This window comes from Homo sapiens, chromosome 7 (genome assembly GCF_000001405.40).
Source record: "Homo sapiens chromosome 7, GRCh38.p14 Primary Assembly".
Taxonomy (NCBI): Eukaryota; Metazoa; Chordata; class Mammalia; order Primates; family Hominidae; genus Homo; species Homo sapiens.
Window position 1 is genome coordinate 20,811,859 of NC_000007.14, and position 288,358 is coordinate 21,100,216.

Genomic DNA, 288,358 nt, shown 5'->3' on the forward strand with positions numbered 1-288,358 from the left:
ATTTTAACTTCATCATTTTAGCACTATCATAAGTGCAGCTGAATAGTCATAAAACATTGTTTCAAAACTTAAATATGGCCGGGCGTGGTGGCTCCTGCCTGTAATCCCAGCACTTTGGAAGGCCGAGGCGGGCAGATCACTTGAGGTCGAGAGTTCAAGACCAGCTTGACCAACATGGAGAAACCCCTTCTCTACTAAAAATTCAAAATCAGCCGGCCGTGGTGGTGCATGCCTGTAATCCCAGTGACTCGGGAGGCTGAGGCAGGATAATTGCTTGAATCTGGGAGGTGGAGATTGTGGTGAGCCGAGATCGCGCCATTGCACTCCAGCCTGGGCAACAAGAGCGAAACTCCATCTCAAAAAAAAAAATCAAAACAACTTAAATATGTAGTTAGTCATTGATAACTTTGTGCCCAAATGGGTCATACTTTTGAATCCTAAACAGCTGCAGGTTTGATTACGTTGTTTGCTACAGGGTCACTATGACTTTCCTTCATTGATTTGCTTTGATTGGTTTATTTGTTCATTTATTCAACAACAGACTGCTCATCATGTGATAGGCACACTGTCTGGTACTGGGTATCCAAACTTGAAAGGATACAGTCCTTGCCCTTAAGCAGTCCAGTGAGGAGGTCTATCTTTACGCATTTGTAACACAATGTGATTAAGGGCATAACATATTAACAAGGCTATCAGAAGAAAAGCCCCTGGGTGTGTTCAAGGAGAGTCAGGCCTGGTTTAAGCCATTACATCCTAGACTATCCAGGAGCGAAGGACCTCTCCTCTAGGACTTGCCCTTTTCTCTCTGAGACCTGGCTCGAGGCAGATTGCATTGGCATGACTCTTTTTTGAGACTATGCTTTTTTGAGACCAGCAGTGACGCGATCTTGGCTCACTGCAACCTCCGCCTCCTGGAGTCAAGCAATTCTCCTGCCTCAGCTTCCTGAGTAGCGGGATTACAGGTGCCCGCCACCATGCCTGGCTAATTTTTGTATTTTTTGTAGAGACGAGGTTTCATGATGTTGGCCAGGCTAGTCACAAACTCCTGACTTCAGATGATCCACCTGCCTCGGCCTCCCAAAGTGCTAGGATCACAGGCATGAGCCACCGCGTCCAGTTGGTATGACCCTTTTTTAAAAACCTTCTCCCGGAAAAGGGCAATATGTTTCCATGCAGTAGGCCTCTTGGGACCCTTAATTGTTTTCAGACTTTGGGGACAATATTCCAATCTCATCTTAATAATTGGAGTTTCTAGTTGCTAGGGCAATTGCCTTGTTGGCTTTGGATGCAGTTTTCAAGTGAGAAGCAGCCTGGGGTTAATTTTCTGGAGTCCGTTTCCTGGAGGCACCTGGGTAACATGACTACAAATTACATGCCCTATCTGTGATACCACGCTACCTCTGGCCCCAGTTTCTTCACACTTGTATAAACAGGAGGAATATGGGATCTCCTTACTGATCTCATAATGTCTCTTCATCAGCTTGTGTGTGCTGCCCCAGTCTGTCCACTGTCCTTGTGAATTCCAGATACTGGAACGCCATGAAAAGGCATGGTGTGACCACATGGCTGATAACGTCCCTGACGTGAAAAATTTAAAGTGGAGTGTACTGGCTGAGAGTGCAGTGGTTTGAGTGTTGGCTCTCGTTTGTAGTCATCTCTGGCAAGTTATTTAACTATCTAGTGTTCAGTTTCCTCATCTACAAGAATGATAAAATACAGCAGTAATCAATTTCATATAGTTGTTGTGATGATTAAGTAACAGAAACCATTATAAGTACCCAAAGCAGAATGTTTGGCACCTAAGTGCTCTGTACATGTTGGTCATTAATTCATGCAGAGAAGATAGCAGGCAGTGCACACCAGCACTTTTTCCACATCTTCCCTCTAGAGTGGTGTCCCTCAGGATTGTGCTATTTCTCTCCTGGCATGTCTCACTTTGGTATTCCTCTCACTTTCAGAAAATGCATCTGGAGATGGTGACTTACCTACTGTCTTTCCATTCTTGAAGCTACTGTGAGGTTTCCTAGGGAAGTCTAGAGAATGTAATAACTGGGACATTAGGAGTTTGTTAGATTTCACCCATCTGGTTGTGAACAGTCTAAAACTCCTTTCATTTTTTTTTTCAATTTGTACCTAGAAATTTGTTGTAGCACCAAAGGAAAATGTACACAGAGAGCCGGGCACAGTGGCTCACACCTGTAATCCTAGCACCTTAGGAGGCTGAGGCGGGTGGATCACATGAGGCCAGGAGATCTAGACCAGTCTGGCCAACACGGCAAAACTCTGTCTCTACTAAATTAGCCAGAGGTGGTGGTGCACACCTGAAATCCCAGTTACTTGGGAGATTGAGGCACAAGAATCACTTGAACCTGGGAGGCAAAGGTTGCAGTGAGCTGGGATCGCACCGCTGTACTCTAGCCTGGGCGACAGAAGGAAAAACAAAAAACAAACAAAAAAAGAAAATGTATACAGAGTCTCAAAAATTGTGAGTAAGTTAGTAACATCATTTCCAAAAGTGTTCATTAAATGTTATTTTTAAGTAGTATGCAATACCTAATAATTAAGTGTGATAAATATTATTTTTCCACTAGGCGCAGTGGATCATTCCTGTAATCCTAGCATTTTGGGAGGTTGAGGCAGGCAGATCACTTGAGGCCAGCCTGGCCAACATGGCAAAACCCTGTCACTACCAAGAATACAAAAATTAGCTAGGTCCACACCCAGGTGTCTGCCTGTAGTCCCAGCTACTTGGTTAGTCTGAGGTGGGAGAATCCCTTGAGTCCAGGAGGCTGAGGTTACAGTGAGCTGAGATCACCACTGCATTCCAGCCTGGGGATAGAGCAAGACCATGTCTCAAAAAAAAAAAAAAAAAAAAAAAATATATATATATATATATATATATATATATATATAAAATATATATGATGCTATATATGTAAAATGATATATATATATGTTTTCTCTATTATGTAAACAAAGTAAGGGTTATTGAGACCCTGAAAGTACAAAAAGGAACTTATTAGTAAGAAAATACAATGTAGAATATTTTCATTGAATAATGATGCATATCTTAGTCATAAACTCCATTAGAATCCCAATATTTTAACTCTAAAATTTCAGCTACAAATGATCATTTGATTACTTACGTTTTGATACTAGATATTTTATATTGTTCTAAGAATTTTTAAAACAAAATTTCTCACGAGTGGTTAAAATAACTCTTGAAGAAAAAATATTTGATAGAAATTTGAAATATTTGCTTCCCATGAAAGTACATCTGAGTTCTAAATGATGTGTGTAAGTATGAGTCAAAGATGCCGGGCGCGGGGGCTCACGCCTCTAATCCCAGCACTTTGGGAGGCTGAGGTGGGCGGATCAAGAGGTCAGGAGATCGAGACCATCCTGGCTAACACGGTGAAAACCCGTCTCTACTAAAAATACAAAAAAATTAGCGGGGCGTGGTGGCGGGTGCCTGTAGTCCTAGCTACTCCAGAGGCTGAGGCAGGAGAATGGCGTGAACCAGGGAGGCGGAGCTTGCAGTGAGCCGAGATCGCGCCACTGCACTCCAGCCTGGGTGAGAGAGTGAGACTCCGTCTCAAAACAAACAAACAAAAAAAAAGTATGAGTCAAAGATGGTGTTTGGAGAATTACGTAGAGGCTAAGACTATTCACCTTCTAGAACTTACTTGTTTGTTTCCTCCATTGGTTTGAAAGTTCTTTTTTTTTTTTGAGACGGAGTCTCACTCTGTTGCCAGGCTAGAGTGCTGTGGCGCGATCTCCGCTCACTGCAACCTCCAACTCCCTGGTTCAAGGGATTCTCCTGCCTCAGCCTCCCGAGTAGCTGGGATTACAGGCATGCGCCACCATGCCCGGCTAATTTTTGTATTTTTAGTAGAGATGGGGTTTCACTATGTTGGCCAGGATGGTCTCGATCTCCTGACCTCGTGATCTGCCCGCCTCGGCCTCCCAAAGTGCTGGGATTACAGGCGTGAGCCACCACGCCCAGTCGGTGGTTTGAAAGTTCTTTGAGAGTATGACAGTGTCTTATGCTTTTTTATTTTCTTCCTACCATACATTATCTTGCCTTGGACATGGAAAATACTAATTGAATATTCAAATGAATTGAATGAACATGATGAACTTGAGATCTGTAATGACCTATAATTTAATTTTTAAATCAGAGTCTAATAATTCTTATCCATATCACTTTTAACTTTTGTCACTTCTGGTTAAGTTGTTAGATCAGACTTTGAGTTAATTTGCAAAATTAGACAAGGTTTATCATGTTGTTTTAGAAAAATAACCTAATTAAACACTGGGATTGTCGACAAGACATGCTTGGTGAAATATTTTGATGAAGGTATTTCTCTTTAAATAATAATTGTAAAATAATGGTTTGGATGAACATATGCAATCATTTATGTAAGGCAGACTGCTTCTAATTCTTTTGTTCCTTTCCAAACACTAACTATGGGACATAAAATAAAAAGACATTAATATTCAAAATACATAGTGTTTTTGGTTCTTTTTAAATCATGATTTTTTTCTTTTTTTTTTTTTAGTGGCTAGTGTAGCACTTGGAAAATCATATACACTTCAATCCCAGGAATAGTGGTATTGCCAAAGCAAAACATCTTCTATTTACATATAAATGTCCTCATTCAGCATGACTGAATACCTTTCTCATTTATAATGAAGTGGCAACAACCACAGCAATCAAATTCTAAGACATAGAGGCTAGATTAAAGTGACTGAGCATATCTCAGGATCGAAAAACAATCTTTCAAAAAATTTAGCCTGGTCCCAACGTATAATCCTTCGTAAAGCTATTTTGAATTATTGCCAGATCCCTGGCTGTGATTTTGCAATTCCAACCAAATACTTCATGAGACCTTTGGAGGAGAATCTCAGAAGTTCCTGCTGCAGCCAGTGACACAGAGGAAGTGTTGATCTGTTTTCACTGTACCATCTGTGTTTTGCTGAGAGACCAGTGGCTTTTATTTGTAAAGTGACCTATCGAAGCCAATGAACATTGTGGTTTTGCATTAACCATAATATTGTCATTTCAAATGGAATGTACAAGTTTATCAAAATCCACTTTAAACTTTTTATGTTCTCAAAGCAACAGGAAGCCAATTTATGTGGCCAATTAAATAGCTGTTGACTTTGATTTTGGTATTTTGTGCCATGGTCTTATCATTTAATTTGAAATACATATATTTTTAATCAAAACATTAAAAAAGAGTAAAATTTATTCTGCAATTGCTCCTTTTAAAATTTAAAATAATTGTATTTATTATTTAATATTTGAATAAATATCATTTGAACATCAATCTCACTACCAGTTTAGAGCAATCTTCTAAGTTATTTTGCTCTTCTTAAATATATTTTAAGATATGAGAGCAAACTAGATTTCTGAGAGTTTGTAAAATAAAGGAAAACAAATTAGGCATTTCTTCAGAAATGTGACCTCCTAAAGGACAGCTAAAGAAAACTTTTTAAAAAGGATTGTTTTTACTTCTGTCCTTTCCTTGGACTTTCCTAATCAACTCTTTTGTTCATGTAATAGCTTTTTTGAACTATAACTCATATACCATAATATTCACCCATTTAAAGTATACAATTCAGGCCGAACACTGGTGGCTCACACCTGTAATCCCAGCACTTTGGGAGGCTGCGGTGGGAGGATCGCTTGAGGTCAGGAGCTCAAGACCAGCCTGGGCAACATGGCGAAACCCTGTTTCTACGAAAAATACAAAAATTAGCTAGGGCTGGTGGTACATGCCTGTAGTCTCAGCTAGTTGGGAAGTTGAAGTGGGAGGATCACCTGAGCCCAGAGGTCAAGGCTGCAGTGAGCCGTGAACACTCCACTGCACTCTATCCTGGGTGACAGAGTAAGATCCTATCTCTAAATAAATAAATAAATAAATAAATAAAATAAAACATACAATTTGAAGCAAATAATGTATATAGCGGTCCGTTTTCAAGACAAAGTGCCTCAAATTGGCTCAGGTCAGCAAACTACAGAGGAAACAAGATATACTAGGCCTCTGCTTGGATAACCAATGCCTGCTTGTCAGTCCCCGCCACCCCCCAACCCATTAGTTGCCCCTAGCCCAACCAAAGAAATTTAGTCTAAGATGAAAGTTTACTAGCCTGCAAGATAGCTCACTTTGTCTGTTCTTATTAGCCTGCCCAGCTACTTAGGTTATAAGTCAAATACTTAAGAGCTCCTGAGTTGACTAGGATTGCAATGTATTGTGGGCTGCAACAAAATGCATCAGGACAACCCTAAAGAAAACACCTAAAGCCCCTACCCAAAAACCAATCGATGACATCCGGGAAGATTGTAACCCCATAGTACTCAGTCTATGAGGAACTAGGGGAGGGACCTGTGCATTAGGGGATATATTGCTTGTTGAAACCATGCTGGGTATGCCTGTCCATCAGACACCTGATCTCGCAAGACTGTCATTAAAAGTCTCACTTTTGCTGTTCTCTGGTTCTCTGAGTCTATTCTTTGGGTTTGGACAGGTGAGTTTGTTTCTCACACAATTCAATGGTTTTTAATGTATCACAGGGTTGTACTACCATTATCACAATCAATTTTAGACATGTTTTAATCTCCCTCAAAAAACCCATACTCTTTAGCTACCACCATGCAAATTCCTCATGTTCCCATCTCCACCAGCCCAAAGCAATCAATAGATGTCTTTAAAAAAATATCTTGCCATGTCACAAGATCAAGCCTGTCACTTGTTGCAGAGCCAACAATAAATGAATGGAACTGAATACAACCTCCTAATAAGTGCATGCATATCAGACATGAGATATAAAATATCCTTTACATCCTATGCCCTAAACTACTTTCTATCTCTAGATTTGCCTATTCTGGACATTTCAAATAAATGGAATCATATAATATGTGGCATTTGTGACAGGTTCCTTTCACTTAGCATAACATTTTCAAGGTTTATCTATGTTGTATAACGTATCAGTACTTTGTCTCCTTTAATGAATGAATAATGTTGTTAATATTAATTCCATTAATAATATTAATATGGATATATGAAATTTTGCTCATCCATGCATCAGTTGATGGGCATTTTGGTTGTTTCCACCTTTTGTTTTTTTTTAATTTTATTAAAAAAATTTTTAAGGCTAGTTAAGTGATGCAGTGGGAGTGGAGAAGGAACAAAGAAATCTGTGACTGGGGCCGGGCGCGGTGGCTCAGGCCTGTAATCCCAACACTTTCGGAGGCTGAGGCAGGTGGATCACAAGGCCAGGAGTTCGAGACCAGCCTGACAACATGGTGAAACCCTGTCTCTGCTAAAAATACAAAAATTAGCCGGGTTTGGTGGCACACATCTGTAATCCCAGCTACTCAGGAGGCTGAGGCAGGATAAGCACTTGAACACAGGAGAAGGAGGTTGCAGTGAGCGGAGATCCTGCGCCACTGCACTCCAGCCTGGGCGACAGAGCGAGACTCCGTCTAAGAAAAAAAAAAGAAAGAAAGAAATCTGTGACTGGTTGTAATCAATTTGTTATAAACACCACTGCACTCGGACCAGAACTTTTGGTTATTTTAACCAAAAAGGATGACATACCAAGAGCATTGAATCGGAACCTGAATTTTCTAACCCAGGTCCATCCTCCTTCATTTCAACAAGTTATCAGAATTTTATTTGTCCAAAATGTAATGTTTGATAATTATTATTTTTCTTTTTGTTGTTTCTTGTGCACATAGCATAATGTCTGGCACGCAGGTGAGAATCAGCTATTTTATTTCGGTGTGTCGTTCATAATGCTGCTATGAACATTCAGGTACAAGGTTTTTTGAGGACAAATGTTTTAATTTCATTTGAGTATATCTGTAGGCCTCTTTTCCAGATGCTAAACAAACAGCTTCTACAAACGCAGACTAAGGCACTTCTGTAAGTTCTGAGAACTATCCCCCTTAGCCCATGCCTCCAAACTTGGGCAAGTTAAGTCAAAATTCTACTCAACCTTCCAGGCCCAATTCATTCATTCACGCATTCATTCAATCAATATTTTATTTATTTATTTATTTATTTTTGAGATAGGGTCTGGCTCTTTCATCACATCTGGAGTGCAGTGGTGCCAACAGAGCTCACTGTAGCCTTGACCTTCTGGGCTCAAGCAAACCTCTCATCTCAGCCTGTTGCATAGGTAGGACTCCAGGTGTGTGCCACCATGCCTGGCTAATTTTTCTAAAAAATTTTGAGGAGGCAGGGTCTCGCCATTTTGTGCAGGCTGGTCTAAAACTCCTAGGCTTGCCAGGCGTGGTGGCTCACCCCTGTAATCCCAGCACTTTGGGAGCCCGAGGCAGGCGGATCGCCTGACAGGTTGAGGGTTCAAGACCAGCCTGACCAACATGGAGAAACCCCGTCTCTATTTAAAAAATACAAAATTAGCCAGGCATGGTGGTGCACGCCTGTAATCCCAGCTACTCAGGAGGCTGAGGCAGGAGAATCGCTTGAACCCAGGAGGCGGAGGTTGCAGTGAGCCGAGATGACACCATTGCACTCCAGCCTGGGCAACAAGAGAGAATCTCCGTCTCAAAAACAAAACAAAAAAAAAAACTCCTGGGTTCAAGCAGTCCTCCCACCTTGGCCTCTCAAATGTGTGAGCCAACATGCCCGGCCTCAACAAATATTTACTGATTCTCACCTATGTGCCAGGCACTATGTTATGTGCACAGGAAACAACAACAAAAAGAAAAATATTAATTACCAGACATTACATTTTGGACAAATAAAATTCTGACAACTTGTTGAAATGAAAGAGGATAGAGTTGGGTTAGAAAATGTAGGTTCCAAATCTATGCTGTTGGTGTGTCGCACTTTTGTTAAATAACATTGGGCAAATGATGGAATTCTTCAAATGTTTTATAATCTGTGAAATATATATAATATTTTCTACCTAATGAAGCTGTGAGAATTCAGCTTAATATGAGATCTGAAAGCATTCTGCAATGTATAACAAGGTATAATTATTATTTTTAAAAATATTTTAATATATAATATTCTAAAATAATATCTTAATCTTATTATTTTTAATATTCTATTCCCTATAATACAGAATAGGGTTGTGGTTAAGAAGACCCGACTGTCTGGACTGTGTCTTGGCTCTTCCACTTATTGACAAGGATGTTATGAGAATAACATGAATCAATACATGTAAAATATTTAGAATAATGCCTGGCAGTTAATAATCACCCAGTATTTAATATTAATTATATTATTGCTATTATAATCAACAATAATGTTGTTATTTTATAATTACTAATATTAATAATTAATAACATTAGCTGATGTTATTATTTATGAGGTAGGCTTATATTGAATAACCTCTTTTTATTTTTTATTTTATTTTATTTTTTTGCATTTGGAATGGGTCCTTTTTTTTTTAATTTTTTAATTTTTATTATTATACTTTAAGTTCTAGGGTACATGTGCACAACGTGCAGGTTTGTTACATATGTATACATGTGCCATGTTGGTGTGCTGTACCCATTAACTCGTCATTTACCTTAGGTATATCTCCCCTCCCCCCACCGCATGACAGGCCCCAGTGTGTGATATTCCCCTCCCTGTGTCCAAGTGTTCTCATTGTTCAATTCCCACCTATGAGTGAGAACTTGCGGTGTTTGGTTTTCTGTCCTTGTGATAGTTTGCTGAGAATGATGATTTCCAGCTTCATCTATGTTCCTGCAAAGGACATGAATTCATCCTTTTTTATGGCTGCATAGTATTCCAAGGTGTATATGTGCCACATTTTCTTAATCCAGTCTATCATTGATGGGCATCTGGGTTGGTTCCAAGTCTTTGCTATTGTGAATAGTGCTGCAATAAGCATACATGTGCATGTGTCTTTATAGCAGCATGATTTATAATCCTTTGGGTATATACCCAGTAATGGGATCGCTGGGTCAAATGATATTTCTAGTTCTAGATCCTTGAGGAATCGCCACACTGCCTTCCACAATGGTTGAACTAATTTACACTCCCACCAACAGTGTAAAAGCGTTCCTATTTCTCCACATCCTCTGCAGCATCTGTTGTTTCCTGACTTTTTAATGATCGTCATTCTAACTGGTGTGAGATGGTATCTCATTGTGGTTTTGATTTGCATTTCTCTGACGACCATTGATGATGAACATTTTTTCATGTGTCTGTTGGCTGCATAAATGTCTTCTTTTGAGAAGTGTCTGTTCATATCCTTTGCCCACTTTTTGATGGTTTTTTTTTTTTCCCTGAAAATTTGTTTAAGTTCTTTGTAGACTCTGGATATTACCCCTTTGTCAGATAGGTAGATTGCAAAATTTTTCTCCCATTCTGTAGGTTGTCTGTTCACTCTGATGGTAGTTTCTTTTGCTGTGCAGAAGCTCTTTAGTTTAATTAGATCCATTTGTCAATTTTGGCTTTTGTTGCCATTGCTTTTGGTGTTTTAGACATGAAGTCCTTGCCCATACCTATGTCCTGAATGGTATTGCCTAGGTTTTCTTCTAGGGTTTTTATGGTTTTAGGTGTAACATTTAAGTCTTTAATCCATCTTGAATTAATTTTTGTATAAGGTGTAAGGAAGGGATCCAGTTTCAGCTTTCTACATATGGCTAGCCAGTTTTCCCAACACCATTTATTAAATAGGGAATCCTTTCCCCATTTCTTATTTTTGTCAGGTTTGTCAAAGATCAGATGGCTGTAGATGTGTGGTGTTATTTCTGAGGCTTTACATCTACACAGGCTACTTTCTGGATAAATGTGGAGGTCATTGTAAAAATCCTGACTGACTATTTCACTCCGTCAACTTACCAAATGTCAGGAATTTTCAGATGAAATCCAAATCTCTTCAATATGTGAGATGTTGATAACATGTTATTCCCTTTGTTTCTTGGTTTCATTTCATTTCATACACTATGTATTTAATTGCTCAAGATGACACAAATTCACTTATTACTATTACTGAAACTTATAAGCATTCATGGATGACTAACTGAATTGGTTTTTATTAAGCATGGTTTGGATACCACCATGGATGTGTGACCTTTGCTCCATTTGACAAGGATGAGCTGTATCCCTTATATTTTTATCTACATCTTCACAGATACATGACGTTCATTCTTATGATAAAAATCTTTCTATTTAAGGAAACTATATTAGAGTAAAGATAAGCTGATATAGCAAACAGATGCTAAATACAATTGCTTAAAGAAAGCAAAAGTTTCTCTTACTCACTGTATACAGAGAACGGTCCAGGGCAGCTTGGCTCCCTGATATCAGTCAAAGACTCAGGTACCTTCCTTCAGCTTGCACAACCAACCCCTAGGGCACTGTTGCCCATATGCATGGCAAAGTGAGATTGCCAGTCATTTCCTTCAAGTGAAAAAGGAATAGAGAACAGGAAGAAACATACCCTGGGCCCTACAGCTCAGGCCAAGTAGTAGAATTGATTACTTCTCATGTTCTATAACAACAAGTAACCACAAAGGATGCTGGAAAATGTGATCTACCCTGGTAGTCATATGCCCAGGAAAAGAAGGAAAATAGATTTTGGTAGACAGCTAGCAGTTTCCATCAAATATATTATTTTATTCATTTGGAGAATTATATCTCTAAGATAAATAATTTGTGATTTCAATAAGGGTTTTCTTTTACTGATTCATAGCAATTTAAACCTGCTTTCATATTCTGTTGGATTCCTATTATATTGTGCTATGAGGAAAGCAAAATTCATGCTTGGGAGTAAAGTACTCGCTGACTTGTACTGTTTTCTTGCACAAAGCAAGATAGCCCAAGAGTCTTTTGAACGAAGAATACATTTTCCTCAGTGTCAAAAGACGAATACTCATGATTTGGGGATATCAAATAAGCTAAAATAAATGCACTTGAGAAGTGTAAAGCTTTCTATAAATGCAAGATTTTTATTATTACAGTATTATTATCACTTAAGTGTTAGCGGTCCATTCTTTTTTTTTTTTTGAGACAGAATTTCGCCCTTGTTGCCCAGGCTGGAGTGCAATGGCACAATCTCAGCTCACCGCAACCTCCACCTCCTGGGTTCAAGCAATTCTCCTGCCTCAGCCTCCTGAGTAGCTGGGATTACAGGCATGTGCCACCACACCCAGCTGATTTTGTATTTTTAGTAGAGACGGGGTTTCTCCGTGTTGATCAGGCTGGTCTCAAACTCCCAACCTCTGGTGATCCGCCCACCTCGGCCTCCCAAAGTGCTGGGATTATAGTTGTGAGCCACCACGCCCGGTCAGCGGTCCATTCTTTACAGGATATTATGTATATTGGCTCAACAAGGAGTTGGCCTTCTTACAAAGACACTGTTCTTTACTTTCCAGTTTACTTTTCCAGCCTATCCTAGAGAGTTCAAAGTGTGATCTGCCAAGCTAACTAAAATGTGATGATAATTATAACAGACTTTGTCACAGAAATGAATAATATAGTTAAACCCCATGCTTTCATTACCATGATCCACATAGTTACACATTTTTAGCTTCTTGTCTGGAACTTACCAAATTTCCTATGTTGCTAACATACTGGTTTCCCACAAGTTATGTTAATTTCTTAGAATTTATTCTTATTCTTATAGAAAAAGCTACATTAACCCCAGGAGTTGTGGCTCATGCCTGTAATCCCAGCACTTTGGGAGGCTGAGGTGGGTGGATTGCTTGAGGCCAGGAATTGGAGACCAAACTGGCTAACATGGCAAAACCTTGTCTCTACTAAAAATACAAAAATTAGCCAGGCATGGTGGTGCATGCCTGTAATCCCAGCTACTCAGGAGGCTGAGGCAGAAGGATCGCTTGAACCCAAGTGGTGGAGGTTGCAGTGAGCTGAGATCACACCACTGCACTCCAGCCTGGGCAACAGGGTGAGACTCTGTCTCAAAAAAAAAAAAAAAAAAGAAGAAGAAGAAGAAGAAGAAGAAGAAGAAGAAGAAGAAGAAAAAGCTACATTAAAATTTACATTTGTTTATTGTAGTACTGGCTTTTCCATCCAAGATTCTCGAAAATGTTGGAGGTATTCTTTGGAGAAATAATCCTAATTTTTTTTTTTTTTTTTACAATGATTCTATAAACAAGTCTCTTGACAAAATGAGCTTGTTTGTCCCACAGAGGTGTGCCTACTTTGGTCGGTGAGAAGATACCTGCAAACATATTGTCTCTTCTCAGGAAAAGAAAAAAAAACTTATTTTTTCTCATAATATACTCTGTTATTATCGTTGAATTGGTGTGATTATTGTCAAACAATAATTATTTCTTATAGTTGCCTATGATTTTTATTTTTGCACTATTTATGTGGAATTTTCTATCAATCTTTAGGAAAAAAACCGAGCGGAAGAGGAGCTTTACAGTAATAATAATACTGTAAGGATGTCCAAAAAAAATAAGATAGTATTGCCAGGTGCGGTGGCTCACACCTATAATCCCAGCACTTTCGGAGGCGGAGGTGGGCAGATCACGAGGTCAGGAGATCGAGACCTTCCTGGCTAACACAGTGAAACCCCGTCTCTACTAAAAACATAAAAAATTAGCCAGGCGTGGTGGCGAGTGCCTGTAGTCCCAGCTACTCTGGAGGCTGAGGTGGGAGAATGGCGTGAACCTGGGAGGCGGAGGTTGCAGTGAGCTGAGATCACGTCACTGCACTCCAGCCTGGGCAACAGAGCAAGACTCTGCCTCAAAAAAAAAAAAAAAAGATAGTATTAGGAGAGTGGACTAATTTTCTAAAATTAGATAATCCTTGGGTACAAGAAGCTATAAAGCATAAAGAAGAAATTCTTGCCTTCAAAGAACTGCATTCTAATTTTAGAAAGATTAGACCGTAGTGAACAGATGCATAGAGTCAGTCTTGTGCAAAACACATGACTTGTGGAAAGTACCTACCCTGATTCACCCCAACATTAGCCTAGATCTTACTTGGGTTAATTTTACACACCACTCCTATTGTTTTAAGAATGTTTGTCCTCTACAAATGTCTCTTCTTTCAAAAACAAACCCATTTGGGGATTATGGCGATCTTTGTTCCTGATTAAAATTTCTCTATTCTGTTGCTTTGTATTTTACCTTTCACAGTAGCTTAATCCATATTCTATGGTTTTGTGATTAACCCTGAGTATGGAATCTTAGTGTCGGTTTCATATGAGCCTCATTGGAACATAAAGCACGTCTCTTTGTTTCATTTACAATTTCTGCAATAGCATTGATTTACTTTGCCTTTAGTTTTGTTCACTGAGCAAAGAATTTTCTTTTGAGTTTTTGCTTTCTTTCTTTCTTTAATTGGTTAGCTCTGGTAGGTGATTTTGTAGATTTTTTGAGGGGGGGATTCAAAGCACTGATCAGTAATTCATAAAGCTGATTTTTTTTTCCACAGTTGAAATAGGCAGTGACATTTGGTAATTCACAAATGCTAGCCCTACTGTCCGCAGTGTTAAGATAACTGATTAGTTCCGCAGCCCTGCTCAACACCTCCCAGCATGCACCTATAATGGGCCATAAACTTGAAAGCCCCCAGGCCTCTTTCCCTGTTTCTGGGTGAGGTTTGCAGTGTGGAGGAGGGGCGCCAAGCCCAGTAAGAATGAGTGGGAAACACTGACAGAATCACAGGGGGAATGGGAAAAAAAGAACTTAAGAGGATTATAACAAGAAAGGAAGCTTTTGGAGTCCTGGGAGGTGATGCCAGTCAGGATCTCTGAATTGCTAAGAAAAGAGAAATTTTCCCCTTCCTTATGTAAGCCTGGGGCAGGGAATTTCTTTTTCCCTCTCCTATCCCTTTCCATCTTTCTTCACAGGTGGTGATGGTCCTGCCCTTAGGAAGGAAAGGGACCAGGCCAACCTTCCCAGAGAAGGAAGCTCCATTGAAAGGGTGGCTTTAACTTTACATGTTCACGGAGCAGGAAGGAGCAATCCAAAGAGGCATGTTTTTGCCGGACAAGCTGATGACATCTGAAAACCTCAGGCCAACCTGACTGAGTGGAATGTAGAAAATGGCTATTCAACGGTGACTATTCAATTTAGGGAGTTCTAAGAAGGGCTTTTCCATAAAAAGCCTTAGACTTTCCGAAGGAAGGTCAGGCAATATGAACCACTTAAATGAACATTTTAATCTTGAAGTGAGTTTTAATCATATTAGATTGTATAAGTCTTTTTTTCATGAACATGTTGCAAATATTCAGTACTAGAGAATACCGTAGTTTTGAATTTTTAAAGAATATTACTAGACTCGTTACTAGCCACATACTTTTTTTCTCATGAGCCTATTTCTGGTGCTTATACTTTAACAAATTGGCAAAGATATTCAAAGTTCTGAATATGTGGAGTTGCTGATCGTAGAGGTGAGAACTCTATTCTTTTTTTAAAAACAGGATAAATTTGCCTATAATTTGTTTAAGAATAGAGTCAAAATCTATGTCCTTTTTCCTTCTTTCCAGCGTTCAAGATGTGGAAGCGAGGACGTGGTGGGTCCTCTGGTGTGAACTTCCGGATTTCTGTGGGTCTTCCGGTAGGAGCTGTGATCAACTGTGCTGACAACACAGGAGCCAAAAACCTGTATATCATCTCCGTGAAGGGGATCAAGGGACGGCTGAACAGACTTCCCGCTGCTGGTGTGGGTGACATGGGGATGGCTACAGTCAAGAAAGGGAAACTAGAGCTCAGAAAAAAGGTACATCCAGCAGTGGTCATTTGACAATGAAAGTCATACCAGAGAAAAGATGGCGTGTTTCTTTCTTTTGAAGATAATGCAGTGGTCATAGTGGGCAATAAAGGCCAGATGAAAGGTTCTGCCATTACAGGACCAGTAGCAAAGGAGTGTGCAGACTTGTGGCCCCCGGATTGTGTCCGATGCTGGCAGCATTGCGTGATTCTCCAGTATATTTGTAAAAGCAAAACAAAACAAACAAAAAAATTTTAAACCCATTAAAAAGTATTTGTTCCCAGAAAAAAAAAGAGTAGTGTCAAAACACTTTAATAGAAGCCGATTTGTAAATACTTATGTTATTTTAATGTCCTACAAAATTATTTTTGAGGGACTGAGGCAACAGTGAACAGGTAATTGTTAAACCTTCACTATTCATTCAAAAGTAGGAGAGCTCTGGGGCAAGAATGGAGGGGAATTCATGAGTAGCCTACAGCTAAAATAATCCACAGGGAAAAAAACTCTTATCCTAACACCAATAGACATGTTTGTCTATGTGGCATGACCATTTCTCTGAGTTTTTTATCCAAAAGAAGAGTATGTGTTTAAGAAACTGCTCTGTGTGATGATTAAATGATTGTGAGTCCAATGCCTACCTTAAGCAGCGAAAGTGGCCAAGGAAGACATATTTCTTCCTTCATATTCTGCTTCTTTTCAGTGCTCAGGAACTCTGGTCAAAGGAACACCACTAGAAAACACTGAAGGAGGCATGTCAGGTGGTTCTGCTTCTCCATGGCTCCCTACGATGAATGCCTAGAGAGGGTATTGACATGGCAACCTGATGCCAGCACATCTGTCCACAGCTGGTGAGTCTCACACCCTTCAGTCACAGTGAGAGATGTATGATCTGGGCAAAAGCCAAGTCTTCAGGTTAAATCTCTCTCTCATCTCTTTTTTTTTTTTTTTTTTTTTTTGAGATGGAATCTCATTCTGTTGCCCAGGCTGGAGTGCAGTGGTGCAATCTTGGCTCACTGCAACCTCCACCTCCTGGGTTCAAGTGATTCTCCTGCTTCAGCCTCCCAAGTAGCTGGCATTTCAGGCACCTGCCACCATGCCTGGCTAATTTTTGTATTTTTAGTAGAGATGGGGTTTCACCATGTTGGCCAGGCTGGTCTCAAGCTCCTGACCTCAAGTGATCCACCTGCTTTGGCCTCACAAAGTGCTGGGATTACAGGCATGAGCCACCGCACCCAACCTGGTTAATTCTCTTAAGAGCAGCATTCAAAGTGCATTCTTATTTTGTCCTGGCTCTGAATCGACATGGTCAGGATGGAGGCAAACCTTTATGCAGAGCCCCCAGAATTATTAAATGGGACAGGCTCCTAATGGTGAACATACAGGAAGCTGATCCACGTAAGAGCTAACTAATCTTATTGAACAGTCACCTAGCAAACTGTTGGCTCATTTTTAATGGTCTGTTCTATCCCTTTATGCTGATTTGCTTGGAGGTAATAAGGCATAACGGTGTTGATTTAGGGAGCCTCTTGACTACAAATTCATCAGCTTGGTGGCGGTAATTGTCAGAGGCAACAATGGTGTTGTTCAGTGAGTTACACCTGGTCAGCACCTAAGGCTGAGTGTTGCAGCTGAGGTTTGAATCAAATTAGGAGTTTCAGTTCTTCTAGGCTAAAATCTGGTGACAGCCTCCTCCCTTTCTCATTTTATCTTAAATGATTTCTTCCTGGCTCATTCTCTTCTGGCCTCACCACCTTCTTTCTGTTACTTAAATAGGCCAAAATCATTCTTGTCGCAGGTCCTTTGCTCCAGCTGTTTGCATTTCTCCTAGATTTTTCTGTGAGGGGCTGGCTCCATCCTGTCAATAAGCCTAAACTCTAATATCACCTTCTCAGAGAGGTCTTGTGAAATTAGAGTACCATTTCTCTCATCTCTCACTTCAGCTATTATCAAATTGCCCTCTTTTGTTTTCTTCATAGCATTTATCACTCTTTAGAGATTATTATCTTTCCTTTCTCTTTTTCTTTGATGGCATTTTTTTTTTTTTTCTGAGACAGAGTGCTCTGTCACCTGGACTGGAGTGCAGTGGCACAATCTCGGCTCACTGCAACCTCTGTGTTAGGTCCAAATGCCAGGGTCTGGGTTCAGCCCATGCTGAAGTATGAGGGGAGTGGATGGATGGGCAGAAAGAGTACTTGGGGGGCCGTAGGCAGGTGAAATAGAGTTTTATTCAGCAGCTTTCTCATCAGTAGCATACTCACATTAGCTCTCTCACACTGTCCACCATTATCTCAGCTATTTGCTCCAGCTCTGAGACTCCTGCCACCCCCATGCCTGCAGCTGCAGCGGGATCTCCCTTGCCTTCAGGGTCAGCAGCTTAACTCTTTCTCTTTCTGGGTACTAGCACAAACTGTGCTGTGGCTCCCCTGCAGACGGACAGCTTTGGCTCTCTCTCTCTCTTTCTCTGGGTGCCAGCGTGCCTGCCATGTCAAGCCATGTTGAGCTGAGCTGAGCCACAGGAACCAAGCCAAGAGCCCCTGTAGAGCATCAGCAGGACAGTTATACCTCTTACAGACAATAGCGGCTTAGGGCCAAGTATGAACTTACACAGACAGGTTATATAACAAGTGGAGGTGTGCGCCTGTGCACCAGACTCACTGAGTCATGGAGGCCTGACGTCTGCCTTGGCCTATCCTTGACCAAAGCACATCCATGTACCTTACACTCCGCCTCTTGGGTTCAAGCAATTCTCCTGCCTCAGCCTCCCGAGTAGCTGGTATTACAGGCACATACCACCATGTCCCGGCTAATTTTTGTATTTTTAGTAGAGACAGAGTTTTGCCATGTTGGCCAGGCTTGTGTCAAACTACTGACCTCAAGTGATCCATCCACCTCAGCCTCCCAAAGTGTTGGTATTACAGGCGTGAGCCACCATGCCTGGCCTCATGGCATTTTCTATTTGAATTTTAAGTTCCATTTTAAGGTTAGGAGAACTGAACCTTAACACTGTGTCCCATGGACTCAACACAGGACCTGGCTCTTTGAACAAACTTGATAAATATTTGTTTACTGAATGAATAAAAAACATTCCCAGGCATGGTTGCTCATGCCTATAATCCCAGCACTTTGGGAGGCCAAGGTGGGTGGATCACCTGAGGTCAGGAGTTTGAGACCAGCCTGGCCAACATGATGAAACCCTGTCTCTACTAAAAATACAAAAATTAGACTGACGTGGTGGCGCATGCCTCTAGTCCCAGCTACTCGGGAGGCTGAGGCAGGTTCTGCTTCTCCATGGCTCCCTACGATGAATGCCTAGAGAGGGTATTGACATGGCAACCTGATGCCAGCACATCTGTCTACAGCTGGTGAATCTCACACCCTTCAGTCACAGTGAGAGATGTATGATCTGGGCAAAAGCCAAGTCTTCAGGTTAAATCTCTCTCTCTCTCTCCTTTTTTTTTTGAGATGGAATCTCATTCTGTTGCCCAGGCTGGAGTGCAGTGGTGCAATCTTGGCTCACTAAAACCTCCGCCTCCTGGGTTCAAGCGATTCTCCTGCTTGAACCCAGGAGGCAGAGGTTGCAGTGAGCCGAGATCATGCCACTGCACTCCAGCCTCGCCAACAGAGTGAGACTCCATCCCCAAAACAACAACAACAACAAAACATTCACATCCATAGTAACCTTTTAAAGCTCTGGGCCAACACCCCGTCTTTGCTTTCCTCAGCTGCCACACTGAATCATGTATGTTCAAGCCACCCATTTTCCTGACCAAACTAAACTTAATCAAATATGTTAACAGCCTCAGATTTCCCTTCAGATGGTGGTCACCAGCCCAGCCCTGGGTTTTGCAGGTCCATATGCAAATCAGGAGACAGAATCTTGCAGCCGGCCCTGAAGTCTGGGATCTGGAATCCTTTGCTCCCAAATGACCTTGAGACTCTGCAGAGATCTCAGGTCACCATTTTCCACTCCTCTATTAGTCCTAGTTTTTAGGACTATGCCACTGCTTGTTTTCTAACACCCTCCTTCTCTCCAGCCTGGGAACTGAAGGCCTGCCCTTGGCAAGGATCCTGTTCCACATGGACAAAAATGCCTAAATGACAACCATCTGCCATCTACTGGCTCTCTTTCCTTCCCAGCTTTCTCTGCCTACCCCCCACCCCCAACCAAGTTAATTACTGCTTGACAATCCAGAAAGTCCTGGAAGGCTGGAGAAGGCAATGCCACTACACCTCCCTGATCAGGATGGCTTGCCTTTGGAAGAAAGAAAAACAGTGGATAGTTAGTAGCTTCAGCAAGGCTTGAAATTCTTGCTTTGCTATTAGAGTAAGCATTTCTTGTATTTTACATGTTTTATTTCAAATGCAGCATTGGTATGATCAGATAAGCTGACACTGGAATTTCTGATTTTCCCTTTTCCTCTTTCTCTTTTTTTTTTCTTTTTATTGACATCTGTACTTTAAGAATGTAAATGTAGGGATTCTGGTACTTTTCTTAAAATCCAACTTTTCTTGATACCATATCTTGTTTGAAGTATGTAAACAAGCTGTTGTGTTCTCTGGTGCCAAGTGATAGGAAGGAAGAGGGGAAGTTTAGCTTTGTATTCTCCTGGCTCCTCCCCAGTGTATTGCTAGGCAGGCCACAGCTCCTGCTGTGAGGACTTCTGCAGCTATAGCTCCCTGGTACCTCCTCTCCCTCCTGCCCAGTCAGGCCTAGGAGTGGTAATAGTGCCCCACTTTGCTACCCCTAGGGTGCTTCACCCTTCTTGGTTTCTCTTTTCTCTTCCTGCACCTTTGTAAATGGTTGCTTTATTAAGCTTTATCTAATTATCTGTTGGAGGGTGTCATTTGTTTCTAATGAGACCTTAAGTATATGGGATATGAATTAGGGTAAAAGCATTAGTCCATGAGATATGGTATATGGTAAAAAATGTTTAGAAGAAGACATGGGAGAAAATCTTCAGAACCTCGGGCTAGGTGAAGAATTCTTAGACATGACACCAATATTATAATTATATAAAAGAAAACAAATAAATTGGCTTCTTCGATACTAAAAACTTTTGCTCAATGAAAGATGGTAGTAAGAAGATGAAAATACAAGCTACAAATTTAAGGAAAACATTTGTCAACCACTTCCAAACCATATATGTGATAAAGAACTCTCAAAACTCAGTAGCAGGCCCGGCACAGTGGCTCACGCCTGTAATCCCAGCACTTTGGGAAGCTGAGGCGGGTGGATCACGAGGTCAGGAGATCGACACCTTCCTGGCTAACATGGTGAAACCCCGTTTCTACTAAAAATACAACAAATTAGCCGGCGTGGTGGCGGGCGCCTGTAGTCCCAGCCAGCTACTGGGGAGGCTGAGGCAGGAGAATGGCGTGAACCCGGGAGGCAGAGGTTGCAGTGAACCGAGATAGTGCCACTGCACTCCAGCCTGGGCGACAGAGCGAGACTGCATCTCAAAAAAAAAAACAAAAAACAACAAAAAAAAAAACTCAGTAGTAAAACAATCCAGTTGAAATCAAAATGACTAAAATGTTTTAAAAAAGAAGTGATAACACCAAATGCTGGCAAGGATGCAGAGAAATTGGATCCCTTATACATTACTGGTGGGAATGCAAAATGGTACAACCACTTGAAAATAGTTTGGCCATTTCTTAAAAATCTAATCACATTTTACCATACAACCCAGCAACGATACTCCTGAGCATTCAACCCAAAGAAAAGAAAACTTATGGACACCAAAATGTATTTGCAAATGTTTATAGCAGCTTTATTTGTAATAGCCAAAGATTAGAAACAACCCAGATGCCCTTCCATGGGTGAATGAATGATCAAACTGTGTTGCATCCATACTATAGAATACTACTCAGCAACAAAAAGGAATCAACTATTATTACACATGTAACAAGTTGGATGGATCTCAAGGCAATTATGCTGAGTGAAAAAGAGGTTATAAACAGAAGGTAACATACTGTATTATTCTATTTCTATAACATTCTCCAAATGACAAAATTATAGAGATGGAGAACGGAGTAGTTGTTGCCAGAGGATAGAGATGGTCTCTGGGAGGGAGATGGATGCGTATAACTATAAAATAGAACTATTAGGGATCTTTGTGGTAATGAAACAGATCTGTACCCTTATCACATCTACATGTAATAAAATTGTCTGAATCACACACATATGTACATACACACAAGTACCTGTCAACATTGGTGAAATCTGAATAAGACTGTACTTGTACCAACGTCATTTTCTTGGTCTTGATATTGTATTAGTTATGTAAGATGTTATCTTTGAAGGTGAAAATGGGTGAAATACACATGGGACTTCTTTGTATTATTTTGGCAACTTCTTGTGATTCTGTATCTATTTGAAAATAAAATTGGCCCCTAACTGGGACCATTAACTTGGGAAATATGTCATTTTATTCTTTAGCATGAGAGAAGGGGGAAGAGGAGGGTACTGCCACAAGTACTTTGCTGTTAGCTATATGTCATTGCTAAGCTCTATCATTAATTGTTAAATTGACAAACGGACTAAAGTCAAGATCCCAATATTCCAATGGAAATATTTTATTTTCAATTGTTGTTTAATGTAAAAACATAAACTTGCCTTAAAAATGGGTTTTCCATATACTGTTTTCCTGTGGAAGTATTTCCAGGAAAGAATATCAAACCTATAGAACGTTTTCTCATTGTACAAATGTAAAAATACAAAATACTATTAATTTGCTCCTTAAGAATGCTCAAACTTGTGCAGAGACTTTACACATCTTCAGGGAACCTTGGTTACCCTTACAGAGACTTTCTAAAGATATATCATCATTCACTGATGACCAAAAACTGTAGTAACTCCAAACACACTCTTCACAAAAAGAACACAAGAAGGAACACTGATGGAGGCAGTGTGTCATTTCAGAAGGCTGTGGCTGCTGTGAACTTTGTCTAACCAGGGTGATGAGCTTTTCTCTTTGGTTACAGACAGAGAACTTGGCTTTCAAGTCAGGGCACTCACTAGGGTTTGGACAACAAGGGAGAAGGTGGACAACATCAAACATCTCATTAATTCAAGTAAACATGGAGACAACCTGATTTTATTCAATCTCAAAATTATATACTTCTTGAAAGGCTGACATAATATTTCCCAATAGCTCTGTGTCAAAAAATAGATTTAAAATACATGATAGTGTTCCAGACATTTGTATATGTTGCTGTCATTATGTTAACAGTTCCTTGACAATTTTTATAAAGACCTCAAAAATTTTTCTAAAAATTGTTCCCAAAGCTTGGAGTGCATGCTTTGCCTGTACTACCACCTTCAGGAAGACTTATGTAGTGCCTGGCACTAATGTACTTTCAAAAGGACACTAAATATTACCCTTGCAATCTCTTCTTTTTCTTCTAGAGACATGTAAATTCCTCTTTTTTATATACCCATGTTTTGACTCATTCAAGTTATAAACATATTTTTTGAATAAATAAATGAAATTCATGACTCAATAAGGACTTGCTATCTTCTAATTTTATAGATTAAAGACATTTTATGGCATAATAGTGTTGTGGGACTTTTTGCTTAGTTCAGCTAAAGACAGGGTTCCTTATCACATGGCCACGAAAAATTAGGCTCACAGACAATTTGAAGCGAGAGGAGGGCAGGGTTTATTGGGTGAAATGGAAGAAAAGGGGAAACAGAGACTCTTAGCAAAGCGAGAGAGTGTGCTTCCTGCCACTGGGCTTCCCGCCTCACAGATTGAATCCCAGGTTCCACCCAGGAAGAGGAGGGGCCAAGCTCCTCCCGCTGCAAACGCGCGAACTTCTGTGGCTCGATCCCAGTGCGCACTCCTCCCAGTGCACTGGCCGGTTGGAGTTTTGCCAGGGAGGCCTTCCCACCTGCCTGTCTCAATGGAAAGAATATGTGGATTTGGATTCAGGGACACCTTTATCACCTATGTGACTTTAGGTAAGTTACAAACACAGTGAGCCTCAGTTTTTGTACTAGTAAAACCTATTATGGCACAGGTTTGCAGGACGACGAATGAGGTCTTGACCGCTGAGGTGATTTATAATGTACTTGTATTAGGACTGGAGTTAGTGTGCTAACTCAGAGGCCACAGTTAGTGGTACTGACAGAGATTGCATTTAGGTCTTCCCAAGGGTGGTTCCGTTCTTTAACCTTAGATGTTTTATTTTATTTACTTATTTATTTATTTATTTATTAATTTTTGAGACGGAGTCTTGCTCCGTCACCCAGGCTGGAGCGCGATATCGGCTCACTGCAAGCTCCGCCTCCCGGGTTCACGCCATTCTCCTGCCTCAGCCTCCCCAGCAGCTGGGACTACAGGCGCCCGCCACCGCGCCCGGCTAATTTTTTGTATTTTTAGTAGAGACAGGGTTTCACCGTGTTAGCCAGGATGGTCTCGATCTCCTGACCTCGTGATCCGCCCGCCTCGGCCTCCCAAAATGCTGGGATTACAGGCGTGAGCCACCGCGCCCGGCCAATGTTTTCCATATTTAGTGTTGTCACTCATCTTTTAGCATGGGCAACTAAAGCAGGTCTGAGGACAGTGCGTATAGTTTTCTGCAACATGACACAAAGAGTACCAGGGCGAGATTATGTCTGTCACAGATGAAAATATTCCATTTGTGTGTCATAGTAATCTATTCATTGGTTTATGGACCCAAAATTCTCCAGGGGGACTCACAAATCCCCATAATGTTTCTATGTGCCAGATTTTTCATTTGGAGCTCTGCTTTAGTTGACAGATGTGTAAAAATCACATGTAGCCAAATGACTCTTCAGTCAGCACTAAGCTGATAATGCTGAAGACTGGTTATTCCTGCTAAGATTCACTGGACCCTCTGCCCAGACTGTGTTTTTCAAATCTCATATTAGAGCTTAATGTTATTTTATTTTAATGCCAATGCTGTGCTCCCCAATGCCATATCTTTAAACTATTGTGCCCCATTCTAATACAAACACTAACTTACATGGGGAGCTCTCTTTTGAGGAAGTCGAAGTAGATCAGTAACTAAATTCAGTTCCTTAAAGGTGTAAAACTCTGAGAGAGTCACACACAAGTCAGATTGGGAGAAAGTTTCTTAGAATAATAAATTTTAAAATCTTACATGGGGAGCTCTCTTTTGAGGAAGTCGAAGTAGATCAGTAACTAAATTCAGTTCCTTAAAGGTGTAAAACTCTGAGAGAGTCACACACAAGTCAGATTGGGAGAAAGTTTCTTAGAATAATAAATTTTAAAATCTTAAAGGTTAAGAATTAGTTGGATGTTAAATATTGAGTCTCAACTGTATCATGTCACTGGTATACGGAGGTAAGTTGACTTGCCCAAAATCTGCTGAGAGTAACTGGTAGAGCTAGAATTTGCATCCACATGTCTTCTGGTTACCCCAGTTTGAGTGCTCTTTTGGCACTCTTACTATCCTTTACATAAAAATATTGTGTATTGGTAGGACAGTTTTAGTAAGCACAGAAATTATATTAATGGCAGTGCTATATCAAGAAGTGGACAAATTCCTGTGTTTTGTTTTAGATTTTGTGATGATGATAGTGGCCCTTAAGTAGCGATAGCTATGTGATAGAAAAAAATTTAACAAATTTTGCTGCATCAATATTTTGCGCTTTGTGTTGTTTCAGAGTATATTTCCCCACCCCCTTTTTCTCTTCAACTGGGAAAACAAACGCAAAATATGATTCTACATAAAAAATTTCATTAGTTTGATTTTTTCTTAGAAATTCTATTCTTCTTCTTAATATATGACAGCTTTTAAAAATGGCTTTATTTCTTTAAAAAGAAATAAAAATGGGTTTCAATTTGCAGTGCAGGCAAGGTATATCAAAATATGTGCTAGGATATATAGCAGGGAAGTCTAGCCTGAAATAGAGTAGAACTGTGATATTTATAAATATTTACAAATGAATCTTTTAGTCACTTTTCAAATCCCTGAATTTCTAAATAGTGCTTTGGCTGCAAAAAAACTAAAAATCTAGTACTTCCAAACATCATGTAGAGAATGTAAATGGTGTAATTCTAGAGGAAGACAGCAGAGAAGAGTGAGGAGTATGGTTCACTGGAAAGTGCATGACCTATCTTCAGGGGCCAGTTCGTAATCAACTTTAGTCCTGTGATGTCATAAGGGAATGCAAATTTAGTATTAAGTGTTCCTGATTTTCTTTTTTGAGAAGTTTGAAGTATTGTTTTTTTTCTTTAATGATGACAACTAATTTCAATTTTAAAAAACATCCAGGCCAAATTAAATATGTCTGTCATTGTATCTGGCCTGTGGGTCTTTAGCTTTTGACCTCTGATCTAAAGCATTTAATTCCTTCCTATAAAATTTAGTCGTGACAAGTAGAGTGCAGCAAAGCTGAATTAAAAGCAGATGCTGGACGGTCAGCCATGCTCAGCCCTTAACACTGCTCTTTGTAACTACATGATTCAAATTCAGGATTTAGAAAAATAATACATTCCTTTAAGCCGCGGGTCTCAAGATCTCTGATGGAAACTGCATGATATCCTTACAGCCAATATTTCCTGTATTTGAAAGCTGGGTTAACTCTCATTGATCTGGAAAGTTCTCTGTGGTCCTTTTTTTTCTCGTTCTAAAAAACCCAAAAAACCAAAACAAACTAACCGAAGGGATTAATCTCATGATAGGTAGAAGGCCTTAAATCGTAGGGTCTTACACTGAGAGCAGCTCCTGCCAGCTTCCTCAATACACGTGGCTGGTTTGATTAAGATAAAACCATGATATTGAAAGAATTTTGTTATCTTCTTTCATTAACACTTTTTAAATCCAAATACTCTTATTTATTTACAATTTTATATTTTGCAAAGATGAAACCAATGTCTCAGGAATGAATGATTAAAAAACTAAAAAAGTAATTACTATAATACAATTTAGCATTATGAGAAAGAAACCACTTTTCTGGAGTATTCTACATTGCGTGTACATATATTTCAGTCTAGGGTTGTTACGCTTATTAGTAACAGTTTGATGCAAAAACTCATTAAGAATACTAAAAACTGCTCTTATGTTAAATTCAACAGTCTTTATTGGATTTATCACTTTAAAATAGCTGTTCTCAAATTTTATCATCTGTGTAGTACTAGTCTACAATGATGGCTACCAATAGCTCTTCCTAACCCTGTACCTTCACGGTGCCCCTTCCATCAAAAGGTAGAGTCTTGTTTCCCTTTCCTTGAATCTGGTCAGGTCACATGACTTGCTTTGATCAACAGAAAGCAGCAGAGGAGTCTCTGAGTCAGTTCTGAGACTAGCTCTGAAGAGACCTGGCAATTTTCTTTTCTTTTTTTTGAGACGGACTCTTGCTCTGTCGCCCAGGCTGGAGTGCAGTGGCGCCATCTCGACTCACTGCAACCTCCGTCTCCCGGGTTCATGCCATTCTCCTGCCTCAGCCTCCCGAGTAGCTGGGACTACAGGCGCCCGCCACCGTGCCTGGCTAATTTTTTGTATTTTTAGTAGAGACGGGGTTTCACCGTGTTAGCCAGGATGGTCTCGATCTCCTGACCTCGTGATCCGCCCGCCTCGGCCTCTCAAAGTGCTGGGATTACAGGCGTGAGCCGCTGCGCCTGGCCGAGACCTGGCAATTTTCATGTCTATGATCTTGGAAATAAGCTTCCATGTGAAGAAGCACAGAGTAGACTACTGAATGGGGAGGGACTAGAGGAGAGAGAGAGATTCCCCATGGAAGAGGACTTTGGTGCCCCATTGAAGGTCAGCACCAAGTGCCATGAGTGAGACCCTCTTGGGTAATTCCGTCCAGTAGAGCTCCCAACAGAATGCAGCCATTTCAGTGACGTCAGCTGATATCACTATGGAGCACAAGTCCAGCCAATCCACAGAATTGCAAGAAAAAAAACCAGTCATTATTTTGAGCCATTACATTTTGGAATGGTTGTTTATGCAGTGGTAAATAACTGGCATGACCTGCTTGTTACTAATACTGAGATCTTGGCACCTCTTGCAGAGATTCTGACTCAATAGGTTTGGATGAGGCTTGGGAATCTGCTAGTTTAACAAGGTCCTGGAGTAATTCAATGCCAGGTAGTATTTTCAGAACCACACTCAGGACCATTACTCTGAAGTACTCCCAGGGATTATTCAAGAAATTTATTGTCAAATATGAAGAAAATATTAGAATTTCTGTTTCTGTATTTCTTTGGTCTAAAAAATTATAAAGAAATTATGCTTGACTATGATTGATATCCTGTATATTAGGTGCTCATGTGATTTTTTGGGCATGTTATCCTTCAAATAGAAGGGACCGTCTAATGTAAAGAGGAGTGGACATTCTCTTCTTTCATTCCTTTCGGAGCCACCTAGCTTACATGTGTCTATCCTAAGTGAATCTATGGATTATACTATAGAATATGTTTATTATGGAATCTTCCCAGTGTTTAGTCATAAGATGGGGGGTTGACCATGAAAATCTCTTATGCCTTACGTACAGTTCAGTGGTTACTTTGAGACAAAACATTTGGAATTGTCAAATTTAAAGACAAATAGTTCACATTGCTTTTACAAAATACAAGTTTCCAAGTAGGCTGACCTTTCTGTGATATGTAACTGTGAATAGAATGCTACCTAGTAGAAAATTAACATAGGCACGTACACACACATACTTGCTCACTTCCTTTGTACCCACACAATAACAGCAGTTTTCACAGTAAGTGAGAGTTTCTTTTTTTTTTCTTTTTTTGTTAAGGAGTGTTTAAAAATAAATGATGGGAAATGTTTCCATTGTTATATGATTTTGCAGAAAATGATGTGTTACATAAGAAATTGCTTATTTTGGTACACTTCAAAAATTTTGAACCAGAACTTAAAAATATTTTTTCATATCTTCCAAGTTAAGAATTTTTATGTGTTTGAACACATTTATGATTAGTTTGCAACAATGATTGGACATTAGAGAAAATGGAAATTTATTGGCTGAATTTCACCAAAAATCATCATATTTGGGTGAGGGATTAAAATACGAGCATCATGGTTGGGCAGGTGGCTCACACCTGTAATCTCAACACTTTGGGGGGCTGAAGTGGGAGGATCCTACGAGCCCAGGAGTTTGAGACCAGCCTAGGCAATATAGGGAGACCCTGTCTCTATGAAAAATTTTAAAAATTAGCCCTGCATCAGGGCACACACTTGTGGTCTGAGCTACTTGGGAGGCTGAGGTAGCAGGATGGCTTGAGCCCGGAGGTCGAGGCTGTAGTGAGCTGTGATTGTGCCACTGCATTCCAGTCTGGGCGAGACCCTGTCTCAAAAAAAAAAAAAAAAAAAAAAAAAGTGCATCGTGATTTACTAAGCACAGCCAAATGATGCAGTTCTTGCATTTGGGATTTATATATATTTATGAGAAATCTTTTTCACCTATCATTAAAAAATCATAGCAAAAGAAACTGAACTTAGAAGCAGACCTTCAAATCCTGTCACAAGTTGTTAAACCAAAATTGGTGAAAATATTCAAACATATTATTGTATTAATTTAATTAACATTGTATTTTTAATGAGAGTTTTTTTTTTTTTTTTTTTTTTTTTGAGACGAAGTCTCGCTCTGTCACCCAGGCTGGAGTGCAGTGGTGCGATCTCGGCTCACTGCAACCTCCGCCTCCCTGGTTCAAGTGATTCTTCTACCTCAGCCTCCCAAGTAGCTGGGATTACAGGCGCCTGTCACCACGCCTGGCTAATTTTTGTGTTTTTAGTAGAGATGAGGTTTCATCATGTTGGCCAGGCTGGTCTCAAACTTCTGACCTCAGGCAATCCACCCACCTCAGCCTCCCAAAGTGCTGGGATTACAGGCGTGAGCCACCGCGCCTGGCCGAGAGTTGTGTTTTTAAAAATACTATCACCTAATAAAATACTGTATGCTTTATTATTTTATTTGGTAAATTTTCTTTTTTATTTTAGATATACCTAATATAACAGCACACGTATATAATTTTATTATTTATTTATTTTTTGAGACAGAGTTTTATTCTCGTTGCCCAGGCTGGAGTGCAATGGCACTATCTTGGCTCACCGCAACATCTGCCTCCTGGGTTCAAGCGATTCTCCTGTCTCAGCCTCCTGAGTAGCTGGGATTACAGGCATTTGCCACCATGCCTGGCTAATTTTTGTATTCTTAGTAGAGACGGGATTTCTCCATGTCAGTCAGGCTGGTCTTGAACTCCGGACCTCAGGTGATCCACCTACCTTGGCCTCCCAAGTTGTCGGGATTACAGGCGTGTGCCACTGTGCCCAGCCTATGATTTTAAAATGAAAAATTTACAACTACTTGCAGTTCATACTTGGACATTTTTTACTGATGGAGTGTATTATCTAAAAACTTGGGAGACCAAAATTCTAGAATATCAAGAATTTTTTTTTTTTTGAGACAGGGTCTCACTCTGTTGCCCAGGCCTGAGTAGAGTGGTGCAATCACAGCTCACTGCAGCCTCAACGTCCCAAGCTCAAGTGATCTTCTTGCCTCAGCCACCTGAGTAGCTGGAACTACTATAGGCATCCACCACAACACCAGGCTGATTTTTAATTTTTTTGTAGAGACAGTTTCACCATGTTGCCCAGGCTGGTTTTGAACTCTCAAGTTCAAGCCATCCTCCCGCCTTGGTCTCTCAAAGTGCTGAGACTACAGGCGTGAACCACTGTGCCTGGCTCAAGGACTTTTTGGAGTATCTTCCATGTTTGTCATTGTGTGGGAAATAATGTAATTCTGATTGCTCATTGGTGACAGGGCTATAGAGCAGGAACATAGTGTTTCAGGCCTTTCTTGGATGAGAGAATGGGGTCCTGGCTTAGATCAATCTTTTGGCAGATCACTTGCAGTTGATATTGTTAGAGTCTACTCTAAAATAACATAATTATACATAGATGGTGCCTTATGAGAATTCTATTTAGTGTATACTGCAAAGGATAGCACATTTCTTAATACATTATCTTTTTCTTCTATATTCTAGAATTGACATTTAGCTCTCTATCTTGAAAATAAACCATCCTGACAAAATTACTTTTTAAAAAATTCTACTTTTTCATTTTTTTTTTTTTTTGGCCTGATGCTGTGAGAAACATTAGCAAGCAGAAACTAAACTTCATCCAGCAGAGATTCCCGGTCATTTTAGCTTTCAGGAAGGGAACCCACTATTTTTCTCATTCTGGCTCTCTGGGAAAGCAGAGAGGGAACATTTTAGTACAAGCACTTCTCACCTGTATAGTGTATGGTGAGTGCATCATTAAACAGGGGCACGTGCTTGTAGGCAAAAGTGCATTTCAGTAAGTGGATTGAAACCTTGCTGAATTGTGCTGAAGCAATTTAAACCTCCCATTCCATTTTACTATTGGAGAATTTCATGATAAGCAACTTGTATAAAGAAGAATACTATAGAAAAACATGCTCTGTGGTAAGCACTTGAGGTGGCTATATAGTCTCAAAATGCAAACCTTCTTTTAATTTATCAGGAATTTTCCCTTGATATTATAGATGTTGTAAGATTGGACACCACAAATGCTAAGCCAACATAGATGAAATATATGTTATTTTCATAGTAGAAGGTGTAATATAAATAAAAGGAAAGGCCTTTAGAAAACACTTTCCATTCACACTTTAGTCCTTTGGTGATTTTCTATAATATATTTAAATGAGTGCTATAGTTCACCCAATACATATCTGACAATGTAGTTGCTCACATTTTTATCATTTTATCAACTGGATGTGTTAAATTCTTATTAATTATTTACAAATGCCCTCCCTCCACCCTGGCCTTTTAAGACTCTCTAAGAATGGCATATAATCCCAGGAACATTTTTATTACATTTGTTTGTGGAGGGGCCTAGTGGGTGAAGGTACAAATTTGGGACATTTCTTCAAAGAAGAAAGGGACGGAGACAGTAAGAGGGGGATCAGAGTTTGAGGAGAAAAAAGGAAAAAGATTCATGTAACAGGATAAGGGAAGAGAACCTGAGGGATTTCAAAAAAGGAGAAAGGAGATGAGGGATAGAGGAGAAAGGGTTTTTTAAAAGATTCCCTCCCTCAGGTCCTCGCTTCCAAGACGACAAAGAAAAGAAAGAACAATGGTGGTGCCCAAAAGTGCCATGACCATATGTAGCTTATTTGCTGCACAAATTGTGCCTAATGCATGCCCAATGCTATTAAAAAGTTCGTCATTCGAAACACAGTAGAGGCCACAGCTGTCAGGGACATTTCTAAAGTGAGTATCTTCAACAGCGAAGTGCTTCCCAAGCTGTATGGGAAGTTACGTTGCGCTGTGAGTTGTGCCATTCACAGCAAGGTAGTCAGGAATCGATCTTGTGAAGCCTGCAAGGACCGAACACCTTCACCCAGTTTAGACCTGCGGGTGCTGCCCCATGACCCCCGCCAAAGCCCATGTAAGGAGTTCAGTCCTTAAGGACTGATGAAAAATTATCCTCTGGAGAAAAAGAAAATGGAAATTGTACCTAAAAGAAAAAAAAGATTGGTTACGTTGTCCGTTATGTAACTCCTCTTTTAGCCTGCCAACAAAGCCTCATGTAGAATTCAGTTGTTCAATGCTTTTGGAGTGTTTCTATTTGTTTTTGGTTCTGAATGTATGTGTGAAGCTGGCTTTAAAGTATCAAGGGGTTTGAAAGAGCAGAAATCTTTTAAAGTTTTGGTTAAAATAAGCAGTGGAGTACTAAGAGGCAGAATGTGGTTGGGTTGGGTGAGTTGCTTTGGTAGAAAGGAATATCTTACCGTGGATATCATTTAGAGCTTTCCATGCATGCTGTTAATAAAGAACAGACTGATTTTTACGCACTTCTGTTGTTTTAATATTTGCGACTCATGTGTCTCGGGTGCCCAGGCTGAGTGCTTCCACTATCCCACCTTGATCTGTCATTGGAAGTCAGCAAACAGCTTTAATTTAAAATAAGCCAGGCACGGTGGCTCATGCCTATAATCCCAGCACTTTGGGAGGTTGAGGTGGGAGAATCACCTGAATCCGCGAGTTCAATAGCAGCCTAGGCAACATAGTGAGACTCAGTCTCTACAAAAATAAAAAGAAAAAATACATCTGGGTGCAGTGGTGTGCACCTGTAGTCCCAGCTACATGGGAGGCTGAGGCAGGAAGATGCTTGAGCCCAGGAGATCGAGGCTACAGTGAGCCATGATCATGCCACTGTACTCCAGCCTGGGCGGCAGAGTGAGACTCCATCTCAAAAACTAAACTGAAAATAAAAATAAATAAATAATAAAAATAAAATAAGGCATATGTTGTGGCAACTTCCATCAGAAGCTTGTCACTCTCTTTTTGCAGCTGTTTTCTACCAACTTAGAAGATACTGCAGGTATGTAAGTGACCAACGTGCTTTAAAATTCCTGGTGACTTTGGTCTTAATTTGTTGCCATCCTTTCTGTACTCAGATCTGAGGCATCCTCTGAAACTGGGAATATAGAGAATGACATTTCTGTCTTCCTTTTTTTTTTTCAGACGGAGTCTCACTCTGTCGCCCAGGCTGGAGTGCAGTGGTGCCATCTCGGCTCACTGCAACCTCCACCTCCCTGGTTCAAACAATTCTCCTGCCTCAGCCTCCCGAGTAGCTGGGACTACAGGCACACGCCACCACGCCCGGCTAATTTTTTGTGTTTTTCGTAGAGACAGGATTTCACCATGTTGGCCAGGCTGGTCTGACCTAAGGGGATCTGCCCGCTTTGGCCTCACAAAGTGCTGAGATTATAGGCGTGAGCCACCGCATCTGACCTTCTGTTCTCCTTTTGGTAGCTGAAATTCCTCTGTACTATTTCTGATCCTGTGTAAATAGGTTGGAATAGGATTCTGCCTTTCAGTTTTCATCCTTTCTTTCTCATCGTCCTCCTCTTTTTTCTTTCTCTCATTTTATGTCTACCTGTCCTTTCTTTTGGCTCTTATTTCTATATCTATAACAGTGAATTGTTAGAGAACAGGGTGAATACAATGGGACATAGAACACCTGGTGGTAAATATCCTGCTCCCTTTCTTCTTCAAAGCTAGTCAAACTCTAGTTTAATGAGTTTCTATCAGTTTTGTTTTCTAACGTCAATCAAAAGGGAGAGTTAGAGAAAAGGGAGAACACGTGGGAAAATGCATAAGCAAAGATAATACTATGAAAATAACAAGGCCGAGCGCGGTGGCTCACACCTGTAATCCCAGCACTTTGGGAGGCCGAGGCGGGTGGATCACGAGGTCAAGAGATCAAGACCATCTTGGTCAACATGGTGAAACCCTGTCTCTACTAAAAATACAAAAATTAGCCAGGCATGGTGGCGTGTGCCTGTAGTCCCAGCTACTCGGGAGGCTGAGGCAGGAGAATCACTTGAACCTGGGAGGTGGAGGTTGCAGTGAGCCGAAGGTTGCAGTGAGCCGAGATCGCACCATTGTACTGCAGCCTGGACAATAAGAGCGAAACTCTGTCTCGAACAACAACAACAAACGAAATGAAGGCCTTAAAAGTTGTCAGTCATTTGTTTCTAGTCGGCTATCTTCTCTTTGACTGTGCCTATGCTTGTGGAATACTTTCAATGGGATTAGAAACCTTAGTTGTTTGCTTGTTTTGATGGAACTTAGACTTTCTCCCTGCAGTAAGTAGCTGTGTTGAATTGCTAAAGCTGGAGTTCTGTTAATACTTGTGTTGCTACAGCTACAATATTTTAAGGAGGGGGAAAGAGCTAGTGACAGCCCGAACACAAAATCCTTACACAGACTCTTAGGTCATTTGTGCCTTGCTTCCTTCTCCATACCTTTTTGGTCACAGCTGGAGAGTCCTTGGTCATTGGTTGTACACCTTTGCTCTTCTGATAAAATTTCAGAGTTAGTATATGGGCAGTTTCAGGGGGGGTGTGGATGGTGGCCTGAACATTGTGCCTGGGCTGCCAAGACATGGCACACCCTCTTTCCCTCTTCCTGCCAAACTTTGGCTGTGCTGTTTTTGACCACATGTAAACAACTGAACCATAGCTAGAAGGGAGATCATCAAACTCTTTCTGTAAAGGACCAGATAGTAAATATATCAGGTTTTGCAGGCAAGATACTCCTTTTGCAACTATCCATCTTTGCTGCTGAAGTGCAAAAGCAGCCATAGATATAAACCAATGGGTGTGGCTATGTTCAAATAACATTTATGTATGAACACTGAAATCTGAATTTCATATACATTTTAAATATCACAAAATATTATTCTTCTTTTGATTTTTTCCTCAACTGTTTACAAATACAGAAACCGTTTATAGCTTGGAGGCTGTACAAAAACAAGGCGGTAGACTGGATTTGGTCTGAGTGCTGTGGTTTGCCAATCAGGAATGAGAACATTGTCCTTTGTTATGTTACCACGCACCACAAGTTTAGTGGCTTAACATGACAGCCGTTTACTTGTTTAGCTTGCCATTTGTTGGCTGGCAATTTGGGTGGGCTCAACTGGGTGGTTTTTGACTAGGTTCAGTCATACAACTGTGGTCAACTATTGGTCAGCTAGTTGGCTCTGTTTCTGGGAGGTGGTTGGCTAGGGCAACAAAGTTGACGGCCATGTGTCTCTCATCATTCAGCAGGCTAACCTGTGCTCGTTCACATGCTGGTTCTAGGATTAGCCAAAACAGGCAAGCTCCCATATGCGAGCACTTTTTGAGGTTCTGCTGGTGTCACTTTGCAATTGTCTCATTGTTTCAAGCAAGTCATCTGGTCTCGTCCAGAGTGTGGGGAAGAACTAAGCGTGTGGATACAGGCAGGCATGAATGATTAGGGTCTATTACTGCTACGTCTTATCACAGAAGGCCTCTAGTGTTGATGATTTATATCCTTTCTGCATTCATAATATGTTTCCTCCCAAGACCCCCTAAATCTCATCCAATCACAGCATCATACTCAATGTCCAGGATCTCTTGTTTGATAATTATGTTTAGGAGTGACTTTTTGGATGCAGATCCTCTTGTTCCAGCTGCATTAAAAAGATAAATTATGCAGTGAGAAGACAAACACATGATAACTGCAGTAGACACTGCTATTGGAAGGAGGGAAAATTGGAAACACGTAGCAATCACTGGTTCATAGAAATTCCGAAACCCGGGCCGGGTGCGGTGGCTTACGCCTGTAATCCCAGCACTTTGGGAGGCCGAGGTGGGTGGATCACGAGGTCAGGAGATCGAGACCATCCTGGCTAATGGTGAAACCCCATCTCTACTAAAATACAAAAAATTTGCTGGGCGTGGTGGCGGGCGCCTGTATTCCCAGCTACTCGGGAGGCTGAGGCAGGAAAATGGAGTGAACCTGGGAGGCGGAGGTTGCAGTGAGCCGAGATGGCGCCACTGCACTCCAGCCTGGGAGACAGAGCGAGGCTCTGTCTCAAAAAAAAAAAAAAAAAAAAAAAAAAAAGAAAAGAAATTCCGAAACCCAGCCGGGCATAGATTTTCAGATCCTTGTACTTCAAGGTGAGAAAATTTTCCTTGATTGGGCTAAGATTCCACTTCTGGCAGCTGTTTCTCCAGAGTCTTATTTTCTACTGCTCTCTGGAAGTAGTACTGTAGTCCATTGTGCATCACAGTTCTTGCCTGTGTCCTCTGAAACGTCATTCCTTTTTAATAAGAAATGGCCTCTGTATGCAGCTGAATACCTTCCTCAACCTTCATTCCTGTATAATGTTGGGAGCCCAGAAGCCTCTTTTTGTTTCAAGGTGATGTGAATATTTCAGTCCAAGATAGTGGTGCTTTTGTTGGCACAATTGACTTCAGGGTTTTTAGAACTTCCTACAAGGCAGATTCAGGTTCACTCCATACCCCAGAAGCCACATCCATAATTTTTATTGAGAGAGACTTTTTATTTATTTATTTATTTTTTTGAGATGGAGTTTCGCTCTTGTTGCCCAGGTTGGAGTGCAATGGTGCAATCTCGGCTTACCACAACCTCCGCCTCCTGGGTTCAAGCAATTCTCCTGCCTCAGCCTCCCGAGTAGCTGGGACTATAGGCATGCGCCACCACGCCCAGCTAATTTTGTATTTTTAGTGGAGACGGGGTTTCTCCATGTTGGTCAGGCTGGTCTTGAACTCGCGACCTCAGGTGATCCACCTGCCTGGGCCTCCCAAAGTGCTGGGATTACAGGCATGCGCCACCAAGCCCGGCCGAGAGAGACTTTTTACTTTGGTGTGTCAGCCTGCTGGGGAAAACAATCTTTAAAAATCTTAAAAGCCATTTTTGTCTGAGTGTCTACTATGTGTAATCTTAAATTTTTCAGAGTTTTTAACAAAGGGACTTACAGTCACACTTTGATTTGATCTTTACCCTGAGGCCATTTCTTACCTTGACAATTTTTTACTGACAGGGAAGATTGGAGATAAGGAAAAATTTATTTTCTTCGCAGCATGTTCCAGCCCCTCTATATATCTCCTAAGTTCTGCTTATAAACAGAATTTTTTAAAGCTCATCTCTCCTTTCTAGTACTTTATCATAGGCAGCTAAAAGAAGCCAATTAACAAGTTTAACTTTCTGTGAGGCTGTCTCCATTAATCAAATCCAGAAGTTCATTAGTTGCTGCAGGTAACATTTTATCAATTGTTCCACAACTACTAATTTCAAATAACTATTTTTCTAGACTGCCATAGTCATTTCTTTGCTACTTTTGCAGCCTCTGTTAACAGTGTGCTTACCATTTTTCAAGGCTTCATAGTCACTTTGCTGCTTTTCCAGCTTCTACCAGCCACATCACATCATTCCAAAGCCAAGATGCCACGTTTTTGGTTTCTGTTGCAGAAACGCCCCACTTCTAGGTACCAATGTCTTTCTCAATTATCTATTGTTGCAAACAAGGCATTCCCCAAATTTAGTGGCTTAAAACAATCATTTGTGTATGTGGGTTGGAAAATTTGGGCTGGGCTAATTGAGGAACATTTGCTGGTCTTGGGTGGGCTCGCTCTAGAATCTGTAGTCTTTAACACTTAGTTAAGAGGCTTGGCCTCAGGTGTTGACTGGCTGTTGAGAAGGATAACACGGATACCAGGCGGTATGTCTTCTGTTATCAAGCCAGCTAGTCAGGGCTTGCTCCCACAGTAGGAGTCGCCCGGATTCCAAGATCAGTCAGAGAAGAGAAGCTCCAAAGCACAAATACTTCTCAATTCTCTACTTGTGTTACATTTACTATTGTCACATTGGCCAAAGCAAGTTACATGGCTAAGTCTAGACCAGCGTGAGTGTGGGAGGGAATTACCCCCAGGCTTACATTGAAGGAAGTGATGGGTTCAGAGAAGTGTGAACAAAGTTGGCACCATTATTGCGACGATCTACTGGGCTTACGTTAAATAGAGTAGACTATAATCTGACACACAGAAAGCCTATCAAACTTCCAGAGGAATTGCATCAGTAAAAGGGCTGCCAGCTTGCAGAAAAAACAAACAAACAAAAAACAAAAAAAAACATGAAGTTTGCTCAAATGGCAAATTTAGAGTGATTGATTATGCAGCTAGCTGACGCAAACATCACAAATTCAAGTAATGACTTAAAATTTGGTAAAGAGAATTTACCAAATATCAGTACTACATACATTCGTGCGTGTGATTTTTGGAGGCTGAGCTATCAAAAATGCAAGAGGATAGAAAGAAAAATACTTCTGAGATTAGGCAAACACAGTGAAAAATAACAACAATGGATACTATCTAACATTTATGGGATATCAATCGTGACACACACTATGCTAGTAGCTATTATCTCTTTTAAAAATAGAAAAAATAGTATTAACTAAGATAAGTAAATACAATTTTTTGCTTTTTACATCTAGGAAACATGACCTGCTTAGTATAACGTGAAAGCTTTTTACATTGTAGTGCTGCTAAGGATTAGTGAAAGCATTGCTGGCTTGAAGTTGGAGTTTAATAGAAAAATGTAGGCAGCTAGTCATACCTGTAATCCCAGCACTTTGGGAGGTTGAGGCAAGAGAATCACTTGAGGCCAGGAGTTGAAGACCAGCCTGGGCACCATAATGAGACCCCATGTCTAGAAAAATAATAATAAAAAGTTATCTGGGCATGGTGGCATACAACTGTAGTCCTAGATACTCAGGAGGCTGAGGCAGGAGAATGGCTTGAGCCCAGGAGTTCAAGGCTACAGTGAGCTATGATCATGCCACTGCACTCCAGCCTTGGTGACAGAGTGAAGCCCTATCTCTGAACAAAAAAGTATACGTATTTTGGGGTTATTAGTAATTTGCCCACTTTCCCAGTTGAATAAACACTACGGTTTAGGGCAGCTTCCATCTTTATAATGAAGCCAGCTCAAGTTGAAGTTTCTTCCTTTACTAAGTAAAACATTTTAGTATAATAATTGGCTCTTGGGAAGAGAGAGTATAGTATGATTGCTTTTGTATATTTCTCATCCATTCTTTATTGATTCCAAAGTAAAAGAAAAAAAGTGAAATTTTTCTAGAACAAAATATTTACTTCTCATAATTAAGGCAATTTATAAGGATTCACAGGAAAGTTAGCAAAGAAATGACAGTAGTTAGACTTGAGGAAAAGAGTGGTTACAGGTGATTTTCTTTGGATTCTTAGGTTAAAGTGAAGAGTAAAAATGAAAGAATGAACCAAACCTAGGGGTATGTCAATATTTTCTCCAAATGGATAGAAAGTAATCATGTTAAAGCTCTCTGGAACACACACACACACACACACACACACACACACACATGAACACAGAATTAAGAATGACAAATGGGTGGATGGAGGTGAAAAAAGATTCTGTAAAGACATAAAATGTTAACCAAACTTTATTTTTATATTGAAATTCACTATTTTGGAAAAGATATCTTCCTCCATGAAAGAAACAGGATTTGAGAAAACATGTTTGAAAAGTGCCTCAGATGTTCAAGTTTGTGATCATCAAGTATAATTCATAATTGGCAAAAGTAAATTAGGAGCTTTGGCGGTTAAGATGGTATCTTAATTTACACTCCAGGCTGAACAAATGGAAAGTTCTTGAACCCTTACAGAAAAAGTAAATATATTAAAAATATTTAGCGTTGACAATATATTTTAATGTAGCCGGAAGATTAATAAATTCACTAAATTATAGAATGCTTAATTTTTTAACCTTGATTTTTCTCCTTTTCTTTAAGAATATTTTTCCCTGTTACATGACTTGCAGAAATTTGTCTTATTTTTTTACTTTTTATTTTGAAAAATTTCAAATCTACAAAAAAGTAATAGAAGACTTTATAGTGTAGGGTAATGAACACCTGTGTACACTTCATCACGTTCCCCAATTGTTAAGATTTTCTCACATTTGCTTTATCTCTCCATGAATATGTACACATCATCCATCTAACTAATTTATGAATTACTTGAGAATAAATTGCCCCTAAATACATATAACATATGTGTCCTTATAGTCTTGCCTGGAGCAATAGTCTTATGATCAAATTGAGGAAATTTAACATTATTAGTACAACACAAATTACACAATATATAGTTCATATTTTTTTCAATTGTCCCAATAATGCCCTTTAGAGAAAAACAAACGAAAAACCTTTTTTTTTTTTTTTTTTTTTTTTTTTCCCAATTCAGGAGTTACTTCAGTATTCCATATGGTGCTTAGCCTCTTTAGTCTTAAGTCTGGATCAGCTCATCAATCCTTTTGTTGTTCATGACATTTTGAAAAGAACAAGCCAATTATTTTGTGTTTGATCATTTGTGTTTGGTGGTTTCTTCATGATTAGAATCAGGGTGTGCATTTTTGTTAGAGTACTATATATGTAGTAGTGTGTTCTTTTCCGAGTATCCTATCAAGTGCCATGCGATGCCAGTTTATCCTATTACTGGTGATGCTAACTTTATCGTTTCCTTAAGGAAGTGTTTACTATTGTCTCTACTTTAAAGATATTATTCCTTTTGGTAGTTAATATGTAAACCAAGAGGAGGTACTTGGATCGTGTTCCCAACTTTTACCCAGAGATTATGGCATTTATTGATGATTTTAGCCTAAATCAGTGATCACTGTGTTAGCTGCCAAATGTTGATTCTTAAAAATTTGATCAAGCAGAAATTCTTACCAGTGATTATTTTTAAAAGCATATAAGAGGTTATTTTAGGGAAGTAATACATCTGTAGACAACCAGAAAGGCAAAATATTATTACAGGTAATTAATCTGGAAAAGCAAAAGAAAAGAATAACCGCATTGAAGAACAGAGCTATTGCAAAGAATACTCTGAATTTTTCATCAAGCAGCAAGATGGTAATAAGTTAGGTCTATGAAGTGAAATGTGTGCATCAACCATTTTCCCCTGCATAATCTCCAGCTGCTTTGCATTTATACACAATCATGCACCGTAATAATCAGGAAAATGTTTGGACTGTACAAAAAAACCCCAGCTTGGTAGCAAGTGTAATAGAAGAGAAAAATGAAAACAAGGAAACTGGATAAGACCTTTAAGATTAGAAAATGTTTATGTAAAATTTCTAAAGCAATTGATAAATTATACTACTTATATTACTAGTTTTCCCTCTCCATTTCTGGCTAATTTTATTAATATACTATAGCTTCAGATTATTCTCAGTTGCATCTAGTGAATTTAAAAAAGAACAACCTGCAATAAAGCATTTATCATGTCTTGCTGAATAAAATGTGTATTTTGTGCAACTTGAGATTGAAAGCTTTCTAAACCTCTCAGAGTTTTAAATCAGACAACCCCCCCACTTCTTGCAGGCACAGTTGCTTATTTGTCACTTTGAGTTTGATTTATCTCAAGTAGGAGCTAAAACTGTATTAAAATCTTCTGTTAAGCATGTAAAACTCTACATATATACAGCCAGTCAGTTAAACATCTCTAATGAAAGACAGCTGAATTCTTATTGGAAACAAAAATAGGATAGAAAGAGATTTGTTTCTGTGAAGGATGCTGTGAAAAGTATGAGAACCAGGTGTCTTCTCTTTACAAAATGGTGCTGATGTATAAGGCAATGAAAATATTTTGATGATTTTTTTAAAAGAACACATAAAGTAACCAGTGAATCTGTGTATTCAGCTATTTATCAATTTAGTGATGGTCTGAAAAGTCAGTGAATTAACTAGTGCCCTCTGCTTTATTCATTATGTCATTATGTCATATTTTTTCCTTTTTGTTTGCATTTAAATGAGAACAACTCAGAATATAAAGTTGTATAATATTGATAGTTTTATAAGAATTGTTTTATAAGATATAAAACAATTATAAAAACATCTTATATATTACAATTATAAAAAACATTTATATATTATAAAAAACAATTATAAAAAACATCTTATAAAAGATGTTTTATAAGATAGTTTTATAAGAATTGTTTCTCATAGATTAATTTTTCCTCATAGATTAATTAGAATCAATTAAAAGAATAATTGTCCCTAGGATAGAACAATAGAATAATTGTTTATTCTATTAATAGAATAAACAATTCTATTTATTAATAAATAAATAATAATAATTCTATTAATTATTCTATTAATAGAATAAACTATTATATTAATAGTTTTAATAGAATTAGGGAATTAATACATCTGTAGACAACCAGAAAGGTGAAATATTATTACAGGTAATTAATCTGGAAAAGCAAAAGAGAAGAATAACCCCATTGAAGAACAAAGCTATTGCAAAGAATACTCTGAATTTTTCATCAAGCAGCAAGAGGGTAATAAGTTACCATCTTTGTTCCTTTATTGTCATAGGATATTGTCCTAGGATAGAACAATTATTCTATTGTTCTATCCTAGGAACTATTAATATTATTAATAGAATAAACTATTAATAGAATAATTGTCTATTCTATTAATAGAATAAACTATTAATAGAATATTTGTTCCTCATAGATTAATTTTTGAGACTTTTTGTGGCCTCGTGACATTTTTGGTTTGTTCATTTATATTTTTAATTAAAAAAATTAAAAAAAATTTTATTGATAACTTTAAAATATTATGACTATGAAGTTTTAGCTCTAAAAATATGTAACCAAAGACAATGGCCCATATACACTAAAGTCAATGTAAGATATCTAACTAGAGATCTTGTAAATTTTTGTTCATATTTATACCATAATGTACATGAAAGGAAACAAAGGCAATAATTGATGACTTCGTGTTAAGAAACTTAAGCCTAAATTAAGGCAACATTTCATTACAGCTTAGTCTTCAGAATTCTGTCTGGTTTGCCTGATTACGGTGATATACTGAAATTCTGAGATTCATTTATTAATTCATTAATTTATCCAGAACATTTATTTAGTGCCTGACACATCGAAAGTGTTCAATAAATGCTCATTACAATGTTTTATCTATACACACACATCCACACATGCATACTGCTGACATGGATTCCTCATAGATTAAGAGATTTGAACTTTGCTTTTAGAATATGTGCTATGTGATTTCATGTTTGTCTCATTCATTTAATAAAGAATTGAGGGTCTTTCATGAGCCAGGCAGTGTCAGACTCCAGCAATATATCTGTGGAGAAGATAGGTGGATTCTTTGCCTTCAGGGAGCTTATATTTTTTGTAGAAGAGAGAAAAAAAATGAGTGAACAGGTAAAGAAAACAACTATATATTTTGATAAGTGCCATGAAGGAAAAGTGCCCAGAGTGATTGGCCTTAAAAATTAAGTGTGTGCATGCATGCCTGTGTGTGTCTGTGTATGAATGCATGTTTTCTATATGCGGCAAAGGAGGGCTGAGGGATGGGTATTTGTGTATATGATATTGTAAATTGGGTGGTCAAGGAAGTCCTCTCCTAGAGAGAATAATGTATACCTGAAGAATGAGAAGAAACTAACCATGTAAAAGGGTATGGAATGTCATGCCAGAAACAATTGTCAGGATTTAATATGACTCTTATGATAATTTTAGATTCGAAAGCAACCAAATAACCATCCCCTCCTTCTGAAGCCCCAAAGCTTAAATTACTTGACAACATTGCACTAGCCAGGACCAGACCCAGGCATGGCTGTTACTCCTTAAAACAGAGTAAATTAAATATGTAGAGCATAAAAGCAGAAAATTATTATGTGGTGGCATTAAAGGAATGGAGTTGGAAGCTTAGAAATACCGATCTCTTGTGTCTTCACATTTTCTATTTCATCTAAACTCAGCGAAGAGTTTAAAATTGAATACAGGTAAGTTGGATTAAAAACTGTAATTCTGAGTCATCAACAACATGTCTGAAAGGAACAACACAGCCAACTCTGGCAGCTCCTATTTTGCAGATTAGAAATTAACTACGTTGTCAGGATGAAATGGTATGTTTTATTATTGAAAAGGCAGCTCTATTAGCTTCTTTGGGCCACAAGGGCCCATTTATTTAATTACTTCTTCCAGGACACTAAGTGGATCTCTAGTGACCAGGCCAAATTATTGCGACTTCGAAAGTGAGTGATGTATGCAATTTGACTGGTAGTAGGTTTCCTTTACTTTTCTTTCATTTATTTATTAATAAATTTTTAAAAAACAAAATTGGGGGAATCTTGTTTCTTTTCACCTCTGCTGAAAATAACAGAAGCTGTTTTGATTCATTTCAATAATGTCATAGATATAAAAGGGAAAAGTAAGATAATGCCCATAAATAAGAAACACAAGACTTGTTTTAGATTTTATTTTTAGAGCTTAAAACCTAATAGAGATTTTTAAATGAGAAGGTTTAAGATCAGAAAAGGAAAAGTATGCTAAAATTATTACTTTTTATAATAAAGCATGAAGAATAAATGAATTCTGAAATTAACCATGCAAGAATGTAAATGTAAGTATTGTTTTATAAAAATGTTTTTTATTTATTTAATATATTAACAAAGTTAAGGTAATGCTAAAATCTCAACAGAATCAATAATAAGAAAGGACAAAATAAAAGTTAAGACATCTCACAATATAAATATAGGTCATGGGTAAATATCAAAGTGGAAAAAATCTATATCTTCATGACATTTAATTGGACCGTCAGATAGCCTTTCAAGCCAACATTCTTTCAGATTCTTTATGGGTGTGGTTGGTATTTAAGTTTGCTAATGTACCATCGAGAAATTCTTACTGATGGGTTATGAATTTCATCCTTTAATTTTCCATTCTTAATTTAGCATACTATAAAGCAGTGACAATTCTAAACCTTTAAAATGAGTTTTTGTTGCTACTCACTTTGGTTGCTTGGGATAAAAATATACAGTATTATATAATCCCTTTCTTCAGAGAAATGAAAGCCTTTTCAGACATTATTAATTTTCAGAACTTTCCTGTAAGCTAGTTGAAAGATACTTATCACTATTCTTATTGAATGAATGGAAAAACATTTGTACAATCTGAGAACCAATCTCTTTAAGATGAATTAATAAGTCAGTAGGCATAAGGGAATAAGGGAGAACAGAATTTATGTTTTTTAACTTTTAATTTTTAAGACAGGATCTCACTTTGTGGCCCAGGCTGGAGTGCAGTGAGTTGAGTATAATGGCTATTCACAGGTATGATCATGGTTCACTGTGGCCTCAACCTCATGGGCTCAAGTGATCCTCCTGCTTCAGCCTCCTGAGCAGTGGGACTACAGGCATAACTTGCAATTGGCTAGAAATTCCATGTGTTGACTCTTGGGATCTGGTGTTTTCCTTTGAAAACTTGCCTTGTTGATTTTAGTTATGTGGCAAATTGGCATGATTTGTCCTTCATTAAATCATAATATATGATAATTTAGGTAGCCATCGGAATTCTGTTGGATTTTCTTTTTTCTAGCCCTCTTTCTCAATGATGGAAGGAAGGTAATAGGCAGTACTGCTTATGATTAAGAGCCGTTGTTTTGGAAACAGGCTCTGCTGAAAATTTGATTCTGCAACTTATTAACAGTATGATTTTAGGAAGCATACTTAATCAGCCTTATCTGTAAAAAAAAAAAAAGATATGCATTTGCATCATATAATATCTATATCATCGTTTTTATGTAGATAGAATCAAACATTGGCTATAATGTACCTACAGTACAGTGCCTAACACATTGAAAATGCCCAGTAAATATCAATTTGTATTATACAGAGAAGGTAGAAAATTGTTTCTGTTATTGTTTTATAGATTATAATTTCCTCCAGCAATAGAATTTAAATGCTAAATTATTTAAGTATGTGTTTTACTGTTACTTTCGGATTTAAAGAAATTTTTCTCTGTTTCTCTTTTTTTTTTTTTTTTTTTTTTTGAGACGAAGTCTCGCTCTGTCGCCCAGGCTGGAGTGCAGTGGCGCGAACTCGGCTCACGGCAACCTCCGCCTCCCGGGTTCACGCCATTCTCCTGCCTCAGCCTCCCGAGTAGCTGGGACTACAGGCACCCGCCACCACGCCTGGCTAATTTTTTTGTATTTTTTTTAGTAGAGACGGGTTTCACCGTGTTAGCCAGGATGGTCTCCATCTCCTGACTTCGTGATCCGCCTCCCTCGGCCTCCCAAAGTGCTGGGATTACAGGCATGAGCCACCGTGCCCGGCCAACATAATTAATATTTTAACAACTTAGTATTTGTGAGAGTATCCACATTTTATTTTTATTTATTTATTTGTGATAAAGTCTCACTCCGTCACCCAGGCTGTAGTGCAGTGGCATGAAAATGGCTCACTGAAGCCTCGACCTCCTGAGCTCAAGCAATCCTCTGCTTCAGCCTCCCAAGTGGCTGAAACTACAGGTGCACGCCACTGCTGATTTCTTAATTTTTTGTAGAGACAGGGTCTCGCTCTGCTGCCCAGGCTGGTTTCAAACTCCTGAGCTCAAGAGATCCTCCCCCCTTGGCGTCCCAAAGAGCTAGGATTACAGGTGTGAGCCACTGTGCTCAGCCAGTATCCACATTTTAGAATGATGTATTCTAAGTGCTGCTTGATAGGCCTCAACTAAAAAATAAAATTATGATTCAAATAAAATGTGTTGCAACTTTGATTAAGTATTTTAAATATTGAAGTCAAACAGACACCTCTAGTCTAAGTGACTAAAATTGATATATCGTCTTGAATACCCATATTTGAGGAGTTTTTTTGTTTTGTTTTATGTTGCACTCAAAATGCAATCCTGTTCCCCAAAATATATCAATATTCTACTTATAATAATACATTTAACCAAAAAGCAGAACCAATTTACGCCTTCCACTGACTGTTGACTACAAACTCAGTACATATTTGTTGAGTTGATTTAATATTATGCCTTTGTAAATGAATACCCTTATTTTATGGATACTAGTCTTTAGTGCCCTGTTCAAATTCATTATATGGATTACAGCGAGACACTTCACTGATTTGTTTCTTTAAAATACATCTTATTTATCTTGTAAATAATTTAGATTTGATTGGTGGTTGGGTGTGTGGGAGTGTGACTATCAGGAGGCGACCTCTTTGGGGACATAACATTGAAGCTGAGATCTGAAAATTGAGAAGGAATTAATTCGCCCAAGAAGGAGGAAAAGAGCAATTCAGGCAGAGAGAATAGCATGCGCAATGACTCCAGTGCAGGAAAAGCTTGGCATATTCAAGGATATGGATGAAGGCCAGGAGTGTTGGAGTCCTTGACCAGGCTAACTCGTGAACCTGGCTGGTCAATGACAAGCTATTTGCCTGTGCTTTGAAAAGCCAGGATTTGGCTTATGTGCAGTTCTGCTTGGCTTCCAAGTATACAACCCTTCCCCTGCCAATTTGCATAGGCCCTATTTCACAACATTGGACTCAGGAATTTCTGCTCTTAAGAGATTTCTTATTAGAATCTGACTGGCACATGAGCCACAGCAGAATAACTTTGTCTCCCTAATAAAAACTTCCACTACTGCTACGATTTCTATTTAGCGGTATAAGAATTTGAGCACAGAATAAAAAGTAACCGGAAGAACTATGAAGATGCCATTGATCCTGGTCTAGGCTTCCTTTCTTTTGCACAGAGAAGGACAAAAATAATTTCCCTTCAGGACAGCAGCTGAGCTTTAGAGGCAATCGATGTTAAATTCAGTTTTTTGATGTCTTCTAAAATATTGATAACCAACCAGCCACAGCCTTAAACAGAGGCACAAATGATCTAGGGTCTGAGCCTATGCGTGAAATCAAATGCTGAACAGTGGAAGTCACACATATCCCCAGTGGGAAGTTAGAACTCTATTATAGACCATTCATCTCCTTCATGATAAAGAAATGCAACTCCAGACAGGCGCGGTGGCTCACGCCTGTAATCCCAGCACTTTGGGAGGCCGAGGCAGGCAGATCACGAGGTCAGGAGATCGAGACCATCCTGGCTAACACGGTGAAACCCCGTCTCTACGAAAAGTACAAAAAATTAGCCGGGCGCAGTGGCGGGCACCTGTAGTCCCAGCTACTAGGGAGGCTGAGGCAGGAGAATGGCGTGAACCCGGGAGACGGAGGTTGCAGTGAACCGAGATCGGGCCACTGCACTCCAGCCTGGGCGACAGAGTGAGACTCCGTCTCAAAAAAAAAAAAAAAAAAAAAAAATGCAACTCCAAACCAAAACCCAAGGACTTTCACAGGAGTTAGTCATAGATCATAGAATAAGAATTCCAGAAAAAGCTCAAAGATAATGAAATCAAATCCTCTCATTTTATAGATAGGCAGTCCCAAACAGGTTAAACGACTCTATCTATGGATGGAGATTAAATGACTTGTCTAGTGTCACACAGCTAGTCAGAGGTGAGCTGGGCTCAGAACCAAGTACCCTAACTTCCAATTCAGTGCCTTTTCCATTAAGCCTTAGTGGCCCCTAAATAACCAAATTTTTATACCAATATTAAAAAGAAAAAAATAATTGAAAACAAAATGATTCATAAGATTATATCTAATGTGGAATACTTCATAAAAAACTGCTCATGTTGAATACCTGAAATGCAATTTATAGACACAGGTGTCAGTTTTTAAATTGTGAAAATACTGGCCACAATGCGCTGACCGATATAAGTATTTTCTCATAAAATAGAGAAATATGTATATTCTGTGACCATACCTATTTCTTTCTTACTCTCTTTTGCCCTCTGCCCCCACCCTGTTCATCCTATGTATCTTTCAACTCATTAATTTTCTCTTTCCTTATAGAGGGAATCAAATTCTGGCATCGTTTATCCTATGGTGGATGTTAATCTTTTCCCTTTTTTTTTTTAGATGTAGTCTCGCTCTGTCGCCCAGGCTGGAGTGCAGTGGCGCTATCTCGGCTCACTGCAAGCTCCGCCTCCCTGGTTCACGCCATTCTCCTGCCTCAGCCTCCTGAGTAGCTGGGACTACAGGCGCCCACCACCACGCCCGGCTAATTTTTTGTATTTTTAGTAGAGACGGGGTTTCACCGCGTTAGCCAGGATGATCTCGATCTCCTGACCTCGTGATCCGCCCGTCTCGGCCTCCCAAAAGTGCTGGGATTACAGACGTGAGCCACCGCGCCCGGCCGCCATTAGATAAGTTTAGCAAACAAATATAAATTTGAGATCAAGGAGGGAAATTGAAACTGGAGATCTTTGTTTTATTTGACAATCCATCTTTAGTCAGATTTATTCATATGGTGTGGCCATTACATGTGCAGTTTAAAGGAAGGGAAGGCATCATTCACTTCCCAATTGAATTTGATAGGAAGATCTGCCCGTTTGTCTCCAACTACCTGGAAGATATGTCTCGGTCACAGTAGAACAGTTGAGGGAATTTGCTTCAAAGTTAACTTTGACTCTGAATTTCTTCATTCTGTTGCTTCTGTCCAGGGCAGATTGTTTGAAAGAAGTAAAACAAACACACCAGGAAAATGCTCATGAATATAATATTAATTATATTTTATAATATGGCATGGAAAATTTAGACTTTAGATAAATGCAAATTTTTAAACGCAGACATCTCAGTGTCTTCAGCATATTTTATGCAAATAGTTGTTAAGAATAAAAATTCTAATTTCAAATGAAGAAAATTCATGACATGCATCTTGGGTTGCGGTTTAATCACTGTATACCCAGGAAGGTATCGACAGTTGTCCCGTGGAAGCTATTAAAGTTGCTGTCCAAGGTTAAATGAAATTGCAGTTTATCAGAGCAGCATTGAGAAAATAAGAGAATCTGTTCATGGCTCTTGATTAATGCCAAGCGTGATCAACACAAGGGGGTTCATTAAGCTATACATCATGTGGGTAATTTAACATGTCATTGTGCCTGCTGTCTGCTTTGACTGTGCACAGCCTAGAGTTTCAAAGTTGTATTTCTTATGCCACTAAGTTCTACACAGAAGCATCCCTCTTACTCCTTTTGCTATACATTTTCCATTATGTAGACCTACTTTGTTTCAGACACATTAGGCATTTCATATAAATTATTTAATGTTTGGGGGCAAAAAATGTTTCTTGACTTTTTAGTGGGTTTTCCCCACACTATATAAAATAAAACTTACCAGAAAACTCTTCCTCTTTTGAATTATTATTTCCCCTAATTTTATATATATGTATGTCTTAAAAATCTGATGTGACATGGAAAAAATATCAAAATTCTTAACTAAATCCATGTTAATTTGTAATACTCTTAGTTATTAATACTCTTATTAAACTATAACTTTCACAGTACATATTTACAAGAAATGTTTTCTCATCATTCTCTCTTCAGTGGTTTTCTCATTACTATCAGCTTATATAGTATCCATTTTTAAAGTTGATAAGGTTTGGGCAAATATTAACTGCAAAACTGGGACTTCAAGTAGATTGTTCATAATTTTATCATGTATTGGAATGCCATTTAAAAATAATTGTTATTGCAGACATTTCCATGTCATTTAGAAAAATATACCAGACATAATAAATGATGAAATGCTTGGTGTTTCTGCTTCAGAAATTTATTTTTCTATTACCTTGATTTTTCTGGACATAATCAAGGCTTTATCTAAAAACATAAGAGCTATGATTTTGACTTCTAGTTTTATTTAATTTTTTTATTAATTTGCTTCACAAAATTAAATTTGCTAATATTATTACTATTGAATACAATTTGACAACTTATTAAGAAAATAAAATATTTCCATGTATGAGACTAAAGAGCTATAATTTATCATTTCATGTTATTTATTTATTTGTTATCTAATACACGGAATTCAATATAATCATGCTTTATCACTCTCACTTAAAAGTAGGCTCTCCTAGTCACAGAAGATTTATGAGATGCAATGAACTAGAGGCCAAGATCTCAGCCATAAAGTCAGTGGTTGTTGCAAGGGAGGACATGACAAGAAAAATACGACCACATTGCATGCAACCTTAAAATAAAAATTTTGACCGCAGGTTCCATGTTGTGCTTCTTTTAGATTCTTGTGAGTACACGTGCCAATCAGTAATCTAGCCAGAGCTCTAAAACTTCCTTAAATGTCCCACTATGACAACTGTATATTGTTGACCATGGCTTGGAATTTTCCAGTATTTGGATTTATATGTCTAATGTCCTATGACATTGGAAGCATTAAGGATTCTTTTAAAAATGAACTCCCATATGATAATGTTATGTTTTTAAGAACAACAACAACAAAAAACCAAGGGTAATATTTTATAGAATCAAAATACACATATGAAAGAAAAGACCATCACTGATGTACAAAATACTGAGCTATGCTTATTGAGAGTGGTAACCTGGTTGACATCTACCATTCTTGGGAGGAGATTAGAATGCCATTTAAGAGCTGATGATACCAGGTGCCAGCTTTTAGAGTACACCTGAATAATGGAATGATATTTTAATTTCGGTCTTTTTGTTTTGTGCATTGTGAGTGTGCTATCTCAAGACTCTCAAAATAAATTGTTTAATGATTTAAACTGGGTTTTTAAAATGTATTTTAATTATGTCCAAGATCAAATTAAAATGATGTCTAGTGAATAACAAACATTTTCAAAAGTGACATAACATAAAGTGTTTTCTTTGCTGGTATGTAAAGTAGGAAGGATGCATTTTACTTGTCAGCTTTCTGTTATAACTCCCAACCATTTATTCTAACTATATGATGGGTCTGCCCTGAAAAATACCGCAAAGATTATTCACTTGGTCAAGGTCCTCTCCTTGAATACTTTTTTAAAAAACGTACTATATTGCTTTCTGCCGCCATTAATTACTAAGGGTTTATTTACAAGACAATAATTAATTATTCCTCTGGGAAACTCAAGAGTCAACATGAATCAAAGCAGGCTTGGTAAGGAACATAGAAGTCTCACATAATTAAGCAGGGCACTGGAGACCAATTGTTTATAGAATGATTTTGCTGCAGCTAATTGACACTAATTATTTAATCTGATTTTCTTCTTCCTAGTTATTCTTCTACAGTCACTGCTTTCTGCTAACGATGCACAGGAAAGGTGCTCTGTGCTTTCATTCAGTGTGGCCAGCCTTCCCTATAGAAAATCGATACTGATATTGATAACTGACATTTTCCAACATGTTACAGAGTGTTATAGAAAACAAACCACAGAAGACATCAACAAATTATCAATAGTAAAAGTACATATCAGGCAATAACTTGTATCTTAAACTTTTTTTTTTTTTTTTTTTTTTTTGAGAAGGAATCTCGCAGTCACCCAGGCTGGAATGCAGTAGCATGATCTTAGCTCACTGCAACTTCGAACTCCTGGGCTCAGGCAATCCTCCCACCTCAGCCTCCCAAGTAGCTGGGATTACAGGCACAAGCCACCATGCCTGGCAGTAGATTGTATTGATAGTCATCATCTCCAGTTTTCACTCTGAATTAAGTTTAAATCATTTTAAAAATGTGTATGAATGAAGGTGTGAAATGCGTAAAGATGCAATGAACTCAGAGTTTCCATATTATTTTTTATGCATGAGATGAGGTAAGGACTGTGGCATGGTTAAAAGGAAAAATGCGAGTTTATGCAGCTGCCTAAGTAAAAAGAAATATTCCGATGAAGCATATGGTAAAACTTAGGGGAAAAAAATCACATGCAATCATGCTACTCTCCATACAGGATCTATGGTGATGGTTAAATGAAAAGTTGGGAAATATGCTCATTAATTAAAAAACATGCAGTCTGAATTATATTTTATGGCACCAAGTGTCTCTGTGGTTTCTGCTTGTGAACTGCTCCCTCCTCTGAATATATCTGTTCTGTGACAACATTCACGGTTGAGATAATTGAAGATGGGTATTAATTTATTGGTGTGCTGTTTTGATTTATTGGCTTTTTAACCCTCCATCATATTCAAGCTAGCTATGCAAGATTCGGTCTGTAAGTAAACTTCTAACTAAAACATTAGGAGAAACGGAATCTATGCACCCTTTGTAGTACTGTGAAGAATAATAGGTTTACCTTTTTGTCCCTGTCATCAACCTCACTCTTTCTGTGAACACACTCCTCTCCTTGGTGATGTCCTAAATTAGCCTGTATTAGTAGTCTCTTTTCTAAATTGCTCTCTCCTCTTTCTTTTCTTTCTCTGCCATTAACAGTTATTTAGGAATAATTTATTCCTCAATCTCTCATTCTCTATTTTTTGTAGGGACAGATAACTAAGGGGTCAATTGCTTGATTTTTTATGTATTCATTTCTCTACGTTATTGCCAGTTCTAGATTTTATTAACATTTTGTTCACCCTAGAGTGCCCCAAAGAACTTAGTGTAGTCAGATGATTTAGACATGAAAAGAAGTATTTCAGAATATTGTAAGAAATACAAATGGGAAATTGCAGAGTTCAGAGTGGAAGGACATTCACCCAGCCTGAGAGGTGGAAGAGATCAGTTAAAGCATCCTAGAAAGTTGAGGAGTAGTTAGTCTCCTCTGCTTGCATCAGAGTATTTAATGTCCATGATTAAAATCCATCCCCAAGCTAAGTAGCTAAATAAGCTAAAGAGATGTAGGTGGTTCTCTTTTAGAGACACTGCGAGATATAATAATTGACCTTATTTTATACCAGCCATTGTTCTAAATGCTTTACATGCTTACGTAAATTAATCTTACAATCTCATGAAGACAAAATGTTGTGTATTTGCTTATTGATCCCCATTCTACACATGAGGAAGCTGAGGCACCAAGATGAAATAACCTGTCCAAGATCACATAACTGCTTAATAGTGAAACTGGGATTCAAGCTCAGGTGGTCTGACCCAAAAGCTGATTTCTTAAACCTGGTATCTGAAGGAGACTTGGTGATATTTTTATTCCAATATCGTTGATCATTGTAGTTCTAAAGTCCGGCTTCTCATTAGGATCACTTGGTGGAATTTTAAAAATAAAACTGATCTCTGGGGAAATGCCTGGGGCCAAGGCGTGGGCACTTTCAAAGGCGCTCCTGGGGATCTTGAAGTGCAGTCGAGGCTGCTAAGGCTTGCTCTAACCCCTGAAGTGGGAGGTCCCTCTACCTGGCTCATCTCCATACCCTTCCCCCATAGTTTCTAAAGGTTGTAAAAGCAGGTCAACAATACTGCCAAAAGCAGTTTCTCAGGTGCTGATTCCCCACGTTACCCTTGGTAAGCCAAACTTTGCACATTCCAGGTCTTGATATTTGTGAATAGATCAAAACTGGCATGAATGTTGTCCTGGGACCAACCCAGGTTGGAGTCTTCCTGGATGACTAGTCCAATTTACCATTGGTGGAATTTTATTTTATCTATTCATTTTTTTTGAGACAGGATCTCACTCTGTCATCTTTACTGGAGTGCAGTGACGCAGTCTCAGCTCATTGCAACCTCTGCCTCTTGGGTTCAAGCAATTCTCATGCCTCAGCCTCCCGAGGTAGCTGGGATTACAGGCGTGTGCCACCACACCTGGCTAATTTCTGTAATTTTAGTAGAGATGGGGTTTTGCCATGTTGGCCAGGCTGGTCTCGAACTCCCAGCCTCAAGTGATCCACCCGCTTTGGCCTCCCAAAGTGCTGGGATTACAAGCGTGAGCCATTGCGCCCTGCCTCATGGGTATAATTTTAACAACCTGATGTCCTGGGATCCCTGGGCCTTTCTCCTTTCAAACTCCACCATTCTCCAGTGCATCCCAACCTTTTAATGTGCAAAAGCACTTTGCCAGTCTTTGGAGAAACCTTGGAATAATAAGACCTTTCTAGGCAGATAAATTTAAGCATAATCTAATAACTTGATTTATTAATTGTAAAGGGCTTTTTAAAAAACAAAACCACAAACCATTATCATGCCTAATACAATTTTTAAAATTCTTTATTAATATGATTATCAAATTGTATAAAAAGTCTTAGAGTTGGCTTATTAGAATCAGGATCCAAATAAGGTTTATGCATTGCATTTGGTCCATGTGGCTCTGATGTCTCTTTTGATATATATCAGCCCCCTCCCTCTTATCATGCTATTTATTTGTTGAAGAAACTATGGGGCTATTTCTCCTATAGAATTACCCATGTTTTATATTTGGCTGCTTATAATCTCCTGACATTTAGCATATTCTCTATTCTCTGTATTTTCTGTAACTTGCCAGTAAGATCTAGGCCCTTGATTACTGTGGATTTTGATTTTTTGCAAGCATTCTTTGTAGGTGTGTGTATTTTCTACTGTATCACAGCAGGAGGTACATAATGCCTGGCTATCCTGCTTTTAGTGAATAAGATTTATCAGTGAGTTCAAGTATTTCCAGTCTGAAACCTCCATTATAAAGTTCCCCATCAACATTTTACCTGATGGCTTCAGCTGCCATTGGATAGTTGCAAGATCAATTATTTCATCAGGGATTATAAAATGGTTACATTCTAATTCAGTCATTCCTTCTGCACTTATTAGCTAGATTTCTTTTATAAAGGAGAGCTTTTACTCATCAACTATTTAATTGATCTGAATCAGTTTGTTAAGAAAATGTTTAAAATGGTGGATTTTTTGCCTACCAATTTTCAGAGTAATGAATTTGATGTTCTGGTAACTTTTAAAGATAACTCAAATTCTTTGGTAGTATTTTAACAGCTTTCAGTGCGTTGTGGCTATTACTGTTTTCCATACTGACATTGGTCCATTTTCAGATGGGAGACCCTTTTCAAGTTGACTGCTATGTACTTTTGATATAACTCTAGTAGACTTTGATAGTATCCTTGCTTTCAGATATCATAGGCACATTCTGTGTAATACCAGCCCTGGAATCAGCCCTAGTTCCTTTTTATTGGGAAGTGGTATTTAAAGGTCACAATCTGGGCCTTAGGGGTGCTCACTGCTACTGGTTGTACGTCATTGCTTCTAATCTTTTTAATAGGCAGATATGATATTTTTTAAGAAAGAGAGAAATACATTAAAAATGTTTATTATTTTCAATCCAAATATAAAATTGCAGTTTTTAAACTGATTTTTTAAAAAATGTATGATTGTATTTTTCTTGTAACAGAAAATGTTTCGTAATAACATTGACATAACCCATAATCACTTATTTGCTTTGTTCTTTTTTCTCTCTCCTTCCATATGTATATGTGTGTGTGTATATATATATATATATATATAAATACATACATATAATATTTCTACTAGCAGCTCTTAGTAAGGAGCTCTTAAAATGAATGCAGTAAGGAGCTCTTAAACTGAATGCAGTTTAATATTTTATTGTGGTTCCTTTTGTCTTTTTGATATATACTACTAGAACTGTATCATCATTTACTTCACTTTAAAGTCATTAGAAATAATTAACATGACTATGTTATCATAATAATGTATAGCTAGATTCATTTGTTTCAGTATGTTTTCAATTTTAAACGACTCCCTTTTAAAAAAGTTTATTTTAAATTATGTAAAAAATTTACATATTTCCCAAGTTAAAACCATAAAAATAATTTAGAGAGCTCTAACTTCCACCTTAGTTCTCTTCTTTTCTTTCTATTCTCATGTAGGTAACCATTTTTATTAGTTTCTTGGGTTATCCTTCCACAGTTTCTTTAGCAAGCACAAATACACATACGTATACGTGCACACACCCACCCCCCCACCCAAGTGCATGAGTATTTTTTCCTCTTCTTACATAGAGTTAGTCAGTAATACATATACTCTTCTGCCCCTTGTTTATTTCACCTAATGATATACCCTGGGGGCTCCCTCCACCACAGAGTTTAGAAGCCTTCCTTTTCACTTCTCATAGCCACAAAGCACTGCATGGTATGGGTGGCCACAATCGGCTGCTATGTTTCCTTCTCTTTCTTTGCAATTCCAACATGATCTTTTAAGTTCAGTTATTTTAGTCTCAGAAGAATCCTACCTACTATTTCCTATCCAAACTTCTCCACACCACACACACCTAACGTTTCAGCATATGGCAGCGCTTGGAGTAGGCATTTAATAAATTTCGAGTAAGTGGAATACATGCAGCAATGAAGTTTCCTTCATTTCACTCACAGAGAATCCCTGAAGTTAAGACTCACACTTTTTCTTCCTTGAGCAGCCCCTGATTTTTCAGCCTTGACGATCTTACAATACTCATATCTTTACCTGCTCTTAATCTGGCTTCATTCTGAATCTAGTTTCTCTCTGAGCACCCTTCCCCACCAGGATTACCCATGTGATCCCACCCCACCCCACCAGATGCCTGGATGACAACAGATTTCAGGATACAGAGATATTTCTTCTTTTTCCTTTTTTCTCCCTTAACCTAGTGATTTATGATGATATAATTGTTAGAGATATTTCTAATCTGAACTTTCTTTCACTTCTTCAGAATTGCCTCTCTCAGGAACTAATTTCTTCTCACTTATAGCATGGGACTATCTAAAAAAGAAAACCCTATGTTTTGTTATTTAGTTATACTCTACTTTATTCCAGAGAAGATTCTAGACACTTAACTGTGACTACATTATAGTTCTTTAGTGGCCAGCCAAAATATTGGAGGAGGGTTTTAAATTATGGGCACATAAACTCATGCATATACAACTGGTAAACCTACCAGAAGCGTTTTTATATTGAAACAATTGTTGAAGTACTGTTTGTATGTCATTACTTAATTTAAAAATTGTATTCAATAGTATGAACAATCACATGTGTGACTTCTGAAATTTTATATTTCTCTAATTTAAGGCATGTAATTCCTAAGGCTAAGGAGAAGCTCCTGCAGGCTGTCTTTGTCTTATCATAATTAGTCATCCACTTAAGTTTTGGAATTTGATTTATCACGGAAGACTAAACTTTAAATTCTTCAGTGGACTTTTAAAAGGCACTTTTGAGAGTAATTTAAATTTATTTATTTATTTTTAAAAAGCTGCTTTGTGGTGGACACATAGATGTTTAAGTTGAAGATACATTTATTTTCCTGTAAGGGAATTAAGAAAACGCCCATGGCGGGGCGCAGTGGCTCACGCCTGTAATCCCAGCACTTTGGTAGGCTGAGGTGCGTGGATTGCTTGAGGCCAGGAGTTCAAGACCAGCATGGCCAACATGGCAAAACCCATCTCTACTAAAAATACAAAAATTAGCCAGGCGTGGTGGCGCACACCTGTAATCCCAGCTACTTGGGAGGCTGAGGCAGAAGAATCACTTGAACCCTGAAGGCAGAGGCTGCAGTCAGTTGAGATGATGCCACTGCAGTCCAGCCTGGGTGACAGATCAAGACTCCATTTCCAAAAAAAACAAGGAAGAAAAAAAACACCAATGTGAGAATAATTACTCACATTTTCTCCCTCCTAAGATTTTTATTATAAATATAAATGTAATAAATGTTCAGATTATAAAATGTAGATCATACATGAAGTAAAAAGAAAATATCCCTCTAAACAACTGTGATAAACAGTATTAATATTTCTATGTATTTCTTTCTAGGATTTTTCTAAATATAAAATATAAATTTATATAATTCAAAATATGATTGAAATTGTATTACATATAGTTTTTTATATTTTATTTTTCTTTACTTGTCATTATGCTTAAACATTTTTTAAATCATATCATTAAAAGTTTCTTATAATAGAATGCTAATATACCATTCTATTACACAGAAGTTGTAAAATTTCTGTAATCATCCTTCTGTTGTCTCACAACTATAATATTTTCCACGTTTAAAGGTATAAATCACTGTTCACATTTTGAAAAATTTTCTCAGACTCTATTCTAAGAAGAGAAATTACTAAGCAGCAATTGGCTCAGTGTTTTATCTGTCACCCTCATGCTTACAAAGATGATCAAGTAAATCAGGAAATATAGGAGATACAACTTTTGCCTTAATTTCAATCTTGACCCCTAGGCTGCCTGTCAAGAACAGTTGATGTCAGGCTGGGTGCGGTGGCTCACATCTGTAATCTCAAAACTTTGGGAGGCTGAGAGGGGCGGATGACTTAAGGTCAGGAATTCCAAACCAGCTTGGCCAACATGATGAAACTCATCTCTACTAAAAATACAAAAAAATGCTGGATGACAACAGATTTGTCGTGGTGGTACATGCCTGTATTCCCAGCTACTTGGGAGGCTGAGGCACGAGAACTGCTTGAACCTGGGAGGTGGAGGTTGCAGTGAGCTGAGATTGCACCACCGCACCCCAGCCTGGGTGACAGAGCGAGACTCTGTCTCAAAAAAAAAAAAGAACAGTTGATGTCAGGATGTCAGTTAATAAGAGTATTCCCTCAGCATAAGCAGTTTTGTGTCCTGGCTGGTCTCAGATGGCTCAGCATGGTGTAGTGCTAGGACAATGGGTAAAAGACAGAATTCTAGTTCTAGTCTTGGCTTGTTCATTATCTACTTGCATGATCTCAGCAACACTAACATCTCTGCTCCTTGGTTGCCAGGCCTATAAAATGAAGGAAGTGCATTATGTTTACTAAGATTACTTTTTTTTTGTAAAGACAGGGTTTCGCCATGTTGCCCAGGCTTGTCTCAAACTCCTAGACTCAAATGATCCACCTGCCTTGGCCTCCCAAAATGTTAAGATTATAGGCATGAGCCACCACATCCAGCCTAAGATTCCTTGTAGTCCCCAAATCCTCTGATTTTATGTTTAGGAGTTTAAGGTGACCCACGCAGTTTCAAAGGCTATTGCTTAAAGATGTGGCTGATTGGATTCCTGCCGTCGGCATTCCATGAAAGCCATGCTTTATTTGTAAATGAGGTGAGCACAGTTCTACTTGTTCTAGGTGAGTGCTGAGATTACAGATGTGAGCCACTGCACCCAGACTGACATCAGCTGTTCTTGACAGGCAGCCTATGTGTCATGATCGAAATTAAGGCAAAAGTTATATCTCTTACATTTCCTGATTTACTTGACCATCTTTGTAAGCATGAGGGTGACATGATAGTCCTAGCTGTTCTAGTTCACACGGCTTATATTGAGGAAGTACCACGTTACCTGGAAGACTTGTCTGGCAGCTGCCTCCCATTCTCTGGCAAGCTCTTTCAGTTCTATATATTGCAGTCTTCAAGAGAAGTTCTAGAGACAATTATCTGGAAGCTTTTGCTCACTGATAATCTAACCCTTCCATCTGCTATACAAGGAGATATGCAAAACATGCAATGTTAGTTCTCCAGTAATGCCCACTCATCAACCATTTGTCACCCATCCAATAGACAAAGACAAATCTATATTAAGAAGTTCAAAAGGGCCAGGTGCCGTGGCTCATGCTTGTAATCCCAACACTTTGGGAAGCGGAAGCAGGAGGAGGATTGCTTGAGCCCAGGAGTTCGAGACCAGCCTGGGCACCATAGTGAGACCTTGTCTTTACAAAAAAAAACCAAAAACCAAAAAACAAAAATAAACATTAGCTGTGCATAGTGGTGTGCACCTGTAGTCCCAGCTACTTGGGAGACTGAGGTGGGAGGATTGCTTGAGCCTGGGAGATGGAGGCTGTGGTGAGCCATGATCATACCACTGCACTCCAGCCTGGGCAACAGAGGGAGACCCTACCCTATCTTGAAAAGAGAAAAAAGAAAAAAGAAGAGAAGTTCAAAATGTCTTTTCGAGCACAAGATACAGGAATGTATTATTAATTTTCCATTGATCTTCAGCCTAAAGTAAAGGTTTACAGAGCAGCAACTGTAGCCAATCTATCATGTGACTATAACATGAGGGAACTGCCAAAATCTCATGTGACATCAAGAGGAGTATTCACAGGGCTATCCACACTCACCCTCAAATAGAAAGAGATGGCCACTCACAGAAAGATCTCAGAGAAAAGTTTGTTATATTGCAGTGGTTCTACAATTTTAGCATGCATCAGAACCAACTGTTAAAACACAGATTGCAAGCCGGATCACTTGAGCCCAGGAGTTCAAGATCAGGCTGGGCAATATGGCAAAACCCCGTCTCTACCAGAAAAATATAAAAATTAACCGGGCATAATAGCACATGGTTGTAGTCCCAGCTATGGGTGGCGAACTGAGGCAGGAGGATCGCTTGAGCTTGGGAGGCAAAGGTTGCAGTGAGCCAAGATTGCACTACTGCACTCCAGCCTGGGCAACAGTGAGACTCTGTCCCAAAACACAAACACACACACACACACACACACAGACAGACAGACAGACAGAGAGAGAGAGAGAGATTGCAGAGCCCCCTATCCCCAGAGATTTTTGTGTCAGTAGATCTAAGCTTGGCCAGAAGAATTTGCATTTCTGTCAAGTTCCCAGATGATGCAGGGATGACAATACATATTCTAGAGAGACTAACCCAGGGACAGTCAAAGTAGTGAAACCAAGAGTGTGGATGCTAGAGCATAATAATTGAAGGTAGTCCTCGCAGAATTTGGCTGTCAGAGATGAAGTAGCTAAGCCTAAGAAACCACCTGGATAAGAGGCTAAACCAACAACAGCAACAAGCTCTTTACAGAATAACAATCTACAGGTCAGTGATACATTAAACTAGTCAAATATCAGATCTTATCAATTGACACCTCTCTTAGCTAGTAATGTTATCTCTGGTTTTCTCTTACCATATAAATAATAGTGATAGATTACTAATAGAGTGGAATATTGTTGAATATTGGCTCACAGGAACCATCTGTTTTTCTTGCATTTTTTCCAGATAAGGTTTTTTTTTTTCCACATTTAAATGATCTGCATCTTGAAGTATCTGCCATTTATAAAGGGAGTTCAATATACCACAGCACCTAGGAATATGAGTGGGAGGAACCCTGTTTCATAGTTACTTTGTCCTGGAGGCACTCCCTCTTGTCCAAGTTTCAGCCAGGGAATCAATGGGGGAGCAAACCAAGATCAATTTTAATTGATTGTTCTGGTTTTTAAATAATTTGCATTCTTCCCTAATACTTGACAGAATGACCACAGTACTTGAGTTTTGTACCCTGTAATTTTAACTCTAATTCTTAAAGCATTTTACTGTACAGCAACTTTTGCATCTACAAACAGCATACTGCCCTCATGGTTTGTCAGAGGAAATAGGGGAGCAGAATAAAGGGGGAAATGTGACAAAAACGTGCTTTTATTTGTGTACTTACACACACACACACACACACACACACACACACACACACAGACTCTAGCTGCCATGGTTCCCATTGCTGTTATTAAAATGTTGTGTAGGGAATAAAATTTTGCAAATATTAAATTGATGCGCTTTAATTTGTTCTTAAATCATGTTTGCAGACTTCTGCCTCCAAAATTATGTCATAAGGTTAGTTGCCCCAAAGCAGGAGACAGCAGCATTGGGAATGGTCTTTAAAATCAGGTTTGGATGCTACAGTACACTGGTAATCGCTTTAGCAAATGGTTAGCAAATGTGGCAGATGGCATTGGTTGTCTACCCAGCAGTGATTCTCTGCTTCTAATCTTGCTAATAGAATCCAGACTGTGGGGCATTCATTGTGCCCAGCCTTTGGAGTGTCTAAGTAATTCAAATGACTAAAAAATACTTACAGAGACTATATAAATTAGTGGTTCTCCATTTTGATGGTATATTACATTCGACTGAGGAGCTTAAAAATACTGAAATCAGGGATCTACTCCCATAAATTCTGGTTTAATTAATCTAGAGTGAGACAAGGCATTGATATTTGTAAAAGCTCAAAAGTAGCTATGGATGAGAATCATTGGTTTTAATTTTTGAAATCATCACATTTTAAAACAAGTTGGTCTATTCTCAGTTCTCTCTTTACTTCCAGTTATGAGAATATATAAAGACAAAATAATGAATAATATGGATACTACACTGGAAAACTGCCAACATCTCATTTAATACCAAGAGCAGTAATTACAGGGCCAAGTACACAGCATTAATGAAACTAAATTTCCTTTGTATCTCTGAGTCAGTCTGAGAAAACGTGTGGACTGCCTAAATAATATCCATTTTTGAGTCCTGTCATTGGTAAGATATTTTCCATACACACTCATTAAACATTTATAACATTACAAAAATGTGGAATTAGTATCCATCCCCATTTTATAGATGAGAATATTGAGGCATGACAGGAATATAGTTAGTAGAATCAACCCAGATTTCTTGGGCTCCAGAGTTCATAATCTTTCTACTCTACTGTTACTGCTTTTCAAAAGCTGTCTCTTTTCACCCCCTTCCCAATATCAGATCCTCTGCTTATATAGGGCAAAGCCAGCATTGGAATTTGCCATTTCTGTCTAATACTTCAGCTCCTAAATTTTAGATTCAATATAGTCATGAGCCAGTTCTATTGGATTACTTTTTGGGACCAAGACTGTGTCTACCAGTCCAAGTCCTCAAGGCCAACCCCTTCAGCTCCTGGGAGCATTCCAGTGCCTCCAATCCTAGAGGAATGACAGCAATTACCATGAGCTTCTTGGTGTTCATTTTTAGAAACTGTTTTTCCGTTCTGGAAATATTTGTCCTGAATCATCAAGAATTAAATTCATCAGTACATTGTGTCTCAGTCACTTTGGGATGTAAATGATCAGGATTGGCCATCACATCCAGCAGGCTGACTGGATAAAAATCAGATTTTTTTTTTTTTTTTTTTTTTTTTTTTTTGAGACGGGGTTTCGCTCTTGTTTCCCATGCTGGAGTGCAATGGCGCGACCTCGGCTCACTGCAACCTCTGCCTCCTGACTTCAAGCGATTCTCCTGCCTCAGCCTCCTGAGTAGCTGGGATTACAGGCATGTGCCACCACGCCCAGCTAATTTTGTATTTTTAGTAGAAACGGGGTTTCTCCACGCTGCTCAGGCTGGTGTCGAACTCCTGACCTCAAGCGATCCACCCGCCTCAGCCTCCCAAAGTGCTGGGATTATAGGCATGAGCCACTGTGCCCGGCCCAGATTTCAATTTTAACAAAACATTTCTTGTCATGCATTTTAACTGTTAATGCGCCTTATAAGAGGGACTATGATGTTCCAGAACAAAATTTAGTTTCAAGTCTGAATTTTCTCTTTTGGCCTACTAGTGACTGAAAATGCCCTAGACGATTTGTTATTGTTAGTATTTTGCTTAGCTGTCAACAAAATCTTCTTTACCTATAATCAGTGGATATGGGGAAAAAAAATCTCAAGCCAATATTAACTCACTTGATTTATTTTGTTTCTGATATTTCTCTTACTTTACTCATTTTTCAGTTCATTGCATCTAAGCTGTTGAATTCTATTAGGCAGGGCCATTTTCCAAATGACCAAAGCAGTTGTAAAAAATATTACTGTTAAGTTTCTGAATAATATAGTACCTCAATTCATGTTCATTTGCACTCCCTGAACTTGCTGGGGTTTTTTTGGGTAAATATGACAGAGGTGTATTGATCTCTTAAGTGCTTAATCAAGCTCTGTTAATACTGCTAGCCATAAACTACCTATCAGAATGGCATGGCTTGGAAATGTTTGCATGTATGAGTCAAACTTAAATAAAATAATTTATCACAAGACTACTTTTCTGGACTTACTGGGAATGCATACTAGATTTTTTTTTTTTGCATGGTGTTATTAACCTACATGTTGGCTTTGTCTAATTCTATGTAAAGTATGCTGATTTATTAGAATGCTCACTCTACAGTAAACTGATAATTGGATGCTCTTGAAAGAATGAGTTTCATTGATCTAGTCAATGACCACAGATATTACTGAAGTAAACCTCTTAACAGTGTTGGGGCGTATTTTGGCCATGATCAATGTTTCTGGATCTTCCCTTGTATTTTTTGTTTTGTTTTGTTTTATTTGGCACTATCTGCATTGATTTAAATCTGCAACAAATTTAATGTGCTAAATTTATCTTGACACAAAATTTCATTACTTTTCTGGAGATGCGAACTTTTCTTTGTTTATTATAGATTAAAAATCTTCCCTGACAGTCTTTGAAAATAATCTATTTGTACTTACGTCAATATGCATCAGTGGTTGACAATAAGTAAAGTGAAAAATTAAAGCCATCGCCCTTAAAATAATTGAATTACATTTCTTTTCTTTTTGTTTTTAAAGCCATTGCAAGGATCTACCTTGGTGCCCTCTAAAGAAATTCTGAATTTTCTGAGAACAAGAGGTCTAGTCCCATATGTGGAAGTCTTTTCTGTATGTCTCTGAGTAGAAAGTGAGAATTGATATGCCAAGGGATGAGTAATGAGCCTCATCTTGATGCAGAGTCCCCAAGAACCAACTTTTACTGAGGAGCATGCAGGCAACTTTATACCCCATTTGACAACATTAAACCCAAAAGAAGAAAATCAGACACTGGTTCGAAACTATGTGCAGATTGCTTATCAATCCTCTGACATATACATAATGAAAAGATGTAAAATATACAGTTTAATGGCATTTTGTTAGAATTACAAGACAAAGAGGGAAAAACCCCACGGTATGAATATGTATGCCATACTTTCTGGTTAGAGTAGAAGCTACTTGAGAATGTTTGATTTTTTTGTTCCCCATTTTAATGTTCAGGAAGTTAAAATTTTCTCTAGGTATAAAGAAAATAAGGGTCACCATGTTTATTTGATTGGTTTTCTTTGAAAAAATAGTATAAAAAGCTATACATGCATATAGTAATAAGTTCAAAAGGTAGCAAAAGGGATTTGAGGCAAAAAATAAGCCTCCTCCCTCCTAAAAGTATTAGGTAATAGGCTACCTAAGATCTTCCTGAAGACAGCCAGCTACCTGTTTCTTGCATATCCTGCCCTAGACACGTTCAATGCATTCACAAATATATATACGTATGTAAATATATGTGTATGTGTGTATATATATTACGCACCTGCATTCAACACATACACATACACAAATGATAGCATGTTGCACAGTGTCTTCTACTTCGATGTTTTTCATTTAATAATGCTTTTTGAAGAGTTTTTTTTATATCATTGCACGCAGAGTTGTTCCATGCCTTTTCTTTTTTTTTTTTTTGAGACGGAGTTTCACTCTTGTTGCCCAGGCTGGAGTGCAGTGGTGCGATCTCGGCTCACCACAACCTCCGTCTCCCAGGTTCAAGCGATTCTCCTGCCTCAGCCTCCCGAGTAGCTGGGATTACAGGCATATGCCACCACGCCTAGCTAATTTTGTATTTTTAGTAGAGACGGGGTTTCTCCATGTTGTTCAGGCTGGACTCAAACCACCCAGACCTCAGGTGATCCGCCCACCTTGGCCTCCCAAAGTTCTGAGATTACAGGCATGAGCCACCATGCCTGGCCTGTTTCATGCTTTTAAAAAACTGCATAATATTTTATCAATGTAGCATAATCTATTTAAGCAGTCCTCCATTGATGGACATTTAGGTCGTTTCCAATTCCTTGCTATATTGAATAATGTTTTAATAAATATCATTTTACATAGATTATTTCTTACATATGCAAGTATATCTTTAGGATATACACATATGTGGAATTTAAGAATACGTTTAATTAAAATTTTGGCAAGCTTTGCCAGTGTGATATTTGGGCATTTAACAATCAGTGTCGCACAGACTCCAATCCATCAGAATGGATGTTGGCTGTAGACAGCTGGAAGTATTAGGTAATAGGCTACCTAAGATCTTCCTGGAGACAGCCAGCTACCTGTTTCTTGCATATCCTGCCACAGACACGTTCAATGCATTCACAAATATATATATGTATGTATATATCATGTCAGATGAGAATATTGTCAAACTGCTCTTCAAAGATGTAATTGATTGTCCTCCCTTAAATAAGTTATGAGGACAGGTACTATAGTTTTCCATTACTATTCCTATTTATAGAATTAGCTAACTCTCGATGGTTTTTAAATAATCATTACTACCAATAAAATGTTACCTGAGACCACTGGTGAATTGTAGTCATAAAGGTGCTATATTTAGACTGCATGTTAAGTATATTAAATATGTTATGTTATTCATTACAAAGAAAAATTAAATATTGTCTATCAACGTTAACATCACATAGAGCTCCTTCCTGATGTAGCTGAAAAAATGACCAAAGCAGGGGGCTTAACTGCCTCTTTTTTTGGAAGGTAAACTTCATGGGGGCAGGAACTTGTTTTGTTCTTTTTCCCCACAATAATATCTTCAACATCTAGAAAAATGTCTGGTAGTGGTAACTAAATATTTCCTTGCTGAATACATATATAAACATTGAACTGAAATACAGAGTCTTCCCTACAAGGACAAGGAAAAATTGTAAATATTCGTATAGTCACACTTACTTTTCTTGTTACATCTATTTTCTGTTTCCTAACATTTGGAGATTGGCCACTTGTTTATTATTATTATTATTAGAGATGGAGGTCTTGGTCTATTACACAGGTTGGAGTGCAGTGACACAATCACGGCTCTCTGCAGCCTCAGTCACCTGGGCTCCAGCAATCCTCCCGCCTCAGCCTCTCAAATAGCTGGGGCTACAGGCATGCACCACCATGCCTGGCTAATTTTTAAAGTTTTTTTTTGCAGAGATGGAGTCTCATGATGTTGCCCAGGCTGGTCTTGAACACCTGGGCTCAAAAAATTCTCCCACCTTGGTTTTCCAAAGTGTTGGGATTACAGGTGTGAGCCACTGTGCCCAGCCATGGAGACTGGCCACTTATTAAAGAGGTATCCTGAAGTCAAAATTGTTAAAACAAAGCCTATATTTCACTAGGAAGAAATCCTTGAGGAAGAGTGTCTATGTTTGAATATTCTTAAGCCATGGTTATTGCTGAAATTTGTACATTTTATAATATGGTAATTGTATTTAGCTAGCTGATGTCTTTTGTTTTGGAGGGCTGGGGTGTAGATACTTGTGAATGTAGAATTTAGCACCTGAAGCAGTAATTATGTGTACTTAGAAATTACAGGGTAGGAACTGGAAATTGGAATGGAAAAGGCAGGTTATGGAAAATAATATGCAATATATAGATTTATATGTTAAGTACTGTGGGGACACATAGCAAAAAATGCTTGTGATACCTTAAAACAAAGTTGCTAACTTTCTTAATTCTCTCCCGCCTCCCTGCCACCTCCAGTTCATGAGAAACAGTGAGGCAAAGTCATGGAACAAGATGATGATTCCAAAACACCACAATATCAACACTGAATTCAATGCAGTCTCATAAATTGAGACTGTCTGGGAAATGCTTGGTGTAGGAATATGGTTTCACATCTAATGCAAAGTCTTCACAACAAACTGCATTATTTGGACTGTTTTTTAAACTTTTCTCCCATGGAAATATAATTCTGTATTGTAAACACAGGAAGTTGAGATGACTGAAAAAACAACACAGAATTTCAGATAAACAAGGACTAGCTAAATGTAGTAGGTGAGACTATATAGGAACCTTAAAAGAGTATGAATGCCATTTTTTTTTTTTTTTATGGAGTCTTGCTCTGTCCCCCAGGCTGGAGTGCAGTAGCATGATCTCAGCTAACTGCAACCTCCACCTCCCAGGTTCAAGTGATTCTCCTGCCTGAGCCTCCCAAGTAGCTGGGATTACAGGTGCCCGCGACCACTCCTGGCTAATTTTTGTATTTTTAGTAGAGATGGGGTTTCACCATGTTGGCCAGGCTGGTCTCAAACTCCTGGCCTCAAGTGATCTGCCTACCTTGGCCTCCCATAGTGCTGGGATTACGAGGTGTGAGCCACCACACCCGGCCTTGAATGCTACATAATTTTTAGGAAAGACTCTAACTGTAAGCTTCATGAAGAGTGGGTTTCTTTGGTTCACCATTAATTCCTGCACCTAGCACCCTGCACAAAGTAGGTACTAACCAAATATTTGTTGAATGAATTCATGAATGAAAAGGAAGAATGTTCTTTGTCAGGCTAACATAGGGGAATCTCAGCAAAAGCAACAAGTGGTCATCATTTGTTAAAATGTTGAACTTCATAAAGGGAAGGGATAAAGCGTGAGTTATTAAATAATGCCTGTGATATCCAGCCCGTATTCCATTAAGCCCCAGGCTAAAGGGTGAACAGTTAATTTCATAGCTGTACTAAATAGTTATATCGCATATCAGTCAAGGTGATATATGCCTCTAAATCCCTCGGAAAGCACCCAAGGGCAGAGGCCAGAAATCATTATAAGCTTGACTAGGAAAACCACTAATAAAGTGGGTCATGGAACTTTTTTTTTAATGCCAAGAAAATAATGTAATAATGGGATTGTGTCTTTCCTCATTTCCTTTGAAAATGCTTTTAATATTAGGATCTTTTCAATCAAAGGATTTAGGAATATTCTAACAATGAAAGTTTCTGTGTTTTACATTCAGTACTTATTAAAGTGGATACCTTCTGAGTTGTATTATCAGATTAACATCTCTATGAATCAAAAAGGAGAGAGAGGGGAGTTTATTGGGCTTTGTAAAGATATTTACATTAGGAAGGCTGACAATTACTAAAGTTTTATTTGAGGGTAGTAAATGGGAAGATTTTCTGTGTGAACATTGAATGTAGATAATAATAATGGAAGAAAGTTTAATAGATAAGGCTTTAGAATTTTACAAAGAGCTTTCACTTATAATATGCAATTAAGCATATTGGAAAAGCTATTGAAAATAAAGCATCGTTCCACATTAAAGAAATGAGGCCTGGAAGCAATATTCACAATTAACATCAGGTTAGTTCATCATCCTTTGATTTACAGTGATTTAACAATGTAGCATGGCACACATTTTTCAAAATCCAATTGCTAATCTTTTTCAGGTCAAAATGAATTGGAACATGATTAGAACTTCATCTTGGTGTTCTGACCTGAAATGAAAATGCATGTACCAGTGCTATCAAGTTTGCATTACTTCTAGGTACTACATCATGTTTCTAGGATGGTTTTTCATCATCACAGCAACTGCACCTTGCTGGCTTATCCCTTTTTATTCCTGGAAGAGTTGGAATTCCCTTTGAAGTAAAAGGAAGTTCTGCATGTGAGATAAATGTGGAGTCTCACTGTGGAGGTGGTAGAATAAACAGGGGTTGGGATGAACATAGATACTATTCCAATCCTTTGTGTGTTCCTTTTCTTCTATCCCAAAACTTCCTAGTGAAGCACTTTTCTAGAAGTCTTCCCTACTCACCTACAAAGTGATGTGGTAAAACAAATTTTCACCTTTTAATCAAGAAAGATATTAGTTAAGACGTGATTTAGCAATTTCCAAGGAATCTCTGATTTTTGCAAAACATATTGGGGAAGGGATCGAATTCTTCAGTGTTTCCTTTGGGATCATGCAATAAAGATGCAGCCTTGCTAATTGGTGAACAAAGCTGATTGGCTGGGATCGCCTTGGAATACTGCATTCAAATTTGGGTAATTCCCCCCAACTTAAGGTTACTGGCTTGTGCAATGTTAGATTGTAAAAACTAAAAGAATAGAGGAAAGACTTAACAATTCATCCCCAAATGCTTTTCTACATATTTTTAATCATATCTATGTGTACTCTAATAAGCAAGATAGACACTCATATAAATTTCTTCTCAGAGCTTCTGGGCAGATACAACCTGCTTTAAGAAAACTATATGTGAAAATCCAAATTTAACCTTGTTTTTTTTTTTTTTAAAACAAGATAACGATCCCCTTGAGAGCCTGTGAGAAACCAAAGGGAAGCTATATCCATTTGCTTAGTTCTGAAGGAGTTTCTATATTTTAAATGTTTAAGGGTCTTCTGAAGGGGGAGCAGTTTGTTTTAGCTAAGGGCCTGCAGCCACAAAGAGATTTGTGAATTTTCTACATACCTACGAAATCTAGCACTTCTTGTAGAGCAGCACTGGTAGTTTTGGGGGCATGATGGTTATGAGAAATTTGAGAATGAGCTAGAAATAGACTTTCTGGGAAAATATGGGCTGAAACGGATTCTCCAGCCCTTGATACTACGTAACAACAGACTCATAGTTGTACTTATTCGATGAAATGAGACAAATCTTAAGAGCACTGGAGGCTGAAAATGTGACTCTCTGTGGGCCATTTTACTTTTCTCTTCACAGGAGTCAATGAAGCAAGTTCATGAGACTCTGAGGCAAGGACACCAAACCAGGGGTTTTAGCTCCTACCCATGGTACTGGTAAGTGATTAAAGAGCTGCAGCTTCACAAGAGACAGCAAGGGCAAGGCTAGGGCCATAAGATTTCCTAAGTCTTGAAAGCAGGGAAAAGGCAGCTTGCCCATGCTTTTACTGGAAACAGCAAAATTCAAAGTCAGGAATTCCAAACTGTCAGAGGAAAAAGTGGATCATGGTTTTGTGGGGCCTGAAGCTTATACAACTTTCAGAATACAGAATAAGGTGTAGTGTAGGGCCCTCCAAGAAATCTGTGTTAAAGAAAGGTCCTGAAGCTTATGATATGATCTATAACGTATCTTTATCCCTCGCTGTGTAAAGCATAACATACGTCACTCTTTTTTCTATTGACACCTTGATATAACATCACTCTTGAGTAGTAGTAATAATAATAATTTGTTGAGCTCTTGTTATGTGCTAAGTTCTATGTTAGAACCTTCCTGCATTAGTTTGCTAGGGCTGTTGTAACCCAGTGCCACAAATTGGGTGGCTTAAAGCAACACAAATTTATTTTCTGAGCTCCGGAGGCTTAAAGACCAAAACGAGTGCATCAACAGAGCCAAATCTCGACCATACCACAAGTTACTTAACACCCCGTAGACCTTAGTTTCTTTCTGTTTTTAATTATTATTATAGTTTAGGTTCTAGGGTACATGTGCACAATGTGCAGGTTTGATACACAGGTATACATGTGCCGTGTTGGTTTGCTGCATCCATCAACTCATCATTTACATTAGGTATTTCTCCTAATGCTATCCCTCCCCCAGCCCCCCACCCCGCAACAGGCCCCAGTGTGTGATGTTCCCCGCCCTGTTTCCAAGTGATCTCATTGTTCAATTCCCACCTATGAGTAAGAACATGCAGTGTTTGGTTTTCTGTCCTTGTGATAGTTTGCTGAGAATGATGATTTCTAGCTGCATCCATGTCCCTGCAAAGGACATGAACTCATCCTTTTTTATGGCTGCATAGTATTCCATGGTGCATACGTGCCATGTTTTCTTAATCCAGTCTATCATTGTTGGACATTCAGGTTGGTTCCAAGTTTTTGCTATTGTGAATAGTGCCACAATAAACATACGTGTGCATGTGTCTTTTTAGTAGCATGATTTATAATCCTTTGGGTATATACCCAGTAATGGGATGGCTGGGTCAAATGGTACTTCTAGTTCTAGATCCCTGAGGAATCACCACACTGACTTCCACAATGGTTGAACTAGTTTACAGTCCCACCAACAGTGTAAAGGTGTTCCTATTTCTCCATATCCTCTCCAGCACCTGTTGTTTCCTGACTTTTTAATGATTGCCATTCTAACTGGTGTGAGATGGTATCTCATTGTGGTTTTGATTTGCATTTCTCTGATGACCAGCGATGATGAGCATTTTTTCATGTGTCTGTTGGCTGCATAGATGTCTTCTTTTGAGAAGTGTCCGTTCATATCCTTTGCCCACTTTTTGATGGGGTTGTTTTTTTCTCGTAAATTTGTTTGGGTTCTTTGTAGATTCTGGATATTAGCCCTTTGTCAGATGGGTAGATTGCAAAAATTTTCTCCCATTCTGTAGGTGGCCTGTTCACCCTGATGGTAGTTTCTTTTCTGTGCAGAAGCTCTTTAATTTAATTAGATCCCATTTTTCTATTTTGGCTTTTGTTGCCACTGCTTTTGGTGTTTCAGTCATGAAGTCCTTGCCCATGCCTATGTCCTGAATGGCATTGCCTAGGTTTTCTTCTAGGATTTTTATGGTTTTAGCTCTAACATTTAAGTCTTTAATGCATATTGAATTAATTTTTGTATAAGATGTGAGGAAGGGGTGCAGTTTCAGCTTTCTACATATTGCTAGCCAGTTTACCCAACATCATTTATTAAATAGGGAATCCTTTCCCCATTTCTCGTTTTTGTCAGCTTTGTCAAAGATCAGATGGTTGTAGATGTGTGGTGTTATTTCTGAGGCCTCTGTTCTGTTCCATTGGTCTATATATCTTTTTTAGTACCAGTAACATGCTGTTTTGGTTACTGTAGCTTTGTAGTATGGTTTGAAGTCAGGTAGCATGATGCCTCCAGTTTTGTTGTTTTTGCTTAGGATTGTCTTGGCAATGCGGGCTCTTTTTTGGTTCCATATGAACTTTAAAGTAGTTTTTTCCAATTCCGTGAAGAAAGTCATTGGTAGCTTGATGGGAATGGCATTGAATCTATAAATTACTTTGGGCAGTATGACCATTTTCACGATATTGATTCTTCCTATCCATGAGCATGGAATATTCTTCCATTTGTTTGTGTCCTCTTTTATTTCATTGAGTAGTGGTTTGTAGTTCTCCTTGAAGAGGTCCTTCACATCCCTTGTAAGTTGGATTCCTAGGTATTTTATTCTCTTTGTAGCAATTGTGAATGGGAGTTCACTCATGATTTGGCTCTCTGTCTGTTAATGGTGTATAGGAATGCTTGTGATTTTTGCACATTGATTTTGTATCCTGAGACTTTGCTAAAGTTGCTTATCAGCTTAAGGAGATTTTGGGCTGAGACGATGGGGTTTTCTAAATATACAATCATGTCATCTGCAAACAGGGACAATTTGACTTCCTCTTTTCCTAATTGAATACCCTTTATTTCTTTCTCTTGCCTGATTGCCGTGGCCAGAACTTCCAACATTATGTTGAATAGGAGTGGTGAGAGAGGGCATCCTTGTCTTGTGCCGGTTTTTAAAGGGAATGCTTCCAGTTTTTGCCCATTCAGTATGATATTGGCTGTGGGTTTGTCATATATAGCTCTTATTATTTTGAGATTCCTTCCATCAATACCTAGTTTATTGAGAGTTTTTAGCATGAAGGGCTGTTGAATTTTGTTGAAGGCCTTTTCTGCATCTATTGAGATAATTATGTGGTTTTTGTTGTTGGTTCTGTTTACGTGATGGATTACGTTTATTGATTTGCATATGTTGAATCAGCCTTGCACCCCAGGGATGAAGCCAACTTGATGGTGGTGGATAAGCTTTTTGATGTGCTGCTGGATTCGGTTTGCCAGTATTTTATTGAGGATTTTTGCATCAATGTTCACCAGGGATACTGGTCTAAAATTCTCTTTTTTTGTTGTGTCTCTGCCAGGCTTTGGTATCAGGATGATCTTGGCCTCATAAAATGAGTTAGGGAGGATTCCCTCTTTTTCTATTGATTGGAATAGTTTCAGAAGGAATGGTACCAGCTCCTCTTTGTACCTCTGGTAGAATTTGGCTGTGAATCCATCTGGTCCTGGACTTTTTTTGGTTGGTAGGCTATTAATTATTGCCTCAATTTCAGAGCCTGTTATTGGTCAATTCAGAGATTCACCTTCTTCCTGGTTTAGTCTTGGGAGGGTGTATGAGTCCAGGAATTTATCCATTTCTTCTAGATTTTCTAATTTATTTTCATATAGGTATTTATAGAATTCTCTGATGGTAATTTGTATTTTTGTGGGATCAGTGGTGATATCCTCTTTATCATTTTTTATTGCATCTATTTGATTCCTCTCTCTTTTCTTCTTTATTAGTCTTGCTAGTGGTCTCTCAATTTTGTTGATCTTTTCAAAAAACCGTCTCCTAGATTCATTGACGTTTTGAAGGATTTTTTGTATCTCTACCTCCTTCAGTTCTGCTCTCATGTTAGTTATTTCTTGCCTTCTGCTAGCTTTTGAATTTGTTTGTTCTTGCTTCTCTAGTTATTTTAATTGTGATGTTAGGGTGTCGATTTTAGATCTTTCCTGCTTTCTCTTGTGGGCGTTTAGTGCTATAAATTTCCCTCTACACACTACTTTAAATGTGTCCCAGAGATTCTGGTACATTGTGTCTTTGTTCTCATTGGTTTCAAAGAACATCTTTGTTTCTGCCTTCATTTCATTATTTACCCAGTAGTCATTCAGGAGTAAGTTTTTCAGTTTCCATGTAGTTGTGCAGTTTTGAGTGAGTTTCTTAATTCTGAGTTCTAATTTGATTGCACTGTGGTCTGACAGACAGTTTGTTGTTATTTCTGTTCTTTTACATTTGCTGAGGAGTGCTTTACTTCCCATTATGTGGCCAATTTTGGAATAAGCGCGATGTGGTGCTAAGAAGAATGTATATTCTGTTGATTTAGGGTGGAGAGTTCTGTAGATGTCTATTAGGTCTGCTTGGTGCAGAGCTGAGTTCAAATCCTGGATATCCTTGTTAACCTTCTGTCCCGTTGATCTGTCTAATATTGACAGTGGGGTGTTAAACTCTCCCATTATTATCGTGTGGCAGTCTAAGTCTCTTCGTAGGTTTCTAAGGACTTGCTTTATGAATCTGAGTGCTTCTATATTGGGTGCATATGTTTTTAGGATAGTTAGCTCTTCTTGTTGAATTGATCCCTTTACCATTATATAATGGCCTTCTTTGTCTCTTTTGATCTTTGTTGGTTTAAAGTCTGTTTTATCAGAGACTAGGATTGCAACCCCTGCTTTTTTTGCTTTCCATTTGCTTGGTAGATCTTCCTCCATCCCTTTATTTTGAACCCATATGCATCTTTGCACGTGAGATGGGTCTCCTGAATATAGCACACTGATGGGTCTTGACTCTTTATCCAATTTGCCAGTGTGTGTCTTTTAATTGGGGCATTTAGCCCATTTACATTTAAGGTTAATATTGTTATGTGTGAATTTGATCCTGTCACTATGATGTTTGCTGATTATTTTGCCTTTTAATTGATGCAGTTTCTTCATAGCATGGATGGTCTTTACAATTTGGCCTGTTTTTGCAGTGGCTGGTACTGGTTGTTTCTTTCCATGTTTAGTGTTTCCTTCAGGAGCTCTTGTAAGACAGGCCTGGTGGTGACAAAATCTCTCAGTATTTGCTTGTCTGTAAAGAATCTTTATTTCTCCTTCACTTATGAAGCTTAGTTTGGCTGGGTATGAAATTCTGGGTTGAAAATTCTTTTCTTTAAGAATGTTGAATATTGGCCCCCACTCTCCTCTGGCCTCTAGGGTTTCTGCCAAGAGATCCACTGTTAGTCTGTTGGGCCTTCCTTTGTGGGTAACTTGACCTTTCTCTCTGGCTGCCCTTAACACTTTTTCCTTCATTTCTACCTTGGTGAATCTGACAATTTTGTGTCTTGGGGTTCTCTTCTCAAGGAGTATCTTTGTGGCGTTCTCTGTATTTCCTGAATTTGAATGTTGCCCTGCCTTGCTATGTTGGAGAAGTTCTCCTGGATAATATCCTGAACAGTGTTTTCCAACTTGGTTCCATTCTCCCCATCACTTTCAGGTACACCAATCAAACATAGATTTGGTCTTTTCACATAGTCCCATGTTTCTCGGAGGCTTTTTTCATTTCTTTTTATTTTTTTTCTCTAACCTTGTTTTCTTGATTTATTTCATTAATTTGATCAGACCTTAGTTTCTTGTTCATAAAATATGGAAATGGGCAGGGGTTCTTAAGGTATTTTGCTATGTCAAGTTATTACTCTAAAATTTTCCCACACTATATTGGGATTTAAAAAATATTGACTACAATTAGCCATAAAAGCAAATAAAAAATTTAGAATAAACACCCAACATCATTCTATTGTGCAAACTGTTTTTTCGTAATAGAAATTTTTGCTTAATAATATTATGTTTTATGTCAATCCACGATGAATGGACATGTCGGGTTTCTATGGCTTTGTCTCCTTTCTCTTCCAAACATGTAGTATAGACCAGGGATTCCCAACCCCTGGCACTGGCACCGGTCTGTGGTTAGGAACCGGGCCACACAACGGGAGGTGAGTGGTGGCAAGTGAGCATTACTGCCTGAGCTCCACCTCCTGTCAGATCAGCAGTGGCATTAGATTCTCACAGGGGCACAAACTCTATTGTGAACTGCACATGTGAGGGATCTAGGTTGTGCACTCCTTATAAGAATCTAATTAATGTCTGATGACCTGATGAACAGTTTCATCCTGAAACTATCCCTCCTCCACCCCCATCTGTGGGAAAATTGTCCATGAAACCAGTCCCTGGTGCCAGAAAGGTTGGGGACCACTGGTATAGATTATCTGTTGAAATATTTCAAATCTAGAAACTCGAATGAAATTGAGGTGGGTTCTCTGATCCACTGGTCCCACCCAGTACCTGGGGTGTGGGCTTTAACCATCACACTATCATGTCCTACCCTCTGAGGGAGGTGCTTGCTTGTGGTATTCTTTGTAGTTAGTATAGAGCTCAGCAAAATGTCACAGAAGAGGTGCAAATCCTTTCATTCACAATGCATGAAGATGTAGGTGGAAAACTGGGAAAGCAGGTTCTCACCCCACAGTGGTGAGAACTTCTGATGAAGACACACCCCCTGGCAGACACTGCATGGTACTGAGAGCACTCACCAATGCCACCACAGTGACAGAACTTAGTCCTGTGTAGACCTCTCAGGTAAGCTCTCCCAGGTAGACCCTCTCAGTAGCCTCTAATCCTCCATAATCATATACTACCTTCTAGCTCCTCTCCATATCAGACTGTGGGAGGACAGGGGATCTGACCTTTTAAAAACAGACAAACCAACTAAACAACATCTAAAACATTCCCAGGACTCCATTATGGTACCTATTCTTATCTCCCTTGTATAAGTAAATGAACAGATGTAAAACTCAATCTCTTAACCTCTGTAAACTGGCATTAATAATTCAGCCTTTTATTGATTATTTTTTTCTGCTGGCCAACAAGCTACCTAGAGCCCTAAAAGGCAATGAATTAAAATATAAAAGATATTGTTGCCCATTCATTTAATAAAGTCTATCCATTTATTCATTTCCCCAATCAAGAAATATTTATTGAATGACCATTTTATGCGAGTCATAATTCTAAGCCCTGGGTATACGATGCAGAGGAGCAAATTGCAAAGAAATATCCCTTGCCTTCAGGGAGCTTGCAGTCTCACTTGTTAAAAACAAGTCTGATTTGACAATGCGTAGTGGAAAGTTAAATTATAATTCATATTTTCCAGCATTTATTTTTATTTGTAGTTTTAGCATTCATTAGATTTTAAAGTTTTATCACACATTTGTCTTTCTATTTTATCTTTAATTTTGTATTTGTGACTGATGGGCATTTTTTAGATTACTGGATCCTTGAGAACAGGAAGTTTTTTCTATTGTACAGGTCTTATTACAACAAATGCTTCTTAATCAGCACTTGTTAATGATTTTGTCATTTAAATTCACACAATTTTAACCTTGGAAGAGGCTTTAGAGATCATCTAATTTAATTTTCTAATTATATAGGTGAGACAATGGAGGCTCTAAGGGGAATAAAGATTTTTTTATAAAATGCTAGAAAGATCTGTAATTATTAACATTGTTGCCAGGTTCACATAGTTAGTTTGGTCAAAATAGACTAGAATCTAATTCTTCTGAATTATTTAATAAAACATTTCACTCAGTAATTATTTATTGAATAAAATGCAGTTTAAAGAGCTTTGATTTCGGACAAATGTCTTAAATTTAATGTTATTTCCTTCCTGCACAATCTTTGCCAATTTCTTCATTTCTCTGAGCCTTAGTTTTGTCACGGGTGAACTGGGGATAAAAATAATACATTCCTTTGAGAATTATTATGAGGATTAAATAGGATAAGATATGTAAAATACTTGGTATAAAATAAACTTAAAACCGACAGTCTCTCATCGTATGGATGGCCTGTTTGCAACATGGCTGCCAAATGTGTATGGAAGTCAGGAAAAGGTGAACAGGACCTGAGGTAAACTCAGCATATTCTCCAGCTCTCTTGGAGACACAACTGGAAACAGTAGTTCCATCTTCAAACTAAGAAAACTCATCTGGTTTTTGCACAATTCACAGGGAGGAGGCAGAGTCTAACTTGATACTACAGGAACTGAAGTGGCTAATTTGAACATTAAAAATAAATATTTAGCTTTTTGTTGTTGCTGTTCTCCAAGAGGGTGAGTTGAGTCCTACTGATTACAGTATGATTATTCCTTAATCTTGCATCGGTGATTTATTCAAGTGCCTTCTGCCATATGTGAGAGATCATATTCCTATCTTACATCTGAGTAAAAAGTAAATGTAAGTAGCGTTACTTAAAACTATGACAGCCGGGCGCGGTGGCTCACGCCTGTAATCCTAGCACTTTGGGAAGCCAAGGCAGGCGGATCACAAGGTCAGGAGATTGAGACCATCCTAGCCAACATGGTGAAACGCCGTCTCTACTAAAAATACAAAAAATTAGCTGGGCGTGGTGCCACACGCCCTGTAGTCCCAGCTACTCCGGAGGCTGAGGCAGCAGAATGGTGTGAACCCAGGAGGCGGAGCTTGCAGTGAGCCGAAATTGTGCCACTGCACTCCAGCCTGGGCGACAGAGCGAGACTTCGTCTCAAAAAACAAAAACAAAAGTATGACAAGATAACATTATCAATTTTTTCTTTTCACTGAAAGCTGTAATTATCTTATACCTTTAATCTCTGTAATTGTTTACTGTCTTTGAAATAAACAGTATTTGGGGAAGAGAAACATAGAAGCCTTTATGTTTAACAGCACCTGATTACCTAGCCTTTTTGGTAGTGGCACTTTGGCTGTGAGGAATAGGAGAGAGAAGTAGCTACTTGCCAAATGAAATAATGACTTTTATTTCATTATCTTTTTCTATACTGGTCACCTAACCACATGACTTTTATTTCATTATCTTTTTCTATACTGATCACCTAACCACAACAATGGCTATTTGTGAGAGGGACGATATTATAAAAATATAAATAAAATCATATATGCCTAAATAAATAGGGTATATTCATGCAATGGGATACAAAACGATCTGAGACCTAGCTACCTATCTGAAATACTAAACAAACTATTAACTTGCATAAATTTCTAAATTAAAATGTTGAGTAAAAAATTTAAGTGACATTATTATTAATATAAAGTTTAAGTGCTACTCTTCCTTAATGAATCCACTTTAGGGAAAATATCTATTTTATTTTTATTTCCTTTTTTTTTTTTTTTTTGAGACGGAGTCTTGCTCAGTCACCCAGGCTGCAGTGCAGTGGAGGGATCTCGGCTCACTGCAAGCTCCGCTTCCCGGGTTCAGGACATTCTCCTGCCTCAGCCTTCCCAGTAGCTGGGACTACAGGCGCCCGCCACCAGGCTGGCTAATTGTTTGTACTTTTAGTAGAGACAGGGTTTCACCGTGTTAGCCAGGATGGTCTCGATCTCCTGACCTCGTGATCCGCCCATCTTGGCCTCCCAAAGTGCTGGGATTACAGGCATGAGCCACTGCGCCCGGCCAGGAAAAATATCTATTTTAAAAACATGGGTGGGAAAGATGTTCAACTTCATGACAGCAATTCCCATGGGGAATGAAGGAAATTATATTAAAGAGAGGGACAAAGGAGGCTTCAATAGACTTTTTTTTTTTGCATTAAAAAATGCAACAAAAGTACTTTAACATGCAATTGAAAGTAGAACTTCCTGTGATAATGAAAATATTCTGTCTCTGTGTTGTCCATTCAGGTAGCCACTAGGCCACAAATAGCTACTGAGCACTTCAAACATGGCTAGTGTGACTGAGAAACTGAATTTTTAATTTTATTTCATTTTAGTTAATTTACATTTTAAATTAATTTAAATTTTAATGTGGCTAGTGGCTACCATATTGGACAGCCTAGTGTTAGACTACAGAGAACATTTTAAACCTTGCGTTTGACTTCAGTTTGGGAAGATCCCATCACATTTTTCTTTCATTATGAATGTGACTATAAATATTTGAAGAAAACTAAACAATCTCTTGATAACATCCTTTAGTATTGCAAAAGGACAACTGAAAGTTATTGAGGTATTGGGGGAGGGTGGAAAAAGAATTACGTTTGTGAAGTGGAATGAGTAGAAAGGTCACTATCCAGTTCCATTGGATATCTATAGAAAAGAAAGAATCAAAAGCACTTCAGGTACTCATGGGGGGTACTTTGGATTTGGTAACAGATTTGATAAGTGAAGACTTAATTTCCCCAGTGACTCAGCTGATACAGGAGGTTTTATCTTTTTCAGAAAATTAAGAGTAAATTGGCTGGCTCTATAGACTTACTGACTCCAGTTAGATAAGTATTTGCTGTGTTTATTAAGTTGTTTATGTAGTATAATAATACAAGTGATTTAATAAAGATAAGACTTCGGATAAATGTCAACACACTTCCCACTCTGCAGCTGGTCCATTTCAAGCAGTTAAATTAAAAGATAAAACACCACTCACAAAAAAATTGATCATTGTCCAAGGGAAACATTTAAAATTGAAAGAAATCTTCCACTTTCAGTACACAAAGCCATATGCATATGTGTAGGAAATGAACCTCTCTGTAATCCAGCAATTGTTTACCTAGAAGGAAAGGACAAGAAGCTATGTTTTGTAGGTGTTTGCTGTAATGAGATACAATTTAAAAGTACTTACGGTTTGTGGACAAGTATTAATGACCAGTGTTATTTATAGCACAAGTAATGGAGATCTTTGAATGATACAAAATAATTACTATTAATTTTGTTATTTATCTGTCTTTATATACATCAGGACATAGCTAGTGAAAGCTTACTAAAAGCTGTAAAATGTAGATGCTATTGCTGAAATTTAAATAACGTAAAGTGGATCTGAATTTTGCCCAACCTTCTCTGTTTACATCATTTTGGGAAAAGAAGTTTTGTTTTTACTTGTAGTTTCTCTAGAACATCATCTAAAATTTAAAAATATAGTAAAAAGGGTGATAATAGAGAAAGAAGATATATCTTCATGGTCTTTAAATCCTTGTTTCATTGGAGTTATCTTCCAGATTAGGGGTGATGAGGCTCCCTTCCTCTGTCCTCACAAAGCACTCAGGGAAAATTTTTACCATTTCATTATGCCCCTCATATATTTTTTCCATCTAAGGAAAAAACTTCTATCACAGTTGTTGGCATATGGAACTTTCTTAAAAGAATATTTACAGTGCAGTTCAGTTTAGAAGTGATAGCCCAGAGGGCCCATGGTCAGTTCTTGGTGAATTCGGAGCAACTGCACTTGCTTACAGGACACCAAGGTTGCTTTCACATAATAGGAAATATTGTATTAGCACATAAAGCATGATGCTAATGATGTCAACTTCTTGGTTTGATCAGAAAAACATTATTTACCACACATGGTTCTGGATTGGTCTTCTGTCTTTGAAAATTGTATGGAATATTCATAAGTGTTGTACAAGCTGTTTTTCAAATGCTTGACACACACTGACATTGGACATTTGCCATTTCAAATGCCTGGGATGAGATGTCGACCTGTTCTATGAACTGAAAAGTTGGCCTTTGTAACCAGGTCTGGTAGACTATTTAATGGCCACACATTTCTCCAATCCTTGTATCCAGGCCCCTGTGCAATATGACTTTGCTGTTCCTTCCATCCAGAAGTGGAGTCTATTTCTTTAGACCTAGATGCCGGGCTAATCATGTGACTTGTTTGACAAAGAGCATGTGCCCGAAGTGATGTTGTGTGAGTTCCGGAGGCTGGGACTTAACAGAATTTTCAGTTTCTGCCTTTGCATTCCTAGAATGCTACCCTGAGACCTCTGTGTGACGAAACTTGTGCTTACTGGAGGATGAAAAGCCATTAGGTGAACTGAGGCTTCCCAGCTGACAGCCAACACCAAATATCAGACAGTTGAGTGAGGCTACCTTGGACCCTGCAGCCCATCTGATCCTCCAGCTGAGTGTAACCACATGAGTGAGCTCAGGCAAAGCCCAGAGAAGACTTTTTGTTTTAAACCACCAAATTTCGTAGTAGTTTGTTATGCAGCAAAGGGTAGCTGAGACACTGAGGGTACAGCTTTTGTTCTGATTCTTAAGTGAGATTTTTGTGATAGCCTATAGAAAAATAAAGAAAAAGGATGCATTGTTAATTTCCAGATTCTTTTGGGTTTTAGAAGGATCTTAATTCCCTGATTTTGAGAGTGACATATAACTTAGTAGGGAATGACAGATGTTTTCATTAGTACAGTGTTTAAATGTAAAAGGTAAATTACATGATTAATGTTCATGCATTATTACTAACTTGTCCATTCTGTTCATGCAAATGCATTTTGTACAACATATTTTTCATGGTAGAAATTAAAATTATTTTCTTCAGGAGTTATGAGAATGAAATCAGCTGATGACTGACAAAAACAGTGGTTGAGATTTCCAGAGATTCTATATACAGGAATGACTCATCCAAATTTACCACACATTGTTCATTGTGTATATTTGTTAACCTCAGGAAAGTAAGTGTCTATGAAATGCTTGAAATAAATATATACCCACACATACTTCTTCTTATTTTACTGTGGTTGTTTTGGTTGTGTTGGTTGTTTCAGATTGCTCTGGGTCTGTAAGCAAAATTTAAAGGTTTTTTTTTTTTTTAAGTAAAAAAAATGTAGAAAAGAAAAAGCTGGAGGAAAGACGAGGAGAAGTAGTAGCAAAAATCATTCCTTAGTGCACTTGCTATAGGACTGCAACCTAAAGAAAGGCTAAAAGTTGACTAGTGAACCTTAAGCAGTTTTAAAATATGCTCACATTAATCAATATTTCTCCAAATATCGTATCAGTACAAAATTTCAACAGCAAGAGTAAGCACCTTTTCACCAAGTTGTAGGCAACTGAAAATGCTTCTCAATAAAACATTTTCCAATCTCAGCTCAGAGAAATAATAATCTTTTAAAAATGTAGTGCTTAGAAGGTTGGAAGAAAGAGCAGAAGATTGCAAAACTAGGCACAAGAAGTCCACCAGCTGTTAGAAAGTTCAAAAAGTCAATAAATGAAGCTAAATACTAGTCTTCTAAAGTCATTTTTCAGGTAAGATAAATAGGGTCTTTTTCACCTTAAATTCTCATTTGACAGTATCCCAGCACATGTCTCGGCTATTAATACACTTGGGTAGCCTCAGGGAGACTTTCAAAAAGTGGGTCTTAAGACACTGATATTCTTGTCTCCAGACTCATGAGTCATTTGGACGCAAGCATTGAATTTAAGAAGTAGTCACTTCCTCACCGTTGAGGCGCTGGTAGAAAACACATGATTATTGTATTGGAGATTCAATAAACATTCTTTCATTTTCAAAGTAGATTCTCACAACACTATTATGAAACCTTTCACTACTGGGTCTTTGGTGGGAAACGAATAACATGTCTTAAATTTGTCCCTAGACCCATGGCTCTGACCATCTCTGCATACCCCTCCCCAAATAAAGACAGTGAGGTACAATAGGGAGCAGCCACAGATGCTGGTCATGAATTTCTTCTAGCTAATAGGAAATAGACTCTGTTAATTTTTTTTTTTTTGACATAAGGTTTTCTGTGGCATTGGAGCTATTTTAATGGGGATTTGTTGCTAGGAGAATTCTACGATCACTTTTTAAAAGATGGATGTCTGATGTTTGCATTTTTAAAAATTACTGAAATGTTCTTCAGTCTTGGTTTAGTTACAGAAGGTTAGCTGAGATTGAGGTAGAGAGCATATTTTTAAAGTATGGAAACCTAATCCTGTGTGTGTGTGTGTGTGTGTGTGTGTTTATGAATACACAGAGTAAGCTTTAAAGAACTGGCTCCTCCATATTAAACATTAAGTAGTTTGTTACAATGATATGCACTATGTATCAACTATATGTAAGGCACTATGCTGAAGGTAGCCAAGGGAGAACAGTCTTGGCTCCTAAGGATCTTTTGATGTAGTGAATTTATGTTATATGTTTTTGTCTTTTACATTAAGTTATTTGGATCCTAACAATAACGCCCCTTATTTGGAGATACATATACTTTTTGAATAGTCTCTAACTATAGAAGCGACTTGGAAACATAGAAATGCTTATATCTGTAACCAGTTCATAGGCAGTTGGTGCTTAGCTTCTTTTGGCACAAAAAAAGAAGTTAGTCTACAAATCAATATTTAATGAAGGAGCAAATAAAATACAATATCCTATTAAAATATTATGTAATTTCTGCATGTTGCTTATAAATGATTTTTCATTTATGGCAGTGTAAGTAAGAGGAGAGCTGTTTTTAAAAATCTTTTGAAGCAAATAAGAGAAAACTATGTCAGGTCTCTAATATTGCCATTAGGAAAAAAAAAACCATTTTGGCTCAGAACTCTGGCATTTTAATCAGTTTTTTATTTCCTATTGTAATGACTCCTGTTTCGTGTCCATGAGTTTTGTGGTAGCTGGTTAAGTGACTCAAGAAATAGTTTTGTGGTAATATAATAGTTTTGTTTCAACTATAATATACAAAATGTGCTAGGCAATGTCCAATTAAATGAAATATACTTCACGGGTGAAAAGACTCATGTAATATCCTAAGGTGCCTTAGTCAGATTTATAACAGCCAATTTATAGGCAGGCATAATATTACCCAATTAGCAACCTTGGCTTTATGAATCAATTGCATTATGTATTTTTAGATTTCAACATCTCTTGTGGTCAATCATCTTTCAACATCGAGTACTCAAATGCAATTTCAAAATGAGGGAGCCAGAATCATTGAATGACATAGATGCTTGGCCAGTTGTTTTATGATGCTGGTTATTGAGAAAGTTAATAGTTCTCTGTTGATAGCAATCATGTATCTCTAACAATACTATCATCAAATTAAATGCTATAGAAGTTAGCTGGTATGCTTAAAATATTATTAGGGAATATATATTATCAGTGAATATATATAATACATATATAAAATAAATATGTATTTTATATTTTAGCTATATAAAAGTAAAATAAAATAAAATTTAATTTTTTATTAATCATCTCATAGTGGGGTTTTCCAAGTATTTATTGTATTTGGTGAAGGAAAGAATGGATTTTATTCAATAGAATGGTGGGGCAGGCCCGCATGTCATTCAGTCCAAAATAATTGTGCACATTTCTTTTTAAAAAAATAAACTACTAAGATGAAAGCTAATATAGAAGGAAGATGCAACAAAGACCTCTATATAGAACAGCTCACTGTCAATTCACCAACAACTGTATCATCTAACATCCACTTACTGAATATTCAGCTTATCTGTTGACTAGTTTGTTTAGAACTCAATCCCTTGTTGAATGGCTTTGTAATTGTTTGAGTTCTCTCTCTCCCTCTCTCTCTTACTGGCTCTTTCTCTTTCCCTCTCTCTCCCTCTTTATAAATTCTTAGAATTAACCAATAAAACACTTAGTTTGTCTTAGGCAATGCTGCTTAATATTATGCCCTTTATAATTGATAGAACCGTTTTGTACACTTTTATTTTGTATGTACATCTATATCTACATATTTATATCTATATAGTACCTATATCTACATAGATATACATATTTATCTACCGTACTTTTCAATATTTTAAGCACTTTTTAAAATCTAAAGACTTATTCTTTTATGTTTGATTTTAAGGGAATTAATTTAAGATGGGCTAAAGATTTGGAGACATTTTCCTAGTAGAGAACTTATAAGAATGCTGGATAAATTTTTTAAAATAATAATTTAAATGCATGGCTTGATTCAATGGAAAGTAAGAAAAGTCCTTGGAGGCTAGGAACAAAGATAAGTTAAGGATGCTAAAAATGGAGCCAGCATTGAAACCAGTCTGCCCTGAGACATCAGTTGATCTCTGCAGGCATGGGAGCTCGGACTACATCTGTAGGAAGACGAGAGGCAATGTCTGAGGACAAAACAATGAGAGTTTGGTTGCAGACTGGTGAAGGAACACCAAAAGGGTGTTCAGAGAGTGACCTGTAACTGTTTCTCCCAGGGAGAGAACGTAGAGATACTTGCCTATATTGATCCTGGCCTTAGGTAAAGAGTTAAAAAGAAAGTGTCCTTTTAGAATTGATTCTCACAAGCCCATCCTCCTAAGGCTTTAGGGCCGGAGTTTATACTATTACACTACTGTGGGGGGGAAAAAGAGATAAAAACTCAGGCTGACTTATAGTTTAAAGGGATTCCAGGCTGAGAGGGTCTGTTTTTCCTGGAAGAGACAAATGCGAATACATTTTGGAGCAACAAAATTTAAATCCAGACCATAATATTTCCCATAAATAAAGTTCCAGGAAATATGAGCTTATAATAATCACAAGCATATAACAAAACAAACCACTATGCATGAGAGTCTGCATTAAAAAACAATAAATAGGCCAGGCGTGGTGGCTCACACCTATAATCCCAGCACTTTGGGAGGCCAAGGCAGGCGGATCACGAGAGGTCAGGAGTTCCAGACCAGCCTGGTCAATATGGTGAAACCCTGTCTGTACTAAAAAAAAAATACAAAAATTAGCCAGGCATGGTGGCGGCCACTGTAGTCCCAGCTACTCAGGAGGCTGAGGCAGGAGAGTCGCTTGAACCCAGGAGGCATAGGTTGCAGTGAGCCGAGATCTCACCATGGCACTCTAGCATGGGCAACAGAGTGAGACTCCGTCTCAAAAAAAAAAAAAATAAATAATAATAATAATAAACAAAAACTATACAAAGAGACCCACAGAAAGTATAGATTTTGGAATTAGCAGAAACAAAAGATTAATACATTAAAAATAATAAAAGACTCTCAAGGTATGATGAAGAAATAAAAGAAAAATAATCAGACACTTTTGAAAAAGAACAAAGTAGAACTTCTAAAAATGAAAACTGCAAAAATTGAGACTAGAAAATAACAGTTGTGTTAAACATCAGATTAGACACAGCAGAAGATAAAATTATTGAACTGAAATCTCAGTCTTAATAAATTACCAAGAGTGATGGGTGAACGAGAGGTTAAGAGACATAGAGGAAAGAGTGGAAGGCTTAATATAGATCTAATCAGAGGTCTACGAGAGAGGAGAGGAAAATGAAGAATAAACAATATTCCAAGAGATAATGACTATGACAATAAGACACACCAATCTTTAAATTTAGAAAGTCTAAACATATCCCAGAAAGATACATAAAAAGAAATCTAACCCTATGTACTGTAAACCCTAATAAAAAACAAAGAATAATATATAAAATACATAAAGAACACTCACAAATTGATCAGAAAAATACAAATTACAAATAGAAAAGTGGCAAAAGAAATAAGTTTTTTATGGAATAGAAAGAGGATTAGCTAATAAACATATAAAAATATACTTAACATTATCAGAAACCAGGAAAATACAAATAAAAGCAACAATGAGATCATTTAACACTCACCAGATTGGAAACATTCTGAACATCGTTTTATTTTGTTTAATTTTTTTTGGTTTGTTTGTTAAGACAGAGTCTTGCTCTGTCACCCAGGCTGGAGTGCAGTGGTGCGATCTGGGCTTACTGCAGCCTCTGCCTCGCAGGTTCAAGTGATTCTCCTGCCTCAGCCTCCCGAGTAGCTGGGACTACAGGCACACACCACCATGCCTGGCTAATTTTTGTATTTTTTTAGTAGAGTCGGGGTTTCACCATGTTGGCCAGGCTGCTCTTGAACTCCTGACCTCAAGTGATCTACCTGCCTTGACCTCCCAAAGTTCTGGGATTACAGGTGTGAGCCACTGTGCCTGGTCTTTTTTTAAATTTATTTTTATTTTTTTGAGACAGGATCTCACTCTGTCCCCCAGGCTGGAGCACAGTGGCATGATCATGCTCACTGCAGCCTCGGCTAATTATTTTTAATTTTTTGTAAAGACCAGGGTCTCCCAAAGTTGCCCAGGATGACCTCAAACTCCTGGGCTCAAGCAGTCCTCCTGCCTTGGCCTCCAAAAGTGTTGAGATTACAGACATGAACCACTGTGCCTGCCTCCAAATATTTTCTAATGTAAAATGCTGGCAGGTGTGTATATGTCTTAGACTGCTTGGGTTGCCATAACAAAATATTTGTATGGCTGCAAGGCTTAAACAGCAGAATTTTTTTTCCTCACAGTTCTGAAGGCTGGAAATCCAAGATCGAGGTGCCAGCATGGACAGTTGCTGGTAAGGCCCCTCTTTCCGGCTTGCAGACAACCACCTTCTTGCCGTGTCCTCACATGGCTCTCTTCTCATAAGGGCACTAACCCCACAGTGAGGTCCCCATCCTCATAAACTCATTTAAACCTAATTACCCCGCAAAGGCTCCATCTCCAAATACCATTGCATTGGGGGCTAGGGCTTCAACATTTGAATTTGGGGTGGTGGGCACACAATTCAGTCCACAGCCATGTGGTAGTGGGAACTATCATGCAATGCTGGTGGAAGTATAAATTGGCATAATCACTTTGGAAAGCTATTTGGCTCATGTGCTGATTATTCTCTACCGTCAGATTCATTCTCTGCCCTGCTTTTTCCTGCTCTAGGCTCTGGAAGGCTGATGCTGAGGACTGCATCAGCTGGACTGCTTTGCTTCTGGTTGGTCTTGGCTAATGGAAAGCAATGGCAGGAGACCAGAGGGCAGAAGAGAGTTTGAAGTATGTTTTTCTTCATCTGGCCATGTCTGTCTTTCTTCACTTACATCTTTTGCTAATGGCCCCTTTCTTCAAAGGTCCAGCTGTCACTGAGTTTCAGCAACAATCTCTGTTTTCTTTGGAATTACCGCCACTAGACCTGAATTACCATCTTCAGGCCTAGCAGTGGTAATTCCTTCCCATATTTTCCCATTAGGTTTATCAACATCTCTTGTAGTTCTTTAACCCTGCCTTTGCCTCTGTTTCCTATCAAGAACCTGCCTGATTGTCCTAGTAAAGGTGAGATATTATGACCCGGCAATTCTACTCCTAGAAAGCCTTGCAGATGTGTACAGGAGTCCTACAGAAATATGTCCATGGCAGCACGATCCATGTTCACGAAAAAAGGGAACTACTTGAATGTACATCCATAATAGGAAGTGACAAGTCATTATCATAAAATAACATAATGGAACACTGGAAAGTGGTAAAAGAATGGGTGAGTCAGCAACAGCTACCCAGAGTGACAAGGATATATTTCATAAAACGTCAAGTGAAAAAAAGTATAAGTGAAAAAAAACATACATAGCATGATTCTAAAACTAAACATCATACTGTTAAGGATTATACACAAAGGTAAGAAACACGTAAGAAAGAGCAAAGGCAGGATAGAGGTTACCTCTGGTTTGAGAGGAAGAAGGCTGAGATCCAGGACATCACAGAGATATCTTCAAGCATCCTGGTAATGCTCTGTGTTTGGCTGGTGGTAGGAACATGGCTGCTGTATTGTTCTTAACTGAACATATACATAATGTATGTTCTTTTTTGGTGTGTGATTTTTTTCTCGAAATGTAAATTAAAATTTAGTAGCTGAAGAATACTCAAAAAGGGGTGGCATTTTAAGTAAAATGGTATATGGTAGGCTAAATAATAACCCATCAAAGATATCCAGGTCCTAATTCTCCAAAACCTGTCACTGTGTTGCCTTAGATAACAAAAGAGACTTGGCTGATGGCCTGGTTTGCTGTGTCCCCACCCAAATCTCATCTTGAATTCTCATGTGTTGTGGGAGGCACCTGGCAGGAGGTAATTAAATCATGGGGACAAGTCTTTCCTGTGCCGTTCTCATGACAGTGAATAAGTCTCATGAAATATAACAGTATTATAAGGTGAAGTTTCCCTGCACAAGCTCACTTTTTGCCTGCTGCCATCCATGTAAGATGTGACTTGCTCCTCTTTGCCTTCCACCATGATTGTGAGGCCTCCCTAGCCATATGGAACTGTAAGTCTGTTAAACCTCTTTTTGTTCCTAGTCTCGGATCTGTCTTTATCAGCAACAGACTAATACAGCTAATTTGATTAAGTTAAAGATTTTGCAACGGGGAGATTATCCTGGATTATCTGGGTGGGTAATCACAGGGGTCCTTATAAATGGGAAGCAGGGGATTAAAGGCAGAAGGAGATGGGATGGTGGGTGCAGAGGCTGAAGTGCTAAGTGTTGAAGAGGGTAGAAGAGGCCATGAGCTAAGGAATGTAGGCAGCCTTTAGCTGGAAAAGCTAAGGAAACAAATTCTCCTCTGGAACCTCCACAAAGAATGCAGCACTACTGATACTTTGAATTTAACCCTCATTTCAGGTTTCTGACTTCCAGAACAGTAAGATAATACATTTGTATTATTGAAACCATTAAGTGTTTGGAAATTTATTACAGCAGCAGTAGAAAACTAAGACATGGTGGTTTGATGACTTGGCTTCAGGAAATTTTGTGTTTTAATGGATCTTAGGGAACAATAAAAAAGAAATGATTTTAAGTGGAGGTCTGTCACTAGTCTGAACCATCAGAAAACAGGGAAAGAAATGTGTACTTGGGTTGAAAATTAAAATCTCTGTTTAGGATGTTGCATTTACAAAGTATAACTGATTCCTCGAACTCATTTGCAGACCAAAGTCTTTCTATCTTGTGCATTCAGAATACATAGCTTGAATTTTAGGACTGTGCCAATGTGACATACATTTAGGTTAACAATCCCAGAGTTAGAACCTAGAATTTACTGCCTAATGACAATGTGTGATTTTTTTTTTCTGAAAATCAAAATGTACTAAATTGTTGACCAGAACTTCAGGCTTAGGTACTTTGGTGCTTGAAAGAGCTGCCCGAAGTAACTGTAGCAAGGGCTAATTGGGAAAGCTTAGCTGACAATTATGGTTTTGCACCTGATTTTTAAAAGTATATACCTATGAGACAGAATATGACAAAAACGCAAAAGTGAATAAAAGGGAAAGAGTTGAAAATACAAGGACTTGCATTTCAGTCTCTGACCCAGGATACTGTCACCCAATAGTTTTAGTTAAGTGTCCCCTTATTTAACCCCTTATGGGTATTATGTCTTTTCTATAAGATATAAGAGAATGGACCACACTAGGACACCTGTCTGAAAAATTCTATACATTAATGCAGAAACATATGTTACACTGTTTTTCCCAGCTGCTGCTCAGGGGGAAGTCACAATATGTAAGCCAGACTGCTGGCTTCACACATCCTCCATTAAGATTCTCAGTGGTGAAGGTTGGTGAGTAAAAAGAAATATCTTTCCCAATAAATACAATTCCATAATTTGATATCGTGAGAAAAATACCATGTAACTCTATTTGCTCATAGTATTTTCTAAACATTTATTATTTGTATAGGTTTTGAACTGGGAATACTTTATATGAACACCTGAGTGTTAAGATAATTGAGGTTATCTCAAGATACAAATAATTTGTACTCTCAACTGTAGGTTATTATAAGCACGAAAAGTGTGGTTGAAAATGAAATGCTGATTTTGATTTTTTTTTTCTAGAGACGGGGTCTTGCTCTGTGGCCCAGGCTACAATGCAGTGGCACGATCATGGCTCACTGCAGCCTGATGCTCCTGGGCTCAAGCGATTCTCCTGCCTCATCCTCCAGAGTTGCTGGGACTACAGGTGGGCACAACTTGGCCCAGGTAATTTTTTTAATTAAAAAAAAATTTTTTTTTTTTTTTTTTTTTGAAGAGACGTTGTCTCACTGTGCTGCCCAGGCTAGTCTCAAACACCCGGGCTCAAGTAATCCTCCCACCTCAGTCTTCCAAAGTGCTGGGATGACAGGTGTGAGCCACCACACTTGGCTTAAACGCTAATTTTGAAAATCAGTATTTCAAATACCAGAATTCAAATTGTTCAAGTTGAATCTGTTTCTGAATTATTTTTGCATCTTCACAGGGTGTCAAATACAATGTCTGAACTGTTGTCATAAGCATTCAGTACTTCCCGGGTACAAGTAGTCACTATGCCCACAGTTACTTGTTTTAATTCTGAGTTCTTTTTAATACTCAGCAGTAGCTGGCATATGGGAGTTGCCAAGATGTTTCTTTAGGAAGCCCCGGGAAAACAAGAGTGGAAATATAAATGGGAGAAGAGCAGGATATTTCTTACGGCTCCACTTCTTCACATGCAACTGTTCCATATTAAGCCACAATAGGTTAGAAAGGGATTGTTACTTAGACCATCGAATGAGTATGTGTGAGATTACTGCAAGAACAGATCTTATGTGCCAAAATAACAAGTATGTGTTAAAATATTAGTGCAGATAAAATTTGAGCTAATTCCTAGCTCATTTTATCTAAGACTAGGCACAATTCTCAAATACCGAAGAGCTTGTAATGTGAAGTCGCATATTCTAGCTAAAACCTGTTAGGGTTCTAGCAAGTATATGCTATATATAAACCTGCTAGGTTCTAGCACGTGATATGCACAATCATTGATACAATCCTCTGCAGCAAAATAACATTCTCTATCACCTTAAAAATATGATCCAGGCTGTGGAGTCTACCAATCCTTGTATGAGTATCGTAATATTCACATGAACATAATATTAATGTGTAAAAGTAAGGCAGTTTCAAGAAGAGAGAAAAATAAAATGGAAGATGAAGGTGCTATTATTTTCTTTATGATATTTAAAAATGTTCTTAAGATGAGAACACGTGGACACATGTGAGGGAACAACACACACTGGGGCCTGTCAGAGGGTGGAGGGTGAGGAGGAAGAACATCAGGAAGAATAACTAATGGATGCTGGGCTTAATACGTAGGCGATGGGTTGATCTGTGCAACCAACCACCATGGCACACATTTACCCATGTAACAAACCTGCACGTCCTGCACATGGACCCCTGAACTTAAAATAAAAGTTGAAGAAAAGAAAAACATAATGAGAAACCACTATACACCTACCAGATTGTCTAAAATAAAGAGTACAATAATGAATGCTAAAATAAATAATAATAATAAAAAAGATCTTTGAGGGACTCCTGAAGAGAAAAGCTGTGGCTGCATCATAACAGACCACCTTCTTGCTGCCCTATTTAATGTGGTCTTAACATTTATGAAATTATAAAATTGAACCATAAAAAGGTAATTTTCCAGAAAGTCAATTTATGAGCATGATTTTTCTATTATGCAATAACAAAAATGTGCATGCCACGTATTAACATTGATCACACATAATTTCCTTGACCAATGGCAAATTTGCCAGATGATCTAGAACATAGTTAGATCTAGTTCTTATGCTATTATTGTGTGGCTGACTGCCTGGGTCAGGAACAGAAGTGGGGAATTTGGGAATATGTAGGTGTCCACAGGAGAGGGGCATGGCCTGCTTTTATATTAGTGATGTGTGTTTGTTGAGAAATTGCTGTAGAATATATTCCAGCTCTTCCCAGCTTGCCTTTGCTCTACTGGACTCCAGGCACCTCATTATAAGTTTCATTTAACATGCAGATGTGTGAGTCTTGTAGTCTGTGCACAGTTATAATATGGTTGAACAAGACTGTAAGGGATCACCTAACCTTCATGTGAATAATTAATTCATAAAGATTAGCATTAAAACATCTTCAATTCAAAAAATAAAGAGACCACTCAGCAATCTTTTTCTTGGGGGCAATCTCTACTTGTCTTTTTCATTGTCCTGTTGTCCAGGTAAGAGTTTCTTTGTGTCTAGCAGCAATTCCTCTATGGTTCATTTTAGAATAATAATTTATTTCCTTATTTGAATGACTATCATCAGAATCCCTGGCCAGAATGATCCTCAAAAACTCTAGATACTCAAAAACAGCCTTTGAGTCACCCTGGAGCCACTTCTTAAAAGTGCTTGGCCTCACCTTGCCTGACTTCTTTTTCATCCCTTTAGCTAGTCTGCTCTCTCTTCTTTGAATGCGGTTGGGTTCTGCAGTTTTTTCAGTGTGCTGTCCAAAACAGGATACTTTCTTCCCTTTGACTAATGGGGAGGAGAGAAGAAGAATTATGTTTCAGCCTTGCCTACTTTACTCCTATTGATTTGTGCTGGTATCATATTGACTTTTATCACAATAGCACTGAATTGCTGATTCATATTCGGCTGTGGCCAACCACAGCCAAACATAAAGAGAACATAAAATAGTTCTCTTTCTATTTTATTTGTTCATGCTTGCTGTTCCCCATCATGTATTCATGGTGCCTCGTAATTTTTTCAGAGTATATTACTCTGTACTTACCTTATTAAATACTTTTTAGCTGTTCCTAATAATCAAGTGTTAATGTCTTCTTACAGCAAAATACAGGCATGTTTTATAAAGCACTATTATCTCTTTGAGTCTTTAGCATACTGATTTGAACACATAGCTGATTTTGCATAGCTCTTCTCCAAAGCTACATATTATCTGATTATATGTATAAGTAAACTATAACTATTCATTTCATAGCATGTTATGTACATGTAGAGATTGCATAGTAGATGCTGAGTAAATATTTATTGATAGTTAATGACCACAGGCTGTTGTACATAGAAACCATTCCAAGTTCGTGCAGGAAACACTGATTTTTTAAAAAGCATGCTTTGGCCTGTCTTTCCTGTTTACATTTAAACAATAAGGATGAAAAACTACAAGCCAGAGGGCTTCTGTTGTTCTCAGTGAATAACTGAGATGGTGTTTTGGTGGCATGCTCACAAGGTTTGTGGAAGTTAACTTCACACCAGGAACTCTGTATTGAAATAGATTGTTTAAGAATAATTCTTCTCTTTGAGAAGGGTGAGGGATTAATCTGCAGAAATGTTCATGCTAGAGCTGTGCATGTGTTGAAATTTGTCAGGGAGAAGATAAATGGGCCCTCCTTGAAAAGTAAATCGCACCATGGCTAATCCCTTGGGAAAGCTGGAGAATTGTTATGGTAGCAAAAGCAACCTCGAAAAAGGAGGCACCATCACTGTTTACTTAGAAAGGAGAAAGATGGGGAGAAAACTTGATGGTAAAAGGAAATGAAGGGGTACATAACTTTGAAAATATGTTTATTCAAATATATATATGAAATGTAAGTATGACTGCACTGGGATTTTTATTTTTGGGAAATCATTTATGTGCTTTAAATTAAGAGTTGCACTTAGTACTGATAGGAAAAATATGTAACAATAGTTTGTCTGGGCACTGACCAATCAGAAGAGACATCAGGAGAGGTGCCTGAGCTGAGTCTCGAAGATGCCCCGCCCAGTGCCAGGTGTTAACCCTTTAGTGCTGACACAAAAGGAGTAGTTGAAGGGCTGCTTAAAAAACTCAGAGCAGTGTCTATCCCTAATAGGTACGGGAGATATTAATATTTTAACAACTAGTATGGCTATTCTGGAGTGTACCATCTAAATATCAGCTCTTATCCTAATATCCTAATATAAAAGTATTTAGTAATTTTACTGAAAAAATAACAGAAATTTTTTCACAGAGATGATATATACTAAAGGAGAAGTCATAAAATGTCCATGAAATTCTGAATATCTTTAGTGTTGCCAGATTTAGCAAACCAAAACAAATAAAACAAAAAAGCTAAAAAGACCAAAAAAGCAAAATGCCCAGTTAAATTTGGAAATCAGATAAACAATGAATAGCTGTGATTTTTAAAAAAAGTATTAATATGTCCCAAGAAATATTTGGGATATACTTATGCTAAAATATTATTCATTATTTATATGATATTCAGGTTTAATTGGGAATTTTCTACTTTATCTGGCAACCCCAAATAGGATATATTTAGCAGGAAGTGTGTCAATATTCTCCTCAAAGTGCTAAATGAAAGAGAAGAGAAAGGTATGTTCAGGGAGCCCAGCACATTGAGATCACCTGAGAACACTTGACAGGAGGCCACTCTGGAATTCCAATGCTGTGGCAAGAAATGTTACCTGCAGAATTACAGAACCCTGGCATAGAAAGGTTGCATATAATGAGATGGTTTTGAAATTATACTAAGAGGACATAAGGTGCCACTAGCATTTAAAAGAGTTGCATTTTCCAACTAGGAAATGCCAATCTAGTAATTATCAAATAGCATCTATCAAGTGCCTGTCTACATGGGCCATTGTGTAAGGTGTTTTACAAAGTGAGAAAAGAGACGTGGCAGATAGCCCTTGTCAGCCTGTAGTCTAGACATCTGCACTGAAATGGAATCATGAAGGGGATGACCGAAAAAAATGTTGATTAAAGATCCATAACCTCTTTCATTTACCCTAAACAGAGAAAACTTAGCTTGATTTATAGGATAGGGTTTTGTAAATCATTTTAAAATGCAGTTTTATTACATCCAAATGTTGATATGTACAATTATTTAGTAGGCTCCGAAATATATGCCATAGAACAGAATTTCTCAACCCAAGCACTATTGACATGTTGTACTGAATAATTCTCCCTTGTGCAGAAGTCTAGCCTGTGTATTGCAGTATCGTAGCAGCATTCCTGGTCTCTTCCTGCCGCGTGCCAGTTGCACACTCTCTGCTAGTCATGCTAATCAAAACTGCCTTCGGACATTGCCAAATGTACCCTGGGGGCAGGGGGCAAAATTGCCCAGAGTTGAGAACTACTCATTTAAGCAACTGCTGGAGAGAGATTCCTGGCAATGTAGGTGGGGGAAAGGTTTCTTCAGACTCACAAATGTGCGCATGATTCAGCTAGTTTCAAATATCTGCTATGTTCAGAAAGCCTTCATATTTAATCACCACCTGGTCCCATCCCAGAGATTCTGATTTAATTCATCTGAAATAGGGCGTAGGCAACTGGACATTTAAAAAGGCTCCAAGTAATTCACTCTTTAGAGTGGTGGTTCTCAAACCTTAGGAAGCATCAGAATCACCTGGATGGCTTGTAAACACAGACCTCTGTTCTTAATTCCTGGAGTGGGGCCTGAGAATTTGCATTTCTCGTAAGTGCCCAGCTGCTGCTTATGTTGCTGGTCTTTGGAACACACTTTGAGAACCACTAGTTTAGAGACACACTCCTGACCTTTCTCTGCCCCTTCATTTCCATTTTTCCAAGAAAGGAGATATGGCTGACAGGGACACATGGAATTGATGAACTATAGATGCATACCTGTATGGTTTCATCCCTGCCAAGCACCCATTTTTGAATTTTCCCTTCTACAGGCTGAGCACATTCAGCTGTTATCTGCAGTGCAGTAAAGCCATCTGCCCCTATGCTAGTACTTGGTAACCGGCCTGGCCAAATTCTAGACTGCAATACAGGAATCCAGCAGTGCTCACACATCTTAGCACTGTTCCTCAGTGATGGATCAGTAATGAAGCTGACAGTTTGAAAAGGGATTCTCCATCTGCCAGTCTCCTTTTTTGTCTTAATTCGTTCTGACCTTGGATGGGAAATGGGAATAACTGATTGGAGCCCTCTTCCTACCAATCATATTTTAGTTCAGTGACTTGGGCTTCTGTTTTCTATAGAATCGGAGAGGAAAGGTGAGGACAAGGGGGCACGCATACAACCCTTTCTCTGATGTCTACACATAACTCTTGATAAAACATAAAATTGTTGGAAACAAAATAACAGTACATAAAATGTGGGGAAGCAAAAATCTTGGACTTTTATCTCATGGCAATATAAAGTTTTTAGATGTTCCTTAAGATAGAAAGTAAAAACAAAGAAGACCTTTAAGAATTTCCTGGAATAATCCACTAGTATTAAGGCTAACTTTTTTTTATCTTACCCTCCGCTGAACCACATCTATGAAATTCACTTTCTTAGTTAAGGGAGCTGGAATTCTGGCTCACACTTGTGTCCATAACTCACTGTCTTGGTACTGTGCCTCATATTTTTGTTTCTCCACTATACTTTGCCTTGTGATATTATAATTCCAATTAATCGGGTTAAAAGTTGGCCTAGAAGAGGGTCATGGGAGCCCACTGATATTTGTTCATAGAACACTGCAGCAGTCTTTAAGGGAATTGCCTGCTAAAGTGCTATAGATATTAGAGTGACACATAAATATTCATATATTCATTGATGATGGATTGCATGAATAGAATAATGGACAAAGGTGGTTAGGAGAGCTAGTCTATTAGAAAAATTTAAAATACAACCCTTCTGTCCTACAAGTAGAACATGAAAATTGCTATGCTAAGGGTATTTCTCATTCTCTACCTTGTCATTCTATGCAAATTCTAGAAGACCCAAGGGGATACCAACTCTTCCTCTCCACAAGGGCCACCAATTCTGTTTAAATTCTCTTCCTCCAGGAAAGATCCCTTAAGTGACTCCTAAGGTACAAACAGCAGAGTTTGAAAAATGGTAGAGTATATGTAAAGCATTCTGTGATTGAATCGTAGCTCCCAGAAAATGAACTCTCTGAGCTGTGCTTTCCTCTAGTCTGAGTGATGTATACATTTATTTATAAATACAGAATAATCATGGCCAGTGATAGCAAATTGTCTAACTCCTGGATTTTTATTTATATGAGTATTTCCTTCTTTTGCCTGTATTTAATCATTCCACTTAAGTGTTTCTAGAAGTTTCCCTGGACTTCCAAATGGCTAAATAAACCTATCTTAGTATCAGAAAGAAACTCAAGAAGTGATTTAGCCCAAATTCTACTTCTAGGCAAGATCCCCCCTTCAGTTTTCAACAAAAAAGGGTCTGTTCTCCCAAGTTCTTCCAGATCTCGTATCCCCTTACAAGCTAACTCTTGTTAGTGAGATGCAGCACTGAATCACTCTTGCTGTCAGGTCTCTTTCTTCTGGCTAGTTTGTGGTGTTTAAACCCATTTCCTCCACCTCATGGTGCTCAACTGCTCGGCTGCTCCCATACAGACACCTTCCACTTTTTGCGCCTCACTGGCAAAGCCACCTGTTGTTTGTTTCCTGGAGTATGCAATCTGCCATTTTTCACAGTTGATTGTGTTAGTCTGGGTTCTCTAGAGAAACAGAAGCAATGGGAGATACATACATACATACATACACACACAAACACACACCCCAGTTGAGAGAGAGAGAGACTGATTTACTGTAAAGAATTGGCTTCGCAGGGCACAGTGACTTGGCACTTTGGGAGGCCGAGGAGGGCGGATCGCTTGAGCTCAGGTGCTCGAGACCAGCCTGGGCAACGTGGCAAAACCCTATCTTTTCAAAAAATACAAAAATCAGCCAGGCATGATGGAGTGTACCTGTAGTCTTAGCTACTCAGGAGGCTGAAGTGGGAGGATCACTTGAGTCTGGGAGGTCGAAGCTGCACTGAGCCATGATCACGCCACTGCACTCCAGCCTGGGCAGCAGCGTGAGACCCTGTCTCCATAACCAAACAAACAAAAAAGAATTGGCATGTGTGAGAGGCTGAGAAGTCCCAAGATCTGCAGTCAGCAAGCTGGAGACCCATGAGAGCCCATAATATAATTCCAGTCCAAGTCCAAAGGCCTAAGAAGCAGGAGATACAATGATATAAGTTTCAGTCAAGTCTGAGTCTGAAGGCAGGAGATCAGTGTCCCAGCTGGAAGACAGGCAGAGAGAAAGAATTCTTTCATACTCAGCCTCTTATTCTATTCAGGCCTCTAAGGGACTGAATGAGGCCCACCCACACTGGGGAGGGCAATCTGCTTTACTTAGTTTACCAGTTCACATGTAAATTGCATCGTGAAACACCTTTACAGACTCACCCAGAAATAATGTTTCACCAAATATGTGGGCATCCCATAGTCTAGTCAAGTTGACACATTAAAATTAACTATCACCATGACACATTTTAATCCTTAAATCAGCACGCTCTTCTGTAAACCTTTCTAATAGCTCCATGATCCTTGTAAGATGTTAAAACTAACACTGGCCACAGCATGTAATGACAGCTGGACCTGGCTCAGAAGCAGGAAGGATTGCTTTCCAACCTTGAAAAGGTAGCAAGATCCCTGTTAATACAACCTGCCAGTAGAGTGTGATGAAGTCATGAACATGGAGAGAAAAACAGTCCTTGCTCCTTGTTCCAGCCTACCATAGAAATTGTCCATTAGTCTTCTTTCAAGTCTCTACAAACGTGAGTATTTCCCTTTAAATCTAGAGGGCCCCAAGAGACCTGTATGTTTCAGAACTGGACCTAGGATGTGATTTGGGTGCTATTGATCATAACAGCAATGATACCACAGCTGCTCTTTATTAAATGCCTACTTAATGTTAGGCATTTTACAGCACTATCTCAGGGCCTCTGTCATCCTGCATAGTTGATATTTAATATGCCACTCTCATAGATGAGAAAAGGGACTCAGACAGGTAAGTAACTTACCTTGGGCAAGTGATGGTTCTGGGGTTCACATCCAGTTCACCTTCGAAGTCTGTTTTATTTTTCCTGCTTGCATGGTCCCAGACTTGGCCAAGTAGGGGCAAATTCACTAAGTGATCTAGGCTTAGCTGGTACTGTCAAAAGACTCTGGATTACATGGGTTATGATGACGGGTCATATTAGATTTTGGGGAGCTGCTCCAAACTCCAGCCTAGGATCCTAACTGAAGGTTTGGTTTCCAGGGCCAAAAATGTCAAATTGATCTTGGCATCATCTGCACCATCTGACAAAGTGTCTTACACATAATAGGCAATCAAAAGATATTACCTGATTGGTTGATTGATTCACTGAGAGGCTGGTGCAGGCCTGTTGTAATGATACTAATTTAACTCCTCTGATTCTACTAAGAATCAGAAACGTCTCCTGATGTTTCATCATCTCTGGGAATTTGCATGATATTGGGGATACTTAGATTTTAGTTCTGACACTGCTAACCTTAGGCTAGTTACTTAACTCTAAACCTTGATTCCCTCCATTTTAAAGAAATGGCTGGAACTGGATGTGTCTCTTTCACCACAAACACTCTCCCTGTTAGATGACATAGTGAGGCTCTAAAAATTGATTTAGAGTTTGTAAGTTAAATGGTGACCATGGTGAAGAAGACAGAGCCAGCATCTCCAGCCACCCACTCCTGGGAGGAGCTTATGTCATTTTAAAATTGAGTTAAGACAGGCTGGGCACAGTGACTCACACCTGTAATCCCAGCACTTTGGGAGGCTAAGGCAGGAGGATCAATTGAGCTCAGGAGTTTGAGACTAGCATGGCCAACATGAGACCCATCTGTACCAAAAACACAAAAAATTAACTGGGCGTGGTGGCACACATCTGTGGTCCCAGCTACTCAGGAGGCTAAGGTGGGAGGATCACTTGAGCTCAGGAGGTGGAGGTTGCAGTGAGCCAAGATTGTGCGACCGCACTCTAGCCTGGGTGACAGAGCCAGACATTGTCTAATAAAATAAAATAAAATAAAATAAAATAAATAAAATTGGTTTAAGACTGGTCATAGACCATCGACATGCTGGCAGCTGAGGATTTAAAGAGGAAGTCGTTAGGCCTGAGCTGGAGGCAAATGTGACAGCAGATCAACTCAGGACTGTGCTCCATCGGGCAGACGAGAAGGGGATTGTTTCTGCTTTAAAGAATCCAGTTGCTATCACCACAGATTCCTGCCGTGGAGATTCCACGAGGCCTCTGTTAACTGCTATGGCAGCTTCTTCAAGAAGGGTCTTGACACAGCTCTTCAAGTCCCATCTGGGTCCGTTTTCATGCAGTAGGCAGCGTGCCCGCTGGGCGGGAGCACAGGCAAACAGACCTGTGTTTGCCCTCTGCCTCCAACGCTCTCTAGCACTGAGATCTAGTTCTTTATTGGAATAATGAGAACAATAATAATAATAGTTTCTTCCACCTAGAGTTATTTTGAGAATAAAATGAGATGATAAATTGTATGTAGATGATAAATCATATGCTTGGCTTAACAGCAAGCCTATAATAATGGGTAGCTATTATTATTCAGTGCTGTGGGATATTCACTACTGGTGCCGCTACCAGAAACAGAGATTGCACTGAGTGAGGACTCATGACGTGGATTCTTCCTTGTCCCTCCAGCCGTTCAGTACATTGACCTATTTGAAAATCGATGCTGAATTCATGAAGTGGGAGGCATCCTATGAGATTAGAGTTTAGGATCTCAACATTGGAATTATTTTTTTTCCCGTTCTCAATGCAGTCAGTAAAGTTTTATAACATACCTACTTTATGCAAACTACTATACTGGGCATAAAGAATCAAAGAGGAAGATACAGACTATGCCCTTAAAGAGGTTATGGATTATTTAGATAGTGAATTACTTCTTAAATGAGCACTTGATTCCAGATGTGGTGGGTTAAATTGTGTCCCTCCCTAAAAAAATACATTCTAGCCTCAGAATGTGACTTTATTTGGAAATAGAATCTTTGCAAATTTAACCAGATGATGATGATGTTATTAGGGTGGTACCTAATCCAACATGACTGGTGTCCTGATTAAAGGGGGGAAATTTGAACAGACACACAGGAAGAACGCCATGTAAAGACGAAGGATTGGAGTGATGCATGTAACAAGCCACGGAAAACCAAAGATTGCCAGCAAACCACCAGAAACCAGGAAGAGGCAAGTGGCAGGGTTTAGATGGAGAATGGCCCTGCCAACACCTTGATTTCAGACTTCCAGTCTCTAAACTGGGAGGCAATAACATTCTGTTTTTTAGGCCACCTGGTGTGTGGTACTTTGTTATGGCAGCCCTAGGAATTTAATACACTAGGCTGAGGGATAGATATGACTAGTGAAAATAAAAATATATGTGTGCATTGATTATGATATACACAAAGGGAGAGAGAGAGAGACACCCACAGTGGAACATTACTGAGATCTGATGAATGAGGAGAGAAAAGAACTTATACATGATGTGACATATAAGCTTGGTGTTCTAGTGGCCTTTGCATTATACCTAAGAAGAATGTTGATTTATTGTTTCACCTCTGTTTGAGGGTCCCCAGAATGCTCTGGCCAAGAATAGTTTGGTAATGTGCACAATGAAAATTAGAAGTGACACCTGAGCCACTTAAAAACATTCAAAGCATGAATACATTTTTTATTGTTTTACACACATTTAAGATTTTCAAGTTGTCTGATACTCTCTGTTTAGTAAACTCTGAAGTTGATCTAAGTTTGGTTGGAATACTTGTATATTTATATTTTCTGGATTTACATGCCAGGTTACAAAAGGAGACCCACACGAAATCCCTGAACTCCTGTGCCCACCCAGAGATTAACATGGAGAGGTCAGGGGCTGTTTTCTCTCCATAGGCTTCAGTGGCCTGGATGTCTGAGTTTTCAGAGACAGGATAAGTCCACATATTATTTTTAAACAAATTTCTTACAACTCAAAAGCTTTCATATCTTACTTTCTTGGTAAGAGTCAAGTTTATTATCCACGTCCATACAAACACAGCTGGCTACACAAACTGATCTAGGACAAAAAGTCAGAAACATGGGGCCATAGGATTCTGGGTAAATGTGCTTTCTAACAAAAACTATCATATTTACAGAAAAGCAGACAAAGTGATGAGAGTCTTCTGCCTTTAGAATTAGCTGACTTTAAAAATTAATTTAACTCTGACATGTGACAAGAATTTTATACATCATTGCAAAATTAAAAAGGCACTTTGGAGTGGAAGTACTGATTACAGCATATTTTTGATAGAGATAATGGACTTTATTTAAAACACATTCTACCATTTTCTCCTGTGTTTTTCTTTGAGTCCACAGAGGAAAGTTACTACACAAATTCAGGTTATTTTTATTGACGGTTATGTTATGGTGAAGCTAGATGAATAGAGTTTAAAGTTAAGTTTTGTTGGGTATTTCCAGGCCACTTGGCACATCAAACAGGTAAGCACTTTTTCTCAAAGAAAAGTGTGTTGTATTGATCTTGCTTTGCTCTAGTATTGACAATTATATGAAATTTTAAGCATCTCCTTAGAATTCCCAGCTTTTTGAGGGCCAATTTCTATTCAGGTTTTTATGGCTAATCTCTTATGACATCTGTCATTCCAAGTATTTAAACTCTCATATGTTTCTTTGGTGTGCATTTTTTCATTTGTTTAAGCTCGTTTCTTAGGTCAGTGAGGGTGTGTGTTCTTTCTTTTATATCACAGGGCTTTGTCCACAGGGTAGACTCAGCTCATGTTACTATGATGGAAATAAAACCTGGAAACTTCATACTGTGGCTCTCTCTGCCAAAGGGAAAGGGTCTTTCCTTTCTTTGTCTGACACTGGTACAAAAATCCTTGATCTTCATTCTCATGAGATCTATAAAAGGCTTACTTTCTATTTTACCCTCTCTTCTGTCCTAAGAAATATATGTTTCTCACCATTTTTATTTCTTGCCTTATCATAGAAGTAGAGAAGTGCTTGACTCTGTGGAGTCCCATCCAGCCTGCCACGCTAATGAGGTCATTTTCCCTTATTAGCATGTGGGCAGGGAACTAAGGAGGGGAGGATAGAAAGGAGGACTAAAAGAAGAAGTTGGACGTGTATTCTTTTCAGTATTTTGAATGTTCAAGTACTGTTTTCCAAGGAAATCGACTATGAGACAGACAGAATGGGATCCTAGTCTCGGCTATGCCATTTCCTCACTGGTAACCCTGAGTTAGTTGCTTAATATTTTGGAGCTTTAGCGTCCTCATATGTAAAATGGGAATAATAGAACACTTTGCTTACCTTGTTGGGTGTGCTAATACAAATGCAAGGTAGAATTAATTTTAGACCAGTACAGCTATCACGAACCAGGCTTCAAGAAGTTCAACATATTTTTTTTTTTTTTGTAAGTTCATTTCATTCTGCTTTGTTTACTCCTTCAAACTTCTGCCCGAGGTCAGCATCACTGACCTTCCTTGAGGCTTCCTGAAGTGTGGAAGGGTCTGTTCCTCCCAGGAGAAGAAAGACAGTGCACGATTAAACAGATACCTACTTTAACAGCAAGTCTGTACTCATGAAATGATTTGGTAGAATATATGAAAATATTTAAATTAATTGTATTATGAAGTTTCACCAAATGTAGAAAATATTTCCTGGCGGGGAGGGGTGGGTGGTACCTCTGCAGTCTCCTGAGGAAGTCTATGCTGTGGAGTGTCCTCTGAGGAGAGGGCACATATGTAGCAACTATTAGGTTGAGCCATATGAAATCATACCATTTGCCACTTTTCACTCCCGAAATGACAGTTCTACATGGTTCAATCTCATACATCTTCTAATGCTACCACAGTCTTCTATGGGTTACAGAGTCATAGCATGGCCCCAGAGCTCTGCAGTCATAATGAGAGTAAAATTCTGCTGAAAACTTGTAGCTGTTACCAAAAAAATTTTTTCTTTCTCATTTTGCAAATCTGCCATATGTCTTTCTTTAATTTAAAAACAAAGAACATGAAGCGTAGCTGCCACATGTCTGGCAGAAATCTGTTTATGCCTGGAATCAGTAAATATCAAGATGCCTCTTTACACTGACTGGCAAAAGCTGCAAAAGTAAAATATGTAAACAAAAAAGAACTCCATGGCTAGGCGAGTGCATACTCCAAAGAGTATTAATTTGCATAATAAAGAGTTCAATATTCAGGAGATTATAAAATAGCAATTACTGCGGAGTTGCTATATTAAGGCTTCTAACAAATAAAGACATTTAAAATGCAATAGTTTGCCTTTACAAAGAACTTCTCCTAACATCTGTATTTTGAAACAAAATGTTATTTATTTTTTAAAGGGGTTTTAAATACTTTGCACATTTCTTTAGGAAAGAAGCAGAAATATCATAGCCAAAAAAATAATAGTGGTAAATAATCTATGGTTAAAGAAAGAAAACCAGCCATTATTATTATTACTATTATTTTTTCCAGTTAAAAAATGTTGCTGCAGAGGGGAGTGCCTTTCACCATCTGACAAGAGATTGGGAGACCAGTGGAGAGGTGTAGAATCAGACTGTGTCAGTAGCGGGTGGTACACTCAGGCATGGGTAGCCACAGAAGTCATTGCATGTGAATAAACCATCGTCTACTTATGCTAATGGTAAAGTAGATTTTCAGAAACACCATCTGTGGCTTTTAAAATGAATCAAGTGTTTCAGGTATTGTATATGCAAGTGCAGTTTCTACTTTCTTGACATACTGTAAGCATTTAGCATTGGAAAAGAAATAGAGCTTTTGACGGTAGTGTATTTTTGCAATGAATGTCGTAATTTAAATGCTCTTACATGGAACTTCTTGATTTCTCAGTAGAATTGGACTTAGAAATTTATATGTATATATTGCATTAACCACTTAACTAAATGTGCATCGATACTATAAGCCTTTAAAAAAAATCTTTGTTTCCTGCTGTAACGAAAATGCTGTGACATGAAGAGAAGATTCTATGTATACCTGTTTATCTCAGAAAACCTATTAAAATTAAGCCCTTGGAAATGGAATAGTTGTTAGGCTAGTGGTTTCCCCAACAAGGATGGGAACTGGAAGGATGAGAAACAAGAAGACCAAGAAAACTAACAGTGGAAGACCCAGAAAACCAACAATCAATGAGCACCTTGTGGGCACTGGAAACTGTGCTGGAAAGTGGGGCATTCAATAACACAGTGCTGGGATTACATTACACCAAAAAGTTGTAGACATCACAATAGCTCCAGGGTTTAAAATTCCCAGGGTACCATCCAAAGGGACAATTTATCTATTGGTGTATGGAAGAAGCCTACTCTGATTAAGACTCCATAATTATCAACCCCATCTTTTAAGGAGAGGCAATCCCAATAAAATTTTATTTTTTATATTTAGTAATCTCTAACAATATTTTTGAAGTATTTATATTGTTTTGTTAAATTGACTATTGCTAATACTTTCAATAAAAACTATCCAGATGGCTCTAATGCTTAGAGCCTCATAATGGGAGGCCATTTTTTAAGTTAAAAATTTCAGTGTATATTTTTGTTGTTGTTGTTGCAGAGACGTATGATAACATAATCAATGAAAGACTTTCAAATATTAAACACTTATTACAGTAAGATAAAATTGTGTGCAAAAAGAGGAGTGAAAACACAATTTCAACAGAAAGAAAGAGTCATGCAAAATTGGCAACTGTTTAAAAGAATTAGTTGAACCTATTTTTCAGTGATCCATTGGTAGATGTGAAATCACTGTGGCATTTATATTCCATTGAATTTATTGAAAAGAGTGATAAAGTTGTATTTTAAAATGTCAATATTACATTCTTTACAACTCTTCTCACTTATGATTAATTTAAGATGTCAGCTTGAAATGTATGAGAGGGTACCTAGTTTTTCAAGTTCATGGTCATTTTTGTTCCTCCTCCTTTTATGAGTAGCCTCAGAGAAGATGCCTCTTGAAGGCTAAGATTTCAAAGAAGTTTAAACTTCAGGTTATCTTCTTTTGACTATTCAAAAAAAAAAAAACTTTGATTTTTAGTACATTGCAAGGTAGATGAAGATATACATGATGTCTTCACCCATTTCCACCACCGACCCCTATGCTTGTTCTGCATTTGCTTATTGTACTTCAAGTCAAAGATAGTGTCTAGCTCCATAAAGGCATTTTCCAAGGATTTGATAACAATTTTTGAAAATTAGGCTGAAATATTCATCTGTCTATAGCCTGAAAAACCTTTTTTTTCCTTATGAAAACTTACCTGCTTGGAAGCTCAGCTCATGGCATTAAATCTTTCTTTTAGATGTTTATGAATGAAATTCCAGGCTTGTGGTACATTGTGTCCTACTGCTGCCGTGTGTCCTGGCTTCCTCTTGGTGACTGGGTGTCTCCTTTTTTTTTTTTTTAACTAGGCTGGGCTTTTCCTCCATTGTCACATGGGGAAAAATAATTCAGGGACATCATTGCTGTTGTTACAGTTTCCTTATCCTTCCAGGTGTCTCTTAAGGTCTTAGCGACTGTCAGTAGAATCATCTTGAAGTGATCATGTTTTCTCCATATTACAAGATAACTAATACTTGGCCTTTATGTCCCTTACAACTCTTTTTTTTTGTATCTTAAAAAAAAATAGAGACAGTGTCTCACTGTGTTGGGCAGGCTGGTCTCAAACTCCTGAGCTCAAATGATCCTCCTGCCTCAGCTTCCCAAAGTGCTAGGAAGGGCATGCTAGGTGGGGCAGGAGCCACCACGGCTGACCCCCTCTCAAGTCTTGATATTTCCAAATCTTCATGCTATATCCCATTTGCCAACATTTCCCACTTTGTCCCTTAAAATTACCATAATTATTAGATCAATAAAAATTAAATAAAAATGTAAAGCTGTCAACTCCATAAATGTTGTTAGGTCTGATCTAACCTGGTCAGAATTACAATTCTGCTTTATTCCCAAGAGAAGTATAGGATGCCCTCACAAAAAAGTCTTTTGAGCTCCTTGAATCATCATATAATCAAGCATCAGATTCTTACCCTGTGAAATAAACTTCATTAATTATGTTAGCAAGTTTAGCACATCTCCTGCCTTGTTTAGAAACTCCTGGGTTCTGAATATGAGGATGATGTGATAGCATAATGCCGAAGAACGTGAAACATGAAGAAGGCAATGAGATATCAAACACAAGTTTTCAATAAGCCCTGCTAAGAAGCTATGCTTCCCTTGCTTTCCACCACAAAGTAATGTCTGAGTAGGTTTGGTGTAGATGCAACCAGAATTTAGAATAGTGGCTGATGTTCCACTGGAATGCACTGGTAGCCTGTACTAGATATTAAAATAATGAAATAATTTTGCACCCATTGGTGAGCAACCACTAGCCCAGCACCAAGTGCACTCACCACCACCTCTTTGCCTGAGCTGCCTCAGCTTCTCCCTGAACCCCTAACTAAAACAAGCCTAGATCTGGGAATTAACAAAGTGATCCCAGGCAGGGCTGTAGGCCTCATGGATCCTGCTCTAGCATCTCAACCAGCATCTGTTCTGATCCGTCAGTACCTAGACCATCTAGTTGCCCAATATTTTAAATATATCCCTGGTTAAGAGTATCGTTTTAGACTCTCAAACTTAATTTTTGGCCCTTTGCCTTGTCCTTTCTTTGCAGAACTGTTGGGCCCAATTTTTCACAGTTTGAGAATAGGAATAAACCCAGGGTTGATAGCATCTATTTGATTTATGCACATTTTAGTGCATTTGTTACTTGTTTCTTGGTTCTGTGTTTTGTGATGGTGGTGTCACTGTTTCCCTACACCATAATTTCCTGGTGCACTTCAGTGCTCCTTCATCACACAAGAAACTGTAAGGGTCAGTGATCTTCGGCGCCACCACTTCCATTTCCTCATTACAAAAATTGACCTTCTTTCTGTTGTTTGAAAGGGCTCAGGCCACTGTCATTCAGATTTCAGGACTGTTGAACAGTAATAACAGTATAGGAGGAACAGGCAACCAGCGCAGCAGCTGGGCATTGTGCTCTCTTCCTGGAATCCATTTTGGATCTCTTAGTGTAGCCAGCAGGCGCTGCTTGCAGCCTTTCCCCAGCGTTATATTTTATAGTAATTCCCTACTTGTCATTAAATCATTTAGCTGTATTAAAGCATTGTACTCTACTCTGTGAATATTAGCCAAGGTTCTTGTGCTTTCTAGGCAATTTCGTGTTTATAACTCACGTCACTCAACTCAGTATGTACAACTAGCATCATGGAAAAATAAACCAGTCAGTAATTCCTGTTAAACTACCCACAGCCTTCCCATCATCTATGAATTGGGTGAGTGTGTGTGCACGTGTGTGTGGGAGGACAAGTGTGAAACCAGCTCAAACGTGAAAAATAAAAGTACTAGGAAAAATAAAAATCAGACCTCTCATCTTTTCCTACAGGGTGGTTCCCCTATTTGTTCTTTTATTTCACATCTACGGTAATCCCACCAAGTACTGTACTGTTTTCTGAGTGCCTGGTTGTTCTTTGAAGAGGAATTTTATACATTGAAGGAGGATGTTGGAATACAAAATTATCATGATTAACTTAAAAATAATAACCTCCATGTATTAAGCAAAAATTTCTTTTTTAGATAAGTTAGTTTAATTTTAAGTTAATACATGTGCAGGACGTGCAGGTTTGTTCGACAGGTAAACGTGTGCCATGGTGGTTTGCTGCACCTATCAACCCATCACCTAGGTATTAAGCCCCACATGCCTTAGCTTTTTATACTGATGCTCTTCCTCCCCCTGCCCCCCTGTCAGGCCCCAGTGTGTGTTGTTCTCCTCCATGTTTTCATGTGTTCTCATTTTTCAGCTCCCACTTATAAGTGAGAACATGCAGTGTTTAGTTTTCTGTTCCTGTGTTAGTGTGCTGAGGATAATGGTTTTCAGTTCCATCCATGTCCCTGCAAAGGACATGATCTCATTCCTTTTTATGGCTGCATAGTATTCCACAGTGTATATGTACCACATTTTCTTTATCCAGTCTATCATTGATAGGCATTTGGTTGATTCCATATCTTTACCATTGTGAATAGTGCTGCAGTAAACATATGCATACATGTATCTTTATAGTAGAATGATTTATATTCCTTTGGCCATCTACCCAGTAATGGATTGCTGGGTCAAATGGTATTTCTGGTTTTAGGTCTTTGAGGAGTCACCACACTGTCTTCCTCAATGGTTGAACTAATTTACATTCCCACCAACAGTGTGAAAGTGTTCCTATTTCTCCACAGCTTCACCAGCGTCTGTTGTTTCTTGACTTTTTAAAAATCGCCATTGTGACTGGCATGAGATGGTATCTCATTGTGGCTTTGATTTGCATTTCTCTAATGATCAGTGATATTGAGCTTTTTTTCATGTTTGTTGGCTGCATAAATGTCTTCTTTTGAGAATTATCTGTTCATATCCCTCACCCATTTTTTTGATGGGGTTGTTTGTTTTTTTTCTTGTAAATTTGTTTAAGCTCCTTGTAGATTCTGGATATTAGCCCTTTGTCAGATGGACAGATTGCAAAAATTTTCTCCCATTCTGTAGGTTGCCTGTTCACTCTGATGATAGTTTCTTTTGCTGTGCAGAAGCTCTTTAGTTTAATAAGATCCCATTTGTCAATTTTGGCTTTTGTTGCAATTGCTTTTGGTGTTTTAGTCATGAAGTCTTTTTACCCATGCCTATGTCCTGAATGGTATTGCCTGGGTTTTCTTCTAGGGTTTTTATGGTTTTAGGTCTTAGGTTTAAGTCTTTAATCCATCTTGAGTTAATTTTTGTATAAGTTGTAAGGAAGGGATCCAGTTTCAGTTTTCTGCATATGGCTAGCCAGTTTTCCCAACACCATTTATTAAATAGGGAATCCTTTCCCCATTTCTTGTTTTTGTCAGGTTTGTCAAAGATCAGATGGTTGTAGATGTCTGGTGTTATTTCTGAGGCCTCTGTGCTGTTCCATTGGTCTATATATCTGTTTTGGTACCAGTACCATGCTGTTTTGGTTACTGTAGCCTTGTAGTGTAGTTTGAAGTTAGGTAGCATGATGCCTCCAGCTTTGTTCTTTTGTTTAGGATTGTCTTGGCTATACAGGCTCTTTTTTTGGTTCCATATGAAATTTAAAGTTGTTTTTTCTAATTCTGTGAAGAAAGTCAATGGTAGCTTGATGGGGATAGTATTGATTCTATAAATTACTTTGGGCAGTATGGCCATATTCATGATATTGATTCTTTCTATCCATGATCATGGAATGTTTTTCCATTTGTTTGTGTCCTCTCTTATTTCCTTGAGCAGTGGTTTGTAGTTCTCCTTGAAGAGGTCCTTCACATCCTTTGTAAGCTATATTCCTAGGTATTTTATTTTCATTGTAGCAATTGTGAATGGGAGTTTACTCATGATTTGGCTCTCTGTTTCTCTATTATTGTTGTATAGGAATGCTTCTCATTTTTGCACATTGATTTTGTATCCTGAGATTTTGCTGAAGTTGCTTATCAGCTTAAGGAGATTTTGGGCTGAGATGATGGGGTTTTCTAAATATACAATCATGTCTTCTGCAAACAGAGACAATTTGATTTCCTCTCTTACTATTTGAATACCCTTTCTTTCTTTCTCTTGCCTGATTGCCCTGGCCAGAACTTCCAATACTGTGTTGAGTAGGAGTGGTGAGACAGGGTATCCTTGTCTTGTGCCGGTTTTCAAGGGAATGCTTCCAGCTTTTGCCCATTCAGTATGATAATGGCTGTGTGTTTATCATAAATAGCTCTTATTATTTTGAGATATGTTCCATCAATACCTAGTTGATTGAGAGTTTTTAGCATGAAGGGGTGTTGAATGTTATTGAAGGCCTTTTCGCATCTATTGAGATAATTATGTGGTTTTTGTTGTTGGTTCTGTTTATGTGATGGATTACGTTTATTGATTTGCATATGTTGAACTACCCTTGCATCCTGGGGATGAAGCTGACTTGATCGTGGTGGATAAGCTTTTTGATGTGCTGCTGGATTTGGTTTGCCAGTATTTTATTAAGGATTTTCACATTGATGTTCATCAGGGATATTGGCCTGAAATTCTCTTTTTATGATGTGTCTCTGCCTGGTTTTGATATCAGGATGATGCTGGCCTCATAAAATGAGTTAGGGAGAAGTCTCCCTTTTTATATTGTTTGGAATAGTTTTAGAAGGAATGGCACCAGCTCCTCTTTGTACCTCTGGTAGAATTCAGCTGTGAATCTGTCTGGTCCTGGGCTTTTTTTGGTTGGTAGGCTATTAATTACTGCCTCAGTTTCAGAACTTGTTATCGGTTTATTAAGGTACTCAACTTCTTCCAGGTTAGTCTTGGGAGGTTGTATGAGTCCAGGAATTTATCCATTTCTTCTAGATTTTCTAGTTTTTTTGCATAGAGGTGTTTATAGTATTCTCTGATGGTAGTTTGTATTTCTGTGGGATCAGTGGTGATAGCCACTTTATCATTTTTTATTGTGTCTGTTTGGTTCTTATCTCTTTTCGTCTGTATTAGTCTGACTTGCGGTCTATTTTATTAATCTTTTCCAGAAAAAACCCAGCTCCTGGATTCATTGATTTTTTTGAAGGGTTTTTTGTGTCTCTGTCTCCTTCAGTTCTGCCCTGATCTTAGTTATTTCTTGTCTTCTGCTAGCTTTTGAATTTATTTGCTTTTGCTTCTCTAGTTCTTTTAATTGTGATGTTAGGGTATTGATTTTAGATCTTTCCTGCTTTCTCCCATGGGCATTTAGTGCTATAAATTTTCCTCTAAACACTGCTGTAACTGTGTCCCAGAGATTCTGGTACATTGTCTCTTTGCTCTCATTGGTTTCAAACAACTTCTTAATTTCTGCCTTAATTTCATTATTTACCCAAGAGTCATTCAGCAGCAAGTTGTTCAATTTCCACGTAGTTGTGCGGTTTTGAGTGAGTTTCTTAATTCTGAGTTCTAATTTGATTACACTGTGGTCTGAGAGACTGTTTGTTATGATTTCAGTTCTTTTGCATATGCTGAGGAGTGTTTTACTTCCAATCATGTGACCAATTTTAGATTAAATGCCATGTGGCACCAAGAAGAATGTATATTTTTTTGATTTGGGGTAGAGAGCTCTTGTAGATATCTATCAGGTCCACTTGGTCCAGAGCTGAGTTCAAGTCCTGAATATCCTTTTTAATTTTCTGTCTGTTTGATCTGTCTACTATTGACAGTGTGGTGTTAAAGTCTCCCACTATTATTGTGTGGGAGTCTAAGTCTCTTTTTAGGTCTCTAAGAGCTTGCTTTATGTACCTGGGTGCTCCTGTATTGGGTGTATATATATTTAGGATAGTTAGCTCTTCTTGTTGAATTGATCCCTTTACCATCATGCAATGGCCCTCTTTGTCTTTTTTTTATCTTTGTTGGTTTAAAGTCTGTTTTATCAGAAACTAGGATTGCAACCCCTGCTTTTTTTGACTTTCCATTTGCTTGGTAAATATTCCTCCATCCCTTTATTTTGAGCCCGTGTGTGTCTTTGCACGTGAGATGGGTCTCCTGAATACAGCACACCGATGGGTCTTGACTTTTTATCCAATTTGCCAGTCTGTGCCTTTTAATTGGGTCATTTAGCCCACTTACATTTAAGGTTAATACTGTTATGTGTAAATTTGATCCTGTCATTATGATGTTAGCTGGTTATTTTTGCCCATTAGTTGATGCAGTTTCTTCATAGTGTTGATGATCTTTATAATTTGGTATGTTTTTGCAGTGGCTGGTACCAGCTTTTCCTTTCCATATTTAGTGCTTTCTTCAGGAGCTCTTGTAAGGCAGGCCTGGGGGTAAAAGGATCTCTCAGCATTTGCTTGTCTATAAATGATTTTATTTCTCCTTCGCTTATGAAGCTTAGTTTGGCTGGATATGAAATTCTGGGTGGAAAATTCTTTTCTTTAAGAATGTTGCTTATTGGCCCACTCTCTCTTGCAGCTTGTAGGGTTTCTGCCAAGAGATACACTGTTAGTCTAATGGGCTTCCCTTTGTGCGTAACACAAGCTTTCTCTCTGGCTGCCCTTAATATTTTTTCCTTCATTTCAATCTTGGTGAATCTGACAATTATGTGCCTTGGGGTTGCTCTTCCTGAGGAGTATCTTTGTGGTGTTCTCTATATTTCCTGAATTTGAATGTTGGCCTGACTTGCTAGGTTTTCAAAAGAAGACATTTATGCAGCCAACAAACATGAAAAAAAGCTCATCATTACTGGTCATTAGAGAAATGCAAATCAAAACCACAATGAGATACCATCTCATGCCAGTTAGAATGGCAATGATTAAAAAGTCAGGAAACAACAGATGCTGGAGAGGATGTGGAGAAATAGGAACACTTTTGTGGTGTTGATGGGAGTGTAAATTAGCTCAACCATTGTGGAAGACAGTGTGGTGATACTTCAAGGATCTAGAACCAGAAATAGCATTTGACCCAGCAACCTCATTACTGGGTATATACCCAAAGGATTATAAATCATTCTACTATAAAGACACAAGCACATGTATGTTTATTGCAGCACTGTTCACAATAGCAAAGACTTGGAACCAACCTAAATGCCCATCAATGATAGACTAGATAAAGAAAATGTGGCAGATGTATACCTTGGAATACTATGCAGCCATAAAAAAGGATGAGATCATGTCCTTTGCAGGGACATGGATGATGCTGGAAACCATCATTCTCAGCAAACTAACACAGGAACAGCAAACCAAACACTGCATGTTCTCACTCATAAGTGGGAGTTGAACAATGAGAACACATGGACACAGGGAAGGGAATATCACACACTGGGGTCTGTTTTGGGTGGGGGGCTAGGGAGCGATAGCATTAGGAGAAATACCTAATGTAGATGACAGATTGGTGGGTTCAGCAAACCACCATGGCACGTGTATACCTATGTAACGAACCTGCACATTCTGTACATGTATCCCAGAACTTAAAAATATTAAAAAAAAAAAAACTGCTTGTGTTAAAGTGCATGAGAGCTCAGCTTAGGCAATTCTGAGCACCATTAGCATCTCTTATTTGAAATGGGGCTTTAGAATAACAAAAATATAATAATTTTGCTGAATAAAAAAGTTAATTATGCAACCTGAGGAGAGAAATAAGGAGCAAGCAGGTATAACACAGGCCCAGGAGGAGACAGGCACATGTGCAAATTCAACACAAGCCTCTAGGTGATTAAGGAAGAAAAAAAGTGGTCACGCATTTCATATTTCTAGGAGAGCAGTTTCTTTTATTAAGAGAATTCAGTACTTCTTTATATTCAGATTTTGTACTTGGCCTAACTCTAGCCAAAGATTTAGAAATAGCTTATTCTGTGGTCAGAATCGTGTAAGTTTTCACAAACTGATGTGTGCAGTTGGTGGCATTTCCTGAGGAAGGCTTTTTAACTGAAGATAAGTGAGGCAGGTCAACCTCCACATTTTAGTCATAGATGTCATAATTACCAGTGGCAGCAAACAAAGCTGCATTGAGCTCTGGCTATGCCAATCAGAAGCTGATGGAAGCAGAAAAAGGAATTCCCTGTAGATCTTGCTCCTATAATGCCATTCCTTATAAGAGAAGAGAATTCTCTTAGGGAAGGGGGTCTCACTGATTTTTAGGAGAGGTGTTGTTTTGACTCAATCTGAACATTTTGAATGCTTGGTCTTCTGGATTAGAGGTATCCACCACAATTTGTTTATAATAAAAATGTGTAAATTAATTTGAATTCATTTTAGATAAAATTTTCTGCCATGGTTTTGGCCCTAAAACTTGTTACTAGGTGTTAACCAATTACACCACTTTCTAAAAAAAAATTATGAAGATCAAAGTTGTTGTAAATTTATATTTTTCATTGTGTCCTAAATGACTTGTAGAAGGAGCAGTGAAATGGAATTGCCTGAACAAAGGTGGAAATATTGAGGTTCCAAAAATGAAGAAAAGAACTGCATTAAAGTCAAGGTATTTTATGAGTGGAAAAACAGATTTATTTATTTCTTTCCTGCTGGGCATTCCCAAAAATTTGAAGCAATAGAAAGAAATACCTCAGGTTATATTATCAATTATCTTGACATAGCAACTTTCATCTAGAGCTTAAAATACAATATAAAGAATATAATTTTACTTTCTAATTCCATTAGATGGAAAGAGTACCCCACCCCAAAGCCACAGAAAAGAGAAAGCTGTCTTATTTTTGATGTGCCACTATAAAAAGAAAAATCCATTGGCCCACCTTGTTTTATGACTGCTAACATCTTCCTTGCCCAAGGAGGACGCTGTTTACAGGAGAGAAGTTAGTCAATTTGCTTTCCTACTTACATAATCACAGAAATACCTGGTTCTTCATTTTTGCTAGTTCTGTCCAAAGTGTAATTATTGCTGTAAAACAATGATTCTCAAGGCTTTGTTAATCTGTAAATTAATTTGACAGGACAAAATGCCTTATGCCACCCCATTCTTAATTACCAACATTAAAATAGGATGAGGGGAAAAATAATACCATCTCTGATGACTCTTACTCATAAATGAGATGATTCCTATTTTTTTGCCCATCATTATGCCAAAATTAATAGTACAATGACTATTATAAAAGACTGCCTAGAGCCAAATCAGACTATAAGCACCACTGTTCCAAAATAAATATTGCACATTTGTAGGTTCAACCTCCAGGTCACTGGCGCTCTGCATAACTTTTGTAAGAAAGCAATGCCACTTTATTATTTTTTTTTATTTGAGACAGATTCTCGCTCTGTTGCCAGGTTGAAGTGCAGTGACGCGATCTTGGCTCACTGCAACCTCTGCCTCCTGGGTTCAAGCTATTCTCCTGCCTCAGCCTCCCAAGTAGCAGGGACTACAGGCACCTGCCACCATGCTCAGCTAGTTTTTGTATTTTTAGTAGAGACGGGGTTTCACCATGTTGGCCAGGATGGTCTTGATGTTTTGACCTCATGATCCATCTGCCTGGGCCTCCTAAAGTGCTGGGATTACAGGTGTGAGCCACCTCGCCCCGTGGCAATGCCACTTTAAATAGATAAAAGCATTCCCTCCTCCTCCCCCACCCCCAGACAAACAAACAAAAACCAAATGGATTGATCCAAGCATAAATACAATTAGAGGATCTTTGGGGAAAAAATGAAACAGTGATACTTAAATAGAGGATGGAAAATGAGCAAATGAAGAGACTATTCATAAGTGATTTTTTGGGTATGTCTGCCTCGAGTTATCTCATTTAATTATCCCACCAAACTTAAGTTTCAAACAAGAAACCAAGGGTTAGTGCTATTAAGAACATTGCCCAACAAAGTGGTACTTAAGCCCAGTTTTGTCTCAACATAATTGCTGTCTTCCTTTCACTCTTGTGTAGTATCTCTAGGATAAAGAGGCTGGAAATAGTCAGAAAATACAAGATTATCACAAAAAAAGATATTTTTAAAATGATGATGAGAAATGAAAATAAAACAGAAAAAAACCCTTCTTTTCTCACCTTTTTGGAGAAAAATGGGCAAGAATCCCAAGAGTTTATCCTTATAGAGACGATGAACAATCTATCCAATAATTTTCAAATTTGTTAATTTGCTTTCTTCATCATGCAAAAACAGACAAAACCAAACATTTCTAGCCTATCTAATGGTGTGCTGGAGAAAATACGTAAAATCGGTTCTTATCTTAGCCTAATTGAGGTCATCATGCACAGGCAGGAGTCATGATAAGAAGGACTTTGAGGAATATTGAAATCAGATAGCCACACACTTTGGGAATGCCCACACTGCCCAGCCACAGTGGAGGCTCAGGTGAAAGGCTCAGTGACCTGGCAGGTACCCCACCTTAGCATAGCTTCATCCGGTAACTTGGTCAACATCCGCTGTCTCTGTACCTCATTTTTTTTCAACTTTATTCCTCCTCGCTGATTTGTTAGTCACAGAAATGTTGCACAAATTTATGAGATGTCTGTAAGTGCTTTGAGCTTCTTAGAAGAAATAAGTAAATTTAAAAAGTGGCATCTTATGACAGAACTCCACTTTGGGAAAATGTGAGCAAGAAGAATGAATGTGTAAAGATGATAACTATGAGGTCTTGGGAAGTCCCTACCTTGCTTTTACATTTGAATAATAGAGACATTTCACTATTCAAGAGAATACAGCAAAACATATCTGGGGTTTGGATTCAAAGTGTCATGAAAAATGCAAATAAGAAATCTGTTACACAGACAGGTCAAAAACAACCAACGGTTTTTCTGTTGTGAAACCACCATTTAGAATATGTCTGTTTTAATGTTTTGTCCTGAAGGAACTGAGTATTTTGGGGACACATTGCATGATTCAAAAAGTGGAAAAGGTCTTCTAGGAATTACTTCTATTAGAGGAGAAATGAGTTCAAGGTCAATGGCCTCTCAACATATTACTGGGAGCTAAGAACGATTAGAGCTGACATTTACTGCAGGCCTACACATTGTTCCAGGTATTTTGTTAAACATTTTAAATACAATATCTAATTCAATCCTCATAACAGCCCTACAAGTTAGATTCTGTTATTATCTCCATTTTGGAAAGGAAGAATTGAGGCGTGGGTAGCTCACTAATTTGTCAAAGCCATAAAGTAGCTAGTGAAGGCGGTGGTCCTATTTAATCTGAGATCCGCCTACATCTGGCACTCCTGCTCTTAAACACTATGCTACAATTTTCATTCTTCAGGTAGCTTAATAGTAAATGGGAAAGACTGGGCTTTGCATGTCTTTTGCTTCACCTGCCTCCCTTTCTTTCATCTTTCCTCAGAAATATTTCTCTAGGGTGAAGGGGAATAATAATACTGCCTCTGTTGGGTCATTTTCATGAATGAAGTGATTTTATATTTTGTCAATCATTAATCAATGGTACATCATTTGTCAATAGTACAATGACTGTTATACAAAACCTCCTAGAGCTGAGCCAGACTTAAAGCACCACTGTTCCAAAATAAATTTTTTCCATTATAGATTGAATTTCCACTGAATCAAGTCACTCTCATAGGCCACTGGGAAAATGTCCAGTTGATATCTGGGCAAGTCTGAGCTACTGGGCAATTTAGTGATACTGCTTTCTACTCTAAGATTTGAGAGGAGAAATATGGACATCACGTAGTTTTACTGCTGATAAAACTGGATTGGGGAATTTGGCTTGGACTAAGGCAAAATACGCTTCCTAATACTCTCCTTTCATCACCACCAAAAACAAACTGACCAAGAAATCAATAAACAAACAAAGGCACTGGGAAATGTAGGGCTTTGGTGCACAAAATTCAAATGTCCATTCTTTCAGAATATACTGTCTTTATTTTTATACGCTGCCCTCCTTTTCATCCTGTCCTAAAGGAGAGACTGGTTACTGGATTGAGACTATTGAAAAGAGGCTCAGTTGCATGCAGGTGGTCTACACTCTTTTTGCCTCCTTTATTTAGGGCTTGCCAGCTTGTAGATTGGCCCCATTCTCTCGTTTTTTGCTTGGTAAACCTACTGAGGCAGGTGAGTCCAACCCTTGTTCTCCAATCTCACTTTAATGCTAATATAGCTGATATTTTTTATCCATGACTGTTTTGTCTATCTCCCAAATGACTCACAACTTGAAGAAACCAACAGAGTGAGTACTTGGCTCTCCCTTCAAAAACTCCAATAGCCTCTAGAATACACCAAGTCTGTGTTCCATTGGATGGAAGAGAAGTCAGAGCTATCAGTAGTGGGAATGTTTCACAGAGTTGGCCTCATATCAGACCATATCAACTAATAAAATATTAGCTTTATTTTTTATTTTATTAGTTTATACTAATATTTTATTAGTTTATACCAATAAATATATAATATTTTGACCAGTCAAAACTAATATTTACTCCACACGTTGGTTCCCTCTTGAAAATACTCTCTCCTGATATCCCAGGAGAATTATAGATAAGGCCCAGCACCTCAGCCCGATGGCTTTCAATCTCCAAAGACAAACAGATTGATTTTGTTAAGCACTAATTTCCAAGCGCCTCACAAAATCTGTTTCACTATATCTTTTACTTCTCCAACCCTTTATCTTTTCTTTCGTCATTACTTGCATGTGTATTTTGAGTGTGGTAACCAGATAGATTTAGGAAAAAAATCTTGGTCTGGAAGCTGTGACAGGCCACACTGTAATACAGCTGGCAGCATGGCGTTCCCAATTCACCACAAAGAACATATGAACTCTTTGTACCTGACACTTTACACAATATGCTCCCTGGCTTTAAGAAAACATTATTTCATGTTCTTACTCTAATCAGTCTTGTCTGCCAGCCTCGAGAACTGAGAGGTTCATTGTTATATGCAGCTGTCATTTGTTCCATCTCCAGGCTGTCTCTGCCTTCAATATCTTTGTGGTATTTAGTGAAAGTAATTTTCAGTTGGAAATCTTCTGCCCTTTCAGTAAGTGCAAGTATAGTACTTCATCAATGGCCAAAGAATTCTGAGCTATCTGGGATGTGTCAGGACAGTTGATAAAACCTCACGGAGCAACCTATGATAGTACATCCCATCATAAATTTTTTAAAAAACGGCAGAAAGGGCCTTTGTCAGTGTTTATCTGAAGCGCTTTTATTCTTTGCCCTTGATTTCCTCTTCAGAAAATTGATGCACCCTTAAATTGAAGCAAGAGGCTTGACAGGTGATGGTTAGTGTGATAACTGCTCAGATTTCATCAGCCAGTGTTTTTCTGGTGGTGCAATTGTCGGAACTTTCAGCTAGATTACCTGTCATCCACTACATCAGATAAAAGAGGCAGGGTTGAAAGATGCAGTTTTGCCACCGTACCTTATAGCAAATGAAAAGTGCAGGTATGGTAACAGTAGCGAGGAAGAAGTACAATTATTTTCTAATCAGGCTATTTCTTCAAGAAAGTTGGTGCCCAAATTGGCAACCACTGGGCAAAACTATTGCTAAATTTGCATTGTTTAATTTATGAGGAATAAATGAAAAGAACAGTCACACAGTAGTGCTGTGAGCTCCCCTTCCAAATCCATTTTATTTGTTCCACATATTGAAACAGTAGCAGTTTATTTTTAGACACAAAAAAAGTGTTCCTATTTTGGATACATCTCAATATGCTGATGTTGAGCCTGTATTTTGATCTGCTATTAAACTGTTTGAAACCATGAAGGGAGGCGTTATTCTAGAGAAAGTTTTACAGACAAACTTTTCGGTTAAAAAATTGAAAATAGCACATTTTGGAAGAATTGTACTATGTAAGAATAATTTTGTAACTTTTTTATTTTAAAAGTAACATGGGGTGATAAATCAGGTAAGAAAAACTCTAACAATCAAAATGTGTTTTTTTATTTTGGTTTGGTTTGGTTTTTGTAGAGACAGGGTCTTGCTATGTTGCCCAGGCTAGTCTCAAACTCCTAAGCTCAAGTGATCCTCCTGCCTTGGCCTTCCAAAGTTTTGGGATTACAGGTATGAGCCGCCACACTCAGCCTAAAAATGTGTTTTTGTTTGTGAGGTTATACTGTGCACTATTCCCTAAACTTCAGATTTTAAAAAATGATCAAATTTCATCATGTTCAGTCTGTCACCTCCTCAGAATAGAAAAAGGTATTTGAATGTAGCTGTCACATGACAATTGGAAATTGGTTTCCTCTGAAAAGGAAAGAGTACCTTTCTTCTTGATAGGATAGAACAGAGTTATACACTTTGTTACCACATTAGATAAAGCCCTTTAGAATTTTCACTAGAAAATACTTATTTTCAGAGTTTTCTACAATTACCCAGGATCATTTATTTTCCAGGGTGAAATATAGCATTCAAATCTGGCTGTCATACAAGGAACAATTGTTCTTTATTCAGGCAAAATAATGATTTTCTCACAGCACAGTCACACACATATTTAGAGCTTCTCATTTTAATTAAATATACATACTCATCAGGGTAAATCTCAACAGCAAATGTTTATCACCGCCTCCTCTTCAGGTGAGTTCGGTATGTGATGGGTCTTTATTAATTATCAATCTAATATGAGCATTTGATGTTTAGTTACTAAGCCGTTTCTAAAATTTTCCCCTTTCCTTTGTCTTTTTCATTTGGAGATAGTTTGCTATACTAGAAAGAAGACTAAACTAGGGAGGCAGCACAAACATAATGGTCAAGGATTTGGGTGATACTGAGAGAAGAGTCTAAAATCATTTTCATCAAATTGGACACATTGTTTACCCCAAGGAGAGTGCTTTGGGAAAGGAGAGAGGCAGATTATTAACTTTTTCATTATACACTTCTGCACTATTAGACTTGAATTACTTTTGTAACTAAAAGCAATATAATCATAAAATTAAAAAGTTTAAAAATATGTATAATCTTAGGAATTGATATCCTAGGTTTAAATCTTGGCTCTTCTACTCGCTCTCTGTGCCATTTGGGGCTAGTAATTTTTCTTCTTTGAGCTTCGGTTTTCTCATCTGCAAAATGGGCATAATAATAATACCCAGGTTATGAAATTGTTGTGAGGATTAAGTTACATAAAACATTTGAAATACTCTGGACATAGAAAGTACCCAATAAATACTACCTTTTTGGAATAAGGAGACCTGTATATGTGTCACAAACTAGATACAAGATGCATTCCTTTGGTAAAAAATTTGATCTTTTATGAGCCAAGTTTCTTCTCCCCATAAAATGGGTAAATTAGAAGTGACGGCATCTGAGGCTCATTCTATTTCAAACATTTCGTATTCCATATAAAATGTAGTTGGAGAGGTGCATGTGTGTTGGTTTCATGGAAAGAGACTTAGGTTGTGATCTTGGTCTACCATGTATCTATTTCTTCACTTAGCAAAGATCCCTACCTTCATGTTTTCAAAGTGTGAAGCCTTTAACTATTTAAGAAACCTAAAGTGCACCCTCCACACTATGAAATCTTGCCTGACTTCTCCAGCATATAAGAAAACCCTTCTCCTTCAAATTGAAGCATTTCTAATTCTGCCTTTGGCCTTGTGAGGTCATCTGGGTCAACCTATCTTTACAGCTCATATAATTACATTGATGGAGAGTGGACTATGTTTTGAGCTAGAGCATTCCATGATCTATTAGCAAAATGTATTAGAGAGATTTTTCTTACATTGAGTTGAAATCCAGCTTTCAGTAACTTTTACCCACTTGTCCTAGATTGTATAACAGCATCCAAATCTAGCTGTCATACAGATTGCTGTCCCCTAAGCTGTACAGAACCCATCCTTTTTTTCTTCCATGAGATGGCCTGCCAAACATTTCAAATTTGCTTCATGTCCTCTTTATGCTTATTGTTTCCCAGGTTCCATTGAGACTGAAATAAGTAATACGTGGCTCTTCAACATTCCTCCAAAGACACAACTACAGACATTTGGTCTTTCTTCTTTACACACCTTGAGGTAGTCTTAAAATATATCATCCACAATCACAGCTCTACTCCAGAGAGTCTATGACAAGTGTCAAATACATTGAGACTCTTATATCTCACTCCCTGAGCACCATATTTCCATCTAGGAGTATGTGTGTTAAGTTTATTTGATTTTGCTAGCATTCTCTGGATCTCCCAGCATATAGATCTTATTTAAAAAAAAGAAGAAAAGAAGATACTTTGGCCTAACTTGGTTTTAGTAAGCTTATTCTGGCTCTTGTTAATCATCATTGTGTGTGTGTGTATCTGTTGTGGGGGGATGGGGGCCAACCATCTCTTTAACAATTCCGTTTAAAATATTTTATTGCTGGAGCGTTTGGACATTAATAGGTAAAAATAAATAAACCTTGACCTAATAGATCATGGACTTAAATGTAAAATGCAAAGCAATAAAACTCTTAGGAAAAAAAAATAGGACAATATCTTTGAGACCTAGGTCTAGGCTAAGAGTACTCAGACTTGACCCCAGAAGTGTAGTCCATAAGAGGAGAAAATGCCAAATTGGACCTTATCAAGATTAAAGACTTTTGCTCTGTGAAACTCCCTATGAGGAAAATGAAAAGACAAGCCACAGACTGAGAGAAAATATTTGCCACACATTTGACAAAGGGCTTGTGTCTAAAATATATAAAGAACTCTCTAAACTCAACAGTAGAAAAAGAAACAAGGCAATTAGAAAATGGGCAAAAGACATAAAGTGGCATTTCACTGAAGAGGATATAGAGATGAAAAATAAGCAAATTGAAAGATGTCCAAAATATTTAGCTATTAAGGAAATGCAAAGTAAAATCACAATGAAATGTTCCCATAGCACTATGAGAATAACTAAAATAAAATATAGTGACAACCCCAAAAGCTGGCAAGAATGTGGGGAACCAGATCACTCATACATTGCTAGTGGAAATGTAAAATGATAGTTACTTTAGAAAAAGAGTATGGCAGTTTTGTAAAAATACAAAAAACAAAAAAAACTAAAGAAGTGCTTATCATATGATCCAGCAATTGCACTTTGGTGCATTTATCCCAGAAAAAGGAAAACTTACGTTCACATGAAAACCTATACATGAATATTTATAGCAGTTTTATTTATTATAGCTAAAATCTAGAAGCAACCTAAATATCCTTCAAAGGATGAATAGTTAAACAATGTGTGGTATATAAACACCATGAAATACTACTCGGTAATGAAAAGGAATGAACTATTGATGCAGCTTCCCTTGTCACTGGGTTTGGACCAATGGGATAAAAACATCCATGTTTTCAAAGGCCTTTTGGTCATCCTGCTGGCTGGAATGTGAATGTTATGGATGGAGCGCCAGCCGACCTCTTGGACCACATAGTACAGGCCATGTGTAGAGAATGGTAGAGCTACAAATAGGAGAAACCTGGTACCCTGATGATTGTGGAAATATCATACCAGCCCTGGACTAGTTACCTCTGAATCTCTTTTATTGGAAAGTGAAAGAAGCAATAAGTGAAAGTCATCTTTATTTGGAGTTTTCTGTCACATGCAGGTGAATCCAAACCTAGAAAATGCAAGATGCACATCCAAGCAGTGGAAGGAAAGGCAGTGCGACTGGGGAATAGTGGCAATGAGAGAGAGAGAGTTGTATAGAATGAAGTCAAAGAGATGGCTGAACCAGGGTAGAGAGTAGGATTTTATTCAACATGTAAGGGAAAGCTGTCTTAGTCTGTTCAGTCTGCTATAACAAAACTCCATAAACTGGGTAGCTTGTAAACAACAGAAATTTACTTCTCACAGTTTTGCAGGCTGAGTAGTACGAGATCAAATACTAATGGATTGAGCAAGAGCCTATTTCTTGGTTCACAGAAGACATCTTCTGGCTGAGTCCTCACATGGCAGAAGGGGCGAATAAGCTCCTGAGATCTATTTTAAAAGGTCAATAATCCCATTCACTTAACCTCCCAGGAGGCCCTACCTACTAATACTATCACCTTGAAAGCTAGGATTTTAACATGAATTTTGTGGCAACACAAACATTCAGACTATAACAAAAGCTACTGGGACATTTTGAGTGGGAGAGTACACGGTCTGATTTACATTTTAAGGGTTTGCTTTGTTTGCTGCAATGTGGCAAGAGTGAACAATGGACCCTAGTTCTAAGGCTGTTGAAGTATTCTAGGCAAGATATAGTGAAGTGGATAGAGTTCGCAATTTTTACAGGCAGTGTTGGCAGGACTGCTTCAGGGTTAGATTAGAGTGATATAGTACAAGAAGAACCAAAATAACTCCTGGATTTGGGACTTGGCAAGCAAATGGATAATGATGGGCAAAAATTCTGTTTTCTCTGGGTTAAGTTTGAATGAGGTCTTTTGGCCTCCGTGTAGAGAGGTCAAGTTGGCTGTCAGATATATAAGGCTGGAGCTCAGGGAGAGGTCAGCCTGAACCTAGAGACTAGGAGCCATGGGACATAACACTGGACGAACCCGCTATGGGACCATATACAAAGAGAAGGAAAAAGGGCCCAGAGCACAACCTTGAGGCACAGAAGCAAAATGGCGAGTCCCTTAGAGGTAAGGGTGTAAGAGGATCAGAGAAAACTTCCCGCAGAAAGGTCTATCAGAGACATGAAAAGTGGGTGTGACTGTGCAGGCAAATGGGGATGGGGTGTTAATAAAAGTGTTCCAGGCAGAGAGAACAGCACAGGCGAGGGCTCGAAAGCATTCAAGGAACTGAAAGAAGTTCATTCATGATGAGGAAGACATTAGGGGTGAGAAGTGTGGGAGTTTTGGTCAAGGTGGTGGCTGCTGAAGTCAGAGAAAAAGATGGAGAGATGAGCAGGAGTCAGCTTTTGGAGAGGATAGTAAAGAAGTTGAATGACATCCTGAGGGTACACGGGAGGCATTAAATGTTTAAGCAATGGTGTGACTTAATCCTAAGAAACTAAGGTAATGGACATGGGCTCTGGAGCCTGACTGCATGGGTTGAAATTTGAGATCCATCACTTTCTGGTGGTGGAAACTTGAGAAGTTACAAAGATGCTTGGTGCCTTAGTTTCCTTATTTTATAGGATTGTTGTGGAGTTTAAATGGATGTAAAGCGCTTGGAACAGGCCCAGTAAAGTTATCTACTGTTTTCAGATTTGAGTAGTTAGACGGAAAAGTGAGGCAGCTGTCATGAAAAAATTAAGATCTCAATACAAGTAAATAAACACATGGGCAATTATAAAGATTAGTATTCTTGTGACAACAGTTTGAACCTCCAATTTTTGTTTTCTTCATTATTTAAGAAATGAATACATTAAAAAATTATCAATCTAAAGCTAGTATTGTTACAAACTTTGCTTTGTAGCTCTTTGTTTTGTTTTCTACATAATTTAGGAGACTAATGCATTCAAAAGAATTATTAGTTTGTGTTTTGGGGTACGCAATGTATAAAGACATAATTTTATGTCAGTAACCCAAAGGGGTGGTGACAGAGCTGTAAAAAAGCAGAGTTTTTATATGTTATTGAAGTTAAGCTGCACAAATTCAAATTAGAGTGTTATAACATTAGGATGTTAAATGTAATTCCCATGGCAACCATAAAGAAAAAATAGTTTATGGTATACACGAAGGGAAATGAGAAAAGGAATCTAAACATTTCACTATAAAAAGCCAACTAAACACAAAAGACAGTAATGCAGCAAATGAGGGACCAAGAAAAAAATAAAGGCTATATGGCATGTAGAAAACATATAACAAAATGACAGAAGTAAGTCCTTCCTTACCAGTAATTACTTTAAATGTGAACAGATGAAACTCTCCAATCAAAAGACAAAGATTGGCAGAATGTAAAAACACACAATCTAACAATAAACTCTCTATAAGAGACACACTTTAGGTCCAAAGAAACAAATCGATTGAAAGTGAATGTACGGAAGAAGATATTCCATCAAATAATAGCCAAAAGAGAACAGATGTGGCTATATTAATATAAGACATAATAAATTTTAAGTCAAATAAAGGTTACAAGAGACAAAGAAAAATATTATACATTAATGAGAGGAGATACAGCAAGAAGATATAACAATTATAAACATTTATGCTTCTAATGACAGACTATCAAAATATGTCAAGTAAAAACTAACATAATTGAAGGAAAAAATGGGCAATTGTACAATAATAATTGGAGACTTCAATATGTCCTTTCAATAATAGATAGAACAATCAGATAGAAGATCAGTAAGAAAATAGAGGACTTGGCCAGACACGGTAGCTCACACCCGTAATCCCAGCACTTTGGGAGGCTGAGGCTGGTGGATCACAAGGTCAGGAGTTCAAGACCAGCCTGGCCAAGATGGTGAAACCCCCGTCTCTACTAAAAGTACAAAAATTATAGCACGCCTGTAACCCCAGCTTCTCGGGAGGCTGAGGTAGGAGAATCGCTTGAACCTGGGGGGCAGAGGTTGCAGTGAACCGAGATCGTGCCACTGCACTCCAGCCTGGGTGACAGAGTGAGATTCCATCTCAAAAAAAAAAAAAAAAAGAAGAAAGAAAATAGAGGACTTAATGAAATGAACCAACTAGATTTAACAGACACAAATGGAACACTGTCTCCAACAACAGCATACACATTCGCCTCAAATGCACATGGGACATTTTTCAGGATAGACCATGTGCTAGGTAACAAATAAAGTCTTAATGGATTTTAAAAGATAGAGATCAGCAAAATATCTTCTCCAGCCACAATGAGATGAAGTTAGAAATCAGTAAGAGAAATAAAACTAGAGAATTCACAAATTTGTGGAAATTAAACAACACGTTCAAACAACCATTGGGTAAAAGAAGAACTCAGAAGGAAATTAGAAAATACTTAGAGATAAATGAAAATGAAAACATAACATATTAACATTTATGGGACCCAACAAAAGCAATGCTAAGGGGGAAACTTATAGCTGTAAGCACTTACATTAAAAACACACGCAAAAGATTTCAAATGAACAACCTAACTTTACAACTTAAGGAACTAGGAAAAGAACAACAAACTAAACACAAAGCTAGCAGAAAGCAGGATATAATAAAGATTAGAACAGAAATAAATGAAACAGACAATAGAAACACAATAGAGAAAATCAGTGAAACCAAAAGTTGTTTTTTGGAAAAAATTAACACAATTTACAAACCTTTTACTAGATGGATTAAAAAAAGTTAGAAGACACAAGCTATTAAAATCAGAAGTGAAAATGCGGACTTTACTAACAATTCTAGGGAAATAAAAAGGATTATAAGACAGTATTATAAATAATTGCACACCGACAAATTAGATAACCTACATGAGATGGTACATTACTAGAAACACAAAGCCTACCAAGTTTAAATAGGAAGAGATAGAAAATCTGAATAGACCTATAACTGGTAAGATGATTGAATCAGTAATAAAAAATCTCCCAAAAAAGAAAAGCCTTGTACCCGATGGTTTAATGAGGGAATTCTACCAAACATTTGAATAACTAATATCAATCCTTCTCAAACTTTTCCAAAAAAATGGAAGAGGGGACACTTTCTAACTAATTCTATGAGGTCTGCATTACTCTGATACCAAAGACAGACAAGAACACTATAAGAAAAAAGAACTACAGACCAATATCCCTTAGGAAAATTGATGTAAAAAGCCTCAACAATATACTGGCAAGCCAAATTTAGCAGCATGTTAAAAGGATTATGCACCATGACCTAGTAGAATTTATCCCAGAAATGCAAGGATGGTTCATGAAAACCAAGCAATGTGATACACCACATTGATTAAATGAAGAAACAAAATCACATGATCTTTTTAATTGATGCAGAAAAAGCATTTGACAAAAATCAACAACCTTTTATGATAAAAATGCTCAACAAACTAGGAATAGAAATAAACTACCTTCGCCGGGCGCGGTGGCTCACTCCTGTAATCCCAGCACTTTGGGAGGCCAAGGCAGGTGGAACACGAGGCCAGGAGATGGAGACCATCCTGACTAACACAGTGAAACCCCATCTCTATTAAAAATACAAAAAATTAGCCAGGCGTGGTGGCGGGCACCTGTAGTCCCAGCTACTCAGGAGGCTGAGGCAGGAGAATGGCATGAACCCGGGAGGCGGAGCTTGCAGTGAGCCGAGTTGGTGCCACTGCACTCCAGCCTGGGCGACAGCCAGATTCCGTCTCAAAAAAAAAAGAAAAAAGAAATAAACTATCTCAAAATGATAAAAGCTATGTGTAAAAAACCCACAGCAAACATTATACTCAATGGTGAAAGACTGAAAGCTTTTCCTCTAAAATTAGGACCAAGACAACAATGCCCACATTCATCACTCTATGCAACACAGTGCTGGAAGTTCTAGCCGGAACAATTAGGCAAGAAAAAGAAATAAAAGACATCCAAAATGGAAAGGAAATGCAAATCATAACTGCAATGAGATACCATCTCACACCCATTAAGATGGCTACTAGAAGAAAAAACATGTGTTGGAAAAGATGTGGAGAAACTGTAATCTGTGTGCATCATAGCTCAGAATGTAAAATGGTACAGCTGTTGCAGAAGACAGGATGACAGTTTTTCAAAAAATTAAAAATAGAGTTACCGTATGATAAAGCAATTGCACTTCTGTGTATATACTCAAAAGAATTGAAAGCAGTATATTTGTGCAGCCATGTTCATAACAGCATTACTTACCATAGCTAAAACATGGAAGCAACCAAAATGTCCATCAATGGATGAATGAATAAGAAAAATGTGATATATATACACACCATGGAATATTATTTAGCCTTAAAAAGGAAGGAAATTCTGCAATATGTTACAGCACGGATAAACTTTTAGGAATTATGCTAGTGAAATAAGCCGATCACAAGAAGACAAATACTGTATGATTTCACTTACATGAGATAAGTTTATACTCAAATTCATAGAGACAGAGAGTAGAAAGGTGGTTTCCAGGGGCTTGGGGGAGGAAGGAATGGGGAGTTATTATTTAATGGGTGTAGAGCTTAAATTTTACAAGACGAAACAGTTATGGAGATGGATGGTGTTGATGGTTGCACAACATTATGAATGTGTTTAGCATCCTTGGACTGGACACTTGAAAATGATTAACTTTGTTCAGTTTTCTGTTATGTGAATTTTATCACAATTTTTTTAATGGGGGTAAAAGTGAAGCAGCTGTTACAATATCTAAATGAGAGAGAATAATGGTCTAAATGGAAATGGTAAGAGTAGGTACTAGCAAAAGTGAATGGTTCAGGGTGCAGTGGCTCATACCTATAATCCCAATACTTAGGGAGGCACAGGCAAGAGGATAGCTTGAGCCCAGGAGTTCAAGGCCAGCCTGGGCAACATAGCAAGACCCTGTTTTCCACAAAAAGGAAAAAAGTGAATGGTTTCCAGAGATGTTTAGAAATGAATATTGGTAGCCCTTTGTGTTTGGATAAGCATGGATTAGAAAGAGAAGTTGAAGGCCGGGTGTGGTGGCTCATGCCTGTAATCCCAGCACTTTGGGATGCCGAGGTGGGTGGATCACCTGAGGTCGGGAGTTTAAGATCAGCCTGACCAACATGGAGAAACCCCATCGCTACTAAAAAAAAATACAAAATTAGCCGAGCGTGGTGGCACATGCCTGTAATCCCAGCTACTAGGGAGGCTGAGGCAGGAGAATCGCTTGAACCTGGGAGGCGGAGGTTGTGGTGAGCTGAGATCACGCTATTGCATTCCAGCCTGGGCAACAAGAGCGAAACTCCGTATCAAAAAAAAAAAAAAGAGAGAGAGAGAAGTTGAGGCTGACACCCAGATTTATGGCTGGGGCAACTGGCAAGAGTAACATAGTTTCTGAGAAAGAAACTAGAGGAGGAGGTTTAGAGGATAAGTTCAGTTTTGGAGGTGAAGTGCCTTTAAATCATCAGAGTGGAAGTATCTGAAGGTAGATCTACAGGTCTGGAGTCTACAGGAGACAGCTTTGGGGTAGAGTTTTACTTGTGAACCATTTGGATAGGGACTTCATATTATGGGTGGAAAATGAATTCACAACAGTGGACAAGGCTGTCCAAGAAAAGTGAGAGAAGAAAAGTAGCCCAAACCCACTTGATCTCAGGCCAAGTTCTTCCATGCTAGATGTTGGTGTGCTGGCAGTTTGCAGAACACAGGGTAAATCTAGTGTTGCTTCTTGCAAGATCAGCTTTACTTGATGGAAGAACTTAAAATATTTTTGGTTCTATCATTCAACAAGTATTTACTGGGTACCTAATTTGTACCAGGCAACTCTTTCCTTCGTAAGTTTACACTCAGGTAGCGATAAACAAAATAATTTGGTATATTATACAGTATATTAAAAGGTGAAATGTGCCTTGAGGAAAGATAAAGCAAGGAAAATGGATGAGGGATACCAGATCAGGGCATAAGGGGGGGCTGTAATTTTAAATGAGAGCAGGAAAGTGCTCTTTGTAGCTTGAAGGGGTAAGGGAGTAACAGAGCTATTGGCAGAAAGGATGTTCTAGGCAGAAGGAACAACAAATGCAAATGTTCTAAAACAGCGGTGTGTCCAGAGTGTTGGAGGAACAGCCAGGAGGCCAGTGCGGGTGGGAAAAACAGTTTTTTGTTTTGTTTTGTTTTGTTTTCGTTTTTTGGTTTTTTTTTTGAGATGGAGTCTGGCTCTGTTGCCCAGGCTGGAGTGCAGTGGCGCCATCTCGGCTCACTGCAAGCTCCGCCTCCCAGGTTCATGCCATTCTCCCGCCCCAGCCTCCCGAGCAGCTGGGACTACAGGCGCCCGCCACCACGCCCGGCTAATTTTTTGCATTTTTAGTAGAGACGGAGTTTCACCGTGTTAGCCAAGATGGTCTCGATCTCCTGACCTCGTGATCCACCCGCCTCGGCCTCCCAAGGTTCTGGGATTATAGGCGTGAGCCACCGAGCCCGGCCGAAAAACAGTATTTAGGAGGAAGAATATCAAAAGAGGTCAGACTAGTGATAAGAAGCCCGTCCATGCACGGCCACACTGACTATTACAAGAATACTTACAGTCTGTAAAAATTGGGTGCCATTGTAAGGCAGAGGGTGGTGGAGGGGTGGGGATTAACCAGAGAAGAAACATGATCTGACATCCTTTATAACAAGATTAATCTAGCTGTATATGTACACTAGAAAGACTGGCAATGAATATAAGAGAAATGGAAATTCTTAAATGCTACTCTTCAGTTCATGGGACACTGTCATCTTTGGTCCAACTAGTGCTACTTTTTATTCTCTACTTATTTATACCCCTATTCATTTTCACATTCCCCTCTTCTCAGTAAGCACCTCTTCTAATATCCCTGAATATCTATCTCTTTCCTTCCTTCCCTCCTTTCCTCCCTCCCTCCTTCCTTCCTTTTCTGCCTTCCTTCCACAAGCCTTTATTGTATAACTACTGAGAGCCAGAAATTGGTGTTTGGTGTCTGAGCTCCAAAGACATAGTAGTTCCAAAGGAGCCAATAGTTCAGTGGGGTGACAGGCGAATTATAACACTATAATGCACACCATGCTAAAATAGAAATTTGTATGAAGTGCTACAGGAATGCAACAGAAGGAGTCTTTAATTGCCAACAGGAATAAACCACTGATGAGGGTATGGTTCACAGTGGAGATGATGTATTATTACTTTAAAAATTATCTAATGATCTTTTATTATTACATTGTTACGTCATTAACTTCACTGGACAACAAAGATAGATTGTTCAATTGCCAATTTTATGAGCATGAAACTATTCTTTAAAAAATACTGTAACATTGCAGTCTAGTTTCCAAGATGGTGAATTGGAAGCAGAGCTAGCCTGCCTCTCCCACTTGGAAAGACAAAATAGTGTGTAGAGATTCACACTGTTAACTTTTTTTCCAAGAAGCAATGCAGGAGCTTAACAAGAAATCTGAAAGAAATCACAGACCCTTTGAAAGAAGTGGCAGATTGCCACTTAAAGTAAAATAAATAAATAAATAAATAAAGTTTAAAATATATGAAAAATGCTCATCACTAATCATGTGAGAAATGCAAATTAAAACTATGATGAGACACCAGAAAAAAATACTACTAGACCTAAGAAATGAGATAGACAGCAACAACACAATAATAGTAGGGGACTTCAACACCCCACTGACAGCACTAGACTGATCATCTAGAAAGAAAGTCAACAAAAACAAAAAAAATGATCTTGAACTACACTGTAGAACAAATGGACCTAACAGATATTTGCAGAACATTCCACCCAAGAACTGCAGAATATACATTCTTCTCATCAACACATTGAACGTGCTCCAAGACAGACCATATGATAGGCCATAAAACTAGTCTCAATAAATTTTTAAAAATCAAAATTATATCAAGTATTTTCTCAGACCACAGTGAAATAAAACTAAAAATCAACTTCAAAAGGAATCCCTAAAACTATACAAATACATGGAAATAAAATAATCTGCTCCTGAATGATTTTTGGGTTAACAATTAAATCAAGATGGAAATATAAAAATCTTTGGAATGAATAATAGTGAAAGAAATTATCAAAACCTCTGTGATAAAGCAAAAGCAATGCTAAGAGGAAAGTTTATAGCACTTATGCCTCCATCAAAAAGTCTGAAAGATTGTAAATTGACAACCGAAAGTCACACTTCAAAGTACTAGAGAAATAAAAAGAAACTATACCTAAAGCTAGCAGAAGAAAATAAATAACAGATCAGAGCAGAACTAGATGAATTTGAAACAAAAAAGTTACAAAAGATCAATAAAACAAAAAGTTGGTTGTTTGAAAAGATAAGCGAAAATTTTTGCCCATTAGCTAGATTAACCAAGACAAAAAGAAAGGTGATTTAAGCAAGCTCAATTAGAAATGAAACTAGAGACATTACAACTGACACCACAGAAATACAAAAGATCATTTGAGATTACTACGATTATCTCTATGCACACAGACTAGAAAATCTAGAGGAAATGGATACATTCCTGGAAACATAAAACCTTCCTAGATTAACTCAGGAAGAAATAGAAACCCTGAACAGACCAATAGCAAGCAGTAAGATTGAATCTGTAATTTAAAAAATTGCCATCAAGGAAAAAAATCCCAAGGCCAGATGGACTCACAGCTGCATTCTACCAGACATTCAAAGAAGATTTGATACTAATCCTACTGAAACTATTCCAAAAGATTGAGACAGAGGGAATCCTCCCTAATTCACTCTATGAAGCCAGTATCACCCTGATACCAAAACCAGGAAAGGACATAGTAAAAAAAGAACACTACAGATCAATATCCCTGATGAACATAGATGTAAAAATCCTCAACAAAATACTAGCTAACCAAGTCCAACAGCATATCAAAAAGTTAATAAATATGATCAAGTTGGTTTCATTCTAGGAATGCAGGGATGGTTTATTATATGCAAGACAATAAATGTGATACATGACGTATGCAGAATTAAAAACAAAAACCATATGATCACCTCAAAAGATGCAGAAAAAGCATTTGATAAGCATCTAACATCCCTTTGTGATGAAAGCCCTCAACAAATTAGGCATAAAAGGGACTTATGTCAATAATAAAAGCCATATATGACAAACCCACAGCCAACATAGCACTGAACGGGGAAAATTAAAAGCTGTCCCCCTGAAAACTAGAACAAGACAACGATGCCAACTTTCACCACTTCTATTCAACATAGTGTTGGAAGTCCTAGCCAGAGCAATCAGGCAAGAGGAGAAAATAAAGGGCATCCGAATTGAAGAAGAGGAAGTCAAACTATCACTCTTCATTGATGACATGATTGTATATCTAGAAACCCTAAAGGCTCCTCCAAAAGACTCCTAGATTTGAAAAACAAATTAAGTAAAGTCTCAGGTTACAAAACCAATGTACACAAATCAGTAGCAGTGCTAGACACTAACAATGACCAAGCTGAGAATCAAATCAAGAATTCATTGCCTTTTACAACAGATGCAACAAAACAAAACAAAAAACCTAGGAATGTACCTAACCAAGGAGGTAGAAGATCTCTACAAGTATGACCACAAAACACTGATGAAAGAAATCATAGATGACACAAGCAAATCAAAAATCAAAATACATCCCATGCTCATGGATTAGAAGAATCAATATCATGAAAATTACCATAGTGCTCCAAAACAATCTACAGAGTCAATGCAATTCCTATCAAAATACCAACATAAATTTTCACAGAATTAAAAAAATTCCTAAAATTCATATGGAACCAAAAAAGAGCCTGAAGAGCCAAAGCAATCTTAAGCAAAAAGAACAAATCTGAAGACATCACATTGCCAGACTTCAAATTATAAAGGCTCTAGTTACTGAAACAGTATTATACTGGTATAAAAGTAGACATGGACCAATGGAACAGAATATAGAAACCAGAAATAAAGCCAAATACTTACAACCAAAGACTTACAATCTTTTTGACAAAGCATAAAAAAATCATATATTGAGGACACCCTATCTAATAAATGGTGCTGGGAAAACTGGATAGCCACATGTAGAAGAATAAAACTGGATCCCTATCTTTCAACTTACACAAAAATCAACTCAGGATGGATCAAAGACTTAAATCTAAGGCCTGAAATCATAAAAATTCTAGAAGATAACCTAGGAAAAACTTTTCTAGACATTGGCCTGGCCAAAGAATTCATGACTAAAACCCCAAAAGCAAATGTTACTAAAACAAACAAATAAATGGAACCTGATTAAATTAAAAAGTTTCTATACTGTGAAAGAAATAATCATCAAAATAAACAGACAACCCACAGAATGGGAGAAAATATTTGTAAACTCTACATCCAAGAAAGGACTAATATTCAGAATCTACAAGAAACTCAAATAAATCAGCAAGAAAAAAATTCAACAATCCCATCAAAAAGTGGGCAAGCGACATTAACACACAGTTTTCCAAAGAAGATACACAAATTGGCCAACAAACATGAAAAAATGCTCAACATCACTAATCATCCCTATCTTTCACCTTATACAAAATTCAAGGAAATGCAAATTAAAACCGTCTTACTCCTGCAAGAAAGACCATTACTAAAAAGTCAAAAAACAGTAGGTGTTGGCATGGTGGGATGAAAAGGGAAAACTTATACATTGTTGGTGGGAATATAAGTTGTTAGTACAAACCACATGGAAAACAGTATGGAGATTTCTTAAAGAACTAAAAGTAGATCTATCATTTGATTCAGGAATCCCACTACTGGGTATCTATCCAAAGTAAAAGAAGTCATTATATCAAAAGGACACCTGCATGCCTTTGTTTATTGCAGAACAATTCACAATTGCAAAGATATGGAACCAACCTAATTGCCCATCAACCAATGAGTGGATAAAGAAAATGTGGTATGCATACGCTATGGAATACTACCCAGCCATAAAAAAGAAGAAAATAATCTCTTTTGCAGCAACTTGGATGGAGCTGGAGGCTATTGTTCCTTTTCTCTTTTTCCTTTTTTTTTTTTTTTTTTTGAAATGGCGTTTCACTCTTTATGCCCAGGCTAGAGTGCAGTGGTGCAACCAGGTTCAAGTGATTCTCCTGCCTCAGCCTCCCAAGTTGCTGGGATTACAGGCGCATGCCACGACGCCTGGCTAATTTTGTAGTTTTTAGTAGAGACGGTGTTTCACCATGTTGGCCAGGCTGGTCTCGAACTCCTGACCTCAGGCATTGGTCTCCCAAAGTGCTGGGATAATAGGCATGAGCCACTGCACCCAGCCTGGAGGCTATTGTTCTATGTTCTATGCAAAGTAGCTCAGGGATGAAAAACCAAATACTATATATTCTCATATAAGTGGGAGCTAAGCTATGGGTACATAAAGGCATACAGAATGATATAATGGACTTTGGAGACTCAGAAGGTGGGAGGGTGAGAGGGGAGTGAGGGATAAAAACTAAATATTGAGTACAATGTGCACTAGTCACGTGAAAGGTGCACCAAAATCTCAAACTTCACCACTATAAAATTCATCCGTATAACCAAAAACCACATGTACCCCTAAAGCTATTGAAATAAATAAATAAATAATAAAAATCCCTCCAAAATAGTATTACATTGACTTGAGAATAGCTCCATAAAAGTGCATACTTTAAGAAAAAATACTACGTATTTTAAAAATAATACATTCACGTAGTGAAGATTTTGATAATACAAAAGGAACACAGCAAAAGTATGTCTCCTTTCCATTCCCATCTTCCAGTTCCTCTTCCCAGAGATAACACTCTCATCACTTTCGCGTTTCCATCTATACATAATATCCTCTCCCCAACCTTTAAATTATAATTAGCACATTATTCTGTACCTCATTTCTTTGGAAGTGTTACAGTTTATGTGGGTCTTAACAGACAAATCAAGATTTGCTAGATGAGACAGTCTAGGCAGGGCAAGGAGCATGTGCAAAGGTGTAGAGGGAACAGGAATGCTCCCGTATCAAAGACGGGGTAGTTCTGAGTGGCTGGAGCATGGGTGATTAGAGAAAAGGCAGGAAAGTTCTGTCTAGTTACCTCCAAAGTGAATGTATAGACTAATGAAGCAGAAAGTCTGCAGACCCACACCATGTAAGAAATTGGTCATTTGCTAAAGGTGAGACTTCAAATTAGTGTCAGGGAAAAGATGGATTATTCAATAAGTAATGTTAGGGCAATGTTAAGGCTCTCTGAAAAGAAGTTTAATCCTTTCTCCATATCACACCTCAAAAAGTTCAAAGATTTCAAAAAGAAGCCATAACAATAGAGAGTACAACATGGGAGAATCCCTTTATAACTTTGGAGTAAAAAGGCTTTTTAAATTATGACTGAAGTCCAAAGATTATAATAGGAAATTAAGGTAAATGTATAGAAAAATAACTTTTAAAACATCTAAGTTGAAACAAAATCAACACAAAAATTCAGCGAAAAACAAAAAACTAGGAAAATTATTTCATGTCAACCAAATAGCTAATTGCTCTAATGTGTAAAGAAGTTCTACAACATAGTTTAAAACTATAATAAAAAAGAATTTGAATAGAGTTTATAAAAATAAATGGCTCTTAAACATATGAAAAAGTACATAACCTCACTCAATATAAAAGTAAATTAAAACCACATAAAGATACCATAATTTAAAAAAGTATGTAATCAAAATTCCAGATTTTCCCAAACAGAAACTTACCAGCATTTTGTTTTCAAGATGGTGGGAGGCCAGGTGCTGTGGCTCCCACCTGCAGTCCCAGCTTTTTGGGAGGCTGAGGTGGAAGGATGCTTGAGCCGGTGAGTTCAAGTCCAGCCTGGGCAACATGGTGAGACTCATCTCTACAAAAAAATAGAAATAAATTAGCCAGGCGTGGTGGTGCACATCTGTAATCCCAGCTACTCTGGAGGTTGAGGTGGGAGGATTGCTTAAGCCCAGGAGGTGGAGGCTTCAGTGAGGTCATTCATGCCGCTTCAGTCCAGCCTGGGCTACAAAGCTGGACCTTGTCTCAAAAAAGAAAAAAAAAAAAAGACTAGGAAATAGGTAATTTAATATATTGCTGATAGTAGTGTAAATTAATGCATCTATGGAAGAAAGTTTAACATTATCTTTCAAAATGACTAATGCATATATTCTTTGACCAAGCAATCCCACTTATGGAGGTTTTTCCTACAGATAAACTTGCACACATGTAAAGTCATATATGTTCAAGGTCATTGACTGTAGCATTATTTTTTATAGGAAAAGATTGGTATCAACCCAAATGTCCACCAACAGTGGACTGGTTAAATTAATAATGGTATATCTATGTGATGGAATAACATGTAAGAGAATTTTAAAAAATGGAATGAACTCTCCATGTATCAACATGGCTAAAGTTCTGAGGTACGTGTAGTGAAAAAAAGCAATGTACTGAACAGTGTGCATAATGTGCTACCTCTTCAAGGGAGAAAATATAAGTGCATATTCTGTATTGCACAAGGAAACTCTGGAATTATACAAAGAAACTAATAAAAATTGTACTGTGAAAGGCTGTGGAAACTGACAAATGGGAACAGTAGTAGAAGCAAGTGCTCTCACCATACCTGTTTTAATGTTTGATGTTTGAATTATGAAGATGTATTAATCATCTAATAATTTTTTAAAAGCATCTGCCTCTATCTTTGCACTACTTCAATGATTAGCCATTTATTAATTGCAAGCAGTGGGGTTTTGCACTGGCTTATTTTTTCTTTTGCCTGTGGCTTTTGTTTGTAAGATTTCATCCACGAGTAAAATCACTAAGCAAGCCTTGCCCATAGCGTTCAGCATGTGTTGAAATACAGGGGAGAACTGACAATCACAGGGAGAATGGTATTTTTGATGTATTCTCTACTCTGTGGTCAAAGAGGTGGCCGGATACCTGCCAGGAGTGGAAGGAAGGTCCAGAACATTGAAATAATTCAGTTCTCATTCAAGGTCAGAATGCATTTGCTTTGGCCGGGCGTGGTGGCTCACGCCTGTAATCCTGCACTTTGGGAGGCCGAGGTGGGCGGATCACGAGGTTAGGAGATCGAGACCATCCTGGCTAACACGGTGAAACCCGTGAAACCCCGTCTCTACTAAAAATAAAAAAAATTAGCCAGGCGAGGTGGCCGGCACCTGTAGTCCCAGCTACTGAGGGAGGCTGAGGCAGGAGAATGGCGTGAACCCAGGAGGCGGAGCTTGCAGTGAGCCGAGATCACGCCACTGCACTCCAGCCTGGGCGACAGAGCGACACTCTGTCTCAAAGAAAAAAAAAAAAAAGAAACAAAGAATGCATTTGCTTTAAAGATGGAGCTAAGTATTCCTGGAACAAACACCGGGAAATAACCATGGGAAGAGGATTAAAACGGAAAAAGAAGTGACTTGAAGGAAATGAGATGGGAGAATGAGATGCCAAAATTAGCACCTACATGCAAAGGGGCAGGTAGACAGGATCCAGGGTTGTACAAGGAAACTACTCAGCTGAAGGATAACCAGGAAGGGAAGGGAGGAGACTCATTATCAGGGAAATGTGAATAACAAGAGGCTGTTCAAACTGATGTAACTAAGGGTCATGACTAAGAAATATCCCAAAGATCCTCTAGAGTAGAACTACAACATTAGAGTTGCATATTGAGATCTGTTTGACATTCAAGGAAGCCAAACCTAAAGTTGTGAAGAGAACAATCTAGGGTCACACAGAAACCGTGTCTGAGACTTCTAGCCTAGCATTTTTTTTTCTTTCTCTCTTGTTTATTTTCATGCAGCATCTCTTGTTAATGCTCAATTTGATTTAGTTTCAAGACTCTCATTTTAACATGAATAATCACTGTTGACTGTTGCCAGAAAACAGAAGAGTGGGAAAGAAAGAGAGATAGAGAGAAAAAGGTATATAGAGAGATGTTAAATCTTGTAAATGAAAGTACATTGATAACAGCAACTAGCAGACCTACATATGAACCAAACAAGCAAAAAATGTCATTCCTGCTGTAAGTGGGCCCAGCCAAGCTGTTCTGAGCAGTGAAGGTCAAAAGTTCCATGACCACAGCTCTGCATCTCTCTCAATACAAGGCTTTTTGTTAAATGGTGGCAAAGCATTTTTAAAAATCATCCTTTCTTACCATCTATAAACCATAAAAAAAGAAATTTTTCCCTTTAGGGCCTTTAGCCATATTATGCTTTCTTGCAGATATCTCATAAAAAACTCCCCCAGAATAGCCCTCAGTATGTTCTTTTTAAGGCACAGTTCTTCCCTTAAATTGTTATTTAATCAGTAAATATTCTTATTCTTCACATAAGTTTTTCTCTGTGGTGGGCTAGGAAGTGCTTGAATTTTTACTCTAGAAAATTGTTTTCTCACAGTTCCTGGACCCACATCACATAAATGTTCATATAAAAAAATTCACAACTTTTAAATGTGATTTAGCAATAAAATTGAGTCTCTGTTAACACTGACCAATTCCAAAGAGTTGTAACACAGATCATTCTGCTTATTTTTGCCTTAAGTCTCAAGGGGGGGGCGGGGGGAAAGCAAAAAAGGAGGCTACTCTCCTTAGGAAGAAAGGGAATCCTAATTTCCTATTCAAAGAAATATTTAACATTCCATGTTTTTTAACTTCCAAATACCTCCAGTAATCAAGGGTGCTTTACAGGTGAATAATCAGGGCTTTAAGGCAGAATTATACTCTTCCTGGCCTGGAAGAAGATGAAGCTCTAAGGTAACACAGAGACTCAAAAGAAAAAACAGAAAACAACTCTCTACCCTTTTGGAAATGTAAACAATCAGGTAAATAATAACTAAAGCTCTAATTTTTTACTCATATTCTGATTTAAAATTTAGTCCTTCCCAAGTTTGTACTGTCTCTCGATTTTGTTTTGTTTTCACAGGCTTACCAAAAAAATTGATTCTGATCACTGTAGACCGACCCTCCATAAACCCTCTTTCTATGGGAAACTGTAATAAGGATTGTGGACTTTCACTGTCTCTGATGATATAAAATTACCTTTTTAAAAATTACCAGAAGAAAACATACAACTAAGACCTTCTCCCTGTTAATCTGTTAGGGTTCATCTTTTCTGCTTCCTAAGCTTGATGGTAGCTCTCTAAATTAAGTGATAACATAGATATGGTGTGTGAACTGTGCACTTACAGAATCTTAGAAATGTTTCATACTTCCAAGGATTTTGGTTTTTTAAAAATTTTAAATATGAGACAGTCTGTGCCAGGAGCTATTGGGAAAACAGCTCTTTCTGTGTTTGGCCTGTTCCTCTCTGCCCACAACATTCCTCCACACCCCTCGCACTTTACATCCTCACATTCCCATGCTGTGTGTCTATGACAAGCCTCTGAGAGTCTGGGAATCACGGTGTTTATGGGTAAAGCAAGAAGGCCAGGGAAGGAGTGACAAGAAATAGATCAGGATTTTCAGAGATCTACTTGCCAGAGCCAGGTGTGGTAGTGCACAGCTGTTATCCCAGTTACGTGGCAGGCCAAAGCAGGAGGGTCCCTTTACTCCAGGAATTTGAGGTAGCAGTGTGCTGTGATCATGCCTGTGAATAGCCACTACACTCCAGCTTGGGCAACATAACAAGACCCTTGTCTCTTAAAAAAAGTCTATTTGCTAACATGCCACTAATTCTGCAAGATTTATAATAATAGCTACCAATTATTATGAGCCTACGATAAGCCAAACATTCACAAGACATTTAATCCTCAGAATAACCCTGTGAAGTTGGTACTCCTTTTCCATTTTACACATGTAGGAAATGGGGTTCTTATTGCCTAGGGAAACTCTCCAAACAAAAATAAACAAAAAGCAAGCTAGTTGGAATCAGAGTTAGGATTTGAGCCTGTGTTTACCAGAGTCCAAACTCCTGCTCTTTCTGCTATTAGCCTACTCATGATCTAAAGCCTAACTAAGGCTTCTTGGATTCTAAAGGGATTTTTATGGTCCTGTGGTTCTATTTCAGGTTAACATGGAAATCTCTTCCTTGAGTGCTTCAAAAAAGGTTAAATTTTATGAGATACACTTTAGTGATGAATATACTTTATCTTATCCTATTAAAATAATTAATATTAGGAATAGAAGGTTGAATAGAAACCAGAGTATTACATTAGCTGGAATATCACACTTCTCAATAATTATGTATAAATGAAAGTTCACTCTTCCATTCATTATCACTCATCCACCTACTTATCCATCCATCCACGTGTCCATCCATGTATCCATCCATCCATCCATCCATCCATCCATCCATCCATCCATCGACTTAACAAATTGAGAACTACTATGGGCTAGTTGCTATTCTAGGCCCATAGAAAGGAGGTAAAAAGAGGCCGGGCACAGTGGCTCATGCCTGTAATCCCAGCACTTTGGGAGGCTGAGGCGGGTGGATCACTTGAGGTCAGGAGTTTGAGACCAGCCTGGTCAACATGGTGAAACCCTGTCTCTATTAAAAATACAAAAATTAGCTGGGTGTGGTGGCACACACCTGTAATCACAGGTACTTGGGAAGCAGAGGCAGGAGAATCGCTTAAAACTGGGAGGCAGAGGTTGCAGTGAGCCGACATTGCTCCACTGCACTCTAGCCTGGGTGACAGAGCAAGACTCTGTCTAAAAAAAAATAAAAAATAAAAATAAAATAAAAAATAATAAAAAAAAGAAATGGAGGTAAAAAGTCAGAGCTTTCTTTTGCTCTCAAAGATTATATTCTAGATCAGCACTGTTCAACAGAACTTTCTGTGAGACAAAAGTGTTTTATATCTGTGCTATTGAGAAAAACTGAGGAATGGAATTTGCAATTGTATTTAATTTTTGTTTTAATTAATTTAAACTTAAGTAACAGCATGTCATTACTGTCCTGGACATCACAGTTCTAGAAGGTTTAAGGAGGTGAGAAGACAGAAAATAAATTAAATTTTTAGTTTTAATTTTATGGATATATAATATTTTACATATTTTTGGGGTACATGTGAGGATTTTCTTCATGCATAGACTGTGTAATGATCAAGTCAGGCTATTTGGAGTATCTATCACCTCGAGTATCTATCATTTCTATGGGCTGATAACATTTTAAGTCCTCTCTTCTAGTTTGAAATATACAAATATTGTTGCTAACTATGGTCACTATTCTTCTATGAAGCATTAGAACTTATTTCTTCTCTAACTGTAAGTTTGTATGCTGAATCTTGAGTGAAAATAAGGAGTCAGACATGCCAAGAGCAAAGGAAGAACACTGTAGGCCTAGAGAAGTATGTCAAAAGCCCTAAGAAGAGAAAGACTTTGGTGTGTTCACGTTTCAGAGAGTGGATCAGTGTTGGTTAGATTGCAGTGAGCAGGGAGGTAATGGGCATACAATGCTGCTGGAAGGTAGGAGAGGCCAGATAATGTGGAGTTGTTTAGCTTGTAGCAAAGGGTATGGATTTAATTCTAATTGAAATCTCAATCTATAGATAACCTTTTAAGAATTGCATTGTCCTATAAAATATTGGTATCCAAAGTTGAATTACTTAATGATGAAGTGGGTGATAATATGGAGCTTTACTCTTTTTAAAAGCTTTATCTACAGTTTAGTTCAGAACATGCCTATATTAAAGAACTACTGATGGTTATGAAATTGTCTTGAAGATTCAAAGATAAGTATTTTCGAGATATGGGCATTGAAGATGGCAAACAACCTACTGACATAGGATATCCAAAGAGGGAGTGAGCGAATCAAGACATTTCATTTTAAGTCTTCTGGTGAAAATAATTTTTACTATCTCTCAGGACTGATTTGCTTTGGAATACAGATGGGAAAACTCTTTTCTAGATGTGGCATGGTTTGTCATCCTCTGAAAATATGACTCTTTATACAATTGGTCTATAGCCAGTTTTTAGTGGAAAAGTCGTGACATCAGAATGCTCATGAGCCATAGCAGAGAGTCCCAGACTTCCTTATTAATTCTGAAAATGGTTCTTTAAGTGAGACTGGGTTTAAAATATGTTAGTGTCTTTGAATTTACCAGAAGATCTGAGCTACTGGTGCAAATCAATTCAACATAGTACCTCTCAGGGGTCACAAATCACTTGGGCCAGCTCGTGAAAAGGAGGGTCATGGTAACCTAGTCTCCAGAGAAACTACATTACCTACCATTTTTCTTGCCAGAAAAAGCATAATTTATACTTTTAACATTATTAGTTGAAAAATAATGCAAACAAATTATGTAGCATAAAATTGTGGGAAAAAAATTGATAGTTACCAGAATAAGCAAATTGCTAAATTATGTAGACGATCTAGATTACAAAGCCCTACAACCTGCTTTACTGTAGAATTTGAAGTCATCAGCTTATAATATTGAACATCTACTTCAAACACAGAGTTTTAAGACTTACAAATTTCTATTTTTAAACGATGTAAACTTTTCAATATTCGTAGGGTAGTAATTATTGTTTTGTGTTACTATTTTAAAAATACAAGCAACAAAAATGCAAGACTAAACTGTCAAAAAATACCAAAGTTTCAAGTTCGTATTTAGCAAAAGTCTTTTCTTATAATAGAGGGTCATTTTGTACATGAAGTGCAAGGGAGAATGAAAAGACACAGAAAGAGAGAAAGGCAGAGAGAGAGAGAGAGAGAAATCCTTTTTCATCCTTACCAAATTAGCTTGTGTTTATAAAGATGTCAAACCTTCATTTTACCCAATAAAACATTTTTGGTGTGGAAATGATGTTCCCCTCGTGAATTTGCATAAAAGTAAAATGATTTTTAAAATCCAGCTTTGTAAACCAATGTGGAACTATGATTGTTTTAAACCTTTAAACCAAAAGCAAGGCATGGTTTTTGTCTTAAATTTAGAATAAATTGAAAGCATACATTGATGTTCTTTGTTTCAAATACATTTTGGAACCCAGCAGACCACATTCAACCTAGTTAAATTATCTGAATGGATTTGGGGAAAAGAGAAAGGAGCCTGTTCATTTTAATATACCTTCAGAAATATTTTACTTCTTGATGATGACAGCAGCTCTTGCTGACAACTATTAATACATTATAAACACCCCATCAGAGTTATATAAAAACATGTCAGTTTTAAAGAGAACATCTTTGACAGCAAATTTTCTGATTGTGAAACAGCTGTGCCTTCAGTACAATGCATTAAGTAGTTTATTCCTTTTAGATAGTTAAATTGTGCATGAAATGTTGCTGGCGCAAGGGCTCCAAATCTGGCCTGATTAGCGAACATCTGTTACATTGGAAAAATTCATGTCTACCCTAATTAGCTGTCAGGCTGATGTACATCAGGCCTGATGGTGAGGGATCCTGCGCTGTTTAAGTCAAACAGGTTCCTCTCCTCTCCTGTCACCTGCCCTTTCAAATCTCTTCCTTTCATGGGCTGCTGTAATTAGAGATAGTTGGACACACAATGGAGCAGGCTACGGTCAGTTACAGTCCCATCTGTGCAATATTTTTATTCCCACCAAACTTGGGAACCGATATATGAAGTAGTTCAACAGCAGCAAGGCTGTTAGATCTGTTAGGTCTATGACATTTGTTAATCTTGGCTCAAGATCGTTCTCTGAAAGTCTTAGGATCCTGGAGTCATCATCTTGTGGTGACTGAAGGGTAATCTACAGCTTCTGAGGAATTGATCTTTGTTTCATTTGTTTTAAATAGGGATAGCGCTCAGGTGATTTTGAAATGTCGCAGTGTGCTGTAGAATGGCATGTTACTGTAAGATCAGGTATTCAAAAGAAAAAGAAGCTCAGTGTTCTGCAGTGTCCAGACAACTGACTATAGACAGCTACAGGAGGCAACTGACACCAAAAGATCTGATTTTATTGGGTTTATTAGTCCAGTGTACACAAGGTTTTCCAATGTAAATAAAAACTTTCATTGACCTGTGGATGGGTACATATCATAACTTCCTGTTTGAACTGTTTACCTTTTTAGCAAACTGGAATGTGCGGTTTGATGCTTGAGCTGGTTAAATCTTCATTTGTTCAGTAACAGCCTTTCCTGAAAGAGCTAGAGGGCCTGGGGCCAAATTCAGACTCAACCTGAAAGATTAAGAATATATAAAATTACAACATTAGGTTTTATTAGAGTGTGATTTGACCAAGGAAGAATGAAAAACCAGCCTTTTTCTAACTTTGTATCATCCTTTCAAGATAATTCAAGTACAGGATTGTTATTCCCAAGCATACATGAGGTATAATTACAATGTACGCAAAATTTAGTAATTGAGGACATGCTTTATGAAATGCTTGATGCATGAAGTTATAAACAGGGAAACTCATTTACCCAGAGCATGCAGGATTTTTAGGTGAACTCAAGCACGATCTCGTTTAGAATTCTGAATGCTCTTGTTACAGCACTCCAACCAAACTGGACTTGAGCTGTCTAACCTAGGCGAGGTTCTTTCCTCCCTCCTTCTGTTTCTTCCTTCCTTCTTATGCTTTTCCTTTCACCTCGAAGTACTTCCCCTGTCTATCCAAAGCTTACCGAATTAAACATTTAAGTATGATCTCAAACATCAAATATTCCATACCACTATCAACTTGGTTTAAAGGAAAGGGCAAAGTTTATCAAAACCATTGCGTTCTGTACTATGGTTTCACATGCATTATCTACCTCTTCTACCAACCATGGTGTTTTCATTTCTTTTATGGCACTTGTCTTTTATAAACTTTTATTTAAATATTTGTTTGCTATAGGGTACCCCTTATCTTTTATACTAGACTGTAAGCTCTTTGAAGAGAGCGACAATGATTATATATATATATATATATATATATATCCCCCATAAAGCATAGTCCATAATAGGTGCTCAAAAAGGTTTGTTGAGTAAATAGAATTCGACTCAGATCAGAGCTATTGAAACATAGTGATACGCCTCCAGGGGAATGTGACCATTTTGACTAAGCTCTAGTGAATTACAGGGCCCCATGGCCATCTCCAGCTGCCCGGAGACAGCCACCACAGGCTAGTTAGGGGCCACTAGAGGCTGGTTTAGAGATGTAAGGTATCTTGCAGGTATGAGGTGTTCTTGGGAATGTTCACCAGCATTCCACTAAAGTAAAGAATGGCCTAACTCCTCTCCACAGAGCCAGCAAGCGTTCCTGAAGCATTCAGAATTGTCTAATTTCACCAAATGAATGATCCCTGAGGGATACCATGGATCCTGCTGGTCTAGGATTGGCTCCAGCTTTTTCTGGATCTGCATTTGCTGTGCAACCCTGCTCGGGGGCTGAGAGATGCTCTGGAGCTGTCTAGGCTGTGAGTCTGACTTCCTCCCCACTTCCCTCTCTGCTTTTCTACGACATCCTCTATGGTCTTCTACACTGGTTTCTAGGTTTATCAAGAATGAAGAATGTAGAAAATTCTTCCTTCTTAATTTTCTGCTTAATTTTGTGGAATTGCTTACAGAAACTAAGCAATTTACATTGTTTTAAACACATGCAAAACCTTCAAATTTTGTTCATTCTAGCTTGAAAAGTACTTTGTAATAATTGACCAAGAGACGATGAATTGCAATGTGATTTCATCCTGGCTTGAAAAATACCTTTTGAGGGATTTTTTTCTTTTTGATGATAATATTAAAAGTTTCCTGAATTTTATGGCACATTTTCAAATGTTTTAATACAGATCTCCTCATTTGAATAGAGTAGCTATTTTTCATTTTTATCCATAGAAAACAACACAAACATAGATCATCTTGGATGCTTACCAGGTTAGATTTTCTGATCATCATCATCATTCACAATAAAAACAACTACAGTCATAATAACCAATGATTTTTATTTAAACATCTAGTATATGCTACTTCTAATGCAATATTTTTACTGCTCATAAACATTTCTGTAAGATTTTATTATCTCCATTTTACAGATGACAAAATTTGGACTCAGATTACGTGATTTGCCTTTGGCTACACAGCTAATAAGTATGAGAGCCAAAATTCAACCCATATTTTACCCCAAAGTGGTTGCACAACTGCCATTCGAGAAACTTTTTTTATATTTTTAAGTGCTTATGATTTTTAAATAAATATCATTATTTCATTGTCTTCTTAAAATACTTTGAGGGCTAAAAAACTTCTATTTGGCTAAGTGGCATTGCTCCCGAAGGGGTGCTATGATTTTTATGCATTTTGCCTGCTTGATGGTAGCAAGTGCAGTTGAGTAGTTTTACAAGAATTTACATCATCTTTTACTCATGTTATTATATTTGATGGGGCAAGTCTAATTAATGTAAATACGTAGTTCAACCCAAACTAGTAAAGACTCTGAATCCTCCTCTCTGGGAAACTTTATCTTTAAAATCCAAGTCTCTGAGGTGTGAATTCCATTAAATTCTAATTTATCTGTGAGGAATTAGGACTACAATAGTGACTTTGAAATACTTTTGATGATTCTAACACTATATGCTTTATGGTTAATACAGTTGCTGTGTGTGATTTTGACTAACTTAATAAATAAATTTGAAAGGCTTTTTCTGCAGTTAATAAAGAGTGATACAACAAAAATATTTACTATGCACTATGCCAGCAACTAAATTAACCAGTAATAATTGTTTTCGGTGGTACCAATCAAAGGCTGAGAAAAGAAAATCCCTCAGGTCATTATATTTATCAAAATTAACTATGGTTTCTGCCCATCCTCTTGTGTATCACTCCTTTAAACATCCTGAGTCACACACACACATACTTAAACACACACACATGCACACACGGGGGTGTGGGGAGCTAATTCTCAATGTTTGTTTCTCTGGAAGCGATCTTGCAAACTTTTGAGTGTTTTGTACTGGTGAGATAGCAAATCTCTTATTGCTATTCCTAGCCTATAATTTACTCTCAAGACCGCTGATGCCATCCTTCCATGGAAGCATCCCTGTCATATTGTGGATGGCAACAAAAGGTCACTCCCTTCATGTAGCGACTTGTTCTTGGAGTCTGTCAGAGAACAGTTAGAAAATGCATGCATTTCTTCAGAAAATGGTTGCACACAGGCCACCTAAATCCAGAGAGAGAATTATTACATCCTTCTGTAAGCTTCACATTACAGAAAATGTAAACCCTTCTAAAAGGACTATGCCGCTCCCACAGAGGCTAACCCCTCTACTTTCAGCCAAGTAATGGACTTGTTTCTGAAGAGCCAACATGGCCAACATTGGGCCATAGTCCCCTGGACAATGCCCTCATTGCTTAGGGATAACCCTCATTGAGTGATTTAGATAATACTCTCTGAGACGCCAGCGGTAGGGAAATGCTTGCTGATGTTCTTCAAGATGATCATGAGAAGAGGCAGCCGATAAAACTCTTTCCCGGAGTTGATACTGTTGTTTGGTACAAAGTAGCAGTGAGAAAAGTATGTGAGGGAAGTACCCCTTGACAGAATGAAGCACCATATTAGCAATGATTTGAGAGGGCATCTCAAGAAGAATCCCAGAGTCATGTGTCACCACAATACTTTGGGTCCCATTGTTACAGACAAATCTGAATGCTACACGTCAACTCTGAATTCCCTTTTGAGAAATTATTTTCTGTAGACCAGAAGGAATCAAAGATGAGCCCTGGGATACAGTAAAAGCTGTTACAAAACGGAGTTGCTATTTTCACAAGAGGCCTTTTCACTAATAAAAATCTTCATAATAAAACTGTTTCCTCTTTACTATGAGTATCTCCCATACATGCATGTCTGATGCTCTTTCTTTGCTGGTATGGAAATCATGGTCTCTGAACTCAAGCAAGACAAGGACATTCACAAGGATAAATATCCAACCTTGTTCTTAAGCCAAAATGATGTCAATTCCCTCAAAACAGGAAGACCGGCCCTCACAGATACAGGCCTAAAATAACTCTCTCAGTCAGCCAATATAGAGATGAAAATTAAACTTAGATTTTCTGACACTCTATTCTTGTTCTCTCACCACGAGATCCTCCCAGTTCACTGAGAAATCATTAGGTTTACACTATAAGCCAATTCTCCTCAAGGCCTGACAAATTTATAGCTTCTTCAAACATGGGAACCAAAGCAGAAGTTATCAATTATTTTCAGGGTGTCTAACTTTTAGCTGGGAATACATTGATATAGACATGTGATGGCATCTGTAATTCCAACCAGTCCTCAGGAGAATATCCACAGATGCCTTTTTGGAGCCTTCTCTAAGATAATGAAATAGGCTCTGGTCAGAGACACTGTACCTCACACTGTATAACAGCTTTCGACATAAATCTGGAGCATGATTTGCATTTGAAAGCACCAGATCAATATTTGAGGAGGGATTATTTTTTATCAACTTGGCTCTAATTCTCTGAAATATACAGTTATTTTTTAAATGTCAAGACCAACTACACCCACACTGGCATGAAATAGCTTTGTCAAAAAAGTTGAAAAAAATTAAACGTAAATTTTGTGTTGACATAATCCAGGTTAAGTCTAAAAAAGAAAAATACTTACTTTTGTAAAATGAGAGGCTATTTTATCACTCAGAGAATGTCACATCAATTGTAAAGCCATCAGGCCCAAGGTTTGGTGGTGATTGCTTCATATTTACTGTTAGTCCAGCAACGGGGATGGTACTTTTACAGTCTTTGGACAGACTAGTGAGTGTGACATTTAAAGTGTTGATTTTTGCAGCACTTATGTTAATTGTTGTAATTTTCCTGATGAACCACCATTCTGGTTTCCTGATGCAGCCAAGATAGTTTTACATTTTCTATGCAGGGCCTCTTTGCCATTTGGTCTGTGTAGTGTCAGCTTCGAGTGCTACTGAAAGCAGACAAAATTGCAAGCAAATTGCATCAGATTGCCAACATTGTGAAAAGGTAAATTGCTTGCAAATCTATTTAAACCACTGCCCTATTTTCATCAGCTTCAGTACTTGGTATTCATGATTGCTTAATTGGCGACCTTTCCTATTGTGTAGTGCTTTATGGTGTAATGGAAAGCGATCTTTACCAAACCAATTACCCTTTTTTTCTCAGCACTACATTATTGCTGTGATTGCAACTGCCAGTCCTTTGTAAATGAACTTTCTGATTTCAATGATGTTTTTAAAATGTAAGATAGAAAAAAGTGGCATTCATATTGTGCGATGTTCTATTTTGAAGCCTCTTTGTAGTCACCATTGTCTGGGAAAATGGACTGAAGGGTTACACAGTACCTACAAATATCCATGTAACTATTATTAATATTATTATAATGTCCTCCTTTGTACTGCAGCTCAATTAGGAAAGGATAGGAGAAATATTTTGTCACCCTGTCAAGTGCACAGGAAGTGCATTTGAGGCTTCTTTTTTGACACATACATTATCTCTAGTAATAAGATTCGTTTTAAGGAGTGGTGATGAAGATACAAAATCAATTTAAATAAAATTCACATTGCTAGTTTTATGGTCACTCAACATTTAAAGGGGAGCTTTAAATGACTCAAATATTCAGACTTAGAATAAAAGCTTAATTTTAAAAGAGATAGTTGTGAGCATACTAAGAAATAGTGAATTTTTAAGATCTTAGGTTCTGAATATACATGCCAAGACACAGCAAAACATGACTATTCTATAGTTCAAAGCTAAAAATACGTAAATACAGATATGTAGCCTGAATTGGAACAGAACTAAGACAGCTTTTAAAAACATTCTCTTAATAAGATTCTATAAAATCAGCATCCACATGAATTCTCATAAAAATGGGGCATAGAACTCCATTGAATCCTGCTTACGTATTTTTGTGTGATTTAGAAAATTATATCATTACTTATAAGTATATGTACAGAAAGGGAGCGACAAGTAATTTAGTCATTCTCTAATACTGTTAAGTGGAGATGGATGCATCTTTCCACCCCCTACAGTTAGAAACTCTATTGTATGTGGGATATTTTGCAAAGATTTCTTTTACTCTCTTCTCTCATTTAATTAGGAAAAAAATGGAGTTCAGAAAAGGCTTGCCAATGATGATCAGGTGATTGTTGATTTTAGTACCTTTGATGTAATGTAATGATTTATTTATAGCACAGCAACTTATTCTTTGAAAGCAAACAAATGTGTTTATTATCTGCTGTTTGTAAAAGTGTTCATAACAAACAATTTCACGGTGATATTGAGGTCTAATACAGTTATTACTTTGTATCGGCAATATATATTCTTTTGGAAAATTAGACACATAATTCAATTGTCTGACTTTTAGTATAGTCAAGTATTTACAGGTGGGAGGATGACGTTTGTTCGGGTGTTTGTTAAAACATGGGATTTTAAAAAAAGTGTCCTGTCAATTTGGAGCAGGACCCAGAAGAACTCTCACCTTGTGGAGGGCCTTTATATTAAATAACTTTTGTAGAAAGACTTTTAAGACAATTTTACTTTTCTTGGGGAATGGAGGGTAAGGGAGATCTGTGATGGGAGAAAACTCGTGGGCTGGCAGGAACCACAGTTATCACTGTCAGTGTTACTGACAGAGGTTGGTGGTGAACTCTCACTCTCATCATTCATCTTTTCATCTTTCTAGATCAGTACTGAGCCCTGTGATGGTAACACAGATAATAACCACAGCATACATAGTCAGGGCTTACAATGTGCCAGGCACTATGCTAAGCCCTTTAACTACTGTGTCTCATTTAAAATCCTTCGAACATTCCTATTAGGACAATAATATTATTCCCATTTTATAGATGAGGCAACTGAGGCTGAGGAGGTTTTGAGGCTGACACAGGGCCATGCAGCTAATATGAAACTGGGCTATGACCCTGTGCAGCCAGGCTCTAGAGCCCTGTGTTCTGCCACCTAAAGAGCTCTGTTTCCCAGTTCCAAATTTCTCATTCTTAGGCTAAGAAAGACAGCCGATTGGCTAACAAACACATAGAATCTAAATATCTGATTTTCAAGACTATTTTAAGTAGTTATTAAGAAAATAGAGAAGTGTGGCCAGAAGTCATTTGATCTTTTTTTTTTTTTTTTTTTTTTTTTTGAGACTGAGTATCCCTCTGTGGCCCAGGCTAGAGTCAGTGGCAGGATCTCTGCTCACTGCAAGCTCCGCCTCCCTGGTTCATGCCATTCTCCTGCCTCAGCCTTCCGAGTAGCTGGGACTACAGGCCCGGCTAATTTTTTTGTATTGTTAGTAGAGACGGGGTCTCACTCTGTTAGCCAGGATCGTCTCGATTTCCTGACCTTGTGATCTGCCCGCCTCGGCCTCCCAAAGTGCTGGGATTACAGGCGTGAGCCACCGCGCCCGGCCAGTCATTTGATCTTTTATGCTTTTCATCTCTTTAGACTTGGTATAGTTTTGGCATTGATATTTATGTTTTATATGCAAAACTCTTAGAAACTCGGATGTTCTAATCAGCTTCTGCATGCACAAGGATGAATTCCTGTATATGTCAACTATCACAAAGAGTCCTGTAGATGGTCCTTCTCTTTCTCCTTTCTTTGGGAAGAGAAACTCTTGAATGCTGTCGGCATGGTAAATATCCAGTCCATCTTATCACCTCTGTTAAATAATGTACTTTGGAGTTTGTTATTTGAGTTTGTTGATGGGTGGGACCTTTTTGTTTTAGTTCAAAGCTCTTTCAAAGTAATGGCCGTAAGAATAGTTGTCAGATTTCTTCCTGTGAAAGAGGTAAAGAGGGCGGGGGCTGGAATGAGAGTGAGAGGGTGGGGGGGGTTGTTCCATTTCAAGGGATCTACAAGTAAATTACAGCATGAATGAAATATTTTTTGAGATTGCACATGAGGCATTTGTTGCACTGATTTAAGTGAAAGCCAAGGTGTTTTGCTTGGTATCCCAATGCTCATATTGCCATGGGCAACCAGTGCAGAGTTGAGCATACTCCTTCATGTTTTCAATGGTAGTTAACTCCATGCTCTTATCTCAGCAAGTCATATGTAAGGTCCAATAACCAAAATGTTAGGAAAACTTAGAAAAAAGCAAGAAGCTGGAGAACCCCTTTTATTCCCATTTACTCAGACTCATATACCAATTTCTGGATTTATCCCAAAGATTAATTCAGGGGTGGGGGATGGTAGGGAGGAATTCTAGCCGAAGAATCACTTACGTAAAAATTCATTACGTAATTTATGACCAGGTGCTGTGGCTCATGCCTGGATCCCCAGCACTTTGGGAGGCTGAGGTGGGAGGATTGCTTGAGCCCAGGAGTTTAAGACCAGCTTGGGCAACATGGTGAGACCCCATCTCCACAAAAATAAAAAAATTAGCCATTCATGGTGGTGTGCACGTATAGTCCCAGCTACTCCAGAGGCTGAGGTAAGAGAATTAACTAAGCCTGGGGAGGTCAAGGCTACAGTGAGCTGTGATCACGCCACTGCACTCCAGGCTAAGCGACGGAGTAAGACCCTGTCTCAAGAAAAAAAAATATCATCACATTTTTATTTAGCAAACTCCCTGCACAGATTTAATATACTGTTTCATTTATGGACAAAAAAACTGTACTTAAAGTTTTCAGACTTCCCACAATTTTAGGAAATTACCTCTGTGTTGTTTCTTCTTTGCTGTAATACCACTACTGCAATTCCTTGTACTCCTGCGGGGTGTGGACCTGTAAGGATCATTTATTCTCTCAAATAATGTCCTCTTCATAATCAGCAGCATCCATTCACCCCAAACAGATGGAAGTTAAGGAACAACAAACAAGATTGACCATACCGGTATTACTGACCCCTTATGGATATTAAACTATTAAAAAAAACTTTTATAATCCAACACACCTTTACCATTGATAATAATGATGGATGCTTACAAAGGAGAAATTCTCTGAGCTTTCTTGGCCTTAATTCCTTCTCTACATGAAAGTAAACTGTGAAACCCTTCCACATACACAAAAATAGCTAATCTCTTATTTCCAATTTATGAATTTTTTTTTTTTACTGTGGTATACCCTCAGAAAGATCATAAAATTTAAGAGCAAATGGAAGTGGTACACTATAGAGGAGTCACAGAATTTGTGGAATTGGATTTAAAATTCTGAGATAGTTAATTAGCTCTGTGTATTTTAGGGAGACTGTAACTACTTGATATACTAGCAATAGTAATAAACAACATCTAACATGTGTTTGGGGTTTACTATGAGCCAACAACTCTGAGATAGATACTATTAACACTTCTGTTTAATAAATGAGGAATACGGGATTTTGAGATTAAGCAAAATTTTCAAGATCAGAAAGTTTGTAAGTGGTAGATCTAAGATTCTGATTCAGATAGCCTGGAAGTCATTACTGAGTTCCAATTTAAAAAGAAGAAAGAGATGCCGGGCGTGGTGGCTCACGCCTGTAATCCCAGCACTTTGGGAGGCCGAGGCGGGTGGATCACCTGAGGTCAGAAGTTCAAAACCAACCTGGTCAACATGGTGAAACCCTGTCTCTACTAAATATACAAAAAAATTAGCCAGGCGTGGTGGTGGGTGCCTGTAATCCCAGCTACTCAGGAGGCTGAGGCAGGAGAATTGCTTGAACCCGGGAGGCAGAGGTTGCAGTGAGCCAAGATCGCGCCATTGCACTCCAGCCTGGGCAACAAGATCGAAACTTTGTTCCAAAAAATTAAAAAATAAAAAAAAGGAGAAGGAGGAAAAGAAATGAAAGGAAACAAAGAAGAAAGAAAGGGAGGGAGGGAGGAAAGGGCAAGAGGAAAAAAAAGAGAGAAGGCATTTCAGAAATTAAGAAAGCCAACGAAGCGCTGTATTATCTTATCATTAAGAAGCTCCCAAATCCCTAAACATGCACAATAGAATTTCGAATTCTCCCTAGGCTTCTGGGTAGTCACTTAGTATTGTACATATCTGGCCTGGGAATTAGTATCATTCTTGTCTTTACAAATTTTTTTTTCAGTTGTTTTTTCACAGTCAATGCAGAATTGCATTAACCTCAAATTGGTGGCAAATATTCTTGTCGATTATATAACAGTGTAGGAGATGGTATCACAATGTAGGGAAACTTCCACCTTCATGATGCCAACAAGAGGCTATTGATGGAGAGCCCTACATAGAAAGGCCTTCTTTCTCCCTCTCAAGGTAGAATTTTCAAGGGCTCATCTTAGGTCAGCTGAACAGCGGACAAAGAAATGGTAAGACTGAGAAGAGAGAACAGTGTTCAAATCCAGAGAGATGAATCCTGCTATGGACTCAGTGTGTCTCCCCAAAATTCATATGTTGAAGCTTAATGGCCAGTGTGATAGTACCAAGAAGTGGTACCTTTAAGAGGTGATTAAGTCTCTGCCCTCATGAGTGGCATTAGTGACCTTATGAAAGGGCTGGAGGGAACTACCTTCCTCCCTGCTGCCCTTCCACCTTCCTCCATGTGAGAACAAAGCATTTGTCACCTCCTGAGGACACAGCAACAAGGCACCACTTCTTAGAAGCAGAGAGATTGGTCCTTGCCAGACACTAAATCTGCCAGTTCCTTAATCTTGGGCCTCTCAGCCTTCAGAACCATGGGGAAATTTCTATTCTATATAAGTTACCCATTCTCAGGTATGTTGTTACACAGCAGCACAAACAAACAAAGACCCCAAGACGAATATAACCCACTACTTCTGCCTAGACCTGCCCGAGTGACCTGGCACCCATTCTATCTAGTGTGTTACTATGTAAAAGGATCTTAAGGGAGAGAAATTTCTGAGAGCCCCACCACTCAGGTTTAGCTATTTGGGAAGGCATTCCTAAACCAAAATGGATAATTACTTTTCTTACTCCAAGGAAATGAATGATAGTTTCTCAGCAAGGAGAACCTTCATTCCTGGAGGCCCAGGTGAAGTGAACCATTCAGTTATTGAATAAAGATTTGCCCAGCACTTTCTGTATGTCAAAACACTGTGGCAACACAGAACTAGCAGTCCCAGCTTCTCCCAGCAAGCCTCACAGTGTGATGGTACACATCGACATAAGCCACAAGAGAGACTTATTTTAGAATGCAGTGCCATTTAGAAGAAGAAATTTTCTTTTAATTAAGTCAATTTGAGAAAAATCAACGTTTAAATGGCAGTGAGGAAAGAAGGAAAAAAATTGCAGATCCAAGAATAGAGTTTTACATTAGACGGAGATTTGCTTAACTTAAAATAGTCCATTTAAGAAGTGTGCCAATACATTTATGACATTACATTTCATATGCTGATATTTATTTCTACTTATTATTTTAATAGATGTAAGGGAGATTTCTTAACAATGGTATCTTTTAAGAATACAGTTGTCATTGGTCCCTAAACTGCATTTTGACATTCAGTGAATGTCAAATTTAATCTAACATTTTAACTGGCCTCTGTTTTAAAGTATTTACAGTTTAGATTGTTTTTGTTTTTTTCAAAAGGATTGAGATTTTCTGACTTATCATGTCCTTCTAAGATAAAGAACTGAATGGTTTCATTATTTTAGAATGAAATAATCTTAGTATATTTAAATGTGAGTTAGACTTCCACAGCGCTTTTTCTAAGTAATATCATATGTAGTCTTCATGAAGTATTGGGTTTTTGAATGCTTACTGAAATTTTTTTAAATATCTATTTAAGGAATATCTTACCAACTTACAGCATTTTAATGAGCAACTCATTATTTGAACAAAGCATTTCTGTAATGAACCCAGTAGCCAGGAGTAATGAACCCTGCAGTCTCTGGAACCCTGAGCACCGCATAACTCATGGGTCTGGCTACCATGAGATTGAGCATGAAATTTCACATCAAAGACCTCCATGCTTGAGGAGCAGAGATGCACGGGGGTGGTATGACCAGGGTGAAAGAGCATGCACAAAGCAGGCTGAGTTCCTCCCAGTGTGTTGGGAGACCAGATGGAGTTTCTGCAGGGGAGGAATATTTGCAGTCACTGCTCACTCTGGAAATAACAAGCTTCTGCAGTCAGAGCTGCAATAATAGAGGAGCGATCACTGAAACACCAGCAGCAAAAGTCCTAGAGCACCTTGTAGTGGTCGGCCTGTACCTTGAGCCTGGGCCAGATTCATAGGCATACAACCTGTACTGTTGCACAGAGTCCTTTGCCTAAAGGGATTCCATGCTTGGTTTAATGTTCTACAGTCATTGTTCTGCAATTTTTAATAAATGTTGAAGAACAGGCCCCTCATTTTCATTATGTAACTGGTCCTAACAAGAGATTTATTTTTAATTATGGCCATTTCATTCTAAAAAAGTCACTGACAACACCCAGGATGCAGAACGGTCTGGAAGTTGTCACAGAGGAGACTCTTGAGGAAACAAGGAATAGTTAAGAGGCAAAAATATAACTTGCAATCAACAGATAACACTTTATGGCTATCTTGATCTGGAAAAACTAGAAAGTATCATCCAGAGAAGGAAGGAGAATTCTATGGTTCTATTATTAGAGTCTTCAACTAATAATAATGGCAAAGGATTCCTACATATCAATGGCATTTAATCATGACCCATGCAAAGAAATACATTTTATTTATGACCATGTATACAAAAATATACACAGACATATGTATTTATACATATATATGTATATGTGTGTGTATATATATATATGTACATTCACACAGTTTCATGAGCTTACCCTTACCTTATGGTATGCATTGTGAGGCTTTCTGTTTTTTTCTCTTTTATTAAAAAAAAGTGCGTGTGTGTGTGTGTGTGTGTGTGTGTGTGTGTCTGTGTCTGTGTGCGTGTCTGTGTCCTATTTGCCTAAAACTCTGTTATGTAGTATAGGATTGCATTAGATAACCCAACTTTTTTTAGCTCTCTGATTACAATTTTCAAGGGCTAAAAATTGCAAGTTATGCCACAGGCGACTTGAGAATGTGCCTGAGCAATTGGATGGGGGGTTCCTATACTCTGCTCATCAGCCTCCACTCCTTATTCAGCTCCCCACTGAAGAGCTGTGGGCCTGCAGTGAACAGACTTTGGAAGTGATTCAGCTCAACAACTGTATCTTAAACTTTGATCCATGGACTACTGGTGAGCAATGAGAGTTAGGAATGAAACAGAAGAGTCTATGTCTAAGAAAGACGTAGAAAATTTAAGAAAAATTTTGTTCACCCTTATCCTCATAGAATGAACTCCACGAGGAGAGGGGCTATGTCTGTCCAATTCCCTGCTTTCTCTATTGTGTGCACAGTACCTAGCACGCAACAGGTGCTTAGGAAATATTGAGTGAATGAATGAATTACTTTTTAAGATGTCAAAGTAAAATGTGGGGGAAATTGAGAGATTTATAAAAATTCTCAAATTGTTAACAGGTATGAATTTTAAGATTCATCCCTCAGCAGGTTGACAGCAGTACCACATATATTTATAGTAAAATTGGACATTGTCATGTCCATTTTATAGATAAGAATACCAGAGCCCTATGAAATTTAATGCTCTTGGAGTTACCTAACAATTTATAGGCAGAAATGTTGATCGAAAACTATTGAATTTCTGACTTGCTTATTGGTAAATTCTAGAAGGAAGCTCCACGAGGACATCCCAATGTTCAATGAATGAATGGGGTGCATCTTAGTGAACGACTTTGTTGAGCCCTTTAAAACATTGGTATTTTGTTGAGCGGTGTAATCGTTAAAAAGAAACTTGTGCTGTGCCAATCACTGGCCTCTGTGGGCTCACCAATTTCATTCCTGAATATGACAGCCTCACTGTTAGTAGCAATTTGTTTTGTAATATTGTGGCGTGATTGAAAGCAAAAAGGAAAGAAACAGGCCAGAGGAATTTTTTTTCCCTTAATGGAATTACTACTCAGAAAAAAATGGTACTTGGTTGGGCAAGTCCTTATCATACCAAGTGAGCTCTTCAAAATGTTATGTCCCATTTGTATCACTAACTGTATTTTTAAGATGACAAGAGATGAATGAAATATAAAGCTTATGGTTACACAGGATACTCATCTTCATGCACAACTTCAGCATTAATGTAACCTTTAAAATGTAACCTTTAAAAAGCATGGTAGTTATCAGCAGCATGACCCATATCAAAATGGAACTGCCTGTCAAGCCTTGCTCATTTGATGCATGAAAGTTCTATATTTTCCCTCATAGGCATACGTTACAGTACCTTTATGTTAGCCCGCACAGCATGCCACTGTGGAATTTCCATAATTGTAGATTCTGCACAGAGGGTATAACCACTAGCATCTATCTGTTTAGGTAGCCCGGAACACCCAGATGTTTTGAAATAGTCACTCCCTTCAAATGAAATGGAACATCCTCACAACTAGTATGCACATGTTTAAACTAAGTTTGAGCATGTGTATTCTTCTCTTTTAATATGATTTAGGATTGTTAAAAACATACTTAGAACCTACTTAAATTTCTCAGGTATAGTTCACTTGACTTAATGCACATGCTGTACAAAAGCTAGTTAACTCCTTTTGAAATGGCAAGCAATATTTTGTATCATAAACCCCAAAATAAAAATTGATTCAGGGCACCGAAAACACATCATAGTAGCAAAACACTCTAAGCACGGAGGGTAAGAGGAAAAGCTGTTTTGCACTACTGGATAAAGTCATTTAACTACATGAAATCACCAATTCTCAGCCATTTTTGGCGGCAGTTTTGTAGAGCTCAATCTTTATTTCTCGGCACCTGTTGCTCATTCTACCTTTATGATCTCCCAAGAAAGCTGGGGCTCCCCTGAGTAGAAAGAAAGCAGGGGTCAAAAAATTCCAAGTAGTTTTCACTTGGCCTTCACAGGAAGGCAAAATACTTAAATAGATATTTAGTGGGCCAGTTTCAGTCCTTTAGTTATTCTTGAAAAAGGTGGAAGAGTCCCCTGAAAAAAATTACCAACCATTTATTCCACCAAATATTTTTACCTACTAGAAAAGGGCCCTAAAATCATAGAGATTATGTGCAAAATTTATCTATGAAAATGTTAGTAGATTATAATATTAAAGATTTAAATATAACATAAAAAACTAATTATATAAGCTTGGTTAAATAGAGCATAGACCTTCCATAATAAAAAACAAAATAAGGAAAGTATTTATCAAGTAAGAAAGCTGTTCATGAAAGAGTATTTATTTAAAAAAAAAAGGATGCAAAATAGCTTCACATTATTGTATCATAAAAAATCAGTATAGATACATGTAAACATAGATACATTTAAATATATATAAACAGAATTCATAACAAGACCTGAATTGTATTCACTGTTGTCAGTGATTATTTCTGAGTGTGAGCTTAAGATTATGAATGCCTTTGGGCTTTTATTTATCTGTACTTTCTATAATAAACATGTATTATTTGTAAGATAAGAAAAAATAAAATAAAATGTTACCAAGAATACTTAATTAGACAGAGTTTATCAGCCCACTCATTTTTTTAAAAAAAGTTCTGACTCCTAAATTAAGATGATTTCTGAGTATTTGCATCAGGAAGCTTGATTAGCACAGAAAAAAATCCCATGGAACGTTATCCACATGAGATATTGATAACTTCTCTTGAAGTTCCAAGAGATTCTGAATCAGTGAGAGAACAAAAGGCAAGGGGTGCAGAGAGCTGGTAAGCAAACCTCTGGAAGGGGACTTACAGCAAATTAATGAATTGAAATAATTTTCTACCTACCCTGTGTCTCTTCAAGTCACTCATTTGGGTTGTTTACCTTATACCAGTGAGTAGCAATTAGGCTGCTAAAGAAGGCAAACAAACTTGATTAGTAAACAGGAAACATTTTGCATGAGAGGAAATTAAGTGGGGTTGGTTATTTGAACTTAATTTAGGAAATACTTCAGACAAATTTTTTTTTCTATTTCTTGTCACAGAGAGAATGCTTTAAATGGCCAATGGCAGAGTAAAATATTAGAGCTTCATTCTGAAGAGATGATATATATGTAGATCAAATTGATAAAAATAATGATTTCATAGGACAAATGGACATGACAGGACAAGTGAATGGAAATAGGATTTTATGGGAAAGTTAGTGAACATACTGAAATATCTCTTAGGATGAAACTAAAAATAGGCTCCAATAAAATTACCTATCACGTGTAATGCAGTGGCTGACGCAAATTGAGAACACATGTAGTTCTCAATATACATTTGTGGGTTGGATTTTTTAAAAGAATGAATGAATTGATATAACTTCGCCTCATCACCTTAGACCATGGACCAGATCTCTGCAATTTATACACAGTAGCCAGTAGCACTGAGTTAAATTAAACTAGATAAGGTTACATGCTACATAGCAAAACTATTAAATTCTGTGACTGGGGAGCCAGTTATATTCACTGTGATATGCCAGTTTAGCTCTTCAATAGTTCTTTCTTCTATGGAGCTTTATATATGTAATTCAGAAGTTTAAAAATGAAACTTATGTATACTCTTTAGCATACATAGATACATAAGGTAAAAGCAAAAAGTCATCAAGTCACTGTAAAGGAGAAACTGTGAAGCATTATTCTAGAATGTTAACCATAAAATATGTAGTTTTCTTTAATAGAACATAAATTGGTTCTAATATTTTTCATGAAGCTAGATTAAAAAAAAAAAAGAGAGTAACTCCTTACAATTTGGATGGGCAAGTAAAAACACCTATGTATTCCTTCTACTAAAGTGAAAAGTTAGAAGTAAAAGAAGTATTATATTTGCTTTTATTTCCTATATATGCACAGATTTTCCAATATCAGTATTTCATGATGAGTATACAACCCATTTGATATCTACACAACCTAAAGCATTGTTGAGGTGGCAATGTCATCTGCAAAAATCAATCCTCATGTATCAGAAGAAACTGAAGCAAGTCCAGTGATTAACATGCCTGAGAGTTACATCAGAACAAAAGTACTGGTTGCCTAGCCATCACTTTGGAATGATAACTTAAAATGCCGATGTTCAATTATTTGAAATTGAGCACTTGCAAAACAAAGACTGATTCTCCAGGCCTCACAAATCTAAAAGTAATAGATACCCATATTGTTGTGCCATCCATTTTATGACGACTAGTTTTTTCCAAATGATGGTAGCTATTGAAATATTAAGTGACATGTTTGACATATGCCCAAGTGTATTATTGGCAAACTTGTGTTAATAAAAAAAGAAAAATAGCTAAGAATTCATAATATAATTAATTGCTATTTTATAAATCAGATGCATTCATTCAATAAATGTTTACTGAATTCATGCCGTGTGCCAGGCACTGTATTAAGTGATAGACAATTATTACAGTAGTCCACAGTTTTGCTTTCTACAGTTTCAGTTACTCATGGTACACTGTAAGATATTTTGAGAGAGAGAAGGAGACAACATTCACGTAAGTTTTATTACAGTATGTTGTTATAATTGTTCTATTTTAAATTTTAAATTATTGTTGTTAATCTCTTTCTGTGCCTAACTTAAGCTTTATCGAAAGTCTAGGTATGTATGTATAGGAAAAAATAGTATATATGGGGTTCAGTACTATCTGAGGTTACAGGTGTCTCTTAAACCAAACGTGAAATTTACTAGTTTAGCTGGTTTTCAAAATAAGAATAAATTTGGAAAGCAAGCCTCTTGATTTTAGCTTAATTTTCCTCAAAAGTATCAAGTGGCTTACATCAGTTTATAGATCACTGTTATTGTATGATACTTATGTGATAGAATTTGATATCCTCAAATTATCTTAGTTATTGCCTGGAAACTAAGTTCAAGTTCACTCACATTCAGGTAGAATAGTTTGTAATATTCTAGAGAACAACAGAAGTAAATAAGTCTGTAAAGGTTAAAAAAAAAGTGAAAAGTGAATTTCTCTTCCAGGCTTTGCTTTCAGGGATCCTTGCTGCCACTAGGTGACTTCTACTGCCTTTTTTTTTTTTAATCTGTAGAAGGGGGTGGGGACAGGAATAGATAATATAATAAAAGTCTACATGCAGTGTGGGAAACACAGCCCTTAGCCTGGGGTGTGAGAGTGGACACTAACAAAGTCTGACACATCTTTCAGAACTCTCCATCAGATGAAAAGTGTAAAATAACAGAGCTGGCTAAGCCAGAATTCTAAATCCAGAAAAGGAAAAGATAAAAACTTAAAAGGACACAAAGACCGTAGCCTCATTTGTTCGCACTAATGTGTTTAGGGTTTCTCCTCTATGTTCCTTGATACCCATAAAGAAGTCAAAGTTCGGTGATCAAATACCACATTCACGTTATTTTCTTTCTTGCTTTTCAGAAGCAATCCATGTTGGTTCTGTTTGTCTTTGTCTTGTCTTCTAGAATATTTCCTCTCTGGAGAGTCTTTGCTCCTACAAGGCAATATGCCAGCTGATTTTTCTCTGGCTCGGATAGTGGGGAAGGCATACAACTGTGTCGTGCTCATTTCGGAGGTTTCTTGTCATCCTATTTGTTTTCTTTGGGTCTCCACTTGACATGACTCAGCAACCTCACCTTTTAGCTCCAGGATATTTTATAACACCTTCATTGTGTATTAACATGGATCCATATATGTAGAGCAATATATAGATCAAGATATTTACATCTACCTGGAAGGACATCAGCTAAGTATCAGAATTTCCATCTTAAGAAAGAAAATTATTTGGAGCAGTCTGAGAGACCTCCCTGAAATCATTGATCAACACATTTGATCATATTATAATATTTACATCTAGATAATTTTTTCATTGTGCTAGTTTTGAAATCCTTCAAATTTGACACAAGAGATCTGGCAAATTAGACACTATTTTAAACACATAATGTGTGAACTAATTAATTCTTACAAGCCTAAAGGATAGATGCTGTTATTATCACCATTTTACATCGGACAACACCCTCGCACAGCAAAGCTAAGTAACTTGTCCAAAGTCAAACCGCTGCTATGAGGGGGAACTAAGAGTTGAATGGAATCATCATGGCTCCACAGAGTGAGTACTCAATCACTTCATTCGCTCTTCCAAAAATCAAGTGTCTGTTATCTTTATCTAGAACAAGTGCAACAAAATTATTGTAGAGAAAAAATGGAGAGTTACAAAAATTTTGAGCAAGAAAAGTTAAGCTGTCCAGATAGAATGAAAACATGTCGGGAACGTATAAATATAGCAAACCCACGGGAAGACGATGGCACGGTGACTCTTGCCTGGGCTAGCACAGCCATGCCCTCACTGCCTCTCTGCATCCAGTTGCTTCATGGACCCATCCAGCATCCACACTTTTGCCGGAGTTAACATGCCAGAAACAGTCTTATTAAGCTCCTGCTAAGCAGGCACATGTGAGCAGGTGCATGTGCACGCGTGTGCGCACGCACACACACACACACACAGGCTCCCTATTGCTTATGTCCTGTGAGATACATGGGTTGACCTTGGCCTCAATTCTAGCTACTCCTCTACCATCTGTTTTTTCACTGGACTCCCTAATTACTTAGCATCTCAGGACTTTGGCACGTGCTCTCACACCTCCATATCCTTCTTTGCTCATGGTCTTCCCACCAACAAGAAAACCTTTCCTCCCCACTCTGCCCAGGACCCCTTGGAAAATTTCTGATTGTCCTTCAAGATCTAAGGCAGGGGTGTTCTAAGTCAGGGGTTTCCAATCTTTTGGCTTCTCTGGGCCACATTGGAAAAGGAAGAATTGTCCTGGGCCACACATAAAATACACGAATACTAATGATAGCTGATGAGCTAAAAAAAAAAAATCACAAAAAGTTTACAAATTTGTGTTGAGCCATATTCAAAGTTGTCCTGGGCTGCATGCAAGTCTGTGGGCTGCGGGTTGGACAAACTTGGTCTAAGTAAAATGTTATGTTCTCTTTGGTACTTTTCTTGAACTACAGCTTTTTCTCCATGGCAATTTTGATCCCTCTCAATTGTGTTTCCGCAGGATTACACACTTTTATTGAAACATTTATTCCAATGTATAATTCTTGACATGTCTCTTACTCCCATGAGATTCAGCCCTAACTGCTTCGTCTGTATTCCCAGGGTCTATCAGAGCCTGGCACCGAGGAGTGTTTCAGTAAATAGTTTAAAATTATATTTGCTGCTATTCCATATGATTTTATGGGTATTTATTATCTCCTGGCAAAATAAAGCATCAGGGTCCATGTGTGGGTGTTTCATAGGGGAAGAAAAAAGCCTCTTTTAAACATCTTGACCCTTAATGAAAGTGTTTTCTTTTACAAGAAGTTAGAGAAGGTCTTTGTCACCTACTTCTTAGCAACATGAATATTTCTAAGATTGATATGTTCTAGCGGGTAGATTTTTTTACAAACAAGATAACTTTGGAAACCAAACTCTAGGAGTTGTGACTTTCTCCCCTATAGGAGAGAATAACTATATTGTTCTCCACAGACGCCTTTAAGTTAGTTTTAATTCATTTGTAATATGGTCAAATGAGTGGGTCAGTGATTCCACAGAGGTCTTCTCCCCAACTGCTCCAAATCACTTTCTTTATTAAGATGGTATCTGATACCTAGGTAGTTTTACTTCCTTCCAGGTAGCCATATAGCACAAAATTATCTTATTATATGCCATTGGTCAACTAAGAGTAAGGAAAATGTATTCCTGGAGCTGTTTCATTATTTTTATCCAGTGTCTATATCTGCTAGAGGTTTAGACATCAAGTGCCGTGGATAGAAGCGGGTCTGTTATCAACCTAGGGGGTGCCTTCCCTGTATCTGAGCTGTTGGCAGATACAGCCCCATTCTAGCGGGATCCACACACAAAATACATTTCCCCCAAGCAACTGTTTTCATGTTTTTCCTCTGTTCCTGTTGAGCAAATGCCGCACAAAATAACCCTCTCCACTGGCATACGGTGAGCCCAGAGCGTCTTGCGGGCTTGGAAGGGGAAGCTCCATAGACTTTCTCTCCAATGTGTCAAGTCAGGGCACACGCAGCCCCAGTTACAAGATAAATGGTGGTGTGGGAACAAGTCAGCTGAGCCAACAACTGCCCGAGCGCCACAGTCAGTGTCTTTTCTGTAATTATTGCATTTAATACAGCTAGTTACTTGCACAAAAGAGCTTCCGGATACAGCAATTTCCACTGGGGGCTGTTTAGGAATGTACAGGCCCATCATTTAGCCCTGATATTGTTGGGTTGTCAGAATTGATCATAGCTCTTGACGGAACACCTCTAGCTTTTTTTTTTATGGAGTGCCTCAGAGTGACATTTCACATTGTTTAAGTAGGAGTGATCTGTTAGTTTATATTTTATCTAAAACTGCAGATCAGATGACCTCCCTCAGGGTCTAAATACATGAATCCTTTTCGCATGTTATAATTAATAGTGGAGCCGGGAGAGAAATTCATAACAAGAGGCCGAAGAAACTGGGCAGAGCAACTTGTCAAAAAGAAGGAAATTCCACTACAGATTAGCTTATTTTTAAGCATGTCAAGCTCTACATACAAACATGATCTATTGCTTCCTTGTAATGTCTGTTTGGGCCCACATGCTCCGGGCAGTGTCAGAGGCTGCTGTAAATTTTGTCTGAGTCAGGGCAATTCTGATTGATCTCTGAGTGTAAAATCGATAAGAAGACACTGTCATTTTCTTAAAGGATGAGCTAGAAAAGGAAAATAAATTAAGACTCCACTGAATGTCTATCTCCGCGCTCATTAATTCAGTGTGGTCTGTACTTTGTTAATGTTATGGCCACAGCTTTAATCTTCCAGGTGCTCTTCCTGTGGCTCCTTGCCAGGGGCCTCTTCTTATATTATGTATATTTCATCTGAAAGTGGGCAGGGGGATAAAAGGGCTGCCCTCCTTTCTCCCTTAGCTCCTGATTAATCCATTTTATTATTTTAGAGAAATACATCACCATGGATACTGATTAACTTTAAAATGGACAGAGTAATCCTCTCTCTCTCTCGTTCTCTCTCTCTGTCTCCTTCTCTCCAGTGTCCCCCCTTCATCAGGAGATGTATTCATTTGTCTTGAATAGTTTGAACAAATAATAATTCCAAGCATTTTGCCTTATATAATAAACTCTGTGAAGATTAATTCTCTCTCTTTCTCCCCTCTCCCGCCTCTCTCTTTTCTACACCCCCTGCCCCATCTCTCTCCTTTTTCATCAGGAGATATACTCATTTGTCTACAATAGTTTGGGCAAATAATAACTACCACACCTTTTGCCTTACGCAATCACTCCATGAAGGTTAACTTTCTTCTCTCTCTGTCACTCTCCCTTTGCGGCTCCCGTACCTCTCCTCCCTCCTTCCCCTCCCTCCCCTTCTTCTCATCCCCATTTCCATCTCCCTCTCCATCATCTCCCTCTATCCTTCTGTTTCTCATCTAAGGCTTTTTTTGCCAGACATTTAAAGAGTTGTATTTTTAGATTTCATCAGCTTTAAAACTTCTTGTACATCAAGAGATTTCCCCAGAATGCTTCCATTTTGTGGTTGTGTGTTGTGTTTTCTCCCATAGGCTCCCAAACGTGTCCTCCAGTTTCAGGTTTTGCATTTTGCTCCTCAGGAGAAGAAGACAAGGAAGGTGGAGTGTTCCTTGCCTTAATGGTATTCTGGGTTAAATGTCAACATTATAACAATCTATGTTTCTATCTGCTGCAGAAACTAAGCAACTAGTTTTGTCTAAAACTGTCTGGCTTCTGTGAGTGGAGGTGGGGAATCAAGTGTTCTTTAGATATTGCTCATTTCAGACACATTCTAAACATTTTTCTCAAAAGTCATAGCTCCAATAATTGTTCATGGAAATCCATCAATCGAAGGTTGGCTCCAGAAGCTTTTTGTTTGTGAAAACTTACAGAGATAATGCAAAATTTTGTTATGTTTTTCAAAACTGCAAAGTCCAAAAAGAAGGGAGAGATGGTTAAAAAAATCTGGATCTATGTGCTTCAAAGGCATTAAATTCATATTCATGAAGGGTGTTTTCTTTCTATAACAAAGCCTAGCACATGCCAATTAATTATTTCTCAGGGAAAGGTCGCTTAAGGGACTAAGTCTGTATCTCCATCTTCCCAACTGAGCATACTAAATGAATAGATTTGCAAATTTAATCTAGAAGCGACATACATTTGGCCTTGAAATTATTTGTCGTATTTATCTTCTTTAGAACATTAATATTTACTTATTATGGAGATCACGAAATAATGAAATAACATTTTGAAATTTATAAATAATATGCAAGTATTTTAGGATGAAATTTGAAAGGAAAATGTGTACTCAGGTAATATGCTTACTATTTATTTCCCCCCATTGCCACCATCAATATAGTGCCACCATAATTCTTTATAAAGGATACTGCTCTCAGAGAGCTGATAGGCATCAACTGGAAGTGATCACTTATATTTTTTTAAATTTTTGTTTCTTAGACCTAAAAATGTAAGATATTTTTCTTGAAGATTGTTTATGAAGTTGGACCGAAATAAGAAGTTTGATGAGACAATTAAATGGTTATTTTGTAACTATGTGGAAATCCACAGTTTGCTCAGGGGCACCCTCACTCAAGTATTCATTCACTCCTGCCTACCGTGTGCCTGGCACTCTGTCTTATGTGCTAGAAAACAAAGGGAATGAATGGGAAACCCTTCTAGCCTATTTCTTCACGTAAACATTAGAGATGACACCTACCCCACAGGGTTACTATGAGGATTACATGAAAAAATGAGATATATAAAACAACTAACATATAGTTGGGTTTTAATAGTAATAGCTTCTCTTCCCTTCATTTATTGACTGGGTGGCCTTAGGCAAATCATTTATGGAAGAACTTCAGTTTTCTCATCTATAAAAATGAGGTAATAATTTTTACCATGGGGAATTGTGAAAATGAGTAATAATGTGTTTTTGTGGCAGCCCATGATACATTTAATCTACTGAAATATTATTATTAATATTATTATTATTATTATTAAGACAGAGTCTCATTCTGTCCCCCAGGCTAGAATGCACTAGTGCAATCTCAGCTCACTGCAACCTCTGCCTCCTGCGTTCAAGCGATTCTCTTGCCTCAGCATCCTGAATAGCTGGGACTATAGGTATGTGCCACAACACCCGGCTAATTTTTTGTGAAGACGGGGTTTTGCCATGTTGGCCAAGCTGGTCTTGAACTCCTGACCTCAGGTGATCTTCTGGGATTACAGGCATGAGCCATTGTGCCCGGCTTTATTATTCCTACTTTTTATTAGGTCCAAAGGGTCTATAGGACATCCAGTTGAAGATTTATGTTAGGGTGTTGAAAATACAAAATTGTGGTAACTCACAAATTTTAGAACTTTAAATACATAAAACAAATATTTGGAATGTATTATATTCACAAACAATTATGAGTAGAGATGAGATGAATTTAGAAATGGCTAAGACATCTTTTGCAAGGCTGTTTTCAGATCATTACTGATATTTCTGCATTCACAGCTTGTAATACACAAATTATGAAAGCTGGACTTTCATAATTGAATAAGGCATTGGTAGAAAGTAGGCCTTTTGGAATTTTGGCATAGGCATTGTGGAGAGAAAGTTACTCGCAATGTAAATGGTGGCCAATGTAAATGGTATGTCTTTCATACCACAGACGTCACAGACTTCCTTTTGGCCAGAAAACTCAAAGCGGTGAGGGGCGTGGAAAGTCTATTAGTTCAAACACAGTACCTGAACTACACTAAATTTTCTCAATGCCATTGACAGACTTAGGAAAGGATTATTTTTCTCAATATGTATCTAAAATTTAAATATACATTTACTTTGACTCAGCAATAATTGTTTTAGAAATTTAGCCAGAGAAGATAATTCCACAAGCATACATAGATGTACAAACAGGGTTATTCAGTGCAGTCTTGCTTAAGGAAAAAATCTAATTGCTTTTTCATAAGTGATTAAAAATAAGTTATGATTTGTAAATACAATTGAATCTTATGCATATATTTAAAATGTTTATCGTGCTTTATAATTCTTGATATCCGGGACATATTGTTGAGATTATATGGAAAAAAGATCACTAAAATGTAAACAACAGTTATCTCCTATGGATGGAGTTTCAGTTGATAACTTCTGTGATTCTCTGCATTGTTTGAATTTTCACAATGATTATTCTTACTTTTTATAATCAGAAAAAAATGTTTATTATTTTTGGAGAAAAAGGTATACCTCTATATTTGTTGGTTGGGTGGATTTAATCTAGGTCAGTGGAAATGTGAAATGATTTTTCTTTGGGATTCTGGGATACATCTCCTAATTGCCCTTTCAGGTTCTAGCCCAGCATGTTAGCTTATTTCTCTCTCTACCTTTTAGCCATCCCAACATTTTCCACTGACAGACAAATCTGAGAAACGTGAGTTTTCTTCGGTTCCTTTGCCTCCTGATCTGGAGATTTCATTTCATGCTCATGCTATTAATTACATGGGTTTAGCGTGATTATTTGTTAGTCAGGCTTGAATTGTCACTCTGATTGACCCTACCTGGGCCCTGATCAAGAAAGGGGAAAGAGGCCGGGCACGGTGGCTCACGCCTGTAATTCCAGCCCTTTGGGAGGCCGAGGGAGGTGGATCACAAGGTCAAGAGATCGAGACCATCCAGGCCAACATGGTGAAACCCCGTCTCTACTAAAATTACAAAAATTAGCTGGGCTTGGTGGCACGCATCTGTAGTCCCAGCTACTCAGGAGGCTGAGGCAGGAGAATCGCTTGAGCGTGGGAGATGGAGGTTGCAGTGAGCCAAGACTGCACCACTGCATTCCAGCCTGGCAACAGAGCAAGACTCCATCTCAAAAAAAAAAAAAAAGAAAAAGAAAAAAGAAAGGGGGAAGAGAGGAAATTCACACATTTTTAGTGAAATAACAGAATCATACTTTTGTAGATTTGGAACTTCTTACTTGGTTGCTTATGTGGGGATTCTGTTCTGCCTTAATCAGCCCAGGCTGCCAAAACAATATACTGTAGACTGGGTGGTTTACCCAACAGGAATTTATGTTTCTGGAGAGTAAAAGTCCGAGATCGAGGTGCCAGTGGAGCCAATGTCTGCTGAGGTATCTCTCCCTGGGTTGCAGGTGTTTACCTTCCTCACTATGTCCTCATACAAGCTTTTTTTTCTGGGATGTGGGTAGAGACAGAGAAAAGAAAGTAAGCAGGCTCTCTGGGGTGTCTTACAATAAGGGCACTAATCCCATTATGTGGGTTCTACCCTCAAGAACTCATTTAAACCTAATTACCTCCCAAACGCCCCATCTTTAAATACCATCACATCGTGTGTTTGGGCTTCAACATATGAATTTGGTGTGGGTAGAGGGGCACAATTCAATCCATAGCAGCTTGTCAAACCTGAAAAAGTAAGACCGAGCCTGCTAGACTGTCAAAGGATCTGCAGGCTTTGAGGAACACTCAAAATGATTACTTTTGTGAACTCCGTAGGGCCATAGGGGGACTGTATGTGGAAATACAGTCCATTCATGTCATTCACAATAAAGTCACTACAAACACTGAATTAGCAAATACCGAACCATTGCTCCTAGGAGAAATATTAGATTAAGTTCCTTTGAGTCTCTGGCCATAGCATTTTCATCAACCCATCAATATGTAACCTTGTTTTATGTGTGTTTCTGTTTAAGGCACCATATTTAATATATAGTATATTAATTGACATTGAACTCACAGCCAGCAGCACTCTAACTCATGCCTGAATGAAGTGCATGTAACACACATGTTTTCTCTGTAAGGCCCATCGCAGCCTTCTTGAGCTTAGAACAGTAGAAATCACTTTAGCACTACACCGGAGGGATCATTTTAAACAATGAAATCACTAACAAAGATAGAAAACACGTGGTGCAACTTTTGAACTCAAGACTTGTTCTTCCTTTTCAAGATTTGTTCTCAAGAATTATTAATGTAGAAAAACTAAACAACTTGTCCTGGGTCCATGTTCCCCAGGCCATGGCTATATTCCCCACCCATTAAAGGGAGAAGCAGATCCCATTTGGGCAATGAACTTAAGGGCCTTGGCACTTCTTGTGTGTAGTTTCATTAAACATTGCAGCAGCAGTACCTAGGGGAGCAGTGTTTTTGCCTCTTTGGACCCAATAATGTGTAAATTCTGTCACAGAGAACCGTGCACTGAGTCTAAACACTCATATTTTGAAAATACATTTTTACGTTCACCAAGTTCTCTATCATTTCTAAATTTTTATAGCATTACTATCTTCTCATATTTGTCTTCTATCTTCTAGGCTACTATTTACATTTACCCCTACCCTGGATTTTAGACAATAAATAAACATTGGAGGCATGTGCTGAAAGTAAGATTTTACCAGGCAAACAAGGAGAAGAGTTTTCATGGTCAATTGTTTTTTGATGTTTGTTTTGTGCTGAATCAAAGAAGCAAGAAAGAGCTTGGTGTGTCCGGGGATCGTAGGTGGTTTGAAGTGACTAGGGCGTGATTCTCAAGTGCTTTTCTTCATAGCACCCCAGAAGTGTGGGTGGCACTCTTTAAGGGATAAAAAGATATAAGGTGACATTAAACAAATCAGCAATAATCATAACCCAACTGGTACTCCTTCATAGAATATTTCCCAGCATATATAAAAGTGCCCACAGTTATCTCACCACACAAGTAGTTACTCTTCAGCAATGTGGTTGTAGTGGAGTAGTATAGTTTACTCCCCTGATGAGGTATACTCATGAGCCTTGTAAATCTCACTTTAGAGTACACTTTGTTTAGCCTCTTACTGGACACCCCATATCCTTTCAGCTGAACATTCCATCTGACAGGCCATGGCAAAAAACAGTGCACATTCTATTGTAACAAAAATTAAGTGTGCACATTTGTCAAAATGGGGTGGCATATCTTGCAGATGCTTGGCAGGATGCCTGTGGGGAATCACTAGGCTCCAGGAGAGGATTGTATGGGGGAATAGAGTAGATGTGGGAGGAAAAGCAACAGCAGCAATAAAGATGACATCCAGGGTGTATTGAGAGGCTAATATTGATAAATCTTCATTTACAGTGTTTCTAATCCTCACAACTACAACAAGCAAACTTGTTGTTATTAGTTTCTTTTTCGGAGGAGGAAAACACGGCTACAAAGGTTAAGTAACTTGTATGCATCTATTCAAGTAATAAGAAACAGAACAGGAATCAAACTCAGATTTATCTAATTCCAGAATCCAGGCTTTTCCCCATGATATCTCTAAAATTAGGTGATACTAGATCAAAAGTATCCTCATATGCTATCACACTGGGATGTTTAAATACTACAATCAAAATTTCCTATAAGTGTGTCCTGTGTGGGATAGTAATTCTTCAGGATGGGAAATGTTGTTACTCTAAATTAAGGGCTCTGGAGCCCAGGTAGGCTTATAAAATGCTGGACTTCACTAGCCATGCACACGCTCAGGGTGCCCATCTCTTGAACAATAGTTTGTATTTATGAAACCACTGTTTGGTGTTGGGGTGTATTCTGGTGCCACGAAATAGAGCTTCTGTAAGTGTGATGCTAAGCTCACCCATTCAGAGATTGGACTCATGACCTTAATCTCATTAGCAACGCCATTCTAGACCCATACTATAGCTTCTTAACCAATCACAGTGATACAGCTATACTTTGAGGATACATAGCAAATTCCTTCAGTTGCATGTTTTGTTCTGCTTTGCTTTTTTAAAAATCTCTTTTTAAACCAATTTATTCTAGGATGTTTAAAATTGCTTAAAGAATTTTACCTATGCATTTGAATGTATAATTAAATATGTGTGTACGTGTACATGTACATAGATAGAATAAGTTCCCAATTTTATTTTTAAATATGTGCATTTATATATGTATATAATCATGTAGAAAAAAAGGTTGGAAGAAATATAACAAGATAAGCATTGATTATATGTCTGGTGGCAATATTACTGGTGGTTTTAATTTTCTTTATACTTCTCCACATTTTCTAAATTTTCAGTAAGACTATATATTATTTTTATAATGAGAAAAAATGTATATTTTCAATGTGTTCCCATTACCTAATTTTAAGATTTGTTATATTTATTTTTGTGTTTCAATATGCCTGGCATATGTCCCTTTTGCATATTTTATTCATGGACTAAAATCCTTGTCTGACTTTCACAACTAAATCAGCTTCTTAATGCTGAGAAGAAAAACTAAAATTTGCATTAAGACTGAGTGAATGAGTAATCGTCATTATGCGTAAGAAGTGTTTGGAGTTGTATTTCTTTGTGTGTCTGGTGTGTGCGTGTGTGTGTGTGTGAGTGTGTGTGTGTGTGAGTGTGTGTGTGTGTGTGTGTGTGTGTTTTGACTACATGATGGGGTTTGAATGAGAAGAAATACAAAACAGAGGTTAGCTCAAGCAAGAGATGGAAGGGAAAACATAGAAAGAAGAGAGTGGGGAATGAAGCTAGAAATGGGTAAAACACAGACAAAAGCTAGGAAAGAGGTGGAGAGTAACAGCCAGTGAATGTAAGGGTTATACATTTCAGAGCATGCTATAGAAATCTCAAATTCCTGGAGGCTAACTGCAGCATATTTCTAATAGAAACTGAGACTATCCTTTCTCTTCCATGTTATTTATATTTTTCTTTGTTGTTAGTCTCCATGATCCTTTTTACATAAAGTTTCAGCCTCTGTGGCTGTTAATATGAACAGAAGGCTGCTGCTTTAGACAATTACAGTCCTATAACATAAGTAAATAAGTTTGAATCATGTTATTTTCAAATAATTATATTTTAAGGATACATTGGTTGACTTTATCCATATGATTCTCACAAATATTAAAAGGAAACAAAATAAGGTAGTCATATTTCTAGAATTGTGGAAATTCACTAGTTTTGGTTTATGCAGATTTGTGTAACCTACATTTTTTTGGTGGTGGTGGTCCTTTTCTCCTTTTGGGGAGACTTGTACACCTAGGGTCTGGAGTTCACGTGAACCTGAAAATTGGACCAAAACCCCTAAGATTACTTAGGCTTTCCTGGCTTTCACTCAAAATTATGAAGCTGCCTTGCTTCTCATCAGCTTGCTCATCATGTGCAGAATTATTTCCCATTGTTTTGTTTACATGCATAAGTGCTTCCCCAATTTTTGTGTATGAAAAGGTAAGTCCTTTAGACTGAGAAATGGTGATTTCTGTTTTCATTAGTTATTAAATACAGGAAAAGTTAAATAGTCATATTTGCAGCATATTTTCCTCTGGGAATTTTGGGGAAAAAAAAAAGTAACTCCATCTTTCGAGAAACAATTTACACTTTGTCCTGGACAAGAGACAAGTCTTCCAAACAAAGGGGAAAAACAGCTACAGTGTTTAATGTTGTTTGGATTCTACATGAAGGCAGAAGTATGATCACCCAGACTTATTTCATGACAAAATTCAGTTCAACAAACACACACTGAGGACTTGGTAATGTGTATGTCACTATGGTCATGCTAGAAATTCAAAAACAAACCCAACATGACCAAGTCCGGCAGGAGCCAAGTGTTGTGGAGAAGACAGATGCAGAGACATGTAAGTTAAGAAAACTAAGTTATCTGAGCTGATTTAGAATATAACACAGATGAAAGGGCAACCGAGTCTTCCATTAGGGGCTTCTCCAGTTATTACCAACCAACCAGACATGTAAAACTATGTGGCTTAATTTTCTTCCATCTCTCTGAACTTCTCGTGGTATGTTTATTCTAAAACTTCAAACAAATTAAGAATCTTTTTAAGTGTCTTTGAGGGTTAATTGTTGAAGTATATTCTCCACACTGGAGACACCCTACAACATCAGTTTCAAACTTTTAAAATTGAATCCCTTTTCCTAAAAAAAAAGTTTTACATGAAAAGTCAAAATACAAAATACAAAACACATAAAGGCAGTGCTAATCCAGCTTCACCTCCCTCTTCTCCTCACGTTTCCATGGCATAGCTCTAGGACCAGGCTCAGTAGGAGGCATTTTGAACCCATAGCCCTAGAAATCACAAAATATTTAATTTATATACTTTACTTTTCTATTCTATGCCAATTTCATAACAATTCTAATTTTTAACATTTTATATTTTGTATGTGTTTCTATAGTTATATGCATATTTGCTACTTTAAATTTATTTTATGTTATTTTGAGCACAAGAGTCCAGACGTTCAGCCAGGCGCAGTGGGTCACGCCTGTAATCCCAGCACTTTGGGAGGCTGAGGTGGGCAGATCACCTGAGGTCAGGAGTTCGAGACCAGCCAGACCAACATGGAGAAACGCCATCTCTTCTAAAAATACAAAATTTGCCAGGCGTGGTGGCACATGCCTGTAATCCCCGCTACTCAGGAGGCTAAGGCAGAAGAATCATTTGAACCCGGGAGGCAGAGGTTGCAGTGAGCCGAGATCACGCCATTGCACTCCAGCCTGGGCAACAAGAGGGAAACTCCATCTCAAATAAAAAAAATAATGCAAAAAAAAAGAGTCCAGAGGTTCAGTATCACTTGTTTTGAACAACAGATCACTTAACATAACTAAAGGAGCCTCTCAAGGCTTTGATTTGGATAGAAAACTTAAAAAATAAATCACATTCCCTAATTACATATTTTAAAGAATTTATGAGAAAAATTACATAGTTGCTATCTTCTTCAAAATGGTGATGTTACTATTATTAAGAAATCAGGTATTCTGAGGCTGTTTATGGTTTGCAGATGACTGTGGTCTTTAATAGATGTCCCTTCCATTGGCTGCTATTTGGAAATATCATGCCCAATATCACTTTTAAAGTTAGCTAGGGATAACTTCATACTTCATTGGAGAAAAGGGTCACTCATATGGGGGAGGTGCCATCTCTACCCCCTCTAAACTCTCCCCTCAAACTCAACCCTTCCACACTGAGTCTGTTCAGACTAAGATTCCATAATTAGAGTTTCATTCTTTGTGACTCTTAATGTTTTATCCCCTATGAAAATATATGGACATCTAAGAGAGAATGCTCATGAGATGGTAATCCACTTTTTATTGGGACTGATTTTTTTTTAGAAACGTTCATAAGATTTTGACCCAATGGTGAATAGAGAGACATCACAAAGGACACTATACCTACTAAGTAGATTTAATATGTCAGAGAAGAGGAAAACAGCAAAGACAACAATACATGGTCCAGGGTCTACTTATACTCTGCAAGGTGTGTTCACATGAAGCTCTTTGTTTGAACTGTATCATTGAAATACCAGCCAGATGGCTTCAGAATATTCTTCTCTAGACTGGGATTTCTCAATTTGGGCACAATTGCTGGACTTTGGGTTGAATAATTCTTTGTTGTGGGGTTGTCCTGTGAATTGCAGGATGTTTATCAGCATTTCTGGCCTTTATCCACTAGATGCCAGTAGCATATGCCCCATGCTCCCAGTTGTCACAACCAAAAATATCTCCAGACTTTGCCAAATGTCTCCTGGGGGGCACTATCACCCCTGATTGAGAAGCACTGGTCTAAGTTAATCTGTGTTTTTCTCTTCCTCCCTAGGGGTTGAGGCCTTATCAGCATTTTTTCAAGATCATATTGAGCAGCTGCATATTTACTTTTAAACCATTGTCACCTCATCTCTAGCCTACTCTTGAGTTCTCAATCAGTATGATGACGCTTTTAGTTCCAAAATTTTATAGCTACCCATCACACCTAACCATTGTTGGTAAGCATAATCTTTGCAACATAACATAAGTCAAGAAGAGCGGATTTCTCAGCCAGTTAGGAAATTGAGCACAGACACTATGCTCAGTCCTTTGACCATAGTAATTCATTAGTTTTCAACTGGTCTCCCAGATGATATAGTGACTGTCAAAATCCAGTTTTCCACTTCATCTGACAACTCATAATTTTGTGTTTGTGAGTATTTGTTAACAAAATAACTTAATATGGTATGAATAATTAGTTCGCCTTTGAAGATCAAGGGTTGGTATCTGATTTTAAATAAGTTGTTTCATTTACGGTGTTGAGTTCAGGATAACTATGATACAACGACATCACAACAATTATATTTAGCACGTCTAGATTCTGCTCAGAGGACAGCACAAACCCACAGTTAGCGCTATGCTGATAAAAATACCAAATCATAGTGTTCTAGGTTCTAAACAGGGCCATGCAGGATCTTAATGCAGAGAGACTCAGGCTTCACTTGTCAGCGGAAACCCTAAATTATGGTAGAGAAGCCAACCGAAGGTTGAAGCAGAAGCAATGTTGTAGAGAAAGCATGAGAGCCAAGGTGAGGGCACAGGCAGTTCTGAATCATGAAGTCAGAGCCAGGAAGAACAGAAAGAGGCAAAGGAGTATAACAAAAACAGTTTAAGGCAAATTGTTCTGTCTTAATATAGAGAACAAAGCAAGAATCATACAATCCCTTTTCCATGTACGCTGGCTACACGGTGTACAGCAAAACCTGAAGGCTTACCAGTGCACAGTGCACAGTAGGACAAGATTATACTTTAAATCCTGGACTATTAACTCATGTCCTCTAGATAAAATTCCCAGGCTATCCACAAGATTATAAGTGTATGCTAATATTTGTTTCTAGGTCCCTTATTATATACTAAATCATGGCTCTACAAAAAGCACAAGATGAACTCAAAGTAGATTTAATTATATACTTTGCTACATTTTTGGCACTTTAAGAATACACTTGATAGGATGCCTTCAGCTCTAATTCACCTGGTCATATGAATATTAGAAAGTTTTCAGAATACTCTACTTTTGAAAAGATATACAAATACTTGCAAATTACACATCCAACAAAGGTCTAATATCTAGAATCTATAAGGAATGTAAACAATTAAATTAGCAAAAAAACAAACAATCTATTAAAAAATGGCCAAAAGCTGATCATGAGGTCAGGAGATCAAGACAATCCTGGCTAACATGGTGAAACCTCGTCTCTACTAAAAATACAAAAAATTAGCCAGGCGTGGTGGCACATGCTTGTAGTCCCAGCTACTCAGGAGGCTGAGGCAGGAGAATCCCTTCAACCCAGGAGGCAGAGGTTGCAGTGAGCCGAGATTGCACTACTGCACTTGAGCCTGGGCGACAGAGTGAGACTTGCTAAAAAAAAAAAAAATGGGCAAAAGACATGAACAGACACTTCTCAAAAGAAGACATACAAGCAGCCAGCAAACATATGGAAAAATGCTCAATATCACTAATCATCAGAGAAATGCAAATCAAAACCACAATGAAATGTTATTGAACACCAGTCAGAATAGCTATTATTAAAAAGTCAAAAAAACAACGTATGTTGGCAAAGCTGTGGAAAAGGTAATACTTATGCACTGTTGGTATGCAGAAACAGAAACAGATACGAATGAGGGATCATTCATATACCAAACCTCAGCACACACAATAGATGTTTTTAACAATCCTGCACATGTACCCCCTGAATCTAAAATAAAAGTTGAAAAGGATATACAAACATTAGTCAAAGTTATTGGCAAATACAATATGAGATAATGTGATTCTCATTATCTATTGCATAATAATTTAAAAATAATTTGCCAATTTTGAAATAATAAATTTAAACATTTTAAAGATTGGTGAATACTTTTAATATTTTAAAAATTCAAGGAATATTATTCGTTAATAATATAACATAGTGGTATATAATGTTATCAGTCAACAATGGCACATCATCATTCACACAGGATAGTATTATACCTTTCATGTCTGCTAGCTATGCATAAGGAAAACAAAAATTGGTTGAATCAATTAGAAGAGATAACATGTAAAAATGGTTAGCACAGTGCTTGGAATAAGCAGGTACTCAATGGTAACTCTGGGTGAAAAACTGGGGCAGGGAAGTTGTCTCAAGATATCCAGTGTAATTGAGCCAGGGAAAGAATACAGGATTCCTGTCTTTTGTTTGATATGTTGGACCTAGGAAAGGAGGCTTTACCTGACATAATTTTTCTCTTTGTAGTATTTATCAACATGATGATTATCTATTAGATGATATTAGTTATATCTTAATCATAGTGAAGCCTTGACTTCTATGAGCTTTGATCAATTTACTTCATATCTCTGAGTTTTCTCATCCGTGTAGTGGATTTACTACCATTTGCCTCATAAGACTGTTCTTGGGGTTAAAGGAAAGAATGTATGCCGGGCGCAGTGGCTCACGCCTGTAATCCCAGCACTTTGGGAGGCCAAGGTGGGCAGATCACAAGGTCAGGAGATCGAGACCATCCTGGCTAACACGGTGATACCCCGTCTGTACTAAAAATACAAAAAATTAGCCAGGAGTCTTGGCAGGCGCCTGTAGTCCCAATTACTCGGGAGGCTGAGGCAGGAGAATGGTGTGAACCCGGGAGGCGGAGCTTGCAGTGAGCCAACATTGCGCCACTTCACTCCAGCTTGGGCGACAGAGCCAGACTCCGTCTCAAAAAAAAAAAAAAAAAAAAGTATGTACAATGTCTAAGTATTTTACATTAAGAGAATCTAAATATTTTGAGCAATATTTCAGGCCATTATTAAGGAAGTTTCTTTCAGAAACATGTCTCTATGATATATTCTAACTTGAGAATTTGGTTTATATATTTAGCTTTTCTGATTAGACATTTTTAATGGCTACATCCTTAAAACTATATTAAAAGGATTTTTATTCTATTTTCTATAAGCTTTCTTGTTGTTTGGCAGAGAGCATTATTTTACACTATCTCTTAAAGGATCCAAATGAGAATAGATATGGCTTCTGAAAGTCTTGGGTATTTTTGATCTTCTAAGTCTTCAACCAATTGTCATTTCATTAAGGTGCCCTGCCGAGACGTTCTTTCACATACCATCATTAAGATGAATTGTAGCTCGGCTCTATAATACACGTATTACAAGCTCAGTTCACATGTGTGTTGAAATTGTTACTACAGACAAGGTTCCATGGCCTGGAGAGGAGTGCAGCATCACAGCTGCTGTTTCAGGCAGCTTTGCTGTCAGTTTCAAGTTAGAAAACCACTTTCTTAGTGATAAGAATGCAGCCCAAAACAGGAATTAAAAAATTGTCTCTGTGACAGAAGACAAGTACTAAAGTGAATATCAAAGATTACTTTATAACTTATTTAATGTGGTAAAATATACATAACATAAATATCTAGCACTTTAACCATTTGTAACCATGTGGCCAGTTCAGCGGCATCATCAAATACATTCACCATGTTCTATAACCATCACCACTATTTTTTCTCAAAACTATTTCATCATTCCCAAGATAAACTCTGTCCCTATTAACTGGTAACTTCCCATTTTCACTTACCCCCAGTCCCTGGTAACTTCTATTTTACTTTCTTTTGGCTATTCTAGGTACTCCATATAAGTGGAATCATTCAATAATTGTTCTATGTCTGGCTTATTTCCTTCAACCTAGTATCTTCAGGGTTCATCCATGTTGTAGCATGTATCAAAATATCATTACTATTTATAATTTAATCTAGTGTATTAGTCTGTTCTCATGCTGCTAATAAAGACATACCTGAGACTGGGTTATTTATTTTATTTTATTTTATTTTAATTTTATTTATTTATTTATTTTTTTGAGAGGGAGTCTTGCTCTGTCACTCAGGCTGGAGTGCAGTGGCGTGATCTCGGCTCACCGCAAGCTCCACCTCTTGGGTTCACACCATTCTCCCGCCTCAGCCTCTCGAGTAGCTGGGACTATAGGCGCACACCACCACATTCGGATAATTTTTTTGTATTTTTAGTAGAGACGGGGTTTCACCGTGTTAGCCAGGATGGTCTCAATCTCCGGACCTCTTGATCCACCCGCCTTGGCCTCCCAAAGTGCTGGGATTACAGGCGTGAGCCACAGCGCCTGGCTGAGACTGGGTAATTTATAAAGGAAAAAGGTTTAATGGACTCTCAGTTCCACATGGCTGTAGAGGCTTCACAATCATGGCGGAAGGAAAAGGAGAAGCAAAGGCATGTGGTACGTAGTGGCAAGCAAGAGAGCTTGTGCAGGTGAACTCCCATTTATAAAACCATCAAATCTCTTGAGACTTACTGTCACAAGAACAGCACGGGAAAGACCTACCCCCGTGATTCAATTACCTACCACCACTGGGTCCCTCCCACAAAACGTGGGGATTATTACAATTCAAGGCGAGATTTGGCTTGGGGCACAAGGCCAAACCATATCATCTAGTGAATGTATATCCCACATTTTCTTATTCATTCATCGTTGATGAACACTTGGGTTGTTTCCACCTCCTGGATATTGTAAATAATGCTACTATAAACATTGGTATACAGATATCTGTTGGTGTCTCTGCTTTCAATTCTTTTGCATATATGCCTAGGAGTGGAATTGCTGGGTCATATGGTAGTTCTCTATCTTTGATGTCTGGAGAAACCATCTAATTGTTTTTCACAGTAGCTGCACCATTTTATATTCTCACCAGCAATGCACAAGGGTTCCAATTACTGCATATCCTCACCAGTACTTGTTATTTTCCGTTTTTTTTTTTTTCCTAAAAGTATTATTATAGTCATCGCAGTGGATACGAAGTGGTATTTTATCATGGTTTTGATTTACATTTTCCTAGTGACTAATGATATTGAATATATTTTCATGTGCTTATTAGCCATTTGTATTCCTTCTTTGGAAAATGTCCATCGAAGTTCTTTGCTCACTTTTGAATTGGTTTGCTATTTTTGTTGCTGGTGAGTTGTAGAGGTTCTTTATATATCAGATATTAATCCCAATATGTGATTTGCAAATACATTCTCCCATTCTTTAGGTGATCTTTTTGCTTTTTTGATAGTGTCCTTTGATGTTCAAAAGTTCTTAATTTTAAGTTCAATATATCCATTTTTTCTTTTATTTTCTATGCTTTTGGTGTCATATGGAAGCTTACTGTTCAAACTTTCAAATATAACTTTATCATTTATTTCCAGTAATTATTTTTACAACTTTCCTGTCTTCTGTTATCTGTTGCCATCTGAGTTTACAGGGTGCCATAACTGGAGCTTAATCCCTTTTTACAGCCAACATGATTCTCAGTCACATAAAATTGGTTCAGTCTGTTGACTACTCCTTCAGCAGCTGCATATCACCTCATTCTTTCTACTGTATAACACAAGAGGGGACAAGATAAGGTATTCCATGGTATCCACTATCCAGGCACATAAGTAAGACTGACTTTGTTGTTGCATCATACTCACATTCTAAGCACAACTGTACTTGAGGTACTTGTGTTCAACCTTGCCTTTTATTTCTTTATTTCCAGAGATCAGCTTTATTTAATTCGGGTGCAGCCAACAGAACACAAAACCCCAAAATCAGGCCTAAAAATCACTCTCCCACTGTTGTCTGTAAAGTCATTGTTAAAATAAGGCTGATCTCAAAATATAAAAGTATTCAATACTAGCTAGTCCCCAAATTCTTCTTTTATTTGGTCATATTTTGGATCCAACAGGGTGAATAGTGAGAAACAATGTACATGATGGAAAAAAAGTAATGAAAATGCCAACCTAAGAGGTACATGGGGACTTGAGAGACCAGAGAGGTCAGTGCCAGGCTGAGACACAGAAAAAATGGCCCAATAGTCCTTTATGACCATGGAAGGCCAGGTCCATCAACCAGCTGGTCCTCTTTTTGGGGATCCTTATCAACCTCTGTCTCTAAACAGCTTCTGAATAGTAAATGCCTTGGAGTTTAGGCAGTAGCTTAATCCAAAACAGAGATTATAAAAAGCAAGGCAGCATGTGAACATTAGTAAGTCAACACTTCCATACCCATTGCTTATTTACTGACTGTAAAGACTAGTAAACATCTTCAGGATGTGTCATGGCTATGCTTTTAATCATTTTTTCTAGTAAAAGCAGCCCAGACAAGCAAGACATATGGTTAAAAATACACTAAGTGTGACTATCTCAGCAATTGTGTGGCAGTAAAATGATTGAAAGACCTCCTAAGACCTTCAAGAGGAAACAAAGAAATATGACTCAGCACAGCCATATTAGAGATATGCAGAGTAAGATTTCTGGAAAAAAGTATAGTTAAGACCCAAGAAAAAAAAATTCACTGAAATTGAATGGGCATATAGAGCAAATCATGTATCCTTTTCCATCAGGTTAACAACTGCCTTATAAATCAGCTTCACAGACTTCCTCCACTGTCTCTGGGATGCCTCATGCATGACTCATCTGCTCACCTCCGACAGTACAGGCTTCTGTACCTCAGTCCTATCCTCTAGAGTAGGAGTCAGCAAACTTTTTAAGTCAATAATCACATAGTAAACACTATAGACTTTGAGAACAAAGAGGCAAAATCTAGGATATTATGTAGTGACATACAACCTCTCTATGTGTGACCATCTAAAACCATAGAAACCATTCTTAGCCAGATTTTGTCTGTGAGCCACACTTTTCTCACCCCAGTTTTGGAGGACTGATCAATATATTAGGCTACACATTGTGAAATAGTAGCAATAGTAGGTGATTAGCAATTAGGGTGAATTTTTCCACTTGGGGGTTCTCCATTGACATAGAATGCAAATCACTGGGCTGGGCGCAGTGGCTCATGCCTATAATCCCAGCACTTTGGGAGGCCGAGGTGGGCAGATCATGAGGTCAGGAGATCAAGAACATCCTGGCCAACACGGTGAAACCCCGTCTCTACTAAAAATACAAAAATTAGCTGGGTGTGGTAGTGCATGCCTGTAATCCCAGCTACTTGGGAGGCTGAGGCAGCAGAATTGCTTGAACCTGGGAGGTGGAGGTTGCAGTGAGCCGAGACTGCATCACTGCAATCCAGCCTGGTGACAGAGCGAGACTCTGTCTCCAAAAAAAAAAAAAAGGATTGCAAATCATTGTGTCCTCAGAGGTGCTAGATCATAAGTACATGCCAAAACCATTTAAAGTTTCCTTTCCATCAAGGTGTAGGTGGCATGTAATGGTTTGTAGCTCATTACTGATGTCTAAAGTTACATAATAAAGACTTTTCAAAAATAACGAATAATTTCCTCCAGAGTTTGGGAAGTCTGAAGGTTCCCCTTGCCATCCTGGCCTTATAAGAGTATTAAGAAGCAGAATATGACCCTCTTGTTACTGTGATGTTGCTAGTGACCAACAAGCAGCCCAGACAGGTTATGAGAATGAATGAGATAATGTCTGTGAAGTGCTTTGAGCTTTTCAGAAGAAATTTTCTTTTTAATTAGAAAATAATGCTGTATTATTACAGTTATTATGATTATCACCATTATTAAAGGTAGATCCAGGAGACACAGCCTCTACAATAAGAAAATTTGTAAAGGAACCCAAGTAACTCATAAAATAAGTGGTTCATGCACAAATTATGAGCTTCCATTTTATAATTACAGTGTACTAGGTGGTTTTGCAGGTACTAGTTCATTATTCATCCAGAAGAATTAGTCTTCACATGTGTAACAGCTCCCAAAAGATGCCCAATGTATGCCAAACACAAAAGGAACAGAAGAAAGCTCTGTGTGACCACTGACTTGTAAACTTGAAATTTAATTGCTTATTAAGAATTGTCTTTAAATTTGCACAAAAATAGTAAAATTGTGTCAATGAAGAACTTTTGTTAAGAAAAGAAAAAAATGCAAATGTGAGTTTTACATGTATGAACAAAGGAATAACCAAGTAAACCATATATTCATTTACCCTTCCATTATATTAAACATTGATAATGCTTTTTCTTAAGTACTGTTCATTTCAAAATGTAAGAGTTCATTATTATCCACTCTGGTTCCCAAATGCTCATTTTATTTTGCCTCATCTCTGGTCCCATAGAGGCTAGAATGGTAAAGAATGAAAATGAAGGATAAAGAAGAATCAAAAAGCCAAGAGAAGGGTTTAAGGAGTTGTTGCTTGGGCCCAAATGGCCAATGGGAGCCTAGGAGGGAATGCCCAGCAGCCGGTCTCCTCCCTTCGCCATTGGACTCTTCAAACTCTGCTATTAGCACTTTCTGAATATGGAACTTAAACTGTGGCTTAATCCAGAGATCTGAAGCTGGAAGACAATATGCATCATTGAGAACATCAGAATCTGCTGTCTGCCTGCTCCTTGGGCCACATAGTATGTCTCCAGACCTTCTTTGTGTAGGAAAGGTTAGTTATTTGCCACTTTCACCCTCTGTGGACAGCCAGTCCTAATTTCTTTAACTTGCCCTCTAACCCACCCCAACATGCAGCCTTTCAAATTCCCTTTTTAAGCTGTTCATTCTGAATCTGCAATTGGGTAGCCATGTTCACTTGCACAGAGTCACTAACAGAGGAATAGACATTTTTTAAGCCTGTGGTTGGCAAACATTTTTACAAAGGCAAATTCAGAGAATAAAAATAAATGGACCCCATTTTTCCCATCCAAAATAAACACAGACTTATTAAGTCCTAGAAGAAAAAAAGTTTATATACGTTCTGCAAATTATATTGGTGACCTTATTAAATAAATGAAAGTCAATGAGAAAATTGGCAGAGCCTTTTAGACAATAAAATTTTAAAAAGCCAAGCATGTTTGAAGAGAAATCAGAAATTACATTTTAATCTTTCAACCCTTATATTTGTCAAGTGCCTTAGAGTTCAAAAATGATGTTCACATGTCCCCTTTCATTTGTTATTGGCAACACATCATGTGCGTATTATTATCCTTTCTATTTTCCAGCTAAAGGAACTAAGGTTCAGAGAGGCAAAGCGATCTTTGTAAGATCATATAGCCAATTTGTGGCAAAGCTTTGGACAAAATTTGTTTGTTCCTTTATTAACTTCATACATAGAGTGCTATTTTATGATAAGAGTTTGGTTGCTATAACAAAGGCCCAAACAAGAGAAAAGTCTATTGATCTCTAATTCAATTGTCTGTAAATAGTCTGAGCATAAACAGTCCAAGGCTGTTTTACTATGTGGAGGATCCAGGTTCTATCTGCCTAATTCATCTGCAGCTCATGGCTTCCATCTCATGGGCTAACCCAATGGCCAGAGTTTCCATTTTCACATTTTAATTCTAGCTAGTGAGAAGGGGAGAAGAAAGGGAAGAAGGGCTCTCTGCTTCACTTTAAGAGTATAATCTAGAAGTGGTATACATCTCTTCTGCTCCCATTAGCCAGAACTTGAAAACACCTACTGGCAAGTAGCCTTGTCCTCGGCTAAACCAGGGGATTCTATTGACAAAGCACAAGTCATGAAATGCATACTGGGGGACAATAGCCATCTTTGTCATTTCGAGCACCTATTGTATGTCAAGAAATAGCTAAGGTGTTGGAATAGAGAAAGGAAGAAAATGTGATTACCTTCCCCTCAATTTAAGCCACTATGAGCTTTCCTCCTCTGGTTGGAAAAGTCCCTCTCATCCTCAGGTAGACAGGATGGTTTGAACCAGGCATCCCAAGTGTGCTAGGCTGAACTATAACCACCAAATATGTCCACATCCAAATACCAAGGTTCTGTGAATGTTGCCTTATATGGCAAAAAAGGATTTTGTAGTTTTGATTTAACTAAGGATCTTGAGATAGAAAAATTATTCTGAATTATCTGGGTGGGTCCAATATAATCACAATGGTCCTTTTAAGAGAGAGGCAGGATATCAAAGTGAGTAGTAGAAGGCAGTGTCACCATGGAAATAGAGATTGTCATGATGTGCCACAATTCAAGAAATGCCGGCAGCCTCTAGAAACTGAACTGACCAAGGAATCAATTCTCCCCTGGATATTCTATAAGGAATCAGGCCTGCCAGCATCTTGATTTTAGCCCTATAATACTCATTTTTGACATCTGACTTTCAGAACTGTAAGATAATAAATTTATGTTGTTTTAAGCCACTAAGTATGTGGTAATGTGTAACAGCAGCAATAAACAGAAACAAATCCATCAGGTGAATGATAAGACCAAATGCCACTTCTCAGAAAAGCCGGATGCTAGGACTCAACTTTGTGTATGGTGACATGACCTCTTGCACCACCCAGCTGGAAGACAAATATCGGATTTCTTTATATATCATGTTGAGCCCCTGGGAGCCTTTTTCCTCTTGAACCCTTTGCTTTGAAATTAGATCCTCAGAGGAAGCTTCAAAATGGCGGACTAGAGGGACCTGGCACTCACCTCCTCCACAAAGAAGAACCAAACAGCAAGTAGGTAACCACACCTAGAATAGAGTTTCTGAGAGAGAAGCAAATTCAGCAAGGAAGTGACAGGAAACCTCTGGGACAAAGGAGGAGAAGGAAGCAAAGAAGTCTGCCTGGCTAGGAGGAATTCCCTATTGCAGGGAAAATATGAGAGATATGAGAGATGTCCAGTGGTCCACATTCCTACTGCACACTCCTGCAACCTCAGCCATGGGAAAGCCCCTTGGTCCTCACAGGCCCTGTGACTACTACAGGGAGCTTCCTAAAGTCTATGCAGAGGTATTGTTCCAGAGAGAAAAAGTTTATGCTGGGTTCCACATAAGAACTGAGACCCAAGGAGCTGCAGCATGGTGCAATTTTGAGAGCCCAGCCCCCACCAGATTATATCCTGCCATGGGGCCCAATAGCTCCAGATCCCTGGAGCGCTGCTGACATCCTCCCACATTCACCCAGAAAGCTGCAGTATCATGATGCCAGCTGGACCCAGCACTGTGACTAAATCTCTAGCATTCTAGCCCATGCAGTGTCCTACACCCAAGGGAATAATAGGTGGTACAGCACACCAGGGAGAATGCCACCAAGACAAAGGGAGTAAAGCATGTGCTCACCAGAACCTGAGAGCCACCTGACTAGGCCACTGACACTGACAGGAGCCTGTGCACTTCAATGACAGGACTGTTGACCACATGCATACACCTTTAGAGGGTCTGGGGACTGGCTTATCTGATTGCACTGTCCCAAGGCCTAAGGAAAGGCCCACCCTGTCTGCTGCAGCCAGTGCCTGCTTGCACCACCCAGGAGTCTGAGGACAGGTCTACTCTGCTCACTTCCACCACTGCCAGTGCTTGAGTGTGCTGTCCAAAGGCTTGGGGATTGAACCATTCCATCTGCCACTGCTGGCACCCACACACATTGTAGGGGATCTGGGGATTGATCTGCCCAGCACACTGTTACTGGCACCCACTTATACCATTCAGGGGCCTGAGGACAGGTCTGTCCTACCCACTGCTGCCACTGCTGGTTCATCATCCGGGGACCCAGGGATCAACTCCTCTCTATCTACCATGACTGTGCCCATGCACATCTTCTGGGAGCTTGTGGATGGGTTCAACCTGCCCACCACCACTACCCAAATATGCTGAAAGGGACCTGGGGATAAGCCCACACAGCCTACCACGATTTCCACTAACTTATCAGCTTGTCCCACTGATGGAACTGGGGACTGGCCTACTCAGTCCACTATCACCAAGATGACACCAAAATGTGCCACTCAGGAATCCAAAGAGTGGCTTGTTACTGCTATTGCCACTGCCAAAACGAAATACGCCTTCTGAGGGTGAAAGAAGCCCCCTGCTTACCTCACCCACTGCTATAGCCAGCACCCAAACAAGTTACCTGGAGGCCCAAGGACTGGCCCACCAGGACCTGCCTCTTCTGGTGGCTGCATATGTCACCCTGGGGCCTGAGAACTGGCATATCTGGCCCACCACAGGTGCCTGAGGATCAGCCTGCCTAGTGTTTCCATCCCCAGCAAAGCCTCGCCACAGCCTCCAATAACAACAGCAGCCTAAGCCACTAAGAAACACACAGACACCAATGATGCTGATTAACAGCCAAATAAATCATACAGAGATCACACTACTGTACCTACCCAGAATCAAAGCCAAGCACCCTAACCAACCAACATGATAGTACATCTATGGGAGAAAGTATTTTCCTACTAAAACCAAATCATTAAATTGGAAGAAGTGACTGTTACATCAGATGTGGAGCTATCAATGTAATATCAGCAAAATATAAGAAACATGAAAAAGCAAACATGACACCTCCAAAGAAGCACAATAATTATCTAGTAACTACCTCAATTTAAAGAAAATCTTTGAAATGTCTGAAAAAGCATTCAAAGTGATGACATTAAAGAAATTCAGTGAGATACAAGACAACACAGATAAACAATACAAAGAAATCAGGAAAACAATTCAGTATATTAATAAGTTGAACAAAAAGAGAGATACTTTTTTTTTTTTTAAAAAAAGAAGCAAACGAAAACCACAGAACTGAAAACTTCAATGAATGAAACAAAAAGTACAACTGGGAGCTACAACAATAGACTAGATCAATCAGATGAAAGCATTTCTGAACTTGAAGACAGGTCTTTTGAAATAATATAGTCAAGAAAGAAAGAAAGAAAAAGAGAGAAAGAAAGAAAGAAAGAAAGAAAGAAAGAAAGAAAGAAAGAAGGAAAGGAAGGAAGGAAGGAAGGAGAAAGGAGAAAGAAAGAAGAAAGAGAAAGGAGAAAGAAAGAAAAGAGAAAGAAAGAAAGAAAGAAAAAGGAAAGAAGGAAGGAAGGAAGGAAAGGAAGAAAAGAAGGAAGGAAGGAAGAAAATGAGGAAGAAGAAAGCCTACATGACAAAAGAGAAACCAAAAAGCAACCAAATATTGGAAATTTGAGAATTCCAGAAGGAGAAAAGATAGGCAAGGGCATAGGAAATCTATTTAATGAAACAATAGCTGAAAACTTCCCAAGTCTTGGAAGAGAGATAGAAATTCAGATATAGGAAGCCGAAAGATTCCCAAATAGACTCAACCAAAAAAAGGTCTTCTCCAAGGCACATTATGATCAAACTGTCAAAAGTCAAAGACAAAGTCAGAATTCTAAAAGCAGCAAGAGAAAAACATCAAGTTTTATATAAGGGATTCCCATCAGACTAACAGTGAATTTCTCAGTGGAAATTTTACCAGCCAGGAGAGAATGAGATAATATATTCAAAGTCCTAAAATAAGAAAAAAACTGCCAGCCAAGAATACTATACCTAGAAAAGCTGTCCTTCAAAAATAAAGGAGAAATGAAGTGTTTACCAGACAAGCAAAAACTGAGAGAATTCATCATCATTAGACCAGCCCTACTTGAAATTCTTAAGGGAATCCTACATCTGGATGTGAAAGGACAATATCTGCTATCACAAAAACACAAACGTGTAAAACTCACTGGTACAGTAGATACACAGAAGAGAAAAAGGCAAAAGTTGCCACTGTAAAAACACCCACCAAATTGCAAAGGTAAACAATAAAAGAGAAAGAAAGAAACAAAGATTATACAAAATGATCAAAAAACAATTAAGAAAACAACAGGAGTAGGTCCTTACCTATCAATAACAAACTTGAATGTAAGTGGTTTACATTCCCAAATTGCAAGATACAGACTGGCTGAATGGATCAAAAGAAAGACTCAACTATTTGCTGCCTCCAAGAAACTCACTTCACCTGTAAAGACACATATAGACTAAAAGTGAAGGGCTGAAAAATATATTTTATGCAAATGGAAACCAAAAGCAGGCAGCAGTATATAAGTTATACTTATATAAGTCAAAAAACATAAACAGGGACAAAGAAGGTCATTATATAAGAAAGAAATCAATTCAGCAAGAGGATGTAACAATTCTAAGTTTATATGCATACAATGCCAGACCACCTAGATACGTAAAGCAAATGCTATTACAGCTAAGGAGAGAGATAGACTTCAATACAATAATAGCTGGGTACTTCAACACTCCACTTTTAGCACTGGAAAATCATCTAGACAGAAAATCAACAAAGAAACAATGATTTAATATGCATTACAGACCAAATGGACCTAACAGACATTTACAGAACATTTCATCTAACAGCTGCAGACTATATATTCTTCTCATCAGCCCATGGAACATTCTCCATAATAGACCATATATTAGGCCATAAAACAAATATCAAAATTTATTTAAAAGTTGAAATTATGTTAAATATCTCCTCAGACCACATTGGAATAAAACTAAAAATCAGTAATGACGAACTTTAGAAACTGTACCAGTAAGTACATGGAAATTAAACAACAGGCTCCTGAATGACCACTGGGTCAATGGAGAAATTAAGAAGGAAATTTAAAAATGTCTTAAAACAGATGAAAATGAAAGCACATTATACAAAACCTATGGGATACAGCAAATGTAGGGCTAAAAAGGAAGTTTATAATAATAAGTACCTACCTGGAAAAGTTTCAGATAACAATCTAACAATGCTTCTCAAGGAACTAGAAAAACAAGAACAAACCAAACCCAGAATTAATAGTAGGAAAATAATAATAAAAATTGGAGCAGAGCAGAAATTGACAAAATAGAGACTAAGAAAATTACAATGGATCAGTCAAACAAAAAGTTGGTTTTTTTGAAAAGATGATATTGACAAGCTGCTAGCTAGACTAACCAAGAAAAAGAGAAGACACAAATTAATAAAATCAGAAATGAAAAGGAGATATTACAACTGATATCACAGAAATACAAATGATCATTAGAGACAATTATGAAGAACTATACACTAACAAATTGGAAAATCTAGAGAAAATAGATAAATTCCTGAACACATACAACCTACCAAGATTGAATCAGGAAGAAACAGAAAACCTGAACAGAACAATAATGAGTAGTAAAATTGAATCAGTTATAAAAAGTCTCCCAACAAAGAAAAGTCCAAGACTGGATGGCTTTACTGCTGAATTTTACCAAACTTATAAAGAACTAATACTAATTATTCTCAAACAATTTCAAAAAAATTGAAAAAAAAGGAATTCTTTCTAACCCATTCTATGAGGCCAGCATTTCCTGATACCAAAATTAGAGAAAGAACAACAAAAAAAGAAAACTAAAAGCCAATATACCTAATGAACATAGATGCAAAATCCTCAACAAAATACTAATAAACCAAATGCAACAGCACACCAAAAAGATATTATATCATGATCAAGTGGGATTCATTCAAAAGATGCAAGGATGGTTCAACATACACAAATCAATAAATGTGATAAATCACATCAAAAGAATGAATGACAAAAGCATATGTTATAGTTTGGATATTTGTCCCCTTCTTATCTAATGTTGAAATGTGATTCCCTCCAACACTGGGAATCACATGGTGGAAGGTGATTGGATCATGGGGGTAGATCCTTCGTGAATGGGTTAGTACCACCCTTTAGAACAACCCCTGTGGTTATAAGTGAATTACTCAATTCACTCAAGTTCTGGTTGTTTAAGAGTCTGAGAGCTCTTCCTTCTCTCTCTCTTGCTCACACTCTCACCATGTGACACACTACTTCTTGCTCCACCTTTTGCTGTGAGTAAAAGCTCCCTGAGGCCACAACAAAAGGTAAGCAGATGCTGGTACCATGCTTCCTGTACAGCCTGCAGAATCATGAGCCAATTAAACCTCTTTTCTTTATAAATTACTCAGCCTCAGATTTTTCTTTATAGCAATGCAGAAACAAAATAACACACCACATGATCATCTCCATAGATGAAGAAAAAGCATTTGATAAATTCAACTTCTTTTCATGACAAAAACTCTCAACAAATTAGACATAGAAGAAACATAACTCAATATAATAGAGGCTGTATAAGGCAAACCCACCATTAACATTATACTTAATGAGGAGAAGCTGAAATGCTTTCCTCCAAGAACTGAAACAAAACAAATAAGGGAGGAGACCACCCCTCATATTGTCTTATGTCCAATTTCTGCCTCAAAGAAAAAGTAGGAGTTAAAGAAAAGACAGAAGAGAAATCAGTAGTCAGACAGCCCAGCGCGCATTCCAGGCCTGGTCGTTAAAAATCAACCCCTGACTTAACTGCTTGTGTTATCTATAGATTCCAGACATTGTATGGAAAAGCATCGTGAAAATCCCTGTCCTGTTCTGTTCCGTTCTGATTACTGGTGCATGCAGCCCCCAGTCACGTACCCCCTGCTTGCTCAATCAATCATGACCCTCTCATGTGGACCCCCTTAGAGTTGTAAGCCCTTAAAAGGGACAGGAATTGCTCACTCAGGGAGCTTGGTTTTTGGAGATGTGAGTCCGCTGATGCTCCCAGCTGAATAAAGCCCTTTCCTTCCACAACTTGGTGTCTGAAGGGCTTCTTGTCTGCGGCTTGTCCTGCTGCACAAGGATGACTACTTTTACCACTCTTATTCAACATAGTACTAGAAGTCCAAGCCAGAATAATCAGACAATAGAAAAAACATTAAAGGCATCCCAACTGGAAAAGAGAAAGCCAAATTGTCCTTCTTTGCAGATAACATAATCCTATATATAGAAAAACCTAAAGACTCCACCCAAAAACTCTAAAGCAAATTCAGTAATGTTGATAAGCAAATTCAGTAATTTTGGAGGATATACAATCAACATATAAAAATCAGTAGTGTTTTCACATATTAATAATAAACTAGCTGAAAAAGAAATCAAGAACATAATCCAATTTACAATAGCTGTCACACACAAAAAATACTTAGGAATAAATTTAACCAAGCAGGTAAAAGCCCTATACAGGAAAAACATTGATAAAATACACTGAAGACTGGCCAGGTGCAGTGGCTGATGCCTGTAATCCCAGAACTTTTGAAGGCTAAGGTAGGAGGATTGTTGGAGGCCAGGAGTTTGTGACCAGCCTGGGCAATATAGCAAGATCCCATCTCTACAAAATCCAAAAAAATTAGCCAGGTGTGGTGGTGCATGCCTGTAGTCCCAGCTACTCAGAAGGCTGGGCCCACCTTGGGCCCAACAGGTCGAGGCTACAGTAAACTGTGTTTGTGCCACTGCACTCCAGCCTAGGCAGCAGAGCAAGACTCTGTCTCAAAAAAATTGAAGAGGACACAAACAAATGGAAAAACATCCCATACTCATAGAATGGAAGAATTACTATGATCAAAATGACCATACTACCCAAAGCAATTTATAGATTCAATTCAATTTCTGTCAAAATTCCAATGACATTCTTCACATAAATAGAAAAAATAATTCTAAAATTTGCATGAAAACAAAATACTCTGAATAGCCAAAGCAATACTGAGCAAAGAGATCAAAACTGGAGGCATCACACTACCTAACTTCACAATATATTACAAAGATATAGTAACCAAGACAGCATGGTATTGGCATAAAAACAGGCACAAAGTCCAAAGGAACAGCATAGAAATCCTAGAAATAAATCCATGTATTTACAGGTGACTGATTTTGACAAAGTTGCCAAGAACATACATTGGGAAGGAGCCAGTGTCTTCAATAAACGGTGCTGGGAAAATGGTGCTGGATATCCATATGCAGAAGAATGAAACTAGACCCTTATCTGTCATCATATAAAATAATCAATTCAAAATGGATTAAAGACTTAAACGTAAGAGGTGAAACTATAAAACTTTATTTTATTAGAATAAAACATGGGAGACATTTCAGGACATTAGGCAGAGATTGTATGTCTAAGACTTCAAAAGCACAGGTAACACAAACAAAAATTGACAAATGATACTACATTACACTGAAAACCTGCATGGCAAAGGAAACAATCAACAGAGCAAAGTGACAACCTACAGAATGGGAGAAAATATTTGCAAACTATTCATCTGACAAACGACTAATACCCAAAATGTAAGAGGAACTCAAGCAGCTCGATAGCAATAATAATAATGATCTGATTTTTAAATAAGCAAAATCCCTGAATAGACACCTCTCAAAAGAAGACATACAAATGACCAACAAGTATATGAAAAAATACTCAACATTATTAATCTTCAAGAAAATGCAAATCAAATCTACAATGAAATATCATCTCACCTGAGAATGGCTACAATCAAAAGACAAAAAAGAACAAATGTTGGTGAGGATGTGAAGATTATACACCGTTGGTGGGAATGTAAGTTAGTACAGACATTATGGAAAACAGTATGGAGATTCTCAAAATAACTACAAATAGAACTACAATATGATTGAGCAATCTCACTACTGCATATTTATCCAAAGGAAAAACAAATCAGTATATGAAAGGAATACCTACACCCCATGTTTATTGCAACACTATTCACAATAGCTAAGATATGGAATCAACCAAACTTTCCATCAATGCATAGAGAAAATGTGGTATATACATATACACACTTTGGAATACTACTGAGCTATAAAAAATAATGAAATCCTGTCATTTGCAGCAACATGGATGGAAGTGGAGGTCATTATGTTGAGTGAAGTAAGCCAGCCACAGAAAGACAAATACTGCAAGTTCTCGCTCATGTGTGGGAGCTAAAAAACTTGATCTCATAGAGACAGAGAATAGAATAATAGATACCAGAAGCTGGGAAGGGTTGAGGGGGAGGATGAAGAGAGGTTGGTTCATGGGTAACTCATAGAGTTAGATGGCAGAAATAGCTTCTAGTGTTTAACAGCACAGTAGAGTGACTATAGTTGAAAATAATTTATTGTATATTTCAAAACGGCTAGAAGAGAAGATTTAAAATGTGCCCATCAAGAAGAAATGCTTAACATTTGAGGTGATGGATATCCTAAATATCGTGATTTGATCATTACATATTGTATGCATGTATCAAAATATCATATGTACTCCATAAATATGTACAATTATTATGTATCCAAAGTATTTAAAAAATTTAATATATATATCTAACTAAAAATCTTTGCAAATTAAAAAAAAATAGATCATGAGTCTTACTGAAAAGCCAGGCAAGCCACATGTGGCCTAGAAATCACAGCTTCCTGTCATACTTGGTTTAAGCCTTCTGTGGATGTTCCTTTTTTTGCATTTCAATTGCTTCATACTAAAAAGGGAAGGCTTCCTTGCTTTCAGAGGTGGGTAGCCCTGTGATTTAATTTTTTGGAAAGGTATAACTCAAATATTTTTTTAAAAAGAAAAAAGAAACCACAGAGGAAGATAGTAGATCAGAAAAGTATGACCCACTGTTCCTATTTATCAGTAAGTAGATCTGAATTGCTGTGGTCCTTGGCCACTGTCACAGGTAACATTCCACTGTAGTCCTCCCTCTCACTTGAAGACATGGAAGTATGAGTCAGGAATGGCCACGGGCTCTGTCGGAAGCTAAGGTGAATGAACACAGGTGTGGCTCAAATATTTCTAACATGAATTGCTTTAGGCTGAATGGATTCATGCCCTGACCTTGCACATGACGCACTGGATAAACCCAGCGAGAAGCTGAGAGTTCATTTGTCCTTTTGGAGAGAGGCTAGAGTCAGATGCTTCATCTAGAGATACCAGTCAGCTCTTCTTGGTTGGCAATTCCTAAGGAAAGAGAGATATAAAAGATATATCTGTTGTGTAGCAGATATTTAAGAAGATAGTCAATTCACCTTGTGGTTGGATTTGGTTCAGGTTGAATACATTCTGAAGGCAAATATTAGCATCATGTTTTGCAATGAAAAACAATTTTTTGTAGACATTGATCTCATGTCATCACTGCAATAACTCCATGATCTTAGTATTATCATTCTGATTTACAGATAAAGTACCTGAGACCAGAAAGATTATGTAGCTTGTCTAAGTTTACTCAATTTTGTCAGGTAGAACCCAGACCTGAACTCAAGTCTTCAAACTTCAAAATTTCAAGTCTTTTCACTGAAACGTGAAGCCTCTGTAGTAACATTCAATGTGAGGGCATTGGTAAAAGAGTATTAATATACTGTTGGAGCTGCAGAGATTCAGTGATTAATTTAGCTCTGCATGTACCTGTGGAGGTAAATCTTGGGAGACCTGTGGAGGTCTTTGGATAGGCTGTCTTCAGATATGCCATCAGTGCAAGAGCAATGCCAACTCTGCGTAATTTCTCTAATTGTCTTTCTCCTGCCATTCCAGTGCATCCATTAGCATACATCAGAGACTATAGGACTTCCCCAAGAACCTTTATGACAGTTGTCTATAAACTCAAGGAGTCAAGTAAATTCCCCCAAGTAAATGATACTGTAACCAACAAGTCCAAGGCTTCTTGAAGCTGTGTTGTTCTTTCTTCCCTAATCTTCATACTGCTGCCTGTTTCTCACCATTTAGATCCACAGAGTGGCCTGGCCAGCAGCCCTGACTAAAGGACTCAGTGTAACCCAGGCACTCCTTATGTCATTACCATTTAATTTTTCTTCAGAAGTATTAATATTTTCTGTAACCTTTGCATTTGTTTTCAAGTTTATATATTCTCTCTCTCTTCACTAGAATATAATCTCTCTGAAAGCAGGCTCCTTATCTATATTATTCACTGTTATATCCCCAAAGACTAGAATCCTGCCAGGTACGGGAACAGATTCTCAATAAATTATTTGTTGAGTGAATGTGTGAAGTGACACTTAGACGAATTCCTCCAATTTTGATGCTCCAAGCCCTGCACTGAAAGAGAACATAGACTTTTCTCATGGTGACTCTTCCCAAACATTTCTGGAATCCTCCAGGGGCCGTTACAAATGCTTGTGAATCCATCCTCATAAATTTTGCAACTTGCCAAGGGAATGAAAACCCAAGTGCCCATCTCAAAGCTGGACTTCACCTCTGGTTATTGCTGCGTTGGTTTTGAGCTGGAAATTCAATACTTCTGGCACCATCTTGATTTTCATGGCTTGTGCTAACTCAGTGGTTCCTTTTAAAGTGAGACAGTGGACACAACTTCTTTCTGTGTTACAGTCAGTGAAGGATTCCCCATAACAGATTTGCCAAGGATCCTAAGTGTTACTGACCTTCCATTTCATATAAAAGCTGCCAGAGTAATTGGGTCAAAATGAATTCCAAAATCTAGAATTATCCATAGGCTTTCTTGCTCAAGGTCATCAAGCTGGTATCCCACTTAGGTATGTTGGAAAATAATGATTATTCCCACACCTATGTAAAACCTTACACTTAATACCACAGGTGGTCTAAATATTACTGTAGCATAAAGATGTATGCAGTTCCAGTGATGTTGTTACAAAATTATCACAGATGCTTCCTGGTGCTGCACCTCATGGTCTCTTATTTCAGCTGAGATCCTCTGCTGGACACTTGAGTGTTAGCCCTTAACACAAGGTAGACACTGAAATGTCATTTTTACACCCACTCACTGGTTTTATATGTGGCAACTTTATTTCTTGTTGTATGTTTTTAGCTCTTTTGAGTAAAGAAACCAAATCTTATGGGTTTTTTGTTTTTGTGTTTTTGAGACAGTCTCACTCTATCGCCAGGCTGGAGTGCAGTGGCGCGATCTCGGCTCACTGCAACCTCTGCCTCCTGGATTCAAGCGATTCTCCTGCCTCAGCCTCCTGAGTATCTGGGACTACAGGTGCCTGCCACCACACCCAACTAATTTTTGTACTTTTAGGAGAGACGGGGTTTCACCATATTGGCCAGGATGGTCTTGATCTCTTGACCTCGTGAACTGCCGGCCTCGGCCTCCCAAAGTGCTGGGATCACAGACGTGAGCCACTGTGCCCGGCCCAAATCTTATGTTTTATTCTGTATTTCTAGTGCCCATGTATATAGGAGCTGGATCATTAAAAATGGCATTTGATGATTCATGCACTTGCATATTATGGTTAAGAAACTCTAGCTAGATAAATCTGCAGTTGTATAATCTGCTTCAGTTATATTCATACTTATCATTGAAGGACATTACATCCATGAAATGTTTAGGAAGTGTATTAAGCTAATCAGTTTAATCATGGGCCAGATTAGAAGAGACAAGAAAGTAGCTGAAGATTTATCGCTCATCAGCCTTGGCAAGGCTAAAACCATGCCTGGACATGCTGATTCTCCTTTGCCTTCCTCTCTCTACAAGCTTAACTCTCTTTTATTCTTATTAAAATGTAATTCTCTTTCTTCCAACCATTTCACACCACTACTAACCGCCCCCCCACCCACCCTTTCACATCATCCATGACCAAAGTCTTTCTAGATTTTTGGAGTCACTCAGGATTCTAAGGAACTTGTTCAGAAAGAAACTTTTTCTTTCACATACATGGCTTCTGTTTTCCACACAAGCAGGACTGACACACACTGAGTCAACCTTATGTGTGCTGAGCTGTTCCTTACAACAACGTGTCATGCTCATTGTTATGTTGGATAGTATTTCATTGAACAAATAAACTACAATTCATTTATTTAGTCTAGTCTATTCATTATGTACCACATGCATTTATTCATGGTTTGCTGTGAATAGTCTTATACATGTCTGTTAAACTTATGCATGTAATGTGTTGGGTGTAGAACTAGGAGCTGATTATTGTGTTTTAAGATTGTCAAAAGAAGACTTGCAGACTTGAAGAAGAAAAGTTTATTTGCAAAGTAGTGCAAAGGACTCATTCCAGAAGGCTCAAAAAAAATTAAAAAATGAGCAAACTATTTGAAAAAATCAGCATAATTTCCAAGTTTACATTAATTGATTCATCTATTCATGGTGGGAAAAGAGCAACATTTCTATATGATTATTATGTTTCCAAAGATCATGGCCTATCTTCAGATATCAGCATCACAAAATCAGCAATAAATATATTTTTACAGGGCAGGCAAGGGCTCTAGGAAATGTTCAAGATTTCATTTATTTTGAGGCCCAGAACTACACAGGTGTGCCTGTTATTCTTGCTGTATCTCTGGGTGGAAAATATTTTGTTTTCTCTGTGTCATGTGATACATATTGCTTATTCATTACATTAGCAGGACAAAATGTTAGTTATGCTTTTACAGGAATATACAGGCATACCTTGGAGATACTGAGATTTTGGTTCCAGACCACCATGATAAAGTGAAGGTCACAATAAAGTGAGTCACACAAATTTTTTAGTTTCCCAGTACATGTTGTTTACACTATACTGTTGTCTATTAAGTATGCCATAGCATTCTGTCTAAAAAAAATATATACATAACTTAATTTAAAAATATTTTATTACTAAAAAATTCTAATGATCATCTGAGACTTCAGCAGGTCATAAGCTTTTCACTGATGAAGTGTCTTGCCTAAATGTTGATGGCTGCTGACAGATTAAGTGGTAGTTGCTGAAGGTTGGGGTGGCTAGGGCAATTTTTAAAAATAAGACAACATTAAAGTCTGCCACATCGATGGATTTTTCCTTTTCATGAAATATTTACCTGTAGCATGTAATGGTGTTCAATAGCATTTGACTTACAGTAGGACTTCTTTCAAAATTGAAGTCAATCCTCTCCAACACTGCTACTACTTAATCAACCAAGTTTACATAATAATCTAAATACTTCGTTGTCGTTTCAACAACATTCACAGCATCTTACAGGAGTAGATTCCAGCTCAAGAAACCTCTTCATTTCCTCATTTATAAGAAGCAACTCCTCATTCTTTCAAATTTTATCATGAAATTGAAGCAATTCGGTCACAACTTCAGCCTTCACTTCTCATTCCAGTTCTCTTGCTACTTCCACCACATCTGCAGGGACTTCCTCTGCTGAAGTCTTAAACCCCTCGAATTCATCCATGATGGAATCAACTTCTTCCAAACTCCTTTGAACGTTGATATTCTGACCTCCTTCCATGACTTATGTTCTTAATGGCATCTAGAATGGTGACTCCTTTTCAGGTTTTCAATTTACTTTGCCCAGATCCATCAGAGGAATCACTACGTTATGGCAGCTTACAAAATGGAGTTTTTACATAATTAGCCAAAATTACTCCTTGGCTCATGAGTTGCAGAACATACGCTGTATTCACAGGCATGAAAGCAATATGAATCTCCTTGTACATCTTCATCAGAGCTCTTAGGTGAGAAGGAGCATTGTCAATGAGCAGTAATGTTTTGAAAGGAATCTTTTTCTCTGAGCAGTAGGTCTCAACAGTGTGCTTAAAATATTATGTAAACCATGCTGCAAACCGATGTGCTGTCATCCAGGCTTTGTTGTTCCATTTATAGAGCACAGACAGAGTAGATTTAGCATAGTTCTTAAGGGCCCCAGGATTTTTGGAATGATAAATGAGCATTGGCTTCAATTTAAAGTCACCAGTCACATTAGCCCCTCACTAAAGAGTCAGCCTGTCCTTTGAAGCTTCGAAGCCACATTCTGACTTCTCTCTAGCTATGAAATCCCAGATGGCATCTTCTTCCAAGAAGGGTGTTTTGTTTACATTAAAAATCTGTTGTTTAGTGTAGCTATCTTCTTCAAATATCTTAGCTGTATCTTCTGGATAACTTGCTGCAGCTTCCACATCAGCACTTGCTGCTTCACCTTGCGCTTTTTTTGTTATGGAGATGGCTTCTTTCTTTAAACCTCATGAACCAACCCATGATAGTTTCAAATTTATTTTCTGCAACTTTCTCACCTCTCTCAGCCTTCGTAGAATTGAAGAGAGTTAGGATCTTGCTCTGGGTTAGCCTTTAGCTTAAAATAATGCTGTGGCTGGTTTGATCTTTTATCCAAATCACTCAAACTTTCTGCATATCAGAATAAGGCTGTTTTGCTTTCTATCATTTGTGTTTTCACTGGAGTGGCACTTTTAGTTTCCTTCAGGAACTTTTTACACATTACATACATGTATCAAAATATCACACTTGCCTTAAAAATATGTACAACTATGATATATCAATTTTTAAAACAATTTTTTAAAGAAAGGAAAAAAATAACCTTTCCTTTGCATTCACAATTTGGCTAATTGGCGCCAGAGGCCTAGCCTTCGGTTTGTCTTGACTTTTGACATGCCTTCCTCGTGAAGCTTAATAATTTCTAGCTTTTGATTTAAAGTGAGAGATGTACAATTCTTTCTTTCACTTGGACACTTAAAGGCCATTGTAGGGTTATTACTGGCTTGGTTTCATTATTGTTATGTCTCAGGAAATAGGGAGGCCCAAGGAGAGGGAGAAAGATGGGAGAATGACTGGTCAGTGGAGCAGTCAGATACACACATAATATTCATCAATTAAGTTTGCAGACTCATAAGAGAATGGTTCGTGATACCCACAAATTATTACAATACTAACATCGAAGATCACTGATCACAGATCACCATAACAAACATAACAATAATGAAAAAGTTTGAAATGTTGTGAGAATTACCAAGATGTGACTCAGAGACATGAAGTGAGCACATGTTGTTGAAAAAAAGGCACCATGTATCTACTCAATACAGGATTGCCACAAGGTTTCAATTTGTAGAAAATGCAGTAACTGAGAATTGAAATAAAACAAAGCACAATAAAATAAGATATGGCTGTATACCTTCAGTTTAGTTGATACTGCCAAATAGTTGATCAGCATTGTTGTATGGATTTACAGTGCCATCAGATGTGTGTAAGTTACTTTCAGTTGCCTTGCATCCTTACTACACTTTTTGTTGCCTGTATTTCAAGTTTAGCCATTCTAGTAAACATGTAGAGGTGTCTTCTTGCAGTTTACATCTGCATTTCTCTGTTTTCTTGTGAGTACTTGGTTATCTTTTGTTTCATGGCACTCAATTTTATCCATTTTCATGTTGGTTTATTTGCTTTTGATTGTCATTTCACAGCACTACTTTATATTCTGGGTAAAAATCCTTTGTCTGATATATGTGGTGCAAATAATTTCTCCCACTCTGTTGCTTGCTTTTTTTCTCCCATAATAGTGTCTTTAGATGAACAGACGTTGTTAATTTTAATGTAATCCAACTTACTCTTTTTTTCTTTTATGGCTGGTGTTTATGAAATCTTTGTCTATTTCAAGGCCATGACATATGCTCCTAAGTTTTCTCCTAAAAGCTTTATTTTTTTACCTTTCACATTTAGATCTACAATCCAACTAGAATTGAATTTTGTGGATTGTGTGAGATAAAAAGTTCAACAGTTATTTGTTTTCAAATGGATATCCAATTGACCTAGCACCATTTATTGAAAAAAATAATTGTTATCCTTTCCCCAATGCACTGCAGTGTCAGCTTTGTCAAACATCAGGTGTCATGATGTGTTTGGGTCTGTTTCTGAATTCTAATTTGTTCCCCATTGGTTTATTTTCTATTCTTGCACTCACACCAGTCTGTTAGTCATTATTAAATATGGTAGTTCAGGTTCTAAAGTTATGTTCTTCAAAATTGCTATTCTTAAACCTTTATATGTTGCATACATTTTCGAATCAGCTTTTTCAAATTACAAACACACAAACACACACACATACTGCTGGGATAGTGATTAGGACTACAGTGAAACTATAGATCCATCAGAGGAGAACTGACATCTTTATACGATTCAGTCTTCCAATTCATCAACATGGCATATACTTCCGTTTATGTAGATATTCTTTAATTTATCACAATAATATTTTGCAGTATTTACTGTAGAATATCCTTAGTATGTTTTGCTAGCAAGTACTCTATATATTTTATTCTTTTGTAGATGATATTTTTAGTATTTTATCTTTTATGCTTTTGGTTGATTTATAGGAATACAATTGATTTTTGTATAGTGCCCTTCTACTAGTGGCCTTGCCAAATTTCTTGTTTGATTCCAATAGGTTGTATGTAGATCTTTTGGACTTTATACAGATGATAATGTCAAATTCAGTTAATAACAGATTTATTTCTGCCTTTCTGTGGACAGGACAATTAAAAATAACCACCAATTAAAAATTGAATCTAATTCTCTTCTTCCTGCCTTTCTTCCCTTGATCTTTCTTCCCTTGATCTACTAGTGGCCTTTATACTTGACTGACCAATAGAACATGGCAAAGGTGAAATCAGGCCAGTTTTGGGGATAGGCATTACTAGAACTGGCAGCTTTTACCTTGCCCTGTTGGGTCCCTGAACTGCTACATAAAAAATAAAGTATTCATACCCTATCTCCTACTAATTCCACTTTTGTATGACTCAAACATAAAAAATAAAAATAGAAAATGCAGACAAAACATTATGCACAAAATTGTTATTGACTATGGTGCAAAACTATATGTAACCTAATTGACTAATAATAAATGGTTACATAATTTTAAATGAAATAAAATGAAATGAAACTACTCTGAGACTTTCATTCTGTAAGGAATCCCAAGCCATGGGACATGGCCAGCTTAAGACATGCTGGTCAACAGTCCCAGCTGAGCCCAAACATTTCAGCTATCCTTGCCAAGGTACCAGGCATGTGAGTGGGGCCATCTTGTATCCTCCAAACCTGCCCATCTTCTAGCTGAGTACTATTGAGTGGCTTCGGTTGATGCCATGTGGAATAGAAGAATAAACCAGCCAAGGCCTGTCTAAATTTCTGACCCACAAACATTGTGATATATAAAAAAAATGCTGTTGTCTTAAGTTATTAGGTTTGGGCATAATTTTCTATAAAGCAATATATTTAGTTTCATGAAATGTGGACTAGAAGTGGTGACAGTAGCCGGACTTATATTTTTACATACATATATATATATATATAATTTGAAATTTTTGTGCATGTGTGCAAGTGCATGTGTGTGTAATAGGATTTTGAATCTTGTTTATTTCTTCTTGAACAGCATTTTAGGATAGTACATATAAATATACATAATTATTGATTATGACTATAATTAAGTAGGGATGATAATAAAAGTCCATAGGGGTTTTGTGAAAAAATAAATTATTACTTAAGTTTTTTAGACTTACAACAATATTTTGAAATATAATTAATACTCAATAAATTAGTAATTACTATTTTCATTACTGAAATTTATTTTTTCCAAGTGTTTGCTGCTTCAAATAATCAGCAATGAATATCACCGTACTATAGTTTTATGTGTTCATGCTGTAGTTTCTGCAATATTCCACAGTCCTGTGGTTGAATGTGCATATTTATAATTTTTATAAATAATGACAAATTTGGCTGGGAGTGGTGGGTCACACCTGTAATACCAGCACTTTGGGAGGCAGAGGCAGGCAGATCACCTGAGGTCAGGAGTTCAAGACCAGCCTGGCTAACATGGTGAAACCCTATTTCCACTAAAAATACAAAAAATTAGCCGGGCGTGGTGGCATGCGCCTATAATCCTAGCTACTTCGGAGGTTGAGGCAAGAGAATCTCTTGAACCTGGGAGGCAGAGGTTGCCGTGAGCCGAGATTGTGCCATTGCACTCCAGCTTGGGCAACAAGAGGGAAACTCCATCTCAAAAAAAAAAAAGACAAATTTACATTTTTCTCCTATAAAGCTCTAAAACTCACCTCTTTCATGAGTCATTCATAGCAAACATTTATTTAACTCTGATTACAGTAACAAACTCACAAATTTCCTTGGGACTTATATGCAATTCTGATTAATTTATGTTTAATACAACTGATTTGTCATTCTTATTAATAATAGCCTGAAGTACTTATATGTGCCAGGCATCAAAAAAAGGTTAAATCATTTTCCCAATATCATATAATACATAAATGTTGAACAAGAATCAAAGGTGGTTTCATTTTAATCCAAAGCCTGTGCTCTCGACTGTGATGCTATGATTCTTCTCAGAGCAAATCTGCCTTCTAATTTAATTCTTGCAAGAAGCAAAGATTAAAGAGTTAATTAATCTGCCCAAAGCCACACGAAAAAAGGCCACTTAATTTATATTCTAAAGTTTCATTGTAAACTTCTTGTCAGATTTCTTTTTCTACTTCTCAAACCGCAGACATGGAAAAAAACCAATTAATGCTGACTCTCTAACCCACAGGCTAATATATCTGACCACACTGGCTCTGCAAGACCATGGCTGAAGACTGCTTAAATGTTGTCCCTGAGTCAATATCTTAACATTTATTGCATCTTTTATTTTCTTAACAAAAATGAAGGCATTTGTGACTGTGTTGGTAAGTTATTTACAGTGAAAATATACTATATACTACTATAAATAAATCTACTCATTAAATAGAAATGCATGTCACATAACTGCACTGATAGCTGCTGTTTCCTTACATAATTGAGGGTGTGCCTTCCCCTAATCATGACCGAGGCTCCCTTTATAGTCCTTCACGTTCACCTTGGCTGATAGATTGAAATAAAGCTGCGACCCTTGCATCGAGAGTCTGATCATAGTTTTTCTTTATGGGTTTCTTCATTTTACATCCAGGTTATCATCTCCTGTTGGATGTATTGGTCTTCAATAATCTGCTTAGTCAGAAGTCTGAAGTAACTTAATTTATAACAACAACAAAAATCTTCCACTATCTTTCTCCCTGAATCAATAGGGTTTTCCCATTCTTATGACATAAACCTAGCCACCGTCACCAAATACTATATAACATTTTGAGCTATAGCATTTGCCTCTAAATAGTCTTTTTTTAATCAGATCAGATGGCATTATGCATCTCACGTGGTGCTGAAAAATAACATTCCCTGGCTTTACATAGTGTTGGCTATTGCATTATAAATTCCCACAATATAGGAGGATGGTGACAGAAGTATCAAGTCCCACCCATTCTTTGCTATCTAGAGAATACTTTATGTTTCTTGCTTATTTATAATGGAATTTTTAATCATTGTGTCACTCAAATGTGGCAAGTATTGATTTGGTATCTAAAATACTTCATTATTCTGGAATGCTTTTCCAGTGGATTCTGCTTCAAGAGAATCCACAAAGTTGCTACATTTTATCTTAAGAAGGAATAGAATAGAAATTTAATAGAAGTGTTGATTGACACAGATGTGTTTCTTTTTCTTTACAGTTTTCCATCAAAAATTGGGAATCATGCCCTTTCATACAACACAGTTGTGGTAAGTAGAAGTAAAAGTGTTTGCTCATCATTAAGAATTGATCCATCACTTTTTAAGAGAAAATGAGTGGTTACATTTACATTAAAGAGCCAAGCTTTTAATTTTTGAATAATGACTCAATTCAAACTTCTTTGATTTGCATATTGGAGACACAATTTGTTGAAGTGAAAGAACACTGGAACAGAAACAAGAATACCTGAGATGGAGACTCACCTCTTACCATCAATCTAGTGTTGACTTTGGGTAAACTACTTAATCTCTTTAGCATCTGCATCCTCACTTGTAAAATGAGAGGTTTAAATTACAGTTTCCTTCCAGCTGTAAGAATCCGTAACATTATTTATTATACAGAAGGAATTTTCATTAAACATCTTAGAATTTATATTTCTATCTTTTAAACATTTTATTATTTTATAACACCAGAAATTAAGAAATGTTACGCCTGATATCCCACTAACAGTGTCCTTTGCTGGACTGGCAAGTACAACATGGCTATATGCTGTACTAAATATGCTATGTGCTATTGCTAAAGCTATAGCAGTTCTACTATGGTGCCTTTTAAAATTCTGCCCTAGACTAATACATTATATCTTCTAATTAAACCTTAACAATGAGCATACAATCGAGAATCATTAAACATTTACTCAACAAATACAAGTTTAGCTATTTATTGAATAAAGTATACCTATGAAGTCAATTTAACCTAGATTTTAGTCAAGTATGAATCTACCTATCTATCATCTCTCTCTTTCTCTGTATCTATCATGTCTGGGTACATATTTATTCAAGTTATTTTTAAATTTTATTTTTAATTATTATGGGTACATAATAGTTGTACATATTTATGGGGTATGTGTGATGTTTTGATACAGGCATACAAAATGTAATGATCAAATCAGGGTGATTGTGGTATCCATCACCTCAAACATTTATAATTTATTTGTGTTAGGAGCATTCCAATTCCACTAGTTCATTTCCCTAAGATGTATGATAAGTTACTGTTAGCTATAGTCACCCTATTGTGCTGTCAAATACTAGATTTTATTCATTCTAATTGTATTTTTGTACTCATTAACCATCTCCACCTTACGCCCCATATTTTTATATCCATTAATCATTCAAATTTTGTTGTATTGTTTTTCAGTGAAAATTGTAGAGGATATTGGTATTTGATTTACCTACAACCTGGGACAAAATTGACCCCACTGTTTTTTTTCTTCCTAGGTCCATCTTTTCTTCTGGGGTAGTAGAAAGATCAAGATCATCAGAGAACGTAGGGTGCAATATCAGCTCTCCAGTACCAAACACGGTTCATTAACCTCTCGGAACCTCAGGTGTCTTGGGGCATAGTTCATGTCTCCTGGCCCATCTCACAGGATTATCAGGAGGACGAATGAGATAAGTGAGTGCATTTTGTAAATTGTGAAGTGCTAAATAAATGCAAGGTAATGCAATATTAATTGTGAAGTCTTCACTCAAGCTATTAGTTCATTAACATACACTCGGCAAATGGCTTTGAGTACCTGGTATGTGGCACAGGCACTGTTTTAAGCATTGGGAATCAGCAGTCAAAAAAGCAGATAAGACTGTCTTGGGGCAGTGGGAAAAAGACATTAAAAAGGTAAAAAAAGATTTCAAATAATCATCATTGACAAGAAAATTAAAATAAGATGTTTCGACAGTTGAGGGACAACTATAAATGGTCATCTCTGTGAGGAGTGATTTTCAAGCTAAGACTTGGATGAAAAGATGGTGTGAGTCAAATCACTCAGGGAAGAGCACTCCCTTGGAAGGGAAGAATAAGTACAAGGACCCTAAGGCAGGAACCAGTTTCATGTTTTAAGAACACAAATAATCTCTGTGGCTGATGTATTGAGTAAGGGTAAAGGTAAAGTGAGATAAGTTAAATGAAATAGAATTTGCATTCCCCAGAAAATGACAGAATATTCTAGAATTTTGGTATACTGTAGACTAAAGATGTTTTTCACGTGAAATGGTGCAGCTGCTCTGTCTTAAAAAGATTTAGAGTAAACCTTGGGGGCCAACAGCTCTATACAGGTTAATAAAAACTTCATGACACCTACATGCTATTTCCTGAAGACTTGTTTTGGGGAAGTTGGACTTCAAAGGAGAAATCATAACCAACGTGTTTTCATCATTAGGTGAAAGCCAGTTTCCTTTGTGAGAGTACTATAGAACAAGCTTCAAATTTTCTGCCCATCAGGTTTGTCAGACAGTATTTCTGTTCAGGAGGAGGTAAACTACCCAGTGTCTAAAGCTATTCCCATTATGCCTACATGCGCCCATGGCAATTTTTTTTCTTCAGCAATAGGTGTCACTAAGAGGTAGCTGGGGAATACTAAGACCGACTTGCTTCAAAAGGATCTCAAATCATTCAGTCTATCAACCACAAGGGCACCCTATTCCCTCCTTCCCCACCTCCTGCCCAGCCCTGACTTCAGCCTGTTTTCAAGAAAGGCAATATAGCAGCAGCCGTTTTTTGTTTTGTTTTGCTGTATTTGCCTCAGACTCCCTGCCCGAGCCTAGGAGAAGCAGTGTCCCAAACCCTGCCATAACCAATACACAGGCGCTTTTCACTTAACTTTAAGTCAAATTCTAATTATTCAGCGATGTGAAAACAAGCATCAAAGGGAGAGGCAGTGTGGAAGAGCAGCAAAAGCACTGGATTGGCAGTCAAGGAGACAGAGTTCAGCTTTAGATGTGCCTGCTTCTGGAGCCTCAGTTCCCTTGTGTACAATCACGATGAAAATATTTCCCTGCTGTTCTGACAGGGTTCTAAAGGGAATTAAGTAGCTGTTATCTGCAGAAAGCGCTTTGTGAACCTAGGCTGCTATATAAAAATGGAGTGGGGAGAAATGGAGTAGTTCTGAATTGGCGAGTTTGTTTTCATTGACTGCCAGGTATAGGAAGGGCACTGAAGAAGCAAGACAGGGGCTGAGAGTCTGAAAAATATACCCTTTGCCATGAAGACACTAGAATTTATGCTAGGGAGCAGAGATCATGTATTAAGGGGCTACTGTACAGCACAGCTCTGGAAGGCATCGTTTGCACTGTAGTCTACGCATACATTTGAAAGGGTTAAGTAAGAATGTAAGTACATTCAATTAAAGGATAGGCAGTAAGTGATGGAGGAGCTCAGTGCCTGGAGACCTTGAAGAAAGAAGAAAACAAGGGATGAGATTTCAGCTACTAGGTAGAAAAGGAAACCTTCTGATGGGAACAAGAATAGAGACAAACGATCTCCAGTAAATTTAAGAACATGAGAATAATTGGGTGTCCTTTCAGTAGGGGTACGAGAAAGTGGTGTGACTTTTTTGTTCTTTTCTAAACTTTTTTTTTTTTAACATGGGAATAGTTTGGGGACTTTAAAAAATAATACTATGGCACCTGCCTATTCTTTCTCAATTCAAATGAAACTTAGCATCTGTTCTAAAAGCACTAGGAAAAGCCCAAGAGGAGAGCGAAGTGCCCGACAGCTAGAACCTTTGTGTTCTTATCTTTTTGCAGTATAATTTTTATTGACCCATGATCTGTTAACTTCTTTCCTCATTCGATGTAAAAAGATGATGACATAAATGTCTTTCAGAGACTTTATATATTTTCAAATGCAGAAAAGGCCCTGTGGTTGCTGTCAAGCTAAGGGATTCAATATCCCTGAGAACATCCATTCCAATAACACTGGCCACTCAGAATGTGTTTGTGCCTGTGAGAGCACACATATGTGCATGCATGTAAATTCTGTGTCTAAAATACTACAGTCCATGACAATGGTCTTACTCTTCAATAAAATTCAGACATTTAGGGCTTCACAAGGTCCAGTATTTCTTAATATTATAAGACAAAAAAAGTTGAATTAAAGAATTTAGTTCACGGTTTAATTAAATTTGTAATTTCAAAATTACATTTGCATCTGAGTGTTAACTGTATTTGAGTAAATAAATGAGCAAAAAAGACTTAAGCATTTCTGTGAAATTGGGTCAATCATGACAAATTTTTACTGTGGTTCATTTTTTGTCCCTCTTTTACTATATAGCCTTTGATTTTTTAAAATGGTCCCATGTTTTATTGTTGACATTTTATTTCAATATCTGATTTGAAAACAGCAGACAGATCCCCTGTGAATTTTAAAGAGATATCTGCTTTCTTTCATCACAGCTGCTCAGCCTTGGTGGATTGGCTGGGATTTTTTTTTTTTTTTTTTTTTTTGGATTATTATTGTATTACTTGTGAGAGGAGAAGGAGACAATGCGAACCAATATTCTGATGATAAAGATTTGGCAATCGAGTCATGTCATCATGTCTCTTTTCTCTTTCTCATTGGAGTTTTTGCAAAAGCAGAAACAGTGACTTTTTTCAACACCTGCATCTTTAACAACCAGAGCAGTGTAATTACCTTTCTTGAATATTCTATAGAATTGTCAAACAGCAATTTTCTTTCACAAGGGTGGCTTTTAAATAATGTCGTTTACATACAGAGTTTAACATCTCTTAAAGTAAAAATCTAATTATAAGAAACTAAAATTTACTGCATGTTTATAATTTGATCTTTATAAAATTGTTAATCAGGGTACCTTAACATATATTATGAAGCAGAAAAAGTACATGTAGTCAGATTAAACTAAATATTTTGGAGTTTCTTGAATATATGTTAATTTCTATCACTATTACTGGTATTAACACTATTTGGTATTTTATTGCATTGCTCTTGAATTCAACAATTTGTGGAGAGAGGTGGCTCACAATGACATGTTTTCTCAAGATCATCTGATGTCATCGTTTCCTCTTTGTTAATGAAAACTATCAATATTTAAAAAGAACTGTCATTGTAGTTTATGTATAGACAATAAATGGCATAGTCAAGCCAGCTGAGATAATTCTTCCAACGGACACATTAGATAATAATGCCAATACTAAATAATATTAGAATTTAGGTAACGTACTGCCATTTGATAAAGTGGCTCATGCCCAGATTGTATACACACTTATCATCTTTGGCATCTGATTTTATAATTTTTGAAGTGCAGATGGGATTGTCAACCACTGGAAGGAGTGATACTTCAATATTTTACTACAAGGTGAATGTTAAAGTGAAAATTTTAACATATCCCCACATTATTTCATTCTGGTACAAGCTCTAAATTAATGTTATGAAATGTTATGAGCATACCTATAAACCTATCGCTTACAAAAAATTAAAGAGTATCTTTTATAATCTTCAAATTGTCACTCTGGCAATTCCTCTATTGCCCCACACTATTCTCAGAATGTCGACTCGGCTACATTTTCCTCCTGTGCTTCTGTTCAGAATTTCTGTTCTCTATGCCAATTTATGCCCAAGGAGTCTGTAAATCTTTTGTATCTTTTTCTAAGCATGTTCTCCATGGAAAAGATAATCAGCCTGAAGTCTAATGTACAACCTTCTTAGGCGCTTTCTCAAAAGCACACTCTATCATTCTTTTAAAAAAATTACAAATTAAAAAAAGAATTTTAATGGAGTCTTACATGGCATTGTTTTGAATTTCCATCAACTGTCTAGATAACCAGTATTTCTTTATATAGCTCCATTCTATAGACATATTACTGTCATGTAAAATAATTTTTAGACTGTTTATATCTTGGTCATATACAATATGATTTTTGTGCCTGAAATCTTAAGTATGCCAGCAGGAAGAATCACCAAGTCTGAAATGCTAGAAATGTATTCTTTATGCTATGATACTCAGTTTAAATCTTGACATTTCCTGTTTGGAAAATAACATTTGCAAAAGAAAGTGATACTCAAAATATTCCACCTATTCATAAATGATCTCAATAGCCATATTTTATTACATAAAACTTGTTACAATTCTTATTTCCCTCCTGTATTTCTAGGCCCTCCATAAAATACACGTGTGATGGTAGGTATGTGTGTATCTGGGTTGCGTGTACTTCACATGCAAATGCCAGAAACAAAAAAAGTAGCACATTCATTCAACTTCTATGTGAACATAATGTTACCAAAGTGAAAAGGCAATTCTCTCCCTCTTTTTTTTTTTAACTTTGCTTTCTCTAGCATCCGCTTTAGATTTTATAGGGTTTCTCTCATACTATCTTAACTGGATTAAAGAGTAAGAACAAGTTTTCTCCATTACAAAATTCTCATTTAATCCTTATCCACACTTAATTTATCAAATTAAATCAGACAAGATTGATGCCAGGGCTTTTTAAGCCGGACATCGTGTGTAAAATCGGCAGACAAGGGTTTGTAAAGGGTGCCCACCGTGACTTGTCATAGCCTCTTGCCTCAGCTGCCCTCGCCTCGATCCAGGCGGGGTCAGGATGCTTCTTGGTGTTCCACTGTGGGCTCGGCGGGGAAACAGCAGCTACACAGCCTCCAGCAGAGTTACTTATTACACCCTCGCCTCCTTCACCTGCCCCGGCCATTCAAAATAACATCACACCATAAAATATTCATGAACCGCGCCATGCTGCAGCCAGGGCTCGCTACTGCAGGTGGCTGTTACATCAGTAATTGCTCAATACTTCCCTCCACAGCGTAAAATTGTTTTCATTATGTGTCATGAACACAGAGCCAAGCAAAGCCCTCTTGAGTGGTTTCCCAAGGGCTGGAGGGAGGTGGTACTTAACTTAAACAGGCGCTTTTTGGCTTAGATTTAAAAATAAATAGATAAAAAATAAAGGGAGAAGCCAGTGAAAGCTCATCATTAACTCTCCTTCTAAGTGCACAAAAAGCAGAAGCTCATGCAAAACTCTCATAAAGATTATCCTAAATGTCTCAGTTACTAGGAAGAGCTTTAGGGGTTTTAGCGGGTCTTACGATACTTCAAGCTGCAGAGAAGAGAATAACTTTCCACCTGACTGAAGTTCCCATGGAGTGCAGAGCTCTGGGATAAGCAGGTTTCAGCAATAAACTCCTGCATTGTGAGGCAATAATGCCCAGCCAGGTCCCCGCATTTTGATTCAAGGGTGTCTTTTTCTTTCCCCCCTGTGGAGGACTAATCACAGCTCCACTTTGTTTAATTGCAGCAAAGAGAGAAATGTGTTTAAGAAGTCATTCTGGACCCCTTTAAATGAATGCTGGGGTTCTTCAAGGACAACAAACAGGATGCATAATAAATAAGCTTTAATTTTCAGATCAAAATAGGCAAAGTTAAAGATTTTTAGTGACTGATCTGGGAGAGATGCTGCTGTCAAGAGACCAGAAACTGCGGGGGAAAGGGCGGGGAAAGCAACAAGTGGATTACAGTCTTGGTTTTTATACAGCACAAGCTGTTTTTGCATGGTGGGAGGATCCTTACAGGAATAAAATCTTTACGGAATTGGGAGCTAGTCGATTTCCCTTAGCATTTTGATTCTGATTTAGAAAGAAGAAAGAAAGGAAGGAAGGGAAAGAGAAAGAGAAAGAAAAAATGTCCTTCTTGTAAACAATGTTAAACCTCGGTAATTGACAGATTCGCCTCCCCTCATTTTCAAGCTCAGGCCTAGTTGGGTGCAATATGTGCGGTGAGATGGCCTCAGGGTCATGAACTCCCGGGGTTGGGAGGAAAAGCATTTATCCATCACATGCTTTCTTTCTGAGTTTGACAAAACTAAGCCCCAGACCAAATGATTGGGAAGCACCCCTTTTGATCTATTTAAAATCTGTTTATTTCTTACCTCTCTGGCCTAAGCATCTTCTTAAAGGAAAGTTAACTATTTCCCTCTTGTAAGATGAGTATTTGCTGATCCTTATCACTTTCTTTAGAAAATATTTACCATGGATGTTACGGCAAAATTTTCCAATACTGTAGCTATCTGGAACGGTATTTTCAAACTTGAAAATGTATAATACAAATCCCCTATTTCAAAACCATGATCTACAAATGTCTACAGTTTGTCTTTTTTTTTTTTTTCCTGAAAGGAGATTTTTTTAATCAACCCCTCTATGGAGAAAGTATTACAAAAAATTTTAAAAATTTATGGCACAGTTCTGATAGTATTTTTTTCAGTAACATACTATCCATTGATAACAAATCGACCATAGATAACTGTTAGTCCCATAAATTGAAGAAGGCAATGGGCATAAAACCACTCATGAGCATCTGCTGCAGGGGGTTTTCCTCTGGGTTAAATGGAAGATGTGAGGTTATTTAATGTCCTGCAAAAACTATGTAGAATGAGCGTGTGTGTGTGTGTGTGTGTGTGTGTGTGTGTATGTGTGTCTGCCATATACATATGTATCCTGAATGATGGATTTCCTTTGCATCTGGTAACTATAGACTTTTTTTCCTCTGAATACAGCAAATGACTGTTTCAAAATGAAAATCACTATGTGTTTGAATGTTGTATTATGCCTAGTCCCTTTTTGAGTGAAAGGCGGCTTTAAAAAGTAAGGTATATCATTGCCAAAAAGGGGCTAAATAGTATTGTCAGCATTTTGAGAAGGAATAGGTCCTTTTTCGCCTTCCGTCTCAAACTCTTTTCTGGACAGCTGTTAGTGACTTAGCGAACTTTTCATATGGATATGTATGTTAATGGCAGGCAATGAACTGGAGATGGAGAGGCCCAAACACAGGCCCAACTCTTCAGTGCACATCAAAAGCCTTTACAAAAGGAGCAGTAAAAGAGGCAGCGATGGCGGAGCCTTCACTTTTGTACCCTGAATTAGTTCTGCAAGCAATGAAACTGATCTTTTCTCCTTGCCAGAAAAGTCTGCTGATTTTTGTGAGTGCTCATTAGCACAAGAGGCATTTGTGAAGATAATTGACTGACGCTGATACTGCTGGCTGTCACAACAGTGCCAGCCAGCAGTGTATGTGCATTTTAATAGTTGTATTTTTTTTCTTTCTTAGACTTCATGGTTTCTAAAAGATACCAGTCTTCCAAAGGTTTACACTCTTCTTTGAAGCAGAAGGTTTTAAAATCTTTTCTTTGAAAACTGACAGCCAACCTTACTTTTTAAAATATCATATTTCTATGGGGTACCTGGTATGGATGCATAATGTAAAAGGTATCTATTCAATGCATGCAACTGGACAGAAATTATGCAGTTGTAGATCCAGATTATTCTGATATCACATGGACATTCAGGAAATAGTGGGTACCATCCAGTTCCTGGAATACAAGCTATCATCCTGGAGAAATAACAAATAAGGCAATATTCCACTTTGTCATCAGCAACTACAATAATTTCATACATTTTCAAACATTTTTTAGTTTTCTTTTTTGTAGACATATTCATAAAATTAGAAAATTAGGGGGGAAAGGGAAGTATTTTTGGAAATTCTAACTTAGTCATGCTTTGACATGAGGTGGATCTTTTATATGATGGTACCACCCAGAATGGGACTCTGAAGTATCAAAGCATAGATGTCAGAGGACAATTGAGTCTCTGTGCTCACACTGTCAAGGAATTCTGCAGGGAACACGATGTGAACGTTCCTTTTCACTCGAGTTTTTGCTGCCAATTCACAACATATCGTAGAAACCTGTGTTACTTGGTTGACATATGCCTTCTCTCTTTTCTAAAGGAACTTCTAAAACATTTACTTTAATTAATTATACATTTATCAGTTCTTTGTGTGGAAGAGCATATCTGGGAATTTATGTGTCATTGCAGCAAAATACAGACTTCGTAAGTGTCTTGTCCCAAATGAATGGTATATAATAGCAATATGTTAAATCTTCTGTAATCTATATGTGTATTAAGCTGTTTAAGGACTCTGTACATTGAATATGCTCAGAATAGTATTTTTCTAAAGCACTTCAGAAGCCTGCCTAGTTATAACATGTGACAGAGAGTATTTTCTTTGAGAGAAAAATAAGTTATTTTCTCAAGTTAAGGATGACAGAATAAGTTGAGTGAGGGTGAGAGTTACTTCTGTGCTATGACTACTTTTGAATGAAAATAAGTTGTCTACTTTACCCTCTGATATATATATATATATATATATATATATATATATATATATATATATATTCCTGGCAGCTCAGCTCACTGATAAACTAGGCTGGTCTGAAAGGGCTCCAGGGGAGGGCAAAAAGGTTGGCTATTTCACTGAGCATGCTTTGAATCTGCTGCTTGATGTGCTTTTTATAAATAGGCTCTTGATTTCTCAAAATGTAGCCATTGTGTCAACATTTTCTGAAAAACCAGCCATTGAATCCTTGATGTTTCACCTTGGTGGGGTTGTATATGTTTACAGCACAGACAAGTACAAGTTAAAGTATTTTAGAAAAAGAATTGAAATTCTCTTGCCATTCTTTTTCACCACTTGGCTTTCCTTGCATGATATTCTGATAAGAGGGAAGCCAGCTAGCCATCCTTCAAAGGATGAAGTGGGGGATGTATGTATGAAGGGGTGTGTCTGGGGGGCGGCGCTTCTCCCCTTCTGTGCTAACCACTGCAAAGAGGATGTTAGAATGATGCATCAACATTTTCTTTACCCAACTATCATATAAAATCACATTTGTGAAAAAGTAGCTTAGTGAATAGTAATCCACACGTGATGAAGAGGATGACATGTGAAAAGCACTGAGTTCGAAAACAGTTAGGAAATAGGAAAAACAGACAGAAAATAGGAAAAGATACCCACATCCTAGGTTATTAGGCTTCTCCCTGCAGCCATACGTGAACTCATGTGGGGAAATGTAGTGGTCTCTTTTAATGAACAAGGATGGTCATCAATTCTCTCTTGAAGGTCCAATGTTGGAACAAGAAGTAATAGAATTGCAACAACTTAGAGACTTATCGAGCAATTCATTCCTCAAATATTTCCTACAATGTTATGGGCATTATTTGAGGCACTGGGATAAAATAAGTCTCTTTCTTCACAAAATTACATTCAAAAGGGGACATGAAAGTAGAAACAGATATTCCTAACTATGTGTCAGGTAGCAATGAATGTTATTGAGAAAAGTCGTAACAAAGGCTAAGTAGGTTGATAGTACTGGGGCTGCTATTTGATAGTGGTGCATGAGAGTCTCTCTAAAGAAAAGACACTTGAGTAGAGACTGAAAGAAGCGGGGAAGTAAACCACGTGAATATCTGAAGAGAGAACATTCCAGGACAAGTGGAGAAGCACAAGGACAAGTGGAGAAGTGCAAGAACGAATGTCCAGAGGAGTATGCTTGAAGAACTCCAGAAGTAGTAGGGTGGGCATAAGACTTTCCAAGTGATGCTAAACAGAGCTGTCTCCAGCATAATTCAGTGCATGCTGGGGTGGCATTATCTTCCTACTTTTAAACCCACGCAATGTAAGTGGCCCAGTCTTTGGTGGAAAGCATGCTCATACAAATGTATTTTAGACCAACAAGATCCAGTGTCTGTAATCAAATCACATATGCTGGAGGAATATGATGAAGCCTTGTAATCTTTTAATATTGAACATACAACTTGTAATCTTTTAATATTGAATATACACCTTTCGCTGATGATTTTCTACATGAGTTTGTGTTTATCATCTATTTCAATTGGTTTTTATTCATTTAATAGATAAAATGTGTTTGTTCTAGAATATCTTCATATATTTTTGAAGAAAGAAGAGGCTGACCAATTAAGAGGAGTGAAATTTGGAGGAAATTACTAACCTGATAATTAGAACACTGATAAAAGAAAAATGGGAGTCTCTAAGAACAAATGAGTAAACAATGTAATTGAAAATGATTTTAAGCAGTGAGTATATTCTGGGGAAGATTAGCTTGACAAATTCATCTAATTCAAATCATAAGAAAAATACAAAAAGAGACCTTACTACGTAATGCAGGATTTGCAAACCCACAGCCTAGGGCAGTAGGGCAGCAACAGTGATGGAAAAATCCACAGCTTGTCTTAAAGCTGCAACCTCTCATAATTCAGTGAGGGCCAGAGGACCCAGTGATCCAGGGCCTTCAGATTTTTCAAGAGGAGCCAGAATTATGTGAACTCATTCTATTTTTGACTGTTGGCAATTAATTTAGAAACACACATATAGGCCAGGCACAGGGGCTCACGCCTATAATCCCAGCACTTTGGGAGGCTGAGGTAGGTGTCTCACTTGAGATTAGGAGTTCGAAACCAGTGTGGCCAACCTGGTGAAACCCTGCCTCTACTAAAAATACAAGAAAAAATTAGCGGGCATGGTGGCTGGCACCTGTAATCCCAGCTCCTCTGAAGACTGAGGCAGGAGAATCACTTGAATCCATGAAGTGGAGGTTGCAGTGAGCCCAGATTGCACCACTGCACTCCAGCCTTGGTGACAGAGTGAGACCCTGTCTCAAAAACAAACAAAAAACATGTAAAGCATACCTATGGGCTGAATTCTGCCTGCTGCCATACAGTTTGCAACTTCTGATTTAAAGAAGACTTAAAGATTAAATTCTTTTCAATAAAATTCTATAATGAAAATGAAAGTCCTCATTTTTTCATTTTTTAACATTATTTTTATAGACAAATATTTTTATATGGAATATTATTGTACTAGTTAATTGTAATATAGTGTTTCCATGTTTCACGATGTGCTATTTGCCTGTTTAAACACTTTTGTGATTAAAAGCACAAATTTGGGTGCACCCATTTTGGTGCACAATTTTGGCGCATCCATCACCCAAGAAGTATACACTGCACCCTATTTGTGGTCTTTTATCCCTTGCCTCCCTCACACCCTCCCCTAATGTCCCCAAAGTCCGTTGTATCATTCTTATGCCTTTGCGTCCTCATAACTTAGCTCCCACATATCAGTGAGAACATACGATGTTTGGTTTTCCATTCCTGAGTTACTACACTTAGAGTAATAGTCTCCAATCTCACCCAGGTAGCTGTGAATGTTGTTAACTCATTTCTTTTTATGGTTGAGTAGTATTCCATGTATATATATATATACACACCACAGTTTCTTCACTCATTAGTTGATTGATGGGGATTTGGGTTGGTTCCATGATTTTTTTTTTTTTTTTTGAGATGGACTCTTGCTCTGTCACCTAGGCTGGAGTAAAGTGGCACGATCTCAGCTCACTGCAGCCTCCATCTCCTGGGTTCAAGGGATTCTACAACCTCAGCCTCCTGAGTAGCTGGGATTACAGGCACCCACCATCATGCCCAGCTAATTTTTGTAGAGACGGGATTTCACCATGTTGGCCAGGCTGGTCTCCAACTCCTGACCTCAGGTGATTCGCATGCCTCGGCCTCTCAAAGTGCTGAGATTACAGATGTGGGCCACTGCACCTGGCTGGTTCCACAATTTTGCAATTGCGAATCGTGCTGCTATAGACATGTGTGTGCAAGTGTCTTTTTTGTATAATGACTTCTTTTCCTCTGGGTAGATACCCAGTAGTGGGATTGCTGGATCAAATGGTGGGTCTACTTTTAGCTCTTTAAGAAATCTCCACACTGTTTTCCATAGTGGCTGTACTAGTTTACATTGCCGCCAGCAGTGTAAAAGTGTTCCCTGATCACCACATCCATGCAAACATCCACTGTTTTTTGCTTCTTTGCTTATGGCCATTCTTACAGGAGTAAGGTTAGGTATCGCATTGTGGTTGTGATTTGCACTTCTGTGATCATTAGTGATGTTGAGCATTTTTTCATGTTTGTTGTCCATTTGTCTATCTTCTTTTGAGAATTATCTATTCATCTCCTTAACCCACTTTTTGATGGGATTGTTTGCATTTTTCTTGCTGATTTGTTTGAGCTCATTGTTGATTCTGGATATTAGTCTTTTGTCAGATGTATAGATTTTGAAGACTTTTTCCTACTCTGTGGGTTGTCTGTTTACTCTGCTGACTGTTCATTTTGCTGTGCAAAAAGCTCTTTAGTTTAATTAAGTCCCAGCTACTTATCCTTGTTTTTATTGCATTTGCTTTTGGGTTCTTGGTCATGAAATCGTTGCCTAAGCCAACGTCTAGGAGGGTTTTTCCAATGTTATCTTCTAGAACGTTTATACCTTCAGGTCTTAGATTTAAGTCCTTAATCCATCTTGAGTTGATTTTTGTATAAGGTGAGAGATGAGGATCCAGTTTCATTCCCCTACAGGTGGCTAGTCAGTTATCGCAACACTATTTGTTGAAAAGGGTGTCTTTTCCCCACTTTATGTTTCTGTTGCTTTGTCGAAGATCAGCTGGCTGTAAGTATGTGAGTTTATTTCTGTGTTCTCTATTCTGTTCCATTGGTCTATGTGCCTATTTTTATACCAGTACCATGCTGTTTTCGTGACTATGGACTTAGAGTATAGCTTGAAATCAGGTAGTGCGATGCCTCCAGATTTGTTCTTTTTGCTTAGTCTTGCTTTGCAGGCTCTTTTTTGGTTCCATATGAATTTTAGAATTTTTTTTTTCTAATTCTGTGAAGAATAATGGTGGTATTTTGATGGTGATTTAGTTGAATTTGTAGATTGCTTTTGGCAGTGTGGTCATTTTCACAATATTGATTCTACCTATCCATGAGCATGGGATATGTTTCCATTTGTTTGTGTCATGTATGATTTCTTTCAGCAGTGTTTTGTAGTTTTCCTTGTAGAAGTCTTTCTCCTCTTTGGTAAGGTATATTCGTAAGTGTTTTTTTTGTTTTTGTTTTTTTTGGCAGCTATTGTAAAAGGGGTTGAGTTCTTGATTTGATTCTCTGCTTGGTCGCTGTTGGCGCATAGGAGAGCTACTGATTTGTGTACATTAATCTTCTATTTGGAAACTTTGCTGAATTCTTTGTTCAGTTCTCAGAGCTTTCTGGAGAAGTCTTTGGGGTTTTTGAGGTAAAGGATCATATCATCAGCAGTGACAGTTTGACTTCTTCTTTACCAATTTGGATGCCCTTTATTTCTTTCTCTTGTCTGATTGCTCTGGCTAGGACTTCCAGTACTATGTTGAAGAGGAGTGGTGAGAGTGGGCATCCTTGTCTTTTTCCATTCTCAGAGGGAATGCTTTCAACTTTTCCCCATTCAGTATTATGTTGGCTGTGCTTTTGTCATAGATGGCTTTTATTATGTTGAAGTATGTCCCTTGTCCACCGATTTTACTGAGAGTTTTAATCATAAAGCAATGCTGGATTTTATCAAATGCTTTTTCTGCATCTATTGAGATGATCAAGTGATTTTTTGTTTTTAATTCTGTTTACGTGGTACATCACATTTATTGACATGTGTGTATTAAACCATTCCTGCATCCCTGGTATGAAACCCACTTGATCATGGTGGATTATCTTTTTGATATGTTGTTGGATTTGGTTAGCTAGCATTTTGTTAAGGATTTTAGCATCTATGTTCATCAGGGATATGAGTCTATAGTTTTCTTTTTTGGTTATGTCCTTTCCTGGTTTTGGTATTATGGTGATGCTGGCTTCATAGAATGAATTAGGGAGGGTTCCGTCTTTCTCTATCTTGTGGAGTAGTGTCAATAGGATTGGTACCAATTCTTCTTTGAATGACTGGTAGAATTCTGCTGTGAATCCAGCTGGTCCTGGACTTTTTTTTGTTGGTAATTTTAAAATTACCATTTCAATCTTGCTGTTATCTAATTCTTCTGGGTATCTAATTCTTCCTGATTTAAGCTAGGAGGGTTGTATTTTTCAGGTATTTATTCATCTTTTCTTGGTTTTCAAGTTTATGTGCACAAAGGTATTCATAGTAGCCTTGAATGATCTTTTGTATTTCTGTGGTGTCAGTTGTAACATCTCCCATTTTGTTTCTTACTGAATTTAATAGGATTTTCTCTCTTCTTTTCTAGATGAATCTTGCTAATGGTCTATCAATTTTATTTTTTTCAAAGAACCAGCTTTTTGTTTCATTTATCTCTTTTTTTTGTTGTTGTCATTGTTTCAATTTCATTTAGTTCTGCTCTGATCTTGGTTATTTTCTTTCTTCTGCTGGGTTTGGGTTTGGTTGATTCTTGCTTCTCTAGTTCCTTGAGGTGTTACCTTAGAATGTGTTTGTGCTCTTTCAGTCTTTTTGATGTAGGAATTTAGGGCTATGAACTTTCCTCTTAGCACCGCCTTAGCTGTATCCCAGAGGATTTGATTGATTGTGTCATTATTATCATTTAGTTGGAAGAATTTTTTAATTTCCATTTTTTATTTCATTTTTGACCCAATGATCATTTAGGAGCAGGTTATCTAATTTCCACGTATTTGCTTGGTTTTGAAGGTTCCTTTTGGAGTTGATTTCCAGTTTTATTCCACTGAAGGAGTCCTTGATATAATTTCAGTTTTCTTAAATGTATTGAGATTTGTTTTGTGGCCTATCATATGGTCTATCTTGGAGAAAGTTCCATGCACTGTTGAATAGAATGTGTATTCTCTGGTTGCTGGATGGAATGTTCTGTATACATCTGTTAAGTCCATTTGTTCCAAGGTGTAGTTTAAACCCATTGTTTCTTTGTTGACTTTCTGTCTTGATGACCTGTCTACTGTTGTCAGTGGAGCATTGAAGTCCCCCACTACTATTGTGTTGCTGTCTGTCTCATTTCTTAGGTCTATTAGTAATTGTTTTATAAATTTGGAAGCTCCAGTGTTAAGTGCATATATGTTTAGGACTGTGATATTTTCCTGTTGCACAAGACCTTTTACCCTTATGTAATGTCCCTCTTTGTCTTTTTTAACTGCTGTTGCTTTACAGTTTGTTTTGTCTGATATAAGAATAGCTACTCCTGCTTGTTTTTGGTGTCCATTTGCATGAAATGCCTTTTTCCACCCCTTTACTTAAGTTTATGTGAGTCCCTATGTGTTAGGTGAGTCTCTTGAAGGCAGCAGTTAGTTGCTTGGTGAATTCTTATCCATTCTGCAGTTCTGTATCTTTTAAGTGGAGCATTTAGGCCATTTACATTCAATGTTAGTATTCAGAGGTGAGGTACCATTCCATTCCATTCATCACGTTATTTGTTTTTTGTTTTTGCTTTTTAAATTGTATTTTTATTTTATAGGTCCTGTGAGATTTATGCTTTAAAGGAGTTCTGTTTTGATGTGTTTCCAGGATTTGTTTCAAGATTTAGAGCTCCTTTTAGCAGTTCTTGTAGTGGTGGCTTAGTGGTGGCGAATTCTCTCAGCATTTGTTTGTCTGAATTTTTCCTTTATATATGATGTATCTTTCCTTCATATATGATGTTTAGTTTTGTCGAATACACAATTCTTAGCTGATAATTGTTTTTTTTGATGAGGCTGAAGACAGGGTCCCAATCCCTTCTAGCTTGTAGGGTTTCTGCTGAGAAATTTGCTGTTAATCGGATAGGTTTCCCTTTATAGGTTACCTGGTGCTTTTGTCTCACAGCTCATAAGATTCTTTCCTTCATCTTAACTTTAGATAACCTGGTGACAATGTGCCTAGGCAGTTATCTTTTTGCAATGAATTTCCCAGGTGTTGTTTGTGTTTCTTGTATTTGGAAGTCTAGGTCTCCAGCAAGGCTGGAGAAGTTTTCCTCAATTATTCCCCCAAATATGTTTTCCAAATGTTTAAATTTGTCTTCTTCCTCAGAACACTGATTATTCTTAGGTTTGGTCATTTAACATAATCCCAGAGTTCTTGGAGGCTTTGTTCATATTTTCTTTTTTTTTTTTTTTTTTTTTTTTTTGGTCTTTGTTGTATTGGGTTAATTTGTAGACCTTGTCTTTGGTGATTGACTGATTGATCGAGGCAAATAAAATTTCTGAAGCAATGCCTTATTATCTCTACAATATTTAGGATTAAAAGAGTGTAGCTTTATGTAGAGGAGAGAAATGGATTGGAGCAAATCCCTTACATGTAGCAATCATTGTTCTTACAGCTCTTAGATAAGGGAGAAAGGAGGTTTGTAGCTAGAAGTACATCACCACTATGCAAGGACTTTGCCATTTACTAAGCAGTAGACACGCTCAGAACATTCAGTGATTTCTCTACTCTAAAGTCTTCCAAGCACCCAATAGTCTTTCTACAAAAGATAAGAGAGTCTGGGGACATAGTTCATATTCAAAGAGCTGGGATAATTTGGAGAAATCCTAAGGATAATTTTTTAAGGTTATGTTTGGCTTGATTTACATTCTTTTGACTGTGAGAACCTCTACTGATATAAACAGGGAGGGCTGAGGTAGAGTAGGAAAACTCTTGCTATAGTTTTATGACTGAATTTCTTAGGACTGAAATGGGGAGGAGTTTAACTTTATCAGCCACTTTTAATGAATCAGAAGACAGCCACTATTTCAAAAAACAAATTTTGCCTTTGATCGACTTCACACTTCAATAAAGGAAAGTGATTGTTTCTTTACTTTTAAAGAAGACATATGGGGAGGAGAGAATTAGACTTTTTTTGCAATGACTTAACTGAACACCCACCACCTTCAGACAGCATTATGACATTTCTGCTCAATGCTATAGTTACTTCTATAACACAGCAATTCTTACATTTTAGGAAACTTCTTGAATGCAGGCTGTGTGGGATTTATCTTTGTGTCTCCCAAACAACCTGGCACTGTGTCTTCTTCCTTACTGGAGAAATTCAATAAATAATTGTTGAATGGATGACTGAATGAATAAGCCAATGAATGGAATTAACACTACATTGTTGTTCTCATCTATTCCATCAATGTATATGCCATAACATTCATTTTTTCTCTAAGATGATTTCCTTCTTGGGAGGTGCAAGAATCTAAGAAGTGGCTAAGAAACAGGTACAGTGCTTGAAGATATGAGCGTTTCTGTTGTCGTTGTTATTGTAGTTGTTTTGGCTTAACAAATACACTGCACCTTAATGAGATGAGTGCCAGGATATTTACCTCTAATGTTTTGGAAAGCAAATGTACCTGATACTGCACTCACCATTTATGTAAATGTATGCATGCAAATTTAGAAAAGTATAACTTCATTAAATTAAATCTATTTTATCACAATCAAATGATTGAGGTAATAAAGGGGCAAAGAAAGATAATCCTGAATTTTAATGGCTGAAACCTGTGAGTAGAGCATTATCTTGCTGCTGCTGTTATAAGGACCAGTAATTGCCATAGTCTAGACACAGGAACAGATGCAAAGTAGAGCTTTATTATATCAGACATTTGCCCTACTACAGTCTAATTACCCAGAAAATACATTTCTACATGAATTATTCTTAATTTGATTCCAAATAGGCCAACTGTTGTATTTTACGGAACTTTATCAAATGACAAGATGGAGCACTAAATTTAAGAATAGTTTCTCTTTAATGCCAGTGCCGTTGAAAAAGCCAGTGGAATCCTCAAAGATTGAAAATAGATACACTTTTCAAATAAGTTCAATATTTGCTTGGCAATGTCATTAGAATTATGGTCATGATTATTACCTGCCTGCCTTTCTAAGTTGGCAAATTTACCACCTCAAGTCTGCTCTGTCTGCGTGGGTCTTCTTTAAAAGTAAAGAAACAATCACTTTCCTTTATTGAAGTGTGAAGCTTATTGAAGACAAAGTTTGTTTTTTGAAATAGTGGCTGTCTTTTGATTCATTAAAAGTGGTTGATAAGTTAAACCCCTTCCCATTTCAGTCCCAAAGATTTTTTTAAACTTTCGTAAGCATTAAATGTGAGTGGTTTTCTGAAGGAAATGTGACCTGTATAACCAGTTCTCTTTCCCTGATTTTTTAAGGTCCATTAGAAGTGAGTAATTCTGTGCATCTGTAACTTTATGCCAGTATTTTTAAGAATTTCAATTCATTTTTTCCCCTGCCGGCAGTGAATTTTAAAAGTCTTAAACATGCCCAAACATCTCAGGGGGGTTAAAGAAAATTATAATAGTAACTAGTTTCTCCCCCCTCCCTAAAAAAAAATAGAGCACACTACTGAAATTATTTAAATTGACTGAGGCTTTTAAGCAAGTAAACACATTTTAACTAGGTTTTTTCGCAATCCCTCCATTCATGCCAACTATAGAAATTAGCCTTCACTCTTCCTTCACTTACACATGGATACACACACTTGCATGGACACAAGAAAAATTTCTTTTCTCCTGTCAGCATTCCTCCCCAACAATGGTTAGATTAGTGGCATGAAGGCAGCCGCAGAGAAAGGACATTCAGGCCAGAAGGCTCCCCACAGGCACAGCTGGTAGGGGTTAATGGCGGCTGAACCTCCCAGCCAGGGCCTTTTCTCTATTGTGTGTTCCACTCCTGGGAAGGAGGGACACTTGTGACAGCCTCTGGGGTGCAGCGGATCAGAGGTAGAGCAACTGGGTCACAGAGGACTGTTCCAGGGGAAGGCGAGTTTAGGAAAAACGCACTCTGAAATCCAAATGGTGGTGTTTCTAACTGTGCACAACTGCTGTGGGAAAATGCAAAGCGTTTAGCAATATGGCTTATAAGTTTCTAATTCACATCTTCATATAGGAGCCTTACAGGAACAATTGGGCAGGGACTTTGAATCATTCCTATTGGAAAGTGATTGAAATCTGAGTGAAAACTACACGTTTGGCTAATGTATGTTATTAAAGTTTGTGTGCTAATGTCTAGGCGGTCTATTTTCCACATGGCATAAAGACTAGAGTGCAGACACAATGGTCAGAGGGGGAGAAGCTGGGGGCATCTTGATAAATAGGAGGTTGAAATTTAAGTAGAAATTGATTATTATGCATACATGTCCAGATAAAGTAGGTGTGCTTTAACACGCACCATCGAATGAAGAGAGGCATGGAAGTGGACCCGGATTTCTGAATTACCTTTCGATGTAAAAACAAGACAAAGCAACAACAACAGTAACGCTGAAACTGTTCTAGATATCTGATCTGTTAAATAGATTTTTATACTTAACTGGATAAATAGGGTTTCGTGGGCAGAACATGTCTTTTACAGAGAGTCCAGGTTTCTTGAAGAAAGATAGCTTTGTAACTTCGAGGGGTACTTATCTGTTAGTATCACAGAGGTGGGTTTTGTTACGAGACATGATTCTTTGGCTCAGAGCGGGTGAACTGAGGGTCCTCCATAAATATTTGTTAAATAAATAAAGACCCCACAGCCACAAAAATTGGTTCTGCTTTTCATTTTTAGCTTAAAAGGTCTACTTGTTTAGAAATGAGAATAAGGCCCAAGGAGGATGCTTTTTATACCGGTGAAGTGAATTTGTTTCTTTTCAAAATAGCTACACATCTCTACCAAAGGGTGCTAAAACAATTCACTTCCAAATTAACATTGGCCTAATTTATTTTCAATAAACCCAACCTTAAGAGCTGTCTAATTGGAGACCCGGTTTTGGCCACATTGAGGCACTGAATACTAGAGGCATCTTTATTCTAAAGCTTTTGGCTTCGTTTATCTAATTTGAAATTTTAATGTCAGTTGACTAAAATTTGCCCTCTGCTTGAGTTTGTTTTGACTTACTACTCTGGGAAAAGGAAGTAGGGGGAGTGAGAACAAATTAGGGCCCTTGGATTTTACCTGCAGCATAAACATTTAATACTTCCTCCCTTAAGTCACAATGGTTTTTTTGGGGAAACAACACAGCCCAATGAGCTCATTAAAGTTGTTCTCTTTAGGTTGTAGCAAGGGAGGGAAAGCAAATGAGTCAAAGCCCAGGGTGTTACAACAGCACTTTGAGGCCAATTGAAGAGGGCTGGGCTTTGCTGCACCTTGATGTGTCTTCTTGGAAGGGACTGATATTCTGAGTACACAGACCCTTCTAGGGACTCCTGGCCATGAGCAATCAAGGATGACCATCTTATTATCAAGTACCATGATGAATGCCTGGAACCTGCGAGGGGATTTATACTCACGACCTCATTTGGCATAGTTGGAGTTCGATTGGCAGACTAGAGTGACATAACTATTGTAATATGCCAAAATAGGCTTCTGTGGGCTGTGCTAGTACAGGTCAGTGCTAGTTACAAAATTCACAGGTGTAGAACACCAAGCATTATTTTATTCACAAATATTCATTTTATTCTTGCCATTTCATTATCAGCTCTGAAGATTATTCTGACGTGATTTTTTAAATATATAGAAGTGAAAACACAGAAGCTTTCCTAGTTCCACAGTAAGTCAGAGCGAAGACCAGAGGGCATTCCTGAACACACCCATGCTCCACTAGAAAAAAACTCCTCTAGAAAACACTTCATTTTCTTTTCTTTCGTCTTTCTTTATTTGGGGGTAAGAGGTGTGGCAGACAAAAATGATCAGAGGGGCCGGGCGCGGTGGCTCACGCCTGTAATCCCAGCACTTTGGGAGGCCGAGGCGGGTGGATCATGAGGTCAGGAGATCGAGACCATCCTGGCTAACAAGGTGAAACCCCGTCTCTACTAAAAATACAAAAAAATTAGCCGGGCGCGGTGGCGGGCACCTGTAGTCCCAGCTACTCGGGAGGCTGAGGCAGGAGAATGGCGTGAACCCGGGAAGCGGAGCTTGCAGTGAGCCGAGATTGCGCCACTGCAGTCCACAGTCCGGCCTGGGCGACAGAGCGAGACTCCGTCTCAAAAAAAAAAAAAAAAAATGATCAGAGGACGGGACGTTTTTATTGTCACTCTAATGACTACCACATGAGGAACCTGAAGGGTTAAATTCCATTTTTTCTCTAAAAGTTCTGTATTTGTGTGCATGTGTCTATACTGTTAGATTTCTTTTTCATTTGCAAGAGGAAAAACAAGTCACACCTGGTTAGAGACTTTTCATTCCTGCCAAGTTTCAGCTCACATTGCATTTTTATGGCTGTGTTATTATAAATTCCCCCAAATAAAGCTAATATAACCTCCTCCTCGTGGAGCTCGCAGGTGCTGGCGTAATAAGATACATTTGCATTCCTCGCTTGTTTGAATAAAAGAGAAGGTGAGATAGGGGAGTTTGTTGACCTCATAGCCCTGGTATGTGTATTAGGTGTACAAAGATACAAAGAAATATTAAATTAAGAACTCAGAAAGAATTGACTCAAATGACAGCCTCACACATTATGGAGCTTTTACATTTAATAAACTCCTGATCTCCCTGGGAGCAATTGATTTGAAGCAATTGATTCAAATAGTTTGTTTTCACAATTTTAAAAATGTAGGTAATTCCATTTTCAAAAACAAATTTAACAGAAGATGCTGTTTACACAATCACTGTGCTGTTCTTAAACCGCTCACTCCAAGATCGTGTGATACAACTACACAGGACATGCTGGGGAAAGGGTTAAGCTTTTCTGACTTTCAGATACAATGAAATTATGACAGGAAGAAAATTGTGCCATTTTAGCATGAAAATGCTTGTACAAATACTGTCGTTCCTTCCTTCTTACTTTCTTTATAATGCCTCAGCGATAGCTAAGATGACAGACATTTGACAGGTATCTGTAAGCACACGGCCCAGGCAGCTCATTAAAGTTTTTCTTTCTATGCATCAGCTTTCACAAAGGCAAAAACCCATTAGCATTGACTATTTTGCAGATTAGAAGAATTAAGGGCTTCAAACGTTGGCTTATACCAAGCAATGTCATTTGTGAAGTGATGTTTGCTTTATTATTTCCCTTTCTCTCCCTCTGAAACCAGACTGACATGACTTTAGCTCAACGTAGGGCGTAATGTGCAAACCAAAGGACTGGCTCATCGATGAAAAGAAACACATTCCCTTTTAGACATGACTGGAATGGCAAAAAGGGGAGACTTTACATGTACTATTTAGGCTCATTAGAGGACTGATTATGATAGTTCTCTGGTGTAATCTTTAATCGACTTTGACACTAGATTTGCCCCGTTACAAATCCTGTCATGCAAATTAAGTCATTTGTGTTGTTTGATATGGAAAGATCTGCTATGAAATGAAAGATTAGCTCGCAGATGAGGCACAAGAGACGGCTGCCCTTGTGCTCTGTGCAACTGATTACAGGGATGACAGCGTCCATTTCCACACTGCTGTTAACATTTAGGAAAGGAGATTAAATTAACGTAGCTTTAGGTCTTCTTGCCTGAAGATATTCAAAATAGGTGTTCATGTTTTCAGAGATATTATTCTTGGACCATACCGAACAGGTGCTTCGAAGGCAGGGCTCTCATGTCCAGTTGTTTTAACCTGTTTTCCATCGAGTGGGCTTCTATTATGTCGATTCATGGGTGAAATTCTTTTTCTATACAGGTGATTGGTGTTCACTGACTAATGGGCATCTTGACAAACCAGGTGGGAGCTCCAGTTGTCCCAGCAAACTATAATTTCATTTGAGCCCTCTACCCCATTTCACCTTCTATTTTAAATATTAGATGGCCATACTCTCAGGTTTTTGGCGTAATTGATGGTTTTAAAAATATGTAGCCATTTGCAAGCCTCAAGGAGAGTTTTCTAAAAAAAAGATTCACATGAAATCTGATAAATAAAAGGATACTACAAATATTCATGCTATGTGACTTTGGAAACTGGAATCTTGTCATTTCTATAATGTGGTTTACCTTTGCTAGACATTTCTGGCCCTGAAAATGCAAGTAATTATTAGCAGAAGATAAGCAGAAAAGACTAGATTTAATTAAAACTGCTTTATCCACAAGTACATCTATCTTAGAATAGTTTGGGGTATTTTCCTCTTTACAGAGCTCTTCCGATTTATAACAAGGAGTTCACCATTTGTTGCTTTACTGCGTTAAAAAAATTGTATTATTTTTATTGTTGTATTGTTACTTCTTGTTTTTTCCCCCAAATATTTTCATTCTGTAGTTGGCTGATTACAAGGATGGAGAACCTATAGATCCCGAGGGCCAACTGTACTGTAGGTTAAATCAAATATTTGGGAATAGGAAAGTAGCTATATAAATGAAAAGTTTTTAAAAATCATTTCTTAAAACATTAGTAATATGTAGTATGTTGCTTCACTGGTTTTTAAAGAGAAGTCATATCGCTTCTCGGCCTTTTGGCTAAGATCAAGTGTAAAACGAAGTCATATGTTTACAACAGAAATTAAAAATTACTAGGCATAATTTTGCTTCACTATCATAATCAGTCCTCTGATGACCCCAAATAGTGCATGTAAATTCTTCCCTTTTTGCCATTCCAGTCATGTCTCAAACAATGGTGACACAATCAAGAGGCTCACACCAAATATAACCCAGTTGTCCTTCCCTTTGGTTATTTCTTATTTATAATCTATGGCTGGCATCCATACTAAATATGATTATAGACTTGCCATTTAATGAAAGGTCAAATGCAATCCAGCCGTCGACTGGCTGGAAAGCCTGTAGGTGCTCTGCATCTCAGCACCAGATAAATATTCTGTGTAATGCGGGGGCTGTCATAGAGGGTGCCTTTGATTGAATACTAATGTAAATAGTCATTTAAAATCCCTTTTAAATGATCATAACACAAGTTAGAGTGGCCTCCAGCAGCTTCATCCGTGTGTCTTCTTTTGGCACATTTTTAATTGGCATGCTTTGTCTTTTGAATGAGTCACACACCTCTGTTTTGATTAACTTTGATCAAATTTGGGGATTTCATATCCCTTGTAGCTAGGTAGAGAATTAGCCATTTAGATATCAGTAAAAGGAATTTTAATGAGTGAAATAACATGTAGATTTTCCTTGGCAATCCCCAGGAGAAAATTAATCCATAATAGAGTTTAACTAAAGATTTGAGAAAGTTTTCACAACTTCCCATGCCGACCTCACCAAGGTATAGCAAAATGTCCATAAAACTTTCATTCCATCTGATACTCATGAAACACATAGGCATATTTTTAATAATGTGATTTTGAATAAAATTATGAAAGAATGGATGGGTTAAAAATAGATAAAGGAAGAAAAATAAAAATATGAGTCTTTCATAATAAAAGAGGCTGAAAAATCTGTAAGGTAAGAGTGGATTAAACACTGTTGCTTTATTACTATTACACTGACATTTATGTGACTGAGAGTTCCTGCAGTTTGTGCAGTGTTTCGTAAGACATAATCCTTGCTATTAATGTGGTACTTTAAATTTAATTTTATAGCACAGCAAGCTAAATTGTTGCCATTTCTCAGCCATTACCTTTGCTTGGGGACCTAGACAAGCACATGTATTGTTCCAGACCACTGATGGACCAGTTAATGTATCAAAGGGCATACTGGTATTAGTACTTCCAGACCATTTTCAGGGATTCTCAAACTTAAGCCCCAATCAGAAGCACCTGGAGGGCATGTTAAACCACAGATTGCGGGGGCCCAACTGCAGACTTTCTTACTCAGCTGTGATAGGTGAAAGTTTGCACTTCTAACTAGTTGGTTGGTGTTGTGATACTGGTCCAGGAACCACACTTTGAGGACTACCGAGCTAGGGCATAGAGTTTCTTGAGGGGTGTGAGGCTTTCACGTGGGAGAATTCCTAAGTACTAGGAAGAGAAGGGAATTAAGTTGCCACTAACTTCCTTTAATGTTGTCTTCTCTTTTCTCTTTTAATGTAGACAATATCCAACTTTAGTTTTCAGAATATATTTTTAAATGTTAAATAGAAATGCAAATTATTTTTCCATGAAGAAGAATATAATATCTAGGACATAATAAATCCTTAATAAGTATTTGTTAACTGTGTTTAGTTCTCAGGCTAAAGAAAATATCACCTAATGCTTCTGATATACAGAATTGTGTGCTGCAAATGGTTGAAAAGATTTTAGTTTCAACACCTAATTCCCATCATTCTGTGGCAAAATATATCTTGAGTTCTGATGGGCGCCAGAACAACATCTGAAGATTGAATGAAACTTCTAAAGGTGAGGTGAGCAAAGAGAATAAAGTTGAGGGTGGCTTGTGGAGAAAAGCAGAAATCCCTGGACTTCAATTTCCAATTACAATCATTTCAGCAACATTTAAAAAGCTTTTATTATGTGCCAGGTCTTGAGTTAGGGATTGAAGGAATAGTGAGATGAGCTTCCCACCTTCAGGGGACTATATAATCTTATTTATTTTCTGGACCTGCTTAAACTAAGCAAGAACTAGCCCTGGATAAAAACTAGAGCCACATGGGTCCTAGGCCTCTGCCATTAAGTCCTGGGATAATCTTGGGCCAATCATCAAACCTTTTTGAGCCTTGTTTACTCCTCTGCAATGACTATTTATCACATAGTTTTTTTCATGCTTTAAACTATGACCTATCAAATGATGTTATTAATACTTAATTTTCATAGAGAGGAATGTAGACATTATCCCCATTTCACAGTTGTAATCATTTTTCTAAAACAGTGATAACAAGGCCCGTCCTGTACTTCACAGAAGACTTCTGAGGGTCAAAGAGAAGATTTATAGGTAAGGGCTTTACAAACTATCAAATACTATGCAAATGTGAGGAATCATTGTTCACTACACACAAACACGCTTGCAGGAAGATTCTTCTCTATGCCTGTTACCTTCAGACATTCCTGTGAAAGAAAACTAAAAGCATTTTTCTCTATGGGGTGAAAGCTGCAGGACCCCCTCATCTTTTCCCTAGGTTACTGTGTATGGACACTTTTTAAATCAAGTGCCCCTAAGAAACGATGGCCTGAATTCTGTGCTTGGGCCTGAGCTTCTGGCCTGGTTACACAGTGGCCAAGCAGAGTGTTCCTGTTGCAGGTACCACCATCCACTCTTGTGTAGACACACAGCTGAACACAGCAGCAGGTGGTGAGGGCCCTCAGCTTCCAGCAGGACCTAATGAGGCATCATTGCGAGGAGAAAAAACTCGAGTTTGGCATGCCTCAACTGGAATCTTGAGTTAGCCACATGCATTTGTGTGGGTTTGGAAATATGACTCTTAACTTCTTTGAACCTCAGTTTCCTCACTGGTAAGATGAGGTAAAAATTGTATATCTAAGTTTAGTGGAGGCTAAATGGGTTATTGAACATGAAGTGCTTACTAATAATGATAAATGTACGTACCCGACATGGAACAAGTGCTTTATAAAAGTTGACTGCTATTGTTATGATGATGGGTACACTAGAGACTTGTGAGAACACACTCATTTAGTCTATAAATGTCCCTAAATTTTTAAGTTTAAAATTGGGAAGTGCCCAGGAGTTATTTCTGGATAGAGAGGAGCTCTGCATTTCAGTAGTAGAACTCCAGCCATGCTGCACCTGCCATCTTGTCCCTATTGCTACTTACGGCTTAACCTTAAATTCCTCTCGTCCATCCCTTTCCTTGCCGTTATCTCTGATATAGTTCATTCCCATTGTGCAGTTCATGGCGGCGGTCTTCTGGAAGCTCAGCTTAACTGGAGCACCTCCACATGGCTTCTCCATGTGGCTTGGGCTTTTCACAGAGTGGCAGCTGGACTTTGGGAGAGCTACAAGGCTTCTTATGACCTGGCTTCTAAAGCTCCAGAACAGCACATTTATTGTGATCTGCTCAGATTCAAGGAGAGAGGAGTTATACCCCACTTCTCACTGGAAAGATTGTCAAAGAATTTGTGGCAAATATTTAATTTGCCACAGGGATTGTGAAAATGAAAAGTTGGCAATGCCTGAAAGTACCTTGCTCAGTAAATGTAGGGGAAGACAGACATAAAGGGCTCAGTCTAAGATCACTAAAAGATATTAAGACCAATTATCAGGGAAAAGAAGGCCTCTCATATCACTTCCCTTAGCTTGGCACCTACCTCGTGTGTTGTAAGTGCTGCTTATTTGCCTCTATCCACCCCTGTTTTCCCCAGGAGCATGGACTGGAACTGAATTGTTCCCTTTGGATCCCCGGTACCCAACTCGGATTCTGGCATATAATAGTAATTCCAAAATTATTTGAACAATTGCATGGATGAGTCATTTTCATAAATAGGTAAGGCAGGAGAAAAAGTTGATTTGAAAGAAGAGATAACCTTTGACATTAGACATATTAAAGTTTGAGAGGCCAGGGATATCTGGAAATTGCCAGCCATTGAGAATATAAAACCGAGTTGGGAAAGGTGCAAGTAATAACACAGATTTGCAAATCGCCTGTACAAAGTTGATCATTGTCAGGCCGTGTGAGTTCTCCAAAGGAGAAATGTAGAAGAGGAAGACAGGCTTAGCTAAGAGTTTTTATTCCAAGAATAGGAAGAAGAATAGGCAGGCATTGGATATGAATGGTGAATTCCCACCTGCGAAGATGAGGAGGGCATCCTGAGCAAGTCATAATCCTTATGAGAAGCCAATGTTTATCATCTTTGATCTTGGGATCTTGTTCATGGATTTCTCTCCCCAAACATTTATATGCTTTGATCTAGAAGTACTGGAAATATTCCCAAGGGAATTAAGCAACTCAGAAGTTATATATGCCAATAATTTCCTTACAGAATGACCTACAACAAAAGTTACATTCTCCAGAGAAGTAAAGAAAGATAGAGAGGGCAAGTGAATATGCAGCACAGGAAGATAAAAAATCAAAACGTTTTAACTAGTAATTTTATCACATTTAGTGTGAAACATATTTCTTACTACAATGTTTTATTGAAAACATTGCTAAATGTCATTTTGTTAATACAGAAGTTTAACTTTGCAAAACCATGTCTTTGATTTCACCCATCACTGTATGTCCAATTTACCCGGATTTCAATATTTCTTTTTTTTTTTTTTGAGGCAGAGTCTTGCTGTGTCACCCAGGCTAGAGTGCAGTGGCAGGATCTCAACTCACTGCAAGCTCCACCTCCCAGGTTCACACCATTCTCCTGCCTCAGCCTCCCAAGTAGCTGGGACTACAGGCACCCATCACCGCACCCGGCTAATTTTTTGTATTTTTAGTAGAGATGGGGTTTCACTGTGTTAGCCAGGATGGTCTCGATCTCCTGACCTGGTGATCCGCCCATCTCGGCCTCCCAAAGTGCCGGGATTACAGGCATGAGCTACTGCACCCAGCCTGGATTTCAATATTTCAAGATAAAAAATTCCAGTTCAGTGAGTAGGAATCCTCAAACCTTTGTTCCTGCTTTCCCACGTGACCTTGGGTGGGTCACTTAGTTCTGATGGGCCTTAAGTCTCTTATTTGTAAAATGATGAGAGATGTTAGGAATTTCTTAAGTCCTTTCCAGCTCTAAAATTCTTTAATTTTATGGTTTTGAAGTCAACAGTTTGGAGCCTCCTGTCTTGTATTTATGTAGTCAAGAAAAGAGAGATTGCCCCAGTAGTCAGTCACGTGAACTGGATTCAGGTTATTTCCTTTGTGGTAATTGCAAATGAAGCTTTGTTAGTAATAAACATTAGGTGTTTTGTTTTTTGTTTTTTGTTTTTGTTGTTGTTGTTGTTTTCAGCACCAGCTGATTAAAGCCACTTTTTTGATTCTTCGGGTTACTTCCCCTTCAGATACTGACCACACCTAGGCAGCTCAAGACTTTCTTCTGGCTCTGAGTCTTACCATACAGTAACCAAAGTGTTATGCTCAAAAAGGACTTTAACACCAATGATTCATCATTTCAAACCTCCAGGAAAGATGATATTACAATGTTAAAAACAATGTATGAAGGCACTAGCAAATATATAGAGCAATGAATAAATTCAAAAATAACAGAGCATGAAATATTATCAACGATTTATTTCTCAGCCACGTAAAACTTCCTAGAATATGTTAGAGTATGTGACCATTTAAGTACCATCAGAATGTTACAAAAGTTATCCTGCAAAAAACAGATCAGTATCTTTAAAGTTAACTGTTTACTACCCAAGTAACCTTGGAAGTCTTAGAAGGGTATGGCTTCGAGCCACGTTGGAAACAAATATACTCAGCTATTTATCTACAAAGGCAAAATGCATATGTTTGGGAAATGAACATATCCCAGGGTATTAGAATAGAATAGACAAACAAAAGTTGCGTGACTTAAATTTGCCCTGGACTTTAATAAAAAATCTAAGGGGAAAAATTTGATATATTGTTTTTATTTCATTTTAGAATAATTCTATAATAATGATGATGATGGTTTGACAAGTACATGTTACAAAACATTTATGAAGTCTAGCATAGAGTTCCTGGAACATAGCAGTAAATTTTTGTTGTTATATTGGCAAAGTTCAAACTGTGAAGGTAATTTAGTCTACATGGCATTCAATAAACTGCACATTGGCACAGTTAGGGCTAGCTCGACCTTAGAATATATTGTTTTTTTGGGGGGAAACATTTGGAAAAGATGTATGTAATTTATAAAGTTTAATTGAATTAAAATAGCATAATTTAGTCAAAATTCAGCTTAATAAATGAAAGTAACCTAAATTAGCACATTATTGATAGTAAGTTTTTAAACCTACAAAGAATTGATTAGTGAACACTGTAAATATTAAATACAAGTAAGTCACAAATGTAAAATATTGTCAGCTAAACATTAAATAGTTCTCATTATGTGCAGTGTGTATGCTAAATTCTCTATTAACTGACATTATCTCAATCAGTTCCGATAACAATCCTTTGAAGTAGTAACTATTACCCCATTTTCAGATGAGAAAACTGAGTCCTAGAGACTTGCCTCTAACCGCACAACTGAAGTCATCCATCATTTGAACTCCGTATCTGTCTGGTTCCAAGGCTCGAAATCTTAACCACTTGTGCCCCTCAGTGAGCATGAAATAAACACTAATAAACGGAAATCATGGAAACAGGGATTCATAATAGCCATTTTTACTTGCTCAAGGGAATAGTATTATAAGATGTAATTGAATCATCTTTCATAAAGAAATGAGTAAATCTAAATAAAATCATGCACATAGTATGCCTCATTTTCTACACGAAATCAGCTTTCATGGTTAGTGAGTAAAGAAGAATCATTGTGGTAAAAAGTTGTACCTGGTAACAACTTCCAGATGCAACAGAGCTTATAAACTCTAGTTTATAGAAATGCAGGGCATTACGAGTCCATATTTCCCATGTTTTGTTACCTAGTACTGGTAGTTATAAGTAGGTAAAGTTAAAAGTTACATTTAGTGAAAAATGCAGCTAGCGATCCAGTAGCTGCTGTGCCTTTCAGACAAATGCATTTTTCTAAAGAACGTGAGGTTTTGGAGGTGGCTTCATCTTCTCATATTAGCACGTTCTGTTGTCATCTTATTTTATTATTTATTTTGTTGTTGTTGCAATGCATCAGAAATTGCTACAGTCTTATATGCAGTTACTTTGTGCTCATAAATTATATTCCTTCTTGCTCCCTTTCATTCCTGGGATTCTGGCTTCCTCCTCCCAGCAAGGGGCAGTGGGGGTTTATACATAAGCATCTTGCGTTAAAGTCGTTTCAAAGCTCTCCTGTAAATGTATGCCTCTCAGCCGGGCGCAGTGGCTCACGCCTGTAATCCCACCACCTTGGAAGGCCAAGCGGGTGGATCACGAGGTCAAGAGATCGAGACCATCCTGGCCAACATGGTAAAACCCCATCTCTACTAAAAATACAAAAATTAGCCAGGCGTGGTGGCACGTGCCTGTAGTCCCAGCTACTCAGGAGGCTGAGGCAGGAGAATCTCTTGACCCCACAAGGCGGAGGAAGAGTTTGCAGTGAGCCAAGATGGTGCCATTGCACTCCAGCCTGGCGACAGAGACTCTGTCTCAAAAAAAAAAAACACCAAAAAACAAAAAAACAAAACAAAACAAAAGCCTCTCCTACAAGGGATACTAAAAAAAGTATGGGAAAAAGGGGGCGGGTGAAGTGCCGTCCCATTAGAAGCATCCAAGAAGATAATGCAGAATTCTAAAATTATGAAAAGGGCACCAACTTTTTTGGTTCACAAAGAAAATAACATGAAAAGAAGAAGAACCAGAATCATTATATGCCCTCTTTAAAAAAATATGACTTGCACTGTCTTTGTCTCTTCTTTCCAGGGTAGCCTTCTGCCTTGTGACTTAGCGATTATTTGTTGAGAAATACAGGAGGCTTTTCATATGGGGTGACTCATTAATAATGAGAGCCAGTCCTGCTTCTGTCAGTCTCCTTAGCATTGCTAACCAGGCTGCTGTGGCCCTGGCTCTGCTGCCACGTAATTCACAGGCCCACACATTGACCACCTCCACCCTGCTGGAAGCATGTCACCTATTGTCACCCCCTCACTAGCAATTCTTTATGGATTCCTCCCTAGGACTGAGCTGAAAGTTTTTCAATTAAGCCTGATTAATTTCTGGAGACTCCCCTCTAATTTGGAAACTTCAGTTCTGTAGATACAGTGCGTTAAGTCTCCAAGGAAACCATGACAATTTGTGACTCTGGAGCTCAAGAACTAATTCTTACCTGCTTTAGTAACACTGACAGTGTCATGACAGCTTCAGGAGGCTGCCGTTTCCACAGTGAGAGATTCTGTAAATCGATTATTAATGAAGCACTGCCATATTTTATGTGACTGTACTTTTGAGGGAGCATGTTTATATTTAATTATTGAAATTTGAGCTATGCAATGGCACAGCAGCACAAAAGTCAGCTATTATCTCCCCAAAACGGTTCAAAAATCAATCTTCATTCCAAAACCCATAATAAAAAAATAAAAAAATAGCAATTTATTAAAAAATGAAAGACGTCCTATGTCAGAAAAGCTATCATTAGTTGTGCTAAAACTAATATGTACACAGTTTTTAAAGAGAGATGTGCATAATTATGCAAAAGAATTTTAAGCACTTAGTGAATGGTGGGCCCACTGAATTGTCACTATCATTGGTAGTTTGACATTTGCCCTGCTTCTGCCTGTCACACTAACCAAGGAGGCAGCTGTTATTAGAGATGTGTATGAATAGTATTTAATAAAAATAAATAAATAAGTGAATAGCTACTTGTGTTACCATGTTCCCACCCTCTCTGGAGTGTGATCAACTTGTCCTATTGAAGTTTTGACCTCTTCTAGAGTCAAGAATTTTGCCTGTACAGCTGCTTCTGAAACTGTGATCACGGAGGGGCAATACATAGAAAGTAAGAGTGGGATGACAAGAAAACCTTCCCAGTTGGCAAGTAGTGGCCTTAGAATTCTTATCTTAAAGAGACTGGGGTAGCAATCTGAATATGAAGTGGCATTCATGTAGCATTTTACATAGAGGTGCAAAATGGATGGGCACTGCTCAAGTTCATGGAAGTCTAAATCTTCCCAATCTACTCACCCTGCTGTCACTGGCTCTTCAGTGCTTGGTTCCTATGCTTTAGGAGAATGGTGGGGCCACTGAAGTCTTCTGAGTGGTATGTGATGTGATCAGATCTCCCAATCTACTCACCCTGCTGTCACTGGTTCTTCAGTGCTTGGTTCCTATGCTTTAGGAGAATGGTGGGACCACTGAAGTCTTCTGAGTGGTATGTGATGTGATCAGATCTGCATTTTATAAAGATACCTCTGAGACAAAGCAGGAGGAGATATATCACTTTGCCCAAAAAAGAAAGGATAATGGCTCGAACTCAGTTACTGTGGGAGGAAGAGTGGTCAAAGGCCACAACTGTCATTTACTATGAGAGGCATTTTAAATGCCTTATTTTATTTACTCTTCAGAATAACACTGCACGATAGCATAATTGTGCCCATTCTGTAGAGTCTTAGAGATGTAAAGTTAGTGACACAGTAACATAGTTCATGAGTGAGGGGTGATGGGGCTGCAATTTAACTGAGATGTGCTTGAGTGTAAAGCCATGATGTTTCATAGTTAAGAGCTAGCGCTAGGTAAGTAAGCAGTTGTTAGCATGTAATGGGGGTGTAATCAAGGTTGACTAAGGTTTTCTGCTTAGTTTATGGGTAGTTGATAATACTGTTCAGAGACAGAGAGAAACGAAAAAGAACAACAACGGATTTGGAAGGAAAGATAATAAGTCTGTTCAGGAAAGAATCATGTTTAAGTCAGTGCAGAATATGCAGAGGGATGTACCCAACAGAAGGTTGGAAACTCAGGTCTGGAGATTTAGAAACTTAGAAATAACTAGAGGTTCTAAGAAAAGTTGACGCCATGTAAGTTGATAAAATTGCCTGTAGATGTTGGAGAAAATAAGAAGAAAAGAGAACTAGGGGTAGAATCTTGAGAAAACCTAGAAAACATTAGGACCGACTGGGTGATTTATAAGAAGTGTGACTGGCCTGGATTTTCCCCTAGATGAATCAGAATTTCTAAAGTGGGGCCCAGGTATAGGCAAGTTATAAAAACTCCCCAATGATTCTATTGTGAAATACAGCCTGAAACCATGATCTGAGGAGTGGGCAAAGTGAAGGGAGAGTGATGTGAAGTCTGAGGACCACCAGGGGAGAACAGCAGCTTGTCATAAGCTGAAAGAGGTCTGGTAAAATGGGACCCGCAGAAAGGCTGCTTTCAGGAATTGTCTTGGTGGAATCATAAAGAAGGAAGGTAACCACCTGGATAAAAACCAGAACAGAATTAGGGTGTGTGGCTTCTCCTCTCAAGGACTTATGTGGTAAATCAAAGTAGAAATCTAAGAATATTCTTGGTCTGTGGGAGTGGGATGGCTGGGAGAGACTTCATCCTGTTTACTGGCTGTGCAGAGCCATCCGGCTGTACAAAGCTGGAAAGAAAAAGAACATAGAAGGGAGAAGAGACTATTGAGATCCTGCAACAGGTGAGTGTGTGGAAATTGAATCAAGAGCATAAGTTGGTCTTGAAAAGAAAGAGGCACATTCTTCCTTAGTTAGATCAAAATAAGTGAGGATAGATGGAGACCAATAAGAAAATGAAAGGAAGGTGAGTTCAGAGTTCACATCTGATCATCATTATTTTTCAGACGTAGAAGGCTATTGGGTTCCTCTTCCCTAAAAAGGTACACCCAGAGGTATCTCAGCGCAGCTCAGGTTGGTCTGGGTCCTGTGGTGGAGATTTGAGGCACCTCTTGCTTAATGACTGTAGAATGTACAACTGAGGGCAAATCCCAGAAGTTAAGTTTTGAGGGAGTGAGGAACTTAAAGCCAATAAGTCTAGATAGAAACAGGAAACCAAGACATGGCACTGAAACAAACTGAGAAGCCAGGAGACCCAATTAACTAAGTTGTCAAAGCAGGCAGCAGGCAAGGGGCAGCCTAGCTGGAGAAACCCCGGGCAGGTGCCTGCAGCTGCTGCTTGTGTCTTCCCTGCAACTGCCTGCACACTCTGCAGGTGCATTTCAACAGAATACAGAGGTTAAGTCATTTCTGGAGTGTGACTGGAATGATGGCAGAGTGTGACTGTGGACTACCATCTCTCTCTCTCTCTTTTTTTTTTTTTGAGACGGAGTCTCACTCTGTCACCCAGGCTGGAGTGCAGTGGCACGATCTCGGCTCACTGCATCCTCCACCTCCTGGGTTCAAGTGATTCTCCTGCCTCAGCCTCCTGAGTAGCTGGGACTACAGACTCATGCCACCGCACCTGGCTAATTTTTGTACTTTTAGTAGAGACAGAGTTTCACCATGTTGGCCAGGATGTTCTCAATCTCCTGACCTCATGATCCACCTGCCTCAGCTTCCCAAAGTGCTGGGATTACAGGTGTGAGCCACTGCACCCAGCCTCTGCCATCTCTTTCATCAGTCACCAGGGCCCATTGTTTTAGGAGGCATAGAGATGAGCCCAATAATCCCTCCTATCTCATATTCTGCAATGTGACTTCACCATTCCTCCCTTTAAGATGTGGAGTCTATTTCTCCTTCTGAATCTGGGCTATACCTGTGACCTACTTTAACCAATAGAATGAGGTGGAAGTGATGTATGACTTCTGAGCCTGGGAATCTGTTGGGAATCTAGCTGCCATAGAAATAAGCTATGAATAAGGAGAGACCACAGAGGATGAGGGGGAATTGTAGAAGAGAACTGAGGTGCCCCAGCCAACAACCAGGACCAAGACTCCTGATACGTGCATAGGGCCATCTTAGACACTCGAGTATCATTGAGCTGATTCAGACTTCCTCAGACACAGCTTCTATAGAATGGAACATTCTTTTGTGTTTCTTTATATGGGTCTCATCATTTTTAGTGAACATTGGACATTTTAAATACTATAATGTGGCAACTCTGAAAATGAAATTCTCCTTCCTCTCCTGAGTTTGTTGTTGTTGCTGTTTATTATTGTTTTTGCTATTGCTGAAAGTTTGTTGTGTGACTTTCTTGAACTAACCCTGCGAAGTCTGTATATTCTTTGTTATGTGTGGCTGCTGAAGAGTTTGCTCAGTCAGCTTAGTGGTCAGCTGATGACTGGGCAGTGATTTCCCTAAATGCCTGGAACCAGTAAGTCTCCCTTATCTCCTATATTTTATGTGAGTGTTGGGGCATACCTTAAACATTTAGGCAGGCAGTTTACAACTCTACCTTAACCTTCACTTCCTACTTGTGCAGAGCCTCAAGGTCATCCAGAGGTGAGAGTTTAGGCCTTCTAAGGTCTTTCCTGAGCATACACACAGCTCTGGCCACACACCTATTTCTGTATATATGCATGATCTCCAAGATTCCCAGGTTCATGTGAGATCTTTTCAGATCCCCTTTGTTCATCTCATTTCCCAGATGTTTCTTTTAAGTGTTGTGGCTAGCTTGTTATTTGTTTCCTCAGGCAGCTGTGATGCTAAACAATTGCCATGGGTTGTTTTCAACAAATGCCTTGAGGGAAAACTATTTGCGTTGGATGAACTCTGAGTCAGGGCAAATAGAGACAAGCCCTGCAAGTGGAGCTGCCAGACATGTCAAATAATGACAAATCTCTGGGAAAGGGATTTAAAGAAGCTCCAGCTTCATTCTGCCCCCTCCTGTGGCTCCTAGGCTGCTGGTTTTCACTGTGATTGCAGGCCGTTGGTTTTTAAGGCTTCCACAGAACTAGTGATGGGGAATGGAAACAGTGCAAGTTAAAATGCCACAAAGTGCCCAGCTCTTACCAAGATTTCACCTTTTTCTTGAACACATACTCTCCAGACTGAAGTTGTCTTTCGTTAATTTAGAGTTTTGAAAAAGTTTAACAATTTATGCCAGGATTTTCGTTGCTTTTACAAAGAAAAGACTTTTTGGAGGGCCTTATTCCACCTTTCTTGCTAACATCACTTTTTTTGCAGACTTGGGCAATTTGTATCACCTCTCCAAGACACAGAACTCAGGATAAACATTTTGGATTAAATAAGTTAAATATGATAAAGTGCCTACAACATGGAAGAAGATTGACAAGTGGTAATGGTTGTGTGAGTGAGTTGTTGAAGTGGAGTGAAAGCTGATGTTATGTAGTAGAGAGGTCGAAGCATGTGCTTGAATCCCTCTACCCCAACCTTTGCTCTCTTGTGTGGTCTGAAGAAAGAAAAAATGAATTGGCCTAGCCAGGACAGGCCAGACCCACGGTTACTGTGGAGAACCTTAGGACTTGAGATATACCTGAGTCTATAAGGATGCTGAGAGACAGAGAAGTGAGTATGCCTTGAGAAACTGCAGTTTAGAATCCCAAATTAAAGTTAAAACACTGAATTTCAGTCCCAGGGAAAAGATTAGGATATGGGTCCCAAGACCAAGACATGGGATTAGGTAGAAATCAAGTGAGTGTTAGTTCAGATTAGAAATAGGGATGGGGGTTAGTTAGATGGAGAGGACAAGTGTAAAAAAAGGACCCCAGCATGACTCCTAGGCCAGTACAACCTTCCAATATGTGTTGCATTAATGAGGATAAGGAGGCTTTAGGGCTGAAGGTGAGGGAAGAGGACCAAGTGAGGTTTACACAGAAAGGCCACAGCTAAAATAATGCTGGAAAGGAGGTGGAATATTAAGCCATGAGGAAGAGACTCCTTCCTATTCTTTACACATTAATGGACTCTTTCTTCTCCTCTGTGGTAGAGGTGTTTTGGATATTTTTTTCTCCTTGGCAGAATCCCCACCAAAATCCTTTTATCACCTAACTAAAGTCATGCATCAATGAGAGACAGAGTGAGGCAAAGGTAAACCCAGAATTTAAAGATAGCAAACTACCAGCACTGAATCCATTTATAGGCACTTCTCAAACTTCTCAGCGTAGTTAGATAGTGGACTCCTGGCTTCCTCAATTGATATTGTTCAAGGAACGTAACCTAATTTTATTATTAGAGAAAACACAAGGAGGCAAATTACAGGCAAAAAGGAATGTGTTCAAGAATAAATTTTAAAATAGTGATAGTTTGACATTATCTTTGTCATGATTTTGTTTTAAATCGCTTCAAAATTTATTGAGTTCTTTGCATGTGGTAGGCACTCAGTTAGGACCTGGGAGTGAGATAAGGCCAACAAGCACTTAATACATTTGAGTGATGACAGAGAGAATGGAGACAGACAAAAACCAGCTAAATTACAAAGCCCCCCCCCCCAAAAGAAAACAGAAACCTTAAGTGTTAAAAATAAAGATATATAAGTAATGAACTATGGGAACGTGAAGGAAGACACAGTTAAAGAAATCTTCACACAAGAGGTAGATAGAAAGAGATATGAGTAACCCAGTGTTTTAAAGAAAAGGATTTTGATAGGCAAAAGATTTTGTCTCCATTAGAAACTGACTTCTTTAAAATGAGAACTTTTATTTTTGTCTCCTATTTCATGTATTAACATGAACGTATAACATTAACATGTATGTATAAGTTAATCCCCCATATAACAATTACAATCAGAAATGTAATTGTTTGGCCAGGCATGGTGGCTCACACCTGTAATTCCAGCATTTTGGGAGACCGAGGCAGGTGGATCACGAGGTCAAGAGATCGAGACCATCCTGGCCAACATGCCATCTCTAATAAAAATACAAAAATTAGCTGGGCGTGGTGGCTTGCACCTGTAATCCCAGCTACTCGGGAGACTGAGGCAGGAGAATTGCTCGAACCTAGGAGGCGGAGATTGCAGTGGGCAGAAATCATGCCACTGCACTCCAGCCTGGCAACAGAGCGAGACTCCATCTGAAAAAAAAAAAAGGTAATTTTTTAAGAAAAATAAAGCTATTTGAGTTTTTACTTTTCAGTAAGGAGTTCCATCAATCTATGAGCGGATTAGAATTTTAGAGAACTTTCTAACTGAATAGGTATTTTGATTTTATTTACAATAAAATTTTATTACTCATAAAATTTACTGAAATATTTGTAGGACGATGTTCTTTTTCTCTTCTGAAATGATGTACTGAAACATTAGAGTTAGAGAGTGACCTGATTCAAGGTCATGCAATAAGTCAGGACAATGTTGAAACCTTATAACATATTCTGAATTTCTAATATAGTTGAATGATCTATTGGGGCATCATGAGCATAAATAAGTCTTGGTTCACATGATTTGAGTGCTATCTAAAGAGTTCCAATGTTTGCTGCCTGAGAAAGTAAAATATTTTTAAATTATACATTAATTAAACAATGCTTTTATTTAGCAGAGTGATGAAAGTTCTAGCCTGTTCAACAAGGCAAGAAAAAGAAATAAAACACATGCAGATTGGAAAGGAAGAAATCAATCTTTTCCTATTTGCAGATAACATGATAGTCTATATAGAAATTGCAAGCAATCACACAAAACTCCAAGAAGTTCAGCAAGGTCACAGAATACAAGATCAACCTACGAAAATCAATTGAATATCTATATACTAGCAATGAACACATAGAAAGTCAAAGTAAACACACAAAACCATTTACAATGATTTTAAAAAGTGAAATACTTAGGAAAAAAATCTAATTACACATGTACAGGACTGGCATGCTGAAAACTACATAGCACTGATGAAATAAATAAAACAAGCTATAAATAAATAGATATACTGAGCTCATGGGATCAGAAGTCTCTACACATTAAAGATGTCAATTCTAACCTAAATTAATCCATATATTTAATGCAATTACTATCAAAATCCCAGCAAGGCTTTCTGTATATATAGTGTATATTCTAAAATTGATATTGAAAGCCTAGTACACTCACATACGCATGGTCAACTGATTTGTGACAAAGATGCAAAAGCAATTCAGTGGAGGAAAGAGAATCTTATTACTAAATGGTGCTGAATAAACCTAAACCTCATACCTTATACAAAAATTAACTCAATATGTATCATAGATTTGAATGTAGAATGTAAAACTATAGAAGTTTTAGAAGAAAATATGCAAAGAAATCTCCAGAACCTAGAGCTAAGCAAAGAGTTCTTAGGTATAATATAAAAATCAGGCTCCATAAAATGAAAATAAAAATAATAAATTGGACTTTATAAAAATTATAACTTTTTGTTTTATAAAAGGTTCTGTTAAGAGTATGACAAAGCAAGCTACCCATGGGGAAAATATTTGCCAACCACATAATGACAGGATTCATATCTAGAATATATAAAGAACTCTCCAAACTCTACAGTGAAAAAACAACCATCAAATTAGAAAATGTGCTAAAGATATGAATGAACATTTCACAAAAGAAGATATACATATGGCAATATGTATATCAACATCAACAGCCATCAGGGAAACACAAATTAAGACCAGAAAGTGATACCACCACACACCATTTAAAACAGCTAAAATGAAAATAGTGACAATACCAAATGATGGTGAGGATGCAAAGAAACTCCATTACTCATACTTTGCTGGTGGGGACATAAACTGCTACAGCCAGTCTGGAAAAGAGTTTGGCAGTTTTTAAAAAATCTAAACATATACTCACTATACAACCAAACAATGACACTCCTGGGCATTTATCCCAGAGAAATGTAAACTTCTGTCCACACAAAAATATGTACATGAATGTTCATAGCAGCTTTATTTGCAACTGCCAAAAACGGGAAACAATCCACTGTTCTTCAGTGGGTGAATAGTTAGGCAATCTATGATACATCCATATCATGGAACACTACTTCACAACAAAAATAAACAAACAATTGGCACATGCAACTACTTAGAAGGATCTCAATGGAATTATACCGGGTGAAAGAAACCAGCCTTGAAAGGTTACCTACCTTATTATTCCATTTATACAACAATTTCAAAATGACGTTAAAGAGATGTAGAACAGATTTGTGGTTGCCAGTGGTTGGGGATGAGATGGGGGACTTAGGAAGAAGGGTGAGGAGAGGAATGGGTATGATTCTAAAGGGGTAACAAGAAGGATCTTTGTGATTATAGAACAGTTCCTTGATTGTGATGATGACTACCTGACCCTATGCAGATGCTGAAATTGCATGAAATTATACACATACCATACACACTCAAATGAGTGCATGTAAACCTGGTAAAATTTGAATACTGTCTATTGATTTTACCAACATCAATTTCCTGGTTGTGATATTATACCAGTTATGCGAGATGTTATATAAGATGATACCTTGAGGGTAAACTGGGTGGAAAATAGATGAGACCTCTCTGCAATGGTTTTTGCAACTTTCTGTTTACCTATAATTATTTCAAAATATAAAGTTAAAAATAATAACTTTATTTTAAAAACAACTTTATTGTTAAAAATAATAACTTCGTAAATGTGCTTTTTTTTTGGCTTAATGTTTAGTGTTGTGGGGGTGGGGATGAAAGTATAAGAAAGGTATGACGCCAACATTGCTTTGCTTTTGCTTTTGCTATATGCAAAGTTTAAACTTTGTCATGAATTATTCAATTGGCAAAAAGGCTAAAATTAAGATCTCAGTCTGGTTGTTTGAGACTTATGGGAAGATTTTGTTTTTCAACTTCTGATGAACTTTAAATATTTAAATTTAAAAAAAAGGTTTTCCATGTATTCTACTTGCAAAAGTGTTTATTTCAAAATAAGGTGTTAAAATATATGGAAGTAAATATTTTTTAGAGTTATTATTTGATGATTTGGAGTGCCAAGTGTGTGGGTGTTTGCTGTAGTATCCTTTACACATCTCAATATTAATGTTTCAAAACTCAACAGCCATTGCAACCAAAAGGCCCTGGACCAGAAGCTTGACTCCCAAACCAGAAGGTTTGGGAGTCCATCCAAAGAGATTCTGGTATGAGGTCCTCTAAATCTGGAATTTAAAAAGTGTCCTGGGTGGATTTGGATAAGCAGCTAAGTTTGGAAACTCCTGGACTAGAGGATGCTGAAGTCCCTCTTCTACACATAAAATAACAAGGGGCACTAGAATCAATTTGTAAGACTTGATTTTGACTCCCACAGATTTTCTCAGGAAGAAATTTTCTATTCTTCTGGGATGGAGTGTGTGCGACCCATCCACTCTTATTTTGTTGTCCTCTCCTGGTCATGTGCGACTTGCCATGACTTATCTTATTTTCCCTTGGTGCACTTACTACTTCCTAGTAATGTGCTGTAATCCTTCCTACAATGTGCTGTAATCCTTATCTGTGTTTCTGTGCTTATTTTCATCATTAAGGAGTGGACTTCTGAGTGAGTCTTTGGAATTCATTAGTTAATGTTTTGATGATTAAACACTTGCATTTCATGACCCAATTCACATCTCTTATTAGGAAGAAAATATATTCTAATTCAAGAGTCTTCACTAATTCTTCAGATTACTCTAGCAGGCAATGATTTTGAATTCTTTCAGATATTGATTGTGTAATTCTAAAGGACTCTTGAGTTGGAGGTACTGGTTGTTTGATTTGGAGCATGGTTGTTTGGATAATGACTTCAGAGGCAGTGGAGAGAGGCCATGACCTGGTCTACTCTTTATTGGAAGATGAGTCAGAGGCTTGTCTTCAGCAATTACAGAAGCCCATAGTGCTTACCTTTTATACTTCATAACCAAGTCTTCCTTCCTCTTTTACTTTATAAGCCCAATATTTGTCCCATTTTGGCTTTCAACTGCCTACCAGTTAATCTTGGTAAGGTCTCAACCTTATCAAGGTAATATCTGCCTATGTTGAATGCATAACTCCGTCCAGGGATGTCTGCATGATAACAGGAGGCTGTCGTGGACTGCTTCCAGGATAGGGAGAGAGAAAGTAACTGCCTTGATTACCACTCCGTCCTTTCCCATTTTTTGCTCTCTTCCTGGGAGGTCAGGGATGTTTGAGCCATGGTAACCCGTAGGAAGTGGTCTCTAACATTCTTACATTTATTCCTTTGATAAAAATGAATACATTTACAGGAGGTATTTTTTCAGAAATGTTGAGAATGACTGAACCCATAGCATGGAATAAGAATTATATTCATTTTCTATACTGTTAACAAAACTGCAATTTTATTCAACAAACTACAAAAGCAATTCATTAGAATGTCCTATAATAGGGTGAGGAATTTAATAGAAACTCCTTAACAGTATGGGTTAGAGAATAGATTTCATTCAAATTCATTCCAGAATCCTCTTTTATCCCATTTTGCAAATCATGCTCGTCATCTTCTGTGCATCCAATACCATTCTTGTTCCATTACAGTCGATTGGAATGTCATTTTCTGATATCTGCTCCCTAACCCGAACCTTAAAAATAAGTCACAAGTGTGTACCAAGTACTTCTCATGGATGGTCTCATGTAACCCTTAAACAACACAGATGCAGTTTTTTATACATATAATTTATACTTGTCTACATTTTATAGATGTTGAGGTACAGAACATTAAGTAATTTACTCAAAGTAACAGAGCTAGAAGAGAAGGCAAGCACTTCATCAGAGTTTTGAATACAAGGGGTGAAAGCTGTGATAGAGGTACAAATGCTTTGTAATATCATCATAAGAATGTTCTAACCCTCCACTCTGTAACCTGAGATGTTCAATCATTTTATTAATCAATATAATTTGTAGTGATAAACATCCGGAAGAAGCAATGGCAGCTATATTCATTTCTTATTGCTGCTATAAAAAATCACTGTAAACTTAGTGACTTACCTCAACACAAATTTATTATCTTACAGTTCTGGAGGTCAGAAGTCCAAGCTGAGTTTCACTGGCCCAAATTCAAGGTACGAGCAGGGCCCGTTCCCTTCAGAGGCTCTGGGATAGAATCCATTTCCTTGCCTTTTCCAGCTTCTAGAAGTCTCCTGCATTTCTTGGCTCACGCTCCTGCCTCCATCTTCAAAGCCAATAGCATGGCATCAAATTTCTGTCTCTGTTCTCTTTCCTTGTCACATCTCCTTCTCTGACTCTCCTGTTGCTCTCTTTTCTTTATAAGGGTCCTTGTTATTATATTGGACCCACCCAGATAATCCAGGATATTATCCCTGTCTCCAAATTGTTAAATCAAATCTACAAAGTCCCTTTTGTCATATAAACTAACATATTCACAGATTCTAGGAATTAGAATGTGAGGATCTTATGGGGCGGGGGGCATTATTTTCCCTACCACAATATCATTGAAAAAACAAAAAACCTAGTTTTTTTATTTTGAGACAGGGTCTCGCTCTGTTGCCCAGGCTGGAATACAGTGGCACAATCTGGGCTCACTGCAACCTCCGCCTCCTGGGTTTAAGCGATTCTCCTGCCTCAGCCTCCCGAGTAGCTGGGACTCCAGGCTCATGCCACCACGCCTGGCTAATTTTTGTATTTTTAATAGAGACGGGGTTTCTCCATGTTGGCCAGGATGGTCTTGATCTCCTGACCTCGTGATCCACCTGCCTTGGCCTCCCAAAGTGCTGGGATTACAGGCATGAGCCACCGCGACCAGCCAAAAAACCTAGCTTTAATGTTACAAGATCTGGTTTCAAAACCTTCCTCTAACACTTATTATGGTATTACCTTGGGTGAGCTATTTAATATGACATCCCCATTTTATCCATCTAAGTGTGTGCTTGTGATCAAAGTGAGACTACTCTGGTGCACCAGGAACTTCTCCCTTACTGGCCAATGTCATATCCCTCCGGGTGCCACCTCATCAACCATTCTCGTGTAAACAGACAGAATTTACCTTTTGCACTCATAATCTCATGATTGTGTATTTCACTTTCCTCCATTTCCTTGGATATTTGCTTGTTTTGACTTGTTTGGCATGTGCAGCCGTGGTAGTGCTAAGATATTCAATGTTCCTACCTGCTATTCTTTCCTTATGTTTCATTCAGTTCCAAACATCAGGATCCAAAGCTGCAAGCTTGTTAAGTGATTACACTCATTTTCTTCATTTACCATGGCGCCAGATTTCTAGCTTCTTTATAAAAACTAGCTCAGTCACGTGGCAGGTTCAACTAGAGATTCCAGATGCAGTCATTTTCTCCACCATAAATTATCTCAGCCTTACTCAGAGTTTGACCCATAAAGTTGGCAGAAAATTATTATTTTTTTTTAACCTGCCCCATTATTGTGGCTTGGACAGTAAAAAGATTGGAAAAGAAGCCCAGTGATTTTTATTCTTAATAGACAGGCAGATAACATAGTTTTCTTCCTACACTAAATATTTGCACAGCATGAAAGAAATTTTTCCATCCACTTTTTCTATATCTGTTCTACTTCAGAGTACCAGGCCAGATTTCCAAATGGGACAACAGGTGGAACTCTCATTTTGCTCATGTTCAGGTACTAATTTTAACATCCAATTCTCCTTGTAATTATTGAATTTTTATATATTAAGAAAAAACTGACACTAAGTGTATGTGTTTAAAGGAAAATGGCTGACTCATAAATAGAATGATAATTTGATATTTATGAAGTGCCAGCTTTACCTATTAATGAGAATTCTGCAATTATCACTAAACTGTTTTGTGAAATTTTAGAAAATGACAAAAAAGGGTTACTAAATTTTACAATTAAAAGTCAAGAATGGAAAAATCATTTTGTGTAAATAATTATTTAGATACATATTCCTTTGCATTGATAGAAGTACTGGTATTATGGTCTTTTCACTCTCAAACCAAATACCCCGTTCAAATATCAAACTACCAAGCAATGAATATTTATGATGAAGACTACTGCATATAGTAGACACTCAATTATTTGTGGAATGAGTGAAGTTGTGTAATCAGTTGAAAGATACTTTGAAAGGGAAACAGAGAGACTGGATAAATATTAGCTGGTTTTACATTATCTACGTTAGGGAAATATGAGACTATATAAAGGAAATGACATTAATGACTTCCCATTTGTTCTGCTTCTTACTGCTGCCTAATAAAATGTGTGAAAACATAGTGGCTAAAAACAACAATAAGTATTTATTTTGCTCACGAATCTGCAATTTGGGTAAGAAGAGCTCCTTTTTGCTCAACATGGTATAAAGTGGATGGCTCTGCTAGTGGCTAAAAGACCTACGTTCCAGAGGGCTGCCTTACAAGGCCAGCAAGTTTGTGCTGGCTCTTGGCCCCCACGTGGGCCTCACCCTACAGACTGCCTATGGGCCCTTTGGTCTTCCTCACAATATGGAAGCTGGGTTTGAACACACACAAAGTAGAAGTTGCTAATTTCTTAAAGCCTGAGCCCGGAAACTCACATAGTGTCGCTTCTTCTGTATTCTAATATTAGGAAGTCACAGAGCTCAGATTCCAAGGGAAAAGACATTCACCTTTAAAAGGAAGGAATTTCACAGAATTTGCAAACATGTTTGAAAACAACCACACGTTGCATTAAAACAAAACTCCAAGCTTCTTTCCTCAGCCTCAAGGTCGTAGGGGTTGGTAAACCTTTTCTGTAAAAGCCATACTGTAAATGTTTTAGGCTTGATGGGCGAAAGGACAATCTCTGTTGCAACTACTCAGCTCTGCTTTATTAGTGAGAAAACAACAGTAGATGATACATGAAAAAATGAGCATGTCTATGTTCCAGTAAAATTGTATTTACCAAAGCATATTTCAGGCCAGATTTACCTCACAGTGCCAACCTCTGCTGTGCATGACATGCTTCCTCTTACTTCTCTATTCTCTCCTCTGCTTACTACACTCCAATCATACAGCTTCCTTTGAGTCCCCTAAAAGAAAAAAGTTTGTTTTCTCTTGCAGCCTGTGCACACCCTATTCCCAGTAGCACTTGCTTTAGCCTAAATGTTACTTTCTGAGCGAATTCTTAAATGTCTTATAGATCTCCCCTTGCTATTCTCTATGACAATGTTTTATTGCCTTACTAGCACCTTACATCTTATAATTAACATATGTTGTTTGGTTTCTTTAGCATTCCACCAATATTTGAGTGTCTACTGTCATCTAGAAGCAGTCTAGATAGTAGGATGAAGGTGGCGATCATGGCTTACAAGACTCCTGTGTACATGGGACAAGCATTCTTTTGGGAAAAATAGGCAATAAACAAGGAAGCAAATAAACAAGAAAATATCTGCCTTTTCTTTTTTCCCTCTGTCACCCAGGCTGGAGTGCAGTGACACGATCATGGCTCGCTGCAGCCTTGACCTCCTGGGCTCAAGCTATCCTCCCATGTCAGCCTTCTGATTAGCTGGGACTATAGGCATGCACCATCACACTCAGGTAAGTTTTTATTATTATTATTATTATTATTATTATTATTATTATTTGTAGAGACAGGGTCTCCCTGTGTTGCCCAGGCCGGTCTTGAACTCCTGAGCTGAAGCGATCCTCCCGCCTCGGCTTCCCAAAATGCTGAGATTACACACATAAACTGTTGTGCCCTGTTGGAAATATTTGATACTGCTTAGTGCTAACAAGAAAATTACACGGGACTGTGTGAGACAGGTCAGGGAAGGCCTCAGTGGAGAAATGCCATTTGCTAAACAAAAAAAAAAAACACATCAAGAAAATGTCCTGTGCTCCAAACTGTGGGCTAGGTGGAATTGTTGCAAAGGGCTTCTAGCCAATAAGCTTTATCCTACGTAAATAATACTCATGCTTATGTTCTATTTATTTTAAAAATTTATGTAGATGCTACTGTGGTTGATAAAATACAAGTTCATTTACAAAGTGTTATTGAATTGATAACAGCTTGTTGTTTTACTTTAATAACTAGGGACATAAAGGCATCACTAATATTATTATTATTTGGAAGACTCTGACATACTTTGGGCATTGTAAAGGTATTTTCAAGCTCACAAATATGGGAGCCCTAATGTAAATGTTCATAAATTCTTTATCACTAAAATATACCTGGATGTTTTTTCAGAACTGAGATGGGAAAAAATGATGTGAAAGAAGCAAGTAATATTTTTTAGAGTAAATGGTTATTCAAGTTGGATGAAGCATGGTGGGAAATTTTCTTAGGTCTTGAGACAAGAGCCCTGGCTCTGAACAAGTCACACCCCCAATTTCTATGTATTTTTTGAATAACATATTATTTTCCTGCTTTGAGCCATGGATACTGGAAAAAGGCAGCTGTACGATGTTTTAGTGAACATAATACACTGTCACTATAAAAAGTGTTTGCTGTTATAAAACATTGTTTCTCACTTCATTGCACATAATCATAACCCATTAGGCATCTCTGTCTTTGACCTTCAATAAATATCTGAGGACACAAAGAAAGCTACACATGATATAATGGATTTCTCCACTTTCAATTTGTTGAAGAAAAAACTTCTCTTAAGTTCTCTGATTCTCATTTCCATTTCTTTCTTTCTAGTGTGGTTACCCTTTTCAAGTACACACTATTTTTATGTCTGTATCCTAATTCTGTCAGGTTCAATGTAAATGATTACACAAGAGTGGTATTTAACACATGATTTCTTAGCAGCTGGCCAAATCACCAGCATTTTATGGGACTTTTCCTTTTCTTTGGGCATGACACTAGGAAGATCATTCCACAAATGTTTCGACTCGCTTTAAAATAAAAGCCAACTTACTCTCATTCCAAAACTCAGGACCTTTTACTTTTGAACTGACTCTTTTTTCCTTTTTCTGCAAATAATTGTGTTCTCTTTAATATCACAGCTTTTGTTAACATATCTCTTACAGGCTTGATCAGTAGTTTTCAATCAGGGAAAATGTTGCCCTGCAGAAGGCATCTGGTTATCACAGCTGGGGAGGTGGAGAGGATGCTGGTATCTACAAGGCGGAAGCCGGGGATGCTGCTAAGCATCCTGTAACGCTCAGGACAGCCCCCCACAGCAAACAGTTATCCAGCCCCAAATGTCAATAGTGCCAAGATTGAGAAACCAGAGCTAGATTAAGGTATTGCCTCCATGTTTTTAACCACATGGATGCTGGCAATAGTTTATAAGCTATAGAAGCTCAGTGATTAAAATCAGTCCTTAGATTTCCACACAGTGAGGAGCAAATAAGATCAAAGCAAACCAGTAGAGATTGGCTCCCTCACCCTTCTACCACATGGAGGTCAGATACCTGTCCTTGAGCTTGTGAGAAGAAGCCTAAATATCAGGTTTCGGATGCTTAACACCCTGTGTCACTAGTGGGGTCACAATAAGGTGACTGAGCCTCTCATCACTTCCTCCAGTAGATGATTAATTATGAAGAAAGGTCTCTGCATGAACTCAAAATTTCAGCTGTCTGCCAAAGCGAGTTGTCTGTGTTCAGGAAACATCTCTTTCAATTCAAGCCACCAAAAACTGATTATGCTTAACCTACATATGCTCTTTGCAGAGCCAGCCTTCCCAGGCAGATAAAAGCCATGAAATTTCATAAGCATTGTAGAGTGCTAAAAATTTGGATGGCAAATGCACAAATACTGCCATCAATATCCTCAGGCTTAGAGCTGCTATTAACATCAGGCGTACATACTATGACTTTATTTCCTACACTACATAGATAGTGCTTAAATGTATGGATTTATTATCACATTTGGCATATTTTATTTACAGCATAAGAAAGGTGAAACATTCTGCAGCATTGCATGTTAAGATTAGGATTTATTGTCCAGGAATCCTTGAACAATTTTATCAAATGCCCATTTCTAAGTGGTGTTTTTCTGCAATAAATCATACAGCAAGAATCTATCAGTGGACACTAGGAAGAGATAAATGAGTGTAGAGGAAAGAGGGTCATCACAGATTTTTTTCTGTATCATGACCTGTCATTGGCAGAAATCCATTTATTATGGTTCACAGATGATTTTTTTACTTACTCACTGTGTTTTCTGTTTGGGGTGTTAGCTAAGATAAAATGAAAACTGGGCCAAATGTAAGCTATCAAAATCCATGAAGGCAGACATAACTTAAAGATCATGAGATACCAAAAGTATCCATTTTTTTCTCCTTTCATGTAGCTGTAAATTTTTTTGAAATATCTTTTTAAAATGTAAATATTTTAATTTTTAAAGTAACCGTTTCACTCAAGTAGGTTAGAATACAAGTAATAGAAAATTCTGTTGCAGACTAGAACTTTGCCCCAGAATGTTGTTTTAGCAGAAAAGCAGAAACGGTATCTAATAGCTGTCAAGTAGTTGTCAAGCACCCCCTTAGTGAGTTTTCTGTTCTTCTCTTACATCCTTTCTCATTTAATCTGTAATCAGGACCCTATAATTTGGAACAAGACCAGGTACATGAAGAAATGAATGCTAAATGCCAGGCTAAATGCAAGAATAATTTTTAGGAAGTTGTTACTACTATTATAATTGAATTTACAATTTACATTTGATTGAAAGAATTCATTAAAATGTAGCATTTCAAGTTTCTTCTTTATTATATTTATTTTTATACTACCTTTCGCTCTACAAGTTGTCTAGGCAAAGAAAATACTTGTAAAATGAGTTTCTGGCTTCTTAAAATGACACACTAGTGAGTATACATTGAGTGAATGCTGTATTTCCACAAACATTTTCAAAACAGGGTTTTTTTTGAAGAGGAGGGTTGCAGGGGAATGGGGTGGTGCCCATCTCTGCACACTCTGGGATAGGGATCCATCAGCTTGTGATAATACATCATGACACCCTAGAGAGTCACTCTCCCTCCACAGCCCTTCACAGTAGAGCCCCAAATGGACTCTTGCTTTAAACATAATATGGATGAGCAATAGAGAAAATACAGATGGACAATTGCTTTTCTAGTGTGTGACCCACAGCAGGTCCCAGCTCCTTTATTTCAAGAAATCCAGAGCAATTAATGTTCCTAACTTACCTCCTCCTTCCTGGGCAGGGGAGGACACCCCTCCATCTAGGAGCATGTAAGCCTGAACAACAACCCTTAATCCACAGAAAGGAGCCAATAGTAAAACTGAAGTGAATGATCCCTTCCTCTAATTTATCAAATACAGTCAGCCTGTCTACAATACTTGATTGGGAGAAATTGCATCAGTGTTTTTGGTCATGGGTAAAGCATCAGGGACTAGAAGAGGCAAGTAAGGTAATTGCCTGGGGTGCAAAATTTAAGGGGAAATGAGGAAGGTGCCCCAAAACTCAGTGATCAGAATAAATAATATTTTAATGATATTTTTAAAACTTAAAATTACTGCAAAAACTTCATGATGAGGAAAATATCAACATTTTAAATAAAAACAAGATTGATATTACTGATTTTGTTGTTCTAGAGTGGCTCAGCATGGAACTGCCCAGTATACACTGAAATAAGTGGAAGAGAAAGTTAAAGGGAGCCTGTCGCTATCTTTGTAACTTCGGTGGTTCTATTTGGGTACGCTGAACACCTTCTGGAAGCAGAAATCTATCATGTGTTGTCAATGCTGTGAAAATTGTGCTTGGGAGCAACACATTGGAGCTGATGGTGGTAGTTGACTCACAGGGTGTAGTCCTGGTCTGCCACTCACAGTTGTGTGACCTTGGGCAAGTCATTTGACTTTTCTCATGTCACTTTCCTTTCTCAAGTCAACATCCTTAAAAGGATGTTGGAGAAAAATAAACATTTTAAGATATTTCTGGAACCTGCCCATATCAACAAGGGACTTGGATGGATTAAAATGGATGATTTGGGTGTTGAATTGAGTATTTATTCAAGGTTAACCTGAATTATTAATTATTTTGTTGATTCTCCAAATAACATTTCATTAGGTCACCTTTTGCCTCCTTAATCTGAGTACGAGAGAGGCCCTGACTTCAACTCCAAGGGCTGGTGGTAAATTCTATTTCATTCCCTGCCAAGATTATATCTGCTTTGAGGATTCATAAAAGACTTGAGAGTTTATTAATCCTCTGCTTTTAATTAACGTTTTGTTTGTTTTAGTTTTTTGTTTGTTTTTGAGACAGGGTCTTGCTTTTTTACCCAGGCTGGAGTGCAATGGCTCAATCACAGCTCACTGTTACCTCAAATTCCTGATCTCAAGGGATCCTCCTGCCTCAGCCTCCTAAGTGACTGGAACTACAGGTGCATACCATTATCCCAGCTTATTTGGGCTCTTAAAATGTGTGATCTTACATGACTCACTCCTTTCCAGCTAAACAGTCCATTCCTGTGGGGATCCAGATAGAACTAAAACTGGACAATGGGATCAGAGACATAGGTCATTGCTAGTCAATTTTGGAGTGAAGGCCATTAGAAAGAAGATTTATGAAGAAAGTTGTTTTGCATCACACAATCATCTCAGAGTTTTCTAATTGGCTATGTTAATCAGATTTTACCCTGATATTAGTAACTTGAAATTTCATTTAAATCCTTTGCCCAATAATTATTCCATCTTTTCCTTTATAGAATCTTGAACACTCATTTTTGTTTGAATGTTAGCCAATATCTTGAAAGTACTGTGCCCAGTTTTTTTTGTAATAATGGAGTATTTCATAAAGGAGTAATTATAAATCATAAATGACAGAAAGCAGAAATATTTTATTCTTTTTTATTTGAGCTAGGAAAATTTGAACTATCAGACCAAATAATCCCACTTAAGGCCTCTGTTGTACTGAAATCGTAAAGAAAGTCTGATTGCATGGTATGTGTGAGAGAGAGAGAGATCACACATGGACGTATAGAAATCTGAACTTAACTTTTCTCTTGCTTCTCCAGTGACAACTGGTCCCCATCTACCTGCTCTGTAAACCTTATTATCAGCAAAGAAGTATACAAAGCCTTCACTCTCCTCTGAAAAGCAAGTTAAGGTTACCCGGGGGCTGATAGTACATGTGGTGTTTGATTGTAAGCCCAATGGGGAGAATTTAAATACTTAACCATTTAAGATATCTTAGATCAATTGTTATAAGGGGAGTGACTGATGGAAACAGAGGAGAAGACTGACTGGACTCTTAACCCATTGCAGGGTGTAAATTAAAGGCTGTCTTTGGACATTTTAACTTAGTCCAGACATTGTACACAATTATTGTCTCAACAGGATAGAAGAATAAAAGGAGCTTGCTTCCTTTGCCACAGGTTTTTTCCTACCTTCCCTGACATCTCTGAGGGTGGGGAGGCGGGAGGCAGAGAAAAACAGAGAGACAGAGAGAGAGAGAGAGAGACAGAGACAGAGACAGAGAGACAGACAGAGAGAGAGAGAGAGAGAGGAAGAGAGAGATGCATGTTACTTTATTAGTTTGGAGAATTAACCTGAAAAGGAATGTGAGTCACATGTTTGTTTAAAGCACCCCTATGTTAATTGATCAGAAATCTTCAGCTGGCAATAAAACATTACGAATTTAGAGGCAGAAAAATAAAGTTCCCTTTGTTACCAGAAAAATAAAGTTGTATCTGGGAAGGTGACAATAACAAAAACAAACAAAAAAAAGCTTTTCGGAAATGATGGTTTGATCATTCTCACCTAAGAGTTGTTGTTAAGATAAACAAAATTACAAGCCAAAGAGATGTTGACATTATCTTGTTATATTTTCAGCTTTTTGGGCTGCCTTCTTGGGCTGATGTTTAAAGGATTAGACTGAAGCTTAGCTTCTGTGTGTTTTTGAAACTTCCCACAGATCAGCCTCTGAGAAAAAATGCACTGGTGTATCATGTTTCTAACACTTAAAGATCTAATTGGGATATTGTTCTGTACATGCTGTTAGACACTGTAGTGACAAGAAGAGTCCTAGCCCACATTGGCCAGGAGCCAATACATACCTTCTCCGAACAAAGTGCAGGATAATTAAAGAGCAACTACCGAGAGAGCACCGCAGAGCCTGCACAAAAATAGCCATCAATAAAGTGCTGGAGAGCTAGCTCCTTGGGAACGTTGAGCGCTCCTTCCTACATTCACTTTGCTTTTCAAATACAGTTCCTCAGAGCTATTTTTTTCCTCACTTTTTGAGTATTTTATAAGTAGTTCTAAATTTTTTAAAAAATTAAATATCTCCATCTATTATCTATGCAAAATTACCTGAAGAGCACCGTTAGGAGATTCAAAGTATATTTCATAAAATTTAAGGGAACCAAGGCATTTAGAAGCTTCATTTCAATTACAATTCGGTAACTAAGAACTAAATAAAATACACAGGGTATTTTTACATCAGTCACAATTCCTATTCAAACAACCTATTTAAATGTGCACAGGCCTTTCAGGCAGAGCCACTCAAATGCCCTTGCATAGCAGGTTCTGCAAGTAAATCAGGAAGGCGTTAGGATTGTATAAAACCGCAACATGACCCCCGTAGGCTCGATTACCTTTCCAGCATAACCATTTAAAAAATTGTTTTTCCATTCTTTTTTTAAAAAACAAAACAAAGCAAAACAATTTTGTACAAATCATGAAGCATTGAGAACCTCTGAGTAGCTGGTTCTTACAGTGACCCTAAAGGATTTACACCAGAACTTCCCAACACCACTAAAGGGAACAATGCATATAAATCCCTTCCGCAGTGATGGGGAAATGGGATCCTTAGAAAGCTCCTTCTCTATTCAATGAAATCTGCCAATTTTTTACTCTTAAAATACGATTCCATCCACAGGGCAACTTCAAAATGGTTTCTCCACATTTCTTTAGATCCTGTGTAAATCAAGTGCTGTTCGGCAGATACCGTGTATAAATCATCCATATTTTAGCCCCTCTCTTTTTATAGAATGCATTTGCAAGATCAATTTTTGATTCTGCAGAGCTCCCTTTACCAGCTTAAACTAAAGATGGCTTGCTTTTTTATGTTGGTTTGCCTTTTTCTAAGTAACCCTCAGAAAACACAATGATAGTCTAAGCTCAGCGCACAATTGTCTGGCAAGGTCAAATGGAGAGTTATAACAGACAGGCGTCTATTTATTTATACATGTTGCTGTGTGCTGAGGAGTTAGCCTCAACACATTCAAGTTTTTAAATCATAGAACTTGCTTTCAAGTCAACTTCCTCAGGACAGCTGAAGGATTCAAGTCAATAGATAGTCTGATTTTTTTTTAATTAAATCTCTATAGGGTCATTTAATGATATTGTTAGGATGCTTGATGCAGCCCCCAGGTAGAAGACTGTCTGCAAAGCATAAAGAATGAGCTGCTCTCCTTCTGCCACAGCCTCTGCTGATTTACAACCACTTTGTGTTTGATGTTGGACAGGATAATTTCATCAGTCTCCAACCCTTGTGATCACGTCCCAAAATGACTCGTCAGGTGAAGCCCCGGCAGAAGATTGCTTGTCACCTGTAGGAAGTAGCTGTCTGCTCTGAGTACTCTTTCCTCATAAATGTAATCATCTGTTAGTTATTCATTGAGCTATACTTCATGGGCTCGATGGAGTGGTGAGGGCAAGGGACCAACTCTTCACTGGGAAAATGCTTAGAAACAACGTTGATGCTTGTTTTGTTTTTCTTTCTTCTCTTTCTCATCTTTTTCTCACACAGGAAGAAGAAATATGCATCTGGGTTCATTTTTGAAGGTTACTATGGAAAACATCCATTTAAGTACATTTAAGAATTTTTTTTAATTAAAAAAATTTCACATTTGAGGAAATGGACTTAAAGATGGTGGGTAATTTGCCAAAAGTCACATAGCTCGTCAGGTTTGCCTTCTTCTTTCATGAGGACTGTTGATGTTTTATTGAAACCCAATCAGTCTTTATGGTGTTCCTATGTGTTAAGCCTGAGCTCCAGGAATTCTCACTAATTTGTGAGGAAATGTTTACACCAATGGCTGGCTGAACTTTGTTGTTATGACTCATTTCCCATTGGTGAAGATACAATTTATTTATCCTGTTGGAATTGGATGTGTCTATCTTATGCATATCCCAGATTTGTTTCTGAGAGGCACACAACACATTTGATTTCACAGTTTCACAGCTAGAGAGGAATTTGCCTCAGAATAAATTGTATCTTGAATCTCACCAAAATCTGATTTAGATAATATTTAGATAAGACTTTGTACTTTAGATTTTTGAGTTGATGCTGGAACAGGCGAAGACTTTTGGGGCTGTTTGGATAGAAGGAATGTATTTTGCATGTGAGAAGTACATAAATTTGGGGATATCAGGGGTGGAATGCTATAGACTGAATGTTTGTGTCCTCCCAAAATTCATATGTTGAAATCCTAGCCCCCAGTCTGAGGATACTAGGAGGTAGGGCCTCTGGGAGGTACATCATGAGAATAGAGCCCTCATGAATAGTATTAATATTCTTATAAAAGAGACTCCAGAAAATTTCATGATCCCTTCTGCCATGTGAGGACTCAATGAGGTGACTTCTATCTATGAACTTGGAATCAGGCACTCACCAGACACTGAATCTGCTGGCACCTTGACCTTGGACTTTCCAGCCTCCAGAACTTTGGGAAATAAATTTCTGTTATTTATAAGCCACCCAGTCTTTGCTATTCTTTTGTAGCAGCCTAACTAGTCTAAGACAAAGCATTAAGAAAATAAAACTTATTATAGGTTTTGTTTCGCTTTTTAAATAATTTTTAATTGTAAATAAATATATGTAAATAATAATGGCTACAAAGCATTTAAGGTATGCTGGGTACATATCTTAAGCATTTTATGTATATTATCCACTTAGCCTTCATTTATTCTCATGAGGTAAGTTCTAGTATCTTTATTTTACAGGCAAAGAAATAAACTTAGAGATGGTAATTTGCCAAATGTCAAATAGTTCATCATATCTGCATGATTTTCTTTATTTCTAACTAATTAGCAACAAATCATTATTTCAATCAGGTGACACAGTTGCCTCTCTTACACTTTTAAGCTTAATCTAGAATGAAATAATTTACACTATGTATTTAGGCATCATGGTTAATCTAATACAATTCTCAGCCAGCTACTTCATTCATTCATTCATTCATTAATCTAACATCTATTAAGCATTTTCTGTGTGTCAGGCACTAGGGATACAGAGGTGAACAAATTAAATACAGCCCTTGCCCTTGGTAGAGTGGAGGACTCACCTGAGTGTGCAAGTCATAATGTAAATTATGCAAATGATTGTTTGATCACTGCCTATGAGGGCCTCAAAGAAGAAATCAAGGGGCAATGAGCGTGTTTAGTTAGCGTGGCTGAAGCAAATCTCCAGAGGATGGGTCTCCTAAGTTGGGCCATAGAGGATGTCTATCTCTCCAAATGACACAGGGCCTCTCAGGGACCCAGCATGCAGCAGATATATTCACCCAACAGATTCATTGTCCCAAATCACTGCACAGATTCTCTTCTCCCTATCTTAGAATGATTTGGCAGAGAGGCTTCTGGGACCTCAACAGTGTAGTTGCCTTGGTATCTTAGTAAGGGAGAAGAGCAGAACTGGAGAGGGACAGTGAGCTTAGGGTTGTGCTCAGCAATCCCAACCTGGATGTTGAGGGTGGGTGGACATGAACTCAAGCTTTACTTGGATCAGTCAGTCTTTTTATCTTAGGGGTGGTAAATGGGACACAGGTACAGGAGATTCAGAGCAGTGGCCATGCTTGAAGTTAGGATTCTTAGTAGGTTTGAAGCAAGATATTAAATAGTCTGGTAGGTCCCCATAAGTTCTCATCCAGTTGATTCAGGGTCCTGAGAAGCATTCTAGGTCGAGGCACAGTCCCAGGAGCAGATCTGCAGAGTATTCAAGATATAGTCGGAATCTTATTAGTTGTCTTGAGGTGGATTAGATCAGGGCCTGGGAAGGGGCTAAGCCTGCAGTTTAGAAGCTGCAGTGAGAAGACCTAAGCATGTCAGGTTCCAGAGCTATTATCTATTCCCTTGCTTAAAATAAACTGTGCCAATACATGTAGGTTGATCCTTCTGCCCTGATGGGCTTGACCAGAACATTCTTTCCATCCCTAGTTTTGTATTAATAATTGAATTCCCAGAGCACAAATTTGCTTTCCAGATATCACCAAATACGTCTTCATCAGGGACCCCAGTACTGCAGGCCCTTTGTTGTCACTTTGCCCAAACTCATCTACAAAAAAGTAAAAGGCATCTGCTCCTCATCATTGAGGTATCTTGATATTCTCTGGAGGAAGAAAAGACTTTTCTGCATAAAGCAATGTAAGGCAAGGTATCAGTAGGTTTTCTGCTGCTATAATAGAATACCAGTTTTATTTGGCTCATGGTGCTGGAGGCTTGGGAAGTCCAAGAGCCTGGCATCAGCATCCGACAGGGCCATCCCACGGAGGAAGGGAAAGCAGGCACATGAGACAGGGAAAACGGGCCTGAATTCCCAAGATATCTAACCCATTCTCTCCACAGTGGCATTAGCCCACTTATGAGGGCAGAGCCCTCAATACCTAATCACCTCTTGAAAGTCCCACCTCTTCATTGTCATAATGGCAATTAAATTTCAACATGAATTTTGGAGGGAACATTCAAACTGTAGCAGGTAATAAATGCAGTTAATAACTGTAATGAAGTAAAAGTGACATGTAACTTATTAGCCAGGGTTCTCCAGAATCAACAGGGCGTGTGTATGTGCATGCCTGTGTGTGTGTGTGTGTGTGTGTGTGTCTGTGTGTGTGTGAGAGAGAGAGAGAGAGAGGTTTATATTAAGAAATTTGCTCATTTGCTCACAGAATTGTAGGGGCTTGCAAGTCCTATAGGTAACCTATAGTTTACTCCAGTTCATGTAACTCATACTTCCCAAATTCCCATTTCCTTTTTTTTTTCCTTGTTAAAACATGTCCTTTTTTTTTTTTTTTTTTTTTTTTTTTTTTTTGCAAGAAAGGATCTTTCTCCCAGGCAGGAGACTTAACAAATAGCAAAGCAATGACATTTAGACATAGTAGGTTTTCAATAATTTTTGTTAATATATAATAAATGCACATATTTTGGAATACATGTGATAATTTGATACATTCACATAAAGCATAAAGATCAAATCATGATAATAGGGATATCCATTATCTTAAATATTTATCTCAATAATATTTAATTTAAAAATGAATGAATGGATGAATGAAACAAAAGATCCACCTTCTCTTAAGTATAATATAGAGCAGGAATTGGAAGGCTGATGTTCTGTTCTGTAATATACAGACTGAATAAATAGAAAGTCCCTCTGTTATGGAAGTCTCACGAATGTGAGAATAAATTTATCTTTCTGCCAGCTAGGATAGGGCTATTATCCAGATTATGCCTTCCTGGCAGAGCCTATTCAACATCTACATAGAGTCATTGGTGTTCAAAAGAAAAGGGATTGACCCTTTAAAAAGTACACCATAAAAAATAGACTGGTTGGCTATGGAGCTGCCTGCAAAAGGCTACAATTATAGTGCTGGATAAATAATACCTTATACTATAGGGGTGGGGGTGAGGGTAAGGGCAGACAATGGGGAGAGCACAAACCATGGAAGAAGCAAGAAAAAAGTCTTGTTTTATAAACCAGGATAGCAAAATGGAAGGTGAAGACAAGAAGGGACATGGCACTCCTTCCCAAAAGGTCAATTTACTAAAAAAAAAAATGTATATAGAATTGGTAGAGCTATAGGAAAATCTTTTTATATTAAAACAATTATACCTATATTATCATAGAATATAATATTTATATAAATTGTTGAGCAAAATATTAGTTTTCTAGAAAATTGTGACTGTGATGAATGTTGTTTCAAGGTACTAAAAAGCTACTGGTTGAGTGCTGCGTGAAGTGGTATCTCATCCAAGCCCCATAAGGAATTTATGAGGTTGAAATTCTTATTGTCTGTTTGAGAATGAGGCAGCCAAGGCACAGGACAGTTCATTGACTTGCCCCTGCTTAGGTAGCTGGTAAGTGGAGGGCCCAGCCCAGACTTCCTAATCCAAAGCCCAGGCTCTTAACAACCACCTTATCCTAGTCCTCATTCCCAGACCGCGGTTGCCCCATTCTAATCTTCCACCATCAAGGGTGCTCTACTAGAAGAGATGGAAGAGAATCTAAATTTGATCGCCTCACCAGAATCTTAATGACTCCACTAATTGGAGCTGATTAGTCAGGAAATGTTAGGAGTCAGACACAAGTAAGCCACTGGGGAAAGAGATGGCTTTGTTTGGTTTTCCTTTCTAAGCTTGTAGAAGAAAACCTAAAAACATGTAAAAAGGAACTGACAATTTCAAGATTGATGTGCTTTTTCTTGTTAAGGCTAAATATCAAAAACTTTAAAAATAACTAAAAAGCAAACAGCAATAACCTTTTAAGTGCTGTGATTCTGAAATATGAGTAGAAACCAGGGTTTGTTTGCTTGTTTGTTTGTTTTCCTAAGTAAGGGAGTTATGATATAATTGCAAAATATAATGTAAGAGTAATGAGAAAAAGAACCTTTTTGACTTGCCCACTCCTGCACCTCCAAGACCTGGAGCAATGGTAGGTATATAGTAGTTGTTCAATAAATATGTGTTAAATGAATGAATGGTGATAAAATTAGGAATTAAATCATTGAAATGGTGCACTCTGGCCTGTGCATGATGTTTTGTTTCTTCTGAATATTACTAGTGTGGTATTTGTTGTTCAAGAAATGGACAGTTATTTAAGTCATTTACTTAAAAGTTGTTATTTTACTTTTAAGAGACAGGGTCTTGCTTTGTTGCCAGGCTCTGGAGTGCAGTGGCATGATCATAGCTCACTGCAGCCTTGAACTCCTGGGCTCGAGCAATCCTTCCATGTAGCTGAGACTATGGCACGTGTGACTGTGCCTACCTTAAAAGTATACTTTTAAATACTTGGCCTTACTTGATGGCTGTTACCTGATAATGACCTTACAAACCTATGGGCAAGAAAGAGCCTTAGGTGATTGACTTTAGCAAATTTAACCTATTTCAGTGAAAGAGCCACACTATACAGAACAAAAGTCCCAAATTTAACACATCTTCTCCAGTGTGGCATATTATTTAAAAGGTAAAAATTATATCCTCTTAATTTGCATTTATTCAAATATTAATAAAGTTGAACATGTTACCATATGTGCACTAGCTTTGTTTTTTCTTTTGTTCTTCTTAAATTTTCCTAGATTACCTGTCAGGGGCTTGGTGTTCTTCTTATCAACGTGTATGAGCTCTTTAATATTTTTTGTGCAATGTTTTTTGTATATATACTTCCCCAATCTACTGCTTGCCTTTAGAGCAATGTCTTTTAAAACAGAAAATTCTCAAAATGACAATATCAAATCTACAAGAGAGGCAAAGAGTACCATAAGGAATATGTAGAATATTAGCAATTCCAAGATAAAATTTTCTTAACAATTTTTTTTACTTACCTAAATTCCCAAAGTCATTTGCTGTAATAATTCGTCAGTCACAACTGGAGAATAAATCACAACCGTGATACATTCTGCTGTAATGAAAATGGTAGTGACTGCTTATTACAAAAGAAGGTGTGTTTTAGAACAAATGTAGTCATTGGCATACATCTAAATATTTTGGAATTTCTCTAATATTCATGTCATTAGAACAAAGGAAGCTCAGTTTACTTGTATAAAATGGTAACCTGCTCTTAAATGGAATTGGGTTGCTAATATGCTTAAGGAATCTGTAAAGTGATTTGGGGAGCAAGGCAGCCCATTAGCATGCCACCCCTCGTAGACCAAATGCCTTTCATTTAAACTGAGGCAGTGACCCCTCCCAAGAGAGCAATGGCACTTTCTCCAATTCATTAATCTCATAGGATTTGGTGGGCAGCTTCCAATTTACAACCATGTCCTTCCCAAACAATGAGTGCAAACTTTATAGAAACTTAACCTTGTGGATTTTATTTCCCTGGTCTTAACTGCAGCAGCACTGAGGTGAAGAACAGCAGGATAAAAGAAAATCCTGTGTCCAGCTCAGTGTATCAACGTCAGGAACGAGGACAGCAAAGGTACAACTGGGAAAGGCAACACGCCTGTACGTCAGACCAAGGACTTCATTCACCCACTTCATGTGGTGAGGTCATTCTGTCGCAACAGGCAGGTGACTTTTCAGTCTCTGACTGATGAGACTATGGAATGAGTCTCTGAATGATTATGGAAAGAGTGATGTATGTTTCACATTTAAGGCCAACTCCTAGATCACACCTCCACATCAACAGCTGGTTGTTAAGCGCCTTGTATATACAAGGTGCTGCGTCATCAAAGTGTAAAGAAAGACTAACTGGAGTCATGGCATGGAATTACCTCAGGATGTTGCAGACTATAAAACTTACTGGAATTTTTTTTCCATATGGACCCAAATATGCCTTTGTGTGATTTGATGTTTTTCACTTTCTAGTATGAGAACACAAAGTAAATTACTTTCAATTACTGTGTTCTGAAGCATTAAAAATTGGTACTTCTGTCACCAAAGACAGCAATAAAACTGGGGGAGAATGGCACAGGGATAAATAATTTCCACTTATTTATGTTCATTAGAAATTGCCAAGTAGATTCATTTACTCAAAAAGTATCCCCAAGTTGGGAGGTGTCATGTTCCACTAAGAGGAAATGTTTCTTATGACCAAATTAAAACACACAACTCTGGGAAAAAAGGTTTATTTTAAATGTTGTGATAACTGAGTCCCAGCCATAATGCTCCAAGTGGGCACCAGTAATGAGGGTTTCCTTTAATAAGGTTGTTTTTCTTTAACAAAACCGTATTAAATGAAATAGAAAGAAAAAGTAATGTTTGTGTCAATGAAACAGGCTTTTATGGCATCACAGCCAATGAAGATGAGCACAGACAAAGTAGAGGGGCTGGCATCAGGAAGCATCTAAGTGCAGCCCTAGAAGGCAGAGCTTTGGCACAAGCCACATTGAGTACTCCAGAATTGTCTTCTGTACTTGTGGCAAAGGTAACCTACCTGTTCCCGCTCCTTTTGGAAAGCTTGTGGCTCCTTTGAAGCATGGCAAGTGTCCCAGCCTTCCCTGGATGAAGACAGGTTGGTCCACTGGGAAATGGCTGCTGCTGATAATGCAGGTATGAACCTCTGCAAGACAGAGGAAAGACAGTCTTTGCAAAATAGACCAAATGTTAAGAGTTCATGGGAAAACACTTAAAATAAAACCATGATCCCGTTCTAAACGATTATAACTTACATGCAGAGAAGAAAGTAACTTGGACATCCTTCCATCTACCACAAAAGGAGATGTAGGGCCTTCTTTACTCTTTAATAAAGCACCATTGTTTTTTCATGATTTTGCTTTATAGGGCTTAAATTAAAGGGAAACTACACTATGGAGAGGCAACTCTTTTCTTCTAAAGCTTTTATAGCACCTATATTGGCAAACTCCCTTGTGGTCACCTCATGTGGCAACAACTGGGGTCACTTGATGATACTGACTTGGTAATTAGTCTGCCTGGAGGGTCCAAAAAGGCTTCAGTCACCAGTTTGGTGTCTTGGCTGGAAGGCAGCATTCAGCTGGGCCACTGGATCTCTCCAAATAGTTTCAGGAACTGCTCACGTGGCCTCACCAGCAGGGTGTACAGACTTCTTACATGATGGCTCAGGGCTCTGGTAGCAAGTATACTCTTTTCATTTTGAACATGTGAGTCAAAGCTGACATAATTCCTTTAACAACTTTAGGGAATACTTGTACATCAAATTATATTCCATTCCACAAAGCCTTTCAAAGTAAGTCTTTCTCTATCTAGGGCTTCCTGAGAGGCTGCTGTGAGACAATGGCTTTCAGACAGGGGTCCCCAACCCCCGGGCCATGGACCAGTACCAGTCCATGGTCTGTTAGGAACCTGACCACACAGCAGGTGGTGAGCAGGCAAGCGAGCATTACCACCTGAGCTCTACCTCCTGTCAGATCAGCACTAGATTCTCATAGGAGCACTAACCCAACTGTGAACTGCACATGTGAGGGATCTAGGTTGCACACTCCTTAGGAGTATCTAACTAATGCCTGGTGATCTGAGGTGGAACAGTTTCATCCTCTCATCCCAAAACCATCTCCCTCTGGCATGCCCCATCCATGGAAAAATTGTCTTCCATGAAATCGGTCTGGTGCCAAAAAGGTTGGGGACAACTGCTCTACAATTTTTAGAAGCCTCTTTAATCAAAAAAGGCTTAAAGGCACATCCTTAAGATCTTTAGAAGGTCTTTTGTCTAGAGAAAAGTGTCTAGAAATCTTATCTTTCTAAGGTCTTTACAAAGTTTCATAATCTCATGCTTGACTTCAACTTTACCCTGAAACAACATTTTACTGCCCTAGATTCAATCCTTGCCTTAAGGCCATTTCTTACTTTGAGAATCTTTTGCTGCCTCAAGAAACTATCTTGGGCTTACTACATTTCCTCTAACTTCTGCTAGTTCCTTTGATAGTTCATTTTTACCTTCTCATATTTTATTATAGGGGGTGAAAAGAAGCCAGTTGGAACTTTCTATATCTTGCTTGGAAATCTGCCCAACCAGGTGCATAAACACATTAGGCATTAGGCATTCTTTCTATTTTTCATGTGACCACAGGTGGCAGGTAGCCAAACCTTCCACCACTGCATAACAGAAATTCAGCCTCTAACACTATTTTCCTCACTGTCTTTCCAGCCTTCACTAATGGTTTTCTTGAGGCCTCTACAGCTTTTAGTAACAGCTTCCTCAATTCTCTCCAGGTTCTGACTGCCACCCAGTTCTAAAACCAGTGCTCCACATTTCAGAATTTTGTTACAGAAACACCTAACTTCTAGGTAATAATTGTGAAAATAGATTAGATAGAGATGAGAATGGAGATCAAGACCTGTTATATTTTATGTAACAATAAGAGTGTTGAAATAAACCCAAGGTACATATCATAAGCCATGGAATACTATGTATTTTATAACTAATAGTTATGTAGTATTTCTAAGTGTAGGGTGCTATTCTAAGTACTTTTCATATAGAAACTAAATTAGTTCTTATTACAATAGTTGGTGCTATTGGTCTTTCCAATTTACAAATAAAGAGCTGCGGGAGACATAGTTTACGTAACCTGTGTAAAGTCACAGTGGTGGTAAATAGCAGAGCTGGATTCAGAGCCATGCTGTCTGGTTCCAGACTTCATTCTCTTAACCACTACCCTATAGTGATTCATGAAATGGCTGTATTGATTGATCATTCCACAACATGAAAAGACATTAACAGTATGTTAAGTGAATAGTGGAAATTACAAGATACTACTTCTGTAGTTTGGCATGATATGCACTAAAGTGTTAAAAGTGCTTTGCATTAGTCCACTCTCACACGGCTATGAAGAACAGCCCAAGACTGGGTAATTTATAACGGAAAAAGGTTTCATTGACTCAACAGTTCCACATTGCTAGGGAGGCCTCAAGAAACTTACCATCATGGTGGAAAGGAAAGCAACACATCTTTCTTCATAAGGCAGCAGAAGAGAAAAGTGCAGAGCAAACAGGGAAGAGCCTCTTATAAAACCATCAGATCTTATGAGAACTCACCTACTATCATGAGAACAGCATGGGGGAACCGCCCCCATTATCCAAACACCTCCCATGAGGTCCCTCCCCCAGCACATGGGATTACCATTCAAGATGAGATTTGGGGAAGAACACAGAGCCAGACCATATCATACTTATTTCCAAGTGTTGGGGTAATGGATGATTTCTACTTTTTCTATTTTGTATTGTTGACTACTTTTTAAATAATGAGCATGTGATACTTTTATAATCAGATTAAACAATAAGGCTATTTTCATTTTGGAAAAAAATTAAAAATTGGTTTTTGTAGTAACCTGGGGTAAAAGGATGAGGGTCTGTGATGAGACAGTGGCTGTGGAGAGAGAGAGAGAGAGAGAGAGAGAGAGAAAGAAGGGGACACATAGGAAAAATATTAAGGAGATAGATTATGTAGGAGTTGATTTCCTGGATTAGCAGAGGAAGGGTTGGAGGGGCAGAACATATCTGGGTAAGCAAATAAGTAGAGAGGACTTCATATTTGGGAGCTTGAGCAATAAAGCAATGCTGATATTATTTGTAACCTGGATTCTATTCCATCTCATCTTGTCTTCTTAGAGACATTTGATATCTATGATTCCACTATAATTGCCCTTGTTAAAGACACCAATGGCCTCCCAACCACTGGTTCCAATGCAGTTTTAGTCCATAGTTTGTCATCTCAATAAAAGCAATTGACACTGCTTGTCATTCTCTGTTTCTGCAAAGTTGCTTTTCCTTGGATCTCTTCCTAACACTCCGACAACTTCTACTCCTTGTTTTCTCACCTTATCCCTTAATTGTGCTGTCATAGGAGCTAATCTATCAGAGACACACATCCTGGTCAAGCAATCCATTCACTTGTCTTCTTCCCTCAAACATTTGAGTGATCCTCAAATGTTTATTTCTTGCTCCAATGTTTGTGTCCAACAGCCCACTAGAAAGTCCCACTGGAAGTTCCACTGGCTTCCAAAATTCTTAACTTTCAGTGTGAAGATGGGAAAATTTTTTTAATTAAAAAATTATTTCCTATTCCTTAAGTCAGCAAAATGGCATGATCATTCATTTAGACATTAGGTATTGAAACCTGGGAATTACCCTAGACTTCTTCTTGTTCATCACTTAGCCCATCATCCCATTCAATTATTAAATCCTATGGATTTCATCTCCTGGCTACATCATTTTCATAGATTCTTGCCTCTCTGTCTCAACGGCCACCACATTTCTTCATTCTTTACATGGATTATTGCAATATTCTCACTCAGCCCTGCTCTCTTCTAATCCTCTTTGTGAATGCATCCTGATGCACAAATTCGAACACAGGTCTCCACCACCTCTCAAGGTGAAAAACAATGCCTTTTTCCTCTCTGCATTACTAGCACTTAGCACAGTGCCCAGCATGTGGTTGGGACATCATGAAAGTGAAGAATAAATGAATAGGAGCTGAGATCATTTTTGTAATAAGAATTGGAAGTCAGATGCTCCGGTATTTGAATTTTAGTTACAGCCAATGTTGTGTAAGTGACACTGCACATTTCATGCCTCTGCTGCCACCAAATAGCAAACCAGCTAAATAAGTAAATGATTAACAGCAAAATCTTTATTTCATAATTGTGTAATTATTAAAGCAATGGTACTACTATAAGGATCAAATCCACCATATCTGTAGGATACTGTAAATATGTATTCAGTATGATCATTTTAACTTACATGTGGTAAGTATATTTTTAAAATATTATTTTCTATTGCTTTAAAAAAAACAGTAGTTTTTATAATTAAAAAACTGCAAATTTCAGTATGGAAAAACGTTTTTTTTTTGAAAATCGAAAGCAAATTTCAATTTCAAAACAACCAGTGCATGGGAATCAACCTGCCATTTCAGAAGCTGTGGTAAACGGACATTCTGGGGCTGAAACAGGCAAGGCCACAGCTGCTGACCTCTAAGGCGGGATTGCTACTCTGACTGCACCTGCTGAACTATGCCTGAAAAAGACAGACTTGCATCTTAACCTCCTTTTTCTTTGCCTGGGCTGTTGTAGTTACAACATATTTTCAGTGCATCTATATTTTAAATGTGTACCCTTGGATCTTATTATGCCCTATTCTTCTCTTGGTTATGATTGCATTATCTATTTAATCTTACTGCATTGTGTGGATTTCTATATCTCACCTCAAAGTCTTTTAGAATTGAATCTGAATACAAATAAATAAATCAACAAAATAAAAATAATTCCAGACATATATTTATTATGACATTTAGAAACAAAAGATGAGCTAGACAACTGTATTCTTATTTATTTTCTTTCTTTTGTAATTACTGCAGTTAGAAACAATCATCTCCAAGTGGGCGAAGGATATGAACAGACATGTCTCAAAAGAAGACATTTATGCAGCCAAAAGACACATGAAAAAATGCTCATCATCACTGGCCATCAGAGAAATGCAAATCAAAACCACAATGAGATACCATCTCACACCAGTTAGAATGGTGATCATTAAAAAGTCAGGAAACAACAGGTGCTGGAGAGGATGTGGAGAAATAGGAACACTTTTACACTGTTGGTGGGACTGTAAACTAGTTCAACCATTGTGGAAGACAGTGTGGCGATTCCTCAGGGATCTAGAACGAGAAATACCATTTGACCCAGCCATCCCGTTACTGGGTATATACCCAAAGGATTATAAATCATGCTGCTATAAAGACACATGCACACGTATATTTATTGCAGCACTATTCACAATAGCAAAGACTTGGAACCAACCCAAATGTCCGTCAATGATAGACTGGATTAAGAAAATGTGGCACATATACACCATGGAATACTATGCAGCCATAAAAAATGATGAGTTCATGTCCTTTGTAGGGACATGGTTGAAGGTGGAAACCATTATTGTCAGCAAATTATCGCAAGGACAAAAAACCAAGCACTGCATGTTCTCACTCATAGGTGGGAATTGAACAATGAGAACACATGGACACAGGAAGGGGAACATCACACACTGGGGCCTGTTGTGGGGTTGGGGGAGGGGGAAGGGATAGCATTAGGAGAAATACCTAATGCTAGATGACAAGTTAGTGGGTGCAGCACACCAACATGGCACATGTATACATATGCAACTAACCTGCACGTTGTGCACATGTACCCTAGAACTTAAAGTATAAAAAAAAAAAGAAACGATCATCTCCAAATCAAAATAAGGAGCATAACCCAGTGAGTGCTACCCCAGGAAATGTAGTATTTAGCTTTTAGTTATTGGGCATGCACTCTGACTATCCAGTTTGGGCTAGGATGGATTTGGAGTTTGATTCCCAAGTTTTTAAGTGGTGGCCAGAGGGGAAACATGTCCAAAAGCAAAGGAAAAAAGTGGGGGAAAAAATCATGCTGTTGATTTATGTACCTGATGTCAAAGGAAGAGTAGAGAAGTGCCAGGCACTCAGAAAAGGGGGTTGAACGCCTGGATTCCAGCTGTGCTTCTGCCATCAGAGGCTGGGTGTCCTCAGTGGTCATATAGCCCACAATAAAGCAGCTCTTTCACCTTCCATAGGCCCCACCCTCCAAACGTGAAGCCTGGCTTCAGAGACCCCTCTGGAGTTCTCTGTGCATCCAGCATGCATTTCTTTCTTTGCATTTACCATGTGGGTCACAATGATATTTTTATGAGCCTCCTCCTTACAAGTAAGCTTCTCCTGAGTTGTGGGTGTTTTTAACTTAGCCCTTGATTGCCAAAGCCCAAGGTAGTATGAACCCCAAATTTCTTTCCCAACTATATTCTTTGATTATTGCACACAAGACACCTAAAATAAGCAACCCTTATAGAATTTTGTTAATGTTAGAAGCCATGTGACTTCTTGAGTGCTGAGATATCTAATAGGTTCTTAAGTTGATCTGAGAGGGAGCACCTGGGAGAGAAAAAGAGTGGACACAGGGTTTTAGCCTCCCAGTGTAGACCAGTACTGCCCATATGTCTTTGTATTATGCCCTCGAAAAAATAATAATAATGGTAGGAAAAAATAGCCAAGGAGGCTAGCATTTTGAAGGGAACATGGGAAAGCCTGGAGAAAAAGGATCAGAAGCAACTGGAGAGAAGAGTGGGTGTAAGAGAAGAGAATTGTGGTCAAGGACACAGCTCTGAAAATGGACAGAGGCTTTTGATCTACACTTTTACTCAGATGGCAAATTCTGAAAACATCTGAGGCTTTTTGCATTTTTGTCACTAATACTTTATCGGGGCTGCTTCAAAATGAGTTTTAACAGAAGCACTTTAAAAAAGATTGAGACAAAAATGTAATAATTGCACACTCAGGCTTGTAATTTCAGAAATTCACAATGTTAAGGGCTCCAAACACACTACTTCAAATTTGGATTCCCTTTCACTCTTCACGAAGGATCAGTCTAGTCAGATTGAAACAGATCACTATTTTCAAGTCACATCAGCAAATAGCTGGAGTCCATTGTCAGAGTGAAAAAACTGTATTTTTTCCATAATTCAAAAATAATTGAAAGAATGTAGCTCACCAATTTTGAGATAATGAATTTTTTTTAGATAATGGTTAAGTTCAGTCCAATCTTAGAAAATTCCAGCCCCAAAGTTTTTTTTTTTTTTTTTTTTTGGAGAAAATAAAGAGAAAGGAATCAATGAGCAACAATGGCGTGTTAGAGCAAAAACCATCGTTTTTAGCTGTTATCTGTCACAGTCCCTAAAGGAATACAGAATACATTTTTTTAAAGATATCTTTGTTGACAAAAGTCAAGAGAAAAAATGTGCTCTCCTGAGTCAAAAGGAGTCACCAACAAATTGTGATACATTTAATTGCTCAGGGTTGATGAGATGTGGATGAGAAAGAGGGAAGGAGAGACGAGGAGATATATTCCTCTTGAAGCACTGAGGGTAGTTTATCTTCATATATTTTGCAGGTATTTTATACCAGCCTAAAGCATAGTGCAGGCCCTTCCTTACCTTGTCTTCTCCAGAAGAAAAGAAGAAAAAGAGAATGCAAAAAAAAAAAAAAAAGAAAAATCATCGTCTTGATGGTAAATAGAGGAGGCACTTGTGCAGCCCTGGCCCCTGTCATTGTCTTCATTGTAAGCTGTGTCAGAGCCATCACATCAGGTTGCCACCACAAGATGCATGCAAATAGAGAGAGCAAAGCAGACAGCGTGCGCAGCCACCACCTGCACATTTCAGATTGTTGGCAGGTACGTTGCAGCGGACTAAAACAGAATAATTACTGGAGATAGAGTTGGCAAGTATAGTGTATGGGAGAGGCATTCAATTGCACATGAGTATGATAGGTGAACTATAAAAAAAATGGTGTGGGGTGGGGGAAATTCCCCGTTAAACACCAGACAGCTGGCAATTCTGATCTTCCATTTTGTTTTCTATGAAATAAGAAAGGCTGACCTATGAAGTCAGATGATAGCAGATTTGGGACCATTGATTTAAGCAGGGGACAAAGAGAGAAAAATCTAGGTCTGGAGAGGAAGAGGACCACCTTGAAAGCTGAACGGAAAAAGCTGTCACGGGCCAGGGACATACTGGGAAAGATGTGAGAACAACACAGTACATGAATACATTCAGGGTAGACTATTTCTTTGTAAACACTGGGATGTTTATTTTACCTATCATAAAACTGGGCCAGTCATTGTTCTAAGCATTTCACATTTATTAACTCATTTAGGTCTCTGAGTGACCTTATCATTGCTCTTCTTAACATCACCATTTTATACATATAGATGAGAAGCCAAGTCATGGAGAGTTAAGTGACTTGCCCAAGATCATTTAGCTGTTGTGGCAGGATAGGGAATTCAGCCCAGGCCACCTACCCCGCAAGTACACACTCTTAACCATAACATTGGGCTGTCTCCTAATGAGAATGTACAGGTTGGGCTGGGTGTGGTGGCTCACGCCTGTAATCCCAGCACTTTGGGAGGCTGAGGTTGGCGGATCACCTGAGGTTGGGAGTTCAAGACCACCCTGACCAACAAGGAGAAACCCCATCTCTACTAAAATTCAAAATTAGCCAGGTGTGGTGGCACATGCCTGTAATCCCGGCTACTCGGGAGGCTGAGGCAGGAGAATCACTTGCACCCGGGAGGCGGAGGTTGTGGTGAGCAGGAGATTGCACCATTGCACTCCAGCCTGGGCAACAAGAGCAAAACTCCGTCTCAAAAAAAATAGTAATAATAAAAACAGAGAATGTATAGGCATGTTAAATGGGATGTTGTCAGAAATTTACATAGAACAGCAACCAAAAAGTGATCATTTTATGAAAGTTATCTAAACTATTCAAAGTGAATAGCATTATGTTCCCAAATGTTAGTTATTTGCATAAGAGCTATTTTTTCTATGTAAATCTCTGATAACATCCTATTTATCAAAGTTTTATCAATTGAATGCCTAAAACATATTATGACTCATTCTTTAAAAAGCTGAAGTATGTATATATGTATGTTACACACTTTCCCCAAATTGCAGTTGCATGTTGGGCTGGGATGATCGGCCTCAAGGTCACAGACCATGGGGCCATTAGCATCTACCTAGTTTTTATCATTTGAGCCACTCCTAACAGTGGCACCTTAATTTCACCCAGCCAGAGTCCATGCTCCCCTATCTTCCTAGCAATACCACCCTTCCCCCATTTCCCCAGATATCTACTCCAAATTAGTGCACGATTTTCCCTTGGCAATCCTTATTAAGCTAGTAGTAAACATGTGACTTGTTACCCTCATTAGATTAAAGAAAATAAGTTATGTCCTATTATATCCCAAGGTTCCTTTCCCATTTTTCTTTCTTTCTCTCTCTTTCACTCTCCTTCTCTCTCTCACTGCATGAGGTCATAGAAACATCCAGCCCTGGCAGTCCTCTTGCATCACCTACAAGGTAAATCAGCTTAGTACAAAGCCTGACAACTGCAGAAGGGGAGATGAAAAGAACTAGGTCCTTGGTAGTTATCATTGGGCAGCTGATTGTACTGTGCCTGGAACCTACTTGACCTTTGAACTTCCTGTCTTTTGAGAAAATTTCCATATTGTTTTTCTGTTACTTGAGGCCAAAAGCATCCTAACTGTTACAAGCCTAAGACCTGCACTCTTAAATAGAACACTTCCCTGCATGCTCCATTTAGGCCCTGAGCAGCTTTAACACCAATATCCAAATACTTCTGGATCTAGAGTTTTTAGCTGTGAGACCCTTTGAATCTAGAAGACTCTTGGAGGCTGTCCAAAGTCATGGGCAAATAAGCTCTGAGACTCTCTTAATGTACTCTGTACTCTGACAGTAGCAATATCTTGGAAAGGAGTAGGGTAAGAGTAGACCCGGTGAGGATCAATGGATAGCAGAAATTTGTCAGAGGAAAGAGTCTTCATTTTCTTACTGGAGTTGCTATTTTCCCCCTTACAGCATTGGTGTAGTGGGTAGGAAAAAAGGGCACATTTTTCAGTAAGAACGCTAATATCAAACATTGTCTTCACCACTCATTAGCTGGGTGACCTTAAGCAAATTACTTAGCCTCAATAAACCTATTTTCCCACCTGCAAAAATAGGAGTAATAAACTTGTTGTCTCTATTCTTGTGAGGATTATAGATAATAGATTCTCAATGACATGTACTAAGTCCCCAAATGGTAACGATTATTATGATCTTTGATTCTGCATCACTAGTTTCCAACACTCTCATTTATTCAACAAACAACTATTGAGCACCTACATTGCCAAGTATTGTCATAGGCACCAGTGCTTAATAACACATTTATTGCACATCAGTATATATTATAAGGAAAATATTTATGCATTAGGTCTAGAAATTAGGTAGATACTAATCAGACAGATGTGAACAAGTGTATATATACCTCTATTTTTTGAAATCTTTCTCTTAGGATGCATTTTCCTCCTTTTTCAGTCCTATTATAACTTACTCAAACAAGAAGGTACAGAAGCTAGGACTTTCTTTTAGGAAAATCACATTCTTGTCTCCTTCTAATCCAAACTTTGTAGTCTACTTTGTTAGGGAAAAGATACGGCAAAGTTTGAAGATGAATATGAAGAACTCTATGTGGGAAGAATGAGAACAAGTCCAGCCCCTTCTCCTTTGTAAGACTATGAGTTGAGATGTTCATCCTGATGCATCATCTTAAAGTTAATTCTTATTCCAGAGGTGAGGAGCCAACCTCCCTGCATGCCAGGAGGAGCCACCCCAGCTGTCCTTCATGATGTTTTTATCTCTGGACACTTCTCAGCAATTCTGGACAGCTAGCATAAGAAAGCTGGCATATTCCTTTTCAAATGTGGTAGGACCAGAAATGGCCACCCAACAAGAGAAGAACTTCTGAAGAATTCATGAATTCACAGGTATGGATTAGGTTTTCTGCCCATATGGAGATTTATCCTTCAACTTTCCAGAAAATGTTACGATTAATTGAGGAGAGAGTGTTTTATCTATGCTTGAGTTGAGGCTTTAAAGGCAGAGCTATTTTCCTGAGGCCATTCTGTTGCTGGAGGCAATAATCATTAAAGAAATTTCCCAAGGGAATGGAGAATCTTTGAGTTTCAGGAACTCAGAGTATAGAGGCTCCTCCCTACTTGGTGATTTTTTTTCCCCCTCCATTGCCAGCTCTGGAATTCTCAATGTTATTTTGTTAAGGGAGTTTGCAGTTTCCATTCATACTAATTCATGTGGATTAGCTCACTGAATTTTTCTCATTTCCCTCCAACTGAACGAGTCTCCTTTGGAGACTCTGCTGGAAATTGGTATTATCAAGAAAAGTGGTAACACAAGTGAAATCACTTTCATTTCGCTGTGTCCCCAACAGGGACAAGTAACATGTAAACTTTGCCAACACCTGCTTGATGGGTTAAATAACTGGCCAAGTATGTTCAGTCAATTACTGGCATTGTGAAAAACAGTTCACTTTGACCTTCTGAGGACTGTAACTATTACTCCTCTATTTGACTTCTATATTTGTATGGTTCGTTTGTTTTTCATAACAATGGAGCAACTGGTTGCTTTAAAAAAATTAATCAAGATAAAAAAATTAAACACCACAGTCTTGACAAAGCCTCTTTTTTGCTCTACGCTTTGGAGATTAGAAAAGGGTATAACTTATGGTCTCTAAATTCCAATTGCGTCAGAAGCAAGACATAAGTCAGGTAAGACTGAATAGAAATGAGAAGGCAGGAGAGGATGGCTTGTTACATGACTGTTGTGGAATGCATGCCTAAGACATCTGCTGGCTAGAGTGATCAAGGCAGGAGTTGTAAGAAGACCTTGAAGAATGCGTAGGATATAAAGAATGACAAATGAGAGAAGGAGAAGTCTGGCAGGAAAGAACAGTGTCCAGGAAGGCACCATAGTGAATGTCCAGCTTTTCTGGACCACAGAAAGGCTGAGCTTCTATACCAGAGCCAGTCAGTTTAGCTTTGAGTATGAAATTCAGGTATTTCCAATTGTGTCTTGCAAGCACTGGAGAGACATTGAAGACTGCACAGGTAAATGTTACGAAGAATGTGGAATTTTGACTATTAATCTAGCAGGTGTGGGAGGGAGGGATTAGAAAAGAGAAGAGAGGTGTCAAGTGCAGTGGCTCACACCTGAAATCCCAGCACTTTGGGAGGCTGAGGCAGGCAGATCACTTGAGCTCAGGAGTTCGAGACCCACCTGGCCAACATGGTGAAATCTTGTCTCTACTAAAAATACAAAAATTACCTGGGGATGGTGGTGGACCCCTGTAATCCCAGCTACTCAGGAGGCTGAGGCAGGTGACTCACTTGAACCTGGGAGGTGAAGGCTGCAATGAGCTGAGATCGCACCACTGCACTCCATCCTGGGTGACAGAGCAAGACTGAAAGAAAGAGTAAAAAATTAAGAGAGAAACAAAGAATGAGCAAGACAGGAAGTGATTGCAGAGGCCATTGCATCCTAAATCAGGATGCAGTTAGTGGGGATAGCCGGAAGGGAGTAGCAGGATGATGATGAACAATTATTTTCCCTGTGAAAACTCATTGACGGTTTCATATTTCTTCACTGCATTTCACGGAGAAAAAATTACAATACTGTCTTCAGGAAGTTCAAAATGCAGATCATTATACAGTTCTGATTTTTTCAGACCTGAAGAGTAATATTAAAAGCTTAGCAGTTATATATTCAGTATAGTCCAGAATCCATTCTCTTCATTGCGTGTAATATGGATAAGTAAAATATGCTTCCTGTGAATGATTTGTTAGTAAGTATATCAATAATGTATAAAGAAAACATATCTAAAATTTAATCAGAGTTTCTGATTATAAACTATATGAATCAGTAAGATAACATACTTGGAGTGGAATCTTCAAGTCAATGTTCAGATACTAGCCTTTAAATTAAATTTTAGTCATCAAATCAGGTCATAAAATGTCATAGCCTAATTCTCACCTCATGACTGAGAGGGTAACTAAAGACAGATAAATGATTTCTCACCTCTCATGCTTGCCTCTCCCTTCGCCCGAATCTTGATTATGGCAAAAGCCATATTGCGAGCTACTTGGTGGCTGAGCAAGTCTTTCTTAACCTTTTATTTATTCTCATACATATAAATCAGAATGGGGCAAAAGGCAACATTACTAACTGCCAACTTTGTCTAACACGTATAGTCCCTTCCCTGCTCCATGCTCTGGTTAGGATCGCAAAACTCAAAGAAATATGAGAAGAACCAATAATCCTGACAGATACAGGGACAGAGAATGAGGACCAGCTGCTTTTCTTCCGTCACACCCCCTCAACATACCTCCCAATGGGCTGAGCTTTCTCCATCTACAGGAAAAATTATTTCAATCCTTTAAAAAAAAGTTTAGCTAGGTTCTCATTTTCAACTCTTAGGGCTCAAAACTACTTTGTAGCTAAGGCAATTTTTAAACTCTTAGCTTCTTTAAAGCAGATACCATGTTTTATTTATTTTAAATGCCATTTTCTTTGCTCCATCCTTTTAATACCTATCTTAGACACTGGAAAACAGCAGACACTTGGTTGATATTTATTGAGTAGAGTTTTTGAATCATATTTTTTTAAAGATATAGATTGAAAACACATAAACCAAAAGAATCAGGAGTCAAGATAATTTTAATAAATTATACATTTAGCTTTCAGGTGTAGTACATAGCCACTGTAGTATCCCTTTGAAGAGAGCACTGGGCCATGTGGGTTTTAGACACCGGCTGATGCTGAAATATCTTGTCCATTGCAACCTGACAAAATGCAACAGAAGGTGATTCCTTATTGAATGGCCTTCAGATGGTTAATTTTGTTTCCTGATGGCAGATACCGAAGCTACAGAAAAGCTGTTCTTGTTGTTCAAAGGGCCTTTTCAATTTTTAATTTGACAAGGAGAGTTACATGGTCGACGATACATGCAGACCAGCAGTTATCTCTCATCATCAACTTCTCTGGTACTTTTCAACCCATCTTGGCTGAAAGCAGCTCTATTGTAGGTACTTTTTCTGGCTCTAGCCTACATGTTGTGTGGTTCAATGACAAGATCCCTGATAAACTGGAACAGAGAATGAGGAAATGGGCTTTTAAATGATCAACTGATCGTTCACTTCTCTAGGTTTAGTTTCTGCCTGACAGACTTATTAAAGAAAGGAGTCACACAAAGAAAACTCAGAATATGTTCCCCAGGTCCTGGTCAAATGAGAATCACAGAGCCAGAGGGCACCTTAGAGGTCATCTCTTCTGACTTTGCCATTTTAGGGCAAAAGGAAACTGACACTCAGAGAATTAGATGACTCACCCAAGGTCATGCAGCTCATGTTAGAGCCAGGACAGCTTGTACAGTCTGCTTTCTTGCTGACATTTTTTGCTGACTGATGTTAGGGAAATCAAGAAGATGCCCTAGTTTTTCCAAAACTTTCCCAAGAATAACATTGTGTGAGGGATTATTCTGTGTTCTTGGTTTCCATAGCTAAATCACCATTTTAAATGGGTGAGGTACTGGGAGGAACACTGGATGTGAATTTGGAATTGGTGGGTTTTGTATAAAACCATTGCTATAATTTATTGAGCACCTATCATTTGCTAGACATTGTACATACATTATTTTTATCTTCACAATGAATCTGGAAGGAGCCCTATTTTGTAGAAAAAAGGCTGAGGCTTAGGGACTTGAAATATCTTTTCCTGTGTCATGCAGGTTTTCAAATCCAGTGTTTGATTGATTCCCACAATCCTACTCTTTCCCCTGGACCACACTACACCTATTAATAATGTGCCCTTAGGCAAGTTACTTAATGTCTCAAAACCACAGTACAGTTTCCTCAACTGTAAAATGAATACATTAAT

General features: G+C 38.1%; 1 long non-coding RNA gene and 2 pseudogenes across 2 annotated transcripts, besides 11 other annotated features; all 3 read left to right on the forward strand.

Moving 5' to 3' along the window:
- Nucleotides 4,444-5,056: an enhancer, noted in NCBI's record as "NANOG hESC enhancer chr7:20855921-20856533 (GRCh37/hg19 assembly coordinates)". NCBI's record gives its function as "activates a minimal SCP1, AML or CMV promoter by ChIP-STARR-seq in primed H9 embryonic stem cells {active_cell/tissue: H9 hESC(primed)}" and the evidence as "EXISTENCE:reporter gene assay evidence [ECO:0000049][PMID:30033119]".
- Nucleotides 15,060-16,259: an enhancer, noted in NCBI's record as "BRD4-independent group 4 enhancer chr7:20866537-20867736 (GRCh37/hg19 assembly coordinates)". NCBI's record gives its function as "activates an origin of replication core promoter dependent on BRD2, P300/CBP, MED14 and CDK7 cofactors, and independent of BRD4, by STARR-seq in HCT116 cells {active_cell/tissue: HCT116}" and the evidence as "EXISTENCE:reporter gene assay evidence [ECO:0000049][PMID:35650434]".
- On the forward strand, nt 15,440-15,962 carry RPL23P8 (ribosomal protein L23 pseudogene 8; annotated as a pseudogene). The gene has a single exon (NR_026673.1). The product of NR_026673.1 is annotated as a ribosomal protein L23 pseudogene 8 (transcript).
- Nucleotides 23,007-23,507: an enhancer, noted in NCBI's record as "H3K4me1 hESC enhancer chr7:20874484-20874984 (GRCh37/hg19 assembly coordinates)". NCBI's record gives its function as "activates a minimal SCP1, AML or CMV promoter by ChIP-STARR-seq in naive H9 embryonic stem cells {active_cell/tissue: H9 hESC(naive)}" and the evidence as "EXISTENCE:reporter gene assay evidence [ECO:0000049][PMID:30033119]".
- LINC01162 (long intergenic non-protein coding RNA 1162) lies at nt 23,573-211,290 on the forward strand. Its single transcript, NR_126381.1, has 6 exons — nt 23,573-23,646; nt 70,882-70,958; nt 209,010-209,145; nt 210,001-210,049; nt 210,199-210,292; nt 211,274-211,290. It is a non-coding gene; the product is annotated as a long intergenic non-protein coding RNA 1162 (long non-coding RNA).
- RPS26P30 (ribosomal protein S26 pseudogene 30) lies at nt 31,772-32,109 on the forward strand (annotated as a pseudogene).
- Nucleotides 146,191-147,625: an enhancer, noted in NCBI's record as "VISTA enhancer hs1007". NCBI's record gives its function as "enhancer in: forebrain[3/3] | facial mesenchyme[3/3]" and the evidence as "EXISTENCE:transgenic organism evidence [ECO:0001131][PMID:17130149]".
- Nucleotides 151,803-153,273: an enhancer, noted in NCBI's record as "VISTA enhancer hs110". NCBI's record gives its function as "enhancer in: forebrain[4/4]" and the evidence as "EXISTENCE:transgenic organism evidence [ECO:0001131][PMID:17130149]".
- Nucleotides 168,074-169,723: an enhancer, noted in NCBI's record as "VISTA enhancer hs1148". NCBI's record gives its function as "enhancer in: limb[4/4]" and the evidence as "EXISTENCE:transgenic organism evidence [ECO:0001131][PMID:17130149]".
- Nucleotides 198,969-200,168: an enhancer, noted in NCBI's record as "P300/CBP strongly-dependent group 1 enhancer chr7:21050446-21051645 (GRCh37/hg19 assembly coordinates)". NCBI's record gives its function as "activates an origin of replication core promoter dependent on BRD2, BRD4, P300/CBP, MED14 and CDK7 cofactors, with strong dependence on P300/CBP, by STARR-seq in HCT116 cells {active_cell/tissue: HCT116}" and the evidence as "EXISTENCE:reporter gene assay evidence [ECO:0000049][PMID:35650434]".
- Nucleotides 218,181-218,911: an enhancer, noted in NCBI's record as "OCT4-NANOG hESC enhancer chr7:21069658-21070388 (GRCh37/hg19 assembly coordinates)". NCBI's record gives its function as "activates a minimal SCP1, AML or CMV promoter by ChIP-STARR-seq in naive and primed H9 embryonic stem cells {active_cell/tissue: H9 hESC(naive and primed)}" and the evidence as "EXISTENCE:reporter gene assay evidence [ECO:0000049][PMID:30033119]".
- Nucleotides 229,324-230,609: an enhancer, noted in NCBI's record as "VISTA enhancer hs1226". NCBI's record gives its function as "enhancer in: neural tube[12/16] | hindbrain (rhombencephalon)[12/16] | midbrain (mesencephalon)[13/16] | forebrain[14/16] | eye[12/16] | cranial nerve[10/16]" and the evidence as "EXISTENCE:transgenic organism evidence [ECO:0001131][PMID:17130149]".
- Nucleotides 229,662-230,163: an enhancer, noted in NCBI's record as "OCT4-NANOG-H3K27ac hESC enhancer chr7:21081139-21081640 (GRCh37/hg19 assembly coordinates)". NCBI's record gives its function as "activates a minimal SCP1, AML or CMV promoter by ChIP-STARR-seq in naive H9 embryonic stem cells {active_cell/tissue: H9 hESC(naive)}" and the evidence as "EXISTENCE:reporter gene assay evidence [ECO:0000049][PMID:30033119]".
- Nucleotides 232,865-233,983: an enhancer, noted in NCBI's record as "VISTA enhancer hs701". NCBI's record gives its function as "enhancer in: midbrain (mesencephalon)[4/8]" and the evidence as "EXISTENCE:transgenic organism evidence [ECO:0001131][PMID:17130149]".